At 40.9% G+C, this 288,358-nt stretch overlaps 1 protein-coding gene across 1 annotated transcript; it reads left to right on the top strand.

Annotated features, from left to right (window-relative positions):
* The first annotated feature begins 78,856 nt into the window (after positions 1–78,856).
* Positions 78,857–283,566, top strand: CDYL2 (chromodomain Y like 2). The gene is made up of 7 exons (XM_028841318.2): positions 78,857–78,918; positions 199,155–199,746; positions 248,350–248,567; positions 260,652–260,824; positions 268,697–268,907; positions 273,308–273,451; positions 276,960–283,566. Exons 1-7 carry the CDS (start codon positions 78,895–78,897, stop codon positions 277,116–277,118), a joined length of 1,521 nt encoding a protein of 506 aa, XP_028697151.1. The 5' UTR covers positions 78,857–78,894; the 3' UTR covers positions 277,119–283,566.
* Positions 283,567–288,358: the final 4,792 nt, after the last annotated feature.

Here is a 288,358-nt window from a genome sequence, read left to right as displayed (position 1 = left end):
GTGGGTTCTCATTGCTCTGAGGATAAAGATGAACTTCCTCGTTATGACCCAGGGGACCCTTCATGGTCACCGCCCCCATCACATACAGCAGTCTCCTTTGACCTCATTCTTCCACCCAGTCTCTGAACTTTAGCCTCATTGGCCATTCTCCAGTTCCCCAAACTGCATGCCCAGTCACAAAGTCTTCTCTGCACATGTTCACCCTCAGCCTCTGTCTGAGCCCCTCTGCCTATTTAATTCCTGCTCCCGCTCAGAGCTCTCAGGTGTTCTCAGGGAAGCCTCACTTGACCCCTTTTGTATGAATTCCTTGACCCTGGACTTCTCTGGCATTATCACAAAGGTAATTAAATAACTGGTTGTGCAATTCAACCTTTGATGTCTACATTATGGTTGCCATGTCAATTAAAGTAAGAACAATTGGAAGGCAGAATTGGAGGCAGTTTTATTGGCCACAATGCCACACCTGAGACCATACCTGCCAGGTAACAGCCTAGTCCAACCACAGACAAGAGGGGAAGAGAGAGAGAGAGACAGACAGCAGACAGAGAGACTGACTTATGCATTCATTTGTTTTTAAGCAGAATTTCTCCTCTGTCCTCTCATTGATTCTGACCCTGATGGGGGGAATGTTATCAGGCATGGCGGGATAAATTACCCATTATTGCTCCCTTTGCCCTCTGTTCTGGAAGATCCCTTTCACCTTCTTGTGTACTTGGGGCTCTCTGTCTTCAGCATCTGCTGGTAAATGCTGAAGAGGCTGGGTTTTAAACATGCTGGTTGTTGATTACCTCCCCACCCAATATTTTTTAAAGGTGAGCCGGAAACCACGTCACGTGTGCTCTCAGCAAGGGAAAGGCGAGGAATGAAAGGTTATCACCTGGTGGCTCTGTGCACGAGATAAAAGCCGTGCAAGCTGGAGAAAACCCTACCTAATCCCAGAGGATCTGTGATAGGACCCTTGACACCTAACCGTAGTTCTGTGGAAGTCATCAGACCACCCTGTTAGGCTCAGACCAAAACTGTGAAATAACTGGGGGGTTTTCTCAACAGTTATGTCCTCACTGCCACACAGTGATCTTGCTTGTATTCATAATTTTGTACTTGGTGAATATATATAATAATTTTAATATAAAATAAATAGAATAATTTTGTACTTGGTAAACATTTGTTAAATGTGTGAAGAAATTAAACTATTTTTTTTGTCATGTTGCCTAGTCTGGAGTAAAGTGGCCTGATCAAGGCTCACTGCCGCTTCCATCTCCGGTGCTCAGGTGATCCTCCCTCCTTAGCCTCTCAAGTAGCTGGGATTACAGATGTGCAGCACCATGCCCAACTAAATTTTGCATGTTATGTAGAGATGGGGTTTTACCATATTTCCCAGGCTGGGTCTCAAACTTCTGGGCTCAAGTGATCTGCCCACCTCGGCCTCCCAAAGTGCTAGAGTTACAGGCATGAGCAACCACGCCCAGCCAATTAAACTCTTTAATCCATTTGGAATTCATTTTAGTGTGTGCTGTGATTTAGGGAATGGCTCTATTTTTCTCCATGAATTAGTTCCCTCAATGGCAAATGTTTAATAACTTATTCTTTTCCCAGTGACTTAAAACATTACAATTACTATATACTTAAGTCATATATACACTAGGCGCTGTTTCTAAACTTTCTGTTGTTTAATAATCTCTTGGTTTGTTACCATTACCATCACCCTTTAAAACATTTTTCTTCATTTATGTGTTCTTGTTTTTATGAAAACATTTGTTTTTTTTAAACATACTTTTAATATATCTATTTTATTTTAAAAATACAACATGACAATTGGAAGTGAAATGAAAAACTGTGCTCTGTGATGTGTCGTGTGTTAACAGAACTCGGTATTTTGATATTCTGTGATTTGGGTTCTGAGTTTTAAAGATAGTGATGTATCCTGGCACAATATATGAAATTAAGATATTTCTGGCTAGCGCGGTGGCTCACACCTGTAATTCCAGCATTTTGGGAGGCTGAGGTGGGTGAATCCCCTGAGGTCAAGAGTTCCAGACCAGCCTGGCCAACATGATGAAACCCCATCTCTACTAAAAATACAAAAATTAGCCAGCCGTGGTGGTGCACACCTGTAGTCCCAGCTGCTTGTGAGGCTGAGGCAGGAGAATTGCTTGAACCTGGGAGGCGGAGGTTGCAGTGAGCTGAGATCACACCACTGCACTGCAGTCTGGGCAACAGAGCAAGACCCTATCCCCAAAAAATTTCTTTAAAAAAGTAAATTTTTGATTGCCCATTGAAAAACAAAATGGTGGCAGCTTGCAGTAATGTCCTTTGTTTTCTCTGAACAACCATGAGTACGCTGGAAGAATCCAAACTTCTAGTCTTCTGGAAGGAAGTAAAAGAAATTGTACAGCACTTGATGCATTTCTGATGTGGCTGCTCTTTCCTTTTTACTAATGTTCAAAATCTTGGCTGTTCTCAGTCATTTATTATTCCAGATGAACCTTACAATTATTGTGTCAAATTCTGAAAGTGAAATCCTGCTGATATTTTGACTGGAATTGAATTACATTCACAGATTAATTTGGGGAAATTTTAGTTCTTTGCAATATTGAATGTTTTCATCCAGGAAAATGATATGCCTTAAAAAAAAAAAAAACTCAAGTTGTTTTTGATGTCCCTTAATAAACATTTTTAGCTTCATGTGACTCATGTCCTCTCTCTCTTTCTCTCATCATTGTCTTTCCTTCCCTCCCTTCCCCTTCCCTCCTTCCTCCCTTCCTTCACCTGCCTGCCCGCCCGCCCTCCGTCCCTCCGTCCCTCCGTCCCTCCGTCCCTCCGTCCCTCCCTTTCCTCCCTCTCCTACATTTCCTCCCTTTCCTCCCTCTCCTCCCTTTCCTTCTTTTCTTTTCTTTCCTTCCTTCCTATTGTGAATGAATATGTTTCCCCCATGAACTTTTCAGAGTTCATATATTTAACAAATAATCATTAAACACTTGTATAGTGACAGTCTTATTCCAGGTAATCCTATTTATTGATTTTCTTTTGTGGTAAAATGTATTTAACATAAGAGTTACCACTTTAACCATTTTTGAGTGTACAGTTTAGTGGAATTAGGTACAGTCACATCACCACTATCCATTTGGAAAATGTTTTCATAATCTCAAACTGAAACTCTGTACCCAGCCACAGAATTTTGAATAACCGGTATAAGACACTTTAGAAAACTCTCTTGTTAGTTTCAGTTGTTGACAATTTTTTTTTTTGTTTCATAGATGTACACCTGTATTGTATGTGGCCTGTCTCCTTTCCACTAGGTGTCTCACTTACTTTTCTTGCATTATTGCAAAGGTTCACAGAACTGTCACCATAATCTGAAATAATGGAAATGATTAAGGGCATCCTTGTCTTGTGTATTTTAATGAGAATGCCTTTAGTGGCTGGGAGTGGTGCTCGCATCTGTACTACCAGCAGTTTGGGAGGATGAGGTAGGAAGATTGCTTAAGGCCAAAAGTTCAAGACCAGCATGGGCAACATAGTGAGACCCCCCCGTCTCTACAATTTTTTTTTTTTTTTTTTTTAATATTAGTAGAGCATGGTGGTGTGCACTTGTAGTCCTAGCAACTTGGGAGGCAACAGAGCAAGATCCTGTCTTTGAAGTAAATAAATTAAATAAAATGAAGAGAATGGCTTTAGTATTTTAAAAAAGTGTAGTATTACTTCCTGGCTTGCTACTTGATATTGATATTTGTTAGAGAAGTATACTTCTCATTTTATTGGGAGATTTTTAATAATCGGGTTGAATGCTGTATTTTATAAAATGTTTTTCTTTTCTTTCTTTTTTTTTTTTTTTGAGACAAGGTGTCATTCTGTTACCCAGGCTGGAGTGCAGAGGCATGAGCCCCACTCACTGCAGCCGTGACCTCCCAGGCTCAGGTGATCCTCCCACCTCAGCCTCCTGCAACTGCCTGGTAAAGGAATTATTTTTATTTTTATTTTTTTGTTTAATAATGACAGCACGGAAGCGTGGATGAATACAGCTTTGACTACATTCTTTGAGATATACTATTTATTGTTTTACTAAGTGGTGGAGTGGTGAGGTCACATGATCTGTACAAATTCTATTTTTGAAGACTAATAGATGATTGGTATCTGTGTCTACCTACTTTATAAAATATGAAGTGTGTTACTGTAATTTTTGGTCAGTTTTTCCTTGAAGTTTTTATAGTAGTTGCTTTAGACATTTAGATGCTAGTACAGAGAGGATCTTGAATGTTGTTTGTTTATTGATCTGCCTTTACCAGGCACTTGCATTTTATGTGAGGGAAGTATTTCTGGAGACCGCAAATCTAACACTGATTTTCTTTTTTATACTTTATTTTTATTTTATTTTGTCAAGAGTAATTTTTTATTGGGAAAAATGTAGAATGTGTGTGAGAGTGTATTCTTGTGTGCATAAATCATCAACCACTATAGTCTAATTTTGCTTTAATGATTCTATATTCTTCAGCATTACTGTGATACTTTTTTCAAAGGGCCTAATATAGCATGATGGCTTTTGACCCTTCCTATAATGTTGTGTTGTATCTAACTTCTGCTTTAAAGTGAATGGTTTAGAGGTACCATTTCAGTAATAGCCATAGTATTATTATTTAATAAAAATTGTTATAATACACAAATATATATTTTTTATTTTTAGATGGAGTCTCACTCTGTCACCCAGGCTGGAGTACAGTGGTACCATCTCGTCTCACTGCAACCTCCACCTCCCGGGTTCAGGCAATTCTCCTGCCTCAGCCTCCCAAGTAGCTGGGATTACAGGCATGCACCACCATGCCTGGCTAATTTTTTTGTGTGTGTTTTTAGTAGAGACGGGGTTTCACCATGTTGGTCAGGCTGGTCTCAAACTCCTGACCTCAAATGATCTGCCTGTCTTGGTCTCCCAAATTGCTGAGATTACAGGTGTGAGCCACTGTGCCCAGCCAATACACAAACAATTTAAATTTAAAAAATACTTTTTACTATACTCTACTATTTTTACTGTATACTATAGTAAAATGACAAATGCCCACCAAAATCATCTGCGTAAGTTCTGGCATTTAAGAACAACATGAGTCTTAGGATAATGACAAAAGTTAGTGGGTTGTTTTCTGCTAATGTGGTGCCTTCATGTGGCAACATCAACCATCATCATCATCACCATCATCATCATCTTCATCCTCGTCATAACAAATACTGGTCATGTCTGTGTATGCTTGGCTGTGTTCTAAGTACTTGAACTCTTTTAATACTTGTGACATGGTATGACATGGTTATTAATATTAGTCTCACGTCATAGACGAAGAAACCAAGGCACAGAGAGAGAAAGCAATTTGTCCAAGGTCACACAGCTTATTAATGGCAGAACTGAAATTTAAACCCGGGCAGCTTAGCCCTGGAGTCCAAACCCGAAACTACCATGCCATGCTGCTTCTCCACAGTTTACAACTCACTTGGCTAGAAAGCTCTGTCATTTTCCTATGTTTTTCAATTTTTAAAAATACTGAGCTTTGCATTATTTCAAATTTTGCACATAAAGTAAAATTTTCTTTCTTTCTTTTTTTTTGGAGACGGAGTCTCACTGTGTCACCCAGGCTGGAGTGCAGTGGCGCAATCTCAGCCCACTGCAAGCTCCGCCTCCCGGGTTCACGCCATTCTTCTGCCTCAGTCTCCCAAGTAGCTGCGACTACAGGCACCTGCCACCACACCCGGCTAATTTTTGTATTTTTAGTAGAGACGGGGTTTCACCATGTTAGCCAGGATAGTCTCAATCTCCTGACCTTGTGATCCACCTGCCTCGGCCTCCCAAAGTGCTGGGATTACAGGCATGAGCCACTGCGCCCAGCCAATATGTTTATCCCACTTTTAAATTCACTCAATTTAACATCAGACAAAATATAACTACACTGTTTTGCTAAATTGCATTACAGAGAGTTTGCATGAGTTTATATCTGTATCACAACTACCATTATTTAAAAGAAATCTTTGTCAACAAGGGGAAATGTAAAGTGACCTGTTATTTTAATTTGCATGTTTTGTTAAATTAAAAATGAATTTATTAATCTTTAGTGTCTCTTCTGTAGATTTTCTGCTTATGCCAATTTTTCTACTGGGTTTTAGTATTTTCTGATTTCTGGAAAAGAATCATTTTTATTTTATTTTTATTATTATTATTTTTATTTTTTGAGACAAGATCTAGCTCTGTCACCCAGGCTGGAATGCAGTGGTGCGATCTTAGCTCACTGCAACCTCTGCCTCCCAGGCTCACACAACCCACCCACCTCAGCCTTCCGAAGTGTTGGGATTACAGGTGTGCGCCACTGCGCATGGCCCCCTTTCTATTTTAAAGGTATCAACTACTCTTTCAAATGTAAAGCAATGTGATGAAATAGGGCACTTGCATTTTATGTTACTTAAAAAGTTATATTTGTTATGATTTTTTAATTTGTGTTTCTACTTGGTGAATGGCAGTTTTACATTTGTATGTTATCAAGTCCGTTGCTATTTCCCTCTATAATTTATTACATAGTCTTTCCTTCTCCCTCAATAAGTTGATAAACATTTCATAATATCCATTCTGTTTTTATGATATAATTTTATTTAATTGTTTAATCCAGCTGGGATTTCTGTTTGTAGATGGTGAAAAGAAAAAATCCACGATTGAAAGTGAATCTTTACATTCCCCTTGCAGTTTTAGCATGTTCTGCTAACAAAATTTATTAAAATGTCTGTCTCTGATTTCAGAGACACTTTTAATTAAACTGATGTACACGATGGCTTCTGTTTCTCAGTGATTGGTTTTGTTCCACCAGTTCCCTTGATCTCTTCTCATATAGTAGCACACTGTTTGTCGTACCTTGAGATAGCGGTTAGGGCTGGTTTGCTTCCATTAGTGTTATTCTTTGATAGTCTTATTTATTTTTCCAGTTTCATTTTGAAATACACGTTGTAGAGGAGTTCAGATCATGGACTCTGGAGCAGGATTTACTGAGTTTAAATCCTCGATTGATGCCTTCCAGCCCTGAAACACCTGGGCAGATTGTTTGACCTTTGTATATGCCTCCGTTTCCTCATCTGTACAAAGAAAGTATCTTTAGGGGGTTGTTGTGAGAATCAATAGTTAAAATACGTACAGCTCATATGTTAATAATTGGCACAGAGTAAGCTTTAAACATGCTCGTTATTCTCACAATTTTGTTAAGTTCAAAACTCATCCTATTGGGAATCTTGATTGCAATCACATTAAACCAAAGCTATGGATTGATTGGGGAAGATGGATAACTCCCTCTTCGGTACATAGTTTGATTTATTCAAGTTATATAGCACATTTTCTCAATGAGCATTTGTAGTTTTACCCATGTGTGGCTAGAGTCTTAATTAACTAGAGCAATTAAGACCTGAGTGGGGAGGAAGGATTCTGATCACTCCAGATCCATCTGGATGGAACCATTGAACTGGATGCTTCCACTTGTGTCTAAAACAGGATAAGACTCTTTTACTGGGGGTAGTGAATAAAGAAGATAGAAGTAGTATCAATCTTTCCTGTCTCTGGTGACCCTACAGCCAGACCCTCCCTGATTTGGATGTTCTCACTGACACATGATGTGGCTGGCAGCGGTGGTGATGTAGACTAGGCTTGACCGCTGGGTACCACCACCAGGCTTGTTGCAGAGAAAGGCAAGGTTGAGCACTCCAGCCTTCCCTCCTAAATCAGGCTCCATACCTTGTTTGAGCTGCATCCCTGCTCCAGAAAGAAGTAGGAGCCCTCAACTCACCAGCCCTCACCCAGCTCATTCCATCAGAAACAGGGATTAAATAGCACAGACTTTATTCCTGGCATGTACGTACGTGGAACACTTACTGACTGATATCCTTTCTTTCACTCAGCTAGTCAATGTTTCCCATGTTAGGAGCTACAGCATTCTTACAGCTCCCACTTGCAGACCAGCACGACGTGGTTACTTTTGCTTTCTTATCAAACACACACTGTTCATGAATACATTTGGAACGTGTTCTACTTTCCTTATCTCTTAAGGCTAGATATCTGTAAACAGAACATGTTTAATAAATATTTGTAGTTTTCTTCATATGTCAGATATAGTTTTCATTAAGATATTTTATAGATACTGCAATTCCTTTGTTATATTTATGAATTGAATTTTCTGTTTTAAAGTTTGTTATTAATATTAGAGGAATGTTAATTATTTTTTGAATGTGTATGTTTTAGCAAGCTCTTTTATTTTTCTTTCATAACTCCTAATAAATTAATAGTTTTCCTTATTATTCTCCTTCTTTCCCACTGATTTAGAAACTATGTATTCTTTTTCTATTCTTTCAGTCTTCCTTAAATTTTTAATTCACATATTTGACTGAAGACTTCAAATTAATATCTTTATTCTCTTTCCACCTATATGATGACCTTAAACTGGTTCAACTCTGTTTTTATTATCTAGCGGTTACATCTTGTTATTTTTTATTTTTTTCATACCAGCAAATTCAGCTTTAATCTCTTTTTAAAAAATCTTTTATTTTGAAATTATAGACTCACAGAAAGTTGTAAAGATAGTACAGAGAGATTCCTGTACCCCCCACCCAGTTTCATCATCCCTAACCTCTGACAACTTATCTATTCTCCATTTCAATCATGGGTCATTTCACGAATGTCACACAAATGGGATTATGTGGTATGTGGCCATCTGAGATTGACTCTCTTCCCACAGCATAATGCCCTTGACATCCATCCAAGTTGTTGAGTATGTCAATAGTTTGTTCCTTTTTCTTTCTTTCTTTTTTTTTTTTTTTTTTTGAGACGGAGTCTCGCTCTGTCACCCAGGCTGGAGTGCAGTGGCCGGATCTCAGCTCACTGCAAGCTCCGCCTCCCGGGTTCACGCCATTCTCCTGCCTCAGCCTCCCGAGTAGCTGGGACTACAGGCGCCTGCCACCTCGCCCGGCTAAGTTTTTTTTGTATTTTTAGTAGAGACGGGGTTTCACTGTGTTAGCCAGGATGGTCTCGATTTCCTGACCTTGTGATCCGCCCGTCTCGGCCTCCCAAAGTGCTGGGATTACAGGCTTGAGCCACCGCGCCCGGCCGTTTGTTCCTTTTTCTTACTAACTAGTACACCATCTTTTTGTATTTATTCCCTCAACAGTTGTTATTGATGTTATCATTTTTATTGATATGTTTACCAGCTTCTCTATTTACTATTATTTCTTGCATGTACTTCCTTCTGAATTTGATTTCTTAAAAGTACTGTAGCCTTCAGTAATTCTTTCCATGAGTATTTGCTAGTGCTATTTTTTTTCAGTCTTTATTTTTCCCTAATTATCTTTCCCCTCTCTTACTTTGAATGAATAGAAGGTTCTAGATTTAAGGGTTTTTTTTTTTTTACTTTTTTGAAACAGACACTCACTCTCAGGCTGGAGTGCAGTGGCACGATCTTGGCTTACTGCAACCTCCGCCTCCCGGATTCAAGTAATTCTCATGCCTCAGCCTCCCAAGTAGCTGGGATTATAGGTAGACACCACCACGCCTGGCCGATTTAAGATTATTTTTTCACAAAACTTTAAAGATATATCCTTTTATCTTTGGCTTCTGTTGTTGTCTTCATTTGCAGGTAATCTTGTTGGCCCTCCTTTTCTGTACCCTCTTTCTGCTGCTGCCACGGCTTTTAAGATGATCTTGTTGCCTTTTGCCTTCTACAGTTTCACCACAATGTATTTAATGTGTATTTCTTTTTGTTTATTCTTGTCTCAGAACAAATATTCAAAATGAAGATTCATGACTTTCTTTAAAGCATAGAAAATGTTTAGCCAACATGTCTTTAATATTTTTTTCTTCCCTTTATTCTTTTTCTAAAGTCAGGATTATTGAAGGCCAGTTTACATGCAGTAAAATTCAGCTCATTTACACACATAGGTCAGTGATTTTTGACACACAGTTTCGTAAACACCACTATAACCATAATACAGAATATTTTCATCACCCCAAAAAGTTCTCTTGCCTCCTTTGTAGTCAATCCCCTATCTCTGCCCCAATCCCTGACAACTTCATCTGGTTGGTGTCTCTATAGTTTTGGATTTTCTAGATAATCATGTAAATGGAATTGGAGTATGAAATATTTGTGCATGGCTTTTTTTTTTTTCACTCAGCACAATACACTTGGGGTTTATTAATACTGTTGCATGTACTTAGTAATTCCTTCCTTTTTATTTCCATATAGTATTTCATTGTAAGGCTATACCATAATTTGTTTATGTGTTCACCAGTTGATTAATATTTGGGCTATTTCCTGGTTTGAGTGATTATGAATAGGGTGCTATAAATATTCATGTTCAGGTCTTTTAGGGGACATATGTTTTTATTGCTTTTGGGTAAATAGCTAAGATTGGGATTATTGGTTCATATGGTAATTACATGAGTAGCTTTATAAGAAACTGTTTTCCAAAGTGACTGTAGCACTTTGCATCCCCATGAGCTCTGCATAGAATTCCATTTGCTTCATGCCCTTACCAGCACTTAGTATTGATAGATTTTTAAAAAAATTTTTCATTCTAATAGGAGTGTAGTGGCATCTCATTGTGGCCTTAATTTCCCTACTGATCAATTATGTTGAGCATCTTTTTCATGTGCCTATTTTGCCATCTACAGACGTCCCCAATTTACAATTGTTTGATTACAATTTTTCAACTTGATGATGTGAAAGTGACAGGAATGCAGTAGAAACCATCATTTGAGTACCCATATACCCATTCTATTTTTCATTTTCAACCAATTATTGGACTCTGGTTACGTATTCAATAAATTAGATGAGATAGTCAACACTTTATTATAAAATAGGCTTTGTGTTAGATTATTTTGCCCAGCCGTAGGCTAATGTAAGTTTTCTGAGCACATTTAAGGTAGGATAGGCTAAGCTATGGTGTTCCACAGGATAAGTGTATTAAATGCATTTTTCGCTTACAGTATTTCCTACTTAAGATGGGTTTATTGAGATGTGACCCCATCATAAGTTGAAGAGCATATGTATATATCTTCTTTGGTGAAATGTTTGTTCAAATTTTTTGTTCAATTTTAAAATTAGTGTTTAAAAATATTGTATTTTGAGAATCCTTTAAATATTCTCAATGTATGTCCTTTATCAAATATGTGTTTTGCAAGTATTTTCTCCCTGTCTGTGACTTGTCTTTTGCTTTTAATTTCTATTCATTTTCCTGCAGAGATAGTCTCACTATCTTTCCCAGGCTGCTCTCAAACTCCTGGCCTCAAGCAATCCACCCACCTCCACCTCCCAAAGTGTTGGGATTACAGGCATGAGCCACTACACATGGCCTTTTTCCTTTTTAAAATATAGTCTTTCTGAAAAGAAAATATTTTTTATTTGGATGAAATCTTTTTTTCTTTCATGATATATTCCTTTTTTTTGTGTCCTGTGTAAGAAATCTTACCCTATCCCAAGATCACAAAGATTTTCTCTTAAGATTTCTTCTACAAGTTTTATAGTTTAGGTTTTACATTTAGGTCTAGGACCTAATTTGTGTGTGTGTTATGGGTAAGAGTGGAAATTCCTCTCCCCAGTTCCCACAGATTTTAATATGCTATGTTTTTATTTTTATTCAGTTCAAAACACTTCCTAATTTCCCTGATTTCTTCTTTGAGCCATGGATTATATAAAAATGTTTTATTTAGTTTTCACATATGTAGGGAATTTTCCAGAGATCTTTGTGTTACTGATGTCTAATGTAATTCCTTTGTGGTCGGAGAACACATTTTGTATGACCTGAATATTTTAAATTTATTGAACCTTATTTCATGGCTCAGAATATGATGTGTTTTGGTAAATGTGTAAGTGTTCCATGTGCAGTTGAAAAGAAGGTGTGAGATCTTTCTTTTGTTGGCAGAGTGCTCTATAAATGTCAAATAGATCAAGCTGGTTCGTATTGTTTCTCAAACCTTCTGCACATTTATTTTCTCTTTCTTCCATAGATTATTGAAATGAACTTTGAAATAAACTCTGATTTTGGATTTGTCTGTTTCTCTTTATGGTTCAACCAGTTTTTGCTTCATGAATTTGAAGATCAGTTACTAGGTTATAAATGTTTAGGAATTATCTTGTACTCTTGATTAATTGACCCCCTTATTTTTTGTTTTTGAGATGGAGTTTTGCTCTTGTCGCCCATGGCACGACCTTGGCTCACCACAACTTGTGCCTCCTGGGTTCAAGCGATTCTCCTGCCTCACCCTCCCTAGTAACTGGGATTACAGGCGTGTACCACCATGCCAAGCTAATTTTTATATTTTAATAGAGATGGCATTTCATCATGTTGGCCAGTCTTGTCTTGAACTTCTGACCTCAGGTAATGCACTGACCTCAGCCTCCCAAAGTGCTGAGATTACAGGCATGATGCACTGTGCCTGGCCTGTTGGAAAGCTTTTAATGACTGATTTTATCTCTTTACTTGCTATAGGTCTGTTTAGGTTTTTATTTCTTCTTGGGTCAGTTTTGGTAGTTTTGTGTTTCTAAAATTGTTTCCATCTCTTCTAGGTTATCTAACTTGTTGGTGTATGATTGTTCATAGTATTCTCTTGTAATTCTTCTAGTTTTTTAAGGTTAGTAGTAATGTCCCAATTTTTATTGTGATTTTTAGATATTTGTATCTTCTTTCTTTTTTGTGTAGTCAGCCTAGTTAAAGTTTTGTAAATTGTACTGGGCTTTTCGAAGGACTAACTTTGTTTTGTGATTTTCTCTATTACCTTTCTGTTCTCTACTTCATTCATCTCTGCTCCAATCTTCCTACTACTAGCTTTATGTTTAGTTTGCACTTCTTTTTGTAATTTCTTAAGATGTAGTTAGGTTACACTTTATGTCTTCTTATATTTCTTCAACTTAATTATTGCATGTACAACTTTTTCAAAGCGTCTATTCAAATGTTCTCCTCATTTCAAAAATTGGGTTGCTATGTTCTTTCTATTAACTTGTAATTTTTCCTTGTATATTTTGGATGCAAGTATTTGTTCAGATGAGAACACATGGACGCAGGGAGGGGAACAGTACACATTGGGGCCTGTCAGGGGGTTGGGGGAGGGAAAGCATCAGGATAAGTAGCTAATGTATGTGGGGCTTAGATGGGTTGATAGGTGCAGCAGACCACCATGGCACAAGTTTACCTGTGTAACAAACCTGCACGTTCTGCACATGTATCCCAGAACTTAAAACCAAAAAACAAATATTTGTTTAGATATAGGCATTGCACGTATTTTATTCTAGTCTGTGTCTTGTGATTTCAAGTGTTTTTCAAAGAGTGAAAGTTTAAAATTTTGTTGAAGCCCAATTTATTAAGTGTTTTAAATGTTTAGTGCCTTCTATATCCTAAGTAACCATTGTTTACTGCACAGTTTGCAAAGACTTCTCCTGTCTTTTCTTCCAGAAGTTTTAATTGTTTAGATATAGGTCTAAGATCCATCTTGAGTTAATAAAATTGTTTGATGTGAGATAAGGGTTAAGGTCAATTTCCAATAGACCTCTAGTTCTTTCAGAACCTTTTGTTCAAAAGACTATCTCTTCCCATTGAATTAAATTGGAACTTTGGAATCTTAATGGAAAACCAACTGACTTTGCTTGGTAAAACTTGATACTTGTTAATCTCTTCCTAGAATCTCTATTCTGTTCCATTTGCTTCTATTCTATTCTTATTACAAAGTTGTTTTTATTAGTGAAGCTGCATAGTACGTCTTAAAGTCAGGTAGTATAAATTTTCCGGCTTTGTTCTTTTTTCAAAATAATTTTGACTATTTTAAGTTGTTTGCATTGCCATGTACCTTTCAGAATCAGCTTGTTTATTTCTTCAAAAAATCCTAATGAGATTTTGATGATGATTGCCTTAAATCTATAGATCAATTTTATGAGATCTGACATTATTACAACATTTAATCTTTTAATACATGAACATGGTATACATCTCAAACTATTTATTCTTTACATTTTCTCAGCAGTTTTTCGTGTAGCAATCTTGTGAATATGTTAAATATGTAAATATTTCGTGGTTTTTGACACTTTAAAAATTTCAGTTCAGATAATTGTTAGTAGATTGAAATATAAATGACTTTGTATCCTCTGACATTGACACATTTACTTAATAATTATGTTTATTAATTAAATTAATAAGTTTAAAAATATATTCCTTATGACAGTCTATGAATATGATCATATCACCTAGGGATAAATACAGTTTTACTTTATCACTAAGATTTATGACTTATATTTCTTTTTCTTCCTTTATTATACTGGCTAGGACAACCATTAAAATGTTGACTGGGAGTTGTGAAGTAGACATTCTTGCTCACTTCCTGATCATAGAGGGAAATTTTATGGTTGTTTGCTCTAAAGTATAAAGGTAAGTAGTGATTTTTAAATGCTTGTTATCATTACCACTTTGAGAAAATTCTCTTCTGTTCCTAGACTTATCACTGGTTTTGTCATGCATGGGTGCTGAGTTTTGTCAAATGCTTTTTCTGCATCTATTGAGACGATCATGTGGTTTTTTTTTTCATGTGTAAAAATGGCTAATTCTATTTCTTGATTTTTGAGTGATAAGACAGCATTGTATTTCTGGGATATAGCACACGTAGCTATAATGTATTACCTTGTTTATATATTGTTGGACTTGATTTGCTAATATTTGTTGAGGAGTTTTTCTTTATGTTCATGAGGAATATTGATTTGTACTTTTTTTTGGTAATGTCTTTTTTGCTATCAGAGTAGTGTCAGAGTAATGCTGGCCTCAAAATGTTGTGGGAAGCATTCCCTTGTTCTTTATTTTTCTGAGACAGTTTTGCCTGGTTGATTTTTTTTTTTTACCTAAATATTTGCAAAAATTCATCAGTGAAACTGTGTGGAGTTGGAATTTCCTTTGTGGAAATATTTTAAATTGTGAATTTAATTTCTTTAATACAAAGGGGTTTTCAGATTTTATATTTCTTCTTGCATGAGTTTTGGTAATGTGTGTCCTTCAGGGAATTTGTCTGTTTTATCTAAGTTACCACATATTGGTATAAGCTGTTAATACAGTCTCTTACTATCTTTTAATGCCTGTAAGATCTATAGTGATATCTCATTAAAAAAAAAATTTCAACTGTTATTATAGATTAAAAGGCACACATGCAGGTTTGTTACATGGGTAAGTTGTGTGATGCTGAGGCTTGGAGTCCCAATGTTCTCATCACCTAGGTAGTAAGCATAGTACCCAACAGGTGGTTCTTCAGCTTACGCCCCCCTCCCTTCCTCCCTCTCACATCTAGTGATCCCAAGCATCTATTGTTCCCGTCTTTATGTTCATGTGTATTCAATGTCTATCTCCTACTTATAAGTGAGAAAATATGCCCTTTGGTTTTCTGTTCTTGTGTTAGGTCACTTGGGATAATGGCCTCCAGCTCTATCCATGTTGCTGCAAAGGATATGATTTCATTCTTTTTTATGGTTGTGTAGTATTCTGTGTTGTGTATATACCACATTTCCTTTATCCAATCCAGTGTGATGGGCACTTTGGTTGATTATATGACTTTACTATTGTGAATAGCACTGCAATGAACATATAGATGTATGTTAGGATGATAGGATGAGTTATTTTCCTTTGGGTATGTACCCAGTAGTGGGATTGCTGGGTCAAATGGTAATTATATCTTCAGTTCTTTGGATATCTCCAAACTGCTTTCCACAGTGGCTGAACTAATTTACATTTCTACCAGCAGTGTCTGAGCATTTCCTTTTTTTCCCGTAACCTTGCCAATGTCTGTTGTTTTTTTGACTTTTCAATAATTACCATTTTGACTGTGTGAGATGATATCTCACTATGGTTATCATTGACATTTCTCTGATGATTAGTGATGTTGAGCATTTTTTCATGTTTATTAGCTGCTTGTATGTCTTCTTTTGAGAAGTGTCTGTTCATGTCCTTAGCCCATTTTTTTAAATTGAATTTTTTGTTTGTTGCTTGTTCATTTGTTTAAGTTCCTTGTAGATTCTGGATATTGGTCCTTTGTCAGATACATAGTTTGTAAATATTTTCTCCCATTCTAGAGGTTTTCTGTTTACTCTGTTGGTAATTTCTTTTGCTGTGCAGAAGTGGTTAAGTTTAATTAGGTTCCACTTGTCAATTTTTGTCTTGTTGTGATTGCTTTTGGGGACTTGGCTAAGTTAAATTCTTTGTCAAAGTCTCTGTTGAGAAGGGTATTGCCTAGGTTTCTTCTAGGATTTTTATAATGTGAGGTCTTACATTTAAATATTTCATCAATCTTGAGTTAATTTTTGTATATGGTGAGAGGTAGAGGCGCAGTTTCTTTCTTCGGCATATGGCTAGCCAGTTGTCCCATCACCATTCAATAAATAGGGAGTTCTTTCTGCATTACTTATTTTTGTTGATTTTGTTGAAGAGCAAATGGCTGTGAGTGTGCAGGTTTATTTCTGTGTTCTCTACTCTGTTCCACTGGTCTACATGCCTGTTTTTGTACCAGTACCTTGCTGTATAGTTTGAAGTTGGGCAATGTGATGCCTCTGGCTTTGTTCTTTTTGCTTAGGATTACTTTGGCTATTAGGGCTCTTTTTTGGTTCCAAATGAATTTTGGAATAGATTTTTCTAATTCTGTGAAAACTGACGTTGGAATTTTGATAGGGATAGCATTGCACAGTATGACCATTTTAACTGTATTGACTCTTCCAGTCCCAGAGCATGGAATATATTTCTATTTATTTTTGTTATCTCTGATTTCTTTCAGCAGCGTTTTGTAGTTCCCATTGTAGAGATCTTTCACCTCCTTTGTTAGATAAATTCCTAGGTATTTCATTTTCTTGTGGCTAATGTAAATCAGATTGTGTTCTTGATTTGGTTCTCAGCTAGAATGTCATTGGTCTATACATATACTACTGACTTTTATACATTGATTTTTGTATCCCGAGACTTTACCAAATTTCTTTATCAGTTCCAGGAGTCTTTTTGGCGGAGTCTTGAGGGTTTTCTATGTATAGAATCATATTTTTGGCAAAGAGGGATAGTTTGACTTCCTTCTTTTACTATTTGGATGCCTTTTACTTCTTTCTCTTACCTGATTGCCCTGGCTAGAACTTCCAGTACTATGGTGAATAGAAGCAGTGACAGTGGGCATCCTTGTCTTGTTCTAGTACACAAGATGAATGGTTCCATCTTTTGCCTATTCAGTGTGATGTTGGCTATGGGTTTGTCAGAAATGGCTCTCATTATTTTGAGATATGTCCCTTCAATGCCTAATCGGTTGAGGATTTTTATCATGAAGGAATATTATTGAAGGCTTTTTCTGCATCTGTTGAGATGATCATGTGATTTTTCTTTTTGATTCTGTTTATGTGCTGAGTTACATATGTTGATCTGTGTATGTTGAACCAATCTTGCATCCCAGAAATGAAGCCTACTTGATCATGGTCATTTAACGTTTTTGTTTGTTTGTTTGTTTTTTGAGATGTAGTCTTACTCTGTCACCTAAGCTGGAGTGCAATGGTGTGATCTCGGTTCACTGCAACCTCTGCCTCCCAAGTTTAAGCGATTCTCCTGCCTCAGCCTCCCATGTAGTTGAGATTACAGGTGGACACCACCACATCCAGCTAATTTTTGTATTTTTAGTAGAGATGGGGTTTCACCGTGTTGGCTAGGCTGGTCTCGAACTCCTGACGTCGAGAGATCCACCTGCCTTGGCCTCCCAAAGTGCAGGGATTATAGGCATTAGCCACCGTGCCCAGCCTCATTTAACATTTTGGTATGCTGCTGGATTCAGTGTGCTAGTATTTTGTTGAGGATTTTTGTATCTACGTTCATGAGGGATTTCGGCCTGAAGTTTTCTTTTTTTGTTATATTTCTGCCAGATTTTGGTATCAGGATGATGCTGGCTTTGTAGAATGAGTTAGGGAGGAGCCACACCTCCTTGATTTTTTGGAAAAGTTTCAGTAGAATCGGTATCAGTTCTTTTTTGTACATCTGGTAGTGTTTGGCTGTAAATTCATTCGGTCCAGGGCTTTTTGTGTTTGGTAGGTTTTTGATTACTGATTCAATTCCTGAACTTGCTATTGGTCAGTTCAGGTTTTCACTTTCTTCCTGATTCAATCTTTGAAGGTTGTGTATTTCCAGGAATTTTTCCATTTCCTCTAGATTTTCTAATTTGCATGCATAGAAGTGTTCACAATAGTCTCGGAGGATGTTTTGTATTTCTGTGGGATTGGTTGTAATGTCGTCTTTGTCATTTCTGATTGCACTTATTTGATTCTTCTTTTACTTTGTTAATCTAGCTAAGGTTATATCAATCTTATTCTTTCAAATAACCAACTCTTGGTTTCATTGGTCTTTTGTATGGACTTTTGGGTCTCAGTTTCATTCAGTTCTTCTCTGATTTTAGTTATTTTCTTCCAATAGTTTTGGAGTTAGATTGTTATTTTTTCCTAGGACCTCTAACTGCAATATTAGATTGTTAATTTGAGATCTTTCTTACCTCTTGATGAAGATGTTTAGTGCTATAAATTTTCCTCTTAACACTGCTTTAGCTGCATCCTAAAGATTTTGATAAGCTGTGTCTCTATTTTCATTAATTTCAAAGAATCTTTTTTATTTCTGCCTTAATTTCATTTTTACCCAATAGTTATTCAGAAGAAAGTTGATAATTTCCAGGTTTTTGTGTAATTTTGAGAGCTCTTCTTGGTATTTATTTCTATTTTTATTGCACTGTGGTTCTGATATCTCATTTTTATTACTGATATTAGAATTTGCTTCTTCTCTTTTTTCTTCATCAGTTAATCTGGAATTTATTATTTTAATTCACCTCTTGAAATAACTAGATTTTAGTTTTATTGATTTCAAGTGTTTGTACATATTCTATTTTATTTGTTTCTTCTATTATCTTTATCATTTGCATTCTCCTACCTATAATGAGTTTAATTTTCTCTTCTAACGTTTTAAGGTTAGATAATTGATATTAGATCTTTTAAAAAATTTTCTAATATAAGCATTTAAGCTATACAATTTCCTCTAAGTATTTTTTTTTTGCATTCCACAATTTTTATATATTTTTGTTTTCATTGCTGCTCAGTTCAAAGTGTTTTCTAATTTCCTAGGTGATTTATTCTTTGGTTTATTTTCTTTTTAAGCATGCTGTTTAATTTCCAAATATTTGGAGATTTTCCAGATATTTTTTTCTGTTGAGTTCTATTTTAATTCCCATATGATCAGATCAGAAATGTACTCTAATGACTTCATTTCTTCTAAATTTATTGAGTTCTTTTACATGGCCCACCATATGGTCTGTATTGGCCTATGTTCCATGTGCACTTGCAGAAAATGTGTATTTGGCTATAGTTGAGTGTAGTTTCGTGTAAATGTCAATCAGGTCAGGTTGGTTGATAATGTTTTTCCAGTCATTTACTTCTTTGATGATACTCTTTTTGCTCTATCAAGCACTGAGAGAGGAATACTACAGTTTTAAACTATCATTATGTACCTATTCGTTTCTTTTTTCAGTTCTGCCAGTTTTTTTCTTCGTGTATTTTGAAGCACTGTAATTTTGCACATTTAAAAAATGGTTACGTCTTCTTTGTGAATTTAACTTTTTGACATTATGAAATGTCCCTTTTTATCTCTAGCGAAATATCTTTTCCTAAAGTCTACTTTGTCTATTATTAATGTAGTTACTCCAGCATTCTAATAATTAATGTTTGCATGGTATGTCTTTTACTTTTGAACTGTGTCTTTATGTTTAAAATTCATTTATTATAGACATATAGTTTCTTGTAGCGTATAGTCAAAGTTTTTTTTTGTTCATCTGATAGCTGTTTTAATTGGAATGCTTATAGCATTTACATTTAATGTAACTATTGATATAGTTCTCTTTCAGCTTTCATTTCAGTACTTGCTTTCTAATTCTGTTTTCAGTTTATTTCTAACTTTTCTTTCCTAATTTAGATTAATTGGGTTTTGTTTATTTATTTAGTATTCTATTTTGTCTTTGCTATTAGCTTATATGCTATGTCTCCTTATTCTTTGTTTAATGAGATTGTTCCCTGAGTTATTATATATGTATTTGAAACTTGTCTCAGTCTATTTTAAGTTAACATACTACTTTACATATCATGTAAGAACCATGCAACAGAATATTTTTATTTCCCCCCTTTTCTTTGTGCTTCTGATGTCATACATTAATCCCAAAATATATTACTGTTATTTTTGTGTTAAGTGATTGTGTTTTTAAAGAAATTTAAAAATAAGAAACACAAATCTTAAATTTATCTGCATATTTGCCATTTCTGGTGCTCTTCATTTCTTTTTGTAGATCTGGCTTTCCATCTGGTATCATTTTTCTTCAACTTAAATGACATTTTTACACCTTTTTTGCAGTACAGGTTTCTTATAGATGAATTCTCTCACATTTTGTATGTCTGAAAAAGTATTTATTTTATCTTTATCTTAAAGAATATGTGTGTGTGTGTGTGTGTGTGTGTGTGTGTAAAGGATATATATATCTATCCTTTATAGATGTTCTATAAAGATACAGAAGTTCTACAAAGTCTGTCATTCTGGTGATCGGAACTTGAAAATCTTCCAATTTGAGGAATATGTGAACTTAGAGTTTCCTAGTTTAACCCTACACTTGCACAGCTTAATATTCATCAATGTACACAATGAGACTTTTATGAAGTTTTTTTTTTTTATGTGTGTGTGTGTTTTCCTAAAAGAGATGGTGTCTCACTATGTTGCCCAGGCTGGATTTGCATAGCTGGGCTCAAGTGATTCTCTTGTTTCAGCCTCCAAAGTAGCTGGGATTCTTATGAAAATTTGTTTAGCTCTTTCTCTGTGTAGCTTCTTCTTTTGTGATGTAGTCTTTCAAGTTACAGCTGCCTTAGCCTCCCCCAAATCTCATCTCTCTCTCCTCAGCTCAGCAGAACCAACTTGCTCTCCCTCTCTGTGCTGGAGTCTAGAATTGCCTTCGGACAGAAAGCCAGGTGATTGTCGGGGACTCGTGTGTTTTCCTTTCCACAGAAATCACAGCCTCACACTGCCTGTAGTCTAATGTCTGTATGCAGCTGTTCAGTTTTCTTTTCCGGTTTTTGGTTTATGATGGGAGGGCAAGTCTGCTACCAATTATTTCAAAAAGGCTTAAAGTGCAACTGGGTAATACTGTTTAATCTTTCATTACAATAGAGTGTAAAAACACTAACTTTGAATTTAAAACAAAGCAAAATCCTTCCTATATTCCCGGAATTTTGGAGGCTTTCATAATTTTTTTAGGAGGTATTGATTATTTAAATAAATTAAATAGACAATAAATATAGCACTTTTCCCATTAGTGGTTAACCCCTTTGTATATCTTTAGCTGAAGTTACAGTTAAACAATATAGTCATAGTCAATATCGGTCCTTTTATCTTATTTATTCTTAGTGTGTATACCTATATATATATATAAAGTACTATAAAACTGTACATACATATATATATAGAGAGAGAGAGAGTTTTCAGGATAAGTTGTTTTTTTTTTTTTTTTTTGAAACAGGGTCTGGCTCCATCGCCCAGGTTGGAGTGCAGTGGAGTGATCATAGCTAACTGTGCATCCTCTGCCTCCTGGGCTCAAGGGTTCCTCCTACCTCAGCCTCTGAAGTAGCTGGGATTACAGGCATGCACCACCATGCCTGGCTAATTTTTATATTTTTTTGTAGAGATGGAGTTTTGCCATGTTGCCAAGGCTGGTCTCAAACTCTTGGACTCAAGCAATCCTCTCGCCTTGACCTTCCAAAGTGCTGGGATTATAGGCATGAACCATCATGCCCAACCAGGAGGGTTTTTTTTAAAGCACTATTCTTAAAATAGTATAAGTAGATGGAAATTTTCTCAGATCTTTGAAAATGAGAATATCTTTCTGCTGCTTTTAATAAATAAGTTTTGGTGTGGTATAGTATTCCCGTTTTATACATATAAAAAATTTCTCTCCCGACTTTTAGAATTTATTATTGAACACGAGACAAACATGATTTTAACTGCTTTGAAGGTAATACTTTTGTTCTACTAGTATTCTTGTAGAATTTTCTCCCATTCTTCAATTCGATGTCCTGATGTGTTCTACTCAATAAATTGTCTAAGGATATGGTCAACGCTTCCAATCTAAAAATGTATTTTGCCTTATTTTATTTTTTAGGGACAGGGTCTTCCTCCGTTGCCCAGGCTGGAGTGCACTGGCACAAGCCATACCTCACTGCAATCTTGAACTCCCCGACTCAAGTGATCCTCCCACCTCAGCGTCCTGAGTAGCTACAACTACAGGCATGTGCCACTATCTCAGGCTGATCAAATTTTTTTTTTTTTTTTGCAAAGACAGGGTCTCACTATGTTGCCCAGGGTGGTCTTGAACTCCTGGCCCCAAGTAGTCTTAATGCCTTCACTTCCCAATGCACTGGGATTTCAGGTGGGAGCCACTATGCCTGGCCAACCTACAATATTAAATGGTTTATTAAGTCTATAAAATTTTCTTTTGTAATATCTATTATTACTGCTTTTAGTACAATCATTCTTTTTTTTTTTTTTCTGAGACAGTGTCTCACTGTGTTGCCCAGGCTGGAGCACAGTGGTGTGATCTTGGCAAACTGCAACCTCCGCCTCCGGGGTTCAAGCAATTCTCTTGCCTCAGCCACCCGAGTAGCTGGGATTACAGGCACATGCCACCACAACTGGGTAAGTTTTGTATGTTTAGTAGAGACAGGGTTTTGCTATGTTGGTCAGGCTGGTCTTGAACCCTGACCTAAGGTGATTCACCCACCTGGGCCTCCCAAAGTGATGGGATTACAGGCGTGAGCCACATCACGCCTGGCCATTCTCTTATCTTTGTTCTCTACTCTACTTATTTGATTCTCTGCTGCATCATAAACACTTTTTAACTTTGCTTCCACTATGATTTTGATTTTTGCTACTATATTCTTAGACATGAAAACATTAGTTATCTTCTTAGTTTAGTTCTCTAGTTTGCCCAATTTTGAACAATTTTGTAGACCAACACATCCCTACATGAGATACCTTCCTCAGAATTTTCTCATATTTTAATGGAATAAGCCTGTATTATGGAAAAGATTTAATTGTTTTCCCATAAGAATACTCAAGACCAGAATTTTCTTGGCCACAACCTTTTTCATGTAAGTCCCCCTTTCTTTCATGTCCTTATCTTGAGTGATTGAGTAATTGTATTGAAGGGGTAATTTTTGAGAACTGCCCTTAGCCTTCTGTGTCTGTTCACCTGAGTATTCATAGATGAGACATAACAGTTCTGAAGCTGGGGGGCACCTTGGGATTTGAGTCCCAACATGGTTCCTAGTACAACTTGGCTTCTTTTTCTAAGTGTATAGTCCCATTCATAGTCTCCAGGCAGTGGAAAATGATCTTTAAAATACAGATGAGGCCAAGGCGGGTGGATCACCTGAGGTCAGGAGTTCAAGACCAGCCTGACCAACATGGTGAAATCCTGTCTCTACTAAAAATGTACAAAATTAGCTGGACATGGTGGTGCACACCTGTAATCCCAGCTGCTTGGGAGACTGAGGCAGGAGAATCTCTTGAATCGGGGAGGTGGCGGTTGCAGTGAGCCAAGATGGTGCCATTGCACTCCAGCCTGGGCAACAAGGGCAAAACTCAGTCTCAAAAAAAAAAAGAAAAGAAAAGATAATAGCTTAAGCCTTTCTAATGCTCTGAGTTAATGACTTTAGTCAGTGGATGACTGATTAATTAAATATTAATTAAGAGTATGGACTAGGTGTGGTGGCTCTCACCTGTAATCCCAGTGCTTTGGGAGGCTGAGGCAGTAGGATTGCTTGAGGCTAGGAGTTTAAGAACAGCCTGAGCAACATAGTGACACCCTATCTCTAAAAAAAAATAATTTGCTGGGTGCAGTGTGTGTGCCTATAGTCCCAGCTATTCGGGAGACTGGGGTGGGAGGATCGCTTGAGCCCAGCAGTTGGCAGTCATAGGGAGCTATGACTGCACCACTGCACTCCAGCCTAGGTGACAGAGCGAGACCCTGTCTCTTAAAAAAAAAAAAAAAAGTAGAGTATGATGAATGTTATCAAGGTTAAGAGGACTGTGGTGGATATACTGTTAGAATAATTTAATCTGCCTAAGGAGGAAAGAGAAGCCTTCCTGAGAAAGTAATAATGCAAAACAGGAAATTTTAATGATGAATTAGCGTTGGCTAGGTTGAGGGATGGAAAGTGGGAGAGAAAGAAAAACACATAGACAAAGCAAAAATTACATGCCAATGCAATGATTGAGAAGCAGGTGCCACATCAAGGAGTACTGGAGGACATCAAGCACAGAGGAGAGTGATACTTAGAGTATGTAGAAAGGAGGGTTCTGTAAGCTCATGTGAATTTTAAGATCTTCTACAAAAGAAAAGCCAACATGAAAGTTTTAAATAGCTATGGGTAGTGGGCATGGGTAAGTACATGACCAGCTTTCTGTTTTAGAAAGATCTTTCTGATTACAGAGTAAATGGATTTGGGGTTGAGACACAAGATTCATGGCTAGGAGGCCAGATTGGAGGCTACTACAGGGGCCCAGTTGAAAGACAGTTTTGGGCTGGGCGCGGTGGCTCACGCCTGTAATCCCAGCACTTTGAGAGGCGGAGGCGGGTGGACAACTTGAGGTCAGGAGCTCAAGACCAACTTGGCCAACATGGCAAAACCCCGTCTCTACTAAAGAAACAAAAATTAGCCAGGTGTGGTGGCATGTGCCCGTAGTCCCAGCTACTCGGGAGACTGAGGCAGGATAATTGCTTGGATCCAGGAGGGAGAGGTCGTAGTGAGCCGAGATCATGCCACTGCACTGCAGCCTGGGTGATAGAGTGAGACTCCGTCTCAAAAAAAAAAAAAAAAAAAATATATATATATATATATATATGTGTGTGTGTGTGTGTGTGTGTGTGTTTGTGTATGTGTATATATATGTATATATATAAATAAAAGAAAGACAATGGTGGCTTGAAAGACAAAGGTAACAGTAGTGGGGATGCACAGAAATACACAGATGTAGAAAATCCTTCACATGTTGAATCAACAGGACTAGATTTTTGAGTGGATGCAAGAGAAAGAAGAGTCAAAAATAAGTGAGATTTTTTAGCTTGAACAGCTAAATAGATAATGATGCCATTTATTGAAATAGGGGATAATGGCACAGGGACAAGTATGGGAGAAGTTTGGAGGTCAGGTCTAGTCATATCAGGAAATACAACATATGGATCTAGAGTTTGTGGGACAGGACTGAGCTGGGAGATTGGAGTTGGAAGTTGGTGGCACATCAAGGGCTGTGGAAGCTGAGGAAGAAGATGGAGTTGCACACAGAAACTGTGTAGATGGAGTCAAGAACAAGGACAGAACCTGCAAGATTGTTTAATGTTAAGGATGGAGCAAAGGAGGATCCAAGAAAGGAGAATAAGTTAAAATACTTAGAAAAGGTGGGAAGGAAACCAGGAAAGTATGGCTGCTCTGACCCCAGGAAAAAGTGTATTTTTCAAAAAGAGTAGTCAATGGTATCACATGTTACAGATAAACAAGACAAACAAGATCAAATAAGACACGGGTTCAAAAGTGTTCTTTAGATTTAGTTGCAAGAAGGCTCTGATTTTTCTTTGTGAGAGTAGTTTCAGTGGAAAAAATGGAAGTCACAATGAGGTAGTTGAGGACTAAGGTGGAGGAAAGAAATAAGAACCATGAGAGTGGACAGCAATTTCAAGAAGTTCAACTTTTACCCTGACTTCTGGGTTGTCTACTCTAAAGGATACTTTAACATTCTTTATTTTTCTTAGAAAAAGTGAGCATTATATGCTTTGGTATGGATGTTCACTTGTCAATTTTGTCTGAAATATGGTTGATTATCTCATTATTATAAAAATTAAAAATGCTTAATTTGTATAAGTTTTATTACACTTTTAATTATTGGTTTGAGCTATTTGCCCCCTTTTTCCTGCAGAAACATTCATTTGTTGAATCTTTATGATCTATCCAATTTATTTGCCAACTTCTGTAATATATTTCTGTTTTACTTTTATTCAATATTGTTTTACAATTGATTTTTAAAAATTCTGTTAATATTTCTTAAATTAATTCTCTGCATCATTTAATCAGGTTTGGACACCTTTAAGTCTTTCTTTTACCTTTTCCTATATGATCTTTTTTTAATTTTAGTTTTTTAATTGGTTGACAGTTTGTCAGATTGTTCTTATTTCATAAAAATTATATTTCTCATATCCTACTGAACATAAAAGGTAGATCTTTTCTGAACTATTCTTTTATTTCATGAAGTTTAGTAAAAGATCATTTATCTGGGAGTGTAAATATAAGAGTATATGATGGAATTGTTATATATGTGTTATGTCCTTTTTAAAAACCATTGTCTAGATTTAAAAATCATTCATTTATTATAATAATTGAGGAATAATTTCCTGAAATGAATGGTCCATGGTGATGGTGAGCTCCACTGGGCTGTATCAGTGATGGTGAGAGTTGTTATGGATGGATGAAAGATGCCTTTACCTGATGCTATTTTATACTATGGAAAGCTCATACATTTTACGGAACAAATGTCATTTATTACTGATTACTGAACAGGAGATGGCTGAGATGTAGAAGCTGGAAGAGAAACCTGAAAAAGAAAAGCAGAGCCAAAAAAAAAAAAAAAAGCTCTTTTCATCAATGCTGCGGCACCATTTCATTCTTCAGTTTCTGTGCTGCTGTTACATCAATTCCTGCCTTTTCAGATCAACAAAGATTTCCTGGAAAATAAAAACTTCATTTAAAAAAATAACATAATTTTTATGTGTGTATTATTTTTAAAGGAAACAAGTGTAAGCAAACTCTCTGTGTGTATGAGACTTGATAAGTAAAATATATTTGCTGTGTTTCCATTACTAAATATTTAGATATATTTTTCCCATTTTTAAGTTAGTCCAGATTTTTTATGGGTGCAACTGATGACTTACATTTAACACATTCTTCAGTTAGTTTGCATGGTACATTTATGTTAGATAAAACTCTTGTAGGATATATATGCTTTTAAAACTAACATAATTTTGGCTGGGCACGGTGGCTCATGCCTGTAATGCCAGCACTTTGGGAGGTAGAGGTGGGTTAGCCAGCACTTGAGGTTAGGAGTTCAAGGCCAGCCTGGCCAACATGACAAAATCTCATCTCTACTGAAAATACAAAAATTAGCCAGCCATGGTGGTGCATGCCTATAGTCCCAGCTACTCGGGAGGCTGAGGCAGGAAAATCACTTGAACCCAGGAGGCAGAGGTTGCAGTGAACTGAAATTGCGCTACTGGACTCCAGCCTGGGCAACAGAGTGAGACTGTCTCAAGAAAAATCAAAACAAAATGCTAATATAAGTTTTTCTATTTTGTAGGTTCCCCATAATGTTCTATGATGCATTTTTTTCTTTTTACCATTCTGCTTGTTTGAGGTTAACATATGTAAAACTGGAAATATATTATTCTGTAAGAGATCAGATCATAGATATTCTGGCTAAGTGATCCTTTATTGTAAAATTATTTTATAAGAAAATCTTCTTTGAACCTTACTTAGCACCTTTCTCCTTTCTCTTCAACTTAGGAAAGTTCTGTAGTCTCCCTTAATTTCTCATTATGGCACCTTCACGTAGATTCCATCATCTATGGTTGTATCAAGAAACAGGAAGAGTGGTTGATTGCTGTCTCAACAGTTGACATCAGCAGTCAACGCTCAGAAATTGTCAGGCAAATAATTTCATCTTATTATCCAATATTTTCTTCACACAGCACAGATTCTAAGCAAGAGTGGTGAGTCAACGTGGATGGTTTCATACTTGGAGATTCATAAGCATAAAGATGGAAAAAGATGGCAGGATGATAGCACACTGAGGTGCTCTCAAGCATACAGGTTCAATATATCTCCCTTATCCTTCCAAATAAGAGTTTATTATCCGCCAGCTGCAGCAACTCTTCCCAAATGGCACCCCAGTTTCTACCCATCTCTTTTTCATTTGCATTCTTCATCTGATCCACAGGATCAAATCTTTTTCTGAGATATCTTTTTTTTAAACTGACATTTGTCTAATTTGGATTCAGGAATTCTCTTTCAATCACAGCAATATTACATTCTAAATAATCCCATATGTGCATCATCATATACAGAACCTCACACAAAATCCATTTTCTGTATATAATATTTAATCAGACACAATATCTTCCCATCTTAGGAGGATATACTTTTTGGCCTTTTTGTACTTTTTTTTGGTCTTGATTCCATGTGGCCCATCAGACTCTACATTAATTTTTATTTTCTACTTCTTGAATATACAATGATATATCAAGATCCAGTGTTGGAGAGTAATTAGTATTGTTTCTAATTCTAAGGGATACAGAGGCTGACAGATACCCTCTTCTATATCTGAAGTTCACATTGGCTTTGTCTATAGTGTCTTGCTGTTAATGTTGCATAGCAAATGTTTAACAAAATTTCCCAAACATCCAAACACACTAGGAAAGATTAAAGGCCTTTTTAAGTAGGGTCACATTTTGGGTAATGAGAAACTGTGAGGTCAATGACTGTTAAAATATGATTGTGAGATTACTGAGGTTGTGACTTACAGAAGGCTGAAGGAAATGTCAGGCTAGAGAATTTTTTCCCATTGCCTCTTCAAACGTCAAATACAGATATGGCCATGGATTTTAATTTATGTCATTTTTTTCAGGCAAGGTCTCACTCTGTCACCCAGGCTGGAGTGTAGTGGCATGATCTTGGCTCACTGCAGCTTCCACCTCCTGGGTTCAAGCGATTCTCCTGCCTCAGACTCCCAAGTAGCTGGGATTATAGGCATGCACCACCACACCTGGCTATTTTGTGTATTTTTGGTACAGATACCATTTCACCATATTGGACAGGCTGGTCTCGAACTCCTGGCCTCAAGTGATCCACCCACCTTGGCCTCCCAAAGTGCTGGGATTTCAGGCATCAGCCACCACACCTGGCCTGGCCATGGACATTTTTGATGCTGTCAAAGATGGTGGAATGACTGGATTCATTATTTCATAGACAATATGGAATGTCTGTTATGTGGCAGGCACTGTGCTAGGTCTCATGCATCCCAGAAGGGGTCCCTGCATGCACACTGCCCAAAGCAACCTTACTGTTTGTTGAGTGAGTGGGGAACGGAACAAAGAGCAGACATGTCAGCAAGTGATATAACACAGTGTAGAAGGAGCTCTACTTTAGGTCTCTAGAAAGTGCCGTGGGATACATGAATGTTTAGAGCAGCAATTTCATGGTAGCCAAAAAGTTGAAATAACCCAAATGTCCATCAACTGATGAGTAGAACAAAATGTGGTATATCTATGCAATGGAAGATACTTGGCAATAAAGAGGAACAAACTACCTATACATGGTATGACATGAACGAACCTTGAAAACATGGTTAAGTGAAAGAAGCCAGTTGCAAAGACTATATGCTGCATGATTCCATTTATATGAGATGTCCAGAATAGACAAATCTATAGAAACAAAAAGTAGATTGATGGCTGCTTAGGGCTGACAGTAAAGTGAGGGAGAAAGAATGGGAGGGTGACAGCTAAGGGAAGTAGGATTTCTTTTTGGAGTAATGAAATGTTCTTAAATTGATTGTGGTGATAGATGCTCAACTCTGAATATTCTAAAAACCATTAAGTTATGCACTTTAAATGAGTGAACTGCATGGTATATGAGTGACACCTCAATTAAGCTGTTAAAAATGCTATGGGAGCAAAGAAATGCATGATCATTGCCAATGTCATGGTGATGGAAACAATATTTACAGAACACGTATTCCTCTGGACAGCCTGCAGGTGAATGCCCTTACTCCCATTGTGAGAGAATAGAACTTGTCCCTGGTCTCAGAGCAGAGACGGGGCATAGTCCCCCATCTGTAGGAAGCAGTAAACACTCTTTCTTCCTTACCATACTTCCTCACAGAGCAGGTAATGTTTACGTTCTTCCTTGAAGTGTCAGAGTTAATGAGGGACAGGTGACCAGAGAGGGATATTCTGGCAGAGAGGCATCTGGTCAGGGTCCTGGTAGGAAAGGGGTGGCACATGTGATCTGGATAATTTGAGGAGAGATTAATAAAGTGACTACCTATAGAGAGATGGGAAGAGTTTAAGGGAACCAAAGTGGGGATGGTGGCAACCTGGAGCATTAGCATCCCAGGCCTGAATGGGCAAGGTGAGGAAGCCATTGTGGGAACACAGGGTGGTTGTATACACAGGGCTGCCTTCCACAGGGGGACACAGCAACAATGACCCAGCAGAGAGACAGCCCAGATGACAACTGCCCAGATTCATTCTCCTGCCATCTCTGCTGGTCACTTTCATTGGCTGTACCCAACAAAAAGCAAGAGGACAAGAGAGCCCATTGATGGAATCCACATAGGTCAGCCTCATGGGACACAGAAAGGCACAGAAGCTGGACCCAGAGGGACAAATGGGAGGTAATCAGCACAGATTTGGAAGTATAAAGATAACGCATATCGTAGGATTGGTAAAGGTCCCCATGAATCATTACACCATTGTAATGCGGTCTATCCTGATTATCATTCTTCAAATTCTTGACTTGAGACCATGTTTTTTTTGTTTTTGTTTTTGTTTTTGTTTTTGTTTGTTTTGTTTTGTTTTCTGGTAAATTTGAGAAGTGTCTTCCAGATGCTTTTCTCAGTGGACTCCAAAGCCTTTCATTCTTTTCTCAAGGCATTCCAGCCTCTCACTTTCCTGGTTCTTTGTAAGGCCCATGCTTGCTCTCAGTGCGGATCTCAGATAAGCCAGGCCCTCTAAGTCAGGTCAGGAAGCCCAAGGCCTTCTTTGGGCGATCCAGTGCTCATCTGATTCAAGTAAATGAGCTCCCCAATGCTGAGGAGGGGAGAAAACAATTCCCCTTGCAGGGAAAGTTCAGGAAGGAGGATTTGTAAGCCAGTGACTGTGGGGATCCATTTATGTCTGCCACCAGGGGGCAGGTGGACCCATTTTTTTAGGACTACTCTAGAAAAGTGTTTTGCTAGTGTCTTCCAAGAACGGAGGCAGAGAAAAACGAAGACTTGGAAAAGAAACAGTTTTTGTTTTGTTTTTCTCTTTCTTCTAAAGTTGTTCTCTGATCAAAGAAAGTGTACAGAAACCAGAAAACTCTCCTCCTGGAAATAAACAGCTAGGCCACTGAAGTGTTCATCATTGACCTTGGTGAATTTCTTCAAGGCCCCATAGGATCTCTCCTTCATCTTTGCAGACTAAGAAGTGAGAGTTTGTACCGGAGATAACTTGACCTAGGATCACAGGCCATATGAACAAGGCTGTCAGAGACCAAAGCGTCGAACAGATACTAGTTTATTGGTTTATAATAAGAAACATGTTGGGGAGATAAGGCAGCTGCCAAGGCTTGATTAGGACATTCTTTTGTTAAAAAAAACTTCATGGGAAACCAAAGCATAATCAGAAGATGACTGGGAATGAGAATAAAGTGAAGCTGGTTGTATGACTGGAAGTTTGCTGCTTAGGTCTACTGTGTCCTCACAGCAGAGATTTTTGTGATAGTTGAAAAGGCAGCCTGCTCCTTAGATGACACTGAGATGGAAAGCTCCAATAGTGCCCTGTGACTCTCTTCTCTCTGTTGCTGAGCACTCATTGTGTTTAGTGTTAAATATTCTCTCTCATCTATCTATCTAATCTTTGTATCTATCATCTGTCTACTCTCTATCAACCATATAGCTATCATCAATTGATCTATCATCTATTGATTATCAATCATCTATCAACCACCTATCTACCAACAATCTATCATAATTGATTTATCATCGTTCAATCATCCATCCGTCCTGCCAACTAGTCGGGCATATTTTCATGTTAGGACCTATGAGTCATTGTGGGTCTTTAAGATGAATTCATAGATCTTTGCTCCAGTTCCTGTATCTTGATTGCCAGTTTGACTCTCAGAGGATGACCTTCAGTTCTTCTGGGTGATTGTTCCTTTGGATGACTGAGAGGCCAGAACACTCAGATTGAGGATGTGCTGAACATGTGTGATGGAATAGGTACAAACTGAGCACTCAGTGTGGACTACAGGGTGAAGGTACAAGAATCTAACACCTGCTGGTGGGGTCTGAGGATAGGAAGACACCCCATCCCTCAAGGATTAGGTAAGATAATATTTAAAAGAATGGACTTTAGTGAGATTTTTTATTTCTCTGAGCTGTCTCAAAATGTAAGCCTTTGTCATCTCATTCTGAGAATGTATGCATACAATGATGACTGTTGGGTTGTCCAGAATAATCATTTTCGAAGTGTCTTGAGAAATGCTAGAGTTAAATAAAGGGAAAAAATGCTATAGATAGGGATTGACAAACAATAGCCCAAGGCCTGAATCCAGCCTGCTGCCAGCTTTTGTAGATAAAGTTTTATTGGAACACAACTACACCCATCTGTTCACATGCTGTCTATGGCTGCTTTCTCACCACAACAGCAGAGTTGAGAGGTTGTCATAATGAATGCTTGGCCCACAAAGGCTAAACTAGGGGCTAGCTGGCCCTTTACAGAAAACATTTGCTGAACCCTGCCGTGGAGGAAAGAATACAAGCTTTCAAGCTAGGTATGTTCTAGCTGTATGACATTAAGCAAGTTTTTGCCTCCGTATGTCTCCATTTTGCCATCTGTAAATGAGAATAATTGTATCTACTTTTAAGTTAGGTTTAGATGAAATAACTTATTTAAAACACCTACCATATAAGGCTTTCAGGAAATTATTATTAATAAATGGGAAAACTTTACCCAAACCTCTGTGACCAAGTTAACATGAAGACACGTATATTTGAAACAATAGCCATGTCAGTAAGTTTGAGTGGGAGCAACTGTTCAACATAACTCTGTAGGAATCACTGATTTTTTATAACTGTGCTGCCCAATGTGGTAGCCACATGTGGTTTCTAAGCACTTGAAATGTAGGTAGTCTAAATTGAGATATGCTATAAACATAAAATACACATCAGACTTCAAAGACTTAGTATGAAAAAAATGTAAACTATATCATTTCATATTGATGATCTTGAATATAGAGGCTGGAAAAAATTATTTCATTTTGATTATATACTAAAAGATAACATTTCAGATACACTGGGTTGAATAAACTATATTATTAAGCTTAATTTCTCCTGTTTCTTTTTACTTTTTTTTATCTTGGCTACTAAAATTTAAAAATCACACTTGTGGTATGCATTATATTTCTATTGCGACTGTTTTAAAAGAAAGGAATGTTAGTTACACAACCACTAAGAAGTTAGTTTTGGGAAATCTTTGCTGCCTAATAAACAAGTATAGCTGGAAAATCAGGGTTGCAAATGTAAACGGAGACATTTTATTTAGAAGTTGAGGGAATGATTTCTCATAAAAGGATGTAACTTCCTTGGACACAGATGTTGGTTGTGCCATCTTCATGTTTCCCAGGGAAGAGTCAGGCATGTAATAGGTGCTCAGTGAATGTTGAATTGAATTGACAGAGATAAGGGAAAGGCAGATTCATCAGAAGAGGAAATGAGGCCAGAAGAAAAGTCAGTGAGCCTCACTCTGTCTTGCTAAAAGAAAGAACGGGTCTGGGGGTTTAAGATTTAAGTCTAAGAGGAGATGTCTTAAGAGACAGGGTCTAAGGCCCTGGGGAGAGAGCCATTTTGTATAGAACTGGAAACTCCCAGTAACTCAAAAGTGGACTGGGGAGGTAGTTTCCAAAGGCAGGGCCATCCAAATGGAGTCAGGAGCCTTAATGCCAATCACAGTCCTGGGACAGGCCGAGGAGGCTCATCGTTCACTCACTCAAGAACTGATGAAGTGCCTGTTACGTACCAGGCACAACGCTAGGTGCTGAGGACATCGAGTTGAAAGGATACTGTCTCTATCTTCAAGGAGCTTGCAGTTTAAAGGGAGGCAGACGTAGTCAGTTACAGTGTGAGGTGGCTATTGCTTACACAATTATACTTAATGAATACCTATATTCCATTTTAAGATATAAGCATCTATAACCATTTTGAAAATTAGTGATATATGAGGAAGAAATACTCCAACCCAATATGCAGTGTTTCAGCAGCCCTTTTAGTCCTGTTCACTTAAGCAATTCACAGTCTTCACAATCTTTCTTCATTCTGTCTGTCCTCAGCATGATAAACATTTGGGGCTAATAAGCTTTTTATTTATTTATTTATTTATTTTAAACTTGCATACTAGGGCTTTCAACAGTTGAGTTTTATGTTTACAGCTTTGATTGGTTGAGTTGTAGGCTTATTGTCGTGGTTGGGACCATCATTTAATATACTTGCTTCCACTGTGGTTGGAATACACCTTCCTGCATCACTGAGTTTGGCTTGGCCATGTGACTTGCTTTGGCCAAAGGAAGGCTAGCAGACTTGAGGTGGAGAGAGGCCTTAAATCTGCTTCTGTGATTTAGCTTGGCTTTTGCACTTCTGTTATTCCAGTGGAAAGAACAAACCCTGAGAAGCCACTGGTCCAAAAGAATGAGAGACAAGTGGTAAAGATATGAATGAAACCCACAGCAGGAAATCCAGCCCAACTGAACTATAGCTTAAAGCAAAGCCACTCTCTGGGCCCAGCCTAGACAAGCCAAACTGCAGTGGACCTGTAGACCCATGAACATGAGAATAAATGTTTGTGGTTGTAGAAACTTTAAGTTTTGGGGTGATTCGTTGTGCAGTGCTGTTTTGGCAATCATTGTGTAATATACTCATGAAGAGTCAGTTATGTTTGTTCCTAATCCTTTTTAGACTGATTGAATTTTTATTATATTCATATAATTTAATGAAACATTACACACATGCTGATGGAATATCAGTGCAAAAACAGGTTTGCTTTTCTAGATAAATCTTGTTCTATGTTTAATTTTTAAAATCTCTGTTAGGTTTTGGTGTTAAAAGTGACGTTGGACTCCTAAAATAAATCAAGGAATTTTCTATCTTTTTCTACTGGCTGAAATAGTTAAAATTATATTGGTTTTATGTATTTTGAAAACATGAACCTATGTTGTCCTAAAACCTTGTACACGGGTAGACACTTAATCATCTTATTTCTTCCATCATAATGGTTTGTTCAAGTTTTCCATTTTGGGGGGTAGTTTTGGTAATAAGCATTTATTTCTAGAAAATCATTCATTTCCTAAAAGTTTAAAAAATATTTATGGTAGTATTTTCTTATAATATTTTTAAGCATTCTGAATCTTGCATATATAATTTCCCTACCTATCCTTTTTTCTTTAATCAAACTTGTGAAAGGTTTTCCAGTTTTTGGAATTTTTACTTATCCTACCTTTGGTTATTTATATATTTTCTGTAATTTTTTATTATTTCATTAATCAGAGCATGTAATTTTTAAATTTTAAGTTCCAGGGTACGTATGCAGGATGTGCAGCTTTGTTACACAGGTAAATGTGTGCCATGGCGGTTTGCTGTACCTATCAACCCATCACTGAGGTATTAAGCCCAGCATGCATTAGCCATTTTTCCTGATGTTCTCCCTCCCCTGACCTCACCCCTCAATAAGCCCCAGGGTATGTTTTTCCCCTTCCTGTGTTCATGTGTTCTCATTGTTCAGCTCCCAGGTATCCATGAGAACAGAGCATGTAATTTCAATTGCTCTTTTCTAAATTCTATTTCCTGATTCAGTCTTAATAGGTTGTATGTTTCTAGGAATTTATTCATTTCTTCTAGGTTATATGATGTGTTGGCATATAAATGCTTACGCTACCCTCTTGTGATCCTTTGAATTTCTGTGTTGTTGGTTGTAATATTTCCTCTTTCAGTTTTGATTTTATTTGACTCTTCTTTTAGTCTAGATAAAGGTTTGTCAATTTTGTTTATCTTTTCAAAAAATAAACTCTCAGTTTTCTTGATCTCTTGTCTTGTTTTTCTGCTCTATTTGATTTATTTTTGCTGTGATCTTTATTATTTCCTTCTTTCTACTAACTATGGATTTAGTTTATTCTTTGTTTACCTTGAGGTGTAAACTTAGGTGAATTATTTGAGATCTTATTTTCCCCCGCCAGGTAGGAATTTATTGCTATAAACTTCCCTCCTAGAACTGCTTTTGCTGCGTCTCATAAAGTTTGGTATATTGTATTTCCATTTTTGTTTCTCTCAAGATATTTTCAAATTTCTCTTTTGATTTCTTCTTTGACTCATTGGTTGTTAAGGAGCATGTTGATTAATCTTTATCAACTTGAGGAAGTTCCTCTCTATTCCTAGTTTATTGAGAGTTTTTATCATAAATTCGTGTTGGATTTTGTCAAATGCTTTTTCTGCATCTATTGATATCATCATGTGAGGAGTAGGTTGTTTAATTTCCACCTATTTGTGAATATCACAGTTTTCTTCCTGTTATTGATTTCTAGTTTTGTACTATCGTGGTTGGAAAAGATGTATGATAGAGGTCAATCTTCTTAAATTTGTTGAGGCTTGCTTTGTGGCTGCTATCGTCAAAATTCATATGTTGAAACTTAATTCCCAATATGATAATATTCAGAGGCGGGGTCTTTATGAGGTGATCAAGTCATGAGGGCTTTGACCTCACGAATGGAATTAGTGCCACTACAAAAAAAAAAAAAAAAAATGGATGAAGGGAGCTGCCTTCTCCTGCCATGTGAGGGTGTGGCAAGAGGAGCCGTCTGTGAAGCAAGTTGCAAGATTTCATCAGACACTGAATCTGCTGGGGACTTAATCTTGGAATTTCCAGCCTCCAGAACTGTAAGAAATACATTTCTATTTTTTATAAATTAACCATTCTAAGGTATTCTGTTTAGTAGCCAGAATAATGGACTACGACAGATGCCTAACATATGATCTATCCTAGATAATGCTCTCTGTACATTTGTGAAGAATATGTATTCTGCTTCTGAATGGAAAAAAACAAAACGGGGACCAGGCATGGAGGTGCATAAGGCCAGGAGTTTGAGACGTCTAGGCAACACAGCAAGATCCATTTGGTCCAAAGTATAGTTCAAGTCTAATGTTTGCTTATTGATTTTCTGTCTTGATGATCTACTCGTTGTTCTAAGTGGGGTACTGAAACCCCCTGCTATTATTGTATTGCTGCCTGTTTCTCTCTTTGGGTCTGTTAATATTTGCCTTGCATATTTTGGTTCTCTGGTTTTGGGCACATACATATTTACAATTTTTAGTCCTCTTGATGAATTAACCCCTTTTTTATTATATAATGATCTACTTTGTCTCTTTGTCAGTTTTTGACTTTATTTTGTGTGATATAAATATGGCTACCTTGCTCTCTTGTTTTCTTTTTGCATGGAATATCTTTTTCACTTTCAGTTTACATGTGTCCTTAAAGCTGAAGTGAGTCTCTTGTAGGTAGCATATAGTTGAGGGGAGGGGGGTCTTGTTCTTTTGTTATTGTTGCTTGTTTGATAGGGTCTCAATCTGTCACCCAGGCTGGAGTACAGTGGTGTGATCACAGCTTACTGTAACCTTGAACTCCTGGCCTCAAGCAATTCTCTTGCCTCAGCCTCCCAGGTAGCTAGAGTTATAGTCGTTCACCACCATACCGGGCTAATTATTTTATTTTTATTTATTTATTTTTTTTGTAGAGAAAGGGTCTCACTGTGTTGCCTAGACTGGTCTCAAACGGCTGGCCTCAAGTGATCTTCCTGCCTTGGCCTCCCAAAGTGCTAAGATAATAGACATGAGCCACCTGGCTTTGTTTTTTGTTTATTTATTTATTTATTTTTTTGTCCATTCAGCCACTGTATGTCTTTTGATTGGAGCATTTAATTCATTTACATTCAAGTTAATTAATGATAGGTAAGGACTTACTATTCTCATTTTGTTAATTGTTTCCTGGCTTTTTTTTTTTTTTTAGGATGTTTTGTTCCTTTCCCTTCTCTTGCTGTCTTCCTTTGTGATTTGATCATTTTCTATAGCGATGTGCTTTCATTCCTTTCTCTTCATCTTCTGTGTACCTATTCTAGGTTTTTGCTTTGTGGTTGTCATGAAGCCTATATAAAACATACCGTAGTTATAACAGTTAATTTTAAGCTGATGTCATCTTAACTTTGATTGCACATAAAAACTCAGCACTTTTACTCCCTTCCCCTCACATTTTGTTTTTGCTGTCACAATTTACATCTTTTAATATTTTGTATCTATTAACACATTATTGTAATTATTATTATTATTTTATTTATTTATTTATTTTTGAGACAGAGTCTTACTCTGTCGCCCAGGCTGGAGTGCAGTGGCATGATCTTGGCTCACTGCAAGCTCTGCCTCCCAGGTTCCCGCCATTCTCCTGCCTCAGCCTCCTGAGTAGCTGGGACTACAGGTGCCTGCCACAACGCCTGGCTAAGTTTTGTATTTTTAGTAGAGACGGGGTTTCTACTAAACCCTGTATTAGCCAGGATGGTCTCGATCTCCTGACCTTGTAATCTGCCTGCCTCAGCCTCCCAAAGTGCTGGGATTATAGGCGTGAGCCACCGTGCCAGTCGCTATTATTATTTTAATAGTTCTGTCTTTTAACTTTTATACTAGGGTTATAAGTGATTTACACACCACCATTACAGTATTAGAGTATTCTGAATTTGACTATATACTCACTTTTACCAGTGAGTTTTATATTTTCCTACGTTTTCATCTTACTAATTAGTGTTCTTTTGTGGCAGTTTGAAGAACTGCATTTAGCATTTTTGTAAAGCGAGTCTAGCAGTGATGTAATTCCCCAGCTTTGTTTATCTTGGAAGGTCTTTATCTCTTCTTCATTGCCGAAGGACAACTTTGCCAGGTATAATATTCTTGATTGACAGTTTTTTCCTTTAAGCACTGTAACTATGTCATCCCACTGTCTCCTGACCTGCAAGATTTCTGCTGAGAAATTTGCTGATATCCTTATGAGAGTTCCCTTGTATGTGAGGAATCTCTGTCCACTTGCTGCTTTCAAAATCTCCCCTCCCTTTTTTTTTTGCCTTTGATTTTTCAACAGTTTGATTATAATATGATTTGGAAAAGAATTATTTGGGTTGACCCTGATTGGACACTTTTGAGCTTCATATATCTGGATGTCCATATGTCTCACCAGATATGAGAAGGTTTCAGCCATTATTTTTTTCAATAAGCGCTCTGCCCCTTTCTTTATTCCTTCTTCTGAGACTTCTATAATGTGAATGGTAGCTCTTTTGATGGTGTCATGTAAATCTTATAGGCTTTCTTCATTCCTTTTCATTCTTTTTTCTTTTTCCTTCTTTGTCTGAATATTTTTTAGTGACCTGTCTTTGAGTTTACAGATTACTTATTTTGCCTAATCATATCTGCCATTGTCCCTTTCTATTGCAGTTTTTTCATTTTATTCATTGTTTTCTTCAATTCCAGAATTTTTGTTTTTTTAAAATTATTTCTATTTCTTTATTGAACTTGTTTCATTTATTTATTGTTTTTTGATATTGCTGAGTTGCTGTGCTTTTTTTTTTTTTTTTTTACAGCTCATTGAGTTTTCTTAATAAATTATTTTGAAATCTTTTCAGGCAATTATAGATCTCCTTATCTTTGGGGTTGGTTACTCTGTTCTTTTGGTGGTGTCATGTTTTCTTGATTTCTTTTTCTTTCTTTCTTTCCCTACCCTGTCCTCCTTTTCCTTGATTTTTCATGCTTCTCTACATTTTGTGTTGCTATCTTCATATTTAAAGAAGTAGTCACCTCCTCTAGTCTTTACTGACCGTCCTTGGGAGAGCAATGCCTCCACCAAACAGCCCAGCTAGGAATTTCAAGGCTCTCTTAGATCTTTTCTATGGATACACCCACTGTACACCTCTTGTTTTGTCTAAGGGGATTTATTTTCTTTCTTCTTCTTCTTTCTTTTTTTTTTTTTTTTTTTTCAGATGGAGTCTTGCTTTATCACCCAGGCTGGAGTGCAGTTGTATGAACTTGGCTCACTGCAACCTTTGCCTCCTTGAATCAGGCAGTTCTCCTACCTCAGCCTCCTAAATAGCTTGGACTACAGGCATGTGCCACCACACCCAGCTAATTTTTGTATTTTTAGTACAGATGGGGTTTCACCATTTTGGCCAGGCTGGTCTTGAACTCCTAACCTCAGGTGATCCATGTGCCATGGCCTCCCAAAGTGCTGGGATTACAGGTGTGAGCCACTGCGCCCAACCCCTCTAAGGGGACTTCTTAAGGTTGTATGCCTACTCTTGACCCTGCAAAGCCAGGCCAGGTGCTCAGAGTCTCCTATTTGTTTTTCCTAGGATGGTGTCTTGAAACCCTCAAATTGTGTACGTTCCTCCAGTCCCACAAAATTGAACTGGCTTTTTTTGTAAGATGCTTGCAATACTGTCCACAGGGGCATGCTTGGGAGACTGGTCTGGGGAAGATGGGGTTGACGGTAAGCAGTGTTTGAGGTGCCTATGGGTCGGTTGGGAGGGGTCCACGAGCAAGGCATCCCAAGTGGCTCATGGACGGGTTTCCTGATGGAGTCTGTGGAGTGGTTGGTAGGATCTGCATCCTGTCTTCCCAGGAACATGCTCTCCCAACCACTCAGCCATACAGTTCACCTCAGTATTCTGGCTAGGATGAGAAAGAAGTAATCTTCATGAACGGTGTCCTGCGTGGCTGGGGAAGCTGGGCATTCACCACTATGCCCTCGCTTTCTCCCGTGGGAGAAACTGGTCAACAGGGATCTTTTTTTGTCCCTGAGCTGTGCTGTATTGGAGGGCAGATGACATGGATAGTATTAACTGTTCTTGTTACCCTCGTCAGTGCACCTAGCCTGAGAGTTTTTGTGCCAATAGTGTGCTGAAACTTTTCCACTGGACTCTCCCAAAGACACTCCTATCTGTTGGTAATTGTTAAAGTTAATGCTTCTGTGGAGTGAGGCGTGATGATGGTAGAAAGCTCTGATTCCACCATTTTGCTGATGTCAGTTTTAATTTCTAACTGTTCACCTTCCTTCTGACATTTTGTCCCTGGGCTCTGATTGTCAGTCTCATTCCCTGAGCTCTGATATGTACCAAGAGCATGTCTCTTTCCTTCCCCTCTGTAGTTAGCCTCACAAAAACCAGAGTTTATATGGATCATTGTGTTCGTGATAGAGTCCCTGTTTTAGTGCTTAGTGCTTTTAGCCTTAAATTCCATCTTCTCTGGTATTACTGCTTCCTTTCCTCCTTTGTTTTTCATTGTGTTTTCCTGGTGTCTGTTTGTCCATCCCTTTATTTTTAACTTTTCTTTAGCATAAAGACTGATATGCTTAATCTTATATTTTACATTACTTTAAAATTTACATTCATAATTATTTAAATTATCAATGTGTTTTTGTTTTTTCCTCATTTTCTGATTTCATTGGATTGCTATTCATTCTATTTTCCTTTTGTTTTCTCCTTGTTAATTTAGATGTTTTATTGAAATTTTTGTTCTATTCTCTTTTCTCGTGCTCATTAGACATCTATGTACTATTTTTTCTTTTTTTTTTTTGCAAGTGAGATTCCAGTGTTTCGTCCAGAAAGGCACATTATTCCTCCACCATGGTCTTCTTCTCCCTGTGTACCTTGATCCTGTAGGAGACGAGACCTCTAAAGTGATCCCTTTCCCTCTTTTCTCCTCGTCACCCCTTCCCACTCCCTAAGGTGAGATCCTTGGAATATTTTTACGTCTCTTCTCCCTCTCCACCTATAACTCCTAGATTTTCCTGGAATTCTCTAGGATTTTACTCCTGGATGATTATTGGAATTTTCCTTGCTGTACATCCCTCCTGTTTCCAATGGACTTATGTAGCATTTACACGACATAACCCCCAGTAGCCATGAATATCCACTTAACCTGTCTATATTGGGTTTGTTTTTCATCAGTGTTTTCTTTCCTCTCATCTCCCTATATCTTGAAGTCTCAATCTAACTCTCTCTTTTGAAGATCTTTGTTTGATTATTTTCTTCAGATGGGAATTGCTGGTGGTATACTCTTCACATTCTTGTGTGTTAAGTTTCCTTCTTTTGCCCTGGTGGGTGAATGCCATCTTGAATAAGTAGAGGATCATAAGTTGTTTTCAGCTTAGCTATTGGCAAATGTCATTTCCATTGTCTACTGGCTTCCAATGTTGTCAATAAGAAGTCAGATGCCAATTTTTCCCTTTGCAGATACTGTGTACTTTGTGTTTATTAGCTTGTCAGCATTTTGTTTTGTTTTCATTTTAAACTTTCAGGAATCTTACCAGGACATGCCCAAATGAGTGTTTTTCTTTATCAATCAAGTCTAGAACTCTGGGAGTCATTTCAATCCCTAGATTCCAGGGTCTCTTCAGTTTAGGATAATTTTTTGTATTACACACTTTGTAATTATTCCCTCTCCTTTGTTTCCTTTTTTCCTAAAATTCATATGATTGCTCATGGTAGACCTCCTGGATCCAGCCCCAAGTCTCAACTTTCCTCTTATTTGTCCATGATTTTGCTTGATCCATATGGTGAGAATTATTTTCCAATGTATTTCTAGTCACTAGTTCATATCTCTCCAATGACCATTCTCTCTTTAACTCATCTATCCAATTGTTCAATGGAACAGCTGCCAGATAAAGTACAGAACAACTAATTAAATGTGAATCTCAAATAAACATTGAATAAATTTTTAGTGTAAGTATGTTGACTATAGCATGGGACATAATATACTAAAATTATTTACTATTTATGTGAAATTCAAATTTAATGGAGTGTCTTGTAGTTGTTCATATGTAGTTGCTTTAATTCTGGCAACACTATTCAATGGAGAAATCATATCTCTGAGGTTCCAGACATTCTTTTTGTGTATGCATTTGGATTCTCCTTAAGTGTCCTTGTTTATTTGCTTCATTCTTTGTTGTTTTTAGAATCTTCAGTTCACTGGCCAGGTGTTTTGTTTGTTTGGGTTGGTCTTTCTCTCTTTGGATGCTGAGTTTCCCATATTATGTTATTTTAAAAGCAGTCAGAGATCTGCTTGTCACGGGCCCCAAGAGGAGGTTGACCTCCGACTGGTAGAAGATAAAGGAATTTTTCCCGTAGCAGGAAGGCGGAGGGTATATGGTACAAGGTGTTCAGCAGTCCCATGCTGAGGGTAGCCCCTCTGTGCCAAAGTGTCTTTGTGCTCTTCTAGCTTCACAGATGCAAAAGATTAAGTTCACCTGTTGAGTGTCTTTGTGGCCTCTAAGAGCCATGGATCCCAGACATACTCATATAGGACTGACACTATCTCTCACCTCAGGAGTCCTCGTAACACCGCAGATCACAGTTTTTTTGCAAATTTGTCATTAGCAATCTCTGCTTCCAGGTTTTCAGATACTGGTTCCATGGCTCTTCCTGAACTCAAAATAAGGAAACTCCATAGACACTGCCCACTGGAACTCATTCCCATCTACCCTCCACTCTGTCCAGGTAAGAAACCAACCATCTTAAGAGAGGAACCAGGCAGGAGTCAGAGGGGAAGTTATCAAAATACCCCAAATATTCAGATTGCTGAAGGAAACAATAATCAGATTAGGTGTGGTGAAAGACCTGGAAAAAAATTAGAAAAAAAATATTGAAGTTTAAGAGGATTCTGCTCTTGGAATATATCACAGTTGTCTTTATGTTCTCACTTCGTTTAAACCAACCAAAACTGAAATCAGAGAGGAGGCATTATGAATGTGATCTATGCAGAGAAGATAACAAGGATGCTGTCTAGCTAGAGTCACACATGGCTTGGGATGACTGTATTACAACAGATATAGAACATTTCATTATCTTGGGGGGTTCTACTGGACAGTACTACAATTAGTTGTCCTTACTCACAGAGAAATCCTTGCCTCTCCATTACAAACACTGGCTAACCAATCTGCATGTATATATCTTGAGGTAAAATGATATTTTTCATACATGTATTGTTTTAATGTAGCACTTGAACCTGGAGGACATCATGCTGAATGAAATAAGTCAGGCACGAAAGCGCAAATATCACATCATCTCACTTATGCATGGAATTTTGAAAAATCAAATTCATAGAAGTAGAAAGTAGAAGGGTGGTACTGGAGACTGGCTAGGGGAAGGAGAAGAAGAAACGAAGAGATATTGGTGCAAGTGTACAAAGTTTCAGTCATACAGGAGGAATAAGCTATTGAGATTTATTGCATAATATAATGACTATAGTTAATAAAAATGAATTCTATATTTCAAAATTGCTGAGAGAGTAAATTTAAATGTCTTATGACAAACATAATAATTGAGGTGATGGATATATTAATTATCTTGCTCTAATCACTTCATATTGAATAAATGTATCAAAACATCATATTGTACCCCACAAATATATACAATTGTGAGTTGCCATTTTAAAATATTATAAATTTAGGTCAGGCACAGTGGCTCACACCTGTAATCCCAACACTTTGGGAGGCTGAGGCAGGAGGATCACTTGAAGTCAGGAGTTCAAGACCAACCTGGCCAACGTGGTGAAACCCTTTCTCTACTAAAGATACAAAAATTAACTGGGCGTGGTGGTGCATGCCTGGAATCCCAGCTACTCAGGAGACTGAGGCAGGAGAATCATTCAAACTCGGGAGGTGGAGGTTGCAGTGATCTGGGAGATTGCACCACTGCACTCCAGCCAGGGCAACAGTGATACTCCGTCTCAAAAAAACATTATTAATTTAAAAATATTTTAAGTGATCAACTGTTGCTCTACCCCAATCTCATTGGAGAATAAGATTCCACTGCAGTTCGAAGTCATTATGTGCTGAGTAAAGTGGTTAACTAATGATTTGAAAGAATACAGGAGAGAGGGTAGGAGAGTGAGCAACAGGTGGAGCCTCTGTTTTCTTTATGGAAAAAAGTAAATAACTCTTTGTTTAGTTAGAGAGCACTTAATTTTAGGATGGACTTCACTGGAGGATAAATGGCTCAGTACCCGCCTCCATGATTCTGGAGGCAAAGGCACTTGTAGCTCCATCACTGGCCAGCTGCATAACAGGCCCATGTCTGTCCTGGCCAAGCCTGTTTTGCTGTCTGGTTGCTGCCACCAAGAAGCCTTCCCAGAACCATGCCCTCCTTCCTCATGCCTGTGCTTTCTGTGTTGTATTTCTTTGTGTTTTCTTTTTACTTAAAATTTTCTCCCCCCACTGTAAGCCCCATGAGGACAAGGACCGTGACTGGTTCTGCTCACTGCCGTATCTTCAGTACCTAGTACGTAACAGGACATCAAGAAATATTAGTTTAATGGAAGATTAAATCAACAAAACGGTAAGTTCCTGATGCTCGTAGGTATGTGCTATCCGGGTTCTGCTTCATTATGGAATGGGAGATTGGCTGCCAGAGGCAAGAACATGTTTCATTTACATTTACGCATTTGACCCTGAAAAATGTCACCAGATTTTGCAAGTTATTTACAATGGTGTCTTGGAATGACTGCAGGCTCATAAATAACCAGGAAAGATAAGGCTGAAGAAAAAACAGTTGAAGAATCAGTTGCTTGTTTTAAAAACTCATTTCACAATGCATTATTTTCTTACCAAAGAGGCAGGAAGCTCAATGTCTATAAAACTTTAAAGTAAGCATTTCCCTTTAAAATGAAGACACACTCTTAAACCTCTCTGTGAACCAATCTCTCCATCAAAATTTATGATGTATTTGAATTAGAGTGTGCTAATTTAAGTGTGATGCACAAAGAACACTGCAAAGGAAAAAACAAACCCTAATTTTATTTAATCTCAAATAATAACTAATAATTGCACAAGAAATAATCAGGATCTTTGAAAATATAAGCAGTCTTTTACATTGCCGTTGGTAGCTTAAATGTGTAGCCCAGCAATCAGAACAAGGAGTCAAAGTTTCTTTTCAAGGATCTGAAGTAAAAAGGCAAATAGCAAAGCATGTGCCCAAACAGGCAGCTTGGAGTAACTCCCTATCCCAGGATGCTCAATGCTTTTGTAAAAGAAATATCAATCGGGAATGTTCTTCTAACATAAATAAGCTAGAGGAAATATCTTGATTTTTAGAACTGATAGGACTTCAAAACAGGAAAATCTTCAAAGCCGATGCATTTTTTTTTTTTTTGAAAGAACAAGGTATTTCTTCCCAAGGCAGCATTCGTGCCCTGGAACTAGCTGAGCAATCCTCCTGCTGACCTTTCCCCTTGTTCTGAAAGGCTTAATGGTGACTAGTATGCCATTTCTCATGCGTCTTGAGTAAATGTGGTGTTCTGAGTTTTATTAGGTTGGTGCAAAAGTAATTGCAGTTTTGCCATTAACAGTAATTACAGGCCTGGCACAGTGGCTCACACCTGTAATCCCAGCACTTTGGGAGGCCAAGGCAGGTGGATCACGAGGTCAAGAGACTGAGACCATCCTGGCCAACATGGTGAAACCCCATCTCTACTAAAAATACAAAAATTAGCTGGTGTGGTGGTGTGTGCCTATAGTCCCAGCTTCTTGGGAGGCTGAGGCAGGAGAATCACTTTTACCGGGGAGGGGAGGTTGCAATGAGCTGAAATCATGCTACTGCACTCCAGCCTGGTGACAGAGCAAGACTCCATCTCAAAAAAAACTACCAAAACTGCAACTACTTTTACACCAACCTAATAGTTCCTAATTAAACTCTATATTCTTCACAAATACTCTGTCTTGAATGGTAACAATAGACACTGGGACTCCTAGAGGGGGAAGGAAGGTGGGGGGCAAGGGTTGAAAAATGAACTGTTGTGTACTCTGCCCACTTCCCCAGGTGACAGGATGTTTCTTACCCCAAACGTCAGCATCGTGCAACATAGTCACGTTACAAACCCGCATATGTACCCCCTGAATCTAAAACAAAAGCTGAAAGTATATGAAAAAACTGGGGTGGGAGTTGGAATGAACTTTAGATATGTAGTAAGTTTGTTTGAAAACTGTTCATTTCTCATGCTTTCATTAAAAAATAATTTTCTTCAAGAAACCCCTAATTCTCCACCTTCGGAATGAGAAGTGCATTTGAATTTCAAGAAGGTATGGGCATGAGAACCTTGAAGTTTTCTAATTTGTGGACACAAAGTAATTCTTATAATGCCAACCATAGGTTTCCTCTACAAACCCCTTGTAATTCCTTTCTGAGTTATCTCCCTTCTAGAATCTTGGGGCATCTGAAAAACTCAAAGCTATGTAAACACAACATATTGGTTGTTGGAGACAGGATAGCTTCTTGTCTTCTTTCCCTTGTGATATGGTTTGGCTGTGTCTCCATCCAAATCTCAACTTGAATTGCATCTTCCAGAATTCCCATGTGTTGTGGGAGGGACCCAGGGGGAGGCAATTGAATCATGGAGGCTGGTCTTTCCCGTACTATTCTCCTTATAGTTGATAAGCCTCATGAGATCTGATGGGTTTATCAGGGGTTTCTGCTTTTGCTTCTTCCTCATTTTCTCTTGTTGCTGCCATGAAAGAAGTACCTTTCGCCTCCCGCCATGATTCTGAGGCCTCCTCAAATTTGCGGAACTGTAAGTCCAATTAAACCTCATTTTCTTCCCAGTCTCAGGTATGTCTTTTTAGCAGCGTGAAAACGGACTAATACACCTTGTTTTCTCACTGTGGGGTTGCAAACATTTGTAAATGTGGCCACCTTAGAACAGATGTTGAGTGGAAATAAGAATTGTAGGGTAGCAGTGAAGCCAGCTGCCTTATGTGGGACCACGTTCTCTGTTTTCGCGCCTTTTCTTGTCCTCCCCTTAAAAGATGTCTCCTTCTAGTATTCTACCAGAGTTCCTTAGTCTTCTCATTTGCTTTTCTAGGCAAGCTTATTTTTATAAAGGATGGGATCAATTTATTGATGCGATTGAGATGGACCCTCCTTCTAGAGGCAAGGCATTCTAATGGAATATTAAAATTGTAAAGATGACTCCCCCAGGCTCCAAAAAACAAACCCTTGGCCCTGAACAGTCCTGTTAGAACTAAGTCTGTAGGGAAGTTTGTGAAAGTAACTCGCAAAGCTACTCAATATAGATATTAAACAGCCTAGTTTTTCCTAATTATGTCTAATTTCAACTGTGTGCTCTGGATACTACTGGCTCCCCAGTGATTGGGTTGAGTATAAGCCCCCAAATATGAGTAAAAGAAGGAAAAGTTAATTCAGTCACCGAGTCTTGCTAGCATATTAAAAATTGGATAAATTAATGTTCAATCATATGTTTTGACTTTGGCCAACCAGACGAGGCCAATTTTTGGATTTGAACTGCTTAGAATTCTTCAGGCAAGTCTTGATGGAGCACTTCTTGGACAGTTAGAACTTCACCAGGTTCACTGGAGAACTCAGATGAGGCCAACACATCATCCACACTGGTTTCCGTTGGAGAGCTTTACTGTTGAGAGGTCTTTCTCATAGCCCCAAAATGACAAGTGCAAATTGAGTACATCAGTATTTATCAACCAGGTGCCATGTTGTGCCCCAGGAGACATTTGACAACGATGGGGTGTTACTGGCGTCTGGTAGGCAGAGGTCAGGGATGCTGCTTAACATCTTACAATGCACAGGACGGTTGCCACAGCAAAGCATTAGCCAGACCCAAATGCCAGCGGTGCCAAGGTTGAGAAGTCCTACAGTAGAGAATGCCAAATGTGAAAACCAGAAGCAACATTTGTCAGTGGTGAAAGGGGTGTGTATGGGGCTTAGAGTAGAAGCAAAGCCAGAGTCAGGATACAGGTAGATTCTGGAGAACTGGAAGTGAGGACCAAAACCAGGAAAAAAGTGACAGAAGCTAAGACCGTGGCTATGATCCAGGTTGCAATACCTGAAGCTCCCTTGGCTTATGTGGTGGGGGACTGGACTTGCCTAATTTCTAGGCATGGAGTTGGGGCTTGTAACAATGGTGGGAGATGGGCAGTGCTTTGGGAATGTAGCTGACCACTGCATGGGTGCTAACTAGCCCAGGGGTCTTAAAGAATTTGTATAGGTCATGAGGATCCACTCCAGCCATTGAATAGTCATAGAATTGAATCTAGGACATCACCATATGCTACTACCGTGCAATTTTACCCATTCTAAGAATCCAAATGCCCTAGTTTAATTTCTAAATATTTGTTTTGTTTATTTTCACTAAAGCATCACGTTAGTGTCCTGTGGAAGGAAGTGAATTCATGGCTGGTGCTTATCTTGATATCTCTTATATCTCATCTCTTATATCTTGATATCTCTTATGTCTTGATATCTCATGAGGCAGTGTGACAGGAAGAAAAATTGTATTTAGTAAAAAAAACCAAAAAACAAAAAACAATAAAGAGAATCTGCCTTTTAAGGGAGGAAGAACATGGTTATCAGAAGTGAATGGCTCTTTGATGGAGTAAAATACTTTGATGAGACTCTGTAGTTGATGAAGATGCCTCTGTCTTGCTTTTTTGACTACTTCTAGGCAAAACCTAGGGTAAGTGAGGGAGTTCAAATGCTTCAGCTTAGAAAATAAGGATTTTGACTGTTTGCGGGCAGCCCAAGAATGAGGGTTTGAGGGGCCCTGTGTGTGAGACTTGGACCCCAGAAATATGGCCAGAGGCAGCCCCTGGGGAGAAACCGAGGCCATGAGAAGTTCCCCATGAAGGAGACATTATGGAAAGTGTGAAAATGACACAGTTTTAAATTAGGTGCATTCTGGCTGTGAAGGAGTGGTTGTAAAGAAACCACTTCTGTTACCCCTAAAAGCCTCAGTAAATGTTCGCCACACACTGTAACAGCTTTCGAGTAGTTGCGGGGGAAGAGGGAAGGAGGCTGAGTGGGGTTTAGAAGCAGCCGGGAAGAGAGGTGACCCGCAGGAGGGTAAGCCCTACTCCATCTACTCCTCTTTCCCATTCCCACTCTCTGAGGCACTGGAAAGGTCACAGGACCTCTCCTAGTACACGAGATGGGAGCTTGACCCATTTTATTTGGATGATAAAAGAAAATATGCCCTTATCAAACTAGAGGGTGTTTGGGGGCATCTGGTTTACAGAACTGAGTCAAGGAGAAGAACTGCCAAGCAATGGTGACATCTGCCAACTCTGCAGAGTGGGCCCTGCCTTGTCACACAAGTCTCCTTGGGCAAATGTTTTCTATGTAGATTTTAGAAACTTTCTTGTGACTTTCTCAAGGTCTTTTGGTGACACATGCAGCTTGAAGCTTTTGCAAGGGGCTGGAGTCTAATCCCTTCTTGCCCAGCTTGGCTGCAGGAGAGGAAGGGAGATATGTTAGGAGTTGGCTTTGACTGAGGTGGTGTAGCCTGGGGTTGCAAGGGCTGTTGTCAAGTCTTTCTGGTGGCATCACATGCTTCAGGAGTTGGATGAGTTTTCTGTCATCTTTTGGACTCTGTTACCTTAAGATCTCTTGGTTTTGTTGCATCGCAAAGATCACGTCAGCTATGTCTCCTTGCCGTTTTGAGAGTGCCCGGCTGCCAAACACAGCCGAAGAGCTGCTGAAGAGGCCTCCTGTCAAAGGTGACAAGTTGAAGATGCCAAGGCATTCACTGCGGTCATTTTTCTTGCCCAATCTTTATCATCTTCCATTAGTCAGGAGTATTAATGGACAGTTCTGGAGTGTCCAAATGGCAATAATTCATCTTTCTCCCAATCCTACCAAGGGTGTTTCAATGCAGCTGTTGGAATAGTAATGTCTGTGCATTATTGCTGTTCTCAGGATACTGTAAACTTCTCCCTTTTCTGGATCTTTGCTCACTAAATCAGCCCTAACATTTACTCTTCAGTCTCTTTCTCTTGACTTTCCCCTAGATCTTGCCCCTAGACAGTCACTCAGCTGGTTCCTCTTCATTGCCTCCATCTTAGTTCAATGTTTCTTCTTTGGACAGTCTGGAGTTTTGCTCCCCCTCTTCTCTGCCGCTCTATAGTAGGTTTTTTTTTTTTTCTTAAAATAGTGCATATCGCTACCTGTATTGGCTTGTTTAATGGCTTACTTAGTGTCTTAGTCTTAGTCTGTTGTGTTGCTGTAATACCCGAGGTTGGTAATTTATAAAGAAAAGAGGTTTATTTGGCTCATAGTTCTGCAGCCTGTATGTGAAGCATGGCCAGCATCTGCTTCTGGTGAGGGCTTCAGAGAGGTTCCATTTATGGTGGAAGGCAAAGGGGAACAGCATCACATGGCAAGAAGAAGGAACAGAGAGGAGGAGGTGCTAGGCTTTTTCTTAGCACCCAGATCTTGCCTGAACTAATAGAGTAAGAACTCATTCGTAGGGATGGCACCAAGATATTCATGTATGATCTAACCCCATGGTCCAAAAGCCTCCACTAGGCCTCACTTTCAATACTGGGGATCAAATTTCAACATGAGATTTGCAGGGGACAATTCCCTTACCACATCACTTGCTTATTATCTTTCTCCCTCTACTAGAATATCAGCTCAAGAACAGGATTGCATCCGACATGCTCACCACTGTATCCCCCCCATGCACACCTGTGGCCTGCACATAATAGGTTCTCAGGAAATATTCATGTAATAAGTGAATAACTGAATGAATGAATGAATGACTAAATGAAATGTCTCTTTATAACAAGCAAATGTAACAGTCCTTTCTAAGCTCTCGTCCTCTTCGTTGTCCCTGGTGGATTCCCACCACACTCAGAATTCCTTTTCACCTTTCCATGCATATGAGACCCCACCAATCAAGTGGTGGTTTTCTTAGCTTTCTATCTCCTACCACTTTTTGTCTTGCTCTGGGAAGTCCACTGTCCTTTCTGTTATAGGAACATGGTAAGGTTATTCTTCATGGTCAAGAGCACAAGCTCTAAACCCAGCTGGATCTGTTTTTGAACTCCAGTTCCGCTTATTGCTAGCTGTGTGATATTGGGAAATTCTCTATGTTCTGTAACCCTTACCTCTCTCAACTGTAAAATGGAAGTAATGATAGTACCTATCTCATAGGTGGCAACTACATGGGGCTGCACACTCAAGGAATGAAGGAAGTTTCAATGAATGCCAACTTTATAAAGACAGTGTCGAGGCAGCCCAGTGCAGTGGTTTGGGAGCCAGAAACAGCATGTGGGCTGGAGTGTGGTTGCAGGAAAGGAAGTCAAAGATACAGGTTGAGGGTGGAATAGAAAGACCCTGGAACATCATCCTGGGAGCTTGAGATTTTATTCTACATTTCTCTTGTTCTTAACTATTTAGGGAGATGGATCTCTGCAGTGAGTGGAAGAGTTCCCCTTGGCCCCCAAGGTTATATCCATCTAGAAGCTCAGCATGTGATTTGGAAACAGTGCCTTTGCGGATATAATTTAGGTAAAACAAGATGAGATCATACTGGATTAGGATGGGCTCTAAGTCCAATGAAAATGTCTTTATAAAAAACAGGAAAGAACCCACAGCAACACGAGGAAGAAGGTCATGTGAAGATGGAGGCAGAGATTGGAGGGATGAAGCCACCAGTCCAGGAATGTCAGCAGCCACACAGAAGCTGAAAGGAAATGAAGGATTCTCTCCTAGATCCTTTAGAGAGAATGTGGTCCTGTGAATACCTTGATTTTGGACTTGCCCATAGCTTGTATACTCTTACTTTGGATACAATTTTATCCAAACTTGGCTAAACAGTTTCTCGGCCTATAGAAAATTTAAAATGGAAAAGATTCAACTTGATTCTTACAGATTCAAAGCAAGATAAATGATGGGAACATAGGAGGAGACCAGGAAAACCTATAAAAAGCAAAAATATGAAGTGAACATTGTGGTAGCTTTAAGATGTTTAGTGTAGCTGCAGGCACCCTATACATGTGAAAATCCCCAAGGGGATCCCCATATCACAGTGTGGTGTGATATTTGACATTCGTGATCATCTAGAGACATACAGAAGAGGTGAATCTATGTTCTGTATATTCTGCCTAAGGCAGAGAAATGTTTAGCTCCCTTTAAAATAGTTCCATAATTCTTTCTAAAAACCTTTCCTTGAAAACTGTAAGCTTCCCATATCTGGAGCATTTCACTTTAAATATTTGGATAAATACATTATCTTCTTACTTAGAGATTTCATGTGTTTAGGGATTGTCTTCTAAATTCTTCCTAATTCATATAGCTGCTAACACTTCCTGCAGAGCTAAACCATTATGGATATGAAATAAAGACCTATTGATTTGACTTACCTTTACTTGTAAAAGCTTCTGAGCATTATAACTTCATTTAATCTCTCAGTTTTTACAGTTTCAAGAGTTTGTGTCACAATTAGAAGAATTCAACTGCACCTCCAAGTGACAGCAGTTGCTTTGGTTAGTGTGTCATCTCAGGAGACTTGAGAACGCTTTGTCTGTGAGGGAAGTGAGACACTTTCAGAGCCTCACTTTAGAAGGTGTGAACTGGCTAGATAATGAACCCCAGGGCTAACACTGCTATAGCAGTGGGAAAGAGGTGATGGGTTTTCAGTTTGGACCTCAAACATCTTTACTTCTCCATTAGAAGGAACGAGATGGCGAGACAATGGAACAGGCAAAGTGAACACAGATGTAAGACAAAATTCTGGTGAGAGAGCTGGAGCATCACTCAGCTATTCCTGACATGTAGAACAAGCAACTAGAAATTTGCAGAAAGGAAGTGAAGTCTCCATAAAGACGTTTTTAAAGTAAGCTTGAAGTATTTGGAGACAATTCAGTGTTACATAAAATCTGCAAATCTCTGGATAAAGAAGCAGAGATCCCAGCATGGGACAAATGGAGCCTCAATGGTGGGAAGAAGACAGACAAGACCAGGGCAGAATGCATCTCTTCCTTTCTCTTGGCTTTCCTGGATAAGGACTGCATCATTCCTGTGGAAGGACAGGCCATCAGCTCTGAAACACTGTATGTAGTTTCCAGTATATACTGATAGCTGTGTGATGTTGGGAAAATTCCTAACCCTGTCTAACCCCCACTTCCCTCATCTATAAAATGGAAATAATGATAGTACCTACCTATCTCATAGGTGGCAACTACAAAGGGTAGCGCACTCAAGGAATTAAGGAAGTTTCAATGAACGTCAACTTTATGAATACAGTGTTCATAAAGGCAGGTCAGTGTAGTGGTTTGGGAGCCAGGAGCAGCTCGTGGGCTGAAGTGTGCCTAAAGGAGACAAGGTCAGAGATGTTGCTAGTAATGGAGGATAAAGGATGCAGTTCTCATTACTGACTTGGAATCATTCATTCATTCACAGAATGTGTTTTGTCAACTTACTAAAACACTAAGTTAAAAAATCCCAGGTTTTGTTTATTATAGATACCAAGACTTAGTGGACCCAAGGTTAATGACATCCAGAGTAGACCAACATCAAGTGTGTACTGCTTCTGTGCCAAGCGTCCTTCATCTAGATGTTCATGGATCATATTTGGGAGGAATGAGGAATTCCTGGAAATTTATACAAAATTCAGTGTAGTTGCATGTGTGTACTTTCACGGCCAGCCAACCAATAGCTTTCACTATGTTTCCCAGGATCTGTGATCCTAATAGGGATAAACGGCAGCCTTTTAGAATACTCTCTTAAAATTTTATTATTGCCATAATACATAAATAATACAGTGTTGAAGTTGTCATATGCATACGAACAAAAAGAAAAATTATTAATGCCAAAGACTAATTATATAGCTATTCCTACAGATTTCAAATATTAAAAACATTATATATGTATAAAAATATGCACACACAACAACTAAAATACACATTAAATATGTATACAATCATGCAGTGCTTAACAGGGATATGTTCTGAGAAATGTGTCATTAGGTGATTTCATCAATGTGCAATTATCAGTGTACAGTACTTGCACAAACCTAGATAGCATATATATATAGTTTTATTTATAAACATTTCTTCACATGGAAAAACAGCTGTTCCAGCACCATTATTGAATATCAATCATTTCCCCTACTTGATCTGCAATGCCAATATCAAGTACTGTATATCAGGTTATATACGCTCCATAGTAATCTCATGGGACTACCGTAGTACATGCAGTCCGCTGTTGGCTGAAATGTCATTATGTAGCTCATGACATGTTATATATACTATATATTCTTAGAGAAAATAATGGTATACAACAAAATATTGGTCAATTGTTTTCCCATCTTGAAAATCATGCATGCCTTTTCTTATAAAGAAATACACATTTACATAATCATTCTTGACAGCTGTAGAGTAGCAAATTTATAATAATTTAGTGAAGCATTTAAGATTTTTCTGGATTTTCCCTACTATAAATGGCACCTAGATGTGTAATACTTTTTGCCCACTTATCCAATTATGTTTAAGGATAAATTCCAGGAGTAGCCTTCCTAAGCTACTTTTAAAGTCTTTTGATGTTTTACCCAGTTGCTTTTTAAAACATTTTATATCAATTTATACCTCAAGGACAGTGTAGGAGGGTGCCTCCTTCCTCTTTTCTATCCCTTAGCCAAAATTGGGTATGATTATACTTTATATCTCTGTTAATAAGATAGTTAAAACAGCAATCTCAATATTTATTTCAGTTTCTTTGGTGGTTAGCCACATTAAACATATTTTAACATTTTTGTGGCTGTTTTTATATTTTCTGAAAATTGTCTTTTGTTAGTGTCCTTAGCACCTTAGGACTTCACTCATGAGAATTTTTTTACATATGAATCCGGCAGCACATATGCTGCAAATAAATTTTTTGGTTTGGTTTGTGCTTAACTGAATATTTCTAGAATGAAAATTTTAACCTTTTATGTAGCCAGATCTTAAACTGTTTCATTTAAGTGTTGCTCTTTCATGTTATATTTAACTAGATATGAGATTATATAAATATTCATCAGTGTTTTCTTCTAGAGACTTCATAGTTTCATTTTGACACTTTATCTTATTTCTATACTTATTTCTATTTTTATGTCACTCAACACTTTTTTTAGGTTGTACATGGTAACAAGTGGTCCCCAAATTTCAGGGGCTTATAATAGTTATTATTTACTTCTCACTCACTTTACATATTAGCTGTAGGTTAGCTTTGGTGCTATTCCAGGTGTGCCTCATTCTGGGACCCAGACTGAAGAGGAAACCTCTACTCTGGGCTCCTGGAGAGAAACAAAGAGCAACAATGGGAGCATGCAATGGCATATAGAACTACTATATTGGGGTATTTGTCACTTCTGTTCACATTTCATTGGCCAGATCAAGTCACATGGCTAAGCCTGATGTCAATGAGGCATGGAATTGTAATCTCATGGGAAAGGCAGCTCATAATTCAGAACTAAGTACAATGTACCTTATTTTTAGAGTAGGGTCTAACTTTATATTTTTCCAAATACTTAGCTAATTGCTTCAATACTATTTATTAATAACCTGATTTTTTACACTACTCTGTGGTACCACTTTTATCCTATATCACATTCTAATAGGTCCTTCTTCCTGTTGCTAAACTTTGTGTTGGGTTTCACTGAGTACCAGGACAATGAGTGCTTTTTAAGGCAGATAGGGTAAGGCCCACTTTATTTCCTTTCATTTAAAAAGAGTCTTGGGGCAGGGAGTGGTGGCTCACGCCTGTAATCCCAGCACTTTGGGAAGCCGAGGCACGTGGATCACTTGAGGTCAGGAGTTTGAGACCAGCCTGGCCAACGTGGTGAAACCCCGTCTCTACTAAAAATACAAAAATTAGTTGGGCGTGGTGGTGCCCGGCCGAGGCACGAGAATCACTTGAACCTGGGGGGTTGAGGTTGCAGTGAGCTGAGATGGTGCCACTGTACTCCAGCCTGGGTGACAAAGTGAGACTTTGTCTCCAAATAAATAAATAGTCTTGGGTATTCTCTATTTACTATTCTAGTTGAATTTTTGAAAACCTATATTCATTCCTAAAAAAGAAGCCCTATTGAGATATAGATTGGAATTGCGTTATATATGTGGATTAATTTAGAAAAGAACCGATTTGTTTGCAATATTATCATTTCATCCATGAACATAGTATACCACTTTATTTGTCCAGGTCTCTATTTTTTTATTTTTCTTAGAGTTTTGTAGATTTTTAAAAGCATGTCTTAAGCTTCAAATTTATTTTTTTCAAGAAATATTACAGTTTTTGATACTTTTGCAAAATTAGTTTCCCCTATGATATTTTATAGGTAGATGTAACTGGTTTTTTCATTCATCATTTTTTTTACAGGAGTAAGAAATATTTTAAAAGGAGGGGGAATCTTACTGATATTTATGAACTATTCCTCTAACCCTAGTGCAGTAGGATTGTTTAACCAAGAATACAGTTGAATTTATCAAAGGCTTTTCTTTTTGTATTTCAAGCTCTCCACAGGATTTTTTTTCTTGTTTCTATTAATAAATTATAGTGATTTTATAATATTGAACTATCCTTGCATGTCTAAAAATAATGCTGACTCGACACAGTGATATTCTTTGAATATGCAGTTGTATTTAACTTGCTATAATTATTTGGATGACCTTTTTGTATCTGTATTTAAATTTTAATTTGTCTTTAAATTTCCTTCTTTAGGGATATTTTTGTCAGCTTTTTCTGTGGTATCAGAGTTACACTGATTTTATTAATTAGAGAATCTTCTTTTTAAAATAACATTTTAGAAGAGTTTGAAGGATCTAGGAATTAATTCCTTTCTTAAAAGTATTCAGTTGGTCCTAAAACATGTTGGGGAAAACTTGTTTTCTTTTTACTTCTTACATGGCCATTTGGATTTTTGAGTTTTTGAGTCAAATTATTAATAAATGATATTGAAGCAATTAGTTAAATGAACTCTAGTCAATTTTAGCTATTTATAATTTCCAGCAAAATTTTCCCATTAGTTAAGATTTAAAAATTGATTGACATAGCCTCTAAGGTATCTTGTAGTATTTAAAATATTTCAGAAGTTGTAAATTAAAAACAATATTGAAATTTCAATTTACAAGATTTTTAAGATACGAACAAAGGCAGAACAAAGGTGTCAACTCCATCTGCTACCAACAGATGGCGATAGCAGTCACTTTGTCACTTTATGTTACTTTAGATTTAAGAACAAACGGACTTTCAAAGCCTTCCAGAACCTGATCTCTTTAGGAGACCTTTTACCATTCCTAGCATCATGTAAGAATGCTTCTCTCTTCCCTCCCTCCTTCCTTCCTCCTTCTATTTCTCCCTTCCTTCCTTCTTTTTGTCCTCCCTCTTTTTCTCCTTCCCTGTCTTCCTTTCTCTTGTCTAGACTTGGAATGCATTAGGCTTTTCAGAAAACTGGAGATTGGATTTGCTTTTTGATTTATATTTAATTCCTGATTTTTAAATTTCATGTCCTTTTCCAGCTTCTTAAAAAGTTAAGTGCTTAGTTTATTTTCCATATTATTTAATAATGAAAGCATTTAACTCCATAAATAACTCACTGATTAACACCTTGACTATATTCCATTGGTTTTGATATCATCTATTTTCACTGTAATTAATATCTAAATAAGGTCATTGCAATTTTGTTATCTTCTTATACGTAATTATGTAGGACAGAATTTGTTTTATGTTCCATGAAGGAAGGTCTTTAATATCTAACTCCCTATAGTTATGAAGTTGTATAGGGCAGCAAAGTTGTAACATGAAAGGTTCACTGATGAATTAATTATTTATAAAATTGCTCTTATCTTCAAGGTTTCTTTACCAGTAAGACTGGGGCCTATACCTGTTGGTCTGGTCATATTTCTTTGTCTAGTAACCTCTAGTTGATTATTGCATATTTTTTCTGACAAAACATAGCAAATATATTAGGTTTGATTAAAAAGAGATCCTGTAGAATTTTATGAAGTTGATGAAAGCGATATTGGAGAACTGCTGGAATCACTCAAATTTCTTTGTTAAATTAGGATCTGGCAGAATGCTGCTAAAAGAGAAAAACCTACAAGGTGATGACATGATAACTTCAGAGAAGAAATATCTAAATAGAAAATCATTAAAAGGACCTTTGGGAAGCTGATAAAGGCTTTGATTTTTCTTAAGAAAAATCACTCTTGATTATTCAAACATGAAGGATGGCTGTATCCTGAGCTCCTAAATTTTGTCAGAACAAATATGCAAAAATCAATGTTTAATTTTTCCCAGCACTTTGGGAGGCCGAGGTGGGCAGATCACTTGGGGTCAAGAGTTCAAGACCAGCTTGGCCAATATGGTGAAACCCCATCTCTACTAAAAATACAAAGAAAAAAAAAATTAGCCAGTCGTGGGGGTGAGCACCTGTAATCCCAGCTACTCAGGAGGCTGAAGCAGGAGAATCGGCTTGAACCTGAGAGGCAGAGGTTTCAGTGAGCCGAGATCACGCCACTGCACTCCAGCCTGGGTGACAAGAGTGAGACTCGGTCTCAAAAAAAAAAAAAAAAAAAAAAAAATAAATAAATAAATAAATAAAAAAAAATAAAAATGTTGGTTCCTTAATTTCATTAAATATGCAATAAAATAGACTCTCTGTGATAATTTTTTGTTTCAATTTTCAAGGTAAAGTTCTACTCCAACTTTTTTTTCACATTATAAAATTTTGAACTTCCTTATAAGGGGATTTGCTTTAAAAGGACTATTCTCAGAATGTATTATTCTCAGGAAATTCCTGTAATTTATTTATGGCGTTATTGTACTTTATTATGTGTTCTGTGTCAGTGGTCCACAACCTTTTTGGCACCAGGGACCAGTTTCATGGAAGACAAGTTTTTCATGGATGGATGGGAGGAAGGGATGATGTTGGGATGATTCAAGAGTATTACATTTATTGTGTACTTTATTATCAATATATTGTAATATATAATGAAGTAATTATACAACTCACCATAATATAGAATCAGTGGGAGCCCCGAACTTGTTTTCCTGCAACTAGACAGTCCCATTTGCGGGTGTTGGGAAACAGTGACAGATCATCAGGCATTCAATTCTCAGAAGGAGCACGCAACCTAGATCCCTCAAATGTGCAGTTTACAATAGGGTTCGCCACTGTGTTGCCCAGGCTGGTCTTAAACTCTTGGCCTCAAGTGATCCTCCCACCTTGGCCTCCCAAAATGTTGGGATTGTAGGCATGAGCCACTGCACCCAGCCCAAAATTCTTTGTAGTTTTTGTTTTTAAAATTAAACTTCTAAACTTTTAATATTCTAGATCTTTTATATATATATACACACACACACACACACATATATATAAAGGATCTTTATACATATATATATAAAGGATCTTTATATATAAATAAATAAATAAATAAATAAAATATATATATATATTTTGTCCAATTGACTTTCCTAAAACAGAAATGGCATGTTTGAGTTTTTCCAAATTACAGTTGGTGTCAGTTTTTCTTTGTATTGCTAACATTAAAAAATGTATTTAAATGGAATATTCTGAGGAATAGAACAACCCAAAAAAGTTATTTATCTTACTTTAACTTTTAGTAGCAGTTAGCATTAGATGTTTTACATGATTTTCTTTGAAAAGCTGTGAGCTTTGATAAGTATTTGCTGAATAGTGCATCATATCCTTATTTTGAATTATGACTCTTACTCTTGTAAAATGTCCCCCTTTGTTCCATTTAGTGTTTTTGTCTAGATTTAAAAAAATCTAATATTCATTTTACATTTTTACCATGTCTCTTACAGTTTTTGTTTTTTAAACATGTTATAATCACTTATATATTTGTATTTTGTGAAAAACATGTCGTTTCTGACCCATTGTATTTTGGGGGCCTAATTTAAGAATCATTGCCTCTCTCTGGGCATTTATCCCATTCACCTTGGTCCTTATGATAGATATTGCCCCTGCTACCTTAACTCATGTTTTCTGTTTGTTAACTTCTCGCTGTCTCCTTTATTTTCTACCTTAAGCTGTGTAGAGTATAATGACTTAACTATTATATTTTTCGGTGTTTTAGAGGTTAATATAGCACATAAGTTCTATTAATGAATTATCTTTGGTGTTTTAAATTTGTTTCTTTTTCTAATTGTGGGATCAGGAGCAAAGCAGTTATTTTGGGGCTCCCAATGCTCTGTCTTCCATGTGAGAGAAAGTATTTAGTAAAATTCACTTCCTCCTTCTTCATAGATCTTCGTACCAAATTATTATTACATCGTTACTTTCCCCTTTCCATTTTAAAACTAGATTTAGGCCAGGCACAGTGGCGGGCACCTGTAATCCCTGCTACTCGGGAGGCTGAGGCAGGAGAATTGCTTGAACCTGGAAGGTAGAGATTGCAGTGAGCCGAGATCGTGCTCCAGCCTAGATGACAGAGTAAGGCTGTCTCATACAAACAAACAAACAAAAAACTAGATTTAAAACGACTTAAACTTAAGTATTTTTACCAACTTCAGTTTTATTGCAGCCCCATTCCTAAGATTTAAATTTTGATTACAGCATACAATCAGGCAAATTCTTTTTCAAGAAGGGCACATGAAAAGTATATTTACTGAGTTCTTGTTAATATGAGAATGTTATTGTGTTGTCTATACATGTAAATAACTACTTTCTTTGTATAAAATGGTTACAGTTTTAACCTGTTAAAACTTTAGCTCACCACTTTCTTCTATGATATCTTCAGATTTTGCTTCTGTTGTATTTTTTCTCTTTAGTCATAATTTTTATCATATCTTTGTTCTCCAATCTCCATTTTCCATAATTAACATATTTTCTTTCTTCATCTTAAAATCTTTGTCTTTTTATGCTAAATTCTGCGGGTCAAGGGGAAAGGGAGTATTCTGAAGTTTACTATCCACATCATATACTGTCAATTGTCTATAATGTTGGTTTTTCTTTTTTTTTTTTTTTTGAGACAGGGCCTCACTCTGTCTCCCAGGCTGGAGTGCAGTGGCCCAATTTCAGCTCACTGCAACCTCTGTCTCCCAGATTGAAGTGATTCTTCTGCCTCAGCCTCCTGAGTAGCGGGGATTACAGGTAGGTACCACCATGCCCAGCTAGTTTTTTGTTTTTAGTAGAGACGGTGTTTCACCATGTTGGCCAGGCTGGTCTTGAATTCCTGACCTCAAGTGATCTGCCCGTCTTGGTCTCCCAAAGTGTTGGGATTACAGGTGTAAACACCACACCCAGCCTTACAATGTTGATTTTAATTTTATAGCATTTACAGTTTCCTTGAAATCTTTTCTGTCATTCACATTAAAAAAAAAATCTCTGTTGCCTATTCATCTCAATCTTACCTTACGAGTCTCTATTATTATAAAATATTTATAAAAGCTTATTATTTTTCTTTCTTTTTTGAGAATCTCAGCTAGGTTTTGAAATTTTTCTTCTGAATTTTGGAGTAGCTTATCTTTAGAGGTAGGCTGTTCCTGGGTTTCTTATTATTTAGTAGGTGTGTCTTTTCTCAGATTAAATTCCCTATCTTCCCACTTACCTTGTGCTGAAGAATACTGAAATTACAGCTTTGTAGATAATTATACATTCAGCAAAGTGTAATAATTCACTTTTAAGAGAAAAATATTCTTCTTAATATGTATTTTTAGCTATACTGTTAATTTAGATCAATAAAATAATACTTTTCTCCAGAAATAACTTTGCCTTTAATGGTCTTCCACTTATTCTGAAGAGTCAATTTATGAAAATGCTTTTATTGTTTTTTTTTTGTTGTTAAAGGACCTAGATTTTTAAAAAATGTCATTTCTTAAAATATTTTTTGATTTTCAGAACATTTGCAAAGATAATAGCGAGAGATCCATATATTGCTCAGTTTTCCCTATTATTAATACCATACATTAATATGGTACATTTGTCATACTTAGTGACCAACATTGATACATTCTCATTAACGAAAGTCCATATTTTCTTCAGATTACCTTAATTTTAACCAATATTCTTTTTTCTGTTCCAGGATCCCATCCAGGATTCAACATTACATTTGATTGACATGTCTCCTTAGATTCTTCTTGGTTGTGACAGTTTCTCAGACTTTCCTTGTTTTTGGTACCCTTGACAGTTCCGAGGAGTACTAGTTGTATATTTTGTAGAATGCCCTTTGGCTGAGATTTGTCTGATGTTTTTCTCATGATTTGACTGGGATTATGGGTTTTTGAGGAAAATAGCATTTTTATCATATTGTTTCAAGGGTACATGTTGTTCACATGATTTGTCCCTGTTGCTGTTGGTGTTGATCACCTGGCTAAGGTCGTGTTTGTCAGGTTTGGTAAGGTTATCACTGCTCACCCCCTCACCCTTTCCATACTGTACTCGTTGGAAGGAAGTCACTATGTGCACCCCACTGTTAAGGAGTGGGGATTTATGCTCAATCTCCTTGAGACTGGAGCATCTATATACATCACTTGGAATTCTCCTGCACAGGAAAATGTCTGTTCTCAACCATTTACTTATTTATTTAGTTATTTCACTATTGACTCATAAATATTTATTTTATACTCTGAATTTAATCCAATACTACTGCATTTATTTTGTACTCAAATTGTTCCAGCTTTGACCACTGGCAACATTTTCAGTTGGCTTCTTTGACATGCCCTCATCACTGTGGGTTTATTTATTTTTGAGCACTTCCTTATTTTCTGGACTCATAAGATGTTCCAGGCTCATCTTGTGTATTTCCCATCCTAGTCCTAGAATCAGCCATTTCTCTAAAGCAAAAACACCCTGGTTCTTTTTACTGGAGAACGGTATTAGAAATCCAGATCTGGGCAGTGGATTTGCTCAATGCTACTGGGGTGTTGTTACTTCTAGACCCCCTCAGTTGACAGAATAAGGAAATATGTATATACCTACCTGCATATATACACATATTTTTATATATAACTATCTGTATATTAAGTGAAATATGTTCGTACTGACATCTCCAGCTCCAGTCCATTACCACATGGGTTGTTCTAGCCTCCTCCCATCACTTCTCTGTAGACTCCTCTTCCAGAATCTTGCTTTTAAAAAACATTTCCGGCCGGGGGCGGTGGTTCACGCCTGTAATCCTAGCACTTTGGGAGGCTGAGGCAGGTGGGTCATGAGGTCAGGAGTTCAAGATCAGCATGACCAACATAGTGAAACACTCTCTCTACTAAAAATACAAAAATTAGCCGGGCATGGATGTGTGTGCCTGTAATCTCAGCTCCTCAGGAGGCTGAAGCAGGAGAATTGCTTGAACCCGGGAGGCAGAGATTGGAGTGAGCTGAGATTGCACCACTGCACTCCAGCCTCGGGGGACAGAGTGAGACTCTGTCTCAAAACAAAAACAAAAACAAAAACAAAAAACCAAATGCTTAGCATGTCAGGGTGGAATAAGACAGATCAAGACTCTGTCTAGAAAAAAAAAGTTAAAAAACATTTCCTTAACTAACATTATGTTTTAATGCTATAAATATATCTATGTTTTAAGTGTGTATGTATTAAAGGTTCATTGTAGAACATTTGGAAAATTCAACAATGTCCATGGGAGAAAATCCAAATCTCTGTCTAGACTCAATCACTGCTAACATCTTCATGCACATGCACACAATTTTATAAATAAAACTGTGGTGATACTAGACATTCTGTTTTGTAATCTGCTTTTTCTACTCAACAAGGTATAATGAACTTTACCACCATGTCATTAACTATTTTTCTTAAAGGTCATGATTTTAATTACTTGCAGAATATTAACCTTTAGTTTTGAACATTTGAGTTTTGATTTTTTTGGTATTAAAAATAACTGTAACAAGTACTTTAAAACATAAGTCGTTAGGCACATATCTGATTTTTTTTTTATTTAGACTACTTTGTGGAAGTTAAATTACTGGGCCCTAGAGTAGGAATATTTTAAGTAGTATGATAAACAATTCCAAATTTCCTTTCAGAAAAGAAAGTTGTAATTTAGCTTCCTACCAAAAATTGTATATAAGCCATTTTCTCTACATCCTTAGCAACAGTATATATTGAAATAATTTTTAAAAATAATCAATTGATTAAAATGACATTTCAGTGTTGTTTTATGTTGAATTTCTTTTATTTTAAGTGTGTTTGAATAGCCTGTTTCCTAAGTTCATTGCCCATGTATATTTCATATTTCCTGTTAATGTCTTTTTCAGTTTTTTTATTTTAAAAATTATTTCAAAATAATATTTTGGTTTCAAAATAATACTTTTAGTTTCGAAATAAATATGTACTCAATACAGAAAACTTTAAAAAACACAGAAAAAGACAAAGGAAACATAATTACTTATGATTCCATTACCCATTCTTACTTCATTGCTATCATTTTCACTTTGATGTGTGCTGAGGTCTGAATGTTTGTTTCCTCTCTGCAAATTCTCACATTGAACCCTAATCACCAGTGTGATGGTTTTAAGAGAGGCAGCTTTGGGAGATGACTAGGTCACGAGGGTAGAGCCCTCATGAATTGTGTATAAAGGATGAGTGCCTTTATAAAGGAGGGCCCCCAGAGAGCTGCCTTGCCTCTCCATCATTCCAGGATGCAGAGAGAAGGTGTCGTCTGTGAACCAGAAAATGAGACCTCCCAGACACAATCTGCCTTGATCTTGGACTTCCTAGCCTCCAGAACTTTAATAAATAGATTATGTTGTTTACAGTTTACCCAGTATATGGTATCTTGTTATAGCTGCCCAAATGGACTGAGACAATGTGTCTATATTCCAGAAATTATATTTTATAAATGGTTAATTGGGAAATGAGTCTCTAAAATGGTTATAAAAAGGTCAATCTGCCTTGATCTTGGACTTCCCAGCCTCCAGAACTTTGAGAAATAAATTGTGTTGTTTACAGTTAACCCAGTCTATGGTATTTTGTTATAGCTGCCCAAATGGACTAAGACAATGTGTCTGTATTCCAGAAATTATTTTATATTTTATAAATGGTTAATTGAGAAAATGGTGTACCAGACTCCTTGTTTTGTAGTCTGCTTATCGATCACTTAATCATTATTATTTCCCCAGTTAATACACAATAGTCTTTTCCAAATTTGAAGGAAGGTACTCTTGAGAATGCATATCTATGCATCTTTTCTGTGCCCTTCCTTCATCAGGATATGTGACTGCATTCAACAGGACCCAAATCTGGACCATCTCCTAATTCCATGGCACCATTCTCTGTCCACGTGGATTTCTGCAGGATCAGCCTCCTGGAATTACCAGCCATGGTGTTCCCTTGAGTTGCTGTCACTGCCAGTCTCAGCCTTGGGGACAGTGGGTAGGAGACATGGTCACTCTCGGCTTTATTACCACATTCTAAGCACGTACACAGCTGTCTCTTAATTTTCCACAGCACGATTGAGATATGGCTGTAACATTTCACAAAACTTGTCTAAAGATCTTGACATAAAACAAGAAAAATTGAACACACAGAAAATTAAAACCAATAACTGAGTTATTCGCTGAGTTCACAGATTCAAGTGCCTCTGCCTGAGTCCCCAGCCAGCACTTCCAGGGCCACTTCCTAGATGGGATGACCCTGGTACAGTCTGCTCACCCCCATTTATTTGCTGATGGCTTCCTCTGATGCCCTTTTCCGTGGTGGAGCTTCAGGTTCCTGCCCCTCCGCAAATTCTCACTTGTCATCCCCAGATTGGTTCCCACCAGGATGACTGACAGTTGTAGAGGCCACACTTCTCAGAAATAAAAATAAGCCTAACACCCTGCACACAGTGTTCTTTTGGACACTCTCTCCAAACAGATTGTAATGATCAGGCACCTGTATGTTTTCTGCAGTCAAATTACTCAGCATAAAATTGAAGTCTCCCTATAGGCTAGCAGAAACTCAAAAAGACACAGGCATAAAGCTAATTATTGCAGTACTATTTGTAATTGTAAAAGGCTGTCCATCAATAGGGGACTGGTTGAATAAAGTATGATACAGCCACATCATGGGGTATTATGCAGCTGTCTGAAGGAAGAGTAATTCTGAATAATGTTAAGGATGATCTAGGATATACTACTTACTGAAAAAAGCAAGGTAGAGAAAACTGCATAGCATGCCAACTTTTTCTAAGAAAAGGGGGTATATACATGTATCTGTTTATCTGTTTATATTAAAAATTCAGTAATAAACCATGAAATGGTTACCTACAAGGGGAGTAAAGGAAGCTAGACTTCTCTAACTATACCTTGTTTGTTGATTTAATTTTGGAATCATGTAAATGTTTCAGACAATTAAAAAATTAACAATTAAAATGTAATCCCTAAAAATCAAAATGAAAACAAGTGAATCTTAGCAAATAGTGAGTTGGTGACGTAACCAAGCATGAAGTTGTTTCAAGTGACTTTAAAACAAAGTCATTTGACTGGACATCCTTTGTGGGATATACCGTAAGTTCTAAAAGAACTACAAAACATTTTGGGCTTTGTCCATTGGAAAACACTAGGAACAATGACCAACCCATAGCCACAACCTGGTGTTCACATTATGGTATCTTAATATCATTTCTTAGTAAAAGGAACCAGGAATCAGTGGTGAAATGTTAGACCCTAAGTCTGGTGGAGGAAATGGTCAAGATGAGTCTGAGTATCTTATACGAGAAAGCAAGGATGCTAGCAAAGGCTCAGGAGCTAGCTGGAAGGCTCAGGAGCTCCTGCTACCCAAAGCAGGAGCAATTTGGGCAACAAGAAGAGGAACATCTATGTCCCTGCAAAGGACATGATCTTGTTCCTTTTTATGGCTGCATAGTATTCCATGGTGTATATGTACCATATTTTCTTTACGCAGTCTATCATTGATGGGCATTTGGGTTGATTCCATGTCTTTGTTATTGTGAATAGTGCTGCAGTGAACATATGCGTGCATGTATACTTATAATAGAATGATTTATATTCCTTTGGGTATATACTATCCAGTAATGGGATTACTGGGTCAAATGGTATTTCTGGTTCTAAATCTTTGAGGAATCGCCACACTATCTTCCACAGTGGTTGAAATAATTTATATTCCCACTCCTCAGCAAACTAATGCGGGAACAAAAAGCCAAACACTTCGTGTTCTGACTTGTAAGTGGAAGCTGAATAGTGAGAACACATGGACACAGGGAGGGGAACAAGACACACCGAGGCCTGTTGGGGGAGGGTGGGGGTGGGGAGAGAGCAACAGGAAAAGTAGCTAATGCATGCCGGGCTTAATACATAGGTGATGGGTTGATAGGTGCAGCAAACCACCATAGCACACATTTACCTGTGTAACAAACCTGCACATCCTGCACATGTACCCTGGAACTTAAAAAAGTTAAAAGAAGAGGAACAATGGCAATGTGGTGAAACATTAAATGTTTTAAAGTTCATGAGTTCACAATGACACTAAAATCCCTCATGATCCTTTGGAGGATGGTAGAGAACCAACTCGTTTAGAGAACTGATAAGGAAAAGAATAAATCACTTGGCTAGCCTTTCCTGCACAAATGTACCCCAGAGAAATGATAGTTGATCAGGGAAGATTTCATACATGTATCCAGCTAATAAATAGGGAAGAAATAATAGATGCTCACGATTTTGCAACTTCTATTGAAATAGTGAATCTAGGCAAGGGTCATCAGTGACTGCAAAGATTGCAAAAAGGAGGGCAAGCAAACATAGTATGCCTTGTGATGAAAGCACACACTACCAGCTATAAAGTCCTCTTGCCCGCGAAACAAACACAAATCTGATCAAGCCTCTAAATCTAGCTACCAGTATATAGGAAATACTCCATAGAGAAGAATGTGCTAAATGACACCACTGAGAAATAATCCAGCTTCTTTAACAAATAAATTGCAAGAAAAAGTTGGCAGGGATGAGGTACCTAAAGGTTAACAAAGATTTAAGAAACACTGAAAACAAGTATCATGAATAGATGTATAGATTCTGATTTGTATAAACCAACTGTCAAAGAGTATGAGACAAAAAGTATTTATGAGAAATGTGGACATCAACTGAATACTTGATAGTATTAAGGAATTAGTGTGAATTTAGGTGTAATGACGGAGTCATGGTTACATTTAAGAGAACAACTCTTATCATTTAGAGATATATATTGACACTTTCTGATGAGATGATGTAATGTCTAGGACTTGCTTCAAAGTAATCTAGTGTGTGTAGTGTGGGAATAGGGCAGTAGAAATGAAATAAGAATGGCTTTGAACTGGTGGATCTTGTAGCTGGGTAACAAGTACATGCACACTCGTATTATTCGTTCTGCTTTTGCATAGGGTTGGAATTTTTCATTGTAAAAAAAGGGTAAAATACTTAAAAAAGAAGGAGGAGAAAGAAGAAAAAACCTCACCCATAGGACTTCATCAATACCCTTTAATTATGTTCCCTTAGGATTCTTCCCAATGCTTGTGGTGAAGAATGATGCTTTCATTTCCTGTGTGTTCCTGGGCTCCTCTGGTTGAGGACACTTCTTGAACGAGAACATGCACTTTCACCTCCCAAGATGTAGGAACAATGCATTCTATTTAAAAAAGAAACATTTTCATATCATCTGCAAAGATGCAACTTTACCCATAACACAGACAGCCTTTTTCGTGATTCTTTAGAACTGCAGTTCTCAAAGAGTGGTCCAGGCAAACTTGCGGCTGTTGAAGCAATTTCAGGAATCCGTATAGTCAAAACTATCTTCACAGTAATACCAAGACTTTTTGTCTTTTTCGTGCCCATTCTCTCACCAGTGTATAGAGGAGTTCTCTAGAAGCTCTGCAACTCTAGATAACTTTATTGCATTTACAGCTAATGGAATGTGTGTTTGTGTGTTATTTTTATGTGTGTGTATTCTTGTATTTTTTCAGTTTGTTAATAGCCTGAATATCCATAGATACAACCTACATAAATAAAAGCTCTTCAAAGTCTGTAATCATATTTAAGAGTGTCAATGGATCCTAAGACCAAAAAGTTAAGAAACTCTGATACAGAGAGCAGTTAGGCGCTCGATGGACACATATGCATTTCAGAATAATATCACTGATTTACGATGCACAAAGAAAAACTGCATTTTGATCTTCCTAGACAAAGGAGCATTGAACTCACAAACTTAAATCTAAGCTCTTTCTTCTTATAACACAAACAACTAAAAAATTGATACTGCTTGCTTCCTACCTTCCATCCACCTTTCACCCCAAGGTTTCAAAGTCACAGGACTATTGCTTAGTCAAGGCTCGAGGCCAACAACTTGAGTATTTTTTCTCTTCCATGTTGGCTATGTGCAAGAAGGAGCTTTTCCCAAGCATGCAGCCAACAGAGAGTCTGGGCCTACTTAAGGCAACAGAAGCTCTACCTGTCTTTTCCAGAGGATGTCCCAGGGGTCATGAAATTTTCTTCTTACATTATAAAATGAAGCCAATGTTTCTTACCTTGTTGAAACAATAAAATGATGCAACATACATGAAATCATTAAGTTCTGCCTACAATACCTAGAAGGAATGGTAAATTCATTTCATTACCAGAAACTGCTGGAGTCCATAAACAGTGCAACACATTTCTTTCCTTTTCCTTTTATTTACGGTCAAAGAGAATCTCAGTTGGGTTTCTGGGAGGTCTTTCCTTTTTGCTCTCCCTCGTTTCTCAGTCCCTCTCCCAACCCCAATATCCATGGTCTTTTCCATCCCTCAGTTCTTATCCCAAATTCACTCTCTATCTTTCAGGTCTTCAAAGTTCTGAACATTAATCCTGACTCCATCCTGGCTGGGACAACAGCAGGTCCTTACAGTGTAAGTGGGGGAGGCAAAAAAGAGCCGAGGGAAACAAAAGATGGCCACACTTGGAAAGCAGGTGGCCCAGGCAGATGCTTATGAGTGGTAGCTGCCATTACTGGCAGCACCATTTCAAGAGTCCTTCTCATTGCTGTTGTGGCCCTACTCTAACAATCTTTGTTCTAATCCATTGACTGACAGTTTTGTTTGTAGTCACCTCCACCCCAAACCCCATGTCATTACATCCCTCCTTATGAAGCCTAAGCTAGATTGGTAACCATCATTCCATCATTTATAATAACTTCCTTACAAATACTCTTAACTCTCTTACTCATCTCTCCTTCTATTGACCTCATATGGCAAATCCCACCCTTGGTTAAATCCAATGCCCCATCTCCTTCAGCCTGACCCTGAACAGCTGATTGTGAATGGATAAATTACAACCACACTGACTGCTCTGACTAGCCTAACTTTAACTTATGACCACAAATATCCAGTGGGCCTTCGGCACCTTCCAGCATTGCCATGATATTTTTCTAGTTAACCCATTCTTGAGCTGACTTTTCCTATTTTTTAATATGTCCTCAAATATCTAATACTAGAAAAACCATTCACCTGTTGTCTAAATGTGGATACCTTTGGGAGTGAAAGAGGTTCTAGTAACAGTTTTTTTGTGTGTCGGGGGAGGCGGGGGATACAACAGTCAAACCAATATTGTTTCAGGCAAATCACATTCCCCTATCTGATACATTCTCTTTTTTCCTCACTTTCATCTGATGACTGCATGGTTTATTTTATGGAGAATACAGAAATAATGAAAGAGAGCTCCAATCTGTCAGGCCACTTCATCTGCAGCCATGCTTGTTCTTCCAGTGGATAGTGTTTGAGTTTCTTGCAGCTGCTGTAATAAATTACCAAAATGTGGTGGCTTAAACTAATAAAAATGTATCCTCTCATAGTTTTGGAGGCTAGAAATCTGAAATCTAGGTGTTGGCAGGGCTCCAGGGAAGAATCCTTCCTTGCCTCTTCCTAGCTTCTGGTGGTAACTGGCAATCCTTGGCATTTCTTGTCTGGCAGATGCATCACTTCAATCTCTGTGTCCATCTTCACATGGCCTTCTCTCTGTGTGCCTCTGCCTCTGTTTTTTCTTCTTATATGGACACTGGTTACTGGATTAGGGTCTACCCCTAATGACTTCATCTTAACTAATCACATCTGCGAATAAGGTCATGTTCTGAAGTTCTGGGTGGACATGAATTTTGGGGGGACAGAATTCAACCTAATACAGATTGACTCTGTGCTCCTAAGTTCAGTTCCTCCACTTTGGACTTCTGCATCCCCTCTCTGTTGGCATTTTCAAAGACTCTGTTCCTGCAATTCTCTCTTCTCTTCATTGCACAACCATTTTCCCGTATTTATTGCATGCCTATCATTTTACAAACATACTGTAATAGCTTTTTTTTTTTTTTTTTTGAGATGGAGTCTCGCTCTGTTGCCCAGGCTGGAGTGCCGTGGCATGATCTTGGCTCACTGCAAGCTCTGCCTCCAGGGTTCACTCCATTCTCCTGCCTCAGCCACCTGAGTAGCTGGGACTACAGGCGCCCACCACCATGCCTGGCTAATTTTTTGTATTTTTAGTAGAGACGGGGTTTCACCGTGTTAGCCAGGATGGTCTCGATCTCCTGACCTCGTGATCTGCCCACCTCGGCCTCCCAAAGTGCTGGGATTACAGGCGTGAGCCACCGCGTCCTGCCAATAGCTTCTATATTAAAAACTCTTCCTGCGTCTGGCGCCCCCCTCTACCTACTGACCCACTTCTCTGCTTCTTTATAGCAAAAGGCCTTGAATGAGTCACCTGTGCTCACCATCTGCACTTCTTCTCTGCCAAAGTTCTATTTAACTTGCTTCAGTCTGACTTTGAACTTTCCTGTACCACCAAAACCCATCTCCACGTTGCCAAATCCCAGTTCTCTTCTTACCCAACCTTCCACCAACATTTAATGTTCATTCTGCTGTTCTTCATTTGAATCTGGGACAGCACATTCTGTTGGTTCCCTCTCTCAATCACGCCTTCTTAGACTCCTTCACTTCTTCCTCACCCTCTTCTTGACCCTTGAATGCTAACCTGCTCTAGGGCTCAGTCCTAGGGCCCCTCCTCTTTCAGACTTGCATTCACCCCACGAGTGATCATAGCGAGTATCCTTTCATTGTCATTGATATGCTGCCCAGCCACATAAATGTCCAGCCGAGTTCCTGACTCACATATCCAATACCTCCTTGACTCTACTTGGATATTGAATTCCCACCTCAAAATTATCCTAAAATGGAACTATTGATTTCCCTTCACCCACCCCTGATACCACCTACAAATGCAATACTCACCCATTGTCCTCAGCTCAGTAAATGGCACCTCCATTCACTTGAATACTCAGGCTAAAAATTTAGCATTCCTTTCCCTTCCTCATGTCTCAAGTGTTATCCTATTTATCCTCAATCCAAATGCATCTCTTCATCTTGACAGCTTCCTTCTTATTCCACATCACTAGGACTTCACTCAGGGACTTCTCCCAAGGTGGCCAGCATCACCCTTGTCCTTCTTCATACCATTCTCTTATCTACGAGCTGAGTAATCTGATCATATCATTCCATTCCTCAAAGACTCCCAGATGACCCCTCCTGTCACTTGGAGGAATCCAAATTCTTTTCCTTGGCCTACCCGGACCTTGGTTAGCTCTCTGTCTCTTCCCATGTTCATTCTTGCTCAGTTGGTTTCAGCCAGACTGGCTTATTTGCAGGACCTTGAACACACCCAGCTTTTCCAGCCTCAGGGCTTTGCCCTTGCTGTTTTCTCTCTCTGACATTCTCTGCCCTTTGATTTGATTTGTGTCCTCCTTCACTTTGTTCAAATTTCTGTTGCAATGTCTCCACCTTAGTGAGGTCTTGCCCAAGCACCTTATCTAAGCCAGCACCCCTTCCTGTTCCCGGCACCCTCCATCTCAGTTCCTGTCCTTTACCTGCTTCAGTTTTCTTCCTAGTTCACTTCACTACCTGAAATAAAATGATGTATATCTATATTTTATTTTCTTGGTTTATTCTCTGTCTCCTCTGTACTGTAAGCTCCATAAGGATAGGATACTCTTTGTTTTGTTCAACAAGAATAAGCTCCATAAGGGTAGGACACTATTTTGTTTAACAAGAGTAATATCTAGCACACTGTAGATATTAAATAAGTATGACTTTAATAATAATAAACATTATTATGGAAGTAAAATATATCAAATGAATGCTGAAAATAAAGCTTAATTAGTAACAAGAATTTCTGCATAGCTTGAAAACAATACTCAGTTTGAAGGTTTTGTTTGACTTAATGCCTTTCTATAGATATCTTTGACATTCAAGGATATTAGTGACTCATATTAAGTTTGAAATGGGTAATAGTTGTAATTACAACAGGGACCATTACTCAGCCCTTATTATAGATGCTTTGCATGGATTAGCTTATTTAATTCTGAAAACAACTCTCTGGGGTATCTAACACCTCAATTTATAGATAGGGTGTGGTAGTTTTAAACTATGTCGATAAATTCTTTGATAGTCCTCCCTTTAAAAGGTGGAGTCTAATTTGCTTCCTTTTGAGTATGAGCTTGGCTTAGTGGTTCAGTTCTAAAGAACAGAATAAGTGACTATGTTTGGTGTCTAAGATGAGATATTCAAAGGTATTGTGACTTCCTCCTTGTGCTCTCTCTTGGATCACCCAATGTGGGTCTTAGTTTTTCCACCTTCAAAGTGAGGTGTGTGGATCAGATAACATCTCCAGTTATCCAACCTGACATGTTGTAAATCATCTCTGCATCAAATAGCTTTCTTAGCATGGACTATAACATCAGCTTAGTTGCTCTGTGCTCGAAAAAGTTGAAGTTTTGACAGTTTTGCTTCATTTTGTTGGATTTGGGGGGCCAAGATGAGAATGACATGAGAACACCCAAGCAACCTTATGGAGAGATCCATGTGGCTAGGAATTTAGGCATCCTGCCAACAGCCATATGAGGGTGTCATCTTGGAGGTGGATCCTCCAGCCCAGCCAACCCATCAGGTAAATGCAGTCCTAGCAAACATTTTGACTGCAATCTCACAAGAGATCCTGAACCAGAACCACCCCCAGTTAAGTTGCTGTCGAATCCATAACCCACACAAACTGTGAAATCAGAAATATCTTTTGTTTAAAACCATTAAGTTTTGGGGATAATTCATCATGCAGTAATAAATAACACATATATTTGGAAATGGAAGGATAAAGAGGTTAAACAAAGAGGCTGACAGCAGATATCTAGTAGTGACGATGCAAGAATTGGAACCCAGGCCATCTGCCTCTAGAGCCCAAATGTTCAGCCACCACAGGATACAGGAGGTCAAGATTATGTCTCAAGTAATACCGGAAGGAGAATATTGCCACATTTCAATGCCACTGTCAAGGCAGTGGATACGATCTTTCCTTGGATATTAAACTTGCTGGTATTGCTCTATTATATTAAAAAGGCCGTGTTCCAGGCAGGTACTGCCCTTGCTTCTAAGTTCCCTTTCTGCCTCAGATTTGTTTTGGTGTAGAGTAAACACCTACCGTTTCAGAATTCCTCCCACCATTTGTTTGGGCTTCTGCTCATACCCGAGTCCCATCATGTAATTCTGGTAAAACTGCCAATTGTCATTATTCCCATAGATAGGAGTGTGACTTAAGCCTGGCCAATCATAGTGTCCTATCAGTTATTGACTATGGTGATTGGACCGGTAAGACAGCATAGGAGCTACATTGGCCAAATAGAGTCCTTCCCTGGGAGTTAGAAATACTGTATGAGGCATAAGCCCAGATGAGTGGCCAGGTGTCATATTCTTAGCTGCATGGCAGAAGCCTGTCTTCAACAGGAAAGATACCAGCATGCAGAAAGAAGGAGAGAATAAGACAGGCTATTTTATATCCTTTCAGACCTTGAATCCGGCCAATCCTGAGAGCAATTCCATTCTTTCCTAGTCTATGTGAGTCAGGAAATACTCTCTGGTTTTAAGTTAGAGCTTTCTATCAGTTGATCTTGAGTTACGACCAGTATGAATAGTCTACCACAGTTTGTGGAAGATGGTAGCTATCTTCCATTCTCCATGAGCAACACTAGTTCTCTATCATCTGCAGAACCTAGAGCCTCACTGTTAATTGGTTGGGCTGACCTGCCTACCGTGGGTGAAGACCCTTCCCCCCTTCATCCCTCAGGAAGCACCTGCCTTTTCTGGAAGCTAGCCATGGTCTGGGGGTAAGCTCAAAATAAAATGGCGTTATGACGGATGGGTAGCTCAGTCACTCAGTTTAAAACCTTAGTCATCTCTGTATCCTTTCCTCAGTCGCGGCCCCTCCCCGAGTCCTCAATGCACACACATCCTGTTAGTCATCCAGTCCTGCTGATCTGAATCGAATGCTTCATGGAAGTAGGTGGAGTAACCATAATGAAAGTTAGCCTGGTTCTTCCTTCTGAACATCTCGCAAATCCAGTTTTTCTTCTTCATTTCTACTGCTACCACTAGGGACCATTGCAATTGGTCTCCCTGCCCCTAACCTCAAACCCTGCAGTCGATTTCCCATATTTCTTTCGGAATTTGTTTTCTACAGCGCACTTTTGATAGCCACATGCTTTTGATTGATTCAAAAGTTGTCATCAGTTTCTCCACTGTTGACCTGCTAAATAGTAAACTTCTTAGCTTGGCTTTCAAGACTCTCCACGAACTGACCCACATTCATCATCCAGGGTCCTGTGACCTCTATAAACCAGTCTTCTAATCTTCTCATACCCCTCCCATAGTAGAATTGCCTGCCATCTACCCTGAATTCTTCTCCTCACTGAAAACACTGTCCTTCCTTTTCTATGAGTCTTCAAGATCCATTTCAGTCTTGAAACATTTCCTGAGCATGGCCATCCACACTAAGTATCCTCTTCTGTGAACTCTGTAAACAACTGTTGTCTAGACTAGGGTTTTTCAAACTGCAGTCACATTCTCAGGGAGTACTTGGCCAGTACAAGTCAAGCTTTTGGTGTTTTTGTAAAACTACTGATTATATATTCAAATTTGGCTGACTATATTATTTCCAAGCCTAGTTTCCTTCTTGTCTTCTTCCAAATTACATCCTCATGCTATGGTGGTGCATTTATTCATGAGTACAAATTAAGAATCATTAAAATTTGTTTTGCTACCTACAGATAGAGAACTGCTTATTATTACTGTTATTATTTAAAACCATGACCACTGGGAAAATATCAATATGAAGAGAGAAGTGCTATAACAATTTCAACAGTTTCTAAGCCAAATATGCTTTCTGATTTATTAATTCCTTACCCTTACCATTTTTTCCTTTATCATCTTCCTGCGGGATTTTTACTAGAAATTGGTATAAAATTTGTTATACTGGCATAGTTGGAAAAACATTCACTGTGTACCTGCTGTCTCTCAGGAATAGTGGAAGATACTTGCGATACAAAGATGAACGAACCCCTATAGGAAGAACAAGAGTGTTCCAGATTGATTCAATGTGGAAGGACATTCTAGGCAGAGGGAACAGCAAATGCAAACTCATGTGCCCTGGAATGAGCCTGACATGCTCCAGGTTCCATGGATTTTTTTTTTTTTTTTTTTAATAGGATTCAAAAATTTGGTCACTTTTCAAAGTTTGACAACTTGTGGATTAAACAACTTCTCGAGCCCCTCTGCCATCTCACACTCCATGAGGGCAGTCCAGGTTGAGACTCAGATACAAATCACCTTTATTGAGTTCTGCTAGGATGGACAGGCCACTTCATGTGTACATAGATCCTCTCCTTAATTCTATTTAAATCACTTAGGTGACTATCACCATCTCCCATCAAGGTTCAGTGACCTGCCCACAGCCTCCCACGTAGAAAATGAGCCAGGGAGCACGTGAGTTAATGACACATCACATCTGGAGGCAGGCAGGCACTTCATGGGTGGGGATGAAGATCTTTCCTCCAATTTCAGAAGTCCGACCTTGCAGGTCCTGAAGTAACTATATACATATATTTTTATAAGGAGAACCCTTTAAGCAGAAGGGTGACCATTTATCCATGATATTGGTAGCAAGAGATGGCTTAGGAACGGGTTTGGATTTTGGAGGGCTTCTCTAGCTCCTCCAGCTCCGCAGCCTGCCACACGCAGGATGACCTTTTAGAACAACTGAGTGCTCCATTACACTCCTCACTTGCGGATTCAAAGTCTCTGTGGGCAGGGTCCCAGTTGTGCCTGTCCAGGGACACTGTGCACTTGGGTTGACTTTGGTAAATGTTTGAATAAGGGATGAGTGAATAAATGCGGGGAGAGGGGTTGTTGAGGGAAGGCCACGCCTGGTTCTAAAGACTTTCCAGGGTTTATTGGGTGGCCACGCCTGTCCTGGATCCCCATGGTGCCTCTGGATGGGCAATTTCATCCCTCCTCCCTGTGGCCTCCACATCTTACAACCCAGCCTGGAGGGAGGGGCCAAGCAGCCCCGAGGGGCCAGGTCTCCCAGGCGGTGCCCACTCCCCTCCTGGGTGGAGGAGGGACGTGGGGACCCCTGGCCGGCGGGGCACGGTTGGGGCCCCTTCCCTGAGGTCTGCAGCCGCAGCCCTCTACCTGGCTCTCCGGCCGCCCCTTCGCAGCCCCGGGTCGGGCACGCCCGGCGGGCACCTGGCCCGCCGTCCCCCGGGGGCCCCGCCAGCGGCCCCCAAAGCCGACCCGGGGTGGCTGGGCGGGCCCGCGCGCTCGTCGACTACGGGACCGGTCCCCCGGGGCGCGGCCGGGCAGCAGCCCCCGCCTCCCCGCCCCGGGGGCCGGGCCGGGCTCCCGGGGGGCGGGGACTCGCCCAGTGGCAGCAGCGTCCGGGCCGGCGGCGGGCGCCGGGCGGCTTCCTGCAGGCGGCGCCGGGGCGAGCCGTTGCCGGCTGCAGCCACCGCCGCCGGGTCGCCGGGTCGCGGGGGCCGCGGCGCTCGGGCCGCGTCCGTGCCTCCCGGGCGCGCTGCGCGGCCGTCGCTGCTGCCCGCGCTCGTGCCGCCGCCGCCGCCGCCGCCGCCGCTGCCGGTTACGCCAGCCCCGCCGCCGCCCGCTCTGATTCTGCGCATAGGCAGCCCCCAAGCCTGTCATTCTGCAAAAACACAGTTTACTCAACACACCACACACACTCGCACACACACGCGCGCACACACACGCGCACACCGGCCCCCGCGCGCACACGCACGGAGGGCGCGAGCGAGCAGACGCGCACACCGGCGAGCCAAGTTCCGCAGCCTGGCATGGCTTCTGGGGACCTTTACGAGGTACGGGGACGCGGGGGCGCGGGCCGGCCCCAGCCCGCGGGCGGCGGCGGGCGGCGGCGGCGGGCGGCGGGGACCGGGCCGGGGCCGGAGCCGGGCGCGATCCAGAGTTGCCGAGCCCGCGGCGGCGGCGGCGGCGGCCGGAGGGTGGCGGGGGCCGGGCGCGCCTCCCGCCCGCCGCCCGCCGCCCGCCGCCTCCCGCGGCGCCCGCGCCCGCTCCCTCTTTCTCTTTCTCTCGCACACACACTCTCTTACTCCATCTACTTTGCGGCCTTGGAGGGGAAGGAGGAAGCCGGGCGGAGCCGGGGCGGGGGAGGTAGCGGTCCCGGGGAGGTGTTTCTCGCCCGACGAGCCGCCTCGAGTGCAGAAAGTACAGGTAAAAGTCGGCGCCGGACGTGCTGGGAATGCGGGGGGCCAAACAAACCGCGGCCGGCAGGGGTGTGGGGCGGGGGGTGCGCGGCCCGGCTGGGCCGGGGGCGCGGGGGAGGAGGGGAGCGGGCGATCCGAGTGGAGCCTGGCCGGGGCGAGGCGGGGTCCCGGGTGGCTGCGAAGGGGGCGGCTCGGTGGGGGTTCGGGGGGACAACCGCCAAACTGCTCCCCGGGGCCCCCGGGCCACCTCCCTCAGCCCCCACCTGCTGCCCCCGCACCGGCTCGGACGCCCTCCGGGCTCGGGCGTGGGGGCGGCCCTTGCGGGTGTAGTGCTCCCTGGGGGAGAAAGGGGGCGCTGCGGAGGGCCCTGGGTGGGAGGAGAACGTGGAAGTCCGAGGCGATGGGGACATAGGACACGGATGCGAGCCCAGCGCCCAGCACCCAGCACTCTCGTCACCCTCAGTGGATACCTGGCTCCAGGTCCTAATGAGTAGTAGCCAGCGTTGGATACTCATGTCTTCCCAAAAGTGGCGAAGGAAGACATTAGTCTGGCGTCTTTCAAACAATGGAGGAACACCCATGGTCTTTGGGGAGCAAGGGCTTAGGAACACAACTGTACCTGCTTTGGGTTTTCCACAAGTGGACAACACAAGGAACAGCCAGCCACCACTCCCCGGAGGGAATGGCCTCAGAGGTGTTGGCCGCCAAGACCAGGTTGAGGATAAAGAAGTTAAGAGACCAGCCATCTTCAACCGGAGGGCCTGCTGGGCCTCCGAGAAACCAGCCGCATGGGTTAGCCTGGACCTGCCCTTCCCTGGTTGACACGATCTGGTTCTCAAGGCTTTGGGCTGCATTGAGATGAGCACCAAGAAGGGGTAGAATTAGCCTTTTGCGTAAGACATTGCAGGGTGATCCACCCACGACAGACTGCAGGGCTGATTCATAAGAAGTTCTTTCCTCTAGGCCCTTGTGGGCAGTTGAAGCTTTTTCAGATGGTAGGTTTGCTGACTAGTGTTAGAGAAGAAGAATGGAGAAAGGAACACAGGTCTCCTGTGTGACCATGGTCTTGTGGATGATTCTGGAGTTGGTGAGGCCCAGGCCTGGACTGCCGGCCCGCAGGTTCAGGTGGGGTGGGTGGGAGACCTTAGAGCTCCTTGAAAGAATGGTGTACCTTGCCCTATTCACTGCCCTGTGGCCTCCTCATCTATGCTAAGAGACAAGGTGAAGTTGGATAGAGATCTTGTGAAGAACTTCGGCAGATGTGGCCAATGGATCACCCAAGCGCCTTGGTCTGTTTCAAGATGGTGGAACAATTTTTGAAATGGAAAATTGAAGCACAGTAAAACAGAAGGTTTGATTGAGTTTCCTGAAGTGTAACCAGCACTATGGGGGCATTGGCTGAAAGTAGATATTGTTTAGGGGTGAAACTGATCTGGTTGGAATCGTGGAGTTTTCTACCCATTGAGGTTGAGTCTTCTTAGAGCTGTTGACCTTGCCTGAGTGAAAAGTTGTATCTTGAAGGTGTTAAGAGGATATACTAGGAGCCATCAGTATTTCCCCATTTAAAGTTTAGAACTTATGAACCTTCTGGGGATAATTTCTTGTTTAATGTTCATCTGCAACTGCCCTCCTTAACGCTGGTAATTGTCGTTGCCAGATGAGTCTGTTAAGATGAGAGTTTTCACGATGGCTTTGGAACTATCTTAGCATCTGAAGAGTTTTTATAGAATTTCAATAAGCAGGACAATAATAATAATTACTTCTGTGATAGTAGGTAATTGTACTAGATGGAAAATGGCTTTCCCGTGGCTGATTATTTGCATAGTCATTACTAAAAGGACTAAATTGCATTACGAGAATATAACCAATGTCAACATTTTTATAGCCTGTGTCTACATTACATAACATATACTGAGAAATTTAATTTATTGTTCAAATTTAGCTGTAAGAACAATTAAGAAGTGCTAAGTGTACATTAGCATATATATTTCTGACTGTAAAGTTGTTGTGTGGGTAAAAAGTAGAATATTGATTTAAGAAAAATATTGGAATATCCAGTGTATGTTGACTGGCCTTGAAAGGAAAAAAAGAAAACAGATTTCATTCTAAATTATGAGACCTGTTTATTGCTTTCATTAAATATTATACTAAAGTGTACATAAAATGACTTCTCGCAATCTCTACTCAAGAAAACACATTTTTAGTGGGTTAAGAGTTCTTACATTTGTAATTGATATATTTCACCTGTGTGTCTGCTGACATTATCTTTGACCCTTTATGGTGAAGTGTGACGAATTATAGAGATTCTTCATCTTTTCTTTGGCGTTTCAGACAATTAAACTGTAAAGAGTGAACCTCCATAAAGCAGTTTTTAGGAATAGGTGCTGATTTTTAAAGACACCAGAAAACAAAACCTTTGTTTATGTAATAGGACTCTTCAATCATAATGAAGAAATAAGGAATCAAGCTCAGGTTCGAAAATCTTGGATCTTGATAGATAGTTCTGGTTTGTTTCTCCTGTAGTGGAGTTCTCATCATCTTCTCGTGCATTGTAGCCATCACTTATAGGAAGGTGATTTTAAATTTTGGGTTATGTCGTAGAGTCAGGTATCTGTCTGGATCCCAATTGAAATATCCAGATGCCCTGGTCTGTATTCTGCTAAACATAGGGGCCATGGAGTGGCATCCTGTGAGCCAGGTCTAGGCTGCATACACATTTTGCCTTGGCTCAATGGTAGATAAGAAAAACGATTTGAACACTTCTAGATGGAGCATATGATCTCTAGCTTGTCCCTGTCCCCTTGCTCCCTATTACCAGGCACCCATTCTCCTTATGTCATTCACTGGGCTCCAGAAGACTTTAGAGTTTGCAACTCGATTCTGGTCAATCTTTTGCTAAGATGTTTGGGTGTCAGGAAGAAATAATCAGTGGGATAGGCACTCAGTTTTCTTGTTTCTCTCTAGGTTTCTACCTGCTTGTACATTCAATTACTTGTTGACTGAATCAGTGAGCAGAAGACTGGTTTAAGTATATAAAGTACCTTATGTGACCTTTTTTGTCCTTATGTTGAGTGTTACCCTCTATTGTCTTTTCTTTCCCAAGCTCATGGCCTCTTGGTGGTGGTAAAACCGTGTGTAGGGGTGGCTCACTTCTCTCTCTGTAGGGAAGTGTCCACAACTCTCCATTTTTTTGGATCTTTTCGGTTTGCGGTTGGTTGAATCCACAGATGTGGAACCCATGGATATGTAGGGCAGACTCTATCTGTACCTGGCATTCTGCAAAATCACGCACCACTAAGAATAACAAAGTTTATGGGAAAAACAGGATTGAGGCAGACCACTAAAGAGCCGTGGAACTTTTTTAGCAAGTTGGTCCAGCCTTTGCCGTCTCCACATTGAGCTTTGCTTCCCTCTTGTCTCTGTGGATTGCAGAGGGCATTTGCTTCTAAGAGAGACGATTTTATTGAAATTAAGTCTGATCCAGGGTGTAGCCTTCTTCGTTTATCTGTATAAAGAGAAATGTTTTCATAGCTGTTCTTGCAGTTTTGCCATGAGGTCAACATAGTGGAAAGCATAGTGGTTCTTAAAGCCAGTAAGTCAGCCACTACTCATGTTAAAGAAAGGCACTTGAGTGCATTTCCAGCTTTGTTCTGAGGTCTTTACATGTTGTTAAGTCTTTCTGTTTCCCTGTGAGAGTGCTTACCTTGATTGCTGCAAAGTATTAACAAGCTAGGAAAAATTGCATATGAACCAACACAGATATCATTCCTCTATTTACCAATCACGTCTAAGGTCATTCCTGTCAAAGAAATACATGTACTAGCAGAACTGATGGTCTGTGATACAATTTCTTGAATCTCTGTACCAGTATTCCAAGAGGCAGCTATCTTCAGAGAAAATGTTATCGGTTGGATTGGATTGATTCTTTGGCACATAGAAGACACCTGATGAATATGGAATGAGTATATGATTCTCCCACCTCTTGAAAGTTATTTTAAATTATTCCCTCTGGGCAGGCATCAGCTTATTTTCAAGTAGGCTTTTATGTCAGGTCATTCCTTAGTGCATGAGATAATTTCTTCAGAGGCTTAAGCTGTCCTAGTAAGGAGTTGATATGGTTCCTTGCAGCCTGGCCAGTTGCTGAGAAGTGGTTCAGGCCTGGTGATTATTGGAGATCTTTGTATTGGAGGCATGCATTTAGATTACCAAGATTTGGATCCTCTGTATCTCTCAGATGGTGAAAAGAAGTATAGGTGTGGTTGAATTCATAGCACCATCATTCATTTGCTATTTCATATTTATAGACCACCAAATATATGCCAGGCACTTGGGGAACAATGATGATCACGTGCTCCAGGAGCCTGGTGGGAGATACAGTTAACAAAACAAGTATTTTACAGTACAGTGGGGAAGTGTTAATAGGGACGATGGTGTTCTCTAGGAGCATGTTGTCGGGGGTGGGATATGTGACCATGATCAGAGTTGCTTGAGAATATTTATTATCTTCTCTGTTTTTGAAAGCATCACTAAAAAATAAAAGCAAAAAAGAAATACTATAAGATCTAAGAGAACTATTGTTATGTATTTAGCATGTAATTGGTGTTCAATAAATACTAATGTGATATCCGAATTAATTAAAATGTTAGCTTTTCGGGTAGTCACAAAAGTAGGACTGGGTTTGTTTTCTACGTATGTTTATGTAATTTAAAAAAACAAATCGGGATACTGGGTACGTATTCTTTGTAACCTATTTTATTTTCACTTAAATATATATATACACACACACATATATATGTATATATGTAGATAATATAGACAAGCATTTTCTCAAATGCTAAAATATTATTTTGTGTTATGATTTTTAAATGACAGGTTAATTTTCCCTTGAAAGCACCATGTTTTCTGTAACTAATCCCCTGTTATTGGATATCTAGATAGTTTCCATTTGTAAACCATTGTAAATATTGATGTTATGAACATCCATAAACACAATTATGTATTTGTATGCATATCTTACTAGTTTCTTCAGCATAAATTCTGAGAAGTGAAATTGCTGTATAAAGTTGACCCTTGGACAGTACTTGGATTAGGGGCACTGATCCCCTTTGAAGTTGAAAATTCACATATAACTTTTGACTTCCCAGAAACTTAACTACTAATAGCCTGCTGTTGACTGGAAGTCTTACTGATAACATAAACAATTGATGAACATATATTTGTATGTTATATGTAGTATATACTCTATTCTTACAGTAAAGTAAGCTAAAGTGGAAAGTGGAGAAAATTTTATTAAGAAAAATCATAAGGAATAGAAAATATATTTCCTGTTCATTAAGTGAAGTAGATAATCATAAAGGTCTCCATCTTCATTGCATTCCCATTGAGTAAACTGAGGAGGAGAAGGAGGAAGGGGAGGGGTTTTCCTTGCTGTCTCAGGGATGGCAGAAGCAGAAGGAAATCTGCCTGTAAATGTCCTGCACAGGCCAGGCACGGTGGCTCATGCCTGTAATCACAGCACTGTGGGAGGCCAAGGCAGGCAGATAGCTTGAGCCCAGGAATTCTAGACCAGCCTGGCTAACGTGGAGAAACCCCTTCTCTACTAAAAACATATAAAAAATTAGCTGGGCATGGTGGTATGTGTTTGTAGTTCCAGCTACTCAGGAGGCTGAGGTTCAGGGATTGCTTGAGTCTGGAAGGCAGAGGTTGCAGTTAGCTGAGATGACACCACTGCACTCCAGCCTGGGTGACAGCGTGAGGCTCTGTCTCAAAAACAAAAAACAAAAAAACCCCTGCACAATTCAAACTCTTCTGTTCAAGGGTCAACTGTAGTTTGATGAATGGTAACATTTTTAATGCTGTTGATACATATTCCCAGATTGTCCTTCAAAATTAACAGTGGATTAGATTAGAGGAAGAATAGAAGTAGGGCAGCCAGTTAATGTGGTGTTTCAATAATTGAAACAAGATGATGGTGGCTTCAACTAAGGGAGTGGTAGTGGCAATGGAGAGGAGTGGAGACAACTGAAAGGTTTAAAAAATCAAATTTGGTATATCAGTCAAGCTTATGTTTGGTGGCATATAATAGAAAATGTACAATAACAGTGGTTTAAACAAGGTTTATTTTACATGAAATAAAGTTTGGAGCTAGGCAGTAACAGGGTTGATTGATAAGATATGCTCTGTGACATTCTGAGAGTACCAGGTGTCCTGGGAAAAAAAAAAAAGGTAAGGATAGAAGGGTAAAAGTTGAGTATTCTCTCCATAAACAGCTGTCTGGTGGTCACACATAGCTGAAAGTGTAATTTTCAGCTGTAGTTTCCCCTCCCCTCCTGAAATAAAACTTGATTGATGGTCTGTAGGGATTGAGGGAAAGACAGGAGTTAAGGTATAATTTCCAGGCTTCCATTCTAGTCCATTAGGTGGATGGTGGAGCTGGGGATGAGCATTGGTTGAAGGGAGTGGAGGCAGTGGAAAGCACAGTGAGTTTGGAGTGTTTGTTGAACATCCAGGTACAGATGTCCACGGCAGCAAGTCATGTGTGCCTGAAGCTAGGGAATACTATTTGACATGGTGATAGGGACTGGGAATAATTAGTGTATAGATTATAATTAAAGCCAAAGAACAGTGTGTCAACATGAGGAGGGGTCTTGTGATAGAGAAAGTGGACATTTTAGAGATGGAAGAAGAGATATAAGATCAGATGTACAAGGGGTCGCAAGAGAGGTAGAAAAAGAAAGAGGTGTTGCTGGTATGGAAGGCAATGGAAGATTGCATTTTAAGAAAGAGGGGATGGTTAATAGTGTCCTTTGGAGTTAATAACCAGTGAGTCATTGGTAACCTTGGGGTGCATCTATTCCATAGAGTGTGTTGGTGGGTCAAGGATGGCTTGATTGCAGTGTGATGAGGTCTCTGGGAGTTTGGGTCTTCTGGATTTAGAGACATCTTTTATGGGCAACTCTTCTAAGGGTCTTGGGCATGATAGTAAAAAGAAAGTGTATGGGATATCCAGGGTGAAGTGGGAGAATGGATTAGTCATCTCCACTTTTCTAGTTCTGTACTCTCTCTGCCCCTTTGGATGCCTTGGATAACAAAAGGTTGTTGTGTGGACTTTGGATTATTGGATTTACATGTGTAGAAGAGGTGATTTTCCATAAGCCCTGCTGACCTATAATATATGTATTTCATGTCTTCAGAAATTTTAATTGGAGAAAAAAGTAGAACATATATAATATAGTCATACAAAAATTTTGTTAATTAAGAATTTGTTGCAGCAGCATTTAGTGAGAAGGGCTAAGATGGAAAGAACATGATGGTGCTATTGATAAGTCAATGTGATGGTCAGTTTTATGTCTCAATTTGGCTGGCTGCAGTCTCCAGTTATTCAGTCAAAATCTAGGTGTTGCTGTGAAGGTCTTTTGTAGATGTGATTACAGTTCATAATCAGTTGACTTAATAAGGGAGATTATCCTAAATAATCTTCATGGGCCTGACTCAATCAGTTGAAAGACCTCAAAACTAGAACTGAGGCTTCCCTGAAGAGCTAGAAATTTCAGATGTGGGCAGTAGCTTTAGCCTGGGCCCAAGTATTCCCACTTGCTCTTCCTGATGACCTAGCCTATGGATTTTGAACTTGACTAGCCCGCCCCACAACTGTGTAAGATAATTCCTTGCACTAAATCCCTTAATGTATATATTCTAGTGATTCTGCTTCTCTGGTTGAATCCTGACTGATGCAGTTAGGGTTCTTGTCCACATTCCATCATTTGTTAATAGTGTATGGCTAGACAAAGCTTTTAGTCTTTTGAACTTCTGCTATAAAATGAGATCTCTTCTATTTTTGAAAACTCTTCTTCTGATTCAGTCTATTACTTCTTCAAATAAATGCCTTGATTTCAGTAGCTCCCATCATCTCGCACATGTATGCATGTGTAATGAGGGGCAAGCGTAGAGCTCTGGGTCTTAGAGTTGAACTGGTAACTCCAAGAACTCAACCAGGCCTGGGTGTTCCATTACAGTGGAGTGCTCAGGATGGCAGACATGGGTGGTGCTGGGCCTTGAGGAGAGGCCTGTCCTGGACCTGAAATATATCCTTCTCTGGAGTCAACCCCTGGCTCTGGTAGGTTGGTGAATGACCAAGAAATAGCACTTCTTGGTCCTGATCCACCCCTTCTTGTCCCTTCCCTCAGTTCATTGTCATGCTCCTGTGTTGCCCAGTTAGCCTTAGCTAGTGAGTAGAAGCTGCTACCTCCAAAGGTCACCCCACTCCAGTGAAAGGCCCATTCTTTGACCAAGTCTTTATAAAACGATGGGTTCCTGAGAAGCCTTGCAGAGCCGTTTGTTTATTTTTTATCCCAGTTTCTCTTATAAAGGCCGCTGCTGCCAAATTATTTCCGCTTGACTCCAGTCGTTCCATCTCTCCCAGAATTTTCATGTTGGTCAATCACCACATTGATTTATAAGTGACTTACAGAAGATTCAGCATGGAGACTTCAGGGATATGTTTGTGGGACTGGGGCTCTGGGCCACACACTGCCATACCATGAATTCCTCTACTGAGAGGCCACTACCCTCCCCTCAAATTCTTGATCAGGGAACTTTTCTCCTTGATTTTCATTACCTTGTCTTCTAGTCTAGTGTTCTTAAAATTATGCCTCAAGGGGCCTTACTAGCAAGCTATGGGAACTTATGCAAATGCCAGATTTGAATTTTATTTGAAAGTAGTCATTTGTTTAATAATCCATGAGTCAAATTTTTATTGTATGTCAGCTATGGACCTAGAACTATGGTGGTACTAGGGCTGCAGCCATGAATGCCTTTAAAGTTATCACTGGGGCTGGGTGCAGTGGCTCACGCCTGTAATCCCAGCACTTTGGGAGGCCGAGGTGGGCAGATCACCTGAGGTCAGGAGTTTGAGACCAGCCTGACCAACATGGAGAAATCCTGTCTCTACTAAAAATACAAAATTAGGTGGGTGTGGTGGTGGGCACCTGTAATCCCAGCTACTTAGGAGGCTGAGGCAGGAGAATCGCTTGAACCTGGGAGGCGGAGGTTGCGGTGAGCCGAGATCGCGCCATTGCTCTCCATCCTGGGCAGAAAAAGCAGAGCAGAACTCCGTCTCAAAAAGAAAAAAAAAAAATCACTGGGAATGGGGAATGTAATAATTAAAAAATTCAACAATCATATATGGTTTAATGTACCATATTTTTTAACACATTTAAGTTTTCCATATGTTAAAAGGTGCAGCTGGGTCAGTTCTTTTTTTGATGAGCATACCTCAGAGTATCTTTTTCTGCTATTTTGACGTATATTTGAATAAATGCACTATTTCAGCCACAGTAGTTCTTCAGTGTTCTTAGAAAAATTCAGGCCTATCCATGTCTCCTCACATAAAATTAAACGAACAAATACACTTTTACAGCACAGTCACCCCAGTCAAATACCACTTAAGGCTGGTGAATGTTCTAGACATGGTGTAATAATCAGAATGTGATAACAGTAGAACGTGTAACACTTTGTATCATTATATTGTATAAAAGGTAGTGTTGGGGTTTATTGAGAAGACCGGGTCCTTCTTCTCTGACTCAAATTTGAGAAAGGTATGGGGACAATATTGTGTTAGAGGTTTTTCTCCATGAAACAGGTATTTCCTTCTCTGATTTCAAACTTCAGAATCAATTAGAATGAAGAATATCCTGAGGACTGCAAGACAAGATGGTCAAACCAAACCTGATACCAGTTATAATTACTTTCATAGCAAATCAAAGATTGTATTTTTATTTACAAACAACCAAATGCAGAAAGAAATTGTCGAGACTGTTACAGGAAGGCAGCTAACATCTTGGGCCTCATTAAAAAATTTTGCTGTTAGTGAAAACAGGCTTTATTATTTTCAGAAGTTAATGTAATGATAAGAAAGTATCATAAGCTAAACTTACAAAAGACATCTACACTGAGAAATTCCAGTGTTACGGATCCTGGAAACATATTGATAGGGAAATGGTTCTATTGCTGAGCTCCACCGTGTTCTGCTAGACCCTAAGCTCGGTGAGGGCAGGGACCATGTCTGTATTATCCAAAGCTGTATTCCAAGCTTGTGGCACTTTGCTGGGCCTGTAGCTTTTCAGTAAATATTCATTGAATGAATGGTTGAAAATATTTGAAACCTGTGCTTCCAGGCCACCTTGGCCTTCCTGCAGTGAACTTCATTGAGTGCTTCCTGTATGGCATTAGTCCCTCTCTTTTCTAAGAACATTCGTTCAGATTGTCCTCGAAATTCCATTTTGCCTTCCACTAGACCTTGTATAGATTTATTAGGTAACAAAAGTGCCTTAAAGCAAATTGAAACATTTAAGCCATTGTCCCTCATCACGGGTGAGGACTGGATTGAGAGTGGCCATTCTCTATTAAGTTGTGCATATGATGGAGACCCTTTCACACTGAGCACGCACCAAGACCGCCCTGTGGTTTGCATTTGCTTCTGCCATTTGCACCTTTGCTTTTCTACTCTAGCCTCAGTGGCTGGCCTAGTTTGATATATACCATCCGTTTTAGATTGGGTTGCCTGGAGAAGGACTCTGGAATGGGGAACTGTATCCAGAGAGTTTACTGAAGAGTGCTTTTGGGAGACAAACTTGTAAGGAAATGTGGAAGGCAGGCTAGGACGATGGCGAAGCTGCTCTGCAATGAGGTTACAACTAAGATCTCAGCCGATCCTATGGGCAGCTCTGGAACCGTAATGGCCCTTCAGAAATGTCCCGTATTGAGGCAAGGGAAAAGAGCCCTTATATCCCAGCATCAGCCAGTCATTGCTGGTGGGCTATTCCATGGGAAGGGGTATAGACTTGGGCAGGGCAATTACCTGTGGCAGAGGGCAGTTCCCTTTAAGGGACACATCTGTGAGCGTTTAGCAGCAGTGATATTCCTAGCAGCTGTGGAGATGGGCACATCGACCCTGAAAAGGAGACCTGGGTGGTTATCACATTATCCATGACACCATCCCTTCTTGCCCTTTACTGATGATTGAGTCTCTCTACTCTGGATCCCCCAGAACACACGCCTGTCACCTTGGTTGTAGTTTTGGTTGTTGGTGCTTCCCTTGAAAACATCACTTGTCATTTGCAGCTTCTTGTGGCAGCCTGGGTATGAGAACTGATAGACTGGCCATGTGTTAGGAGCATGCTTATGGTTCCTTTGACTCCCCATGCAACACACAGCATAGGATCACGTATAGATAAATATTTCAGGGGCTGTCACTTCTTTTGGGTCGCCACCTCTTGTTCTTGAAATATTTTCCTAGAATGGTCCTCCACTTCTCAGTTGCCTTTGTGTCCTCATCTCCTGCTGCCTGTTCCTTAAACATTACAGTTTCTCGTGGTTTTGTCCCAGGGTTCTTCTGTTCTTTCATTGTACTATAGTGATTGTATGGTATACAATCATGTATGTATGTATAGTGATTGCCAAGTCTGGGATATTTGCCTGGATTTTTCTCCTGAGCTACGGAACTATCTGTCTAACTCCACTTGGGCTCTTTAAACTCAGAATATCAAAAGTTGAACTTAGGATCTTCCTTCTGGATTCCTAGCCTCAGTAGCACCCCCATCCACCTGTTCCCAAGGTAGAAGTGCAGCCTCCTTTGTTTTCCCAGATGCCATGTGTTGTTCTGTTGAGTCAGCATCCTACATATTTCTTGACTCCATCTTTTTTTCTTGATATTCACTCTCACCACTTTAATTCAGGAGAAAACTCCCATAGCTTGGGTCATTCTAGTACCTCTCAGCTGATATTTCTGCATCTAGCCCTTCCTACTCCCATTTTTCTCTGGACTATACTCACGAGTCTTTCTATAATGTCCATTTTATTATGTCTCCTTCCTGATTAAATGCCTTTAAGTGATATATAAGCTTTTTGTGGCTTGACTTCTTCTCACCTCCTCCTATTTCTCTGCTTACAGCATGTATTCAATCCAGAGAAATCTGTTTTCAGTTCCTTGACTGTTCCATGCTCTCTCCTTTAATCATATCCTTCCAAATGACTGGGACACTCTCCATTACCAATCCTTGTCACATTTTTGCTTGTTTAATTCCTATTCATACTTCAGATCACAGCTTATGTGTTACTCTTGGCAAAGCTTCCTCAGCTTATCAGGAGATTTCCACCCTTTCTTTGGGCTCCTATGGAACACTTTTCTTCTCTCATTATAGCACTCAGCTGAATATGTAGTATCTTATTTTCTAAATCTCCCACTACATTGTAAGCTTTGTGAGGGCAGTGATTCTCTCTGTCTTGTTTCATCTGTAGCAGCTAGCACAGTGCAAGACTCAAAAACCAATCTGTTTAATGAAAGAATTAATATATTCAATCTTTCATTTACGTGAAAGTTGGAATAGTCTCAGGTATCTCTATAGTCTCTTTGGTCTGATGCTTAAAGGCGTTTTCAATTTTTCAGTTTTCCTTAATTCTTGAATGTGTTTCCTATATCTTTATGGATCAAATAATGGGACATGTTTTCCTATAAGCCAAACTCACTGAAAGCATCCAGCTTTGTATTATCAATACATGTAATCTTGTATTGAGAGGATTGCTAAATCCTGGAATTGGCAGAACTCTTGGATGTTGGATGAGAGTTTTGAAGTCATCTGTTTAGTCTTTCACTGAGATATGTAACAGGTGATCAAAAGTGAGGGCCTTATTTACTCTGTTGAAGGAGACAAATGCTTAAGATGCTAAAACTGGTGATTTGCCTTCACTGAAATCTAAGTGTGTTGGACATGAGACAGAGACTGTATCTTCCTGGACTATTCTGGAGAGTCTCCTTGAAAATCTTGACGTCGTTATCGCTTTCTTATACAAGATTTAGCAGAGGACGGCAGGGAGGCTCAGCACAGCCTTGAGTCTTGTTTAGCTCTCTTGGTGATCCAGAGTGGGGCCGAGACCTACCCCACTGACTGACTGACATTATGGGGAGCACCTTATATCTGAACTTTTCCTAGAAATCCAAACTCATCTGTGAACTGTTGGAAGTCAGATCAAGTAATAGAATCCAAAGCACCTGTTACTTTAAGAAGGAAGGATACAATTTGAATGTCTTGATATTTACATTGCTAATTTGCTTGTCTGTATTGCTACCTAAAACCACATTCACTTTGAGGATTATGATTATGGTGTATATGAGAGCTGTGAAGCAGACTTTGGTAAGATCTTGTATTTAATAGAAAGAGGAAGGGAGCCACACAATAGCTGCCATTAGGATGCAAAAATATATGGAGCTTCTTCAAACTGCAAGCCTATTTTTTTCTCTTAATTGCTGTATATTTTGGTGTTGTGTAGACAGTGATTGTTTTTGCACCTTGATTATCAAACATGGCAGAGATGGCAAAGTCTTTGCTATCTTAGGTATTTCTTTATTTTATTATCACCCCCTCGGGACTTGTGTAGCTACATCTATGGTATTGGCTTTTTGGGAAGCTGGTGTAAGTCCTGTTAGCTTATTGACTTAATGAATTGCTGTGTAATCTCTTGGAGTAACCTAACCTCTGATCCTAGGTGTTGCATAAAAAGGTTGTTGAAGTGATACTTCTTATTTTTCTTGAATATGCTTCACAATAATTGTAAAAAACAGTTATAATAGCATTTGTTGTTATTTTATTTTATTTTCGATTTTGGGGTTCATGTGCTAGTTTGTTACATAGGTATTACATGTATAATGGTGGGGGCTGGGTTTCTAGTGTACCCGTCATATTGTACCCAATAGGTAATTCTTCAACCCTCATCCCCCTCACATATTCTTCCCTTTTGGAGTCCCCAGGGTCTGTTTTCACCACCTTTATGTCCATGTGTACCCTTTGTTTATCTCTCATTTATAAGTGAGAACATATAATATTTGATTTTCTGCTTCTGTATTAGTTCATTTAGGATAATGGCCTCCAGCTCTGTCCATGTTTCTGCAAAAGATGTGATTTCATTCTTTTTTTAATGGCTGCATGATATTCCATGGGCATTTTCTTTATCCAGTCAACAACTGGTAGACACTTATATTGGTTTCATGACTTTGCTGTTGTAATAGTGCTGTGATGAACATAGAAGTGCAGGTGATTTTTTGTTTTTTTGTTTGTTTGTTTTTTTGTTTTTTTTGTTTTTTTAAGACGGAGTCTCTCCCTGTTGCCCAGGCTGGAGTGCAGTGGTGTGATCTTGGCTCACTGCAACCTCGTCTCCCAGATTCAAACGATTCTCCTGCCTCAGCCTCCCGAGTAGCTGGGATTACAGGCACCCACCACCACGCCCAGCTAATTTTTGTATTTTTAGTAGAGACGGAGTTTCACCATGTTGGCCAGGCTGGTCTTGAACTCCTGACCTCCTGATCCACCCACCTCGGCCTCCCAAAGTGCTGGGATTACAGGCGTGAGCCACCGCACCAGGCCCCACAGGTGTCTTAATGTAATGATTTCTTTTCCTTTGGATAGATACCCAGTAATGGGATTGCTGGGTTGAACAGTAGTTCTGTCTTAAGCTGTTTGAGATATCTCTATACTGTTTTCCACAGAGGTTGAACTAATTTACATTCTCACCAATAGTGTATGAGTGTTCCCTTTTCTCCACAACCAGGCCAACATCTGTTGTTTTTTTTTTTGACTTTTTAATAAAAGCCATTCTGACTGGTGTAAGATGATATCTCACTGTGATTTTAATTTGAATTCTCTAATGATTAGTGATGTTGAGCATTTTTAAATATTCTTTTTGGCCACTTGTATGTCTTCTTTTGAGGGCTGTCTGGTCATGTCCTTTGCCCAGTTTTTAATGGTTGAAAACAAACAAACACAACAGTCATAGTTGTTTGTTTTTTTCTTGTTGAGTTCTTTGTAGATTCTGGGTATTAGTCCTTTGATGAGGGCATAATAGAAACAGTAATAATAGCATTTAATATGTGCCAGACACTATGGTAAATTCTACACGTGTATGTTATCATCTAATCCTTTCTATAAGATGGGTACTAGAATTATCTCCATTTTATGATTCATAAATTAATTCATAGCCACCAGACAGTAGAACCAACATTTTAAACCAGTCATCCTAGGTGCCTTTAATAATCTCTTGATAAATTATAAAATGCCTTTGATTTTCCTTCTAAATTCTGTCCTTTTGTTGGTGGATGATACTTCTGTCGTAGCACTGTCTTGCACCTGTGCTTTCCACAGAATCCCAGGTATAGGTCAATGAGTGTTACACTAAGAACAAGAAAAGGAAAAAGAAAATCTTCCTGGTTTTCCATGCTTATGGCACAAAAACACGTGTATGTTGTATTGTTCAAGAGAGGGATTGCACAGGGCAGCTTTGGTGTTGGTATGTAAAGGAGTTCTTGTGAATGAGTTAATCAGGATGGGAAAGCATCTCTTTGAGTCTGAATGGATGTCTGTCAATACTGACTCACAAAAAGTGATGACTCTGCACATCTTAGTAATTGTGATGGTGGAAACCGTTTAAGTCTTGATCTTCTTCGTGTTGGTTGGCTTTTACTCAACTTTAGCAGTGAGAAGACTGGTTTTGAGAGCAGTTGGTAACATTTCTTGGTCAGTCTAATTTTGTCCTTTTAGCATATTTATGAGCCTCAGTGCATTTTTTTCATGTGCTTTTTTCCCTTTTTCTTTCATTTGGCATGGTGCTTGCATTCCTTCACAGTTGGAATTGGCAGGATAATGTTTCTGAAACTTTTCCTTTACTACCATGTACTGTACTTAAGTTTTGTACCTGGTGGACGGTGATGCCTTGGTTATATGGGTTTGTGCTCAGAACGCCTAGACTTCCTATGGGTAAGGCAGATAATCCCAGATTCCAGCAAATATGTCTGCATGCTTGGCATTAAAAAGTATTAACAAAGCATGCACTTTACTAATCTTTACTAAAATTAAGATAATATGTTCAAGTAAGTAGAACCATTTATTTCAATACATAAAGAAATACGAAGGACTGGGAAGAGATATATAAAACTATTTTTCACCACCTGAGTGACAAGCAGTAAAACACTGATGGTAATTTACCATGATAGTTTTCTGTGAGAAACTCAACTGGAATAGAGAGGAAAACTGAGATATGAGATAATACACACACACACACACACACACACACACACACACACACACACACACACACACACAGAGAGAGAGAGAGAGAGAGAGAGAGAGAGAAGAGAGGAGAGAGAGAATGAACATATTTTATATCTGTCCTAGGTATTTCACATTGAATTTTCTAGGTGACCCGACACTTCTGTTGATTTTAACCAAGAGTCTCAGAGGTCAGAATGCCTTAGATGCTGTCAAGTCTAATTTCTCACCCAGCATATGTATCCTTATGATTGCCTAGTACCTCCTAGGAAACTTCCTAAGGAAGGGAGTGCTTTGCTTTGAAGGGCAGTCTCTTCCATTTTGGCATGGAAGTGCTGGGCGTTGGAAGTGCTCTGGTATAAAGTGAACCAAAGTCTGCCTTCTTGTGTAGTTTCTACCTGTGGAACAATGAGTTCAGTCCCCAAGACCTCTCAGTTCCATTTCCTGGCTGGCTTCATTTCCCCGGCTGCCATCCTAGTTCAAGGCACTCATTTCTTTCTTCTGGAAGAAACAATAGTCTCTTAACTAGACTCCCAGCATTTCTTCTTTGTCATCTATTCCTTCAGTGTATCTAAAGCGACTCCTTGGAAAGGTAATTCGGAGCATGTCACTTTCTTCTTCTTCTTCTTTTAGGTTCTGGGTTACATGTGCAGAATGTGCAGTTTTGTTACATAGGTATTCACATGCCATGGTGGTTTGCTGCACCCATCAACCTGTCAGCTACATTTGGTATTTTTCCTAATGTTATCCCTCTCCTAGCCCCCCATCTCCCACAAGCCCCGGTGTGTGATGTTCCCCTCCCTGTGTCCATGTGTTCTTATTGTTCAACTCCCACTTATGAGTGAGAACATGCAGTGTTTGGTTTTCTGATCTTGTGATAGTTTGCTGAGAATGATGGTTTCCAGCTTCATACATGTCCCTGCAAAGGACATGAACTCATCCTTTTTTATGGCTGCATAGTATTCCATGGTATATATGTACCACTTTTTCTTAATCTAGTCTATCATTGATGGACATTTGGGTTGGTTCCAAGTCTTTGCTATTATGAATAGCGCTGCAGTAAACATACATGTGCCTGTGTCTTTATAGCAGCATGATTTATAATCCTTTGGGTATATGCCCAGTAATGGGATTGCTGGGTCAAATGGTATTTCTAGTTTTAGATCCTTGAGGAATCACCCCACTGTCTTCCACAATAGTTGGACTAATTTACACTCCCACCAACAGTGTAAAAGTATTCCTATTTTTCCACAACCTCACCAGCATCTGTTGTTTCCTGACTTCTTAATGATAGCCATTCTAACGGGCGTGAGATGGTATCTCATTTTGGTTTTGATTTGCATTTCTCTAATGACCAGTGATGATGAGCATTTTTTCATATGTCTGTTGGCTGCATAAATGTCTTCTTTTGAGAAGTGTCTGCTCATAGCCTTTGCCCAATTTTTGATGAGGTTGTTTGCTTTCTTCTTGTAAATTTAAGTTCTTTGTAGATTCTGGGTATTAGCCTTTTGTCAGATGGATAGATTGCAAAAATTTTCTCCCATTCTGTAGATTGCCTGTTCACTCTGATGATAGTTTCTTTTGCTGTGCAGAAGCTCTTTAGTTTAATTAGATCCCATTTGTCAATTTTGGCTTTTGTTGCCGTTGCTTTTGGTGTTTTAGACATGAAGTCTTTGCCCATGCCTATGTCCTGAATGGTATTGCCCAGGTTTTCTTCCAGGATTTTTATGATACCGGGTCTTACGTTTAAGTCTTTGATCCATCTTGAGTTGATTTCTGTATAAGGTGTAAGGAAGGGGTCCGTCCAGTTTCAGTTTTCTGCATATGGTTAGCCAGTTTTCCCAACACCATTTATTAAATAGGGAATCTTTTCCCCATTGCTTGTGTGTGTCAGGTTTGTCAAAGATCAGATGATGGTAGATGTGTGGTGTTATTTCTGAGGCCTCTGTTCTGTTCTGTATATCTGTTTTGGTACCAGTACCATGCTGTTTTGGTTACTGTAGCCTTGTAGTACAGTTCGAAGTCAGGTAGTGTGATGCCTTCAGCTTTGTTCTTCTTGCCCAGGATTGTCTTCCTATGTGGGCTCTTTTTGGTTCTATATGAAGTTTAAAGCAGTTTTCCCCCCAATTCTTTGAAGAAAGTCAGTGGTAGCTTGATGGGGATAGCATTGAATCTGTAAATTACTTTGGGCAGTAAGGCCATTTTTACAATACTGATTCTTCCTATCTGTTAGCATGGAATGTTTTTCCATTTGTTTGTGTCCTTTCTTATTTCCTTGAGCAGTGGTTTGTAGTTCTCCTTGAAGAGGTCCTTCACATCCCTTGTAAGTTGTATTCCTAGGTATTTTCTCTTAGTAGCAATTGTGAATGGGAGTTCATTCATGATTTGGCTCTCTGTTTGTTTGTTATTGGTGTATAGGAATGTTTGCGATTTTTGCACACTGATTTTGTATCCTGAGACTTTGCTGAAGTTGCTTATCAGCTTAAGGAGATTGGGGGCTGAGATGATGGAGTTTTCTAAATATACAATCCTGTTGTCTGCAAACAGAAACAATTTGGCTTTCCCTCTTCCTATTTGAATATACTTTATGAGCATGACCCTTGCTTCCAAAGTCTTCAGTAGCCTCTGATCACTCTTGGACAGAAGTCCTAAATACTAATGATCTTGCCCTTGCCCACCTTTCTGGGCTTGGCTAACACCACTCTCCCTTTTCTTCCCTGTGTACCAAACTTACTGACTCTTTTTAGTTCATGCAAATAACCTTTGCTTCATGACCTTTACTCATGCTGTCTCTTCTGGCCCTGCCTGGTTTCCTCGTACCTTTTTGAGCTCTAAAGTTGTTTCACTAAGGTTGCTTCCCTGACCTCCAGACCAGGATAGACCTCCTTGTGATGTGTTCTTGGGGCAGCCCGTGCTTCTCTCCAGCATTGATCATTGTAATCAGTCAGTTGTTTCTGTACCATTTAAGGACTATATACTTGAAGACAGAGTCACATCTGTCTTGGTCACTGCTGTGTCCCCAGCACCTAGAGCATAAGAGGTGTTTGTGGCGGTCTTTCAAGTATTCCAGAAAGCTCTGGGCTACTAGAAATGCAGACCTTTTTCCTTCAGGTTAAGCATCACTATCTTTTTTTCCTGCTCTTACCCTGATATGTTTCTTAGCCATTTCCCCTCCTGGTTTTCTCTCGTGGATGTTCTCTAAACAATTTAAGATCCCACTTTAAATGTATTACTGAGAATAATTCTCGGTTCATCAGCAAAATTCACTTCTCATAATTTGGACACTGTACTTTTAGTTAATTTAGTCTCATGAAAAACCAGAGCCTAAATTGCAGAATAAATATATTTTTAAGATAACATGAATGAAAACAATAGTCTTAGAACTTCTGGATAATGGGTAAAGTGGTACTCAGAGGAACATTCATAACTTTAAACATGTCTATTAAAAACAAGGAAGAATAAATTCAGCATTCATTTTAAGAAGTTGGAAAGAGAATAACAAAATGAATGGAAACCATAAAGAAGGAATAAGTTAAATGGAAGCAAAAATATTAAGAAAGTAGAAAAGAGAAAAATAGTAGAATAGGTGTATTAATGGTTGTATTAACATTTTTTGATGTCAAAAGTACTTATATATATTTACTACTTTTTATTGTAAAATATGTACAGTATAACATAGTATTTTCCATTTTAATCATTTTAAATGTACATTTCAATGGCAGTTAGTACTTTCACAATGTTGTCTAGTTCCAGAACATTTTCAATGTTCATTTTTTATGTGGCGGAAACCACATGCCTATTAAGTATCACTTGCTATTTTCCCAGCCCCGGGCAATCATTCATCTGTTTTCTGTTTTTGTGGCTTTTGCCTATTTTGTATTTTTTATAAAAATGGAATTGTATAATATGTGGCCTTTTCTATTTGGCTTTTTTATTATACTTTAAGTTCTAGTGTACATGTGTACAACATGCAGGTTTGTTACATATGTATACATTCTATTTGGCTTTTTAAAACTTAACCTAGTGTTTTTGAGGTTCAGCCACGTTGTAGCATGTAATCAGCCATGTTGTAGCATGCTTTACATACATGTAGCATGTAATCTGACTCATATTAAATCAGAGTTCTAATATACTCCTTTTTATGGCTGAATAATATTTCATGGTATTGTGAATATACCACATGTTGTTTATGCATTCATCTGTTGCTAGACATAGGTTGTTTCTACTTTTCCATTATTGTGGATCTGCATATTGGCTTACATGTATCTGTCTGAATCCTTGATTTCAGTTCTTTTGGCTGTTTAGGTAGGAGTGGTTGCTGAGTTATGTGGTAATTCTATTTTTAACTTTTTGAGAAACTTCCAAACCATTTTCCATTTTACATCCTTAGCAGCAATGTATGAGGATTTTAGTTTGCGTCCTTGCTAACACTTGTTATTTTCTGTTTTTTTGATTGTAGCCATCCTAGTAGTTGTGAAATGTTATCTCATTTTAGTTTTGATTGCATTTCCCTACGTGACTAATGATGTTGAATACCTTTTAGTGTGCTTATTAGCCATCTGTATGTGTTCTTTGGAGAAATACTTACTGAACTTCTTTGCCTAGTTTCGAATTGAGGTGTTTTTTTTTTTTTTTGTTGAATTGTTGAGTTTCAGATGTATGATTTGAAAATATTTTCTCCTGTCCTGTGGATTGTTTTTTCACTCTCTTTTAACAATGTCCTTTGATGCACACAAATTGTAATATTAAGGAATTCTACTGTATCTGTGTTTTCTTTTGTTGCCTTTGCTCTTGGTGTCATATTTAAGGCAGAACTTCCAGTACTGTGTTAAACAGAAGTGGAGAAAATGGTCATCATTGTCTTATTCTTGATTTTAGGTAAAAAGCTATCAGTCTTTTACCTGAATATGGTGTTAGCTGTGGGTTTTCATAATTCTCTTTTATGATGTTAAGAGAGTTTCATTTTATTCCTAGTTTTTCAAAATTTTATTTTTAATCATAATAAAATGTTGAATTTGTTGAATTTTTCAAATGCCTTTTCTCTGTCAATTGAGATGATCGTGTGTTTTTTTTCTATCATTCTATTCATATAACATATTACATTTATTGATTTTCATGTGTCGAGCCACCCTTGCATTCCTGGGATAAATCCCTCTTGGTCATGGTGTGTAATCCTTTTAACATACTGCTGAATTTGGTTTCCTAGTATTTTGTTGAGAATTTTTTGCATCTATATTCTCAGGAATATTGGCCTGTATTTTTATTTTTTTTCCCTTATGTCTTTGGCTTTGATATCAGGTTAGTGCTGGCCTGATAAAAAGAGCTTGAAAGTATACCTTCCCCTTTAGCTTTTTGGAAGATTTTTAAGAAGAATTGATGCTAATTCTTTATATGTTTGGTAGAATTCACCAGCGAAGTCTTGGTCTTGGCCTTTTCTTTGTTGGGCGGCTTTTGATTACTGATTCTATCTCCTTACATGTTATAGGTCTATTCAGATTTTCTATTCATTTTTTGAGTCTGTTTTGCTAGTTTGTGTTTCCCATTTCATGTAGGTTATACAGTTTGTTGGTGTACAATTATTTATAACATTTTAAAATAATTCTTTTTATTTCTGTGAAACCTGTAGTAATTTCTCTTCTTTCATTTCTCATTGAGTCTTCTTCATTTTTCTTTAGTCAGTCTAGGAAAAGATTTATTAATTTTGTTGGTCTTTCCAAAGAACAGACTTTGGTTTCTTCAATTTTCTCTATTGTTTTTGTATTCTCTACTTTATACTAATCTCTATTATTTCCTTCTTTCGAGAAGCTTTTGGTTTATTTGCTCTTTTTAAAAATTTACTCAAGATGTGCAGTTAGGTTATTAATGTCTTTTTTTTTTCTTTTTTAATGTAGGTGTTTACAGCTGTAAATGTGCTCTGAGCACTGCTTTCACTGTATCTCATAAATATTGCAGTATTAGTATGGTTTGTTTTCTTTTGTTTCAAGATATTTTCTGAGTTACTTTGTGATTTTTTTCTTTGACCGACTGGTTGTTTTAATACAGTGCCATTTATTTTCCACATATTCATGAGTTTTACAATTTTCCTTTTATTATTAATTTCTAGTTTATCCCATGGTGGTCAGAAAAGGTACTTTGTATGATTTCCTTTTTTTTCTCAAATTTTAAAAAGTTTATTAAAGCCTGTCTTGTGGCCCAACATGTGGTCTATTCAGGAGAACATACCATGTGCACTTGAGAAGAATGTATGCTCTGCTATTGTTGGGTGGGATATTCTGGACATATCTGTTAAGTAAAATAGGTTTACAGTGTTCTTCAAGTCATCTGTTTTCTTACTGTTCTGTCTAGTTGTTCTGTCTATGGTTAAATGCGGGATATTGAAGTCTCCAACCATTGTGGAACAGTCTGTCTCTCCCTTCTATTTTGACAATTTTTTGCTTCACATATTTTGGGGGCTGTGTTGTTAGGTGCACATATGTTTATAGTTGCTATATCTTCTTGATGGATTGAACAATATTAGTATTTTAAAAAGCCATTTTGTTATTTGGTTGGGTTATAGGAATCTTGAAGTCAGTTAGAACTTCCCAGACTTTTCACACAAACAGTTCCTAGTAATGGATTTGGGCCTTTTCTAGCATGTTCTTTGGTTTTCGGACATGATGTGTATTGTATCATGATTTATGTTAAATTTCACTCTGCCACTTTTAGCTTATTGAAGTTATTTTGAAAATCTGTTTGGTTCCTCTCACCTTTTTATGGGGGCTTATTATTTCTGGGCTTTACCATAGGCAACATAGATAAGTGTTTTGGACAAAGTGAGTATCAGGCATGAAATAGGATAAGTTAAGACATCACAAAGCTTGCTGTTCTTACTGAGATTTAGCCATTTTTCTTGAATAAATACCCTCTTGATTGATTAACGTCTACAGGTCAGAATAAGTTGATTCCAACACTTTTTTTTTTCCAGTTTTCTCATTGCATTTTTAGAGGAGAGATAATTTTTGGAGGTCCTTAGTGTGCTGTTCTTACTGACATTAGCCTTATGTTGTTGATAGTAGTATAGAATAGTATTCGAAATGATGTGGACAATTTTGTCAAATGCTTTGTTGCGTTTAAGATACTGTGCATCTGTATCATTTTCCTTATGTACAGCCTTGCACATCCTTTTATAGGAGGAAATGAGATTGGTGAAGGGCTTTCTTGTAGTAGTTCCATACTGTTATTGATACATCACTTCACATTATTGTATACACCCAAAATCTGACCTTTAAAAAACCCATTTTAGAATTTTTACCAATAATTCACATAAATGTTCTTAGAAGAAGTTTGTAGAATGGTAGTATCAGGGTACTTCTGTTCTGCATGCAAGCCTTATTTTTCATGATTAAAAAAATTCTGGTCATAATTTCACAACTTTCTTTATAAGATTGTTTTCAGGTCCTTAGATTATGTGAAGTTTGGGTCTGGAGGTTTGAAATCAGATACAGTCAGTCATAGGTGTTCATGTGTCATCTTCTCTACTATCTTAACTCATTTTCTTCTCTTCATTATATACTTTCTTAATAAGTATATTTTAAAAACCAGATTATAAAGCAGATACATGTTCACTATCAAAAATTTTAAAAATATAGAAAATACAGAAAACACATTTTACTCATAATTTTTTAATTTAGCAGTGTTCACCATTAACATTGATGTATATCCTTCTAGTCTGTCTTTACACTTACATAAGGAGTCTCCAAATGTGTATGTATTAACTACATATATACAATTATTGGCCATACAATTTTTGCAACTCTTTTTAACAATATAAGTATTTCCTTACTTTATTTAATAGTGTTCTGTAACATAATTTTAATGTGCTGTACCATATATTTTATCACTTTGTTTTAGTATATTAGATTTTATACTTGGTTTGTTTTGAGATTTTAAGTATTTTAAACAGGGGTATAAGCTTTCTCTACAAATCTTTGTATATATTGCTGTTATTTTCTTATGATACATTTCTAGATGTGGAAGGTTAACGAGTATGCCCTTGGTAAAGACTTTTGATAATACTGTCAAATTATTCTCCAGAAATGATGTGCTTGCCATCCAGGAAGGATATTGCCAGCAATAACAGACATGTTTATTTCATGAGGCTCTCAGCACTACTGGTATTACTGTTTAAAAAAATGCAACTTGAGAGGTGTTTTTCATTTCTTGTTGATATAGAAAGATTTGTAATACCATTAATGGGTTTAATTCTTGTCTATCACACACATTAACAAAAATACTTATTTTTCATTCTGAATAGCTGTTCATTTTGCCTATTGTGGATTTTTTAAAGGAGAGTAATTTAAACTTTATGACAGACTAATGTATGTTTTTGTGCTTCCTTCTCGTCTCGCTATTCTCCTCCCTTCCTCCTTCCTTCCTTCTTTTCTTCCTACATTTCTTCCTTGGAGTGAGAGGAAGGCTGTCCTCATGACAAAATATGTAAGCATTTATTCTTAGTCTTTTATGGCATAATTTTTGCCCATTTAAGTGAAAATTTAATATAGCTGGAATTTGTTTTGCTGTATTATGTGTTAAAGTGGGGATATGGTCTCTGTGATTGTTGATCTTTCGTTTCAGTCCACTTATTAAATGAGTCATTATTTTCCCTCTGATTTGAAATGTCAGATTTGTCATTGATGAAATTGTAACATATTAATATGAGTTTGTTTCCAGGCATTCTACTCTGTTCTACAATTTCCATTATTGTGCTTTTAGAACACATTTTATTATTTGCTAATTCAAGTCCATTTCTTTCCAAAATTTTTTGTTTATTTCTGTTGATAAAGTTTTCAGATGAGATACTTCTTTTAATTGCACTAAACTTATATGTAACTTTGGGTAAAGTTGGTATCTCTGTGATACTGAGTCTTATTATTCAAGGACATAATATTTCTCCCCAAAAGACTTTCTTTTATATGTGTTAGGAAAGTGTTCTAGTTTTCTTGATACAGATCCTAAGTTTGTTAGCTTAGAGTTTTGTTGCCTTTGTGAACAGGATTTTATCATTCAGTTCCTTTTGGAGTTTTAGGTAGTCACATCATCCTTAAATTATATCATCTTACCTGTCTTTCTATTTGTTATAATTTTATATATATTTCTACTCTTATTTTATTAGCTAGACTTTTCAGAAATGCTGAATTATAGTGTGACAGCCAGTATTCATGTTTCTTGTTTCTCATTCAATAAAACTGCTTTTTGTTTCACCATGAATTAAAGAAGTGGCTGTTGATATAAAGTGTATATTATTTTTCCAGTTAAAGTTTCTATAGCTAGTTCACTGTTTTTTCTTCTTAACAAGGAATAGATATTACATTTTATTAAATTCACTTTTGATACTTACTAAGGTGATCATATACTCTTCCCCATTATCGCTAGATATAATTTAGTAACAGATTTTTTTAAGGGTAACTTTCCATATTTTGTAGCACACACACTTGATGATAATACATTTTTTATTTTAGTATTATGCTAAATTTCGGCCAGCAGCTATGTTTAGAATTTTAGTATTGACTATCTCTTTTTTTGTATGTACTAATTTAATCAAGTTTTCAATGTCAAGTTAATGTTGGTTTCGTGAGATTAATTGGTTAATTTTTTTCATGTTTTTAGAAATAGCTTATGTAACATGTCAACTAAGCTTTCTCTGGAATGCTTTTTGAAATCAGAAATAAGTTGGTTATGATACTTTGTATTTTTTTGGGACAATTTTGACAGCATGTTCAGTGACTTGATTTTTTTCATATTTTCATTTCTTTAATAATTCTTGGTAGTTTATGTTAGTAAGAACATCATTTTATTCTTATTTTAACATTTATCTGAAAATGTACAAAACATATTTTCAGAATATCTCTTCCATATATTTGGTTATGCTCTTCATCTGCTTCCTAAGGTTGTAGATTTGTACTTTCTGTTTTCTTCATATTTTTTGTGTTGCTGGAAGTTTGTCTCTTAAATAGATTTTTTTCTGTAAAATCAATTTTTAGCTTTATTTTCTCATTTCATTTTTTTCTTGCTTTGTTTCAGTGTTTGACTTATTATTCCTTCCTTCATCTGTTTACTGTTTTCTACTTTTAATTATGAAATAGATAACATGCAAACAAAAATATATATGTATAATTTAATAATCATATTGAGTGTACTAGACACATAGTTTTAAAAAAGGACATGTTTCTAGTCCTGTGTGTGCCCCCTTCTTGGTGTACTCCCTCTGTCTCGTTAACTCTTCTTCTGAATTCCTGCTTATTTTCTTGACTTTAAAAAATAATTTTACAGGCCGGGCGCGGTGACTCACGCCTGTAATTCTAGCACTTTGGGAGGCCGAGGTGGACGAGAGGAGCTCAGGAGGTGGAGACCAGCCTGGGCAACACGGTGAAACCCTGTCCCTACTAAAAAATACAAAAAATTAGCCGGGCGTGGCAGCATGTGCCTGTAGTTCCAGCTACTCGGGAGGCTGAGGCAGGAGAATAGCTTGAATCTGGGAGGCGGAAGTTGCAGTGAGCCGAGATCACGCCATTGCACTGCAGCCTAGGCGACAGAGGGAGACTCTGTCTCCGAAAAAAAAAAGAAAAAAGTTTACGATATATACGTATGCATCCCTAAAATATATGTTGTGTGACTTTTCCTGGTTTTAAAATTTATGAAATCGGAATCAAATTATATGAATTCATCTGCCTCTTGATTTTTTTTTACTTAACATTATGCTTTTAAGATTTATCCATGTTAATATCATAAGAATATACAAATGTAAGTTAAAATATAAATACAAAGTATTAAAATATATAATGTGTAATATACAGATACAAAAATTACATAATATATAAATAAAGGATGGAAATGTATGGAATTTATTTATACATTCCATTATCAATAGACTTTTGGGATTATTTCAATTTCTTGTTTTGTTTCATGCTTTGATATTACAAACAGGGCTGCTGTGAATATTTTTTTGTAGTTTCTTCCTGGTATATCCATGCCAAAGATTATTGAAGATAAATTCTTAGTTGTGGAATTCCTGAGTCCTAGCGTATATTCCGCTTTACTAGATTATAACAGATTCACCAAATTATTTCCAAAACATCTATTCTTTCAGGCTTAATTTGTTTTTAATTTTCTAGCTAGTTGAGTTGAGTGCTTAACTTATTTATTTTCACATTTGATGTTTGAAAATTAAAAGAGAAACTACAGAAGTTTCATTATGTTGTCTTCTAATTGATACGTATTTTTCTAAGTAAAATGTACTTTCAGTTGCTAATTTGCTCTTTTACTGAGGAATTATGTGGGAGGGTGTTTTCAAATTGCTGTATAATCAAATTTTATTGTTTGTTTTTTGTTGCATATAACTTCAAGTTTTTATGCGTTATGACCAGAGATTATGACATATATATACATCCTTTTGCAATGTTACTTTGTTGTGACCTAGTAATGTGTGGCCAATATTTTGATGTTTGAGAAAAATACAAAGCCTCTGGAGAGCACAAAAGTTGTTATTTATTTTATATAAATAAATATATAAATAGTTAAGATGTAGATATATACATATTAAATAAAGCTTATTAAGTAGTATGTCAAGTAAATTCTGTGGATTTTTACTGGCTTTGCCAGAGTTAGTCTGAAGTCTTAGGTTCTCCTTCTAGATGTATTTGATAGGTTTCCATGCCAATGGATATAGGTAATATTTATTGCAAATACTGATGTGTTTGAAATTATTTTGACATCATATGTTATATTTTCTGTTGATCATTCTTTCCTTTTTTTCCTTTCCTTGGGATTATTTGTGCCATTTCTTTTTTCTTTAAGTGTTCTAGTAGTTATATATATGCTTCTTATTTTTGTAATGGCTGTTCTTAAATCCTTTACAAACATATTTGAAGCAATTTTTTTCTACCAATGTCTAGAATTAATTAATTGTTACAACCCCCCCTTGAAAAAGGCAAGCTCCTTAGACACTTTTTTACTTCTTCTCTACTAATCTCCTCCCCATAACTTTTAATTTAATTATTTGAAGTGTATATACAGATTTTTGTTGCTATTGTGGTTTTGTATCATACCTACTTCCTTAGGCATTGTATCTTTAACATTTCCTCAAGTATAATAGTTAAATAATGAACAATTATTTAGATTTAAATATAAATTAACTTTTGTCTTCACTTATATTTTTATATATTCCATTGTTTTCTTTTTCTTGGACTTCTGTTTCAAGACGCTGAAGTATTTCTTATAGTAGCTCTTTCAGAAAGGGACTATGCATGGGCATTTTTCTGATTTCTTGAATATATATAATTATGTTGAATATATATAATTATATGTTCAAGAAATGAAGACATAATATAGTTACCTAATTTGGAATAATATTTCTTTCTATAGAAGTAAATCTTTTTGATGATATGATTTACAGATTTCTTAATGCTAACCTTCTGTATCTTAGAGTACGTCCTACTTGGTGATGGTGCATTTTTTTTAAATTATTATTTAGCTAAATTCAGCTAATTTCTATGCCTTTTCTTCTTCCTATCCTGACCTCTTCATATATCTTACTACTCTTACCTTTATTTTTTGTGCTTTGCTCATTCTGACCTTCCTATTGGCCTTGAGGATACTGTTTCATCTTATGAAGTGTTGAAAATACTCATCAAATTTGCCCTGAATAATGTCCTCCTGCTACACTTTTTTAAAATTTTTAATTGACAAATAATTGTGTTTATTATGGGGTACAGTATGATGTCTTGATCTATATGTGTATTACAGAAAGATTCCATCAAGCTAATTAACATATCTGTTACCTCACCAATTTATCATTGTTTTGTGGGATGAACGTTAAAGATCTATTTTAGCAGTTTTGGAATATATAATATGTTATTATTAACAGTGGTCACAATGCAGTGCCATAGATCACTAAAACATATACCTTCAGTCTAACTGAAGCTTTGTACCTGTTGATCAACCTCCTTCCTTCCCCCATCCTCCTCCACCCATCCTCGGATAACCACCTTTCTGCTCTCTGTTTCTATGGGATCAACTTTTTTAGATTCTACATATAAGTAAGATCATATAGCATTTGTCTTTTGGCACATGGCTTACTAGCATAATGTTCTCCGGTTCTGTCCATGTGGTTGCAAATGACAGAATTTCCTTTTTAAAGTCTATGTAGTATTCCATTGTTTATGTGTATGTATTGAATAAATTTTCTTTGTTTTTGTTGCTTCTGATTTCTGTTTTTATTTTCCTTGTATATTTTTCTTCCTTTATTTTTATGCATTTATTTATTGTCAAAATTATAAATACACACTTTAATGAATTATAAAGTAAATACCTGTTTCATTATCAAGTCTTCACCTTGTAGAACACTGCCAGCACCTCAGAGCTCCCATATACATGAAGTTTGTTCTTAATATTCTCTTCCTTGCTTCTATAAACCTATCTGCTTGTAGAACTAAACTGAGGCTCTTATCTTTATTATTTTTTTCATTCTACTTTTTCTGTGCTTGTTTTGTTTTTGTTAAAAAATTCTTGACACGGTTGTTTAGTTCATTAGATTTCAGCCTGCCATTGCTCCTAAATATATTAATTAAAACTATACATTTTAATTTAAGCATTCCTTTATGTCATGCAAGTTTTAATATATGATGTTTTATGATTATTGAGTTTAAAACACTTCTAATTTCCATTTTTGTTTCGAAGTATATTTCTTAATTTTCAAACATAAAGATTTTCTGTCATCTTTATTTTATTGTTCTTTCAATTAATTGTATCATTAAAGAACATACTCTGATATTTGTACTTTAAAATGTATCAGAATTGCCTTATCACCTAGTATGGGGCTACTTTTTGTAAATGTTTTCTGTATGCAGCTGTTGGGCACAGCATTCTATGTGTGTTTTAGGTCAAGATTATTTATTTTATATTAATTGTGTATTCAGATATTTAACCTTGCTGCGTTTTTGGTCTGATTCTTCTGTCACTTATTGAGAGGCATGTGTGAAAAATCTCTGTTTGATTGTGGATATGTCTATTTCTCCTTGTAATGTTGTCAATTTTTACATTTTGCATTTTGGTATTGTTTTGCCAATTTTTACATTATATTTTTATGATATTAAGTGCGTACACATTTATAACTTTTCTATGTTCCTAGGAAATTGATCCTTTTACCATTATAAAGAATTCCCCTTTCTAACTCTAGTAAAACTTTTTGCTTTAAAGAATATCTGATATTAGTACAGCTATATCAAATTCTTTTAATAAAATTTGCAGAGCATTTCTTTTTTTGTCATTTTATTTTCACCTTTTTTGTATGCATATGTTTTACATGTATCTTTGTAAATGGCATACAGTTAGGTTTAAAAAATTCTATCTGATAACCTTTATGTTTTAATTGGAATATTTAGACCATTTATATTTAATCTAATTATGCATATATTTGGGCTTAAAACTACCATTGCACTGTGTGCTTTCTTTTTGTCTCACCTATTCTATGTTCTTCTTTCTCTACTTTCATGCCTTACTTTTTATTGACTGAGAACATTATTCCATTTTCTGTGTTATTTTTTCTTTTCTTTTAGTGGTTACTTTAGAAATTACAATATGTACACTTGAGTTAAATTCTAATTTTAATTGGCATTTTGGGCCAGGCATGATGGGTCACGCCTGTAATCCCGGCACTTTGGGAGGCTGAGGTGGGCGGATCACGAGCTCAAGAGATTGATACCATCCTGGCTAACATGGTGAAACCCCGTCTCTACTAAAATACAAAAATTAGCCAGGCGTGGTGGCACACACCTGTAGTCCCAGCTACTTGGGAGGCTGAGGTAGGAGAATTACTTGAACCCAGGAAGCAGAGGTTGCAATGAGCCGAGATCACCCAACTGCATTCCAACCTGGGCTACAAAGGGAGACTCCCTCTCAAAAAAAAAAAAAAAAAAAAAATTGGCAGTTTGCACTATTCCCAGACAATTCAGAGACCTTAGACATCTTTAATACAGTTTATCCACATTTGTCTTAAGTTCTTTGTTTTTGAATGTTTTATTTCTGTATACTTTAAGCCCCATTGGACATTGTTATTATTCTTTTGACTTTCTCCAATTTTTCATTTTTGTGTCTTTACTTCCCCCTCCATCTCCAGGCTTCTACCTGAAATTATTTTCTAAAGAACACTCTTTTTTTATTACCTTTAGTAAAATTTTCCTCATTTTAATTTTTCTAAAAAAGCTTTATTTCACATTTAGTTTTGAAGGATGTTTTTTCATTAAGTAAAGAATTATCTCACTGCAATTATTTCCTTAGTGGACTGAAGATGACATTCCATTGTCTTCTGACTGCCATGGTGTTTGTTGGGCTACTTGAATTTGTGAAGTTGATATTTTCCATCAGTTTAGGGGAATGCTCAGTCATTTCCTCTTTCTCCTTATTCTTCCTGGTTCTTCTGGTGTTCCCTTTATATGCAGTTAATCTCCATCACTGTATCCTGTTTGCCCCCTAAGCATTTTTTCTCTTTCATTCTTATTTCAGTTTACATAATCCACTAATTTTTAAATCTAGTTACTAGTGTCTAATTTGTCTTAAAACTCTTTCTCTGAGGCCTTAATTTTGGGCATTATATTTTTTACTTCTAGAAAGTATTCAAGTGTTCAAGTGATTCTCCTGCCTCAGCCTCCCAAGAAGCTAAAATTACAGGTGCGCACCGCCACACCAGGCTAATTTGTATTTTTTGGTAGAGATGGGGTTTCACCATGTTGGCCAGGCTGGTCTCAAACTCCAGACCTCAAGTGATCTGCCTACCTTGGCCTCCCAAAGTGCTGGGATTACAGGCGTGATTTACTGCATCGACCAGTTTTCGTTTGTATGTCGAAATTTCATTGTTGACTTTTAGCTCATTGGACATAATAAGCATCCTTATTTTAAGGTGTGTGTTTGACATTTCAACATCTGGAGTCCCTGTAGACCCTGGTGTATTTTTGTCTGTTCTCATTATAGACAACAAGTGTCGTCTTGTTGTCACACATGTCTGTTTTATTTTGATTGTATACTTGACATTGCATTTGGAAGAAATATTTGTAGAACTGAACTGAGGCCAATTCTATAGATTGAAAAATCCAATTCTATAGATTGGATTTTCATTTACTTTTACCAGACATTGGAGAAATACAGGGTCATCTTAAACCACTTACAAAGATGGTGATTTTTCTGGGGAATTCAGATGAATCAAAACTAGGAAATGGTCTTTATGAGGTTGGGTTACTTACCGTTTACCCTTACTCCTAGAGTGCAGCCTTTCAGGGTCACAATGGGATTCCTAGTATTCCCAACTTTTGTCACCTTTTAGCTGACTCTTCTGGTTTAGAAAATGTCCTCCAGTGGCTCCAATTCTGGATTCATTTCCTGGCTTTCTATTTTCTCCCAGATCTTGGCTGGGTAATTGTTTAATTTCTTGTCTTCCTCTGTTTTACCATTTTAAGAATGAGACAAAAATCTTTAGTGGTTGTGTCTAATCTTTACCCTAGTTTTTGATGGCATAACAGGATTTCGTATATATTTTTTGTAGATTTAAAAGTATTATATGTCTTATTTTAAAAAATTAAAACTTAGCTTTTATATAGTGACATTGACAAGAATTAGACATGAAGTCTAAATTTTACATTTATGTTTGCTTATCATGAATTAATTTATGGCACATCTGCCCCATTTTTGAATTTGTTTCAGTTCACTTTGTGGTATAAATTCTATATTTTTGTGGGCAGAAAAAATATATGGTGATAGACTTTCTGGGCTTTTGCAGATCTGAAAATAGAAAATGTATTTTTTCTTTTGTTTTTCTACATACAATATTTAGCTTGGCTGGTTGTGAAGATTTTGTTGCACATTGTTTCTTTGAAAACCATGGCGTGGAGGAGAAGTCTGATGCCAACATGATTTTAAAAATGAATAATTCCTTGTGGTTCTTGTAAGATTTCTTCTTTACCTTTTAAATACATAATTTTCGGAAGTATATATCCAGGTATTCAGTTTTGATTAACATAACTTGGTACCTAATCTTTTAATCTGCAGTCAAGTCCTTTAGAATTATACCATTGATTATTACTTTATTAACTCATGTTGCATGGCTTAATATATTTTAGTTTTTTCTGGATATACTTTTTATATTTCTGTCATTTTGCCTATCATTTTTCTTCATCGTTAATTCTCAATTGTTTTAACTAGTCTTTTAATTTACACATTCAGTTTTCTGCAGTGACCATTGCTAACTCCATTTATTTTGCAAAGTAGTTTCGTTGTTTTTGTAAAACCTGGCACTTTCTAATATAAATGAACAGAAAAATCCATTTCATTTTAAAGTTTTGTAGTCCTTTTATTCTTAAACCCTTATTTCCATTTCATGGGTGTGGTATTCTCAATATCATTAAGAATACGTATTGTGTAGTTTATAAAGTCTGATTTTGTTTTTAGTACTAGGAAATGAGTAACCTGATTCTTCTTCAGTTTAGTCTCTTTAACTTCACCTATGCAAATACCTTATTATTGTTATTATTTAGTTTTATCGTCTATATAAAGGCATGCTATTTGCCCAGTGTTGGGAGTTGAACTGAAATTCTACCCATGAAAGTACTGGTTTCCTGTTCAGATCTTTCAGGCTGGGGAGGAAGGGAGCTGAGAGAAGTTTATACTTCCTGTTGACGTGACCAGAAGCCTACATTGTCTGCTGAAGGTTCCTCTCTATGTTCATGGTGACAACCTAGTATCAGTGAGTGCAGGGTCCATTCTCTAACCAACTTGGCTGTCCTCATGGGGAGCTAGCAATAGAGTAACCCTTATTTGGCCAACACTAAGGGATGACAATGATACCCACCTTTTAGAGTTTGAGAATTAGTTGAGACAATGCTTGGTAAGCTGTGGTATAGTTACTTGCATGTAGTGAGTGCTCAATAGATGCTGGATTTCAGCATCACCTCCATTAACTCATGCTTTTGCTACTAGTTTTCTACTCTTGCAGCCTTTTGACCCATTCTCTCAATCGCAAAATGATGTAATAAATGACAGCTAATTAGAATGCGATCATATCCCAGAATGCAGGTGCTCTTAAGCACTGAAATTCCTCCGTTTCTTTCATTTACTTGTGAAATGTAGAGCCACTGGCTCTAGGCATGGCTGTAGCCCATGGACTGAGGGGCTGTGGTTGATAATATGTGACGGGTATTTGGGGCCTGCTTGATGAAAGCCATTCTATTCCATACTAGGAAGTCTGGACTTTATTCAGAGGTAAAAGGGAGCCTTTGAATATTTTCAAGTAGGGGACTGGTGGCCAGAACTATGTTTTTGATAGGTGTTGTACATAATATAATACTAATAACAATAGGTAATATTTATGGGTACTTATTATATGTCATTTTCTCTTCTAAGTGTTTTATCTGCATTATCTCTTCTAATCCTGAAGCATCTTTTACAGATATGAAGACTAAAGCATTGAAAGACTGAAAAACTAAGTTACAAAGCTAGTACAGTATGGAGGAGGCAGGATCTGAACCCAGGCAGCCTAATTCCATGCTGTTATGCTACATCTCATCCAGGAGGCCTTGAAGGATGGTGCTGTTATCTGAATGCTGTGTCTCCCCAAAATTCGTATGTTGGAATCCGACTCCGAAGGTGATAATATTAGAAGGTGGGCCCACATAGATGGGATTAGTGCCCTTATAGAGAGGCTAGAGGGACCTTGATCACTCCTTGTGCCATGTGAGGACATAGCTAGAAGCACTGTTTGGGAGGAACGGGCCCTCACCAGACACTGAATCCACTGGAGCCTTGATCTTGGACTTCCCAGCCTCTAGAACTGTGAGCAATAAATTCCTGTTGTTTACATATCACACAGTCTATGGCATTTTGTTATAGCAGCCTGAATATTCTAAGACACATGGACACTGGTTAGTGCAGGTGAGAAACGCTTGAGGTGTTGATGTTGGGGATAGTGATGAGTGGACCAAGTTCAGGAGATATTTAGAAGCCAGGTCTGATGGCCAGTGAATAGGGGGAGAGAGGGAATGGAAGGGAATTCCAAGTTTAGGATATTGTCAGGATCTCTAGTATGTTCTGTTTCCCTTCATGGGCCACAGTGTGGCTGTTTGACTTACTAAGAAGGACATGGGCTGTGAAGTCATCCAATCTAGGGTTCAAACTGTTTCTCTTGTTACTGGTGTGGCAATGGGGAAATGGGCTTTGCCTTTCAGAATCTTGGTGTTAACTTGTATGAACTGGGAAGAGTAGAAATGGTCTAACAAACAGGATTGATAGGGAGACTAAATAGGTTAATTCATTTTAAGAGCTCAGTATTCATACAGCCCTGCATCCATAAAGGTGCTCCAGAGCAGCTGTTTTCACTAATATTCGCAGTATGAGACAGAGGCAAGACTGTGACACTCCACAGTGAACATGGTGCTACTTGGTGACAACTCAACCACAGCTCGTTTTCATACTTTTTAGCAAAATCTTGAGATTGCTCAGTGCCTGGCATATAGTAGGCACCCAAAGAATATTGGCAGAATGACTACTGTGCCACAAGCTGGCATTTCAGTTGCATTCTGCAGCATCCTGTGACTCCATAGACACGTGCTTTTATAGCGTGCATAGCCTTGACCACTTCCACCTGCTACGCCTTGTCTGCCTTGTTCACTGTCTGAAAAGTCTTTTGGGATGCCTTGGGCACAAAAGAAATGATTAGAAACCAAATTATTTTCCATTAGGTGCTCATATTTTATGACCATCTGATGACTCCTTATTTAGATCATTTCGTTTTTTTGTAAATGAAGTTTAGTGGAGGAATCTGTATGCAGTGAAAGCCTCATGCCAGAATAAATGGCTGCAGGTATTCTCACTATTGCATTAAATACCTATTAAAAGTAATAACTGAAATTAAGCTCTCCTTCCCTGAGAAATGCAGCTGAGTATATTTAGTGTCTCCAAAGTAAAATACGCTCAGAGAGTTCTTTGAAAAATTCTGTGCAAAAATGCAGTTGGGATATTCCTTGATGTGGTTTGGTAATTGGAGAATCAAAGGAAAAATCTGTCTACATATTTGCTGTGTAGTTGGGGAAAAGTTCTATGTTGCGGGCTGCTGTTCTTCCATCTGTCACTGCCATTTGGGAGAGTTTGAGAGGCAGTATGGTGTGTGTGTATGTGAGGAATGTGCAGGTTCTGGGACCACACTGATAAGTTCACAGCCCAGGTCTGCAATGACCAGTGTCAGCATTGGCAAGCTTTCTAACTTCTCTGTGCCTCAGTTAATTCATCTGCAAAATGGGGGCAACAATAGTACCTGTTCCTTAGGGCTGTTGTGAAAATTAAATGAGCCAGTATTTGTAAAAACCAGTGCCTGGTATACAGTCGGTGCTTACCCAATGTTTTGTTGTGATTTACACCTGCAAGGATTGTATGGCCGACACTTCTTTCTTCCTTTTAAACGCTGCTCTCCATTTGGTGATGTTGCTTTTCACACTTTCTTTTTGGAGAGGCAGCTTTGCCTTGTTCCCTAGAGCTTAGAATTGGCAGTCAGATATATGATCTAGCTGGAGTCAGTCCTATCGTTATTAGTTGTGTCGTCTCAGGCAATTTTTGCACCTCTTGGAACCTCAGTTTCTCCATTTGTGAAGGGAGTTAAGTAAGAGTAGTGCCTGCCTCATTGGGTTGTATTGGGATTGGGTTATTACAAAAAACTTCTGATACTTATGACAGTCCTTTTTTCCCCTAGAAAGGTGAAACTAAGTTTCATTTTTGCAACCAACATTGGAGAATGCCATTTTCATTGAAAATTGGTCAACACTGCATGTGACTCTGAAAATTTTCAGCCTTCAGTAAATTTTAGGTGAAAAACGGATTATCATTTCAAATGTATTTTTCTTTGGTAGTAGAGGTTAAATTTTTCTCAAGGTTTTATTGGCCATTTGAATGCCCTCCTTTGTGAACCTTCTCTTTTTTGTTGTTGCTAAAAGTTGTATGGAGATGTGATCTACATACTGTACAATTAAAATATGCAATTCGGGCCAGGCGCGGTGGCTTATGCCTGTAATCCCAGCACTTTGGGAGGCCAAGGCGGGTGGATCATGAGGTCAGGAGATCGAGACCATCCTGGCTAACACGGTGAAACCCCGTTTCTACTAAAAATACAAAAAATTAGCTGGGCATGGTGGCGGGCGCCTGTAGTCCCAGCTCCTCAGGAGACTGAGGCAGGAGAATGGCGTGAACCCGGGAAGCGGAACTTGCAGTGAGCCAAGATCGTGCCACTGCACTCCAGCCTGGGCGACAGAGTGAGACTGTCTCAAAAAAAAAAAAAAAAAAAAAAAAGCAACTCGGTAGTTTTTAGTGTGTTCACAAAGTTGTACAGCCATTACCATAATCAGTTTTGGAACAGTTGTCATCATTCTCCTTCTCCTTCAAAAAAACACCTATATCCATTAGCTGTCACTGCCACCCTACCCTCCTCATCCTGTAGCCCCATGCAACCACTAATCTACTTTCCATCTCAATGGATTTGCGTATTCTGGATGCTTCATGTAGATGGAATCGTGATGTGTGATCATACAATAGAAGACTGGTTTCTTCTATTTAATAGAATGTTTTCAAGGTTCATCCATGTTGTTGCATGTATCAGTACTTCATTCCTTTTTTTTTTTTTTTGTAGATGGGGGTCTTGCAATGTTGCCCAGGCTGGTCTCAAACTCCTGGGCTCAAAAGATCCTCCCACCTCAGCCTCCCAAGTAGCCAGAGCTACAGGTACAGTACATGCCACAGCACTCATTCCTTTTTTTTTTTTTTGCTGATTGATATTCCCTTGTATGGATAGATCACATTTTGCTTATCCACTTATCAGTTGATGGACATTTGCATTGTTTTCACATTTTGGCTGTTATGAATTATGCTGCTGTGAACATCTGTGTACAAGTTTTTACGTGCAGATCGGCTTTCATTTGTCTTAGGTTTATACCTAGGAACTGCAGTCTTAGGTAACTCTGGTTTAACTCTTTGAAGAACTGCCAGACTCTTTTCCAGTGTACCTATTATTTTTTAATTGGGGGTATAATTGCTTTCCTTATACATTTGTATGCTTTTTATGTTAGGAATTTCATATCCTTGTCAAAGCTGCTGAAAATATCTAATTTCTTTGCTTTTAAAGAATTGTTCCTACAGTTTTTAGTTTTTCGTTGTTTCTGTCATCACCTTTCAATTTACAGGTGTTCTGCCATCCAGGGGTTGAGTAAATATTTGTTTCATTGTGGGATATGGACAAGCATGAATACTAGGAGAGCTTTAGGAAATCATCTATGCAAGATTCATTTAGTTTTTCTTGGTGTATAATCAGTATGGAATTAATTCAGGCATATTATATGAGGAACTAAATTCTTTCTATTCCGTATTACCAGTTAGTTGACCCAGACCCATTTATTTATTATTATTTACTTCTTTTCCCCTGGATGGTGATGACCCCTACAGTATATATTAAATACCATTGATGCTCGTATTGCACGACAGTTTATTAACATACCTGAGCGTGTTTTTCACCTCTGTATTCTTTCCCATGGTCTGTCTGTTCATTCTTGTTCCAGCAACATAGCCTTTATTTTAAAGATTTTATTATTGATAGTGATTGTCTCTTTTCATTGCTTTTATACTGAAAGACTTTTTTTCCTGTCCTCCCATTGGGATAGGGATTGGAATGGCATCAGTCCTAAAATTTAATTTGGGGAGATTGTGACACTGTACTCTCGGGTCTTCCTCCCTAGAATAAGACACATGGCTCAGTTTTCCCAGATCTCTTTTTCTTTCTCTCAGAACAGTCTTGCAGTTGTCTTTATATAGGTCATGTATATTTCTTGTTAAGACAGTTCTTAGGTACTATCTACTATTTGAGGCTACTGTGTAAAGAATATTAAAATCATGTTTTATAAGATGCTGTTGCTGAAATACAGGAAAATGATTTTTATATATTCATCTTATACCTAGCCGCTTTATTATCTACTTTGTATCAAATGCTTATCTTTACCACAATTCTTTTGTCTTTTAACGTATTAAATCATACCATCTTTAAAGACTTTTTTTTTTTTGTCTTGTCCTTTGGGTATTTATAATCTCATTCCTTTTATTTTTCTTAATTTCTCCAGTGCTTTTCCTGGGTACCCTATTTCATTTTCAATACCCCTCTTTCTCTCTCTATCCCCTTCCCTATTTTGTCCTTCTCTTCAGTTTTTAACTCCGTGGCATACTATCTGTTAATTTTTTAAACTTACTTATGGTCTCCCAGCAGAAAGTAAGTTCTCCAAGGGGAAGGACTTATCTGTCTTCACCACTGTGTCTTTTGATACAGCAGCACCTAGTGTTATGCTTCAGTAAACATTTGGTGAGTGAATTATCTGCAAATTATTTTGGGACTCCAGATTGTACTAAGCCAAGATTAATGTCACTTTGAAAGTGGCTTGATGTTCCCTTCCTCTTTTAGTCTTTGTTTTACCCTTTCTGATGAGAAGTGGTTTTTTTTTTTTTTTTTTTTTTTTTTTTGACAGAGTCTTGCTCTGTTGCCCAGGCTGGAGTGCAGTGGCACGATCTTGGTTCACTGCAACCTCTGCCTTCTGGGTTCAAGTGATTCTCCCATCTCAGCCTCCCAAGTGGCTGGGATTCCAGGTGCCTGCCACCACGCCTGGCTTTTTTTTTTTTTTGTCTTTTTAATGGAGTTGGGGTTTCACCATGTTGGCCAGGCTGATCTCTGACCTCAAGGGATCTGCTCGCCTCGGCCTCCCAGAGTGCTGGGATTACAAGTGTGAGCCACCCTGCCAAGCCCTGATGAAAAGATTCTATTCTTTGTTGGAGATAATGGGGATAGGTTAGCTGTTGAGTAGCTACAGTTGATTCTCGTTACTTGTGGTTCTCATTACCTTTATTATGTTCTATAAAGTTGCCCTGGAACACTGGATTAGCAAATGCTGAACCATTGCTTCTGGCGGGAATACGGGGTTAGTTAGGTTCCTGTTGGAGTGCAGTGGCACAATCTCAGCTCACTGCAGCCTCAACCTCCTGGGTTCAAGTGATTCTCCCACCTCAGCCTCCCAGGTAGCTGGGACTACAGTTGTAAGCCTCTGGTCACAATGTTTCTTTCACCCATTTAATATATAAACTAATTTTATGGTGTGTTTCTCTTTAAAGACACATTATTAAATATATATTGTGGATCATTAGCATTGAACTCATGGCCAGCAGTACCGCAGCTCATGCTTGAATGAACCTCACTTATGTAACACACACATTCTCTCCTCACGCACATGACAGTCTTCTTGCATTTAGGGACACCAGGGAGCAGAAAGGACATGTCTCTGCCCTATGAGAGCTCAAACAAGAAGGCGGAGTCACCTTGCTTCACCTCAGCTGGGCACTTGCAATTGATGACACGAGTTTTGCACAGCTTTGTGCATGTGTTGAAAAGACAAGCTCCAAAAGGATGATTTTGGAGTTACAACTACTTTCTAGAGAGTAGGTGAATTAGCAGGTATGAAATACATGAATGAGGTCGAGTGTAGTTTTCTCTGGTGTCATGGCAGCATCTTTTCCAAGCAGTGGCGTGACCTTCTCTGCATCACGCTTTGACCTGAAATGACTTGATGCCGTCTGACACTTTGGCAGTTGTGAGTTCCTTCTGGGTTTTAGCTTTGCCCACCGTGTTCAGGCTTTTTGGAGCTGTGCTGCTTGTGTGGACTGTAGTCATATTCTGCTCTTTCCGTGTTTGGTTTGCGCCCGTTGAAGCCTGGCTCACCTCTTTGCACCGTCGTATGCTTTCTTACATTCTTTCTTCTCTTCCTTGCGGTGGTCTGCATTTGTATAGTCATAATTTTCACTCTGGGACTCTTCCGAAGTTCATTTGAACTTTCTTCCTAGCACTTCTGGACAATAGATGTAGCCTTTGTTTCTTATTTTTTGTTTTTTATTTATTTTTTTGAGACAAGTCTCAGTCTGTTGCCCAGGCTGGAGTGTAGTGGCACTATCTTGGCTCACTGCAGCCTCAACTTCCTGGGCTCAAGTGATCCTCCTGCCTCAGCCTCCTGAGTACCTGGGACTACAGTTGTGCACCACTATGCCTGGCTAATTTTTGCATTTTTTGTAGAGATAGGGTTTCACCATGTTGCCTGGGCTGGTCTCAAACTCCTGGCCTCAAATAATCCTGCTGCCTTGGCCTCCCAAAATGCTGGGATTTTGTGCGCCACCATGCCTGGCCAGTCTTTTTTTTTTTTTTTTTTTAATTTTCTCCTTTACTAAACTGAACATTCACCTGTTCTTTTATGTCCATTATATTTAATAGATTACTTTCAAATATCCAAAGTAATTTTCCCAGAATTTTTTTGTATTCTTATTAACATATAATAGTTGTATATATTTTAGTAGATGTAGGTGTACCTTTTGAATCTCAAACTAGTTTTAGTTTTCTAAAGTTAGGGCTTTCATATCTAAGTCACCTGGGGGCTCCTATAAAATCTGGTCTTCCTGGTCTCTCCCAGATCTATTGATTCAACAATTGCAGAGGATGATGTGTTGAAAAGACTCCACAGGTGATTCTGATCTACAGGGAGGTGGGAGCCAGGGAACACTCATTTTGAGAGCTGTGGCAGGACTGTCAATAATTAAATCAAGAACCTTCAAGACCACCAGCACCACCACTCTTGTGGCACTTTTACTAGATGTCAAGCTCTTTATTAAGCTCTGGATGTGTTGTCATCTTACAACAACCGTTTGATGAAAACACATGCTTTGTTGAACCCAGATTCACAGATGAGAAAACAGAAGCTGACAGTGGTGAATAACTTCCAAAGTCACACAGGTCCTCAGTGAAAGATTGGAACCCAGATGGCTGCCCGGTAACCACAGGTGGTTCAACCTAGAGCTACACCAGAATCCCCTGGTGGGCTTGTTCATACAGATTGCTGGGCTTCACCCGCTGAGTTTCTGATTCAGTAGGTCCCTGCTGGGGCCTGAGAATCTGTATTTCTGAGAAGCCCCCCAGGTGATGCTGACGTCCTTGTAACCTCTCTCCTTTGTGGGACTGAGTGTATGGCTTTTTCTTCACAGTTAACAATGATCTACATTCTAAAGTCTATGTGACATTGTTCATTTGGTTCCCATCACCTTCACTGCCCATGTGTTAATAATTTGGTTTTTGTCACCTTCGTGCATGAAATCCACAGAAGTACCAGCCCTTAATGTTTCTTTTTCCCCTTTAAGAGAGAACTCAACAGTAGGGTGAGTGCAACGTTAAGTTTCTATGATTTCAAGAATACGGCCCTGGATAACTGTTCACCTCTGAATGTTCTTGCTCTCATTTCATCCCTCATGTATTCTAGATGAACTGTCCCCTCTGGTAGTTAGTGATCTGTTTGGCTTATAGGATTTTTATCCCCCAACCAATAATAGAAGCCTAGGTAGATAGGCTGGATACTTGCAAGGAATACAACGATTTTGACACTGTTTTTCTTTTTAAATTTTTAATTTTTGTGGGTACATAGTAGGTGCATATATTTATGGGGTATACGAGATGTTTTGATGCAGGCGTGCAATGTGTAATCATCATATCACAGACAATGGGGTATCTATCCCCTCAAGCATTTATCCTTTGTGTTATAAACAATCCATTGACACTCTTAGTTATTTTAAAATGTACAATTACGTTATTATTGACTATAGTCACCCTGTTGTGCTATCAAATAGTAGGTCTTATTCATTCATTCTATTTTTTTTTGTACTCATTAACTATCTCCATCTCCCCTCCAACCCCCCACTACCCTTCACAGCCTGTGATAACCATTCTTCTATTCTCTATTGACACTGTTTTTAATGAGCCAGAGGCAGTGAACTTTCTCAAGTATGTAACAGGAGGCTTTCTTAGGGACAGTTGCGGGTGCAGTTGAACTCCTGCCTAGCTGAGGTGTGCCTAACCTTGCACAATAGATTAATGCATTCCCAAGTTGGATAGTATCGTCATGCATGAGAGCAGCCTGCTAGTTTAAGGGAGTCCTGTAGCAAACCATCTTTATAAAGTGTACAGTGACACCCAATTTATAAATCTAAATTTTTGCCATTTCCTCAAAATGAAATATGCTTTCAGACCGGGGTACTAATGTCTGAAAAGTTTTTGTGCCTCTACAGTTAGTTTACCCTAAGACAGTAATTTCTAGTAACTCTAGTCATTTCAAAATAGTCTGAGTCAGTTTTCCTAGAATTTAGGACAGGACCTCAAAAAAAAATATATATATATATATAGTTCAAGCTCTTTCCCCATGTTTCAGGGAATCTTAGAATTCCCCTGGTAGTTTCCTGGTCTTAGGGAATCTTTTACAAGTGTGGTTAGGCTTGAAGTGGTTTGTGCAATTGCTAAATTTGTTGTTACTATGCAGTCGTATGTTGACTTTTTTTCAATGCAGTTCTTCCTCATGCACTTGCATCTTTATGGTTATACATTTGCTTCCAGGTATCGTTTCACACTCCTGAGTGTGATCTGTTTTTCCATCTCTTGAGAAGCAACAGAATTAGCAAACACTAACCCAAACCAAAAAGAACAATTTGATTGATGCACTCATAACCATCATCACGAAACTTTTCCTGCCCACTGATTTAGCCTGTTGTTTTAAAATAAGATAATATTTAACTGGCGTATTGGTCATGACTCATTAATAGTTAAAATCATTTTGTTCCCTGAGAATACACGTTTGAGTCCAGTTTGTATTGAAGGGCTTGACCAGAAATCACATTTCTTAGGCCTAAACTTTCTGTGCACATTTCACAATTTTTAAAACATTAACATTTTTTTCAAATGTCAAGTGACATCTCCATTCAATTTGGAAAATGTGAAGTATTGAAAAGGCACAAATATACCCCAAACAGAAATTATCCATACACCCATCACTCAGAGACACTAACATATATCATATGTAGATTAACATATCAAATTATATCTGTATGATTTATAGATATTACATTTATACCCAGGTATGTACATATGGGGTCATATATCTTCGTATGCTGGAACATGTTTTTTCCATTTAGCAATTATTCAAATATTTTCTTGGGTCAAATATTTTTCTACACCAAAATTCTTAATGTCTGGTTAGTATTTTCTTATAGTACCCAGAAGTACTGTGATTTCCTTAACCAGTCTTTGGAATTTTAGAATATTTCTGATTTTTTGATATGACTAGAAGTGCTGCAGCAAACTTCTGTATTTATGTGTTTACACACTTGTATGGTATACTAAAATCCTAGAAAACAAGTGTTTCTGCATCCAGTGTTGTACACACTTGGGATTTTGATTCTTACTTCAAAATTACCTCCCCAACCCCTTGCAAAACCACCTCAAGATTTACATCTAGGTTTTTTATACTTTTGTTTATTATTGTAGTTATTATTTCTATATGTAAGTTCTCTGGAATTTATTTTGGTATAAAGATAGGGGTAAAATGTCTTAGCTAAGTTCTTTTCTAACTGTGTAACCAGTTGTCTAACACCGATTATTGACTAATTCATTTACTCCCCACTTATATGAAATCTCACATTTACCAACAATTAAGATCATCGATCTATTAGTATTTTTGGACTTTTGATTTTTTTCAGTTATCTAATGTTTTATTCTTGCTTAGATACCATACCTCTGTATTGGAACACCTTTATTTATTTATTTATTTTTATAGCAAAGCCTTCCTTGTATTCTTGTGTTTCAAAGTTTTGTTGACTACACTAGCCCAGTTATCTTACATATGAATTTCTGGAGTCAATTTTTAAGTAAAATAAAATCTTAGTAGCTGGGATCAGAATGGTATTTACTAGTAGACTTGGAAAGAATAGACTTACTTATAATAGGCCAATTGGCTTGTGTCTCTGATTTACCTAGGTCTAATTAGGTCCTTCAGTAATTTGTTTGTTTGTGTGGATTTTACATATCGTTACATTTTTCCCTAGGTATTTTGTTCTGTTCAATTTTGCTTTTGTTGTTATTGTGAATATACCTTTCCCTGTTATATATATAAAAGTCATATAAATATGTAAATATCAAATATTTATCAAAATGGCAAGTATTTTGATATAAAATATCAAATATTTGTCAAAATATATGTGTGTGTGTGTGTATATATATATATATAATTATTATTATTTTTTGAGACAAAGTCTTACTCTGTCACTCAGGCTGGAATGCAGTGGAATGATCAAGCTTACTGCAGCCTTGAACTCTTGGGCCCAAGCAATCCTCCCCTCTCAGCCTCCTGAGTGACTAGAACTACAGACATACACCACTACACACAACTAATTTTTAAATTTTTTGTAAAGACAGGGTCTTGCTATGTTGCCCAGGCTGGTCTCAAACTCCTAGGCTCACGCAGTCCTCCTGCCCCAGCCTCCCAAATATATTTTTTGTTTGTTAATTTTGTAGGGTAAACTGTTGGTTATTGAACACTTATTTTGTAGTCTGCCATGTTTGTGACTCTTTTAAAGTCTGCTCTTGTCTTAGTTGATATTTTAACTTCAATTATATCTTAAGCAAACAGTGGTCATTTTCTCTGTCTGTCCTGGTAATTGAAGCTCTTATTTCTTTTACTTGCTTTGTTTGGTAGGCTAGCATTTTTTTTACTGGTGTTACATATTAATTGTTATGGGGGTCTTACTCATGGTTTTAATGGGAATGTCGTTATTACATCACCATAAGTATGACGTTGGCTGTTAGTTTGAGACTAGGAATGTTCTTTTGGTCTTTGTTGACTATTTTTTAAAAACAAGAAATGACTTATCAGATGCCTTTGAAAAATTAATGGAATCATGTGATTTTTTTCACTAATTCATATGATGATTATGCTAATTTATAACTTTTTTTTGGTGGGACCAATCTCTGCTGATAGAAGTATATTTTCTTTTGTTATACTAGTGGATTTAAAAATATTTTATTTAACTTTTTAAAATGAATATTCCTAAGTGACACTGGACTGTGGTTTTACTGTGTAGTGTGCATTGTTAGATTTTTCTGTCAAGGTCATTAAATGTTATAAAATGAGTGGAAATGTTCCTTTCTTTACTGTTGTCTGAAACATTTAATAATGCTTTAGAGATCATTCTTAACAGCCTTTTCAAATTCACCTATAACTTTTGGTTAATTTGATGTTCTTAATTTTTATTTTCAGTTGTGTTCATTTGTATTTACCCAGAAAATTCCCTATTTCATTGAGGATTTGCAAATTTATTGTTCTAAATAATTTCCTCTCATTTTTGAATTACTGCCATTTTTTCTTACATATTCTTTTATTCTTGTTAACAAATTCCTTTGTTAAATATTCTTCATTGTGTGTATTTGTGTTTTCTCATTTTCTTTAAATAGACCCGACAGAGGTTTGTGGATGGTAGAATTTGTTTAGGGTAGGGCTTTTCAGAGAATTGAGTTGGACCACTATTTGGTTTTTAATGAATCAGTTTCCACTTTCAATTATGTTAATGCTTCATTTCTATTTGTCTTAGTTTTTATTTTGTTGTTCTCTTTTTAACTTCTTGAGTTGGACCACTGGTGCATTTAGTTTTATCCTTTCTTATTTAATAATAACATCATTTAATAATTTTCTTATGATTGTAGTTTTGGCCATATTGCTATTATGAATTATTATGTGTGTTATTATGTATGTTATTGCTATTTTCTAACTAATTTGTCATTCCATTTCTTTACCCCTTGACCCAGTAATTATTTAAGAGCATCTTTCCTAAATGACTAAGGGTTAAATAGACTTTGTTTTAGAGCAGTTTTAGGTTTACAGAAAAATTTAGCAGAAAGTATAGCATTCTCATGTATTTCCTCCCCCTGCTCCCATAGTCTCCACTGTTTTAACATCTTCTATTGGTGTTGTACGTTTGATAAAATTGGAGAAACAAATATTCATACATTATCATTAAGTTACATCCATAATTTAAGTTAGGGTCTGCTTTTTGCCTTGTACAGTACTGTTGGTTTTGTCAAATGTTTGTGATTTCTTTATAACTCTGTGATGAGCATTTTGTATTTTTCTCTATCTCAGATACTTAGGATAAGTTTCTTAGGATAAGTATCTCAAATATTTACTTAGGATACGTTTCTAGAAGCAAAATGAGCAGGTCAAAGGGTGAGGATATTTTCTAGGCTTTTGATAGATTTCGCCAGATTCTTTAATGGCCCTGTGAGCCATCTGGGGAGCTGTGCCATTTCTTGGCTGTAGGTACTCAGAACAGGTATTGTTCTCCACAGGATGTCAGGTCTCTCTGCAGAGAAACTGTGAAGTGCCGAGTATGGGCTCTGGTTCTCCACTGATTTCTCTTCTTCCTGAGGGGGACTCTTAGGTGAGGGAGCAAGGAAGCCCTTCCTATTCACCTTACATGGATTCAAGATGTCCAGACTCCTTGATAAGTTAAAGGCTAAGATTCAGGTTTCCTCCATTCTCCAAATGTAGCCTCTTAGAGTTCCTACTGCCACATAGGAGACATTGACATTTGCTGAGCAACCAGGATGGACATGTCACCTATTTTGCCATCTTAAAATATGTGTGTGCATTAAATAGAATGTGGATGAGGAAACCAAGACTCTGAGAGGGGAAGTGAGGGCTGAAGTCCAAGGCCAGCAGCTGGTTGAGGATTTAAGCACAAGTCTGTTTGGCTTCCAAGCACCTGCTCTTTCCATTCAGCTGAAGGGCAGACTGCATTGGTGGGTGACTGCCCAAGTTCCAGAAGTGAAATCCTAATGATGTATTTCCCCTGGTAAGTCATGGGGGCATCTCACTGAAATAGCAAATGTCCATCTTCCCATCTGATATCCTGCTCCCTTCCCTGATACAGGAGGCTCCCCTGTGAGCCTTTTGATTCCCCAGTTTATTAATCTTTTAGAAGGGAACAGGGCCAAACCCCATCATACTCCCTTTGCATCTCTAAAAGCTCAAACTAATAACTTACTGAGTTCATGCTCTGTGCCAGGTGTGCTGTGTGTATTCCCTCACGCAATCCTCCCTGATGTGGAGCTAGTACCATCTCCATTTTACTGATAAGGGAAGTAAGGGTTACAGCAGCTAAGTGACTTGTCCAGAGTCCCAGCATTGACAAGCTGTGGAGCCAGGAGAGTGGACACTAGACTGTCTTCATCTGCAGTATTTCTCTCGGCCACACTTTATGAAGCATAATGGGTCTGATGGTTCTTGGATTCTGGTATATTTTCCAAACTCCGTAAAGTTCCTCTGCAGAAATTCCTGTTTTATAATAGCAACATCTCCTAATTTCTGATATTGGGGTGGCCTTTGCTTGTGACTTCATCTCTGTTCCAAATCCTAGATTCTTGTCCACCCAGCCCCCAGAAAGCCATATATACTGGATATCTCTCCTTGGGCTCTGTCCACCTATTGGTTGCAGCTCCTCTTCCCAGGTGAACCATGATATATTCACCTCTGCTGGTGTATCACTAGTTGGCAAGGATTGATTCGTTTGTCTCTCTAACCAAGCATCTCAGTCCCCTTCCCTGTGCACAGTGGCGGCTCTTGGGCATACATTGGAAAGTAGGATTGTGTTGAGCTTGTAAAATAGGGACTAAATGTACACTTCCTTCAAAGGATGATTGTAAGGATTCAATAAGATGATGCATAGAGTGTTCTCAGCACAGTGCCTTGTGTACGGTAAGGCATGCTCCCATCATACCGTATCTCATTCTCCTGTGTCTCCTGCATCTGTTCTTCCCACAAACCTGGTTATTTACCCTGGCTTTTGACAAAGTGGATTATATATTTTGGAAACACATCCTTTGTAAGAAATATGTATTATAAATATCTTCTCACAATCTATGTCTTTTTTTATTCTTTTAACTGTGTCTTTCGATAGGCAGACATTCTTAATTTTAATGACTTCTAGTTTTCAGTCTTTTCCTTTTTGTTCAGTGCTTTTTGGAGTCCTGGTTTAAGAAGACATTTTCTCTCTGAAGGTCATGAAGGTGCTTTGCCATGTTACCTTCTGGAAGATTTATTGTTTTATATATTGTGTTTAGAAAGGATCTGGAATTGATTTTTTTTTTCTTTTTTTGAGACAGAGTTTTACTCTCATTGCCCAGGCTGTAGTACAATGGCATGATCTTGGCTCAGCACCACCTCCGCCTCCCCGGTTCAAGCGATTCTCCTGCCTCAACCTCCTGAGTAGCTGGGATTACAGGCATGCGCCACCATGCCTGGCTAATTTTGCATTTTTAGTAGAGGTGGGGTTTCTCCATGTTGGTCAGGCTGATCCCAATCTCCCGGCCTCAGGTGATCCACCCATCTCGCCCTCCCAAAGTGCTGGGATTACAGGTGTGAGCTACCGTGCCGGCCTGGAATTGATTTTTTTAATACATGGTGTGAGGTGTAGGGGTCAAGATTACATTTTTTTTTTTAAGTTGGGAATTTACCATTTCTTGGAAAGGCCATTCTTTCCTTACTACATTGTCCTCTTTCTAATAAATGATTGACTATCTATGTGGGTTTCTGTTTCTTTGACTTAGTAAAGGTAAGTGTAAATTAGAATTTCACAACCTCTCAGACCTTAGAAAACTTTGACTGCATTACACCACTTTTTCCCTTTTGTGTTAATGTTGTCATGCATTTTAATTCTTCGTTTATTTTGAAGGCCACATATCATTATTACTAATTATTTAGCACAACAAATGTTCATTTCGATGAACGCACATATTCTTTCTGTTGCCCCTCATCCTTTCTTGCATTTCAGCTTTCAATAGGGGATAGATTTCCTTCCTCCTGAGGAATTCCCTCTGGTTCTGTTTGTAACATTTGTGTGCTGCACTAGCTTCTGAGAGTTGATTGTGCACATTTTGTTCCATCTCTACATTCAGTGATGTCGCACTGGCAGCTGACATCAGCCACAGTGGGAGTATTTACACCACAGAAATCAGCGAACACTGACAGAGCTTTCCTGCTTTGTTCAACATTTATCAGCACACCACTGGTTGGTGACAAATTCACTCACTTGTTGTGTGTTCATTTTGTAAGGATATTTCCGTAGGGCACATAATTCCGCATGGAATTTATTGCATTTTAACTCTTCTCTTGGTTTTATTGAGGACCCAGCTGTCAGTTTTATGGTTGTTCCCCCCTCCCTTTTTTAAAGATAATGTGACCTTTTTTCCTATCTGGGTACTTTTCAGAATTTATCTTTGTCTTTGCTTTTATGAAGTTTTATTATGGTGTTTCTAGGACCCATTTAATTTATTCTGCTTGGGATTTTGTGACTTGATGTTCTTTTAAGGAAATTCTTGGCAATTGTTTTTTTCACAGAGTGCTTTTACTCTGTTCTTTCTTTATTCCTCTTCTAGGACACCAGTCACAGAGACACAGACTTTCCCGCCAGTTCTCCATGCCTCTTGCATTCTTTTTTGTATTTCTCTTCCAGTTTCCTCCTTGTTTCTGTCTGGATGTTGTCTTCTAACCTATCATTCATTTTGCTAATTCTATTTGTGTTTTATATGCTGTTAAACTTATCTATTGAGTTCTTAATTCCAGTTACTATGTTTTTTTGGTTTTAGATTAGTTTTGCTTTGCTAAAATTCTCCATGTGGTTATCTATTTCACAGTTATTTTAAAGGTTATATTTTATAATTCTAGTATTTATATCTTCTGTGGGTTTGAGCCTTGGTCCTGCTTCTTGGTGTGCCTGGTAGTTTTTGGTTGAATTTCAGGCCATGGGTGTTTTTTCCTTCTTACAAAGAGTATTCACTCAGCCTATCTCCTAAGAAAATTTATCCTGTCCTCCAGTAGGCAAAGAAGAGGCCGATCACTTCAGTTCAATCAGAGACGGAAGCCAATTTTCAGTCTTTGTTAGGTTCACCTATCTCTGATTATCCCTCTCTTCCTAAGTGAAAGACTTAAGTATTTAGTTTTGTCTGGTCAGGTCCTGAGTTCCAAAATTCCTCAGCACTTTGAACCTTCTGGAAGGTAAGCTCAGCTCTCCTGCCTCTTTCTGCTCAACACTTTGGGCTTTTATGCTTTGCTGAGTAAGAATCATCGAGCACTTCAGAGGAAAAACAGGTGCATAGTGTCGTAGTTCTCTGTTTCTCTTCTGTCCTAGCTTTTTAACCCTCAAGTCTTGGTTGCCTTGATAGGCTCTTGCTACAACTTTTGTCTTCTCGGCTCTGTAAAACTGTTGAAAGCCCTTCTTAGCTGCCACGTGCTGCTTGGCTTTCTGTTTGTGTTTCTGCCAGGCTTTTCAGCATCTACCCCTATACTACTTAAGAGCTGGCAAGTAACCCAAGGGAGAAGACCAGAATGCTAAGTGTCAGGTTACCTCCATGAAGTCCTTCCTCCGGATTTTTGGCACTTGAAGGCCTGGCTGCCAAGGCAGCTCTTGAATGTCTTAGAACAGATGAAGTAACTTACCAGCTTTTCTCCTCCTCTTGGCAGGGACATTGATTTCCTAAAAGTTGCTCAGTTTTGGCCAGAAGTGGAGGTCTAAAGTTTTCGGTTTTGTTTTCCTGAATTATCTGTATTGATTTTGGAATCAGATTTTGAGAAGCCACAAAATAGATTGATAGATTCCTGTATTTTTCTATAATCTAAAATCAATTGACCAGCTTTTCCATTATGTTTTGAAAGTTTGAAATAATTTTTTTTTTTTTTTTTGAGATGGAGTCTTGCTCTGTCACCCAGGCTGGAGTGCAATGGCGCGATCTTGGCTCACTGCAAGCTCCGCCTCCCGGGTTCACACCATTCTCCTGCCTCAGCCTCCCAAGTAGCTGGGACTATAGGTGTCCACCACCACGCCTGGCTAATTTTTTGTATTTTTTAGTAGAGACAGGGTTTTACTGTTAGACAGGATGGTCTCGATCACCTGACCTCGTGATTTGCCCACCTCGGCCTCCCAAAGTGCTGGGATTACAGGCATGAGTCACCACACCTGGCCTGAAATAATTTATTAATAAAATCATTTGGACATAGCACTCTCTCTCCCTTCATAGTTGTTCTTTGGCAACTTTCTCTAACTTCTATTTATTAGCTTAGTCAGATTTTCTCCTTCCTCTCTAATAATTTAGATAATATATTTTTTGGGTGGGTTGTTTTAATGCAATCATTAATTTCTTCTGTATTTGCCAAGTTTATTTGTTGTGGAGAATATATAATATTTTAAAATCTCTTTGTGTTTATAGCCTCTTTTTCATAGAAAATGTTTTTAAGTTTTGTATTTCTCTCTCTGGGTTTGTTTTTTAATCAGTGCTTTTAAAGAACTGATTTTTTTTTTTTTTTTTGGATCCAGTCTCCTGTTTTTATTTTTTATTTCTGTTAATTATTTTGTGCTTTAAAAATTAATCATTTTATCCTGCTTGGAATAGGATGATTTTTGGGGTTTGTTTTTAGCTTTTTGTACTTTGTGCTTTACGTATTTTTCTTCTTTATAACTTCTAAAACATTTTTTTCATATAAGGCTGTTTTTCCTCCTGAACTCAGCTTCAGCTGAACTCTTAAGTTTTGGGATGTGTTGGAGTTGTCGATATTATTTTATAGGTGGCTGATAATTTGGATTACCTTCCTTAGCCAAGAGTTAGTTATTGGGGTGTTTGGAGGCTTTGTTTGTCCTTTAGCTATTTTTTTTTCTAAGATAAGTAATTTTACTAATCTTTTAGCTGTTGATTTTGCTTTTCATTGTTTTCTGGACAGACGAAATAGGGAGTTAATTTCTGGGGCTTGGTATTTATTATTTCTGGTGAACTAGGACTTGTTAAAATTTTTGGTAAATATTCCAGGCACATTTGAAAAGACCATGTTTTGCATTTGTTATTGTGAAAAGTTATGACTACAATAGGCAGGTCACCAACTGCTTTATGCATTTTCAATGACTTTTATATGTTTTCAACAATTTTAAAAATGATGAACTGTCCTAAATAAGACACTGCTAGGTATTCAGTAGTGTTCTGTTATTTTTTTTTAAGTTATAAAATAAAATAAGAATACCAGAGGAAATTTGGAAACTAAAAGTATAAATAATTTAAAAAAACACACAAGAATCACTCATAATCATTCCCCACTCTTAACATTTTGGTCAAGTTTCTTTAGCTCTATTTTGCTATATACATTTTATTTAGGTACAATTAGAAACACAGTGTATATCCAGTTTACAGCTTAAGCTTTAACCTTATATTTTGACTGTATTTTTCTATCCTCAGTGTTCTTGATGGTAACATTCAACCATGTACAGACAGAACGTAAAATTAGCCCCTTCTATGACTTTTCTTTTTTTGATGGATTGATTTATATCAAGGTGAGCTAGTTTGGTGTCCGTATGCCCAAACTGGGTCCCTTTGAGCTCTCAGGACAGATCTGCGAGTAAGAAGAATGAGAGACAAGAGCAGTTCAAGGACAGGGATCACCTGTTAAGTTGCGGGGAGAGATGAGGGTGAGGTTGGTGGTGGTGGTGGTTGTCGTGTTGGGCCAGATGGTGGTTGAGGGGTGCTGGTAATAATGCATTGGATTGTTTTTCTAATAGTTATCTTATTTATTCTTCACAAGAATTCTTCAGAAATATTTCTTATTAACCTTTTCTTCCATTTGTGTAAACCAAGGCTCTGAGGGTTGAGTGAATAGCTCTACATCACCCACCTGAGTTTTAAAGGCAGAGCCTGGGTACAGACCTACACCTCTGACCCGCAAGCCTATGCTCTTTTCTTTGTATTATTAGTATTATTTAATCTTCCCGGAATCACCTGTGAGTGTGAACTGGCTCTATGGCTGAACTGGTGTTCTCTGTGTGTAACATGCTGATCACTAGGGTGGATGCTGGAGTCACAGAATTCACTGTGCCCTGCTTTTGAAGAGCTCATGGTTTAGTGGAGAAAATGAACAAATATAGAATGGATTCAAGAATCCTGCCTGAGAATTCAGGAAAGGTTTTGTGGTACTGATGTCTAATGAGTCTTCATATGTGAATAAGGGCTTCCAGGTGGGCAGAGGTGGGAAGGGTTCTAATCAGAAAGACCAGAGGAAGCCATAAATAGGTGTGTGCAGGAAATAGAGATGAGACTTGGCCGGGTGTATGTGGCTGCAAGGCAAAGAAACTAGGGCACTTACCCAGTGGTTCTAGAGGGGTCTGTGAAGATAGCTTTTGGTTGTAGCTGTGACTCTTTTGTCTGGTACATGCTTCTCTGGCCTCAGAAGTTGGGAGGGGGACAAAGTCCAATCCTGATGCTCGAAGGGACACTCCACAGGGCAAACTGCCACCCCGTTCCCACCAGCTACTACTCACCACCACTACCACTATTCACGACAACATCAGTAACAATAATTCCCGGCGTTTATTAAGCATGTAATAGGTCCAGGCCTTGTGTCTAGTCCATCACATGCGATATCTTCTTAAATTCTTCCCCTAACCCTATGAGGTATAACTGTTGTTATTCTCCTTTTAATAATGAGAAATCTGAGACTTGGAGAGGTTAAATACATGCCCTAGGCTTCACTCCCGAGAAACTGCCAGGCTGGGATTTGAACCCAGACTCTTAGATGCTAGATGCTGAGATCCTCACTGTGGGGTGGTTCATGCAAATAAGGAACATGGGTGGTGGGCCTTTCCCTAATTTTCTTGAAACATGTGGCCTTTGTATCTTTTGTTTCATTTTGTTTTGTTTTGCTGCTTTTCTTTTGAGTACAGAGAGATGTTTCTATGCCATGAGAAAACTGACAGCACACAGAGGATGATAAATGGCAGCCAACCCTCAGCTCTGGGGACACAACAGGGAGTAGTGGGGATTGTGGCAAACCCAGGAGAGGTAGTGGCTGTTGAAATCCAGCCAGTTGTCACCATGTCAGAATATAGTCCTAGGGCTGCTGATTTGCAGTTCTAGTAATTTTTTTTTTTTTTTTTTAAGCGAAGTTGGGAATCTGGACTTTAAGTGAAGTCTACAAGTTGTTAAAATCTGCCCAGTTTTTAAAGCAAGCTCAGCCAACAATAATGGGTTGTGATGAAAGCACAGTATCCTAGTGAGTGGTCTCTATGTGGTGCCATATCGCTGGAGAACCTCCTGCAGCCCCACTCGTGTCCCTTCCCCTGCCCCACACCCTCACACCTGGAAGGGGGGGCCTTCTAAGCTACCTGGCAGTGTTCTTTCCTGGAATGTCTACTTGTTAAGGGAAGATCCTGCCTCGGCTGTCTGAGCCAGGAATTATTCCCAGTCCATCTTGGGCACTTGGCTTCCTTTGCCCTACATTCTTGGGGTTACTTTTCCTGTCTTTAGTACTGATTTAGAATAGTCAGAAGATTCCAGAACACTTGAGAGGATGCAAGGAAAATTGCTTAGAATTCGCACTTTAGAAATCTGGCTGTAAGAAGAGAACGAGAGGTCACTACTGGAGTCAGTGCCAAATAGAACATTTCGAGCTTGTCTAAAGAAACCTTTTTCTTCCCACAGCACAATTCACTACTGAATTCATAGCGCTTGGGATTATAAAGTCAAATCTCCCCAGGTCAGCAGGATAGGATAATTTGGTATCCATTTATTATGCTCTCAGCCTGTGCTTCTGCTCAGACAGAGTTGGATTTTGGTCCCCCATTTGCGGATTGTCGCGGAGATGGGGAGTAATTGCCCTTATTTTCATGCAGGTACAGTCCAGCATTTTGCGCAAGTACCTGTTGGAGCCCAGGGGAGAAGGAAGGTCTCGGGAACAGAGCTAGTCTTCTGAGGTTTGCTTCCTTTCCATCCACTCTTTACATTCCAGGGACCTGTGTATGGCTAATACAGAGACAAGTGCGAGCGCTACCTTGTGCCTGCAGCAGGCTTGCTGATTGACAGCAGCAGGGGGTATCCTGACAGTCACAGGGCTGTGTAGTTGGGTTGTGGCCACGTGTTACTTGTTCTGGGTGAACCAATGGTGTCATTGGTACCCCCTGCCCTTCCCTGTCTTCTGGGGCAAGAGGGACAATATAAATGGAAGGTCGCTGGAGAAACCTTTCCAAGCTGTCGTGGTCATGGGTAAGATTGAATTGACTCCAGATTTCTCCAGAGGCATCACAGAGCAATGCTACCATTGTGGTATCTTGCCACTGAAAGCTAAATCCAGGGCAGAAATCACCTCTTGCTACAGGTTGATAACTTGCACACCATCATCTCTTTGTGACAGTAGTAATAACAACAATAATTATAACGGCTGACATTTACTCGCTGTGTTCCTACAGTACGCAGCCATCATCTGAAGTGTTTCAATCCTCATGCCAACTCCATGCAGGGGGTACTGTTTTTATATTCCTTTTAGGGATGAGGAATTGAAGGCACAGAAAGGTCTGGTGGCTTTCTCAAGGCCACACAGCTAGTAAATGTCGGGCCGGGATTGTGTACTGCGGGCACTCTTGATTCCAGTTTACTGGACTGCTTGTTGCTGTGGGTATTTGAGTGTTTATGTGTTTCTTTTGGCTCCTGGTTGCAGGGTCACTGGCTGTCATAGGGAGTGATGATCGGCTTTTCCAGATGCTCAAGGTGACACAAAAGAGGTTGGCTGGTGTCATGGACAGACGTTGGATTTGGAGTTAGAAGGTCTCAGTTAAAAACCTTCAGACCCCTGCATTGTAGCTGGGGGACCCTCGGGCAGGTTGCTTGAACCTCTCACCGTGACTGGTTTGTCGAACTGGCAGGGTGCTTGCTAGCAGCACCTGCCCCCAGGCTGGGGGAGTGGTTCTGCAGATCAAAGTGTTGTGAATGCACTTCTTAGGTGGAGGGCGTCTAGCACCATGGTTTCGTCATCCTGTATCTGTCACTCACCCTGTAGGTCAGGGGTTTTGTACGTTTGTGGCACCAGAGAGACCCTTAGGTTTCTGTTAGCAGAGGCATCCCAGGCCTAGGGGAGACAGGTGGCTCAGTGGCACTGGTTCCTACTGCTAGGCTTGCAGAGCTCACTGCAGGAGTACTGTGGATGGGCATCCAAGACTGTCCCCTTCCTGCTCCTGAGGGACATTCTGCCAGCTGTCACAGAGATTACATTATCGTTCTGTTCCTCTGTCAACTGGAAGAGAGCTTGACCAGAAAGTTCCTTTGCTGTGTTGACCCATGCCACTAAAACCTTAGTTTGGTGGTGACCCCTACACGGCCTTTGACTGTAGGTCTTACAGACCTGGAATATTACCTATCACATGGGCAAGTTGCTTAACCTCCTAGAGCCTCAGTGTCTTCACCTGTATTTTGAGGACAGTGACATTTTCTTGTAAGGTTGTTGGGAGGATTAAATAAAATGATGGAAATAAAGTACCTTCTGTAGGGTACTCCTACATGCTAATTTCTTTTTTTCCCTCTTTTGGTCATCACCTTGTTACTCTCTCAGGTCAGGAGGTCTGAATAAGGCTTCCTGCGGAAAGGGTATCTTCATGGTGTCAGTGTGAAGCTGGTGTTAAAGGATGCAGCGTATGAAGGAGAAAGGAATCTCTGCTTTCCAGAGCTGTACTGTGGTTCATAGAGTTGCTCAGGGAATGGGGAGGTGAAAATAAAGGCAAAGAGGAGCAGGTCTAGGGAGCAGGACGTCAGCAGTACACATGTGCTCACCAGACCCAGAGTGCGTTCCCAAGGGCTCCCGCCTTTTCTGTGTCTCTGGACTTAGAATCACACTGATTCGATCTGAATCTTTTGCTGCTTCTGTGTAGCATTGATGAGTTGCTCTAACTTCTCTGTGCTTCACTTTCTTTATTTTCCAAACAGGAATAATGATACTTAATTCCTGGGGGTTAGAACATATTAAATGGGTAAATCAGTGGGTGAATGAGTGTCAGGTATCTGACTCACACCAGTAGGAAGGTTCCCTTTTCCCTTTGGAGAAGCAGCAGAAGAGGCAGGAGGAATAGTACAGTCCCACCACCACCGCAACCACGAACTCTGATTTCTTTACCACTTACTGGTGGCCAAGCCTGTGTTTAGGCACTTCATCAGCACCATTTCTTCTGGTCACCAGGATGTTGCTTTCAGTTCTTACTTAGCTTCATCCTTAATTGATTTTGAAGGGGTTAAATTAAAAAAAATACTAAAACAATTTGAACTGGTATAATATGTACTATAGAAAATCTTGCTGGACTGAAATGAAAGGGGCAAAAACAAAACAAAACAAAAAAACCCAAAAAACCAGAGAAAATAGTCTTGCTTGGATTAAGAGGACAACAAATTAACATAGAACTCACAGTGTCTGCGGTTTCTGGGGGCTAATGCCAAACCTGCTTTACTGGGACATAGGTGAGACCTGTGGCCACACAAGGTTTAAGAAACATCTCTCCTGACCCATTCGTACACTCCAGTCCATGTTGAAGTGCTGCCGCTTCTGTTAGAGCTGATGAATCAATGCAGACAGCTGTTGCGCTTTTTGTCTGTGGTTCCTTGAGACTCAGACTTCAAATAAAGACTTTCACACTTTGTGACTTCTTTTGAATTCTATTTTATAAAACGAAGAGATTTTAAGAACTTAAGAAGATAACACTTTCTGGTTTGAGGGCTGCCTCACAATGTCTACGCTTACCATTTAAGGTTTTACTTCTGGGAGCAGAAGTAGTGGGTTTTGCTGTGTAATCCTTTCCTGTTTTATTGAGGGCTTAACATGGAACCTGGAGGTTTGCCTACCATGAAGTTGATGTTCAGTACATGTAAGTGCAAACAAAAATGAGGACATGCTACCAAAGGAAGGTTTTGTGATTTAGACCATCAGTCTATCTGTCTGTTGGTCCATCCCTCCATACAGCCATCTACATATCTTACTCATCCATATATTTATTCACCTGTGTACTCATCTACCCGTTCATCTACCCATCCACCTATCTGTCCTTCATTTTTTCATCCATCCATCCATCCATCCATCCATCCATCCATCCATCATCAATCCTCCACCCATCTACCCACTCACCCATTCATGTATCCACTCATTTATCCACTCAACCACCCAGTGTTTCATTTATGCATCTGTCTATTCGTCAGTCCATCCATCTGCCCATCTATCCATCAATACATCTATCCACCCACCTATTCACTCACCCATCTACCCTGTCACCCATCCATACATCTATTCATCCATGCACTCACCTACCCATTCATCCACCCTTTCATCTACCCATCCACCTATCTGTCCTGCCTCCATCCATCCATCCATCCATCCATCCATTCATCCATTCATCCTCCACCCATCTACCCACTCACCCATTTATATATGCACTCATTCATCCCAACCCACCCACTCTTTCATACATCCATCTATTCATTTGTTAGTCTATCCATCTATCCGTCCGTCTGTCCATCCATCCATCCATCCATCCATCCATCCATCCATCCATCCATCCATTAGTTCTGTCAAGTGAATATTCTAGCATGTGTTTCATCAATCCTTGTTGTTGGACATTAGGTAGTGTTAAAGTGTTTGCTATTGATATTGATGCTTCTTTAGTGACATCTTAGTGGTTAAGAGTCTGGGCTAGGTAGGCACACTGCCTTAGTTTGAATTCTGACCCCACCTCATATTGTGTGACCTTGGATGATTCTTGATCTCTCTATACTTCAGTTTTCTCATCTGTAAGAGTAGAGATTACATCAAGATCTTTTTCTTATTTTTTAAAGGGTTAAAATACATAATCCATTTGAAGCATAGAACTGTGCTTAGTAAGTGCACATGGTTCCCATAACGTGGTGATGTTGAAACCTTGCACGTAGTCCTGGTTATTTCCTTAGGCTGTTTTCTGAAAGTGGAATTACTAACCAAAACATGTGACTATTTCAAAGGTTTTTCATGGGTGTTGCCAAATTGCCCTTCAGGAATGTTGTAAATTAGTCCAACATTAACAGCTCCCCCATATAAGAATGCCCATTTTACCTGAACATCTGCCAATGCTGGGCAGTTATTTAATTTTTGCCAATTTTGTGAAAATTGCCAATTCTTTGTTTTGTTTTTCAATACTTTTATTACTGGTGAATTTAAATATCTTTTATTTGTTTACTGGTGAATTTAAGTATCTATTGTTTATTTAGATATCTTTTATTTGTTTATTTTACTTAAGTATCATTTATTACCCCCACGCACTTCTTTTTCCTGACCTTTTCCATTAATATGTTCGTCTGTTTCTTAGAGCATAGAATTCATTTCAGTATTAAAAATAACTCTACCACCTGTGCTGCAAGTATTTTCCCCATAATGTTTTTTTAAAATCTAAATTATGACACTCTTTGATATATGAAAATTTAAAATAGTTATGTAATAAAAGCTTTTATGTTTTTCTGTAAGCTTAGAAAGACCTTATCTCTCACAAGTGTGTGTTTGCATTTTTTTTTTTACATTTAATTATTGAGTTAAACTGGATTCATGTTGGTTAATGATATAAGGTAGGCATTTTATAATTTTCCTTTACTTAACCAGTGATCCAAATCCCACTTTATTGAATCTGGAATCTAAAATACCATTTTATTATATATAAAATTCTTATATACACATATTATATAGTACATGTAATATATATATGTATGTATATGTATGTTTCTGGGCTTTTAATGCAGTTCAGTTTTTTGTCTCTGCTTAGTTACTACCTTATTGTAGCTTTGTTTTTTAATAATTGGTAGTACAAGTCTTGAATTCTTTTTTTGTTTGTTTGTTTCAGAAATTTCAGGGCTATTCCTGTTTGTTATTTACTTAAAATAAACTTGTCAAGTTTAAAAAATCCAGATGGGATTTTGATTGAAATTGCTTTCAGTTGAAAAAATTAACATGTTTATAGTAATGAAACTTCCCATCCACAAATATAGCAGTGTCTCCATTTGGTAAAATCTTATTTTTTTAAATGTATCACAGTTAAGTTTTGTGGATTTCTTCATTTAATCCTGCACATTTCTTGTTAAATATATTTCTAGGCATTTTCTATTTTTGTTGCCTTTATAAATAGAATTTTTTTCTACTATATTTTCTCACTGGTTATTGCTGATTGTTGATTAGATCTGTATTTGGTAACTACACATCTTTCTGAATTTTTAAATTCATTCTAAAGTATTTCAATTCATTCTCTTGGGCCATGAAGATATATGACTATGTACGCAAATCATATTTTAGAGAATCTTTTGTGTAGATTACTTCTCACTTTTATTTCCTGCCTTATTGCATTGGCTAGCAGTTCTAAACTGATATTAAAAATAACGGTTTTGGATGTCAGGCTTGAATTTTAATGGTGAAATTTTATGTACTACAGAACTTGGATGGGTGGGTGGTCATAGTTGTACTTTTGGATTAGGCCTTCTAAATGCTTCTCAAATACATGTGTCTGTTCATATGTCTGGCTGTTTCTATACTCACTTCACAACCTCTACCACGGTAGAAGTGAAAATAAAGAACGAGAATATATCTCAGTAGTATCATGGGCTACGTGATGGAAGTTGTAGTGGGGAAAACAAGTGGCAAATTTCATCCACCCTGGTTTTTGGTGCATCTTCCTGGACATGCTCATTCCACAGATTGCCCAAGGTTAACAAGGAACACTGAACTGACAAACTTGTCCATGTGGTTGTCAATCCTGCCTAATTTAGTCAGCCTCTTTTTCTGAGTTGGAGACCTATAAGTAGCTTTTCTGTCTTCTGTAATTTCTTTCTGCACCTGTCCCCTCCTCTGGCACCCACCACCCTCCACAGCCACATGGGGAAGACCCTAGCAAAGGCAGTAACATTGCCTTCAAGTCATTTCATCCTGGGCATCAACGTACGTGAATCAGCTTTGTGCTCCACAGACTTGGGCTGTTCTGTTGGGATAGCCCAGACCAGCATTTCAGGTAATTGGGCTGTAATTGGGCTGATGTGGACAGCAGGTCCCCAGTGTGAGGCTTCTGTTTTTGGGAAGTTTCCCTGACTGGCAGGGAGTGAGGCGGTGACCTCTCTGTCTGTCTGAGAGCAGAGCTCCTATGACTCATTCTGGCTCCCACCTCCCACCCCCAAGCTCTGAGCTGGTGCGTCTTGTTCCATGGGCTGGTGTGGGTGGCGGTGTGGACGGCAGAGCAGGATGATGCCAATACACTCCTGGGAGGCAGTGCCAGGGTCTTTCTGGTGTGCGAGGTGCTGTCCTGGGACTGCTGATACCCAGCTGCTGTGTGAATCTGCCCTGCTGGGGCTTAGCTTCTGATCTTTTGTCCTATGACACCTCCGCATTTCTCCCTCCTTCCCACTGATGTTTCTTTCTTTAGCTCTTGCATCTCCCAATTCTATTCTTTTTTAGATTGTGATAAAATACACATAACATAAAATTTACTATCTTAACCATTTTTAAGTGTACATTTCAGAGGTCTTAAGTACATTCACATTGATGTGCAGTCATCACCACTGTCCATCCACAGAACTCTTTTCATCTTGCAAAACTGAATCTCTGTCCCCATTAAACACTAATCCCACATTCTCCCCTTCCCCCCAGTCCTTGGCAACCACGATTCCATTTTCTGCCTCTATGAAATCAAATACTCTAGGGACCTCAGGTAAGTGGAATCATACAGTCTTTTTGTGACTGGCTTATTTCATTCAGCATGCTGTCCTCAAGGTTCATCCATATTGTAGTATATGTCAGAATTTACTTCCTTTTAAAGGCTGACTATACTCCATTGTGTGTTTATACCATGTTTTGTTTAAGCATTCATCCATTGATGGAAAATCGGGCTGCGTCCACCTTTTTCACCTTGTGAAATACTCCTCTTATCTTTTATAGCTGATGATAATAGTGGTCAAAGCACGTAGCACTTTTTTAAAAAGTTGTTCTTATTAATTTTTACAAGAATTAGAAATTTGCCACTATCATCATCTCCATTTTATAGATGAGAAAACTGAAGCTTGGCGAAGTTAAATAATTTGCCCAAAGTTACCTTTAAAAAATAGCTTAACTGAGATGTGTTCACATACCATATAACTCACCAATTCAAAGTATACAAGTCAGTGATTTTTAGTGTATTTACAGAGTTGTGCATCACCACAGTTAATTGTAGCACATTTTTATCACCTGAAAAAGAAATGCTATACCCTTTAGTTATCACCCCGCTATTCCTGTGTCCCCACTGTAGCCCTGGCAACCGCAAATCTACTTTCTATCCCTATGGATTTGCCTGTTCTGGAATTTCATATGAATAGAGTGGCACAATGTATAGTCTCTTGTGTCTGGCTTTTTTCACTTAGCATAATATTTTCTAATTCTCCAAGTTTAGCATGTAGCATTAGTACTCATTTCTTTTTGTTTCCTAAAATTCCCTTTTTTAAAAAAAATAGACATGGATTACTGGGTATATTCCCAAAGGATTATAAATCATTCTGCTATAAAGACACCTGCACATGTATGTTTATTGCAGCACTATTCACAATAGCAAAGACTTGGAACCAACCCAAATGTCCATCAGTGATAGATTGGGTAAAAAAATTGTGGCACATGTACACCATGGAATACTATGCAGCCATAAAAAAGGATGAGGTCATGTCCTTTGCAGGGACATGGATGAAGCTGGAAACCATCATTCTCAGCAAACTAACACAGGAACAGAAAACCAAACACCGCATGTTCTCACTCATAGTGGGAGTTGGACAATGAGAGTACATCACACACTGGGGCCTGTTGGGGGTGGGGACTAGGGGAGGGATAGCATTAGGAGAAATACCTAATGTAGATGACAGGTTGATGGGTGCAGCCACCAGGGTACATGTATACACGTATGTAACAAACCTGCACGTTCTGCACATGTACCCCAGAACTTAAAGTATCAAACAACAACCACAACAACAACCACCACCACCAGTCGCTACAAGCATTAGAAAAGGGAATCTCTCCCATGAGGCTGGGCATTCTTTAGAGAAGGGGTTCTCAAAGTGTGGTTCCCAAACCTGGGGACTTGGAAATACAGATTCTTAGCTTTACCCCAGACCTACTGAATCAGAAACTCCGGATGTGAAGCCCAGCCATCTATGTCTTAACAAAGCCTTCAGCTGACTCTGATGCACACCAGAGTTTGAGAACCATTGCTTTGGAGAAACTTGCCAGGAAAGAGACAAAGAGAAAACCACCACCACCACCACCAGCAGCAACAGTAGCAACGACAGTCCAGGCAACACCTGGTAATGAAAAGCCATGCTCACAGTACCTAGAGCAAGGTACAATTTAATACAGTGGCTGAAGAGCTCAGGCTCTGCAATTGTCACAGCCGTGGATTTGAACCCCACCTTTGGTACTTGCTGGCTGCCACTTCCCTTAACCCCTGCATCTGCAAAACAGGGATAATGATTCCTGCCTCTTAAGGTTGTTCCAAAGACTCAGTGAGACCTTACCTGTAAGGCACTTAGCACAGAGCAGCACATTAAGTGAAAGCCACTATACCAGAAAGGAAACTCAAGCAAACCCATCCTCTGCAAAAGTGTTAACATCTCTGTGAGTTCAACATCCTGTGGAACAGAAGTCTGAATGGGGTACTCACACCCTGGTGGGTACAAGCAGACTTAGTTTGGGGGCACGGGTAGATTTGTGAGGCTCAAGTTCCAGATCCTCAGTTTTCCTGCAGGCTCTCCTGAAACTGATCTGCCTGCAAAGAGGGGCATGAAGCAAATTCTCTTTCCCTGTGTTCTCTTTCCACAGGAGCCCTTCTCCCACGTAACAAAAGAAAGGCACAGTTCTCAGCCATCCCAAATCTGAATATGATGCATCATATAGTATAAACTTGCAGAGCTCCAACAGAGGATAAATGGAAATACTGAGGTTGTGAGCAATGATTAGATAATAAATCCATTTGCAAGTGAACAGTTCAAATGACTGGGTAACAAGTCCTTATCCAAGTCAAGTGGTTCCTATATAATTGAAGGAAGCCCTAATTGGGCTGTAAGTTGGTAGATCATTAAAAATAACTTTTGATGATAAAAAAAAAATAGAGCTGAGGTGTCACTACGTTGGCCAGTCTCATCTTGAACTCCTGAACTCAAGTGATCCTCCCACTTCGGCCTCCCAAAGTGCTGGGGTTACAGGTTTAAGCCACTGTGCCCAGCCCTATTTTCTAAGATTACTTTTTGAACTCAGACATCTGAGTTCACAGCCCCAGTGTTCACCCACATTGCTGTCCTGTCTCCTCCTGCAGACATTGTATACAAGTTCATATTTACCTGTTGATTTCTTCTCAGCTTCCCCTCATATCAAGAGACTGGGGTTCAGCTTTGTACCTCTCTTGCTTACTGTCATGTGGCACATAAGGGCTTTGTAAATTAAAAATTAGTAACTTGAAAATAAGCGCTTAGTCTATTGAATGCTGTGTGTTGGACGGTGTTGCAAACTAAACTCATGCAAGGAGTCACTTGTGTTACTATTCTGTGCATGAGGGTTATGTGTCATGCTTTGCCATTAGAAATGAGAACAGACAAGTGAGAAAATGTTCGTTAAAGGGCTCTGAAACAGTGTGAATTATAAATGTATTGTTGGTGGGGATGTGTTACCATTTGCAATTAGATTCAGGAGCTGATGAACAACCCATGAGATGGAGGTTTGCACACAGTGGCCTTGGTCCTGTGGCCAGCTGTGATAGCTGGGGTTTCCACAGTCTCAAGGTCACTGGCCTATGTCATAAAAGACTGGTTACTGAGGACAAGCTGGGAAGGTGACCCTTAGTCCAGAGGATGGAGCCATCTGGGGTGAGGAGTAATTACCTGGTTGAGGCCCCTGAGCTGCTAAGTGCAGACCCAAGTCTCTGGGATTCCGAAGTCCCTGCCTTGCCCTGCTCTCTCTAGCCTTGGATGTGGACAGGCTGTGTTGGAGGCTGGTCAGGGACCAAAACATTCTCTGAAAGTAGGAGCTGTTTGCAGCTTCCTGACTGCAGGTTTCTTTTGGAGAGGCAATGGAAATGGAAGGGGTGGTCTGAAAGCAGTGCCATGGCTTCAGAGTACTCTGTAGAGAGTCCAGTGATTATTGCTATGTGGTCCCTGAGAAAAAAAATGTCTGTGCACAAAAATTCCCCGTGCTCTTCTAGAATAGACACCCAGAGCTCTAGCTGGAGCCTGGGGGCCATTCCCTGGGGGTCTGGGCTGCCCGTGAGAATTCCCTCCCTTCCCTCCAGCCAGGTCACTGGAGCCTTATAGTATCAAACATGGGGATGGTATTAATCACTCCCATTCAGTGAGTGCCCATTCTGTGCCAGGCATGTAACTATGTGCTTTGCATCAATTAGCTCATTAATTTTTGACAATGTGGTATTTATTATTAACTTCGTTTTACAGATGAGGAAACTGATGCATAGAGAAGGGGAAAACTTGCAAAACTCTATAAGGATGTCACTCAGACTGTACTTTATTTTTCTCAGAAAAAAATTTAAATACTATATGTAAAGAGTCATCGTAATATGGAGTAGAGACAATGTAAATTTTCTTTGTGACTTATTGGCAAATACAGTAGCTTGGGCATCATCTGTATTCTTGGTTGCCATGTTCCTCACTTTTGTGGTTCATCTCAGTCTGTTTATTAATTGGAATCTCTTTTTCTGCCATTATTTTGTGTTCTGAGAAGTTCTCACCCTTGAGGGTGGACAGAGGTGAGCAAGAGGCATGACTGGGAGAAACAACTAAGTATCAAGGAAGAAGTTAAGGTTGGGAGATAAATGTGGCTTTGGTGATGATTTGACGCAGGGCACCTTCATGGAATTGGTAAAGGAAACAGAGGAGGAAGCTCAGTGCTCGGGGATCACTGGGAAGCCTTTCAATTGAGGGGCATCAACAGCATCATAGTAGCCTGGGAGGAGCAAGCATTGTCAGTCATTGGACCATATCGTGGTGGCAGGTCCATTATGACTTCCCTCCTTTAAATTGAAGACACCATAGCACCAGGTTATAAAATTGGGAAACAGTTCTAGAGGGAACGTGTGATAGCATGTGGCAGTGATCCATTCAACACCTCCATTTCCTAGAATACATTCCTAAGCTTAAGCAGGTATATCTGTGCTCCCAGGGCCCAACACAGTGTCTTTCACATAGTGGGTGCTTATGCAATAAACCCTCTTGAATGAGTGAGTTCAAGCCCCATGCCTTTAATTGTCAAATAGGCTGACTCCCTAGGAGAAAGGCTTCTCCTTAGCTGCCTTCCCAAACCTGCTTCCCTATTCTGAGTTTCTCTCCAATTGCTTTCCACCTAGATGTCCTCTAATTACAGCTACTCTAGATCCACACCATGTCTGTTTTCCAAATCTTCCATCACCCTCAATGCATTAGTCTTTAGTGTTGTTGTCCTCATGGCTCAGGGATCTGTCTTAACTATCTCAACCTCGTGCCTATGGAAAGTATTCCTCAAAAACTTCATGGTACAGACACAAAGATGATTATGATCCCAAAGTTCTCCATGTATCGTGGCTACCATGGTTCTAACTTGAAATCTCCTTGCCTTTCCCTGGCCCCCAACCAGGAATATGCAACAAGACTTACATACTGGCCAAATAAAGTCTCAGGGTAACTCTACTGAAATACAGAACTTTGCATGATGGGATTTCCTAGTGTAGTGCATCAGAAGATAACTGTTGTGAGATGCCCACCCAAATATCTAAAGGAATTGTGGGGTCCTGGTATTACTAAATTCATTGACTCTAGCTTTTTATAGACTTGCTAATCTGTTACCTTGATTCCTGGCAATGATTAGTTAGCAAAGCCAGTTTCCCATTCAGAACAATTTCTGAAAGGCCTTGTAGGTCTTGCCATGAGGAATAGACTTAATCCTGTTGGGGAGTCATTGCAGAGTTTTAAAAGGGGAATAAAACAATACAATTTATATTCTAGAAAGCTCAGCCTGGCTTCTGAGTGGAGATGGGATTGGAGGAAGGAGATTGAAGGCAGAAAATGAGTTGGGAGCCATTGCAATAGTTCTGGTTAAAGGCAATCACTGGGTCTGTGATCTGTTAGAAGAGCTTCTTCTAACATCTTGACAGTTGCATCACTGCATTACTTTATCTTCAGAGCACCTAAGGGCAGTTTCCTTTGTGGTGACAACTGCCGTACTTGAGTTTATTGAGAAAGCACTAGAGAAAAGGCATATCCAAGATCTTCATTTCCTCTTGCTCAGATATCTCCATGTTGGCATGGTGGTGATGTCCCCAGGGCGATGGGACTTAAAAACTGCAGCTTCCTACTACATATAAAGAGAGGACACAGATGTCTCCAAGGAAGCCTCCATAAACCTGTCCAGGGAACCTTAGAGAATGTCCAGAATTTTCAACCTTTTTGGAATGTTAGAATAGGACAAAGCCGTTGCAAGCCCAAATGGCATTACGAAACTATTCACAGTGCTTCTACAAGATATAGAAAATGATTTTCAACTCATTCCATCCGTGACTGCTCCCCAGCCTGCTGCAACTATGGTGCCTTTGAGATTCTTAGGGTAACTTGAAATGCACACAGCAGAGATCCTGCAGTAATATTTAAGAGGTTGTTTTGACCACTGATTTTGTGACTCTAACTTCTTCGTCTCCTCCTAACCCTATACTTCTCCCAGGGAACTACCTCAACCTCACCCACAAGAGATACCAGCTATTCAGGGTTGTAGGGTAGAAATGGCTGTGGGAAGAACGTTATCAGGAGACACAGGGTACATTTTCTTGTTGCTATAACAGTCACCCTTTTCTGTGGATCTTTGAGTCTGTTTTTGGAATATCTGGAAACACATATTCTTTGTTGTGGGAATTTTTCAAAATTATGTTATTGATTTTCTCCTTTTTAGTTTTCTGTTCTCACTTTTTTGAACTTAATGTTATTCAGATGTTGGATTTCTTGGTCCTCTATATTTCTTGCATTTCCTCTCCTGTATTCCTTCTGATTATGTTACTATATTTCAGAAGATTTCCTCAATTTCATCTTCTAATCCTTCTGCTTTTGCACTGATGTGTTTAGTTTTCAAGAACTTCATTTTTTGGTTCTGTGAATATTCCTTTTTTTGTTTTACCTTGTTCTTATTTTGCATGTCAATTATTTTCTCTTGTCTCTTGAAGGATACTTATTTAATAGCTTTATGGAGGTATAATCTATGTACAACAAATTGTACATATTTAAACACATCTTTTGAGGCACTAAATAGATAATGATACTTCACAACCCAATTCAAAATAATTTAAAAATAGTAGATGTGTGTTTATGTGTGTGTGTATTTTCCATTCATCAACATTCCCAACTTGACCCTTGTTTAGAGAGAGTTATAACTAATCCAAAGAAAATGTGCAGACCTTAAGAGAGGTTAGTGTTGTTTTTGGTAACAAATGGAATAAAAGGAAATTCTTACACCACTGTCTGCCAATTCAAAGTCATCTTCAAATCTCACATAATTCCTGGATTCTTAGGCTTCCTTCTAAATGTTTTCATACATTAATCTACTTAGTTATTTCAGGTATTTTAAAATTGTATTCATTCTTTGGTAGGTAAAACATGCTGATGGTACAAAATTCAAAAGGAGCAAAGGGGTAAATAGGGAAAGTAGTTTCCTTCAGACATCTCCTAGACATGACTAGAGTTTGTTACCAGTTTTGTGAACTTCCTTCCAAAGATATTCCGTGCATGTTCAAGCTTATATGTTTATAGAGAAACAGTTTTTTCTTGTTTGGGACACTGTTTTTTTTTCTGTATTGCAACCTATGGAAATCAGAAGGGTCTTTCCAAGATGATGATTAAAAGGGCCTTCAAACTTGAGTGTAACTTTTTATGCAAGGGACATACCATATTTCACCGAACCCAAGATAAGAGCTCCCACTAAGACAGAAAACTGTGCAGCCAATTAAACTATGATACTCTCTCAATTGTAGAATGTATACTGATTTCAGAGATGTTAAAATGTGAAAAAAGTGTTTTCAGCATCAGTGAAATGTGGTACTTCATGTTCTCATTATTCAGTGCCATTCACACACTGTCCTCATTATAGATTTCATCAATAAAAATGATGACTCTCATAATTTGCATTATGCCTGTCTATTTAATTCTGGAGAGAAAAGTGGCTGTGAATACAGAGCCTTGCACTATCCTTGGCCAAAAAATTTCTATCCTGTTTCAATTTGGGCTGACTTTCCTCGAGGCTTAGTGCATCTCTTGTCACCCTGGATGCCCTTCACCATCAGCTTGGGGATCCTCTGCCTTTTTTTTTTAGCTGTGCTGCGTCTCTTATATGTTGAGTTTCATGTATACTCTTTGTTGATTTATATCCTTGTTATGGTAGAGCACATCCTCAAGTAGATTCTTCAGAAAGTTAGATGGAAAGTTAATCTTTTGAAGTTTCTCATTTCTGAAAATGTCTTCATTCTACTTTCCCATCTGATTGATGATTTGGCTAAGTATAGAATTCTAGGTTGAGAATCATTTTTGTTAAGGTTTTGAAAGATTGCTTCCAGTGTTCAATGTTGCTGTTGAGAAATCTGAAGCCATTCTGATTCCTGGTTCTTCCATTGTAAAACTTTATTTTCCTCTCCAGAAGATTTCAGAATCTTATCTTTGAAATCCCGTTCTGAATTTTTGTAGGGATATGTACTGGGTTAGGTCTATTTTTGGTCATTGTGTGGGATTCCTGGTGGGCTCTTTGAATCTGGAAACACATATTCTTTGTTGTGGGAATTTTTCAGAACTGTGTTATTGATTTTCTCCTTTTTAGTTTTCTGTTCTCATTTTTTTGAACTTACGTATTTGAGATGTTGGATTTCTTGGTCCTCTAAATTTCTTGCATTTCCTCTCCTGTATTCCTTCTGATTGTGTTACTATATTTCAGAAGATTTCCTCAATTTCATCTTCTAATCCTTCTGCTTTTGCACTGATGTTCTTAGTTTTCAAGAACTTCATTTTTTGGTTCTGTGAATATTCCTTTTTTATTTCACCTTGTTCTTATTTTGCATGTCAATTATTTTCTCTTGTCTCTTGAAGGATACTTATTTAATAGCTTTATGGAGGTATAATTTATGTACAACAATTCGTACATATTTAAAGCATAACATTTGATAAGCTTTGACATATTTTACCTGTGAAATTGTCACCTCTGTCAGTCTAATGAACATATCTATCATTTCCAGATGTTTTCTCTTGCCTCCTTGTAATCTATCTACTCCTTCCACTGCTTCCCACCCTCATTAACCATACTGATCTGTTTTCTGCCAGTGCAGATTAGTTTACATTTTCACAACTTTATATAAATGCAATCATACAATGTGTACTCCCTTTTGTCTGGCTTCTTTCAGTATAATTACTCTGAGATTCATCCATGTTCTTGTGTGTATCAGTAATTCATTCTTTTTTATATCTAAGTAATAGCTCATTGCTTGGATACACCACAACATATTTATCCATCACTTATTGCCTAATATGTGCCTTGTTTCCACTTTTTGGCTTTTACAAATAAAGCTGCAATGAACATTCATGCACAAATCTTTGTAAGGACATATGCTTTTATTTCTTTTGGGTAAATGCGTAAGTGTGGGATGGGGGAATCATATAGTAGATATATGTTTAAGTTTTTAAGAACCTGCCAAACTATTTTCTAAAATGGTTGTATCATTTTACATTCCCACCAGCAACGGATGAGAGTTCCAGTTTACCCACATTTAACACTTAGTATGGTCAGTATTATTAATTTTGACCATTTTTATAGGTGTATAGTGGTAACTTATTGTGGTTTTAGTTTGCACTTCTTTAATGACTACTTATGTTGAGATCTTTTTATGTGCTTATTTGCCATCTGTTTACCTTCTTTGGTGGAGTATCTGCTCAAATATTTTGCTCATTTAAAATAATTGAGTTGTTTTCTTATTATGGAGTTTTATGAGCTCTTTACTCTGGATACAAGTCTTTATCAGATACATATTTTTTTTTTTTTCTCAGTGAGTGACTTCTCCTTTTTAAATTTTTTTTTTAAAGCAAAAGAACAGAAGTTTTAACTTTGATGAAGTCCTGTATCAATTTTTTTTTTCTTTATGGATGGTGCTTTTGGTGTCCTATCTAAGAAACCTTTGCGTAAGCCAAGGTCATGAGGATTTTCTTCTAGAAGTTTTAGAATTTTAGGTTTTTTTGTTTAAATCTACGATCCATTTTGAGTTAATTTCTGTATATGGTGTGAGGAATGGACTGGAGTTTGTTGTTTTTTTTTAAAACATGTGGATAGCCAGTTGTTCCAGTACCATTTATTGAGAGGACTGTACTCTCTGTGCTCAACTGCTTTTGCTTCTTTGTCAAAATCAGTTGTCAATATATGTGTGGATCTAATTTTGGACTCTTTATTCCATTGGTCTATTTGCTTATTTCTACACAAGTATCACACTGTTTTGATTACTATACCTTATAATAGTCTTGAAATCAGGTAAGGTTAGCAATCCAACTTTGTTCTTCTTTTTCAGAGGTTTTCTTGTTGTTGTTGTTGATTTAGGTTCCTTTCATTTCCATGTGAGTTTTAGAATAAGCTTATCAATTTTTACAAAAAAACTTGCCGGAATTTTGATTGGATTTATGTTAATTCCATAGACTAGTTTGGAGAATTGAAATCATAAAAATATTGAACTTATGACCTGGGAACGTGGTCTTCTTATTTATGTAGGTCTTTACAATTTGTTCTCAACAATGTTTTTATAGTTTTCAATGTATAAGTCTTGCATATCTTTTGTCAGATTGAGCCTTAAGTATTTCATATATTTTGATGAATTGTGAATAGTGTTTTTAAAAATTTCAATTTCTGATTATTGCTATCATATAGAAATATGATTGATTTTGGTATGTTAACTTTCTGTCATGCAGCCTTACTAAACTTACATATTAGTTCTAGCAGCTTTTTTAAAAGACTTGACCCGGTTATCTCCATAGACAAACATGTCTTCTGGGAATAAAATCAATTTTGCTTCTTAGTTTCCAACCTGGATGCCATTTATTTATTTTTCTTGCCTAATTGCACTGGGCAGAATCTCTAGTAAATATTGAATAGAAGTGGTAAGGGAGGCATCCTTGTGTCATTCCTGATTTATGTTTCACCATTAAGTGTGATGCTGGTACAGGTTTTTTTGGAGTTGCATTTCATCAAGTTGGGGAAATTCCCTTCAGTTACTAGTTTGCTGAAATTTAAAAAATCAAGAATGGATGTTGGACTTTGTCATTTTTTTTCTGGATCTGTTGAGTTGGTTATATGATTTTCCTTCTTTATTTTGTTAATATGGCAGATTACATTGATTTTTTTGAATGTTAAACCAGCCTTGCATTCTGGGGATAAATGCCACTTGGTCAGGATGTATATTCCTTTTTATATATTGTTGGATTGTATTTGTTAAACTTGTTTGTAGAACTTTTGCATTTATTTGTATAATAGATACTTGGTTGTAGTTAGTATTCTTATAATATATTGAATTTTTGGTGGCAAGATAATGTTGCTCTCATAGAATGAATTGGGAAGTATTATGTTCTCTTCAGTTTTCTGGAAGAGTTTGTGTAGATTTTGTGTGTGTGTGTGTGTGTGTGTGTGAATGGTGTAATTCACCAGTGAAGTTTTTTTTGTGGAAAGATTTTTAAGCTACAAATTCAGTTTCTTTAATAAATTAGGGCTGTTCAGGTTATCTATTTAGGCTCTTGAGTGAGCCCTGTCTTTGTGTCACTCTAGAAATTTATTCATTTCATATAAGTTGTCAAATTTATTGGCCAAAAGCATAATATCCCCTGATTCTTCTTTTAGTATTTTGAAAATTTGTAGTAATGCTACCTCCCTTGTTCCTGATACTACTTTGGCATCTCTCTTTTTTCCCTATTGATTTTTCTCATTGAATCAACTTTTGGTTTCATTGAAAAATCATGTTAATGTTTTCCATTTTATTAGTATCTCCTCTGATCATCATTATTTCTTTTTTTCTGCTTCTTTGGGTTTATCTTGTTCCTTTTTTAAAAAAAGTTTCTTAAGGTAGAATCTGAGGTAAGGTAGAATTTGAGACCTTGCTTCTTTGTTAATACAGGCTTTACCAACATCCCACAAATTTGATACATGGTATTTTCTTTTTTTTTTTTTTTTTAGATGGAGTCTCACTCTGTCACCCAGGCTGGAGTGCAGTGGCGCAATCTCAGCTCACTGCAAGCTCTGCCTCCTGGTTTCATGCCATTCTCCTGCCTCAGCCTCCTGAGTAGCTGGGACTACAGGCACCCGCCACCACGCCCAGCTAATTTTTTGTATTTTTAGTAGAGACTGGGTTTCACCATGTTAGCCAGGATGGTCTCAATCTCCTGACCTCGTGATTTGCCCGCCTCAGCCTCCCAAAGTACTGGGATTACAGGTGTGAGCCACCATGCCCAGCCGGCATTTTCATTTTAATCGTGTTTAAAATACTTTATAATTTCCTTCTGAAGTATATTGCTTAATTTCCAAATATTTAGGGATTTTCCAGAGATATTTCTGTTATAAATTTCTAACTTAATTTCATTTTCATCTGAGAAATAGTTTGTATGACATCAGTCCTCTTAACTGTATTGAATCTTGTTCTGTGGTCTAAAAATAGGTCCCCATTCCCCAGGCTGTGGACTGGTACTGGTCCGTGGCCTGTTAGGAACTGGGCTGCACAGCAGGAGGTGCATGGCAGGCACGTGATCATTACCACCTGAGCTCTGCCTCCTGTCAGATCAGAGGCAGCATTAGAGTCTCATAGGATTGTGAGTCCTTTTGTGAACCGCACATGCAAGGGATCTAGGTTGTGTGCTCCTTATGAGAATCTAACTAATGCCTGATGATCTGAGGTGGAACAGTTTCATCCTGAAACCATCCCCCCACCACCCCACCTCCTATCTACCCGAGTCTGTGGAAGAATTGTCTTCTATGAAACAGGTCCCTGATGCTAAAAAATGTTGGGGACCATAGTCTAGACTATGGGCTATGTTGACAAATATTATGTATGGGCTTAAAAATGTCTATTCTGCTGTAATTGTGTAGAGTACACTGTAAGTGTCAGCTAGGTCAGTTTGGTTAATAGTGGTGTTCAGATTTTTCTATATCTTGATTTTTTATATACGCTTATTTTTCTGGGTACATGTTCCATTAATTTTTGAGAGGTATATTTAAGCCTTTTACAGCAATTGTGGATCTATCTCTTACTTCTATCGGTTTTTGCTTTTTGTATTTTGAAGGTCTGTTATTAGGTACATGAATGTTAAATTTATGTCCTCTTGATGAATTGGCCCTTTTATTATTATGAAATTACCTTTCTTTTCCCTGGTGGTATACCTTGCTGTAAAATATACATTTGAAGATATTCAAATGGTCATTCCATCCTTCTTTTGATTAGTAGTACCATGTCATATCTTTTTCCAGCCTTTTAATTTGACTGATTTCTGTGCCTGCATTTAAAGTGTTTTCCATGTAGCCAGCATATAGTAGGTTCTTGCTTTTTTATTCAGTTTGATAAACTCTTTTAATGGAAGTGTTTGGACCATACACATTTAATTTTGTTATTGATATGGCTAGGCTTAATTTTGTCATCTTAAAGTTTGTTTTCTATTTTGTCCTTTCTGTATATTTTTCCCCCCACCTTCTTTTATATTAGTTGAATATTTTTGAAGAGTTTTAAATCTCCTTAGTTGGAAAATTAGCTATAGAGTTTGCCTTGTTATATTTTAGTGGTTGCTTTACAACAGTACTTTCAATTTTTGCTTATCTGGAGATGTCTTTATTTTGCCTTCATTTTTAGAAGTTATTTTTGTGAGATATCAGATTCTTGGTTAAGGGTTTTTTCTTTTAGCGCTTTGAATATGTTGCCCTATTGCCTTCTGGCCTCCGCTGTTTCTGATGACAAGTCAGCTATTAATATTCTTGTAATTCCCTTGTATTTGATGAGTCGTTTTCTCTGCTGCTTAAAAGATTTTCCCTTTATCTTTGGCTTTTAACATTTGACTATGATGTGTCTGGTTGTGGACATCTTTGCCTTTGTTTCGCCTGGAGTTTATTGAGATTTTTGAATGTGTAAATTAGTGTTTCTTATCAAAGATGTATTCAGCCATTAATTCTTTTAATATTTTATCTTTCCTTTTTTCTCTCTCTTCTCCTTCTTGTACTTCCATTAAGCAAATATTGGTGTGCTTGATGGTGTCCCACATTTCTCTAAGGCTCAGTTCATGAAAACTTTTTTTTTCTTTTGGTTCTTCAGATTGTGTAATCTCTGCTGACTTACCTTCACGTTCACTGATTCTTTCCTCTACCAACTCAAATCTGTTGAATCTATTGTTAAGCCCTGGTAGGAATTTTTTTCATGTTAGTGATTGTACTTTTCAACTCCAAGATATCCATTTGTTTTTTAAATTTCTCTCCATTGGTTGATATTTTCATTTTGATGTATCATAGTCATCATACTTTCCTTTAATTCTTTAAACAGGTTTCCATAAGTTCTTTGAACATATTCATAACAGCTGTTTTGAAGTCTTTGCTAAGTTCACCATCTGGGCTCCCGCAACGACAATTTATATTGCTTGCTTTTTACCCCTGTGTATTTATCATACCTTCATGTTTCTTCTCATGTGTTGCAATTTTTGTTTGAAAACTGGGCATTTCAGATAATATATTGTAGGAAGTTGGGGTACTGATTTGCTCCCTCAACCCCATCCAGGGATTGTTGTTGTTTTTGTTTGGTCATTTATTTATTTGTCTAATGACTAGGTTGACCAAATTCTGTAAAGTCTTATTTTCCCTGCAGTTTGCAGCTTCTGATGTCCCTGCTCAGCATTTTCCCCTTATTTTTATCTTTTAATGTGGTTTCCTAGGGATTCCCCCTGGGTCGACTAAGCCACTTATTGGTCAAATTTTGTGCTTATGCCCCTTTAACCAGTTAGATTTTCATGCTTTATCATATAGATTTTTGTGTATCTTGGAGACTAGGGTCATTGTAGTTTGTTCAGTCAGTTGATCAGAGATTGTGCTCCAACCCGTTGAACTAATACAGCCCCCGCTCTTTGCCGATGGATCCAGGATGGGGAATACTTTCAGGTTTGCTCCACATCTGGCTCTGAGCAATCCTGAGTATGTGCAACCTAACACATATGCCCAGGCTTCTGGCTTCTTGTGGATAAGAATGATCCTAGGAGAGCCTTCCTTGATGGTCTCTTTCCTTGGTTCTCTCTGTTAAGCTTATGACTGGTCTGCCACTTCATGTGTTCACTGGTTTCATGGAGCTACCAGTTCCCTCTTAACTGGGTAGCCACCAAGGTCTCCTTTGTTTTCAGCAGTGTCCTTGAGTATGATCTTATCTATGTCCTGTTCTAAATAAACTTGGTTCCCTAAGGCATAGCTTTAGGCTTGCCAGTTTTTATGGCCTCTTTCCCTTTGGGCAGAACTTTTACACCACTGCACTGAGGCTGGGGTTGGGAATAGAAGCTCACATTACCAAAAGTGGCACTTCCACTCTAGGCATGGGCACTGAGGAAAGGATGGTAGTACTCTAGTCTTCTCAGCTTGCCCCCAGTGCATGTAACCTCTACCCTATAAACAGTCTGGGTTGGGGGATGATTGAAGCCCCAGTATTCTGTTCCCCTGTCAAGCTTACAGTAGAGCCCTTGTCCTACAAATGCGAGCTGGGCTGGGGAAGAGATCCCTAATCTCTCACCTGTACCCAAGCATCAATAACATGGAGCTGCAGAGGCAGGGGGCGAGGGGCTCCGGTGGTTTTGCCTCCCTCCTATAGTGGAACTGGAGCCCTAGACTGGGAGCTAAGGGGAGACATAATTCCTTTGTCTTGGCTGTACTGCCTGTAGTAGCGATTCTATAACATAGAGCTGAACAGGGGCTTGGGGAGAGGTTGTGGATTTAATGCCACAGACTCTTGCTCTTATTACTGAGATGCCGATTCATAGTAGATATTGTTTAGTAGGTAGATATTGTAGATATTATTTAGTAGTTTTTTTTGCTAGTAGATATTATTATTATTTTTAATGATAGATATTAGTAGATTTTTTTTTTTCTGCTTGAGATGGTCTTGCTTTGTGGCCCAGGCTGGAATGCAGTGGCACAATCACAGTTCACTGCAGCCTCTACCTCCTGGGCTCGAGCAGTCCTCCCACCTCAGCCTCTTGGGTAGCTGGGACTATAGGCACATCACATACCACCATGCCCAGCTAATTTTAAAATTTTTTGTAGAGACAGCATCTCATTATGTGCCCAGGCTGGTCTCAAACTTCTGGGCTCAAGTGATCCTCCTGTCTCAACCTCCCAAAGTGTTGGGATTATAGGCATGAGCCACCATGCTTTGCTGTTTGGTTGTTTGTTTGTTTCGTTGTTGTTGTTGTTGTTGTTGCTGCTATTGATACTTCCTTACTTTCTGGCACTGCAGGATGCTCCAGGCTCATTTTGTATATTCCATCTTTCAACCCTAGAGTCAATCATTTTTCTAAGAAGCCCTTGCTCCTTTTATTGGAGAATGATATTAGAACCAAGATCTGAATGCTAGGTATTATTCATCTTTTCTTTGTGTTTGGGCTAACAAATAGTTGCAGTTTAATGAGGAAAGATGCCTTGGCTGGTCTTTCATTCAGTAAATATGTATTGAATGTCAAGCTTTGTACATGGGATTAAATTGTTAATTATTTAAAACTTGCTCTAAATAGAACTTCAGTTTTAAAATACATAGCAATTAGAAATTACTTCATAATTCAATGTTATTTCAGTAAAATGTTATAGTAAATTAGAGTAGGATTATACAGTTATTTTTTGTTGTGCCAAAATCAGTCTCTTTGTTTTATGAAGTCTTTCATTTCATTGCTGGTTTTAAAAACAAATGCTTCTTATTGGGAAAAAACCTATGGATGAATATTGATTTGAGTTACAAAATGTTCCTCAAATCCCTTTGCAACATGTATGTGGAAAATTTCAAACATACACAAAAATAGAATCTTATATTGAACTCCTATGAACCCATCATCCCGCTTCAACCATTTGAACTCATGAGCAATCTTATTTCATGAAACCTGACATTATTTTCTGGATTAGCAAATTATTTTTGAACTTAAAATAGATGTCAGTGTCTTTTTGTGACTCAGACATACATAATGGAGGAAGCTTAAATAAATTCTAAGGAACACTTAACATTGGCCTTTTTAAGAGCAGGTGAGTGACTAATTGTCATTCACTTCAGAAGATGAAAGCTTCATGCCCCAATGTCTTAGAAGCTGTGGGTTGAATGGCACCAAGAATATTTGTAACAAGTGAGGATTTGAAAAAAATGGGGATTCCCTCATCCGGGTCGTAGAATTCAGATTCCAGTCCTCTTGAATAGCAGGGAGCGTGCTTGTTGCTAAAGCGCATTGCTCACACTGTGGTTGGCTGACTTTCAGGAGCAAAATATGCCAAGTGTTTTTTCAGTTCAGTCTGGGTTAGGGTTTCTCAGGTCAGTCAAACAATTTCTTGTGGACTGCTGGAACTTCTGCATGTAGCTTAGGCCACAGCAACTAAGTGTAGTTCTTGGACATGAAAGTAAGAATTTGAAATGTATGGACTGAGATTCATAGACTGTAGAATGAGATTTGTAGACTCAGTTATCCAATGAATGTTTCCTGAGCACTTACTGTGGGCCAGGTGCTATGCTGGGGACACAGCAGTGAACAGGACAGACATAGAGCCAGCTACATGGGGCTTGCAGTCTAGGGGTAGAAGTGAATCGTCACCATGAATCCCACACATCGCTAATTACCATTGTGATAGGTGTTATAAAAGGGTAGAAAAGGGTGCTCAAATATGAGGGTCTCCAATTTTATCTAAGATGTCAGGGATGTCAGGGATGATGCTCCAAGGAAGTGACATTAAACTAGGACTGAAGGAATGGATAGATGTTGGTGAGGATGTGTGTGTGTGTGTGTGTGTGTGTGTGTGTGTGTATGTGTGTTGCAAAGGTGTATGGGAGTTGAGAGTGTTCCAGTGAAAGGAAACAATGCCCACCACGGCTCTATGGTGGGAAAGAACAGAACATGCCCTTGGAATCGATAGAAGGTGACTCAATCGAAGTGTGGTCCAGGAGTGGAGCAGGCAGGTAGCATCTAGACCATGCTTAACCCTGTAGAGAGGCCTGAATTTCATTCTTAGCTCAGTGGGAAACCAACAAAGGGTTTGAGGACAGGGTCTTACAGAGTTGGCTTTACAGTTTAAGAGTCACCCTATGAAGAGCACACTGGCCATGGGTCAAGACTTTAGACAAGAAGACCATGTGGGAAGCTGCCACAAAGGTCTGGGCGAGAGGTTTGGTGACTTGGTGATAGAGAAGTGGGTGGACCTGAGATGTAATTCACAGTGTTAGTGTTGTGGCTTTCAAACTTTCTTGACTGTGAACTATGGAAAGAAATCTATGTTGTATCAAGGGCCTAGTACAAAAATGTGTGTATGTATATATATGTGAAACAAAGCCTTCATAAAACAATATTACAGGCAAGACACACTGATATAGTTCATGCCAGGTCTTGAAGTGCCACATGTTTGTTATGTGCTTGAGGTGGGTGGAGAGGGTTATGGGACTTCATGAGCTATGACAAGGAGTCAGGATCTTCATGCTGCAGGGAGTGGAATAGCTCCAGAGTTTTACAGATTTGTGCTTTGGGAGAGAGAACCTTAATGACATAGAAAAAAGAGCCACCTGATAGCAACGCTAAGACAGAAATAATTTCTCTATGTCCTTCTACTCCATTTCTTCCTCCTCCTCTTCCTCTTCCCATCTTCCTCTTTCTCTTCTCCTTTCTTTCCTCTTCCTCTTTCTCCCCCTCCTCTTCCTTCTCCTCTTCCTTCCCTTCCTCCTCCCTTCTTCCTCTTTCTCTCCTCCGCCTCTTCCTCTTTCTCTTCTTTTTCATCTCCTCTTTCTCTTTCTTCTCCTTTCTCTTCCTCTTCTTTCCTCTCCTTCTCTTTTCCTCCTTCTCTTACTTCTCTTCCTCTTCCTTCTCTCTTCCTCTTCATCTTCTTTCTCTTCCTCCTCCCCTCTTCCTCTTTCTCTTCTTGCTTCTTCCTTTCTCTTTCTCTCCCTCCTCTTTCTACCCCTTTTTTCTCCTCTTCCTCTTCTTTTCCACTCCTCCTCCTCCACCTTCTCCCTCTTTCTCCTCTTCTTCCTTCTCCCTTCCTCTTCTTCCTCTTTCTCCTTATCTTCCTCCCTCTTCTCTGTTTCTTCTTCAGCAGGAATTGGCAGACTTTTCTGCTAAGGCTGGAAAGTAAATATTTTCAGTTTTTGAGGCCATTTGGTCTCTGTCGCCACTACTCAGTTCTGCGGTTTTGAAAATAGCTATAGACAGTATGTAAACGAATGTCACAGCTGTGTTATCAATAAAACTTTATTTACTGAAACAGCTGGTCGGCTGGATGCAGCTTGTAGGCTATGGTTTGCTGACTTTGTCCTAAGGAACATGGGAGACTATCCTGTGGGATCAGTATCTCACTGGGATAAGACCAGTGTGCTGGGGCATGGGGTCTGTCTCACCTGGGCTGTGGTGGCTCTTGGGTGAGGCTGACACTTGGAGAGTTTGCATTTGGGGAGCCTGGAGTTTAGAAGCCAGAATTAGCGTTCTTACTTAGAAACATCCCATCTTCCACCTCAGATTCAATCACAGACAGAATGCAGACTGTAAATTGAACGTTCATCTCAGCTCTTCAGTGCTGCAAGGCCGAAGCTGGACTTGATGCCAAGCTAGGGTTACTTAATACAACCCTTCTGGGCACAGCTCCCTGTGTAGGAGCCACACATAGGTGAATGCAGCCTTTGTGCCAAGAGGAAAATCTCCTGAGAGGAGATGCCTTGGGATGCCTTCTTGGGGCTGCTTTTCCTCTCTCCAGGAATTCCTGGGCCTAGACCACACACCTAAGTGCACTTGGAAGCAAATGGCTAGCCCAGGCAGGTGCCCGCAGTGGGTACCTAGTGCACAGGGACTATAGAAAGCGCCCTGCTGAGTGTGGCAGTTCAGAGGCTTCACCCTGCAGCAGAAAAGGGTCATGGCCCCATGGCCCCTCTGTGTCTTCTCCTGCTCTGCTCGTGGAAATCCTCCTTACCCTCTAAGGGCCTCTAAGGGTATTCTCTATGGGGATTGAATCCTCCAGTCAAGAATAATTTTCCCTCTTGTGAACTCAACCCTTTGTATGTTGGAAGCTTAGGGCACCAAGTGTGCTCATGAGTAGGGCCCTAGTCTGCCTCTTGGCATGGATTATAAAATCTAAGAGTGTATGGACTGTGGTTCATCCATCCTTGAATTCCAGCTCCTAGCCCTGTACAAAGAAGGAACACAGTATCTTGGAGAGTCAGTGTGGTGTTTTGGAAAGGGCCTGGTCTTCAGATGTCTGTCAATTTCTTCCTCTGTAACCTTGGGCAACTTTGACTTTTTGGATCCTCAGTTTTCTAATCTGTAAAATGGGCCTGAGAAAAGTAGACTTAGATATGTTTTGATGATTACAGATACAATATCCATGCAGGTTGTGTGCCCATTCTATTGTTGATGACTTTGCCGTTGTTGGCTCGATAAGGATTCTCATCCAGAGCAGCTGGGAAGTGTTTGGGAGATCAGGGTGAGTTTCCTGGGTAAATTCTCAGGACTCAGCACTGTGTTTGCTTTCATTGACTCTACGACACTATGGATTATAAGATGCTCTGTTATTTTATGTACCTCTGAATAACAGAATCACCTAGTGAGCTTTCACATGTTTTGGTGCCCAGCCCTGCTCCAGACCAATAATATCAGTAGTTTGGGGTGTGTACATTGGTTTTTTCATTCACTTATTTTTTCATTGTATTCATTTTCTTCTTTATTTTTTTAAATCAGTATTTAAAAACCTCTTTAGGTGATTCTATTTTGCAGCCAAGATTAAGAACCATTGTATTTTTAAAAGAAACACCTCTGTCTATTATACGATGATTCAATGCTTCCTTATCACTGGGAATTTTTATTTTAATTTTTTTATAGAGCTTAGACATTCTATCAGCTCCTGAGGGGTCCATAACCACTTCTTGCTCAAAGAAGGGTCTCTTCTGAGAATTCTGTAACAGCTAACAGACACTAGAACTGGGTAGTGGCCAGGACCTCTTCCTTGCTGTGCCTGGAATACAATCCCTGAATTTGCAGCCCAACAGGTTCAGTGAGTTCGGGGAGAGGTGGACAGGACAAAGGAACTGTGGGACTGCATGGCACCAGGAGAAGGATGGGGGTGGTCACCGGGGAGGGCACAGAGCAGCCATGTCTTCTGTCTTCCCTGTGGTCGCTGCTCAGCTTCAGTCCTGGAGAAGCTGAAGGGTGGCCGAGCTGGGCCATTGTTAGGCATACTTGATTTCAATCCCGATTAGAGAGATGATAAAATGGGAAACTGCGTATATTTTAGAATCAGTGGAATATGGTGGATCATGTGCTAGATGGTAAACCTGCTTAGAAGAAAGTGGTCACCAGCAGCTTGCTTTGCAAAGGATGACTGGACTCCTGCAGACAAGGCAGAATTCATAGCTCAAGGAGCAGTTTGGAGGGTCATGATCACCACTCTCCCAGATAGTCACTGATGGAAGGACTCCCCTATCTGATACCATTTTGCTGCCCAAACCTGCTCATGCCTTGGAAATGAAGCTTGTGAATCAGGGATGATTTTGAATCCAGGCTTCAGCGTGTGTTTGCTACATGACTTCAGGCAAACCCTTTAATTTGTCTGAGCCTCATTTTTCTTAGCTATCTAATGGGAATGAGTCACCACCTCAGAGGACTGTTGTGAGGATTAAATAAATTACTGCAGGTAAAATATCTGTCATGTGCAGACAGCAAACAACTAGCAAATGACAGCGATTGGTTTCTTAGTGCTCTTACTCTGTCATTGGTTGCTCTTAGTAGCATTGGGAGTTTTGTACTTCTTGTTTTGGTCAAGAACTGGGGGCACTGAGAAGGAGGCCCTAACTGCTGGGGAGGAGCTGATGTTTTCCTGGGGTCTTGGCGGAAATGTGTTTACTGCACTTAGAGTCTCTCCAGGATGAGCTCATTATTTTCTCTCTGTAGCCACTTCCTTATAATGAAATGATGTGGGTTCTCTTTGGTTATTTTAGTCTATTCCCTTATTTAAGACAAGTTACCCCACTTGTGACTCTAAAGAAAGCCTTTCAGCAACCACACATGCTCAATTTCTGAAGCGGACGGCTCTCAGGGTTTATTTTTAAACCAGAAACAACATCACAAGTGGTAGCAGGATTCCCAGGCCAGCCCACTGAAATCTTCAGTCACTAATGCTGCTGAGTGAGAGTAATAATGAATGGCATTATCAGCTGCTGCCTGCACTCATTTATACATTGGTCCAGGAGGAAAATGCACCCTGAATCCCAGGAAGAAATGCCAGGGACATGTTTTCCTGGCAGCAACATCTTGTTTCAGAAGCCACGTTGAAGGGATTAATGGGGGCACATACTCCTGAGCAAAATACCCTCAACTTTTAAAGAGTTGTCAGCAGAGAACAGTGTCCTTGCTCTGTAGAAGAGCATACCCTCATGTCTAGAGTACTTCCTGTTGGAGTCAGATGACACTGATGACAAGGTTTGTCAGAGGCATTTGTGAGAATAGGTTGTTTTTGCACTACCTGGTCATTGGATACTACATGGTGACTGTTCACAGTCATGGCAGGAATTGACATCAAATCTGCATGGCAGAACCCAGTGCTGAGTTTTTGTCTCTTTGCTTCTTTGATGTTCTGGCATTTAGAGTGCCGATAACTGTAGGTGCGTTCCGGGATTCAGCATGGAATCCAGGCATGTCCACAGAGAGGGGAGTCGTGAGGGGAACTGGGAGAAGGGCCCCCTGAGCAAGCGTTCCACTCCTAGATCTGCGTGGATATTGTGCAGTTTCAGGGCCCGAGAGGTGGCTCAAATTCTTATGTTCCCACTTTCATTCTCTACTTGCCCGTTTCTGCCTAAATTTTGTATGCTCGACCACTAAAGGCTGGTGGCTTTACAGTGTCAAGGCATGGGAGAGGGGACACTGTTGGGAAATGACCCAGCCACAGGGAATATCAACAATACATTTGAATCCCTTCCCAGATATCAGGGTTTGGGTACAGGGAGGGCCTGTGGCCTTTCTATGCCAGGAGAGGACCAGGGTTGGACAGCAGGTAACCAAGGCAGGTCCCAACAATGTCTTCGGCACTCCCTTGGGCTGATTCTATTGTCGTCATCCCTGCATGGACAGACACAGGCTGTGAACAAGGCACTTCCTGTCCTCTTGACTGCATAGTGTGAAGCTTGGTGGCAACAGCCTCCTGGTTTCCTGTCACTGTGTCTGGGTTCACAGGAGAGAGGACAAGACATTGGGGTTCAGAATTGGGGCCTTGTTTTCTCCCAGGCAGTCCGAGGTACAGATACTTGTTTGTCTCAAATTTAAGTTGCTGGCTAGGACCCATGTAGAAGCAGGAACTGCCTGCGGAGCTGAAAATTATCTAGTGATTCTCAAAATTTAGTGCACACAAATGATGAGGGGTCTTGTTAAAATGAAGCCATATTCCTCTGTGATGATGCAGAAAATTAAAATGATGAAGATCATGATGATCCTGGCTTGTGTCAAGCCCCTACCCTATGCTGAGTGCAATCACTTAATACAGCAACTTGTGAGCCACTCGTGTTCCTCGTCCCATTTACAAATGGGGAAATGGAGGCACTGAGCAGTTAGAGGGACTTGCTCAAGGCCCACACAGATTCCTGCTCCTAGCCTCTTTCAGGGCCTGGGAATCTTAAGTTTTACAGGTACTTCTGGGGATTCTCCGACTCCAGTTTGAGAAACATGGCCTTTGCATTCACGGGGGTCAGGAACTGTGTCTGTCTTGCTTAGCACTCTATCTCGAGGGCTTAACATTGGCCAGGCATGTAACAGGTGTTCAATACTTGCTGAAGGAATGAATGAGTAATGTTCTCTTCCAAGGAGTCCCTTGGGAATCTCAGGAGCTGCTGCCCAATTCTCTGGGAGCATTAAGTCGTCAAGCCTAGAATTCATGCCCTATTTCTGACAACTTTGGACTTACTGCCAAGAACAATTCTATCTGGTTTCCTGATTCTGCCACTGGATCCCTGCATTATTCCCTGGCTCTAAGTCCTTACCTCCTTAGTGGCCTCCCTGTGTCTCTAGACCCCAGGCCCTCCCCTGCTCCTGTCAGTACCTCTATTAGGGACTGGGATTCTGTCTCCAACAAAGGTGTAGCTGCTGGGCAGGATTTCCGGATGCTGCCCTCTGGCCCATTGTTCTGGGTTCTCCGTCCCACGATCCACGTGTCTGTTGGGACACCACCTACCATCTGCTGCTGTAGCCTTGGGTGTCAGGTTACACTTGCCAGACTGGACTTCCAGCTCCTTCAGCTGCGTTCTTTTCCCATAGTGGCCAGTTCTAGCTCCTGAGCCTGGCTGCCATCCAGCCTGCCTTGTCGTGGAGCAGTAAGTCACAGTAAGTCAGCTGTGTTTTAACATAGCCAGGTGATGTGGATCTTAGGGATTGGAGTGGACGGGCATGGGTTCAACTTTTGGCTCTTAGGGTGAGCACTTTAATTCTCACAGCCTCAGTTTCCACACCTGTAAATTAGGAATGATGGTCCTAACCTCCCCTTCAGTGGGTTGATGTGAACATTAACTGGGATTGTGCACATGAGGTGCTTAGTGTCATGGCAGCCATGACACTAATAGTTCAGTTTTAACTGTTATGCGAGTTTGTCATCCATCCTTAAACAAGTCATCAATTTTATTTTGAGATGATTTTGACAATTAAGATTTTACATTAATGTTTTATTTTAAATTAGTCCTTCAATTCTGTGCCAAGACAAACAAAATTCACTTCTCACTCCCTATGCAGCCTGGTATAGCAGAAAGAGCATGGGCTTGGGAGACAGTCTTGGGTTTTGTTCTTGGCTTGGTCATGTGGCCTTAGTACTCTCATTTAACCGTTCTGAACCTCAGTTGCTACATCTGTAAAGTGGAGATAATAGCCCCTTTTGGGTTTGTCAGGATGACTTAGTAACTGCTTGAGAAAGCACCCAGCATGAGACAGACAGCAGATGCACACTGAATGTGCCTTACATCATCCTTGACCTTGCAAGTGGGGAAACTTATTAGAAACAGACATGCCTGCTCAATGTGCCCTGCTTTTGCTTCCACAAACCATGTGGGATAACTGTTCTAGGAACTTTATCACATTTTGCGTGCCAGGGAATTTCTAGCATATGACGGGGAGTCCTCCTGGCTTCAGTATTTGCTTTGCACACATGCAATTAGTTAATCATTTATTTTAATTATTTATTTCCTGTCTGCCTTTTACATATCTTGGCCAGCTTCCCAAGGACAGGGGCCATGTCTGTCCACTTCACTGCTCCATGCCCCTAGCAGATCTCATGAATACTTGTTGCCTCCTAGATCGTGGAGAAGATTGGAGAAGGTGTTTGGTTCAGTTTCCAGTTTGTCACAGGGGTTTTCCCTTCATGGTTCCTAAAGAGGTAAAGCAGCCTTCACCCTAGTGGAGTCTTAGGAAGAGGACTGGGGGCTCTCAGTTACCCCAGCTCAGGTTGCCTCTGTCTCCATCTGCCTCCCCTGGTGGCAGTGGCTCTGTTCGGTGTGTTGTCTCTGAAATTTCTTACTTTACTGCCACCAGGATATCCAGCCCCCTGTATCCCTGTTGCTATCTTTTTGTAAGAATAATAATGATGTAGGAAAGAGAACTGGTGATATTCAAGATCATCATAGAGGACATACAAGGCAGTCTAGGACTCTGGGTAGCTCCTGAAGGTGAAGCTGCTGGGCCTAAGGTTGAATAGTGAAAATAGCTAGTCACCATACTCTGTGTCAGCAGGGCTGTCTCCATCCATCCATCCATCCATCCATCCATCCATCCATCCATCCAATCCATTCATTCATCCATTCATCCATTCATCCATCCATCCATTTGTTAACCCAGTCATTCATCCATCCATTTATCCATTTAATCATCCATCCATCCATCTATCCATCCATCCATCCATCCATTGAATCATCCATTCATCTAATCATCTATCCACTCATCCATCCACCCATCCATCCATCATCTATCTGTTCATCTATCTGTCCATCTGTCCATTCAATCATCCATCCATCCATCCATCCATCCATCCATCCATCCATGTAATCATCCATCCATCCATCCATCCATACATACATACATACATACATTATATACGTCATCTACCCATTCATCCATCTATTCATCCATTCATTCAATCACCCATCTATTATCATCCATCCAATCATCTGGTCATCCAGTCATCCATCTATCATCCATCCATCCATCCATTATCCATCCATCAATATATCCATCCATTAATTCAATTACCCATTTATTATCCATCCAATCATCTATTCATCCAGTCATCCATCTATCATCTGTCAGTTCATCCGTCCATCCATCCATCCATCCATCCATCCATCCACCCATCTAGCCATCTATCGTCTATCCATTAATCCATCTATCCATCTATTCTTTCAATCATCCATCCATTATCATCCATTTAGTCATCTATTCATCCAGTCATCCATTTATCATCCATCCATCCCTCCACCCACCCACCCATTGTTCATCCAGCTATCCATCCATTTATCCATCCAGCCATCCATCCATCTACCCATCTACCCATCTATCCATCCACCCACCCACTCATTCATCTACCCAGTCATCCAGTATGTCAGGAGCTGTGGTAAGTCTTGGTATATAGTGTGAGCAAAACCAGACATGTATCCTGCTCTTGTGATACACATTAATCAAGTAGTCCCACTAAAGGATGTATAATTATGATGCAGGTACTTTGAAGGAAAGAGCATTTAATGAGGGAATCTTAGTGTGGGGAGCCACAGAGGAGGCTTCTCTTTGATGAAGTGATATTTGAACTGAGATAAGAATAAGGAGTGAACAGTCACTGAATTCCTTTTATGTACCGGGCCTTGTTACAATTATTTTTACCTGATTTGCATGGGCTAACTTTTCATCCTCATAATGATCCCATGAAGGAGGAATGATTATCATCCCCATGAAGAACTTAAGCATAAAGAGATTTAGACCTCTGCCCAAGGGCGTAACCACAGGTCAGTGACAGAGCTGGGTTTTGGGCTAGGAAACGGCTTAGAATCTACTTCTTCTTCCATCTAGGGGTGGGTAGAAGTTAGAGGAAGAGCAATGGGGAATGAAAGCACTTTCCAGGGCACGAGGGCCAGGCACTGAGGTGAGGTTTGGGGGCATGGATGATTCTATAGAGTGGCTGCAGGGCAGAGAGTGAGGAGGAGATGGAAGGCGAAGGGGCAAGAGGTGCAGGTAGATGCCAAACTGTGCAGAGCTTATAGACCGTATTAAGGGTTTTACATTGTTCTCATTTGAGCAGTGGAGGGTTTTAAACAGGGAGAGGGAGTTGGGAACATGATCAGATTTCATTATGAAAAATAATTCCTCTGGAGGCAATGTGAGAGTGGAGGAAAGGGAGGCTGGAGGGGTGCAGGGATTTTCCTTTGGAGGCTGCTGTGAGAGCTGGTGTCCTACAGCATGGCAGTGCCACTGGAGAACCACGAGTGTCTGTAAATGTCTTGGAAAGAGATTCAGGGGGTAAAATTGCAAATCTTGGATATGGGAGGTAGGGATGAGGGCCCTCTAGTTGTCAGATGTCTTCTCCCCTCAGATGACTGGATTAGTTGGGGTATTGATGGTGGTTATGGTCTTCCAGAGCCCTCAGTCCTCGTTGACTATGATGGGATCGTGACTCCAGGTCCTACAAGGATTCCTGTATCCTCAGGCCAGTGCCAAGGACACAGGACTGTAGCATGTGCTGTGGAGCCCACGTCAGGGCCTGAGGCAGACACAACATTTCTTCCTCTTTGCTGATCTGATCCACATGGCCATTGTTAGATCCATGGCTTGGGTCCTACTTCTGCTTGTGTAGCGTACTGCAGTTACACTTACTTTGATCTCATCTCGGGTTGTTCCTCCAGACGAGTAAGGCATGTCCGCTTATTTGCATGAGCTTAATTACCCTGTAAGTGTCTGTTTCTGTGTGGGTATTCTGTCTCTGATCCTGAGTGACTCCACAGCTCTGGGCATGGTCTGAGGCTCTGACAACATCCTACTTGGGGGGACAGATGGAAACACTGTATTGATCCTGCTCGGAGAAATCTCCCTGGCCACTAAATGCTCACCTTTCATTTGATCTCCAAAATGGAGCTTTTGGTGAAATGTGTTGGTAGCTTATTTTTGGGTAATTTATCCTGTCACTGAGTAACCCTCGGGAGCCTTGGAGCCAGTTGGATTGAGTGTAGAATGCAGAGATATTTCTTGTCAGGGTTCCAGGATGGCATTGATGAAGGTATGCTGGGATTTTATGGGGTAGGAGCAGAGAAAGTTAGGGTCAGGGATAGGGTCATTGGCTTTACTGAGGTGACCAGAGCTTGTGGCAAATTTAGGGAAGTCTTATGTATTGCAGGAGACACAACAGATATATAAATGGTGAGTAACCAGCCAGGTAGGCAGCAGCCTCTTGATTTATTTTTAAATTTTTTATTTTTCCCTTTTATTTTTAGTTGGCATATCGTAATTGTACATACTTATGGGATATAGAGTGCTATTTATATATGTGTATACAATGTATAGCAATCAAATCAGGGTAATTAGCATGTCCTTACCTCAAACATTTATCATTTCTCTGTGTTGGGAACATTCAAAATCTTCTCTTGTAGCTTTTTTTTTTTTCTTCATTTATTGGTGTTGGGTAGTAAGACTCTAAAATATATCTGATGGTACAGGAGGAAAGGGCCCCCATCCTGCAGTTTAGGGGATACCAGGATGGAAGCTTAGTGTCAAGACTCAAGCTAAGCGGTCTGGGTTTCGAGACTGGGACAATGCTTAAGTTCCAGTATTCCAATTTATATGTGAATATATAAATATTCCAAACCACCTATAAATTAGTGGTATAAAAAATTTTCAATGCTCACAGGTTCTGAGGGTCAGGAATTTAGACAAAGAATGTGGGAATGGCTTGTTTCTCCTCCACAATGTTCGGCACCTATGCTGGGGAGACCTGAAGGCTGGCGGCTGACTCATCTGGAAGCATATTCATTCTGGCATCTGCTGTTTGATGCTGGCTCTTGGCTGGGGCCCGAGCTATGTTGTCGATTGGCACACCTGCATGTGGTCTTTCCATGAGGGCTTGCTTGGGCTTCCTCACAGCATGGCTCCTGAGTTCCAAGAATGGGCATCACAGAAGAGCAAAGTGGAAATGAATGGCAATTTTATGATATAGCTACAGAAGTCACATAGGGTCACTTCCCTGTGGCCATGACAGTCTCAAAGGTCCACCAGGTTCAAGGGGAGGGGGCATAGACCCTACCAGTTGATGGGAAGAGGAGCAAGGTCACATTGTTAGAAGACAGGAGATCTTAATATGTGCATCCGTGCAAACCCACACCCAACCATAGGATGGTAGAGAAGATTGTGTCGAGGTCGGTTATCCCCCACTGAGGAATCTTTGATTAGAGCTCATCAAAGGTTCAGAGGGACCTTTCGTGCTCTGGGCTAAGCTTTAATATCCCAATGGAACATCCTGAACAGTAACCTATGGCTGTGGTGACAGTGCATCTGAAAGGCCATTTGCTTTAACTAAAAAATGCTACCAGTCTTCTGGAGGTGTGTCTACAAATGGCACGTGACAATCTGATTGAGTCTCTTGAATGATTGCACACTTCTCCCCCAATGCACTGTTCTCAGAGCCCCTCAGAGCTTGTTTTGTAACTTCATCCGGCTACACATTTATCTGTGCATTTATCTTTCCAGCCACCTAGCGCTTATTAAATGCTTGCAGTGTAGCAGACATTGCACGGGGCATCATGAGCAGGAGGAGAGGTAGAAAAAGCCATAGACTGCAGCAGATCATGGGCCATACCCTCAAGGAACGCAGTCTCTGAAGGGATATTCTTGTATAAGTAAGCAGGGCTGCTGAGGGCCTTGGAACAGCTCTTGTCTGCAGCTGAATATGATGAGTGAAGCCACAACCTGGACCTGGAGTGCATTTGACTTTGGACATCTGTGTGACTCTCCTCCTTCCTCTAGTCCCTTCTGTTGGGTACTAGCAGGAAGTCCACATTTGCTATCAAGGAAGCTGGTACCCCTTTGGGCTGGGCTTTACTAAGCTTGCAACACCCAGGGGATATAAAATTTAGAGCCAGTCATGCATCTTACATAAAGCAGATGAAAGGAAGCAGATATGTTATGTCTGATGGTGTTGGGACACAGTGGTTTTTGTTGACTGCATTGTCTTTAAGCCATGCATTTCCTATTCATCCCAGAGCTGTACATTGTAGCTCAGGGCTGTGTTATCCATAGGCACCTTTTGGGGGCCATTGTGGTTTGGTTTTCCTTTCCAAGCACCTCGCAGAGACCTGCGGAGTCCTCCTTCCTTCCCTGCAGCCACCCACCTTCTCCCACACGGTGGAAGGAGATGCCTCTGCCCCATCCTGCTGCTGGGGTTGGGCTCATCTTTGCCTCATTCTTATCCGAGAAGGTTTAGTTTCTTGCTGTGGTGGTGAGGAAACAGGGAGATGTGAGGTCCAGCCGGTACGGAGGGCAGCCAGGGACCAGCAATGTGGTGGCACTGACGAATAGACCAGGAGAGACTTGTAAGGGTGCACAGAGGACACCAGGCAGTGATCATGTGCACTGGGGATCTCATGCATGGTCTCCAGGTGATCAAATGGCTATGTTTCAGGGACTCTTTGGACATTAGTTTAAAACATACACAATTTTAATTGCACTCAGTTAAGTCACAGTGAGCAGTGGTTTGGATGGAGATATATATATATATATATATATAATAATATATATATATAAACGTGAAGGAACAAATTTTAGAACTAGCTCTTCCTCATACCTCCCAGTCTCATCCCCCAATACATGACTTGGATGGTGGAAGTGGGTCAGGTGAGGTGTCCTTCTGCCCTGTCGGTTGGTTAATGGATAATTCAGGGTCCTGTTGACGTATCTACTCTGCAGTGCCATACTGAGTGTGGTCAGCCAGGGCATTATGCTCTTCCTGGTGACATCAGACAAGGGCCCAGGATTGGGAGTACAGGTTGCAAGAGTGTCCCTTGAAACACTAAGCTTCAGATTTACTGAGTATTTCTTAAGCCTTTCTTAGGGCCAGGTGTGTTGCCTTTTCAAACATTTAATCCTTAGAACAACCAGTGGAGACAGAACGTCATCCCTACATTTCTGAAGAGGAAAGGGAGGCTCAGAGAGGTAGAGGAATTTGCTGTGGGTCACACAGCATATAGCTCAAATTAAAAACCAGGGCCGTCAGGATCAAAACCTTGAGCTCTCTCCCACTTTGCATCCTGCGTGTTCAGAGGAGGAGAGAGCTTTTGCCTATGGGAAATGTCAACTCTTATTAACTTCAAGTGTTAATAAAAACAGGACTCTCTGCTAAGCACTCAAAGCAGTCCCACCTTTGCCCCCTCCCAGGTGTGCATGCAGCCCTCCACGAGCTGTCAACGTCTGGTTCCCTGCCTGGGAGACTGGGCTGACTTGGAGTTTCTGACACAAATGGTTCCAGATACGTACTTTATATTGTTCACAGAATCTATTGGGCGGTTCATTTTGTTAACGTGAAAATGCCCCACTTCTTGTTGGCCATCTGCTTTGTCCAGAAAGTTGTCTTCCTGGTAACAGCCCTGCTTGAAACAAATCCTCCCACCTGATTTTCACCCAATAACAGCCTGAGTGCAAGCACTGTCCAATTTGCCAGTCGCGTAGCACAACCTTTACTTTCCATTGGTAGGTTTTGCCCTGCATGTTTGTGAGTTGCAAAGGGACTATTGTTTCCATATTTACAGCAAGCAGCAGGGCTGCAAATTAGTTTTAGTGACAAACTGAAGATTACCAGCTGTAGTTCAGGATTCAGATTTGTACTGTTACAAAAATATGTATTCATGAAACTAAAATTTCAAATTACTTCCTTCACATCTTGAAATAAATACTGTGCTGGGTATATGATATGCAGTGAAGAACTATTTCTGATTTTTAACAAAACTGAAAATTAGCATATTCAAAACACTTCTTGGTGACTTAGCTTTAAAAAAAATTTAAACGCAGTTCTCTCTCACTCTCTCTGTCTCTGTGTGTGTGTGTGTGTGTGTGTGTGTGTGTGTGCGCGCGCACGTTAGCAGTATTATAACGTTAAGGAATTTTTTCAAGATGTACGATAGATCACCTTCAGTCCTATCCTGACCATACAACTAAAATCATTATTGTCCTCTCTGTCCTTGTTTTCATACAATTAACCTGTTTACACACATTTTTATTTTCTGTTCACTGAACAATGTACTATAGTCATTTACTACTTGGTTATATAGTCTTTTCAATTAAAACGTTTGTTGGCTTTGCACACATGCACACAAACACATGCACATCCACATCAGTGTCACAATGAACATATTAGTGCACACATCTTCTTTCTGTTTTCTCATTGAATTATGTCCTTAGAGTAAATTCTCTCGAATTACTTGGTTCAAAGATATGGACATAACTTGGCAAATATTGTTATGTGACTGTTGGAAGGTTTGTACCAATTTATAGTACTGTGTATTTCCTCTAAAAATTAAATAAGCCATAGAAGAACATTTGGAAGTAAGTTCGTTATAATGTGACTTGAACATTCTTAAAAATCAGCCTGCCAGGCCAGGCACGGTGGCTCATGCCAGCACTGTGGGAGGCTGAGGCTGGTGGATCATGAGGTCAGGAGTTCAAGACCAGCCTGGCCAACATGGTGAAACCGCCATCTCTACTAAAAATACAAAATTAGCCAGGCATGGTGGTGCATGCCTGTAATCCCAGCTACTCGGAGTCTGAGGCAGGAGAATCACTTGAAACAGGAAGGCGGAGGTTGCAGTGAGCCGAGATAGCGCCACTGCACTCCAGGCTGGGCAAAAGAGTGAAACTCCGTGTTAAAAAACATAAAAAATCAGCCTGGTGTCCATTATCATGTAATTAAAAAATAGGGGTTATGGAAAAAGTAAGATTGGGGTACAAAATCAAAAATGTTGTCAGTGGCTCAGTGAAAAAAGAGATGGTAGTACAGTTTTGCACGTGCAAGATGGTTAAGAAATCCATAATTACTACAATAAATGTGGCATTTTACCTTAAAAAGGACTGAAAAAAACCCTGAAAGTTGGCCTGTGGAAGTAGGGGTGAGAAGGGCTAGCAATTATTGTGAGTTGTGAAGTAGAGTTTTCTGAAAGTTGTGCACAGGTGTGGGCCAGAACACACATGGTGAACTGGGGGAGCTCATGGGTATTTGAGGAAGTATGTATCTGTGTGTATCTGTGTCTTGTTTATTCCTGCACGGCTCAGTTTAGCTAGGTGCAGCTTTAGCTTTTTGCTTTCATCTAGTGCTTCTTGTGGATGAAATTGTGCATAAGCAAATGCAAACTTTGCATTATGCTCAAATTATTCCCTAACATATAAATTGTGTTGGAACAAATTTGTATTTTCTTTTTTTTTTTTGAAATGGAGTCTCCCTATGTTGCCTAGGCTGGAGTGTAATGGCGTGACCGTGGCTCACCGCAACCTCCACTTCCTGGGTTCAAACGATTCTCCTGCCTTAGTCTCCTGAGTAGCTGGGACCGCAGGTGCGTGCCACCACTCCCAGCTAATTTTTGTATTTTTAGTGGAGATGGGGTTTCGCCATGTTGGCCAGGGTGGTCTTGATCTCTTGACTTTGTGATCCGCCCACCTTGGCCTCCCAAAGTGCTGAGATTATATTTGTGAGCCACCAGGCCTGGCCAAATTTGTATTTTCAAAACAGGAGAAGGCAGTCCTGCCTGTGCTTTTCTATTTGTATTTCTTCTTGTCTGACTGGCGCCTTACGCTTCTGTTCAATTTGCAAACAGGAGCTCTGTTGCCAGAAGAACATTTTTATTTTTGGAATGTAGATAGGTAATTGCCTCATGTTGCTTTATAATAAGCAGTTTTTTATATCTTTAAATATTTTCTATGAGGATTGCAGCAACTTTGTAATAAAGATTTCATCATTACCAGATTCCTGTCTGCTCTATATCCATGCTTTGGAACTGAGAACAACTTGAACTGCAGAATAAGCTTCTAGTACTTTCTACGTATAAGTAAAAAAACAACAAAACAAAACAAAACCGTGTGTCTTTTTTTTATTTGTTCATTTTTAAAAGGAAGTTTGACTACCAGCTGATATTTATTGATTGCCTCTTGGGTACAGGGTACAGTGATGCGCTTTGCAGCCGGGTAGGGCAGGTTGAGTTTTCTCCTTGACAGAAATCCTTTCTGAGCCTCATCTTCAAAATGGAATGGTGTTGGCTTCCTAATAGGGAGGGCTGTGGCTGTCCCAAGATGTATTAGTTCATTCTCATACTGCTAATAAAGACATACCGGAGACTGGGTAATTTATAAAATAAAGAGGTTTAATGGCCTCACAGTTCCACATGGCTGGGGAGGCCTCACAAGCATGGCAGAAGGCAAGGAGGAGCAAAGTCACATCTTACATGGGGGTAGGCAGGAGAGCTTGTGCAGGGGAACTCCCATTTATAAAACCGTCAGCTCTCGTGAGACTTATTCACTATCACAAGAAGAGTATGGGAAAAATCCACCCCCATGATTCAGTTATCTCTGCCTGGCCCTGCCCTTGACACGTGGGGATTATTATAATTCAAGGTGAGATTTGGGTGGGGACACAGCCAAACCATATCACAAGATAAGGGATTTGACATCTCTACTTCCTGTTGAGTAAATGTGAGTTTCCTCCTATCCTTCCATCCCAGTCCTGGGTTTTTCCATAGACCTACCATCCTCTACAACCTCCTATGGGGCATGGAGGAGGAAAGGGCATCATCTTTGCCCCACTCTGGAGGGTGATCCTCTGAGCCCTTCTGGTAGAAAAAGCATCCTGCCTTTCTTTCTGGATAAGCTTAAGGTGATCTAGCCTCAGTAACCCAACACCCTACTGGAGAGAAAAAAACTTGTGGTTTAAGAGGCATCAACGGTCTCTTTTTGGAATTTTCCCAGTGTACAGTGATGAAACACTTGTGCCCTTGTATTACAGGCCACTTGAAGCACCAACCCTTGACCTGAGCCAGGGTTCAGATAAACTCTGTTCCCCTCACTTCTGAGGCTGCCTCTCTGGATGCTGGACCTGGCCACACTTTTACAAACAGACACAGATTCTGTTAAAAACTAGGAAGGGATTATGACTTAAGCATTGAGTATGAACACTCAGAAAGATACCACCAAAGCATCTGAAGTTTGGTGATGCCAACCCAAAGAAGCTATGTGTTCTGACCCATTTGGTGCTGCGTTCCCAACTGGGGCATTTACAGTCACTGAACCAGAAGGAGCCTTCTGGAAGGATCCTTGAACTGGGATGGTCTTGTTCAAGATTTTTAACATTTATTCTTTCTTCTTTTCCTTTTTTTGAGACAAGATCTCTCTCTGTCACCTAGGCTGGAGTGCAGTGGTATGATCATAGTTTACTGTACCTTTGATTTCCTAGGTTCAAGTGATCCTCCTGCATTAGCCTCCCAAGTATAGGACAGACACACGCCAGCCCCAGGCTGAGTTATGCTGATTTTTTGTTTTTGTAGAGATGGAGTTCTCTCTGTGTTGCCCAGACTGGTCTTGAACTCCTAGCCTCAAGCAGTCCTATCATCTTGGCCTCCCAAAGTGCTGAGATTACCGGTGTAAGCCAGTGTGCCCAGCTATCACTTATTTTTATTGTCTAAACATTTTCTTTGTTTAGCATGAAATGCAATACCAGGCAGAACCATAATGGCTATACCCAATCCTAGGGGGCACGCTCTGGGTGCAGGGAGTTGGACATGGGATGTTCACTGCACCCCCATGCTCTGAGGCGACTTCCTGTGATGTCATCATCAATCTGTAGGGCTTCCCAGAACGTGGTTGGAAAATGTCTGCTTCCATTCAAGACTTTTATTTTATGGGCAGGCAGACAAGTCTATAGGTGTGAATGACCTGAGTCACTTGGCCGTGTAACTGAAGGGCCGGGTCTTCCAACATCTACCCCTGTTCTCATGAATAAGACCAGCCTCTCTTGTGCCTTCCCGTGATAAATATTTTCCATTGTGCACTCTTGCCTTGTAGACTGGGAGGCAGCAGCCCCAAACCTGCCTGTCCTTCCTTTCTTTCTTCCTCTTTGTCTTCCATGTTCCCGGTGGTCCCTGGACTCAACCTCATTCTTCTTGGCATTTCCTATACACTTGTGGAGCATTTCTGGCACCCTTGCTAATCACTCTTGTGCAGCAGGAGGGGATGGTTTCCCCTGGTGCTGCCCCTGGTAGCTTGCTGGTAACTCAGTCATAATTGTTTACCAGAAGCCAGCCTCAGTCGTGAATTCCTTCCAAACATCAACTTATTTGATCCCTGCAATGTGCAACAATGTGATCATCATTCCCAGGCTTCAGATGGGAGAAGTGGGGCTCAAAGAGGCAAAAATAGTTTGATCACAGTTTTATAGGGTGGAGGCCTAGATTGAAGCTCAGGTTTATCTTGTTCCCGAGCTTGAGCCCTTCCCCGCCAGCATTGAGTGGATGGGTCCAGCGTTGCCCGCCTGTTTTTGAGCTCACATTCTTGTGTGAGGGTGGAGGGCAACTCATTTTTCACAAACCTTTTGAAGTTCTTGAGAGGTTACTGCCTGCAGCCAAGGGGCAGCTAATGGGTGTAATTGATTTATGCTTCTTAAAATGTTTTGCAGAATTTTTAGTAGCTTTTGATGTTGGCATGTAGTCACTTGGTGGCTGGGGATTAGGTGTTATTTTGAGGGAAGGATGCAGAGATGAGAAGAATGAACACTTTTCCATTAGTCTTCCACACTGGATGCTAAGTTCCATGAGAACATGGACCATGTCTATGATGTTCAGATTACACCCCTCTACTGCCTTGGAGTGTCCAGCCATATGGTAGATGCTCAATATATGCTTTTCTCCCCTAGTAAATAAATGGGATAACTTGAAGAAAGATTTTATGATGTTTATGGATGAAAGAGGGATAAACTATGGAATGGAGAAATTATAATATGGAGGTTAGCAAATCATGGCCACGGGCCAAATCTGGCCCACCATTTGTTTTTATAAATAAAGTTTTATTGGAACATAGCCACATTTGTTTATGTATTGTCTGTGGCTGTGTTTGCATGACAAGGGCAGAGTTGAGTAGTTGCAACAGAGACCGTGTGGCCTTCAAAGCTTGAAATATTTACCATCTGGGCCTTCACAAAAACGTTTGCTGACCGTTGAATTATAATAATGCCAGTTCTACTGAAAGAAATGTGGAAAATACTCATAATAGCACAAAGGCCTGCAAACAGATCTTTGTTGGAATAGGAAGAACAGATTCTGCCAGGGGACCTGCCTGTGTTCCCTCATTGTGCCTTCTACAGCTGGGCTAAAGCTTCTAGAACACTCCTGAAAGCAGATGGGCTCCCTATAAGGAAGCAGTAAGTTCTTTCAGAGGCCTTGGCAGGTGGAGGAGTTCTTGGGGTCAGTAAGTTTGCATCTGGATGACATTAGGACTCTAGCATCTGCCCATAGTTCTTCAAAAGTGGCCTTTGGCCAGAGTGAAGACAGGAATCTCCCTGCCCGCTTTCCCAGCCACCTGGCCCTGAGGGACGGTCTTACCTGTGGAAGACTGCAAAGGCAGAACCAGGCTGAAAGGAGGTGTTAGCAGCCGTCCTGCTAGAGGAAACAGATGCCACCTCTGGTCCCGGATGTTTGGTGCTCCCTTCTGCCCTGGTAGGCATTTGGATCCAGACCCTGCGTCTCAGAGGGATGGCTGAGCAATAAAGCATTTCCTGAAGTCAGCGTAGATGAAGCACTGGTGAGCTGTTGGGATGTCAAACAGAGCATCTGCCCACAAGGAACTCACCTAGTGAGGTCTAGCTCCTAGCTGGACCATAAGCATGTGAAGCCTGGACCAGGGAGCCCCTGCCTTGGCCAACTTCTCCACCTGCCATACCCGTGGGTGGCTTGTTTGCACTTAGGATCAGGATGAGATCAGGGTTCTTAACTTGCCATAGAGACCCAGCAGAGTCTGTTTTCTTCCTCCCTCTTACTCTCATCTCTCAACGTGCCCCAGTCCCTCTTGGCTTCAGGCACGTGACCTTTCTCTGTTCCTCACGCTGACCACTGACCACACTCCTCCTTGGTTCAGAGCATTTGCACATTCTATTCCCTCTAACTGGAACTCCCTTCTCCCTGAGCTCCCCCTGCATGGCCTGTTCCAGTCAGTGGCAGCTCTTCCTTCTATTCTGAATGTCAGTTCCTCCGAGAAGCCTTCCCTGACTGCCAAGACCAGGTTGGCTACCTTGTACACACCAGTGGCGAGTGTCGTTCCTTTTCTCTAGAGCACTTATCTCAGTTTGCCATTAATGTTGGTTGGTGACATTATGTATTAGAAGCTGGCTCTCCCGCTGGACTGTGTGCTTCGTGGGTATGAGGGCCACATTTGTTTTTATTCACCATTATACCTCTGGTGTCTCCTGCAGTGCCTGGCATGTGATGAGCACTTGATAAGTATTTGTTGAATGAATGATCAAGTTCCATCTTTGGTCTTGGTTCTGAGAGAGTAGCTGTGGCTGCCTGGAGTATTATATTGAAAAGAAGAAGAAGAATATCAATTTGCCAAGTGCTTCTGTGTAAATTCTGTGCTATGCATTTTGGGTTGATCTGGGCTGATTAGGAGTGGGTGTTGTATTGATTAGCAGTGTCTGGCTTGGATGAGGGAAGGGTGAGAAAGGCAAGAAGGAGTTGGTTAATGAGCTTTCGGAGAGCACCATCTGATATACCTCACTGACCTCCTAGGACAAACAGACATTTTGCTCTACTCAGGTATTGAAGTTTTTACTGGTCACCTTCACCTCCCAATCTTCCAGCAACATGCACACTTCTGCCATCCTGTAACTCACTTGTTGCCCTGTGTGTACTTTGGAATTGAGTGTGCAGTGTGGTGATGAGCGCACCCACCCTACGCAGCTGGGCAAGAGAAGGGAGGGGGCTGCTCTGCTTACCTGGGTGCAAAGTTTGATGCTAACGTGGCTCTGCAGGTGAGGCTTGTCATCAAAGAGCAGGCAAGGCCAGGTGTGGTCTGGAATCAGAGGTCATGAGGGTAGGACCCTTCTGTAGAGGTCCTGGTAGCCGGCAGGACTCAGGGGAGCCTGTACCCAGGAATAGCCGTGGAGAAGACCCTGACCAGCAGGTGCGGTTCTGGGAGGGGCTGGGTCACTTTGTCCCTCTCCTTGAGCCAGAGTGTCATGCATGGTAACCAGAACGGTCCCTAGAGCACCCCACAGGGAGGCCCTATGGCCTGAGCCAGCACAGGGTGATGGGGATACCTGCTGTAAGGGCAGAGTGGCTGGGTGGTCATCGACTCAAGGGCACCAGGTTTGGTCTAGTGCACTTTAGAGGAAGTCCAGGGAGCAATGAGGAAGTTGGCAGTTCTAGTCCAATCCTGAATCTGGGAATAAGCCTAAGGCTTTCCGTGTTCATTCTTTCATCTAGCATTGACTGTACCTCTGACAAGCTGTGGGGTTCACAGTCAAAAGAAAGAGCCTCTGCAATCAAGGAGGCCACAGTCTAGTTGGGGAGGTAAATCAATATTTAAAATGTAATGCTATTCACATATATTTATCTGTTCATAAAAGGAAACTTTGTAAATACAAAAGAATGTAAAGAAGATAGTTAACACTAATCCTGCTCCCTGGAGATAACATTCTTGTTAACATCCCCGCCTCTCTTTTTGCCCAGGTGGGTGTCTATATGCATATTCTACATGGTTGAGATAATTCTGTTAATGGCGTTTCCTATTTTTGTTAACATTTCCTTATCTTTTTTCCTAGGTTCGTGTGTGTATATATATTCCACATGACTGAGCTAATACTCTAATAAACTTTTATATCAAGATATATCAGTTATGGACTTAGTGGCTTAAAGCAATAACAACTGATTATTTCTTAGGCTTCTGTGGGTGAGCGCTGTTGATTTCATCTGGGCTCACTCATGCGGCTGGGATGGAAAGTCCAAGATGGCCTCACACACGTTTCTGGTGTGCAGTGCTGGCTGTTGGCTGTGGCATTTTGTGTCTACTCATCCTCCAGTAGGCCAGGCTGGCTTCCTAATATTGTGGCCTTACCTGTCCACAAGGTCTTACTCTGTCACCCCGGCTGGAATGCAGTGGTGTGATCATAGCCCACTGCAGCCTTGCCTTCCTGGGCTCAAGCGATCTTGTAGCCTCAGCCTCCCGAATAGCTGGGAGTACAAGCATGAGCCACCACACCCAGCTAATTTTTAATTTTTTTGTAGAGATGAGGTGTCACTATGTTGCCCAGGCTGGTCTCAAACTCCTGGCCTCAAACAATCCTCCTGCCTTGGTTTCCCAGAGTGCTGGATTATAGACGTGAGCCCCTGTGTTCAGCCCTGTCTGCTTTTCCTAATGGTATTTCTGAGATCTTTATATATTTCTTGATTATTTTTACAATTTTAGTTTGTGCCAGTTAATTTTTTCTATTTTATGCACTTTTTTATTTCTTCTAAAAATGGGATATATGTGCAGATACATTTGCTTTTCTGAGCAAAATATTATTTTGAACATGGGATATCTTTCAACGAAAAATGAGATGGCTGTCTACCTCTATCTTGTTTTCTTGTGAGTTTTTATAGTTGTGTGTGTGTGTGTGTGTGTGTGTGTGTGTTTAGGCCTTCTGACTCTTGGAACCTCTTGGAATTTTCAAAAACAACCCAAACTCTGATTCCTCTATTGTGAAATGGGGGTTTGTTTCTCACTCCACGTTCCTGTATAATTGTCCCAATCCCACTGATGCAATAATTCTGCTATTTGGCACTGATATTTGATGCTACTTTGTTTCAGATTTTATCTCCTAGTATATGCAGGGATGTTTTCAGGCTTGCTTTCTTGCTCAGTTGATTTATTTTTCCTGTCCTAATGCTATACTCACAAGGATAGCGGCTGTATATTCTATTTTAGTATGTTATTGTGGAAGTGCCTTCTCATTATTTTTCTTTTTTAAAAATCTCTCGGCTGTTTTTGTGTAATTCTCCCGCAGGTACTTGAGAACCATTTTGTAAAGTTCTGAAAATGAACTCATTGGGACTTTGATTGCAACTGCATTACATTTATCGATCAGTTTGTTGCAAACCAACAGCTTTAATATATGAAGAATTCCCCCATCCAGAAACATGGTGCATACAGCTCCGTTCATTTCAACCCTTTAAAATATCTCAGTAGAATTTTGTGGTTTATCTTCTTGTAGTTTTCCAGTATTTCTCATGAAAGTTAACATTTGCAGTTCAATGTTTTTTTGGTTGTTTTTTGGAATGTTCTCATTTTTCCCCATGATATGTTCCGGTTGGTCATTTTTAAATATAGGAATTGAATTAATTTTTTAAAAAGTTTTATTTTTATTTATTTATTTATTTATTTATTTATTTTTTTGAGACAGAGTCTCGCTCTGTCGCCCAGGCTGGAGTGCAGTGGCCGGATCTCAGCTCACTGCAAGCTCCGCCTTCCGGGTTTACGCCATTCTCCTGCCTCAGCCTCCCGAGTAGCTGGGACTACAGGCACCCGCCACCTCACCCGGCTAGTTTTTTGTATTTTTTAGTAGAGACGGAGTTTCACCGTGTTAGCCAGGATGGTCTCGATCTCCTGACCTCGTGATCCACCCGTCTCGGCCTCCCAAAGTGCTGGGATTACAGGCTTGAGCCACCGCGCCGGCCAAAAAATATTTTTATTGATTTAAAAATGGTATAGATACTATTTAAATAATGTTCATTGAAAAAAAACTTTACAGAAGAATTGGGATGGAAATGAAAGACTTTCTTTGTGGCCTCTTCCCCTGCTTCCACTCCCTGCCTTAGAGCAAACCATTGTTAATAATTAGGCAATAGCTGTAGAAGATTGACAGAGAATTATTCCAGACCTTTATATATTTGCATCTGCATATTTGGGCATACATGGGATCACAGTGTACATTAAGACATATAGCTCTGTCTGGATCGATGTCACTGTTCTACTTTGACAGGGTCCCTGTTTATTGCTCTTTTCCCTTTAGAATTGGTTATATGAGGATGGATACTCGAAAGTCAAATGGCTGGTTCAAGGGTTTGTGCAGATTTTTTCCCAGTGGCTTAACACCGCAGGGGTTTATTTCTCACTCATGCTCCCTGTCCCACAGTGTTCGGTGGGATGTTCTGCCTACGAGTCCCTCAGAGACCCAGGCTGCGGCTGAAGGCTTCACTGTTTCTTAGCTGCACCGCGTTGCATCTGGTAGCCTCTCTGTTGCTGTGGCAGGGAAGAGAAAAAATAGGAAATTAAACCTTTCTGTTCAGAGGTGACACATTTATTCTGTTTACTGACTACTGTCGAGAGAAAGCATGATGTGACCCTATGTACTGTGTGTGGGAGGAGGAGAGAAGGGTGTACATTTTGATTTGCATAGATATCTGTTAAATTACCTTCCCTAAAGGGTATATCCATTTACATGTGCTAAGAACATATGTAGCTATTCGTATCCCCACATCCTTGCCAACATAGGATATTAGCAACCTTTTAAATTTTTGCCAATCTTTCTCACTGTTTTAATTTTCATTTCCCTGATTAGCGATGAGCTTGATCCTCTTTTTAATATGTTGATATCCATTTTTATTTACTTGAATTTCTGTTTCTTACTCTGCTTCTTTGCCCGTTTTTACTTCTTTTTCTTAATTGACTTTGAAGTTCCTTATATGTTATGGATGTTACTCTTTTGCTGCAAATGTGAATATTTTCTCAGTTTATTGTTTGTCGTTTAATTTTATTTTTGATGTCTTTTATGAAATGAAAAATTTTATTTTTAGTTTAGTGAAATTTGTCCCTCTTTATGGCCATTAGATTTTTGTTTCAGTGACCTTCTCCACTGTAAGTCTTCAAACGCATTTTTTTTTGTATTTGATATGTTCTTAGGTTTTTGTTTAACTTTCTAATTTATCTGGAATTTTGCAGAGGCACTGTAACTTCTCCAACTTTGTTCTTTTTAAAAACGGTTTTAGTTATTCTAGTTCTTTTGCTTTTCCATATACAGTTCAACTTTTTTAAGAAAACCTTTTGACACATAATAATTATATGTATTTGTGGGGTATAGTATGATATTTTAATACATATAGATAATGTGTAATGATCAAATCAGGGTAATTAGCATATGCAGCCCTTCAAACATTTATCATTTCTTTGTGTCGGGAATAGTAAAAATCCTCTTTTCTAGCTATTTGAAAATATACAATAAAATTTTGTTAGCTATGTTCAGCTTACAGTGCTGTAGAACATTAGAACTTAATCCTTCTGTTTAGCTGTGGTTTTGTATTTGTTGACTAACCTCTCCCTATCCTCTGTTCGTGCTATTCTTCACAGCCTCTAGTAACTACTATTCTACTCTCTACTTCTATGAGATCAACTTTTTTAGCTTCCACATATGAGTGAGGACTTGTGGTATTTATATTTCTATGCCTGGCTTATTTCACTTAACACAATGTCCAGCAGGCTGGTGCTTATTGCCACAGATGATAGGATCTCATTTTCTTATGGCTAAATAGTATTGCATTGTATATAAATATGTATACCATATTTTCTTTATCCATTCATCTGTTGATGGACACTTAGGTTGGTTCCATATCTTGGCTATTGTGAATAGTGCTGCAGTGAACCTGAGAGTACAGGCATATCTTAGACATACTGTTTTTCGTTCCTTTGGATATATACCCAGTAGTGGGTTATTGAATCATATGATATTCAATTTTTAGTTTTTTGAGGAACCTCCATACTATTTTCCACAATGTCTTTACTAATTTACACACCAACAGTTTATGAAGTTCTCTTTTCTCCACATCCCTGCCAGCATTTGTTAGTTTTTATCTTTTTGATAACAGCCATTCTAACTGGGGTGAGATGTTATCTCATTATGGTTTTGATTTGCATTTTCCTGATGATTAGTGATGCTGAGCTTTTTTTCTTATTGTTATTAGTTTGTTCTCACACTGCTATAAAGAAATACCCGAGACTGCATAACTTATAGAGAGGTTTAATTGGTTCATGGTTCTGCAGGCTGTACAGGAAGCAAACTGGCTTCTGCTTGGGAGGAGGCCTCAGGAAACTTACAATTATGGCAGAAGGTGAAGGGGAAGCAGACACATCTTACATGGCAGGAGCAGAAGTAAGAGAGAGGAGGAGAGATGCTACACATTTTGAAACAATCAGATCTTTTGAGAACTCACTATACAGTACCAAGGGAGGATGGCAGTTTATTCATGAGAACTCTGCCCCCATGATCCAGTCACCTCCCACCAGGCCCCACCTCTAACACTGTGGATTATAATTCAACATGAGATTTGGACAGGGACACAGATCCAAACCATATCACATATGCTTATTGGCCATTTGTGTATTTTCTTTTGAGAAATGTCTTTTCAGATCATTGGCTCATTTTTAAATTCAGCTATTTGATTTTTTACTCTTGTGTTGAGTTCCTTGTATATTCTGGATATGAATCCCTTGTCAGATGCATAGTTTGCAAATATTTTGTCCTATTCTGCAGGTTATTTGTTCATCTGTTGATTGTTTCCTTTGCAGTATGTGCAGAAGCTTTTTAGTTTGACATAATCCCGTCTGTCTTTTTTGCTTTTGTTGCCTGTGCTTTCGAGGTCTTAGCCATGAAATCATGTGTCCTTTTTGCCAGTACTATCCTGTTTTGGTTACTATCGATTTTTAGTATATTTTGAAATCAGGTAGTGTGATGCCTCTAGCTTTGTTTCTTTTGCTCAGGATAACTTTGACTATTTGGGATCTTTTGTGGTTCCATATGAATTTTAGGATTTTTTTTTTCTATTTCCGTACAGAATGTTATTGGTATTTTGATAGAGATTACATTGACTTTGCAGATCATTTTGGCCAGTATGGCCATTTTAACAATATTCTTTCAATCTATGAACATGGGATGTATTTCCATTTTTTTATCTCATCTTTAATTTTTTTGACCAATGTTTTATTGTTTTCATTGTCGAGATCTTTCATCTCCTTGGTTAAATTTAGACCTAGGTATTTTACTTTTTTGTAGCTATTGTAAATGGGATTTCTTTTTCAGGTAGTTTGTTATTATTGTATAGAAACGTGACTTTTTCGTTGGTTTTGTATCCTGCAACTTTACTGAATCATCAGTTCTAAGAGGTTTTTGGTGGAGTCTTTAGATTTACATATATATAGGATCATGTTGTCTGCAATCAAGGATAATTTGACTTCCTCGTTTCCAGTTTGGATGCCCCTTATTTCTTTCTCTTGTGAAATTTCCCTGGCTAGGACTTCCAATACTGTGTTGAGTAAGAGTGGTGAAAGGGTGCATCCTTGTCTTGTTCCAGTTCTTAGAGGAAAAGCTTCCAACTTTTCCTCATTCAGTGTGATGTTGGCTGTGGGTTTGTCAGATATGGCCTTTATAATGTTGAGGAACGTTCCTTCTCTACCTGATTTATTGAGAGTTTTTATCATGAGGAGATGTTGAATTTTATTAAATGCCTTCTCTGTATCCATTGGGATGATTTTATGGTTTTTGCCTTTCATTCTTAATGTGATATATTACATTTATTTACTTATGTATGTTGAGCTGTATGTGAATCACTGGGATAAATCCCATTTGATTATGGTGTACTGTCTTTTTGATGTGTTGTTGGATTAGTTTGCTTGTATTCTTTGTTGAGGATTTTTGCATCTACATTCATCAGGGATATTGGCCAGTAGTTTTATTTTTCTTGTTGTGTCCTTGTTTGCTTTTGGTGTCAATATGACACTGGCCTCATAGAATGAGTTTGGAATAATTCTCTCCCCTTCAGTTTATCATTTTATTTTACTTATTAATTTTTTTAGAAACAAAATATCACTATGTTATTCAGGCAGGAGTGTAGTGGCTCTTCACAGACGCAATCACAGGGCCCTGCAGCCTTGAACTCCTGGCCTCAAGTGATTCTCTCACTTCAGCCTCCAGAGGAGCTGGGTCTCTAAGTGCATACCACCATGCCTGGGTCCTCCTCTTCAGATTTTTGGAAGATTTTGAGAAGAAATAGTTTTAGAGTCCTTCTTTAAAAGTTTGGTAGACTTCATCTGTAAAGCCATCCTGTTCTGGGCTTTTCTTGTTGGGAGGCTTTTTTTATTACTCTTTAATCTTGTTGCTTGTTAACTGGTCTATTCAGGTTTTCTATTTCTATTTTGTATTTCCTGTTTAATCTTGGTAGGTTGTATGTGTCCAGGAATGTATTTACTTTTTCTAGGCTTTCCAATTTATTGGCATATAGTTGTTCGTAATAGTCTCGATGGAATTTTTTGTATTTCTATAATATCAATTATAATGTCTTCTTTTTTATTTCTGATTTTATTTGTGTCTTCTCAGTTTTTTACTTAGTCTAGCTAATGGTTTGTTGATTTTGTATTTTTAAAAAACTATATTATTGACCTTTTGTATTTTTTAGTCTATTTCTGCTCTCATCTTTATTATTTCTTTTTTTTTTTTAATTAATTTTGAGTTTGGTTTCTTTTTGCTTTTCTAGTTCCTTGAGATATATCGTTAGGTCATTTGAAATCTTTCTACTTTTTTGATGTAGATGTTTATTGCTATTAACTTCTCTCTTAGTACTGCTTTTCTGTATCCCATAGGTTTTGGTATGTTGTGTTTCTGTTTTCATTTGTTTCAAGAAATTTTTAAATTCCCTTCTTAATTTCTTCATTGACCCATTGGTATTTAAGGAACGCATTGCTTAATTTCAATTTATTTGTGCAGTTTCAAAGTTTTTCTTGTTATTGATTTCTAGTTTTATTTCATTGTGGTCAGAAAAGATAAGTGATATGATTTCAATTTTTTAAAAAAATTGTAGAGACTTCTTTCGTGGCATAATGTATGGTTTGTCCTGGAGAATGCTTCATGTGCTAATGAGAAGAATGGGCATTCTGCAGCTGTTGATTGAAACGTTCTGTAAATGTCTGGTAGGTTCATTTGGTCTGTAGTGCAGGTTAAAGCTGACGTTTGTTGATTTTCTGCCTACATGATCTGTCCAATGTTGAGATTCGTGTGTTGAAGATCTCAACTATTATTGTATTGAGGTCTGTCCCTCGTTTTAGATCTAATAATATTTGCTTTATATATCTGGGTGCTCCTGTGTTGGGTACGTACATATTTAAAATTGTAATTTCCTTTTGCTGAATTGATCCCTTTGTCATTATATAATGACCTTCTTTATTGCTTTTTACAGTTTTAAAACTTAAGGTCTATTTTATCTGCTATAAATATAACCACTTCTGCTCATTTTTGGTTTCTGTTTGTATAGTATGTCCTTTTCCATCCTTTCACTTTCAGTCTGTGTGTGTCATTACAGGTGAAGTGAATTTCTTATAGGCAGCATGTGGTTGGGTATTGTTTTTTTAGTTCATTCAGTCATTCTATATCTTTTAACTGGGGAATTTAATCCATTTACATTCAGTGTTATTATTGATAGGTGAGGACTTGCTCCTGTCATTTGCTTTGTGGTTGTTTTATACAGCCTTTGTTTCTTCCTCTTTTATTATTTACCTTTGGTTTTGTGGTTTTCTATAGTGATAAGTGTTGGCAAACTTTTTTTTGGGCCAGAGTAAATATTTGTGAGCTGAACACTCTGTGTGACAACAACTTACTTCTACTGTTGTATTGTGAAAGCAGCCACAGATATTATGTAGATGCATGGACATGAGTGTGTCCAAATAAAACTTTACTTCCAAAAAGAAACATCTGGCCAGATTTGGCCTGCAGGCCATAATTGGCTAACTGCTGATTAATTCACCTGTTTATATCAGATGGACTCTTGAATATTTATTCTTCGGGTTATAATTCTTTGGGATATATATTCTTTGGGTTACTCTTATTATCAGGAGCATGTTGCTTAATTTTGTTTTGTTACTCAGATTGTTCCAGTTTTGGCCATCAGGAGCTCTTTCATTTGGCCCTCGGGAGCTCTTTCATTTGGTCCTTTTGATAGACCCCCCATCATTGTGGGTTTATTTATTTATTTGGAGCACTTTCTTACCTATTGGCACTCTTAAGATCTTCTAGGGTCATCTTACATGTTTTCTGTCCCAGCCCTAGAATTAGGCATTTTCCTAGGGAGCCCTAGTTTTTTTTTCATTGGAGAGTGATATTAAGAAACCATGACCTATATTGCAGATGTGCTCATTGATACTGGGGTGTGACTGCTTCTTGGCCCTCTCAGAGGAAAGATGTGGGAAATATGTGTGTGCTGTAACCCATGTATACATATATTATATTTTTATGTTTATATGTGTAAATGTATTAAAGTAAACATGAGTTTATACTGATATCTCTGGCTCCAATTCAGTATTCCAGGGTTTATTCTAATCTTCTCCTTTAGCTTATTTATGGCTTTTTTTATCAGCCAGTGAGAAAACTAGCTTTCATTTCTTATCAATTATTTACATATTTGCTCAAACCTAGTGCATATGTAAAGTCATTTTTTAATTCTTTGTACCTATGTGAAAAACAATTTTATCAACTAGAGCAGGGTATCCCAACCCCCTGGTTATGGACTGGTACCAGACTGTGGCCTGTTAGCAACCGGGCCACGCAGTAGGAGGTGAGTGGTGGGTAAGGGAGCATGACCACCTGAGCTCTGCCTTCTGTCAGGTCAGCGGCGGCATTAGATTCTCATAGGAGTGCGAACCCTATTGTGAACTGCACATGCGAGGGATCTAGGTTGCCTTTCTTATGAGAATCTAACTAATGCCTGATGATGTGCGGTGGAACAGTTTCATCCTAAAACCATTCCGCCCGTCATGGAAAAATTGTCTTCCATGAAACTGGTCCTTGGTGCCAAAAAGGTTGGGGACTGCTGAACTAGAGTACAGTATTTGTATACTTTGTCTTTATTTTGTCCAGTTAAAACACAGTTTTCTAGAGTTACATGGGTCAGCTTCTTTTCCCTATCTCTTGTATTTAGGGTGTATCATGCATCTGTAATACAGTGAGATTCATTTGTGACTGAATGCATTCCATCCTAGGAGTCCCTGACACCTTGGTTGATTTAAAAAAAAAAAAAAAGTGCATACAAAAAAGGTCACTTTGTTTGTGTTCTACAGCTCTGTGGTTTTTGACAAATGTACAGTCCTGAATCCACCCCCACAGGACCACACAACAGTTTCATCACCTAAAGATTCGCTTGTGTAGCCGATTTGTAATCATCCCCTCCTCTTCTGGTCCTTGGCACCTGAATGTAAGATTCATTTATGTTGCTGTGCCAAGTAATAGTTTGTTCCTTTTAATTTCTGAGTGGTATTCTATTATATGGTTGAATTTCAGTTTGTTTATCTGTTTCCTTGTTGAAGAATATAGTTGTTTCTAGTTTTTGGAAATGATGAATTAAGCCGCTGTAAGTATTCATATGCAGGACTTTTTTTTGGTAAATAATATATTTGGCCTCATTTCTGCTGTCTTATTTAATGCTTTTTGGCTTTTATGCTTTAATACAATTTGATTTTTAAAACTTTCTTTTGCAGTGTAGACCTTATTTCCATCTTCTCATTTGATTTGAAATGTATATTTCCTCTTTTTATTTCTATGTGTTTTGTGTGTGTCTTTCAAACACCTTTATTGAGGCAAAACTTATATATAATAACACACATTTTCAGTGTAAAAGTGACTTTTGACAGATGTATACATCACCACCCAAATCCAATTATAGAACATTTCCATTTCCCCAGAAAGTTTCCTTATGGTTTTTGCAATCACTCTCACCCTCACCCCGCCATCCACCCACACATGCAGCAGCCTCTGATCTGGCTTCGATCACCGTAGATGAGTTTGCCTGGTACGTAGTCTTCTGAGTCTGGCCCCTTCATTCAGCATAATGCCTGTGAGTTTCTTCCAAACTGCTGTGTGTATCATTCCTTTTTATTATTGAGTAGTACTTCTCTGCACAGATATGCTATGGTCTGTTTATTCTGTTAAAATACTTACATTTCTCCGGGTTTTGTCTATTATGAGTAAAAGTGCTGTGATCATTGATCGTGTCATTTTATGGGCGTGTGTTCTGTCTTGAAAGTAATTGTTTTGTCAATATACACAAACATGTTACTCTAGTGATAAAGGCAAACATCATTCAGTTAAGTTTTCACTCTTCTTCATGTTTGATCATTTCCTACACTCATTATCTTAACTTGGCATTTAAAAAATCACATTGTTATAGTTTTGCTTTCTATTTTAACATTATATATGCACGTAATCCTTTGAAAATCATTTAATATTTGCTTTCAATTTGTCGTAATTACAATGATTACTTAAGCCTCAACTTCAGATATTTATTTGGTATCATTGTATAACATTAATCCTAGAATGTATTCTTACTACACCTTCTCCAGTTTTACGTTAAAAGTTTAGGTTTAAAATTGTTCTCTGAAGTACCTGTTTGAGTCATGTTTTAAATGGACGATTCGTATTTTGTCCCCTAAGGCATGAGATATCTTCCTCCCTCTTTCTCATCTGAAGTACCATTTGGGCTATATAATTCTTGAGTTCAGAATATTTATTGCTTCAACAGGTGTTCTGGAACTTAACATTCTGAAGTTGGCCTGATTTTTGGATGGGGGAGGGCTGGGGGATGAGGCAGATAATAAGTTTTTTGAAATGAAGAAGCTTTGTGAGGGTAGAAATAAAGGTGATTTATTCTCAAACTCCCCTTCCCCCATCACTGAAATCTTCGTTTGATCTGCAGTCTTAGGACATAGATTTCTTCTATTATGCCTTGATTAGTATTTCTGTCTTGTTTTGATTTTTTTTCTCTTTGTTGGACTTAGATTGGGTGGATCTCTATTAACTCTCCTAGGTATCTATTCTCATTTTCCTTGGTGCTTTCTTTAAAATCTCCATGTCCTTTTCTCCTGCTCCTGCTCTCTTGGACAGCTTTTCGAGTATGTTGTCTACATTGCTGGTATGGTTTCCTGCATGTTGGTTCTGTCCTTTCCTGGTTCCAGTGGGAATTTTATTCCCTTGCTTGCATTTTCTCTTTGATTCCTTTACATCCTTTCGTATGTAAATGAATTGTTTTTTCATTTCAGCTTCCTTCTCAACCTGTTGGTTTCATTTCATCATGTATCTCTTCTTCTCTCTCTTTTAAAAACAAAGGTCATATTTTCTGTAGTATTGGAAGACACACCACAAATACTATTCAGAAATATACAGCAGTACCCTTCACTGGTGTGACTGTACTGAGAACGTTTTAGTTATGATCATGTTCTTACGTTTTAAAAATTTTTATGACCATGTTGTGTGATGATGCTGCTATTTTTTGTGTGAGGTCTCTCTAAGTGTAGTGTTTTCCAGCAGAGTGGACGTGAAAATTCCTGTTGGTCTCTCTCACCACATGGATGCCACAGAGTCCCCCAGTCAGACCCTTGCCCAAAATCTAGTTTGGTTTACATGGCTCTGAGCCAAACTTCTTGGTCTGACAGCCATTTCCCTTGTGTAGTTTTGCTGTGCTGGAGGGGAAAATCCTGTTTTTACCGCCTTCATTTGTGGCTCGATTATCTGAAGCAATCTAAGTCTTCTGGACTTTAAACAGCACATGCCAAGTTGTTCTCAGAACTTGCCCTCTTTATCCTTCCCGAGGACTTCATACCCCAAGTTGTAACCATGGGGTGCCTGTGCCTTTGCGCCCCCATGGGAGTTGTCCCAGCATGTTGAAAGGTTGCAGAAAGAAAGGTCCTCAGGGATGTGGGGTTTGAGGTACAGAGTTAGGGAATGAGCTGTTTCTGGCTGGGGATGGCTGCTCTGGTGTATGGATGGACAGGGGCTGTAGGCATGGATGTCTTCTTTCTCTGTTCTTTTTTCTTGGCCTTGCTTTTTGCTCCCAGAGACCAAGACATGTACTAGTAAACCCAAAATTTCTCAATCCAGTGCCATCGGTTGGAAAGATATCCCTTCAGCAGTCTGCAAAATCTTTGATTGTAATCCTGGGTTCCAGAGCGATTGCAATTGTATATGTTGTGCTGGTTTGGTGGGAATGTGGGGTGGGGAATATGGCTGGTGATGAGTCTGTTTCCATGTGGACCAATGAAGAATTGAAGCAGAGGGAGAAGAGGCCCTGTGGCTGGCATGGTAGGGGCTCTAGGAGAGGCCAGTGCAGGAGGCTAATCAGAAGTAATGGAAAGATGCTTCAGGACTTCAAGGAAATTGGCAGGAGTTGAGGGGAAGAGCCTGAAGCTGCAGATATGCTGCCAGCCTTGGTCAGGTTGGGCCCACTGCACACTGAGAGGTATATGTAATGGGGTCGCCAAGAGCATGGGATTTGGAGCCAAGATGTATTGGACGAAGTCTTAGCTCTCCTGTGCTTACCAAAGTCCGTAACTTCTGGGTGCCTGTTTTGTCCTCTATATAAAAAATAAGAAAATAAAATTACCTACCTTGCTGGGTTATTTTGGAGAGTTAATGTATAGGGATCAAGTACAGCAGTGGCTGGCCCTTAGTCGTGCTGAATCAGTGTTAGGTGGTGGTGGTGGTATGTTATCAGCCTGCTAGTGGAAAGGCTGAGGAGGAGGGGGTGTTCTCCCTTGCTCGGAAGGCCCCTCACTGCTCCAGTCCTTCTCATCTCTACAGGCTGAGTTTGCCCTCAGTTTAAATTGTCCTTTCTTGGAGGAGCCTTCGTGACTGTTCTGTTTGAAATAGCTCCATTCCCGCTGCCATTGTTTCTCACAGCACCTTCCTCTTTGCCATCAGAGTACAAGTCATACGAGTCCTTTTTTTTTTTTTTTTGAGACAGAGTCTCGCTCTGTTTCCTAGGCTGGAGTGCAGTGGTGCCATCTCAGCTCACTGTAACCTCTGCCTCCTGGGTTCAAGTGATTCTCCTGTCTCAGCCACTGGAGTATCTGGGATTACAGGCATATGCCACCATGCCTCGCTAATTTTTGTATTATTAGTAGAGATGGGGTTTCACCATGTTGGCCAGGCTGGTCTCAAACTCCTGACCTCAGGTGATCCACCCACCTCAGTCTCCCGAAGTGCTGGGATTACATGTGTGAGTCACCGAGCCCGGCCCAGAGTACTTTTTGTAATTTGTTACAACGTATTATGTTATGCTCCTTCTGTGTTTTCCACTAGCCTGTGAGCCATGATGGCGGTCTGTGAGGTTTCTTGTTGCACACTGGTGCCTCGCGTATCAGTGATCCTTGAAGAGTTACTGCATGCATTACTTCTGTGAAGCCGTTTCCTTCCTCAGTATCCATTCCTCTTGTTGCTGTTCCAACGGTTGATGCTTTGCTTGGCCCTGCCCTGTTGTAATAGCTTCTTACTGGCAAGATGTGACTAGGAACTGAGGCTGTTGGAGTCAGATGAACTTGGGTTCAAATCTTGGTTAACCAGCTACAGACTGTATGATCAAGGGAAACTTACCTGCCTTCTCTGAGCCTCAGTTTCCTCCCTGTCAAATGAGGAGAATGATATCCAGCTGGAAGGCTGGGCATAAGATGAAATCTAACACCTGAAAGTGATTTACACAGTTCCTGGAACTTGCATATACCAGTCAAGATGATTGTCATCATTATTAATCCTACTGAGACAGCCATCCAGGTGGCATCCTGGCACCGGTAATAATTGCATCAGCATTTCCCTGCGCCCCACCTGCAATAGAGCAGAGTCTCACATTAGCAGGGATCACGGAGAGTAAATGTTAATGAATTATTTGATTGAGCTCTGAGGAATAGTTCAGCATCTCAGATTGCTTATTTTTGAGAAAAGAAGTTGGTGAGAAAAGAAGTTGCTTATTTGAGAAAAGAAGTTGCTTATTTTTGAGAAAATACAGGATTTTCTAATATCATGCATTCATTAATTTGTTCATTCATTCATTCATTCATTCATTCATTCATATGTGCAAATAAAGGGAAGAGAATTAATTATTGTTTCCATTTGGAAGGACTGAGCTTCAGGTGAAGCAAGTGGCCTGCCCAGGTAGAGTGGGGGTAGAGCATCAGGAGACAGAGCTGCCAGGACCAGGGGGGTGAGCTCTCTGGTTGTTTTTTTGTTTTGTTTTGTTTTGTTTTGTTTTTTTTGATGTGAGGAGTTATGAGACAGTGGAGGAGGTTTTGGGGGAGCTTAAGAAGAAAGAATTTCCCAGAGAGAGAATGTTGCAATCATATGCAAGGTCAAGTCCTAAACGACTTGGGCTTTTCTTATCAACAAAACAAATTAGAATTCAGGTTCTGTTTGAGGTTCTCCTGAGAAGAGGAAAAGAGTCAGAAGCCTACACAGAGATGTATAGAAGATTAGGTCCCAAGAGATGCCGGAGATCAAAGTATGCTGGGCTATTTGGGAGCCAGCTTTCCCCTGAGTTTTTCATGGTTATTCCAGTGTTTCAGGAAAAGCAGTGTTTTCTGAACCTGCAAAAACCTTGTGTTTGTTTGCTTTTTTAAATTGGGGGTGAAACAATATATATAAAAGCAGCTTTGTCAACTGAAGTTCATATGTATCAGAGTCATCGTTCATCTTGTAGTGATCTTGTATCTTAATTCTTTCATTTTTTCTTTATTATTATATATTTTACAGATGGAGATACCAAGGCCAGAGAGGTTGGGTGACATGCCCAAGGTCATATGGATAGAAAGCGACAGAGCCAAATGTCTTCCTCCACATACCAGGCTATTAGAGATGGTCCTGTTAATACTGCTCATCATTGCTATTGGGTTAAGTAGAAATTGTTGACAAGCCACCCAGTAGCTTTGTGGATGGGACCAGAGGTAGAAGAACTAGCCTCGATGTCTGCCATAAAGCTACCTGTGACTCTGTGATTGAAACCTCCAGTGATTTGGAGGGAACAAACTAAGCTCCGCCTCCAGTATGGCCCCAAATAGCCATCTAGACCCTGCCCCCTTGCTAACCTTCAGCTTTTCATGCAGCCCAACTATGCATAGCCACCTTCCATACATGGAAGCACTTATCTAAGTAGGTCTACTCACTCTTCTTCCCAGGGAGGAGTTGACTGTTTTAAGGGGTCATATTGTGAAAGGTGGAGGAACATTCTGTCTTTAGACACCACCAAGGTTTGTGGTCACAGGAAGCTATGCAAGATTACTGTGGAATGCAAACATACATAGTTGTGTATTTCCCACAACAACCCCAAGAGATAGGCACTGTTACTTCTGCCTTGCTCTATGAGTCATCTGAGGCCCAAAGAAGTTTAGTAACTTGCTCAAGAACACATGATAAGAGGCACAGCAGGGGATTTAAAACAGATTGTTTTGTTACAAAGCCCTGTTCTTAAATATTTTACTAATGCCATATTGATAAGTGTCATCTATTCATCTACCCATCCATTTATGAACCCACCTCTATCCCCACCTTTTCATCCATCCCACATCCATCCATCCATCCATCCATCCATCCATCCATCCATCCATTCATTTATTTATACATCTAGTCACCCATACATCCCACCTTCCATCTATCCATTTATCCATTTATCAATCCATCCACCCACCCATCCATCTGTCCACCCACGCACTCATCCATTGTATTGACTATTTGTCTAACATGGTCCTCCACTTCATCCTGGGGAAGAAATTTCTCCATCCCGGGAAGTGAGCATATATTTTCTAGAGCTTGAGGCCTCCATGAGGATACACCACATCCCTTAGCTCCCAGGAAATATCTGGGTTCTGCTGCTGTTCCTAGGTTGGTGTCCTCACAAATGCTGCTGTTTCAGGCCGTGCCGGGTTGCTTACTCTCTTTCCTCCCTCAGTAAACCTGTAGAGAGTTTCTTCCTACAGTGGTCACAAAATGAGCAAAGCTGCAGACTCTTCCAGAAATCCTTGGCATTCTGAAGCATTATTATAAAGGAATACTCAGTAACCCCATTCCTTAACCCGAAGGTTGGATATTGGATTAGTTAGGCATGATTTTACTTTTTAAAAAATGTTACAGAGTTTGTGTATTATATCTAAAAATTATCTAATAAATCTAAAAGACATGTTCACAGGCATTTAATAAGGAAACAAATGTTGATAGCAGATTTGGATGGAGATAAATCAATTAAGGAAGCAATTTAAATTGTCTATGAAGAGGCAGTATTATAAAGAGGCAGTATGGTCTAGTTATTTGCATATTTATTAAGTGCAAAGCAAAGAAAGTGGTTTAATTATTTTGCATAGTCTCTGTTGTACAAAAGCCATTGATGAGACGATCCCACTTTTCAAAGTTTTTTTCTTTTTAGGATTAAAATTCTAAACATACTAAAATTCAAACACGTAAACATAAACAGCCATATAAATTACCCCGTGTATTCATTACCCATCTTCAACAATTATCAACTATGACTGTACTCATCTTTGCTCACCTGTTTTATTTTTCTTTTTGTAAGTTTCAGAGGCTTATTCCTCACTTGACTTAATTTTATTGGGTCAAAATTCCATTCTAGAAAAGCATATTATATTGACATTGAAGTAGAATAAACTTTTGAATATAACTGCCTACTTTTTTCATTGAAATTTAGCGTTTGGGGTGTATAACATTGGGAATTTTCCACCTTCTTTTAATTGAAAAAGTTTCAAATCTACAGCAAAGTTGAAAGAATACTAAATGAACCCTCACATAACCTTCAGTTAAATCCAACAGTTATTAGCATCAGGACTGGCATTTTCCAAGTGTATTTTTCCATGGGATTACATAAAGACAGGGGAGGTTTTCTTGCCTTTGAAGACATGTAGACAGTAGCTTATGGCTTTGGAGCCTGACACATGAAGGTTCAAATCCCACCAGTATCGCCTCTGAGCTGTGCATGGTAGGCGAGTTGCCTTACACACAATATCTTCATCTATCAAATGGAAAAATGATAGTGGTGTACAGCCATGGGGACACATGAGGTGCATAGTAGGTACTCAACAAATGTTACCTATCTCTTTGCCTCCTAGCTGCGCCTCTGTGTTGCAGCTGGGGGAACTGTGTGGGGAGAACTGGACGTTTTCAACTCAAGTCCTTTTTGGTCACTATGGAAGATTTTTGCAGTTAAGAGAGTTAGTGTGGCCTAGTAAGAAGTGAGAGTGGTTCAAACCCCAGTTCTGCCCTTATTATTCTGGAACTTGGTTAAGTTACTTGGTCTCCCTGAGCCCTCATTCTCTGTAAATTGAGGATAGAAAAATACCTCATTGAGTTGTTGTCCAGGAGAAAATGAGATGGGAGAGTCTATGCCCAGCATTTAGTGTAGTGTCTGCCTCATAAGCACCCAATGAATGTTACTGATCATCGGTATTACTATAAGTGAGGATAAATTGGCATAGTACCTCCCATATAATTGCTCAATAAATATTACTTCTTATAAATTAGGATGAAGAACTCACACCAAATTGGTCTTTAATAGCCTGTGTCTACTTTGGTGCAATGAAAAGAATAAAGATCTTTTGTGAAAACTTGCAATGCAATTTCAAATAAAAGTAAGCCTGGATGGACATGTGGCTACCACCAGCTGGGCGTGGCATCTAGAGTGGTCATGGGAAATGACTGCATGTGCCTTGGGTTCCATACAGTGATGTCATAAAATAAACCAGCCTTCTTGAACCCTCCTGCCAGTGTTGGCTTCTGGCATTGAACAGCTTGTGGCTCACCCCCTGGCTAGGGTAGATGCCTCTATCCCAAAGGCTTTATGCTGTTCTTGATGCCTGGAACTGACTTCATTCCTCCCCCTCTCTCTGTTTTCTGACCCTCTCGTCTTGTATCGCAGGTTGAAAGGATTGTAGACAAGAGGAAGAACAAGAAAGGAAAATGGGAGTATCTTATCCGATGGAAAGGCTACGGGAGCACAGAGGACACGTGGGAGCCAGAGCACCACCTCTTGCACTGTGAGGAGTTTATTGATGAATTCAATGGGCTGCACGTGTCCAAGGACAAGAGGATCAAGTCAGGGAAGCAGTCCAGCACCTCCAAGCTCCTGCGTGACGGTCGAGGCCCATCTGTTGAGAAACTCTCCCACAGACCTTCGGATCCTGGAAAGAGCAAGGGGACCTCCCATAAACGGAAGCGAATTAACCCTCCTCTGGCCAAGCCAAAAAAGGGGTATTCAGGCAAGCCCCCTGCAGGAGGCGACAGGGCTGCCAAGACGGTGTCTTACAGGACTACCCCCAGTGGTTTGCAAATAATGCCCCTGAAAAAGGCTCAGAACGGGATGGAAAACGGGGACGCCGGCTCTGAGAAGGATGAGAGGCACTTTGGAAACGGGTCCCATCAGCCTGGCTTGGATTTGAATGATCACGTTGGAGAGCAAGATGTGGGCGATTGCGACGTTAACCATGCCACGCTGGTGGAGAACGGGCTCGGTTTGTAGCTTTTCTTTCTCTTGGGTTTGGCTCTGGCCATGGCGAAAGGGGAGCTCTGCCTGCAGCTTAGGGACATACATAAGACCCCCCCACCTCCATCCCCACCTCTTAGCTCACCAGTGATTCCCCCTTCATCTGTCTCACCTAGAGCTTTGTAGACTCGGTCATAGGCCCGTGTTGGTTACAGACCCTCATGCTTGTGGAGAGGCTAAGCCTCTGATGTTCCAGCCAAGGTCTGGAATGGGTCCAGAGTTCCAGACTGTACTTCAAGACACCCAAGGCCATGGTGACCCCTCTAGATCCACTTCTCTGAGGGCAGCTCAGGTCCTCACCCCCAGGACCCAAGACGTGTGTCCTCAGCGGGCCAGTGCCTCCCAGGTCACGGTGCAGAGCCCTTGCTTGCAGCCTCATCATGCCCCCAGCAGTGTAGCCCAGAGAGGTGGGGTCTGGGTTGGGGTCCACGCCGTCTTCTCACATGCAGTGTGGACTTGGAGTTCACCACGCCAGCGCCTATGCTGGAACCTCTTGCCCTTTTGCTGTCTCTAGGTTGGATGATTGGCCTATGTTAGGTCCTGTCTTAGTCTGTTCCGGCTGCTGTCACAAAACACCTTAGAGTGGGTAATTTATGAAAATTAGATATCCAGTTTCTCACAATTCTGGAGGCTAGAAGTCCATGATGAAGGCACCAGCAGATGCTGCATTAGGCGAGGGCCTGTTCCTCTTACCTGGTACCTTCTGTGTCCTCACATGATAGAAGGGGCAAGGCAGCACCCTTCAGCCTCTTTTATAAGGGCACTAATCCCGTTCACAAGAACGGAGCTCTTATGAGTTAATTACCTCCTATAGGCCCCACCTCTTAATGTTGTGATTGCGTTTTGTGTTAGGTTTCTTCATATGAAATTTGGGGGAACATAACCTTCAGACTATAGTGGGTCCTAAATGCTGTCTTGACCTCATCCTGCACTAATTCTTTCGGTTTGTACCCTCTTACTCTAACATAGCCTGCGTATGTTGTGTTAGGTTATGGAATTCCTCTTTTTTCCAAAGTCTCTATAGGCAAAATTAAGGAAACAGGAGGTAATGACCCATGTAGTTCATGCTCCCAAACCTGAGATTTCCTGTGTAGTCACTTTGGTCCTTACCTAAGTCCTTCATGGCATCAGTCTTTCAGGTTAGCTGCTTGTGCCAGTTATCAGTGATGTGCAGTCCCTTACTTCTCAGACACCTGTGTGTCTACCTGGTGGCATTTGTCTCTTTGGCTGCCAGAGACCCAAGCCTTGGAATGTCCAGAAATCTTACAGGAGTGTGGGCAACCATTGCCCAACAGGGCAGGGCCATCAGATTCCCCAATGAAACCAGGGTGCATGTGGGGACAGGGATGCTGGGGTGCAGGGGGAATGGTTAGAAGGGCTCACAGAAGGTTGGGGTGATGAGGCCAACACACCTCAGTGTGACGATGGTAGATTTAGAGTCCAGAATGTGCAGAACGGGCTCCCCTGCGAGAGTTTGCTGTCTTTAGGGACTCTTGCTGAGAAATCTGAGCAATCCGCGTTGAGGCGCCTGTTTCTCCAGAGAGAGGAATTTCACCCAAACAGGATTTACTTAGCATCTTTGCCCCAGACTGACTCATGTTTCCGTCTGGGGATCCCTGATGCTGACGTGACTGTGCCTGTGAACATATGTAAAAGCTGTTTGTTTTAGAAATTCATCTCTCGAGAAGAAGTGGGCTCGTGTAAATGGGGCTTGGCATAAACACCCGTGTTTGATGTTGCTGTGACGGCTGCCGGCGGTGGCGGAGTTCCCTGTCTCAGGAAGGGTGGCGAGGGGAGCTTTTGTGGCCCCTTGGGTGCAGGGGCAAGGCTCTGGCAGGGTTCCCTGCATTCCAGCTGTTAGCAGCCCCCTGCCCTGCTCATATGGGGCAACCCAAGAGTAAAGCATGAGGGAGGAAGATTTGCTGACTGTAGCTGACAGTGCAGTGTGGAGGAGAGAAGCCAGACTCGCAGAGGTCTACATGAGGGTGTGCCTCTTGTGCTGTGCAACCTTCTGCAGTGAGGCAGATCTGCCAGCTCTGTGCTCTTCACCCTTCGGCTTTGCTGATATCCCCTGGTCCATGATCTGGTGATAAGGCATGGTACCCCACAAGCAGGGGAAACAGGAGAGCCAACCTGTTGAGATCCATTGATAGTCCTATTAGCTCCAAAATGCTATTCTAGACCTTTCTTGTCTCTGATCTCTTATCTTCCTCATGTTTGCCTGACCTTGTATGTTCTCTACTCCTACTTGAACTATGCCGGCCTCTATTTTGTTCTGTTTTGTCTGTTTCAAAAGGACTCTTGCTTAATCACATCCCATAGCATTGGTGCCCGTGAGATCCTGCTGTAAAGTTAAGGCACTGGCTCTCAGATTCTGCATGTATTAGATTACCTGGCAACTGGTGAGAGATGCAGATCCCATGGAGTCTGATTTCCTTAGTCTGGGGTGGAGCCCAGGAGATGGACTTGTAACAAGCTTCCTGGGTGACTGTACTGCATTTTGAGACGACCTTTGTGGCCAAATGTGTGGGGGGTGGGGCCTTGAAGTTTCACATCAGGTGTCAATTTAATTCAATTCAATACTGATTTTTTGATCACTTCCTAAGAGTTATTCACCATGCTGGGTGCTTGAAGTAGAGTAATAAAGAGATAGGTATGGACTTTTCCCTCTGAAACTTGCCAGGAAGTTGGAATGCTGGCCTCTGGCCTCATGCTGAGAAGGTGCCTGAGGCTGGCTCCATGCAAGGAGTAACACATGTTACATACATGTGCGTGGCTTCACCATACCCGCAATGACATCTTCTGTGGTCACTGGTGTGATAATTGTCCCAGCCATCAGCCTTTCACATTCTAATCAGAACTAACTTGTTAGCCAGGTTTGGGGGAACTGGGAAGACAAAAAGACTGAGAATCCTTGTCTGAGAGAGAAGGAGAATGTTGAAGAGAGTGGTTTGAGGTTCTTGGACAAGACTCAAGAGAGAGGGGATGCTGTGGTTCCAGAACTTTTCAGCAACAGGCAGAGGTGTAGTCCAGCAAAACGTGTTTCCATGTGTGTTTTCAGCCAGAGGGAAGCTTTGCTGAAGCCGGTGTTCATGCCCACGTGGCCCTGAATGTCCTCCTTCTACCCTCTTTCCTAACCTTACCTTCCCTGATCTGGACTGAAGGATCCAGTCTCCAGGGGCCCAAGGGTGAGCCCTGGGGGGTTGCAGCACAAAGGAGGGCTCATCTTAGCCCAGCAGAAGGGGTTGGGGGATCCTGGCTACAGTTGCACAGCATTTGTTTTGGGGGTGGGCTGGTGCTTTTTATATGGTTTTAACTTCTCTTTGGTGAGTTAAGGTTCTGCATACAGAACAGCAACTTATGTAACATGTTACTCATTTACTGCTGACTTCCCTGATCTGCTGTGGAACAAATGCTAAATTGGGGCTCTGGCGGGTGGTGTTTTGGTTTCAGACTGCGTTTTTTCCCCAGCAGTGTTTGTGGGGCGTGTGCAGCCATTCTACACTGCTCTTGATTCTGAGTCTTCGGTAATGAGTACTGGCTTTGTGATCCGGGGCCCATCTGCCTCAGTATCCCTTGGGGAGCTTGTTAAAATGGGCTCTATCCCAGTTGAGTGAATCAGGATCTCAGGGGGGTTGGGGGTGGATTTTGCACGTTCATGCTGAATTGTAGCAGTCACAGGTATATACGGGAGCTCCAGCAGATGTGTTTGGTTGTAAGAGATGGTTCATAGATCCGTTTGTTGGTGGATCCATCTTTCCTCCCTGGATGTGAAGCTTGTGAGAAGGAATGTGATCTGGTCCTTCAAAGTTTTAAAACCTGGCAGTTTCTCTGCCTTGCTTACACTTTCTACTAGACATCTCTCTCTCTCTCTCTTTTTTTCTAAAGCTGCACTGGTTTCATCAGTATGGAAAAGCTGGTGGGTTTGCTAACCCTTGCTGTGGTTCTGGCGTGGTGAACTGCTTAGCACTCTTGTCTAAACAGGCCAAAGCATCGGTGTTTTATGGATTCACATGGGCCTTTAACCTGTGAAACATCCCTAACTAGGAGCCATCGTTTCTCTTTGAGCCCTAGAATAGCATAAAGACTTGCAGCGTTCTCCAAATTACCAGGAAGGTGATGAGCATCACTGTTGATGCCAGGCTTGTGGCCCCATGTCCACATTTCTGAAAGGATGTTTGAGATCCTTTTCCTTGCGTCTTGATGACTGTTGTCTGCTGCACAGACGTTGCATCTCACACATTGCATGATTCAGTGTTTGCAGAATTATCTCTACCATTGAACGAGTCATCCCACACAACACACGCAACATTTGCCATTTTCTCTCCATTGATCTTTTAAAATGATCTCAGCTTTCACTTCTAGAACGTTTGTTTATCTCTTCCTACTCACTTTTTCAATATGATTATCATTTTTCCCTTTATTGAGCATAATAGAGAACCGTGTTTTAAAAGCACTTGGGAAATAAGTGCAAGCATGGGAAGTGCCCTATGGCTTTTGAGAATCTAGGGGCTCCCAAACTTGGATCCAGCATCAGAGTCCCCGGGAGGGCATGTTGAAACACAGACTGTTCAGTCTACCTTCAGCATTCTGATTTAGTAGGTGTAGCGTGAAGCCTGAGAATCTGCACCTCCAGCAGAAGTTCCTAGACGCTGCTGTTGGTCCAGTGAGCCCAGTTTCAGAACTCCTGCTCTAGACTAATAAGCCCTAAGATGGTGGGGATGAAAATGCAGATGGTGTTGTGCCTGCCAGGTGGTGGGATTGAGGAAACTTGAAGTGCTTATGCTCTGCATCTGGAGTTGGCATTCATAAGACTTTGTAAATGGAAAGTTTGTGAAATGAAAAGCCGTAAGGTTGAAAGTTTTAGAGTATAAGTACTTCCCTGAGATGAGGCCTTGGAGTTTCCGGAGTACCTAGTGTGATCCTCATGGCAGTCCTGAGAGGTGGTTGTTCTACCCATTTTACAGAGGTGGAGACCAAGGTTACAAGAGCCCAGGTTGGTATTAGGAGAGAAACTCAGGCAATTTGACTACAAACTTAACTATAGAACTGGCCTCTATACCATGACCCAGCTGGATTCCAGGCAGTAAAATTTTCCTAAACCCTGATTGCTGACAAAAACATGTTGTGACTGGGGGAGGGTCAGGAGTGCTTGGTGGCACTGCTTGGTGGCACAGGATGTACTTCTTTGACACCCTCTTTGTTTGTTTGTTTATTGAGACGGAGTCTTGCTCTGTCACCCAAGCTGGAGTGCAGTGGTGTGATCTCAGCTCACTGCAAGCTCTGCCTCCTGGGTTCATGCCATTCTCCTGCCTTAGTCTCCTGAGTAGCTGGGACTACAGGCACGCACCACCACACCAGCTAATTTTTGTATTTTTAGTAGAGATGGGGTTTCACCATGTTGGCCAGGATGGTCTCGATCTCCTGACCTCGTGATCTGCCCGCCTCGGCCTCCCAAAGTGCTGGGATTACAGGTGTGAGCCAGTGCGCGTGGCCGACACCCTCCGTATTTATTGATAGATGGGTATGGTCTTTCTGAGCCTGAAATGCTGTAAATAACTCCATGCCACTCAATTTGAAAACCTAGATAAAATAATCACTTCCATAGAGAAATACAACTCAACAAAACACCCTAAAGTAGGGCTAGAAAGCCTGAAGAGAGAAATAACTATTAAAGAAATTGGGCCAGGAGCGGTGGTTCACGCCTGTAATCCCAGCACTTTGGGAGGCTGAGCGGGTGGATAGCTTGAGCCCAGGAGTTCAAGACCAGGCTGGGCAACATGGCGAAACCCTGTCTCTCCAAAAAAATACAAAACTTAGCCAGGTGTGATGGTGCATGCCTGTAGTCCCAGCTACCTAGGGAGCTGAGGTGGGAGGATCACTTGAGCCCAGGAGGTCGAGGCTGCAGTGAGCTGTGATTGTGCCATTGTACTCCGGCCTGGGCAACAGAGCGAGACTCTGTCTCAAAAAAAAAAAAAAAAAGAGAAAAAAAGAAATTGAATTGATTGTTAAAAAGTCCTCAGAAGAAGCAAGAAAGGAGGAACACAAGGCCCAGAGGGTTTTGCAGGCAAATCTAAACATTCTAGAATAGTTCATCTGACCACACATTCTGGAGCAGATAACCCCTCCCTTCTCCAAATGGTTACGGAGAACAGGAAGAAGAGAAAATACTCCCAGCTCCTGTGATGAGGTCAGTATGACCTGGATTTCCAAACCAGACAAAGAGAGTAGGAGAAAGGCAAATTATAAGTCAATCTCACTTCAGAATGTAGTAGCGAAAGTCCTGAATAACCTTCTGGGTTTATTACAGTTCCCTTGATACTTCCTCAAAATTATGACTGTTTGAGAAACGTCTCACTCCTTGCCCTGAGCCAAAGGTAATGACCCCAGTTCATTACCTTTAGAATCACCACTGCTTCTCTAGGTGCCTAGCTTGTCTCAGAAGAGGCCCAGGGAAACTGGCTCAGGAAGGCTCTGAGTGTCATGGGCGTTGGCCCCACACCATCTGGGGAATCACTGAGAGGTCAGGAAGGGTGCCCCTGGGGCAGCCTCTTGTCAGCACGGGTATCCCTGTATCCACTTCCCTGAGCCCAGCTGTTCTTCCTGACACACTTCAAGTGCCCACTGGCACCAAGGCCAATACACTTTCACTAACCTTTTGGATTTTTACAAGCAGATGATTTTTCCAAATCAGGAACAACAAAAACTTGAGGGTTTTTTAATCTTTTGTCTTTCGAAGTGTGGCAAGTAAGGAACTTGTGCTAATGAACTAACTTAAGACCCTTTGACGTGGTGGTGTTAAGACCTTGTCCAACTTGGCCACTGCCCTGTGCACGCAGAAAGTGCCAGACTGTGATGGGAAATCTGGCTCTTTAACCAGGAGCAGCTTGACCTGTGGCAGATCCAAGGGGAGAATCGATTCTCCCCGCTTGGTTCCTGAATTCTGGATTTGATTTTGGTGCCCAGAAGAGGATGATGGAGTCTTGACCACTGTCAAGTTTTAGAAACCAACTAATTGCTTTTCCTATCTGCTCGGCTGTCGTTTTCCTCCCTCAATGTCCTTAGGAAAGTCTTAGGCACTGTTTGCTCATGGCTGTCCATCAGGGGACTTCCAAGAAGGGTGCAGTGGGGGAGTAGAAGCAATCCCCCATCAGGAGCAAGCAGTAAGCGGGTACAGTATCTGTAGAGGGTTCCAAAACAATAATAAAAATTCACCTACTAATGTCGGCGAAAAGCCAGTCTCCCCCCATTGAGGTGGACCCCAGGGCCCTCCTCCACCCTGACTGCTCACACAAAGCAGCCAGTCTTCATGAATGATGATGGTAATGGTGGCAGCAGTGGTGGTGGTGGTGATGGTAGCAATGGTAGCTAACATTTCTTGAGTTCCTACTGAAGGCAAAGCCTAGCTCTTTGTATTTGATCTACTAAATGTGATTTAATTTCCTCAGTGGTTCTCTGATATAGCAGTTTAACAACATAGCAACATAACAAGGTTACCTGGGATTAACCTTGTTTATAGATGGGGAAACTGAGGCTCAGCAAGTGTAAGACACAGCACTGAGGGAAGGAATTAGGGTGTGATGCTGGATCTGGTGATGCTGAAGCTGTTGCAGGTCTCTGACCAGTTTTATAAATGAAGAAAGGTACTTTAAGGGTTCAGGTGGAAGCCAACAGACCTTTCCCAGGTGGCAAGGGCATTGTTCTGGCCAACAGCCCTGGGCCTGCCTTCGAGGCATCTTCAATAGTATCAGAGATGCTGACTTGGCATTCCAGGGAGGTGGAACCTCTGGTCCTGGTAATTTTCCTTAGGACCTTCGATTAAAAGACACACACGCATGCATGTACACATACATGCACATATTCACATCACACACTCATGCACACATCATATATACGCACACACCTGCACATCTATGCATTGTAAAGGGAACTCCCTCAGTTGTCAAAGTTTACTTCAATGCTAGAAGAAATTGCAAAAAAAGGACAAAGATCTTCACCAACTGATGAGTGGATAAACAAAATATTGTCTTTCCATACGACGGATGTTATTCAGTCATAAAGAGCAATCAAGAGTGGATACACACGGCAACGTGGATGAACCTCAAAACCACATATGATGTGATTCCATTTATATCAAACGTCCAGAGTAGGTGAATCTGTAGAGACAGAAAGTAGCTGAGTGGTTGCCAGGAGCTGAGGGGAGGAGGGAGTGGGGGGTGACCGCTAATGGGTACGGCATTTCATTTGGGGCAATGAAACTGTTCTGGAATTAGATTATGGGGACAGTTGCACAACTCTGCAAGTCACACTAAAAGTCACTGAATTGTGCACTTTATATGGGTGAATTTTATAGTATGTAAAATAAATCTCAGTAAAGCTGTTTTTGTTTAAAAAAAAAAAGGAGAAGAAAAAGAAGCTAGCTAAGTAGGATGCAAAATAACAGCTACCCTTTCCCTACTGCTTGCCATGTGCAAGGGAGCCTTCTAAATGCTCTCCAAGAAGGTGTGCATTGAATTTCCTCGACAGCCCCCATTTCTACACTGGAAAATTGATGCTTAAAGAAGATACGTGCATTGCTTAAGGTGGTCCAAGTGTCACAGAAGGTGGAGCTGGAATGGAACCACAGTGCCCACTCGTGAGCCCAGGCTCCCATCTGGGAAATGGAAGTGCTCTTAGTGAACCAAGGGACACTGTATTAGTTCCCTGTGGCTGCTGTAACAAATTCCTACCAACTTGGTGGCTTAAAGCAACACCACCTCTTCTTCCCTTACAGTTCCGGAGTCAGAAATCTAAAATGCATTGGCAGGACTGTGCTCCTTCTGGAGGCCCTGCGGGAGAATCCATTTCCTTGCCTTTTCCAGCTTCCAGAGGCTGCACATACTCCTTGGCTCATGGTCCCTCATCTCTCTAACCTTTGCATCCATCCTCACATCTCCTTTTCTTGACGTCAAGCGCCCTGCCTCCCTCTTCCAAGGAGTGTGATTACACTGAACCAACCAAGACAATCCAGGATAATCTCCCATCTCAAAATCCATAACTTTATCACATTCACAAAGTCCATTTTGCCATGTCAGACACCACATTCTCAGGTCCCAGGGATTAGGATATGATATCTTTAAGAATTTGCTATTCATCCCACCACAGACATTTAGGAGAATGTGAGGGGAAGAAAGGGTATGCATATTGGTTTGTATTCTTGAATGGGCGAGAAACCAGCTGGTAACGAGGAAATATTAATTTTGTCATCTAGATTATTAAAATTATTTCATTTAAGCCCACATGCACATCTATGAATTATAAAGGAAACTACCTTAGTTGTCAAAGTTTATTTCAGTGCTAGAAGAAATAGCAAACGCTACATCAAGTAGATTATTTCATTCAAGCGAAATAATTATTTTGTTTAAACAAAATAATCTACTTGGTGTGGACTTCGATATAACTGGCAAGTGTTGAAGTTGACTTAAATTCCCTTGTTTATTTTTTTAAGATTATTTATTTTTGAGATAGAGTCTTGCTCTGTCGCCTAGGCTGGAGTGCAATGGCATGATCTCGGCTCACTGCAACCTCCACCTCCCGGGTCCAAACGATTCTCCTGGCTCAGCCTCCTGAATAGCTGGGATTACAGGTGCATGCCACCATGCCCAGCTAATTTTTTTGTACTTTTAGTAGAAACGGGGTTTCACCATGTTGGTCAGGCTGATCTTGAACTCCTGACCTCAAGTGACCCACCCACCTCAGCCTCCCAAAGTGCTGGGATTACAGGCATGAGCCACCATGCCCAGCCTCCCTTGTTGATTTTAGAGATGGGAGACAAGTGCTCCTACAAGACACAAAACACTTATCTAATCCTAGGATACATTTCTATACACTTACTGCATGACAGTGTTTTATTCAAGCTAACGTGAGCCTTCCTAGTGCCCAATGAGCTGCTGTTAATAATGACAATAGCAGCAATGGCACCAACAACAAATATTTATTAAGCCCTTGCTATGAGTCAGGTGTTGGTGGGCTAAGGATGTTACATTTAGCAGCTCTGTTGATCCTGACAATTCTATGAAGTAGGTTGTCTTTTTATCCCTGGTTTACACATAAAGATATGGAGGCTTTATGAAGTTAGTTGGGCAACTGGCCTGCAGCCTCCAGATAGTAACAAGGTAGAGCCAGAATTGTGATCCTCTTTCTTCCTTTCCTTTTCCTTTTCCTTTCCCTTTCTTTTCCTTTCCTTTTCCTTATCCTTATCCTTTCCTTTTTGCTTTTCCTTTCCTTTGCTTCTTTCCTTCTTTCTTTTCTTTCTTACTTACTTACTTTCTTTTCCTGGGCATTTTAAAATGGCTTTCTTACATCACCTTATCCTGTGATATCTGACTTCATCATTAGATCTTAATCACACAGAGGGAGAAGCCTCTTCTTCTCATCTCTGTGTATGTGTATGTCTCTCTGTGTGTAGAACATTTTGTACGAACCCACTTGCATTTTGATTTTTCTTCTCAATGTAACATATGTCTGTTACCATCTATTTCCATATTGGGCAGCTCTTCATATTGGAATTTTAGTAGTGCCATTTATATGTTTTCAGAAGGATATACAGGTTGAATATCCCCAAGTCCAAAATCTGAAATGCTCCAAAATCCAGAACTTTCTGAACATCAAAATTATGCTTAAAGGAGATGCTCATTGGAGCATTCAGTGATCAGATTAGGGATGCTTAACTGCTAAGTATAATACAAATATTCCAAAATCTGAAAAAATCAGAAATCCAAAACACTTCTGATCCCACACGTTTTGGATAAGGGATACCTAACCTGTGCAATATTTCACTTATGTAGCCAGTCTCTTGTTGTTGGACATTTAGGTTAGGTCTAAACTTCTTTGGTTTTCTTTCATTTTTTTCCGGATTATTTTTCTAGACTAGATTCCCAGAGGCAGGATTATACTGCGAATTTTGCCGTATCCTCCTAACCCCATCAAAAAAAGAATAACGATGACCAGTAAGGTATAATTTTCTAGTTTTGTCATTGCCTTGCCAGACGTGTGTGTTTAAGGGGAACAAGAGGAGCCTCAATATCGTTTATTTGCATTTCTTTAGTCTCCACTGAAGCTGAGCTTTTTCTCTGCATGCTCAAGTACTCTTTGTAACTTCCTCTTTGTGGTTGGTTCACTCCTGTCTTTTGAGGTTGGAGAGAATTCAGATACACAGGGAAGAGGTCTGGTATGGCAAAGGAGGAGAGCCCAGAACATGTTTGCTGGTTGGTGAGGAGATGCGTTTAGGGCAGGAGCTGGTGTGCTTAGGGAAAGACTTGGTCGACAGCTGAGAGGCAGGCTGGGGCCAGGTGCAGGAGGGGCCTGGGTGCCAGGGAACCCCATGTTGTACTTGTGGCAGCCACTGTAATGCAGGTCATCCGTGGAAGAACTGGTCCTAAATTTTTGATGAACTGGCAGAAATATCAAAATCTGGTTCTGACCTCTACGTCAGTCACTCTGGCCTTCCTCTGGCTTGTCCCTAACTCTGTCCCACCCCTTTTAAACCCACTGGGCAGCTCAGCTGATAGACATTCTCCATTAAGGGCTGCCCCAGACACCTCTACTACCTATACCCACCTGTCCGCTCCCTGGAGAGCTATTAATAAGGAGCCCAGGATGTGGGTGACTCCAGGGAAACATCAAAGAAAAGAGATTTGGTAGGGGCTGGGGCAGGAGAGAGAAGCCTCCACTGGGGTCAGGGATTCCATAGAGAAAAGTCAGAACCCTGGACTGGTTAGAAGAGGAGAACCTAGGAGACGAAACCCTGAGGCAGCCTTCTTTAGATATTCATGTTATTCCAGGGGGTGGAATAACAGCTGGTGAGGCAAGCCCCTGTGTATAAAGCTCCTTTTATCTTCCTCGTGTGCAACCTGACTAGGGTGCAGTGTTCCTGGGAGCGCCAGCCTCGAGGCCTCGATTCGCACTTTTTATATTGCAACATGGCTTCTCCTTGACTTCTTTCATCCTGTCCCAGAAAGAAAATCGAGACCCTGGGGCAAAATGAGCCTGGAAATAGGTTCGTGTGCCTCATGTCAGTAAGACGTTGCCATCCACGGAGCCCTGGGGTTCCCTGAAGGCCTCCTGGTGAGAAGCCGGGTGGGTGGACTCCAGCACTCCCTTCTCCATGTCAGCCACAGTAGCTGCTTGTATTAGTCTATTCTCACACTGCTAATAAAGACACACCCGAGACTGGGAAATTTATAAAGGAAAGAGGTTTAATTGACTCACGGTTCCACAGGGCTGTGGAAGCCTCAGGAAACTTACAATCATGGTGGAAAGGGAAGCAAACACATACTTCCTGTGGTGGCAGCAAGAAGTGCTGAGCAAACGGGGGAAAGCCCCTTCTAAAACCATCAGCTCTCATGAGAACTGACTTCAGTATCACAAGAACAGCATGAGAGTAACCACCACCATGAGCCAGTCGCCTCCTGCTGCATCCCTCCCACCACACATGAAGCTTACGGGAGCTACGATTCAAGATGAGATTTGGGTGGGGACACAGGCAAACTGTATTACTCCTGTTTTGTTTGTTTCATGTGAAGGTTTGTCATAGGCTTTTGTTGAGGGAAAAGGAGGCAAGAAATGAGAAGACTAAAAACATATTTCTGAATACTCCAGTTTAATAAATCTGCCCCCCAGTGGCTGGAGCTGCTTGATGAGGTTGTTGTGTTCCGTGTCACAGGTTGTTGGGGTGGGCTTAGGCAGACTTAGGCAGAGGGATTCCTGCATGGAGATGGATGAGATCAGGTGGTCTCCCAGGACCAAGTTAGCTCCTCAGAGCATGTGTCTGGCTGGGCAGGGTCGTGGCCAGTCTGCAGTCACGCCCCTCATGGTGTGCACTCACCCTCATGGCTGAGCCATGCGTCACCACAGTCCATGTGTGCAGAAATATTCAGCTCATTTCTGGAGGCTCCTTGTCCAAGTTCGGACAGGTGCACAGGGAGCTTTTGTAGCGACTATTCAGGGAGGGAGAACGCAGGCTCTGTTTTCGGCGGGGGCACCTGCCTGAGGCCACAAACCATGCCAGAGGATAAGACTTAGCTGTCTTGCCCACCGACCCTCCTGCTTGGCCTCTCCCGATGTCCTAGCTCCCAATTCTGGCATCCCCCGACTGAGTGAGACCTGGGTACTGACCTCTGATTGGCTTTGATGGCTCCACCCATGCACCTGTCTGTTCTCTGCTGCCCCAGATCTGTGCCACCACCTCCCACCATCTGCTTGACCCAGCTCCTTGTCCCCACAAGACAGCAGTGAGGTGGAGGGGGGACGTCTAAAGGGCCACTTCCGACTTGGTTCTGGGGACCATTGTCCTGAGTCTTACAGTGAGGGCAGAAGCACTTTCCATGATCCATGGGGCCTCTGCGTCCCGGGCTGTGGGGCCCTGGGGGTCGGTATATCATCGTATCTGCTTCCTCTTCTTGGCACTTTGCTGGATGCTTCCTCTGCCCAGCCAGGCTGGTCACCTTGGCCTGTCCCCTGCCCATTATCTTCCAATGTGCAGAAATGTGGCACCCACTGTTGACTCTTCTCCTTTATTTTTGCTTGTGTTAATACTTAAAAATAATCTTTTATTGCCATTTTAGAGTGGTTTCGAGAAAGAGGAGACAAATTTGTCAGTGTGGTATATCTAGGTCCTTAAAATGTTCTTCTTTTTTTCATTTTCTTCTCCTTTCCTCTCTTCTCTTTATTTTCTAAAGTTACAAATACACGAGTTGTAAAAAATTCAAACAATATGGAAAATATAAGCATTTTATTTTTATTTTTAAATTATTATTATTATTTGAGATGGCATCTCACTCTGTCGCCCAGGTTGGAGTGCAGCAGGGCGATCTCGGCTCACTGAAGACTCTGCTCCATGGGTTCAAGTGATTCTCCCGCCTCAGCCTCCTGAGTAGCTGAGATTACAGGCACCCACCACTGTGCCTGGCTAATTTTTGTGTTTTTAGTAGAGATGGGGTTTTGCCATGTTGGCCAGGCTGGTCTCAAACTCCTGACCTCAAGTGAAATGCCTGCCTTGGCCTCCTGAAGTGCTGAGGAAAATATAAGCATTTTAAAAGTTAAAGTCTCCATATTCTCCCTTGCCAAATCCTGTTTAGAGGTGACTTCTGTTAATGTTTGGTTATGGGTCTTTTGGGACTATTCTCTAAGTTTATATGTTTGTATATGTGTTTATATATGTTAAATCTATGTTATTTATTACATACCATGTATTATATATGTGATACATATTACATATTTACTTAAATACTTGTTTGTTGAGTGATGAACAGGAATTATCCGATTTATTTCTCTCTCCATGTATATATGTATTGATATGTATATATCTGTCTGTCATCTGCCGTCTATTCATTTATCCATTATTTATCTGTTAGCCAAGGCCTCACCAAGTTGACATCCGAGTAAAGACTGAAGGTGGTGAGAACACCTTGTCCTGCAGTTTCTTTTTCGACTTAAAACTTGTCTTGGAACTCTTTCTGAGTCAGGACGTGTGGAACGGCCGCCCTGTTTTTGGCTGCTGGATTTATGGCGTGCAGGGACTTAACTGTTCCCCTGAGATGGCCATCTGGGCTGCCTACAAAGGGACCTGCTCCTGCCAAACCTGGCTAGGGCCAGTCTTTGTAATGCGTTTCCAGGCCCTGTTGTTTTAATTTTGGTTTCTAAATGAGGGTGAGCGTCTTCTCACGTTCCTGCCACTCGTGTCTCTCCCTGAGCATTGCCTGGGTGCCGTCCTGCTGCGGAAACAGTGATGGCGAGTCAGGGGCATTCAGCCACGTGACCTCGAACAAATGACCCAGCCTCTCTGGGCCAGATTCTTCATTTATAAGATGCATTTATTCATACCTCATGGGTTGGGGGTAAAGAATAAGTGAATTCGTTTATAGGAAGTGCTTAACATTATTAGCTGGCTTGTGGTGGGCATTTGATAAATATTAACTGTTATTTCAATTTTTTCCGCCTTTTTCCAACGAAGTCTTTATATTTCCCGATTTGTTTTTTAAATCACTTTACATACGTACACATATATGAATCCTTTCCTATGTATGCTAACCAGTACTCAGTAATGGCTGCCATATACCAGGAACTGTTTAGACAGATAACTGCAATACCTCATGCTGTGATGGAGACATGGAGAAGATATTGTGGGGCCATAGGTGAGGGCACCAAAGCCTACTTAGGGGAAGGAATTATTGAGGGCTTCTTGGAGGAGGCGATGCATAAGCGGAATCTGATAAAATGAGCCGGAATGACTGAGGAAAAAGACAGGGATGCCAGGGGGTGGTGACAGCATGTACAAGGGCATAGAGCTGAGGGACAGCCTCTGGGTACCTGTTGACACATCACAAAGAATACAGCAGTCCAGCCAATTCTAGAGCAGCCTGCACAGGAGGCTGAATTCCAGGGAATTCCTCGGGTGGTCAGGCTTGTCTTAAGAACCAGATAGATGAAAGCCTTCCCCATCTCTCTGTGTTCTGCATGTGTGACTCCCTCTGCCTGAATGCCTCCCGCCGTGAACCCTCATGTGAATAGTAACCTCTGCCCATCCTGCAGGTCTGGCTCAAGCAGCAGTTCCCCCATGGAAACCTTTGCTGGCTGCCAGCGTAGCTCAGTTTCCGTTTTTATTTGCACACATGGAATGGTGTTTCTTGGTTGACAGCACTGACCTTGGTTTGTAGTGGTCACGCTGATTCTTCGCATAATCTCTGCCTCTTTCACTAGATCAGAAGTTCCACGAGGGAAGGGATGGTCTCTGTTTTTGCTCACAGCTGTATCTCCAACACCTAACAATGCTGGGCACTTAGCAGGTACTTAAGAAATGAATGAGTGGGTGAATGAATAGATGAAAGAGAGGACTGCAAACCCTTCTGACATCTGTCACAGCTGCTCATCCCCTGGCCTAGTCTCTCCCTCTCTCCTTGAGTTGTCCTGGGTGCTGGCTTCACAGCCCCTGCTCGTGGTAACATGTCCTGGAGAGCTTATATTTTGTCAGGGCTCTTCACAGCAACGACAGGATTCCCTTCCCATTGGCTCGTCTGGTGATTGTTGTCGACATCTGCCACAATGGCCCTACTTGCTATGCTCCTCTTCCCTTCATATTCACGAAGTCACAGTGGACTCTTAATAAAGCGTCAGGCTCCCTCCCCCATCAAGGGCATTGTGAGTTCTTTTCAGCAGGGTGCATCTCATTTGGGCTGCAGCCTCCGTATTTTGCGCAGTTCTTCGCTTTGCCTTGATGGTAACATAGAACATGAAGTTGGTGGACTTGTTAATAGAAGCCCCAGTTACGGAAGGATTGTAAGATTTCACCTTTAAAATTGCTCTCACTTTGCAGGTAGCATAGAGGGGAAGAAACTGGTAAGAGCAGGCACAGGCTTTGGAGATAGAAGCTCCATGTGTTCAAATACAAACACTGCCTCTTAGCATCTCCAAGCAGGTCTTACCAGCTTTTGAGCCTCACTTTTCACCTCTGTAGTATGGGAATAGCAAGCCTGCCGGAAAGGATGAAGCGGTGGATCCTGACGCCTCATGAGTCTTCATTTCTCTTCTTTGTCTGACTCCGCTGGAGCTTCCTACTTTGCTCAAGAATGTGCTTTTCTACCCCATCCTCAGCCTGCCCTGTCACTTTTGCATCGATCCCAGGATATTATATTTTATTCTGTTGCGTAAGCCTGCAAGGCGAATTCAAGAGGGACAGCCTCTGGGTGCCTGTTGCCACATCACCAAGAATGGGTTGCAGGACAAGGAACTCTGTTACTTTTGTGACTTCTCCATGGAAGTTAGAGTCTTGAGTTTTCCACTTGCCATCTTGGCGACAGTGCCACTGAGTTGGAGGTTCTGCCTCCCGGTTTATTCTTTCTTCTTCTGTTCCACTGAAGCCGAAGCTTCTCCCACCTCAGCTCCTTTCCCGATTCCCTCCCACTTCCCCACCCTGGCAGAAAGAGGGTCTGTCCTGAGTTTCTGGAGGTTTAACAAGACATCTCCATGTCTGGCCTGGCATCCACCAGCGACTCTGTGTATTATCATGTTGGTGCAAAAGTAACTGCGGTCTTTGCTTTTTTTTTTTTTTTCTTAATGGCAAAAACCTCAGTTACTTTTTCACCAACCTAATACTTGGTGGCGGTGAGTGAGAAACAACTGGCCACAAGACCTGTGGAGCCCTCATGTGTGCCAGGCATGGCATTGGGTGCTGAGGATACAGCCCAGCTCATAGTCCTGTGGGAAGAACTGAGGAAAGAGCCGAATATCCCAGTGAACTGTGAGCAGATATGGGAGAGCCCTGCATGAACGTGGATACCACCGCAACAAGGAGGTTATAGACACAGCTTCCACCTGAAGGACACATAGAGGTTGGTCAGGCGAAGAAGAGAGGGGAGAGTGTTCTGGACAGTAGGAACTATATTTTAATTAAGAAGATGTGTAGAAAATACGTAACATCTATTTCGAGCATCATTAATGCCATTTATGATTTCTTCATGAAATATTTATTAAATGACTGCTGTGAGCTAGCATTGTATACCTAGAAGCAGGTCTCAGCGTGCCTCATTCTGGGGATATGATGAATAAGACAAGACACAGTTTAGGGAAGAAAACAAATATATGGGGAAATGACAAATACAGTGAGAATCTCCATACCATGTCAAAATAGCCAACATTTACTGAGCCCTTGCTAAGTAAGCCAAGCCCTCTCGCTAGCACTGGCAGTAGCTCAGTTAGTCCTAGCAGGGAGGGTGGTTACCCTTCCCATTTCACAGATATGGAAACTGAGGTATATACAGGTGAAATAGCTTGCCTACAGTCTATTAGTCAGTAGGTGGTTGTTGCAGGATTCAGATCTCGTTGTCCTGGCTTGAGACCTAGATTCCTAAATGCTACTTTTCTGCTTCTTGAGGGACAGGGCTATCTGGGAGGCCAGAAGAGAGCGTCATCATGTTTGGAAAACTGTTTAGAATTTTTAGCCTTTTGAGATCATTTTCTCCCCCCTACAATTCAGTTAAAGAGGCATTTGCTTTCCACTCGCTATGTGGTGGGGACTAAGGCTGTAGAGATGACCACAGCCGTGTCTTCCAAAGAACTCAAAGCTTATTAAGCTGATTAAGCGATCAGCTGGTCCCCAGTGACCTGCTGCAAAGCTGAGCCTGTGAACTCAGGAAGGCCCAGGACACCGGAGCCCTGGGGATGGGCTGTTCCCGGCGCTTGGGGAGGAAGAGACAGCTGTCTGGAAGAGAAGCATTTCAAGTGGCCCTGGAGGATTAGATGTGTGAAGGTGGACGGAAATGACATTCCTGGCCAAGGGAACAGGGAAGTAATGGCTCAGAGGGTGGAAAAGTCAGTTTCAGAGAACCTCAGACTGTCCTGGAAGTTAAGGTGTTCAAGGGGGAAGAGTGGGAGTTAAGGCCAGAAAACAGGATGAGGCTAGACAGTGGAGGCGTGTGAGCTTTTGAGCGGAGAGTTGTAAGAAAAGGTGATAAAAATGAATTTGAAAGGAAATCACTTTATACTTTGATACCCTACAGAATAGTTTGCCACATACCAGGATCCTGGTATAATAGAGCTTTTGGAGTCAGCATGGCCTTGGAGGGTTTTAATTCAGGAGACATGATTTTATCTGTAGAAAAAGTTCCTTTTAATCAGGTTAGTTTTGCATTTTGAATTCATGCTTTACACTGCCATTTAAAACGTTTAGGCAGGGCGCGGTGGCTCATGCCTGTAATCCCAGCACTTTGGGAGGCTGAGGCAGGCGGATCACAAGGTCAGGAGATCGAGACCATCCTGGCTAAAACAGTGAAACCCCGTCTCTACTAAAAATACAAAAAAAATTAGCCGGGCATGGTGGCATGCACCTGTAGTCCCAGCTGCTGGAGAGGCTGAGGCAGGAGAAGGGCGTGAACCCGGGAGGCGGAGCTTGCAGTGAGCCGAGATTGCGCCACTGCACTCCAGCCTGGGCGACAGAGTGAGACTCCCTCTCAAAAAAAAAAAAAAAAAAAAATTAGACGTTTGACAATGAACATCATAAGATCATCTAATCACTACATCGAGCACCTCTGAGTAATCTGAGAACCCAAGCTTTCTTAAAATTCAAAGTGTATGGATTTTGTCGGGCATAATTTTAACATGCCAGATGGCAGCTAACTGTGGCTAAGTTTTTTTTTTTTCTTGAATGCACCTGTGAATTTGAGCTCCGCTATTGCATTCAGGTCCTGAGAGCAAGGATTCTGTACATGGGACTAGGGGCTGAGACAGTGACTGGCCATGAGATTACAATGTACCTGCAGAGTTCAGGGTGCACATTGGGCCCTCTGGCCTCACATCTCTAAGCACAAGTGGGAGGAGTGATCGGCGGGGTTTTCCAACTCCAGCCCTTCTCCTCCCCCTCTTTAAAGATTCTAACCTCCCTGCCCCACTGTTTTTTTTTTTTTTTTTCTTTTTTGAGGTGGAGTCTTGCTCTGACACCCAGGCTGGAGTGCAGTGGCGTGATCTCGGCTCACTGCAACCTCTGCCTCCCGGGTTCAAGTGATTCTCCTGCCTCAGCCTCCCAAGTAGCTGGGATTACAGGCATGCACCACCCACCTGGCTAATTTCTGTGTTTTTAGTGGAGACTGGGTTTCACCATGTTGGTCAGGCTGGTCTGGAACTCCTGACCTCAAGTGATCTGCCTGCCTCAGCCTCCCAAAGTGCTGGGATTACAGGCATGAGCCACCACACTCGGCCCCCACCCCCGCCCCACTCTTACTGAACCTAAGTGCTGTCCCGAACTGCTGCCTCTGATGGCAACGCATTATTTCTTTCTGATGTGTTGCCACACAACCAGATCTCGACACTTTAACTTTGTGCCATTGTCCTGCTCTCCTCACACACCCAGAACACTCCCCAACATTTGACAGATCTTTTGCGAGTCAACCACAGCCCAGGAAACAGGGCTTGTGCATAAGAACTATCACTTTCTCTTCTTAGAACTGCAGCTGGAAAACCCTCACCCTGCAGTCTGCCTTTGGTTCCACTCAAGTGTGGAAGTGATGAGTCTTCTCTTTTATTTAACTCTTCCCTCCACCCCACCCGCCGACACCATTGACGATGGGAAGTGCTCAAGCTTGAACTGCCCCTGGGTTGGTCTGTTCTCTCTGTTAATTGTATCTGCTTCCCAGGATGCTAAGAGTGATTGGAACACTGGGGAGATTGGACTGGAAGGAAAGTGCTTTGCACTTGTGTCTTTTGGGAGACTAGAAGGAGACCCAACACCGCAATTTTTTTATCCTACTTTCCAACCTCTTACTTTTTTTCCCCCTATGTCTTTTGATCAAGAGGTAAGAACTTCTGTAGGCCCTCCCTTGTAAGTCTAGTGTTTATTCATTTATTCACTCATTCATTTATTCAACAAAGAATGACTTGTGTCCTTCTTTGTGCTGGTCTTCCACTGGTTCTGAAGGTGTACAAATAACTAAAATAGCCCTTGCTTTTAAGAATCTGTCTGGGGGTGAGGAGGGAGCCAGACATTTAAGAAAAGCCTTGTCAGGATATGGAAGGTATCCATGATGATTTTCCTACAGTGTGATTCCCTTCAGTGTCCGTACGGTAGCCACCAACCACAGGTGGTTAGAGTTATATTTCAATTAGTTAAAATTAAACAAAAAATTAAAATTTCAATAGCCATATGTGGATTCCACCTACTGTATTAGACAATGCAGATATTGAACATTTTCATCATTGCAGGATGTTCTGAATCAGACTGTAAGCTCCTTGAAGGCAGATCCATGTCTGGTTCTGCCCATCAGTATACCCCAGGTGCTAAGCATCTGGTGAACACTCACTAAGTATGTACTGAGTGAACATGGGAGAGGATAATAAGGAGTGCAAAAGAAAGATGTACAAACAACCAGAAGAGAGATGCACTGCTCTGGAAGAATGTGCAGAAGAGATAAACCTGGAGCTGCATCAAAAAGTAGGAGACTTTTAGCAGGTGGAGAAGGGAGGAAGGGTGCTTGCTCCGGGAGGGAGAATGACTCTGGTGTCACTAACTTCCTTCTGTATTCTGATGTCTCAAGCCACACAAGGTGTTACTATTTTCTTTGCAATGGAAGGAAAATTCATAGCACTCATGCTGTGTTCTCTCCTTGGGCATCTTTGAGAGGTGAGATCTCACTCAGAGCGCCAGATGTGATATAAATACGAGTTAGTCATCTACGTGCGAGATCAACTGGATTGCAGAAAACAAGTGTTTTCATGCATGAGGCCAATACAAACCTTTGTAAGCATGTTTGAAACAGAGGCTTCAGGATCTGTGAGTGAGGTGAATATGGAAGGCACCATTAGGAACATTATTATGAATTCAGCGTGGGGTATGTTGTGATTGCTGGAGTGAGATCCCCCGCCTGATTGCTCATCCAGTCATTGGATGAACACTGGGTTAGGCATGTGCTGTCTTCTAGGCACTGCACTCTGTACTGCAGACACCAAGGTGAATACATCTCAGGCTTATCTCTCAAGAGGCCACAGTCTGGCAGGGTCTTCAGGCAGGTGTATGGATGATGATAACATAGAGCATCACATGACACAGGAATCAGGTGTAGCATCCACATTTCCTTTCCTCCTTTGTTCAGCAAAGACTAGGCTCTGAAAAAGAAAAGCAGAACATCCATCAGAGCCAACACCATGAGGAGGGCCTGAGACCAGGACTAGTTTCAGTGTCTTGATGCTCAAATCCAGCATCAAGCTTGGTCAAGATACTGGAGTGTGACCCTCACGCTGGCACTTCCCAGTGGCATGGCCTCGGGCTTTGGTTTTCTCATCCATAAAGTGGGGATGGGGATACAAACAGTGTCCTACAAGGTAGTGATGAGGATGGAATGAGACAACCTAAGTGAATCCCATAGTAGGCACTCAGCAACTTGTGAGTATTGCATGGTTGAGAGAAAGGACTCTGGGGAAGATGCCAAAGTGATACTTGGAGTCTCCATTTCAGACTGTTCTGGGGGCGGTTGTAGATCACTTCTACTCCAGCTGCCCATAATAATCAAGGAACCGCCCTGTTTTCAAAAGATGGCTGTGGTAAGTGAGGAACCAGAATGGATAATGCATCCCTCAATTGGGGATAGCATCCTTTGGTGATCTGTCTAAACTTTTCCTCCCTTCCTCCCTGCCTGAAGGGAATGTGGTGCTCTTCTGTACCTGGGGTTTGAAATGTTCTTGGTGGAGAACTTGGACATGGTTTCTGTGCCCTGCCAGGAGTGGCTGTGTTTTCTGAAAGCTGATTTGCATGGTGCAAGTGCCCTGCAGTCTGTCCCTGTTTGTCTCATGCTCTGTGACCTTATCCCAATCCCAGCCCTCCACTTCCTGCCTTCTCAGACAAGCTTACCCCTAGCCCAGGGGCAGCTGCCCCTGTGTCTGTCGATGACAAGTTTCTATCTTTCCTTCTGTGTTTTGCAAACTGCAGTGAATTCCCTGACACCTTTTGTTGCTGCATGTAGACCACTGTGCACCATTTCTTGATGCCCCTGGGATCCTTCTGGCATTTCTCTATTGATTGGGCAATTTTTTTCCCCCTCTTAGCTGAGTTGAGATCCCTCTTTGTGTCTCAGAGCTTCTCCTCAGGAAATCTTACATACACCTTCATTATTTTATCCAGTGTGATTATCTCTAGCTTTTAATATGAGTTTACTGTGTTCACAGAATAATGTAATTATTGAGATATTTGGATTATTTCTCCTGTTTTAGGTAGCATTTTCTTTTTACCCATTCTTTTTCTCTGTTCCCTCTCTCATTCCTGTTTTCTAACATTTTAATGCTTTTCACTGGATTAATACATTTTATACATTCCTTCTCCTTGGGCTGACTCAGAAGCTAGCTGTAGATTGTATTTTCAAACTGTAGTGTACGTACTAAAGTATGATCTTTTTCTAACAAATATGATGTCCTCTTACTGAATATAGCAAGATGCCTCCCTATGCTTGGCTTTCAGTTGTCATTGAACGTGTCTTTTCCACATCTTACTATTATTTTATACACCCAACATTATTAAACACAATTGATTATTATTTTCACAGGCAGTAATTACATTTACTAAACTTTTAAAAATCTACTTTTTTTTTTTAACCCATGTCTTCCTCTGAATTAAATTTTTGATTTGCTAAGTTTCTCTTAATTCTTTTTTAGAGTCTGTGGTAGATAAATTTTCTTAATGTTAGAGTACCTGAAAATGCCTATTTATGTGGTCGTTTAAATGCTGCTTTAGCTGGGTATAAAATTGGTTGACAGTTATTTTCTCTCAGCATTTTGATGAGTAGTAGCTCATTTTTTTCAAGCCTCTGTTATTGCTGTTTTCAGTCTGCCATTCCTTTTTGACAGTATGATTTTTCTGTCTATGCTGTATTTTAAGAACTCTTTACCCATGGAATTCTGCAGTTTATCATTAATATTATTTGTCTGTGTATCCTGCTTGGTACTTAGAGCACTCTTTCAAACTGAGAACTTTTTCTTTTTGAATTCAAAAAATGTTCAGCTATTCAGCTATTATATCTTTGAGCCTTCTTTTCTTAGAGTTATCCCTTATATAGAACTTTGATTCTTATTTGCAGGATATTTATGTTTAAAACATATTAACTTTTTATTTTGAAATAACTTTAAACTTACAGAAAACTATGCAGGACCCGTTTTCTGATTAACCAGTTTTTAAACTTTTTTCTCTCTTTTATTCTGTGTGTGTCTGTATATGTACATGTATATGTATATAGACACACGTATTTATAACATAGACACATTATTATATAAACTGTATACAAATTATACTTTTTCTGAACCATCTGAGTGTAGACTATACATTATGCCTTCTTACCCCTTAATATCTAGTGTGGATATTTTATAAAATGATTTTCTTATAAGTAAACACAATGTAGTTAAGAAATTCAAGAAATTTTGCTTTGATGCAATACTTTTATCTAATTTTAGTCCATATTCAGTTTTTTTTTTGCTATTAGTGCAATAATGTCTTTTAGATATTTATTTCTTCTAACATAGAATCCAGTCCAGAATCCCATGATGCCTTTAGTGGCCATGTCTCTGTAGTCTCCTTTAATCTGGAACAGTTATTCAGTCTGCCATTGTTTTTAATGACACTGGCGTTTTGAAGAATACAAGCCAGTTATTTAACTGAGTTTGTCTAATGTTTCTTCAAGATTAGATTTAAATTATGCACTGAACTACTTGATATGATGCTCTTCCTTCTTTCTTACCCATCTCATCTATCTCTTCATCCATCCATCCATCCATCCCTCTGTCCATGCATCCATCCATCCATCCATCCATCCATCCATCCATCCATCCATCCCCTCTATCATGAGTACAAATTCAAGGATTCTTATTTTATATGACAGTTTATAATCCATTACTGCCATTATTTATTTTACTATTGAAAACATCCAAGATTTGGCCAGTGGGAGCCCCTTCAAGCTGCCTTATATGCCCTTTTGTAATGCCTGGCTATTCTTTTGATCACTTCCTACTTCTAGGTACAGTAAGATTTTCTAGCCCAACATACACCTTACCTGCCCAAGCCCTAGAAGCAGCCATTTCTCTGGGAGTCCTGGTTTATTTTAGTGGGATTGTTATTGAGAAACTAACATGTGAGATCCATGTAGCTCATTGCTATTTGGGTTTCATTTCTTCTAAGCCTTTTCAGCTGACAGAGCTAGGAAATATATATAATTTTTATAATAATGAATTCTTACCAATACCTGTGATCCATTTTAACCTCACTGGATTCTTCCTTGCCTCTCTGCATCCCATATTTGTATGTCTTCTTCCATAGAGAGAATCCCTTTTCTCCACAATATCATATATTTCCTCATTTTCTAAATCCTGCACTACTCATAAAATAACCGTAGAATTGCTCCATTCTTACCACAGTGAAAAGCAAACCCACTAAGAAGAGTTCCAGATTTATCTGTTATATATTCATAATATTATATCCAAAAGTTATGTGTATTTGTTCTTCCCCTCTCCCCTTTTGATGTGGTTATGTTGTTCCTTTGAAAGATGATTAGGTTTATTTCTTTCTCTTTTCATTTAGGTTATTTCCACCCCCCATCTTTGTTGATTTTATTTTATATCTTAACATGTTTTAACATGCTCCCAAAAATTAAAACAAAAAGATATCCTCAAAGAAGGGTCACCTCTTCCCCATCCCTTTTACCCAGTTTTCCCTACCAGCCACTTGTGATAATCAATTTCATTGTTTTCTGGTTTATTCTTCTTGTGATTTTTTTTTCTTTTTTTGGAAAAACAAACAAATTTATGTTATTTTCCTATCTTTTTTTTTACATTAAAGGTAAAGTACTTTTGTACCTTTCTTTTCTTTATCGGAATGTATATTGTGGAAATCACTCCATTTTCATAGAGAGAGCTCTTTCTTTTTTAGAGTAGCATAGTATTCTATTGTGTGGGTGCATCGTAGTTTATTTCACCAGTCTATGCCTGCACATTTAGGTAGTTTCCAATATTTTGCAGTTCTAAATAAGGCTACAGTAATCTTATGCATATATATTTTTGTACCATTGGAGGTACAGTTTTCCTATTAAATTTCTAGAAGTGGGATTGCTGGGTTTTGTGAGAGTAAGTGCATAAACAGTGTTGTCAGATACTGCCAAATTCCCTTCCATCACAGTTGTACCTTTCTGTATCTCACCCACAATGAAGAGAATGCCTGACTCCCCACATTCTCTGTGGCAGAGTATATTGTCGAGGTCTTGAATTTTTGCTGAGCATAAGATGCATAAGAAAATGGTATTTCAGTGTAGTTTTAATTTTCTTTGTTATGAGTTTTAATGTGCACTATTCTTTTGGGTGGATTTGGAGCCATTTCTTCTATTTAAGGTCCATTTTTATGTAATGCTTGTAGATTGTTCTGTCTTTTGTTCATTTTTTTCTTGAAGGAATTTTTGGTCTTCTTATCTTCAGTGTTTAAAAGTTCTTTACAATTGGGGATATTAACCTTTTATCTGTGATACACAACTGTTTTTCCCAATTTGTCATTTGCTGTTTAATTAGTTCTTTATCCTATTCCCTGTCCTTGTTTCCTTTCTGTCTGCTTTTGTTTCAACATTTCTTGTTTATTTTAAATGAATGTTTTTCTGGCATCTGAGCATTTGAAATGTTCTATTTTAAAGTTCTTGTCAGATTGTTTCATCGTATTTATTTAATTTTATTTAGAGTAATTCATGTTTTGAGTATTGATTTTGCCGGCTTGTTTTCTAAGTGTGAGCTGTCTGTAAGTTTTGGAATTTTGGTGTGCAGGCTCATTTCAAGAGGGAAGTTTCTGTTTTGTTTTGTTTTCCTTTCTTGCTCCTTCTCTCTCTATAATAGTTTTGTGTTCGCCTCCACCTGGTCCTGAGATCCTAATAAAGCCTTAGCCATGGATATCACATCCCTTGGTTACTGTTTTACTGCCTTCATGGGGGGACAGCTCACTCCATCCCCTGGCTTCCAGCTCAGAGCCTGGGCTCCCGCTCCCATCTTGCAGGGAAGACTTGGTCCTTGTTGCCTTTGAAGAGCCCACATCTTCCCTCCCATCACCTGCCCCACTGACTGCTTTGTGTCAGTGTTCTGTGTCTCATACACAGAGATGATTATCTTGTTTGTGAGCCCAGCTTCATCTTATTGACTTTCTCCTTTTGTATTTTATCTGTCGCTTCTGTGTGTTTGGAACAGGGGCACGGTGTCAGCGCGTGAGTTTATGGAGCTTCTTAATGGGAAATACTCCTTTGTACCCTAAAGGAGAGAATGTTGGAAGTCTTGAGGGGAACAGAAGGAAGGAAACTAGCATGATGGGGGTTTTCCTATTTTCCAGAAATATAGCGTGCACCATTTCCTTTACTTCTCAGCTACCCTCCCATTTCACATGCAGGACAGTGGGGGCACAGAACAGGTGAGCAAGTTGCCCAGCCTTGCAGCCCGTGAGGGGGATATGGGATCTGAATGCAGGCAGTGCCCCCAACTGGGCGTCACCCTGGCTTTTGGGCTCAGCAGGGCGGTTATTCTCTTCTGTGCCTGGAATGCCTAATCTTTGGCCTAGGCCTGGGTGTGGGGTTGGGAGTAGGAGAGGCATGATTAGGAACACTCACCGATTAGTTCCTCCTTTTTGAATGCTTTGGTGTCCTCCAGCTGACATTGGAGAAGTGCCTGGAGTATGCTGGGCACTTTGTTGACCCCAGGTCAGTTCTTTAACTGACTGAGTTCAAAACAGCCCTGAAAAGTAGGTACTTTTAGCTCCTACCTTTTAAAATACTAAGATTGAATCTCATTTCTCATATTTTGTGGGAACAAGGAGACCAGTACTCAAGAGCTCATGTGGCTTCCTTGCTTCTCCCGTTAGCAGATGTAGGGGTTTCTACGTCCTCTGACTGCAGAGCCTTAAGCTTCCACAGTTCCGGCATGTTGTTTCTCACAGTGTCCTGCCTGCCGGCTTGTTGCAGTCACTCGGGAGGCATGATGCCCCTGAAGAAGAGGGGTCTCGAGGACTGCTTGGTGAGAGGGCAGAGTCTGAGAGGCTCTAGAGGCACCATTCCCTTGAACCTCCTGCAGGGAGGGCCCGTTTCAGCCACCCACATCCAGAACTGCACACAGTATGAATCCAGTACTCAAGGAGGCTCTGATCCCTGCTTGGCTTGGAGGTGTTGTGCCTTTCTCAGTTTATCGGAGAGGCGAGCCCAGTGTTCTGGCAGATGGTAGGAGGGTCTCTTTGCCTCTGATAGTTTCATGGCTTATTTGGTGAGATGGTCCCAGGACCCTTGTCTCTTCGGGTGCTGCTCCACCCTGTGTGCTAATGGAAAGGCCATGAGATGGGAATTCACAAACACCTCCCCTCCCTGCATCACTCTTGATCACATCACCCTATTGTTTTCTAATCTGTAATTTTTTTAGGTATTAGTACTTGTCAACTTTTCATCTCCCCCACCCAAAGCAAGCTCCATGAGGGCATAGACCCTATTTCTCTACTTTCTTTCGGATCCCCATCACCTGGTAGATACCTAGCCTGTAGGAGGTGGCACGTAACTAGATTCTGAATGAATGAATAAAATGAGGCGATGGCTGGCTCCAATCCTGGCTCTTCCATTTAAAATCTCTGTGACTTCCAGCAAGGTACTCACTTTTCCTTATCTGTAAAATGGACTAACTGCAATGGCAAATTTATAAGACTGTTCAATAATTGACACCCAGCCTTAGAGCTGCTCGGAAAAGGTAACCCTTGAATCCTTCTTGTTGTGACAGTTGTTCATAAGGACTTTGACTCGGTTAGGAGGCAGGAGGGTTTTAGTCCGCCCTGGCCTGGCCCCCGTAGGGAGGGATGTCCCCAGGCTCTGGCCATCTGGTAGGAGCCTGCGCCCACCGAGAGCCTCCACCAACGGGACCGTGGCCTGGATCTGCCTGGGCCGCTGCAGAAACCGCAGCCAGCTCTGTCTGATTGGGAAGGCCTTCTGAGTTGCTGAGGGTTTGAGATTAACCCTGAAGAAACAACTCCCTCTACACAAGCCTCTTAATTGACACTCGTGTTTACTTCCCGAAGTTCACTGAATCATTTTACCTGGTGTCTGGAGCTGCATCTTGATGTCTGACAAAGCCTGATTACTTTGGGTAAGGGAGTAATACAAAACTGGGGCTTCACAGAAGCCATGGGTAGCACAGGCCCACCTCCGTGCAGGGCAGCTCTGATGTCTGGAACATTGCCTTGCATGTAGGAGGGTTCGGTGGAGTGTTTTCTGCCCCCTGCCTCAGGCCTGGTCCTTGAGATTCCAAGACTCCCAATGCCAGTTATGAGCGTGAGCCCACCCAGAGGTGGACCCAGGGCCCTGTATGCGGAGGGGCAATTCCTGTGGGCTTCTAGGTGCCACAGGTGTTATGCAGCACCGGGCTATGAGTGTGCCAGTGGCCTTGCCTTCAGACACTATGTTATTAGAGAGACAGGACACACATAGCAAATATTACCAGAATGATGTCGTGCTAAGCTGGGCATGATGATTATAAAGCAAATAAGAGCCGCCATTTATTCCTAGTTTACTGTGTGCTGGTTCTTTAAATGTTATCTTACTTGATCCTCATATCCTGCTCGCCGAGGATCAGAACACGGAGCCTGTCCAGGCTGTGTACACACGGTAATCTTCCTTAGGAGGGGCATGGGGCAGGTTGGCGTCCGGGGCCTGGCTTCTGGTTGGGTTCTGGAGTCTCAGTCTCTGCAGTGACTTTTTCCCATTCCAGCCCAGCAGAGCGCTGAGCACATAGGTTCCTGTCCTGTCTGTGTCTCCTTGCACCCTTCTTCCCCAAATCACCGCGGCTGAGCAGAGTCATTGTGAGATGCGGCTCCATCCTGCACAGGGTGGTCACTCACCCCATTGGCAGAAACGGTGAGAGTCCAGGAGGTTTTCCGACTTCCATCGGCATGCAAGCGTGGGCAGCCCCGTGCATGAGGAAGACGGCTCACACTCGACACCACAGTGGTGCCTGGGGATCGAGGAATTCCTGGGTTGTCTGGATCCTGTCTCTCAAAGCCTGGACGCTGGAGCAGGCTGATTTTTCACAGTCCTCCTGTGATCCCGACGTACACGCAGGTGTAAGAACCATGGGTCGAAGTTCTCAAGACTGCCTGCGTGTCTGAATCACCTCGGAAGCGTTATCGTTGTTTTTAATGAACTCAATTTCTAAAACATATTCTTTAAAATAATAGCTTGAAGAGTGTAATTGGATTGTTGGTAACTCAAAGAATACATGCTTGAGGAGTTGTAGACCCCACTCTCCATGATGTGCTTATTTCACGTTGCATGCCCATTATCAGGATGTCTCAGGTACCTCATAAATATATACACCTACTATGTACTCACAAAAATTTAAAAAATAAAAGGAAGTCAAATAAGAAATTATAATACACTTTAAAATAAATTTCACTTTTTTTTTGTTTGTTTGCATTTTGAGACAGAGTTTCGCTCTTGTTGCCCAGGCTGGAGTGCAATGGCACAATCTCAGCTCACTGCAACCTCCGCCTCCTGGGTTCAAGCGATTCTCCTGCCTCAGACTTCCAAGTTTCTGGGATTGCAGGCATGCACCACCACGCCTGGCTAATTTTGTATTTTTAGTAGAGACGGAATTTCTGCATATTGGTCAGGCTGGTCTCAAACTCCGGACCTCAGGTGATCCACCCACCTCGGCCTCCCAAAGTGCCGGGATTACAGGTATGAGCCAGCACACCCAGCCAAATTTCACGTTTTGAACAGTTTTAGGTTCACAGAAAAATTGGAACACGAATATAGCAAGTTTCTATATAGCCCACACCTAGTTTCTCCTATTAATATTAACATCTTACATTAGTATATTTTTTTTTTTTTTGGTTAAAACTGGTGAACCGGAATTCAAGTATTATTATGAACTAAAGTTCATACTTTATTTAGGTTTTCCTAGTTTTTACCTAGTGTCTGTTCCAGCATCCCATTCAGGGAATATTCAGGGAATGTTACGTTTAATCATCACATCTCCTTAACCCCTCTGGGCTGACCTTTTCTCAGGCTTTTCTTTTTTTTGATGGTCATAAAAATAGTTTTGAGGAGAGCTGCTCAGTATTTTGTAGACTATCCCTCAGTTGGGATTTGTTTGATGTTTTTGTCATGATTAGAGTGGGGTTGTGAGTTTTTGGGAGGAGGGACCCCAGAAGGTAAGTGCCATTCTCATCGCATCCTATCAGGTCCATAGTTCATAAAGACTATGAACGTGAGCTGTCACTGTTGATGTTGACTGTGATCACCTGGCTGAGGTATGCGTGTCAGGTTTCTCCACTGTCCTTCGCCTCCCCCTCTACACACTATGCTCTTGGGATGGCAGTCACTGTGCATGGCCCTCACTCAGGAATGGGAAGTTACACTCCATTGCTTTGAGGTTGGAATATTTACACAAACAGTCAGGAATTCTTCTGCATGGAAGATTTGTCTCTTCTGCATTTATTTATTCAATCATTTATTTAAAGAAGTACAGACTCATGGATAGTGATTTTATTCATATTTTCAGATATAATCCAGTACTACTATATTTTGTTGCTCAAATTTTCCATCTTTGGCCATTAACAGCTCTTTTAGGTGGCTCATGTGTCCTTTTGACATACTCCCATCAGTGTGGCGGAATTTTTGTTGTTGTTGCTTTGCTTTGTTTGAGCGCTGCCTTCTGTTCTGGCATTTACAGAGTCAGCCATTGCTCCAGAGTTTCCTGGGTCCTTTTATTGAGAATCATATTAGAAACTAGTATCTGTGCCCCAGGTATGTTCTTTGTTATTGGGATGCCATTGATTCTGGGCCCTGAGAGAGCATGGGAATATACATGGGTATACTAACCTGTGTGTATACCCTTATCTATAGATATTTCTGTATGCAACCATCTTTATCTGCATCAAACTAAAAATGAGTTCATACTGGTGTTTGCAACTCTAACCAGTGGTCACATGGATTGTTCTAGCCTTCTCCCTTTGCTTATCTGTAAACTCCAACTCCCACAGTAAAAACCTAAGTCCCACCATCTGCAATCCATTTACTTAATCATTCAATTCCAGTATACAAGTATAACAGTATCAGAATTGTTAGCCCCCACCACCATGGGAATCAACTTTATCAGCTGGAGTACAGTGCTGTGTAGAGTTTATTTTGCCTTTAGTTTCACAAACTCCCCTCATTTCTAAAGTTGTTTATGTGAGCACCGTGTTCCCCTAACCCCTTCAGTAAGGTTGCTTTATACATATGTAATTCAGATGGATTCTTCTGTCGCATTCTGCGTTCTACCTTGGGATCCCCTGCTCTCCTAAATGATGTTTTAAAATTGGCATGCTTTAAAAATCCCTCTCTGTGCTGTAATTTCTTTGGTATTTGACAAGTGTTTAATGTCTAGTATTCTCCATTGTGGTATCATACAGAGCAGTTTTAACTGCCCTAAAAAATCTCCTATGCTTCACCTATTTGACCCTCTCCTTATTCCACTGGAACTTCTAGCAACCACTGATCTTTTTACCTTTTCATACTTTTGCTTTTACTAGACTGTTTTATAGTTGGAATCATATATAGATTTTTCAGACTGGCTTCCTTAACTTAGTAATACGCATTTACTATTCATTCTTTCTTTGTGACTTGATAGCTAACTTTAAAAAAAATTTTTAGTTTTTGTGGCTACATAGTAGGTATATAAATATATGAGGTACATGGGATGTTTTGATACAGGGATGCAATGCATAATAATCACATCATGGAAAACGGGGTATCCACCCTCTCAACTATTTATTTTTTGTGTTACAAAGAACCCAGTTACACTCTTTTAGTTATTTTAAAGTGTAAGTTAATTATTGACCAGAGTCACCCTGTTGTGCTATCGTATACTAGGTCTTATTCATTCTTTCTATTTTTTTGTCTCCTTAACCATTTCACCTCCCCCACCTCCCACCCTAACTGTCCTATTCTGTATGAGCTCAATTGTTTTGGTTTTTAGATCCCACAAATAAGTGAGAACAGGTAATGTCTGTCTTTTTGTGCCTGGCTTCTTTCAGTTAGCATAATGATCTCCAGTTCCATCCATGTTGTTGCAGATGACAGGATCTCGTTTTTTTATGGCTGAATAGTGCTCCATTGTGTATAAGTACCACATTTTCTTTATCAATTTGTCTGTCGACGGATGCTTAGGTTGCTTCCAAATCTTGGCCCTTATGAACAGAGCTACAACAAACAGAGTGCAGATACCTCTTCGATATACTGATTTCCTTTCTTTTGGGCACATACTCAGCAGTGGGATTGCTGGATCACATGGTTATTCTATTTTTAGTTTTTTGGGGAACCATCCAACTGTTCTGCATAGTGGTTGTACTAATTTACGTCCCCACCAACAGTGCGTGAGAGTTCCCTTTTCTCCACATCCTCTCCTGCATTTGTTACTGCCTGTCTTGTGGGTATAAACCATGTTACGTAAAATGTGGTGAGATGATATCTCATTGTAGTTTTGATTTGCATTTCTCTCATGATCAGTGATGTTGAGCACCTTTTCGTATCCCTGTTTGCCATTTGTATGTCCTCTTTTGAGAAATGTCTAAATCTTTTGCCTATTTATTAATTGGATTAGATTTTTTTCCTATAGAGTTGTTTGAGCTCCTTATATATTCTGGTTATTAATTCCTTGTCAGATGGATAGTTTGTACATGTTTTCCCCCATTCTGTGGGTTATCTCTTCCTTTGTTGATTGTTTCCTTTGCTGTGTAGAAGCTTTTTAACTTACTTTGATCCCATTTGTCCTTTTTTGCTTTGGTTACCTATGCTTGTAGGGTATTGCCCAGGAAATTTTTGCCCAGACCAATGTCCTGGGGATTGTCCCCAATGTTTTCTTTTAGTAGATTCATAATTTGAAGTCTTAGATTTAAATCTTTTCAATTTTGATTTGATACTTGTGTATGGCAGGAGATAGGATAGGGGCCTAGTTTCATTCTTCTGAATATGGATATTCAGTTTTCCTAGCACCATTTATTGAAGAAACTGTCTTTTCCCCAGTGTATGTTCTTGACACTTTTGTCTAAAATTGGTTCACTGTAGGTGTGTGGATTTATTTCTGGGTTCTCTATTCTGTTCCGTTGATTTCTGTGACTGTTTTTATGCCAGTACCATGCTGTTTTGGTTACTGTAGCTCTGTAGTGTAATTTGAAGTCAGGTAATGTGACTCCTGCAGTTTTGTTCTTTTTGCTTAGGATAGCTTTGGCTATTCTGGGTCTTTCACAGTTCCATATAAATTTTGTTTTTTTCTGTTTCTATGAAGAATATTGTTGGTATTTTGAGACGGATCACATTGAATCTGTAGATTACTTTCGGTAGTATGACCATTTTAGTGATATTGATTCTTTAAATCCATGAACATGGAATATCTTTCCAGTTTTTGGTGTCCTCTTCAATTTCTTTCATCAGTGTTTTATAGTTTTTATTGTAGAGATCTTTGACTTCTTTGGTTAACTTAATTCCTAGTTTTTAAATTTTATTTGTGGCTATTGTAAATGGGATAACTTTTTTTTTTCTTTTTGAGATAGAGTTTTGCTCTTGTTGCCCAGGCTAGACTGCAATGGCACCATCTCTGCTCACTACAACCTCCGCCTCCAGGTTCAAGCAATTCTCCTGCCTCAGCCTCCCAAGTAGCTGGGATTACAGGCATGCACCACCATGTCTGGCTAATTTTTTTGTATTTTTAGTAGAGATGAGGTTTCACCATGGCCAGGCTGGTCTTGAATTCCTGGCCTCAGGTGATCCACCCACCTCGGACTCCCAGAGTGCTGGGATTACAGGCGCGAACCACCGTGCCTGGCCTGGGATAACTTTTTTTATTTCTTTTTCAGATTGTTTACTGTTGGCATATAGAAATGCTGTTGATTTTTGTATGTTAGTCTTGCATCCTGCAACTTTATTGAATTTATTGGTTCTAATAGTTTTTTGGTGTGGAGTCCTTAGTTTTCCCAATATAAGATTATATCATCTGCAACCAAGAATAATTTGCCTTCTTCCTTTCCACTTTGGAAGTCCTTTGTTTCTTTCACTTGTCTAATTACTCCAGCTAGAACTTTCAGTACTATGTTGAATAACGGTGGTAAAAGTGGATATCCTTGTGCTCTGGATCTTAGATGAAAGGCTTTCAGTTTTTCGCCATTCAGCAGGATACTAGCTGTGGGTCTGTCATATGTAGCTTTTGTTATGTTGAGGTATATTCCTTCTATGCCAGTTTTTGAGGGTTTTATCATGAAGGGGTGTTGAATTATATCAAATGTGTTCTCAGCATCAATTGAAATAATCATACGGTTTTTGTCCATCATTCTGTTTATATGATGTATCACATTGATTGATTTGTGTATGTTGAACTGTGCTTGTATCCCAGGGATAAATCCCACTTGGTCATGATCTTTTTGATGTAATGTCGAATTCAGTTTGCTAGTATTTTGTTGAGGATTTTTGCATCAATATTCATAAGAGATACTGGCCAGTAGTTTTCTTTTTTTGATTTTTTTTCTTTCTGATTTTGGTATCAGAGTAATACTGGCCTTGTAGAATGAGTTTGGAAGTATTTCCTCCTTCTCTACTTTTAAGAATAGTTTGGTATCAGTTCATTAAATGTTTGGTAGAATTCAGCAGTGAAGACGTTGGGTCCCAGACTTTTCTGTACTGGGAGACTTTTTATTATGGCTGTGATATCACTACTAGTTTATTCATCTGTTCAGGTTTTGGATTTCTTCCTGGTTCAGTCTTAGTAGGTTGTATGTGTCTAGGAATTTGTCTCTGTCCTGTAGATTTTCCACTTTATTGCATGTAATTGCTCATGGTAGCCACTGATGATCCTTTGAATTTCTTCAGTATCAGTTAAAAGGTCTCCATTTTCATCTCTGATTTTATTAATTTGAATCTTCTCTCTTTTTTTCTTAGTCTTGCTAAATGTGTATCAATTTTGTTTAGCTTATAGAAAAAACAACTTTTTGATTCATTCATCTTTTGTATTGTTTTCTTCTTTTCAATTTTATTAATTTCTGCTCTGATCTTTATTATTTTTTTCATCTAATTTTGGTTGGATTTGCTCTTGCTTTTCTAGTTCTTTAAGATGCATTGTTAGGTTGTTTATTTGAAGTTTTTCTTCTTTTTTGATGTAAGTACTTAAAGCGATAAAATTCCCTCTTAGTACTGCTTTAGCTGTATCCTATAGGTTTTGGTATGTTTTGTTTCCACTATCATTTGTTTCAAGAAATTTTTCAATTTCCTTCTTAATTCCTTCATTTAGGAGCAGAAGAGAATTCTGCAGCCATTGGATGAAATGTTTTATAAATATTAGGGCCATTTGGCCTATAGTGCAGATGAAGTCCAATATTTCTTTGTTGATTTTTTTGTCTGGAAGATCTGTCCAATACTGAAAGTGGAGTCTTCAGGTCTTCAGCTCTTACTGTATTGGGGTCTGTTTCTTTAGCTTTAATAATATTTACTTTACATATCTGGGTGATCCAGTGTTGGGTGCATATATATATATATACACATTTAAAATTGTTATATCTTCTTGCTGAATTGACACCTTTATCAGTATATAAGACCCTCTTTATCTTTTCTTATAGTTTTTGTCATGAAGTATATTTTGTCTGACATCAGTATAGCTACTGATGCCCTTTTTTGGTATATCCATTGGCAAGGAATATCTTTTTCCATCCTTTTTTTTTTTTTTTTTTTTTTTTTTAAAGTCTATTTGCCTTTAAAGGTGAAGTATGTTTCTTGTAGGCAGCAGATCATTGGGTCTTTTTGGAGGGGGGTGGTGTTTTGTTTTGTTTGTTTGTTTGTTTTGAGACAGAGTCTTGCTCTGTCACCAGGCTGGAGTGCCATGGCGTAATCTCGGCTCACTGCAACCTCCGACTCCCTCTTTCAAGCAATTCTCCTGCCTCAGACTCCCAAGTAGCTGGGATTACAGGCACATGCCACTGTGCCCAGCTAATTTTTGTATTTTTAGTAGAGACAGGGTTTCACCATGTTGGCCAAGATGGTCTTGGTCACCTGACCTCGTGATCCCCCTGCCTTGGCCTCCCAAAGTGCTGGGATTACAGGTGTGAGCCACCACACCCAGCCTGGGTCTTGTTTTTTAATTCAGCCACTCTGTCTTTTGATTGAAGAGTTTAGTACATTCACATTCAATGTTATTATTGATAAGTAAATACTTACTCCTGCCATTTTGTTTTTTGTTTTCTGGGTATTTTGTACCCTTCTTTTCCTTTTTTCTTTCGTTCCTGTCTTCCTTATAGTGAAGGTGATTTTTGTCTGGTTATGTGATTTAGTTTGTTATTTTTTGTGTACTTATTATATATTTTTTGGCTTGAGTGATATAGTTTGGCTCTGTGTCCCCACCCAAATCTCATCTTGAATTGCACTCCCATAATTCCCTTGTATTGTGGGAGGGACCTGGTGGAAGATAATTTGAATCATGGGGGTGGTTTCCCCCATACTGTTCTCATGGTAGTGAATAAGTATCATGAGATTTGATGGTTTTATCAGGGGTTTCTGCCTTTTCATCTTCCTCATTTTCTCTTGCTACTGCCACGTAAGACGTGCCTTTCACCTCCCACCATGATTCTGAGGCCTCCTCAGTCACGTGGAACTGTTAAATCCAATTAAACCTCTTTTGTTCCCCAGTCTATCCAGTGTCTTTATCAGCAGCGTGAAATTGGTACAAGTAGAGTGGGACATGGCCGAAAAGATACCCAAAAATGTGGAAGTGATTTCGGAACTGGCAGAAGTTGGAACAGTTTGGAGGGCTCAGAAGAAGACAGGAAAATGTGGGAAAGTTTGGAACTTCCTGGAGAGTTGTTGAATGTCTTTGACCAAAAGCCTGATAGTGATATGGACAATAAGGTCCAGGCTTAGGTAGTCTCAGATGAAGATGAGGAACTTGTTGGGAACTGGAGCAAAGGTGACACTTGTTATGTTTTAACAAAGCAACTGGTGGCATTTTGCTCCTGCCTTAGAAATTTGTGGAACTTTGAACTTGAGAGAGATGATTTAGGGTGTCTGGTGGAAGAAATTTCTAAGCAGCAAAGCATTCTAGAGGTGACGTGGGTGCTGCTAAAAGCATTCAGTTTTAAAAGGGAAACAGAGCATGAAACTTTGGAAAATTTGTGGCCTGACAATGTGATAGACAAGAAAACCCATTTTTTTTTTTTTAGGAGAAAGTCAAGCCAAGTGCAGAAATTTGCATAAGTAATGAGGAGCTGAATGTTAATCCCCAAGACAGTGGGGAAGATGTCTCCAGGACGTGCCAGAGGTCTTCACAGCAGCCCCTCCCATCACAGGCCTGGAGGCCTAGGGGAAAATGGTTTTGTGGGCTGGGCCCAGGGTCTTATTGCTGTTTGCAGCCTTGGGACTGACTTGGTGCCCTGTGTCCCAGCTGCTCCAGCCATGGCTGAAAGGGGTCAACATACAGCTTGGGCCATGGCTTCAGAGGGTGCAAGCCCCAAGCCTTGGCAGCTTCCATGTGGTGTTGAGCCTGTAAGTGCACAGAAGTCAAGAACTGGAGTTTGGGAACCTCCACCTAGATTTCAGAAGATGTATGGAAATGCATGGATGCCCACACAGAAGTTTGCTGCAGAGGCAGGGCTCTCGTGGAGAACCTCTGCTGGGGTGTGTAGAAGGGAAATATGGGCTCAGAGCCCCCACACAAGTCCCTGTGGGGGCACCGCCTAAGGAGTTGTGAGAAAAGGGCCACCATCCTCCAGACCCTAGAATGGTAGATCCACTGACAGCTTGTGCTGGGCACCTGGAAAAGTTGCAGACACTCAATGCCAACCCAGAAAGTAGCCAGGAGGGAGGCTGAACCCTGCAAAGCCACAGGGATGGAGCTGCCCAAGGCTATGGGAACCCACCTTTTGTTTTTTTTTTGTTTTTTTTTTTTTAATTTATTTATTATTATTATACTTTAAGTTGTAGGGTACATGTGCATAACGTGCAGGTTTGTTACATATGTATACTTGTGCCATGTTGCTGTACTGCACCCATCAACTCGTCATTTACATCAGGTATATCTCCCAACGCAATCCCTCCCCCCTCCCCCCTCCCCATGATAGGCCCCGGTGTGTGATGTTCCCCTTCCTGAGTCCGAGTGATCTCATTGTTCAGTTCCCACCTATGAGTGAGAACATGCGGTGTTTGGTTTTCTGTTCTTGCGATAGTTTGCTAAGAATGATGGATTCCAGCTGCATCCAAGTCCCTACAAAGGACTCAAACTCATCCTTTTTTATGGCTGCATAGTATTCCATGGTGTATATGTGCCACATTTTCTTAATCCAATCTGTCAAATGCTCATCATCACTGGCCATCAGAGAAATGCAAATCAAAACCACAATGAGATACCATCTCACACCAGTTAGAATGGCAATCATTAAAAAGTCAGGAAACAACAGGTGCTGGAGAGGATGTGGAGAAATAGGAACACTTTTACACTGTTGGTGGGATTGTAAACTAGTTCAACCATTATGGAAAACAGTATGGCGATTCCTCAAGGATCTAGAACTAGATGTACCATATGACCCAGCCATCCCATTACTGGGTATATACCCAAAGGATTATAAATTATGCTGCTATAAAGACACATGCACACGTATGTTTATTGCAGCACTATTCACAATAGCAAAGACTTGGAACCCACCTTTTGAATCAACATGACCTGGATGTGAGACCTGGGGTCAAAGGAGATCATTTTGGTGCTTTAAAATTTGACTGCCCCGCTGGATTTTGGACTTGTACGGGCCCTGTAACCCCTTTGTTTTGGCCAATTTCTCCCATTTGGAATAGCCGTATTTACCCAATACCCGTACCCCCATTGTATCTAGGAAGTAACTAGCTTGCTTTTGATTTTACAGGCTCATAGGTAGAAGGGACTTGCCTTGTCTCAGATGAGATTTTGCACTGTGGACTTTTGGGTTAATGCTGAAATGAGTTAAGACTTTGGGGGACTGCTCGGAAGGCATGGTTGGTTTTGAAATATGAGGACATGAGATCTGGAGGGGCCGGGGGTAGAACAATATGGTTTGGCTCTGTGTCCTAACTTAAATCTCATCTTGAATTATACTCCCATAATTCCCATAATTGTGGGAGGAACTCAGTGGGAGATAATTGAATCATGGGGGCAGTTTCCCCCACACTGTTCTCATGGTAGTGAATAAGTCTCATGAGATCTGATGGTTTTATCAGGGGTTTCCACTTTTGCATCTTCCTCATTTTCTCTTGCCACTGCCATGTAAGAAGTGCGTGCCTTTCACCTCCTGCCATGATTCTGAGGCTTCCCCAGCCATGTGGAACTGTAAGTCCAATTAAACCTCTTTTTCTTCCTAGTCTACCCAATGTCTTTATCAGCAGCATGAAAATGGAGTAATACAATGAGGTTTGCAAATAATACCTTTTATCTCATTATTTTAAGCTTATAACAACACTATTCGCATAAAGAAACAAATAATAAGAAACTGATAAATATATAATTTTTTTTAGATGGGGTCTCGCTCTGTTGCCCAGGCTAGAATGCAGTGGTGAGATCTTGGCTCACTGCAACTTCCGCTTCCTGGTTCAAGCCATTTTCCCACCTCAGCCTCCCAAGTAGCTGGGATTACAGGGGCATGCCACCACGCCCAGCTAATTTTTGCATTTTTAGTAGAGACCGGGTTTCACCATATTGGCCAGTCTGGTCACGAACTCCTGACCTCAAGTGATCCACCCGCCTCGGCCTCCCAAAGTGCTGGGATTATAAGCATGAGCCACTGCACCCAGCCACTAATAAATATTTTATACCTTAACTTCATCCCCCTGCTTTTTAACTTGCATTTCTATTTATATCTTGTTGTACTATGTCTTGAAAAGTTGTCGTAGTTATTATTTTGACTAGTTCATTGTTTAGTCTTTCTATTTGATAAGAGTAGTTTACATCCCACAGTTACAGTGTTACAGTATTCTGTTTTTTCTGTGAACTTACTATTGCCAGTGGGTTTTATACCTTCAGATGATTTCTTATTGCTCATTAACATCCTTTTCTTTCTGATTGAAGTGCTTCCTTTAGGCATTTCTTGTAGGAGAGATCTGGTGTTGATAAAATTTCTCAGCTTTTGTTTGTCTGGGAAAGTCTTTATTCCCTCTTCATGTTTGAAGGATATTTTTACCAGGTATACTATCCTAGGGTAAAAGGTTTTTGTTTGTTTGTTTGTTTGTTGTTTCCTTTTAGCACTTTAAATATGTCATGCCACTCTCTCCTGGCCTGTAAGGTTTCCACTGAAAAGTTTGCTGCCAGATGTATTAAAACGCCATTGTATGTTATTTGTTTCTTTTTTTCTTGCTGCTTTTAGAATCTTTCTTTATCCTCGAGCTTTTGGAGGAGTTCGATTATTAAATGCCTTGAGATAGCCTTATTTGGGTTAAATCTGCTTGGTCTTCTGTAACCTTCTTGTGCTTGAATATTGATATCTTTCTCTAGGCTTGGGAAGTTCTCTGTTATTACTCCTTTGAATAAACTTGCCACCCCCATCTTTTTCCCTACCTCCTCTTTAAGGCCAGTAACTCTTTAGATTTGCCCTTTTGAGGCCATTTTCTAGATCCTGTAGGCATGCTTCACTGTTTTTTATTCGTTTTTCTTTTGTCTCCTCTGACTGTATACTTTCAAATAGCCTGTCTTCAAGCTCACTAATTCTTTCTTACGCTTGTTCAATTCTGCTATTCAGAGTCTGGTGCATTTTTCAGTACGCCAGTTACATTTTTTAGCTACACAATTTCTGCCTGATTCTTTTTAATTATTTCAATCTCTTTGTTAGATTTATCTGATAGAAGTCTGAATTGCTTCTCTGTGTTATTGTGAATTTCTTTGAGTTTCCTGCAAACAGCTACTTTGAATTCTCTGCCTCAAAGGTCACATATCTCCTTTGCTCCAGGATCAGTCCCTGGTGCCTTATTTAGTTCATTTGGTGAGGTTGTGTTTTCCTGGATGGTCTTGATTCTTGTAGATGCTTGTGTCTGGGAATTGAAGAGTTAGGTATTTATGTCTCCCCATAGCCGCCACAGATGGGAATGTGCTGAGTCTCACCTGAAGCCACCAAGTCTCAGAGTCTTACCCAAGGCCCTCTACGTGGTACCTGTATATTGCTGCTGGTTATTCAGGGCTCTTCAGTTAGCAGGTGATGAATCCTTCTAAGATGGGGTCCCTTCCCTTGAAGGCAGCAGCTTCCCTCTGGCCCAGACTGTGTTCAGAAATATCATCTGGGAACTAGGCCTAGAAAGAGGGCCTCATGACTCTGACTAGTGCCCTATCCTGCTGGGACTGAGCTGTTAACCAAAATGCAAGACAAGGTCCTCCCCACTCCTCTCTCTCCTCTCCTCAAGTGGAAAGGAGGGGATCTCTTTTGGACACTTGAAGTGTGCAGTCTGGTGTTAGGAGAGCAGTGATACCAGCACTCGCTTAGTGAGTGCTTAGATACCCAGCTGGTATCTCAGTGAGTTGTGTGCCCCCTGAGTCTCCTGGCTCTGGGTCCAGTTCAGGACTAGGATTGGCCTTGGAGTTCTAGCCCTTGTGGCCTAGACTGCCTTTCAAGTTTATTTAGAGCCCCAGAGCACTTTGTCCCGTGGTGGCAAGGCTTGCAGGAACTCAAGTTCTGACCACTGGGATATCAGTGATTCTCCTCTGGCTAGGACTGGTCTAAATGCTCCCTCCATGGGTAGACGTCAGCTGAGTTTGGTATGGTTTTGCTTTCTGCTGTAACAGGATAACGGTGAGTTCAGTGCCTCACAATTGCTACACTCTCCCTTTCCACAGTGCACAAACATGCTTTCCATACCACACTACTGCTGCAAGAGAAAGGGAGAGGGGTGGCGTTTGTGATTCAAGACTGCTTGTCTTACCTCTTTGGTGCTTCTTTCAGCAATATAAAGTTAAAACCAGGTACCGTCTGTGAGTGCTCACCTGATTTTTTGTTCTTATGAAGGTCGTGTTTGTTGTGTAGATAGTTGTTAACTTGATGTCCTTGCAGAGGAGAGGGGACGATCCATGGAGCCTTGTATTCTGCCATCTTGCTCCATTCCCTCATAACTCATTTTTTATTGCCGAATAATATTCCATATTATGGATGTACCACAGTTTATTTATCCCTTCACTTATTAAAAGACATAATGGTTGCTTCCAGCTTTTGGTACTTTGAATAAAGCTGCAGTTTTTTGTGTTTTGGTTTTGTTTTGTGACTCTAAGATTTCAAATCATTAGGGTGAATACCTAGGAATGGTGGTTGCTGGTTGATACAGTAAGACTATGTTTAGCTTTTTAAGAAAAGACAAAACTGTCTTACAAAGTAGCTGTGCCGTCTTATATGCCCACCAGCAGTGAAGGAGCGTTCCTGTCACTCAGCATCCTCTCCAGCTATTGGTGGTGTCGGGTTTTTGGATGTTAGCTAATCTAATGTGTGTATAGTGGTACCTCCTGGCTTTAATTTCCTTGCTCTAGTTCCCTAATGAAAAATGATGGTGAATGTCATTTCATAATGCTTATTTGTCATCTGTATAACTTCTTTGTTGAGGTATCTCTTGAGATCTTTTGCCCATTTTAAAATTATTGAAATTATTTTGTTTAATTTATGTTCTTTGTAATGTCCAATTTAACAATTTTTTATTTCATGGATCATGTTTTTAGTGTCGTATCGAAAAACTCATTGCAAACCCAAGTTCCCTAGGGTTTCTCCTATATTATCCTCTAGGAGCTTTATAATTTTGTATTTTACATTTAGGTCTATGATTCCTATTGAGTTAATTTTTTTTTTTTTTTTTTTGAAAACTACAAGCTTTGTGTCTAGGTTCTTTTTTCCCTTTTTTCAAATGGATATCCATTTGTTCCAGTACCATTTGTTGAGAAAGACTATCCTCTCTCCATTGAATTGTCTTTATTTCTTTGCCAAAGATCACCTCATTATATTGCTGTGGATCTATTTCTGGGTCGTCTGTTATATACCACTGATGCATGTATCTATTCTTTCACCAACACCACGCTGTCTTGATTACTTTAGCTTTGTAGTAAGTTTTGGAATTGGGTAGTGTGAGTCCTCCAACTAGATTCTTACTCATCAGTATTACCTAGGTCTTTTGCCTTCCCAAATAAAGTTTAGAATCAGTTTGCCAATATCTACAGAATAGCTTGCTGGGATTTGAATTGGGATTACATTGAGTCTATAGATCAAGTTGGGAAGAATTGACATATTAAAAATATTGAGTCTTGGCGAAGTGTGGTGGCACACACCTGTGATCCCAGCACTTTGGGAGCCTGAGGTGGGAGGATTTCTTGGGGTTGGGAATTTGAGACCAACCCTACTGTATTTGCTTATTAGTTCAGGAGTAATTGTTTTTCTTTTTATCTTTTTTCCTTAATCCAGTTCTTTCGTAGTTTCTACGTAGACAGTCTTGTCATCTGTGGACAAAAATCATTTTATTTATTTCTTCCCAAACTCTATACGGTTTTATTTCCCTTAAAAATTTTTTCTGCAGTACCTAGGACTCTCAGTGTGATATTGAGGAAGAGAGAGAACATCTTTTTCTTATTTCAGATCTTAAGGGCAAAGCATCCAGTGTTTCACCACTAAGTATGACATTATCTGTAGGTATTTTGTAGATGTTCTTTGCCAAATTGAAGAAATCCCTTTCTTTTTCTTTTCTTTCTTTCTTTTCTTTTTTAAGTTTGTGTTTTTTAATAACTAAAGGATTGTTTTAATATACTTTAAGTTCTGGGATACATGTGCAGAATGTGCAAGTTTGTTACATAAGTATACACGTGCCATGGTGGTTTACTGCATCCATAAACCCGTGATCGACATTAGGTATTTCTTCTAATGCTATTCCTCCCCTAGCCCTCCGCCCCCAGACAGGCCCTGGTGTGTGATGTTCCTCTCCCTGTGTCCATGTGTTCTCACTATTCATGTCCCTCTTATGAGTGAGAATATGTGGTGTTTGGTTTTCTGTTCATGTGTTAATTTGCTGAGAATGATGGTTTTCAGGTTCATCTGTGTCTCTGCAAAGGACATGAACTCATTTTTTTTTTTTTTTTTTTTTTGAGACGGAGTCTCGCTCTGTCGCCCAGGCTGGAACGCAGTGGCCGGATCTCAGCTCACTGCAAGCTCTGCCTCCCGGGTTTACTGCCCCATTTTCCTGCCTCAGCCTCCCGAGTAGCTGGGACTACAGGTGCCTGCCACCTTGCCTGGCTAGTTTTTTGTATTTTTTTAGTAGAGACGGGATTTCACCGTGTTAGCCAGTATGGTCTCGATCTCCTGACCTCGTGAGCCGCCCGTCTCGGCCTCCCAAAGTGCTGGGATTACAGGCTTGAGCCACTGCGCCCAGCCAAACTCATCCTTTTTTATGACTGCATAGTATTCCGTGGTATATATGTGCCACATTTTCTTAACCCAGTCTATCATTGATGGGCATTGGGGTTGGTTCCAAGTTTTTGCTGTTGTGAACAGTGCTGCAGTAAACATACGTGTGCATGTGTCTTTATAGTAGAATGATTTATAATCCTTTGGGTATATACCCAGTAATGAGATTGCTGGGTCAAATGGTATTTCTGGTTCTAGGTCCTTGAGGAATCGCCACACTGTCTTCCACAATGGTTGAAGTAATTTACACTCCCACCAAAAGTGTAAAAGCTTCCTAATTCTCCACATCCTCTCCAGCATCTGTTGTTTCCTGACTTACAAATGATCGCCATTCTAACTGGCATGAGATGGTATCTCATTGTGGTTTTGATTTGCCTTTCTGTAATGACCAGTGATGATGAGCTGTTTTTCATACATTTGTTGGCTGCATAAATTTCTCCTTTTGAGAAATATCTGTTCATATCCTTTGCCCACTTTTTGATGGGGTTGTTTGGGTTTTTTCTTGTAAATTTGTTTAAGTTCCTTGTAGATTCTGGTATTAGCCCTTTGTCAGATGAATAGATTGCAAAAATTTTCTCCCGTTCTATAGGTTGCCTGTTCACTCTGATGATAGTTTCTTTTGCTGTACAGAAGCTCTTTAGTTTAATTAGATCCCATTTGTCAATTTTGGCTTTTCTTACCATAACTTTTGGTGTTTTAATCATGAAGTCTTTTCCTTTGCCTATGTTCTGAATGGTATTGCCTAGGTTTTCTTCTAGGGTTTTTATGGCTTTAGGTCTTACGTTTAAGTCTAATCCATCTTGAGTTAATTTTTGTATAAGGCATAAAGAAGAGATCCAGTTTCAGTTTTTGGCATATGGGTAGCCAGTTTTCCCAACACCGTTTATTAAATAGGGAATCCTTTCCCCATTGCTTGTTTTTGTCAGATTTGTCAAAGATCAGATGGTTGTAGATGTGTGGTGTTATTTCTGAGGCCTCTGTTCTGTTCCATTCGTCTATACGTCTGTTTTGGTACTAGTACTATGCTGTTTTGGTTACTGTATCTTTGTAGTATAGTTTGAGGCCAGGTAGCATGATGCCTCCAGCTTTGTTCTTTTTGCTTCAGGTTGTCTTGGCTATACAGGCGCCTTTGTGGCTCCATATGAAATTTAAAGTAGTTTTTTCTAATTCTGTAAAGAAAGTCAGTGGTAGCTTGATAGGGATAGCATGGAATCTTTAAATTACTTTGGGCAGTATGGCCATTTTCACGATATTGATTCTTCCTATCCATGAGCATAGAGTGTTTTTCCATTTGTTTGTGTCCTCTCTTATTTCCTTGAGCAGTGGTGTGTGGTTCTCCTTGAAGAGGTCCTTCACATCCCTCTTAGGTTGTATTCCTAGGTATTTTATTCTCTTCGTACCAATTGTGAATGGGAGTTCACTCATGATTTGGCTCTCTATTATTGGTGTATAGGAATGCTTGTGATTTTTGCACATTGATTTTGTATCCTGAGACTTTGCTGAAGTTGTTTATCAGCTTAAGGAGATTTGGGACTGAGATGATAGGGTTTTCTAAATATACAATCATGTTATCTCCTAACAGAGACAATTGGATGAGGAAGTCCCTTTCTGTTGGATTTTGTGAGATGCTTTTTCTACATCAATTGATATAATCATATGGTTTTTCTCCTTTTAGCCTATTGATATGGTGGATCACACTGATTTCCACATATTGAACCAGCTTCTTATACCTGATTGTGGCATATAGTTCTCTTAATACATTGATGTGCTAATACTTTGCTGAAGATTATTTTTCCATCTGTGTTCATCAGAGATATCAGTCTACTATTTTGTGTTCTTATAACGTCTTTATCTGGCTTTGGTATTAGGGCAACTCGAGCCTCATGGAATGAATTAGGAAATGTTCCTCTGAACCTGTTTTCTGGAACAGCTTGTGGAGAGTTGGTATTAATTCCTCCAGAAATGTTTCATATAATTCTTTGGGCTTGATGCTGTCTTTGTTAGATTATTAATTATTGATTCAATTTCTTTAGTAGAAATTCCTTCAATTTCTTTTTTGTAGGCCTATTCAGATGAGATGATGTATTTCTCCTTGTATATATTTTGGAAGTTTGTGTCTTTAAAGAAATTTCATCTAAGTTATCAAATACATGGGCAGAGCAGTTTTTCTTAGTATTCCTTTATTATCCTTTTATTTTTATTTTATTTTTATTATATTTTATTATACTTTAAGTCCTAGGGTACATGTGCACAACGTGCAGGTTTTTTACATATGTATACATGTCCCATGTTGGTTTGCTGCACCCATTAACTTGTCATTTACATTAGGTAATTCTCCTTATGTTATCCCTCCCCCTTCCCCCCACCCCACGACAGGACCCGGTGTGTGATGGTCCCTGCCCTGTGTCCAGGTGTTCTCATTGTTCAATTCCCACCTATGAGTGAGAACATGCGGTGTTTGATTTTTCTGTCCTTGCAATAGTTTGCTCAGAATGATGGTTTCCAGCTTCATCCATGTCACTACAAAGGACATGAACTCATACTTTTTTACGGTTGCATAGTATTCCATGGTGTATATGTGCCACATTTTCTTAATCCAGTCTATCACTGATGGACATTTGGGTTGGTTCCAAGTCTTTTCTTTTGTGAATAGTGCCACAGTAAACATACGTGTGCATGTGTCTTTATGGTAGTATGATTTATAATATCAATAGTGATGCCCCCTCTTTCATTTCTGATATTGGTAATTTGTGTCTTCCTTCTCTCTCTCTCTCTCTCTCTCTCTTTGGATGGAGGTATTTGGGAAATGTTTTCAAAATACACATTTGAGCCTCTTCCTGTACCTGCTTCCAATGGAGGTTTGGAGGTATTGGCTTGGCCTTGCTTTCTTTAGAACACCCCAGAGCTCCTGATGTATCCTGTGTGAGGCCGGAGACTGGGAACCGTTATACATCTGGATCGTTCTGTTTTTAGTTTTCAGACTTTTTCAGCAGGGCGCTTTCAGGCCATTTAGGAATGTTAATATGTGAAAGAGAAAAATGCAAAGCCATTGTAATTGATTTGCGAGAGGAGGAGAGAGACCTAAGGACCCTGCCTGCTTGGTACTCACCCCTGTCATCTCAAGGCAGCCCCCAAGGAAGTACTGGGGGGTCCCAGAGCCCCATCTCTGATTCTCATATTAAATAAGATCATGCCCGTGATGTGTTTGAGGATGGTGCTTGGCACATAATACAGGTTGGATAAAGGTTAGCTGCTGGTCTTGCCCTTATTGATAATTTCCTGTCATTCATGGGCATCCACCAGTGGAGAGGGCTGCCTCTCATGGTGGTCAGTGGATTCCCTGGGGCCAAGGAATCTGAGCAGAAGCTGATGTATGGGAGAAGAGAATAGAGGACTGCACAGGGCCTTCACAAAGAGCCCTCTAGATCCTCTTCTGAATTTGGAGATGCAGGAATTCAGCCTGTCTCTTCATCTTCCCTCTTCCTAGAACAGAGGGTGGCACAGGGGAGGAGGTGGTGTGTCCCAGCCACATCCAAGCCTTTCCATTGGAAATCCCAACGTCCTCTGATCACGTCCTTCTAGGATTGTGGCCCATTTCGGTTTCTTACATTGTTTATCTGGTTTTGGAAGGCTCTGCTCTGACCAACGGGGGATTGAACTTGCATAGTCCAGTGAAGAGGAAGCTGGAAGCGGAGAAGGACTACGTCTTTGACAAGAGGCTCAGGTACAGTGTCCGCCAGAATGAAAGCAACTGTCGGTTTCGAGACATCGTCGTGCGGAAGGAAGAAGGGTTCACGCACATCCTGCTGTCCAGTCAGACCTCGGATAACAATGCCCTGACACCTGAGGTAAGGGTGGCAGCCAGAGGGACGGGCAGGCTGGGCTGTGGCTCCTTCTCACTCAGAATGGGACATTGGCTTTCTGCTTCCTTCCACCAGGATGCTGAGGACGGTAACCAGCATGCATAAAAATTTGACTGCAAGGCACAATTTGCTGATCATTTTCCATACATTATCCCATTTGATTTTTATGACCATGTAATAATACCATCTCATCTTAATAGATGAAGACCATGGGGCGAGGGACTCACTGAACTGATGGTGGACATAGACTTAGCCAAGGGGCAGACTCAGAATCCAAATGTCACATCTTGGGCTTTTGCAGCTAAACTTTGTTGTCATCAGCATGTCATATTTGTTTGCTGCAGGCATCATTCACTCAGTTCATGTATCTCACTCAGTTTATAATACATATATGTTACTACATATTATATATGTAGTTGAGACAGATCGATTTCACATACCGTAAATTTCACCCTTTTAAAATGTAGGATTCAGTGATTTTTAGTATTTTCACAAGGTTGTGCCAGCATCACCACTATTGAATTCCACAACATCTTCATCACCCCAAGGAGAAACCTCGCCCACATGAAATAGTAACTTCCATCCATTCTCCTTTCCCCACACCCTGGAAACCACTCATCTACTTTCTGTCTCTATAGATTTGCCTATTCCGGACAGTTTGTATCAATGGAAACGTGCAGTATGTAGCCTTTTGTGTCTGGCTTCTTTCACTTAGCATGTTTTCATGTTTCATCCGTGTTGTAGTGTGTATCCACACTTCATTCCTTTCTATGGCTAAATAATATTCCATTGTATGAATAGACTGTATTTTATCTATCAGCTTTTCTATTTGTGGGACATTTGTGTTGTTTCTACTTTTGACTTTTATGGATGATATTTCCACAAATGTTATATACAGGTTTTTATGTGAACCTATATTTATGTATTTTCAGGTTTCTTGGATATATTTCTAGTTTCTAATAGAATTTTCTTGGATCTTTTCCAGCTGTTAGAATTGCTGGGTCATATTGCTTACTGTATTTTTCGAGGACCTGCAAAAATTGTTTTCCACAGTGGCTCCCCCATTTTACAGTCTGACCAGTAGTATGTGAGGGTTCTGGTTTCTCTGTATCCTCGCTAACACTTGTTATGTCTGTCTTTTTTATTATAGCAATGCTAGTGCGTGTGAGGTGGTGTCTCATTGTGGCTTTGGTTTGCATTTCACTGATGGCTAGTCATGTTGAGCATCTTTTCATGGGTGCACTGGCCATTTATCTCTCTTTCTCCTTTCTCTTCACATCCTTTGGCTATTTTTAAAATTAGGTCACTTTTCTTTCTATTGTTGACTTTTAAGCATTCTTCATATACTCTAGATAGTAAGCCCTTATCAGATATATGAATTGAAAATATATTCTACCATTCTGAGAGTTGATTTTTTACTCTTTTGATAGTGCCCTATGACAAACAAATTTTTAAGTTTTGATGAAGTCTATTTTACTGCTTTTTTACATTACTTTTTAAATATTAATCATGCTTATGTCTTAGGTGAATAAAATAGGGAACCAATGAATACTTAATGCAGCGAGGTTGACAACATCATTCAAAATACAGGGTACATGGCGGGAGAAGGGAAGAGATTCTTGACGGCACAAAGGTGAGAAGATGCTCCACTGAGCAGCCTTTTCCTACAAGGTGCCTGGGGTAGGGCAGTACAGTGGTAAATGGCGATAACAGTGACGACGGCCAGTGAGCAGGGGCTCTTTGTTCCTTGTATTTGCTGTTTATCTTGTGTCATCTCATCACCTCCCTTCTGATGTAGGATTGTTATGATCCACATTGTACAGAGGAGAAAATTTAGGCTTAAACAACCCAGTTGAGCTAGGGTCTCACAGCTTAACCAAGTAGGTGCCAGGAAGGCAGGGGTTCTGTTCTTGCCCACCCTTTTGTCTCTTCATTCATCCCAGTGCCAGGCCCACTGAAGACATTTAACTCCGAGACCCCTTTTCTGTCCTTGAAATATCCTGGACTCTGTTTTTCATAATAGCAATGGGAGTTTAATGAGAAGGGTATGTTTTGGGGGATGCAGTCAAGGGATGACCACTCACTTACATTGGGATACTAGAATGGCCTGGCGTTGCCCAGTGTACCCCGTACCTTCAGGGAGGCACAGGAAGTGGGGTGGGTGGGAGGGAGGTGCTGTGATCTTCAGCTTCTGATTGTGTTATTATTATGGTTGAAATAGACGCTGGTTCTTTTACAGGGTTGTGTGCGTGGCCATCTGGAATGATTGACACATGGTGAGGGAAGCGCTGTGGCTAAAGCCTTGGGGTTGTGGGGTGGTAGTCGTGTGCTGCCTCTTCTCTGAGCATGGTGTTTTGGGGGCTTCTCCCTCCTCCACCTGTAACAGAAGCATCCCTGTGGTTCTCTGCTGTGTAGACCTCTGTGTAGAATTCAAAGAAGCCCAGAGTGTGCAGTCCACCCCGAAAACAGTTCTTCATATGTTTATACACCTGGAAACCTCCTTATTTTAAGCTCATCATGGCATCTGCACAGACCAGTTTTTCCCAGATTCTTTCTTCACTGCTTTCTAAAAGCATGTTGGAAAAAGGCACAGCGTTTTCTTTCAACAAACTGAACACATGTGAAGTCTCCAGCTCCTTCCCTCTGTGGAGCAGCCCTGGGTGGTAACTGTTGCTCACTCATCGTGGAAAACATGTTGTGCTCGACTGATTTGAGGTGCACAGGTTCTCACCTCCTGAGCTGCAGGCTTGGTTAATTGAGGTTCCTTTCCTAATCAGCATCGGTCGGTTACAGAACAGGAGGAAAACAGTCCAAGTTAATGATCTGGTGTTTTCAGCTGTCTCAGCAATGGAAGGGGATTGAGTATGTGGGTGAGCCAGCTGACTGGATAAAGCAGCCCCTAATGAAGGTCCTACTGAAATGAAGAGGCTGTGCGAGAGGAGGAATACAGGTTTTAGTCTAGCAGACCTGGGTTCCAATCCTGCCTTCAACTTACCATGCTGTTGCCTTGAGAATTTACTTTGCTGCCTTGAGCTTCCTCCTTTATAGAAATTTTACAGTATTTTGCTGGCGAGATTAGAGATAATGTATGCACAGGGGCCCACAAAGTACCTGGCATACAGGAGGTATCTAATAAATGCTCCTATCACTGATAACATGAAGCAGAGGCCATTTAAAGTCCACCAGCAGACCTTGCCTTGCTTGTGAATGGAGGAACCAGAAGGCGACCACTTTCGTGGTTATAATTAAACTACTTTTTCTAGTTGTATAGGTGACATTGGTTGGATTGGCCTCAAGGCCAGAAATTCATACATTACTGTGTGCATTAAATAGATTCTGAAGCCAGTGGATTTATTGTCATATTTCTCCTGTCTGGGATACAGCAGAGAACCAGGAGATGAACAGAAATGCCCCTTAAGGAGAGAGTCAGTGAAACAGATTACACGAAGTTCTCCTTGATTGAAAGCTTATCCACTTCCCCACTGGGAGAAGACTCCAGGTCTTCCTTCAGTGCCCTCGGCCTCAGCCCACAATCCTACCACCACTCCCAGGAGCACGGCAGACAGGCAGGAGCCCCTTCACACCCCTCCTGTCATGGCCCCGTGTCCAAACCTGTCTCCAGGCTGGTTCACCTTTATTCTTGAATAGCTCTTTCATGTTTACTTCTATTTCCACCATGACCATTACAGTCCACTACTAGGCTATTTTGTCTGGACACTGTAATTAGCCTTCTCATAAGTCTGCCTGCTTTCACGCTTCCTGCCGTGTAATACATTCTGCATAAGGCAGGCAGAATGATCTTCCAGAAATGCAGCTGTGGCCAAGTCAACCCTTTATACGCACACCCCTCCCCAACCAAATGTGTCGATGGCTCCTGATGACCCTGGCTGACAGTCAGCATCCTCAGTGTGTTGCAGTCTCGCCTCATCGTGCAGCCTGCCTCACATACTTCTTCTCCTATACCCCAGTCGCCTGGCTTGCTTTCATGCCCACACCTGCCCCAGGGCCTTTATATGTGTCCCTCTGACTGGAACAGGCCTTTCTTCCTCCTTGCTTCCCTCACTCTTGCTGTTCCTTCAGGTCTCAGCTCGGCCATCACTTCGGCAAGTCTTATCACAGTTGTTAGTCTACATATATTTGTGGGGTAACTTGTTAAATGTTTGATATCCTCCCCCTCCTCCATTAGACTATAAACTTCTTGGGAGGTAAAGACTGGCATTCTCTTAATTCAATAAACATTTGTTAAATTCTTTTATGTGAAAGAGTCTGGACTAGGTGCTACAAGGGATATAAAGAGTGTAAGTATACTGTTTTAGCTCTTAAAGGATTGTATTAGTTATCTATAACTGTGTAGCAGATTGTTCTCAACTTAGCATTTTAAAACAGCATACACTTGTTGTCTCATAATTGCTGCGGGTCAGGAATCTGGGCATGGCTCAGCCGGATGCCTCCAGCTCAAGATCTCTTACAAGGCTGCTGTCAAGTGGAGGCTGGGGCTGCAGTCTCACACGAAGGCTCGACTGGAGGAGAATTCACTTCCAAGCTCACCCATGTGGTTGTTGGGTGCATCTGTTTCCTGCCATGTGGGCCTCTTGTGAGGGCTACTCATGACAAAGCAGCTTTCTTCCCTCAGAGCAAGAAGTCCCAGAAAGATAGCAAGAGAGGATGGTCCTTTTGTCACCTAATCTCCTCCTGAAGGTGACATGCCATCATTTTGGCATCTTCTGTTGAAGCCAGTCACTAGGTCCAATCTTCTCTTGAGGGTGGGGGTTACAGAAGGGTGTGAATACCAGGGGTTTAAATCACATAGAAGGCAAGATACAGTAAGGAAGTGCACATTCTACAAGGGAGTTTGTCAGAAGAATCACAACAGGGATTTAAAGTATTCAGGATTTTGGGAGAAAGGAGAGTGCGCATCTAGTCTTGGGTATGGGGAAATCTCCTTTGAAGGTGGTTGCATTTAAGATGGGCCTGGTGTGACTGGATTTCAGCGGGTTCTGATGAAGTATACAGAGAGGAACCCTGGTTGATTCCTCTTTTACATCCCGTTCTAATGAATTTGGTTGTCTGGCTGTAAACACATGCCGGATCCAAAGCTAGAAGTCATAGAGGGGGAGTCTGTTCTCTCCAGCAGACAACTAATAGCAGGCGCAAGTGGCAGCTAGGAAGTGCATAATGAGAGCAATGAATTTACAGGACATATTTAGGACTTCAAAATGCATAGCAGTTCAGGACTATTTGTTATAGAATCACATCCCAGAAGCCTCTAAGAGGAATGTTCTGTTATAGGCCAGCAGGTGACCATTGAGAAGTAGTTATATGCATACAGTATATTCTGTTTAAGAAGGCAAGAGAATGTGGACTAATTTTAGAACATTTTACTTTAAATGAACCAGTTACATTATAAAATTTGGGGTCTTTCAAGAAGGTAGAATCTTAGCCATCTGTCCAAATTGAATTACCAACACCAAAAAGGAAAGAAAAGAGATATAAACTAGATATAACTTTTTTAAAAATGAAAAACAGTATAGTATGTACTTCTTTTGTATCAATAAAATGCAAATTTATTTTCAATTTAATTAATTAATAAATGAGATGGCTGTTTTGTTTGGTCTCTTATTTTTTTCTTAACAAATTGACAAGTAGGTAAGTATGGCCTTAGCCAGAGAGGCTACTCTCTGAGTCATCTATAGAATTTCAGTTCACCTCTTTACAGCAGGGTTTCTTTTTTTTATTTGCCTCTCAGAGAAATAGAGTTCATGTATAGGTGAGAGTGTATCTATTTCTGGAGGCAGATGGATGAAAGGACCGACAAGATAGTGGCCTGTGAGCTTTTTTGATGTTCAAAATGAGTATCTGTTGCTTATACCCAAATGGGCTGGAATGTGCTTATTCTATCCTTCCAGCAGGGCACAGGCCTGGAGATTCTCAATTCAGATTGACATCTAGTGCTGTTTTTTCTACTAAAATCCTATCCATTTAAAAAATCACCCAGCAATATGAAGTAGGAGAAAGTAAAGAGTTGTTAGCATGAGATTTAAATCACGGTCCTGCCTCTTACTGCTGGTATGACCTTGGACATCTTACTGTACCTCTCTGAGTCTTCATGGTGTCACTTGCAAGGTTGAAATACCATCTCCTACCTTACCAGATTTTTGTTTGGAATAAAATATTACGTGGAAATTACCTGGTGCAGTTCCTGGCACTACTAGGTGCTTAAGAAATGGGAATTCTTTTAAAAATTTAACCTTAAAAAACAATATTTTTCCAGTATTCCCCGTAACTTCCATATGCTGTGGTGATGCCTCTGGAGTGTTTAATAATGATCCTTTGGAAGTTTGCTCACTTACTGTCTTCTCTGTTAGACTCTAAGCTTCACCCAGGCACACGCCATTCCTTGTTTTCTATCACTGTATACTTTCTGCTCTTGTTTCAACGATTCAGTGATTGGGTGTTCTTTATTTTATCCTCCCCCCCATTCGTTGTAATTCATGTATTTTTAAGAAGTTATCCCTAAATTATATACACATAGCAAAGGCTAAGTGTAATTACCTCCACCACTTCTGAATATAACCTTGACATGCTCTAACTCTACTCATTCCTCCTCTTATCCTCTACAATATTATTGCCTGCTACTACAGTTCTATGCCATACCAACCTCTGCCCTCAAATTAATATCAGTATTATGATTTTTATAGTCAGTTTTTATATTAACAACACATTCACCAATTTCTTTCCTTTTTTTTTTTTTTTTTTGAGATGGGATTTCATTCTGTCACCGAAGTTGGAGTACAGTGGCACGATCTCGGTTCACTGCAACCTCTGCCTCCCATCCTCCTACTGAATAGCTGGTACCACTGGCATGCACCACCATGCCTGGCTAATTTTTTCTTTTTCTTTTCTTTGTATTTTTAGGAGAGTTGGGGTTTCATCATGTTGCCCAGGCTGGCCTCGAACTTCTGAGCTCCGGCAATCTGCCTGCCTCAGCCTCCCAAAGTGCCAGAATTACAGGCTTGAGCCACCAGTTTCTTTGCTGGTTATTATTCCTTGCATGTCAATTTTTCTTTCTGAATATAGTTTCTTTTTCTTGCAGTACATTCCTTTTTAGTTCTTTTAGTGAAGGTCTAAAAATGGTAAACATTCTCTTACTGAAAATGCCTAATTTTTACCCTTCCTTTTAAGTGAATTTAGCTGAGTGAAGAATTTGTTGACAGTTGTTTTCCTCAGCACCTTGACAATTGTATTCTACTACCTTCTGGAATTTATTTCTGCTATGTAGAATTTGCCTCCAGTCAAATTATTTGCCCTCTGTAGGTAAGCTTTCTTTTTCTTCTGGATGTATTTAAGATTTTGCTTTGTCTTTGATGTTCTGAAGTTTAAATATGATATGTCTGTGCATGCATGTACTGTTATTTCTATTGCTTAGCTTTTTGTTTCAGTTCTTAAATTTTAGGATTCAAGTCTGTGATAGATAGAAGCCCTCTCCCCAAGATATTCATGTCCAAATCCCCAGAATCTATGACTATGCTAGGTTCCATGGCTAGGGGGAATTAAGGTTTCAGATATGCATTTAAGGCTGCCAGTTAACTGACCTTAAAATCAAGAGTATTCTAGACTATCTGGATGGGCTCAATGTAATCACAAGGGTCTTTAAATGTAGTTGAGAGAAGCAGAAGAATCTGTCAGAGTGACACAAACTGAGAAAGTGAGGAAGACCCAGCTGGGCATTATTGCCTTTGATGATGGAGGAAGGGGCCATGAACCAAGGAATGTGGGTGGCCTCTATAAGCTGGAAAAGGCAAGAAAATGATTCTCCCTTAGAGCCTTCACAAAGGAATGCAGCCTTGCTGACAGCTTGATTTCAGCCCAGTAAACCTGCATCAGACATCTGACCTACAGGACTATAAGATAATAAGTTTATGTTATTTTAAGCTACCAAATGTATAGTAATTTTTTATAGCAGCCTTAGGAAACTAGTGGATCTTTCATCAATTCTGTTAAATTCTCATCCTTTATCTCTTTCGATATTGACTTTCTCCTCTTCTCTGTGATCTCCTGATAGAATCCGTACAGCACCTATTTTAAATCTTAGCATTCTTGTCTTTAATCTCTCCGTTATATTTTCCATCTCTGTTTTTCTGTGCTACATTTTGGTCAATTACTTCAGGTCTTTCAGTTAATTTATGCTCCCTTTAGCACCACCTAATCTGCTGTTGATCTCAGCAGACGTCCATGACTTGTTTTTCATTTTCAGAAGTTTCTTTCTCCTCAAATCTATTTTTTCCCCATATTCTCCTGTTCTTTTCTTATTGTTCATGTCTCTTTTCCTCTCTGTGATTATTTTAAACACCCCTATTTTACAGTCTCTTTTGGATTCTTCTATTACTTGAAGTCATGTTAGGTAATCCTCTCATTTGCTGAGTGTGCCAGCTTGTATTTTCTCAAGTGTTTTGTGATTTTTGATTGTGAGCTCATCTTCAGCTAGGATTTTTTTTCCTGTATAATTCCCATGCAGTCTGGGTTGCAGTTTCTCCCCAGAGTACTTTTACATTCATTTCCATCAGACACCTCAGGGATATTACTAGCCTGTGTCCAATTTCTGTGTCAAATTTTATCTGTGGATTATTCCCCATGTGGATGTGGTAACTCAGAACTTCCTATCCACATACAAGGCAGGCTTGGAGTTTTAGCTTCTCATGGGAGAGTTTTCCTGCAGCAAAAATAAATTATTTGCTGGAGTGGCTTGTCCTGACTATGGTATGGCAAACAGGTAGCAGAAGGACTAGAAGGGCCGAGCCTGTTTGTGGTAAAGCCAATTCCATCGTAGGCTTCTTGTCTCCAAAGCCTGCACGTTTTCAGCCTGGCCAGACTGCCATGAGTCCTTTTGAATACCAGGCACCCAAGAGACATTGTATAGTCAAGATGTGCAGTGTTGCTGCAAGGTTATGATTGGAAGGAGTTGGGGAGTGTGCAGGGCTGTAACGGGGTTGATTCAGCTAGTACATAGACTTGGAGGGTCTGAATGATGCTTGGGCTTCAGAACGCAGCATGTGGCAGGAGATCAGCTTCAGACCCTGGCTCCATCCTAAAATCCACAGTCTGGGAGGGGAAAAGGGTGTGCTTTCCCCTGAGCACCACAGAGCTCATTCCCTGCTGCTCCCATAGCCAGACTGCTGTCATGTGGACGTCTTCAGATGAAAAGCCCTGGTACTTTGAGAGGCAGCCTAGCCTGCAGTGAAGGACATGGGCCCCAAAGCCTACTTCCCAAGTCCACCCCATACTTGTTAACTTCTCAGAGTCACTTACTTTGGTTTTGTCATTCATAAAATGGGGCTTGAACAAGTGACTCCCTCATAAGGCTAAGTGAGTTCACATCGTAAAGCAGCGCTTCTCAAACAGTAACATGCATATGAATTCCCTGCAGGTCCCATGAACATGCAGAGACTCATCCTGTTGGTCGGGGCTGGGGCCCAAGACTCTGCATTTCTGGCCAGCTCTTGGGAATGTGAAGCTGCTGGTCTAAGGACCATACTTTGAGTAGTGAGGTTTGAAAGCGCTTGGGGCAGAGCCCGACCTGTTCTGTAGGGTCAGTATATAAAAGGGGACATCTTGCAGGATATGCGCCATGCACTGCACTAAGCAGTCTACTTGCATCTTGTTTGTTGGTTAATCTGAGGTAGCTCTGAATTTTACAGATAGAGAGACCAGGAGAGGCTAATGATTTCACTCCAGATTACCCCGGATGTTGTGGGGTAGAAGTGGAGCTTGTGCCCAGCCATAGCCCCAGAGGCCCATGTTGACCTTCTGGAACCCCTTGTAAGTCTGGGCTGGGGCCTTAGACTCTGCATTTCTGGCCACCTCCTGAGGGGTGTGATGCTGCTGTTCTAAGGACCACACTTTGAGCAGTGAAGTTGGAAAGTGCTTGGGGCAGAAAGAGCCTGAACCATCTCAGCAGGAAACTTGGAGCCGGCCAGTCCGTTAGCGCGGGCTCTGCCACTTCCTGACACATTGCCTTGAGAAAGTCATGTTTCTCTCTGAGCCTCAGTTTCCTTTTCTGTAAAATGGAGCTAATAATAATGCCCACCTCACGAGGGGTTGGGGGTGTAAGTACTCATGGGCAAGTGATCTGTAACCTTCAGGCTCATCCAAAATAGTTCCTTGTGGGATGAGGAGCTGAACAGCCTGGCTGCATGCCTTTGAAGAGCGGAAACACAGTTAGCCTTCATGGGGTGCACACTGTTTGGTGGCAAACTCTTCAGTCTTTTAAATGATTTTAACAGGCCTTGAGTTGGCCTTGTAAAAGCTTCTAGGTGGGTGAGCAAGCAGCCTGCCTAATTTTCTTCTGAAGTTGAGGAGAGGGGCTAATGAGGGTGATTAAACAAGCAGATATCGAGTGTCCACCATATCCCAGGCATTGTGCTAGTCTCTGAGTATACAGTGGGGAATAAGAGAGATGCCATTCCTTTCTTTATTAAAATAACAGTTGAGCAAGTGTGGACACATAAAAGGCAGGAAACAAATAAGTAGTAGGTAAGACAGGTAAATGTATGATAAAGGAAGGAAACAAATGGGGGTGCTGGGCAAGGGAGAATAGGGGGAGGAGAATAGGGTGGGTCATAGGAGGACTTTCAGAATCAAGGAGCCTGGGCAATCCCACAAGGGGTGGGGAGATTGGCACGTGCAAAGTTGATTAGGTGAATATGCGCTTGGCCCAGGCAAGACATTCAAAGAAGGCTGCAGGGTGGTAACTGGGAGCTCTGGGCTCTCGTAGCTGCCCCACCCCTGCCTGTCCCTCCCTGGGCTGGCTGCTTGCTCTGGGGCTGACTGCCCTCCTTCTCCATGAATGAAAGGCGATGGCCAGACAGTGGGAATCTGCAGTGTCAAAGTGCATAGACTAGGCATTGTGTGAGCCAGGCCAGGGCTCAAATCCACCTCTTAACACTTACCAACTGTGTGGCTGTGGACTAGTGTCACGACCTCTCTAGCATCTGTTTCCTGGTCTGGAAGTAAGAATAGTGCCTACTCACTGGTGCTGGGGAGGCTGGAGCCCACGTAGCAGGGTACCTGGCCTGCAGTACATGTTCACTGCTAAGGTAGCACTTGTTGGTCTGACCACTTACCGAGGGCACCTGTGTCTGTCTCCCAAATTCTGTCCTGCCCTCCACCTGCCCAAGACAAGGTCATAGAGTCCTAAAAATCCTAGGGCATACATGCAGGAGACACATACAGGAGATAAGGGGAACTTGTCCCATGATGGCAGGGTGGCCAGCACAGTTCTTCCATGTCAGATGGCACCTTAACTGGCATGCAGAGGAGGAACAAAATGCCTTTTATCCAGAATTCATCATTACCTCCCAGGAATGTGAACCTGCAGGTGGCCATAGCATAACCGTTCCTTTCACTTATTCTTCGCTGGAGACCTTGAGAGTGGGTCCACCCACTTACAGATGGGGACACTGAGGATGAATAACCAGCATGGCTCAGGTCCCACGGCTAGTAAGTTGCAGAGCCAGAATTTGGACCAGGGGCTTGGAACTCCTGTGGGACATTAAACCCAGGTCTGGATCTGATGCCAAAGCCCAGTTGCCATGTGGCACCTGCAAACCATGAGGGGTATTAGCTGGATGAAAGATGAGCAAGGGTATATAATAATCAAATTGAGTCATCTAGAGATGGCTTACATCCCTTACTTGGGCTGTGCACGGATTTTTTCCACGTCTTGTAAAGGGCTAAATAAGCAAATGCCAGAACAAGATTTGCAGAGATTTACCAGGGATTGAGCAACTCCAGGCCAGGCTTCCAGATCCGCAGCCAGTGACCACACTGCCTCCTTATTAGCACTCTTCTGCCTGCTCTGGGGATGGTGCTGGAGGGCTTTGGCTGTGATAAGTGTTTTTCTCCTTGCTTTGGACTCATGCTTGTACTCAGGGGAGGCTCCCTGCACAGGCAGAAGCAGATTCCCTGGCCTCTCCCCTCAGGGGGTCAGGCCTCTGGCTGCCTTGCTGTCTGAAAGCCCCAGGCTTACAGGACAGTCACTTAACATCCCTGCAAATTCATCTCTGCCGGCAGATCATGAAAGAAGTCCGGCGAGCGCTCTGCAACGCAGCCACAGACGACAGCAAACTGCTGCTCCTCAGCGCAGTGGGCAGCGTGTTCTGCAGCGGCCTGGATTATTCCTACCTAATTGGCCGGTTGTCCAGTGACCGGCGAAAGGAGAGCACTCGGATTGCAGAAGCCATCAGGTGAGCTGTGCTCCTGTTCCCGCACCTTGGGATCCTGCCTAGGATTACCAAGCGAAAATACAGGCTGCTCAGTTACATTTGAATTTCAAACAACCGGGAATTTTAATTTTAGCATAAGTACATGCTGTGCAATATTTGAGACCTGCTTACATTTTAGAAATGTTGGTTGTTTATCTGAAATTCAAATTTTAATTGAGCATCCTGTATTTTTATCTATAACCATAGTCCTGCCAAAATTAGGGCTGCTTTGCCCTCTAGGTTAGATCCCACTTTCATTCTTTTGATCAGAAAGATTTTTTATTTGCTATCGAGGCCTGAGTCTGGTCGTGGCCATGTGTTATCCACACTACTCCCGCCCCTTGCCTGATGGGGAGAGTGTCTGGTTGTCTGGTTTTTTGTGTGTCCCAGCACTGCCGTAACGCAGCAGTGGGGAGGTTGATGGAGGGGTTCCCTGGGCAGCTGTGTGTTTGCAGACCCAACGGGATACAGGGTATTCCCCCCTTTCTAATTGCCCCTGGGCGAAAGTCCTGGGGGTGACTCAACAACGAGAACCTTTTTGGGACACCGAAGGGTAGTTATTTCCCCATTCTTTATTAGTATATCAAAAGCAAGTGAGTGTCATTTCTAGACACTATGGCTGTTTAGCTGGTTTACAGCTGTCAACCAGTGTTCACCTGGGAGGGACTGCTGTATCTTGCTTAGGAATCAGACAAGTCACATTTCAGGAATGCCCCTGGTCACATGAGAAGGAATATTTATTCCACATGGTGTCACAGAGCCTCAGGCTGTAAGTCAGGGATTTTCTGGGGCCTCCAGTCTCCATAGTTCTGTGGAAGAGCCACACACAGGGAGGCCGATTCCCACGTGGCTATAGGGGGCTTTGAGGGGTTGTGTTGTCTCCAAGAGGTGATGCTGGGATGCACTCGTGTGTGGAATTCTGAGTCCCTCTTCAGGGTGAAGCAGCCATTGGAGCCCCTACTCCAAAATACCCATGTCTGCTGTTGCAGAATTCTTGACAGAAGAGACATAATGAGCCTGGGCACTGTTATGTGAAAGGCATTGTGGTTATGGAGGCACAGGCTTCCTGGCTGTGCCCAAGTGGTTTGCGCTTTGCCTGGTCCCAGCTATGCCCTCTCGCTACTGCCTTTCCATGTGTCAAAGGGGGACCGCAGCATTTCCAGCGTGCTTCTCTCATGCATGAGACCACCACAGCCCACCCAGAGAACCGAGTGCCCGTTTTTGTGACCTGTGGAGCCTCAGTCATGGTCTTTATCTGGTTTACAAATTTCAGTGGAGGCCTTAGCTGGATTTCCAGAAGCCCAGGGAAACCTGGCTGACACAGCCCCTGGTTTTCACTCCATGCATACGCAGCTCATTAGCGTCCAGACCCCTTGTAGTGAGTTGAAGTGTGGCCCCCAAAAGATATGTCCATGTACCAATCCCTGGAACCTGTGGAGGTGACCATATTTGGAAGAAGGCTCTTTGCAGATGTAATTAAGTTCAGAGTCCTGAGATGAGATCAACCTGGGTTGGAGTGGGCGCCAGGCGCAGAGAGAACTTACTTCGTAAGAGGGGACACAGACAGAGAAGAAGGTGATATGACAGAAAAGGGAGAGCTTAGAGTCATGCAGCCTCAAGCCAAGGAATTCCAAGGATGACCAGCAGCCACTGGAAACTGGGAGCGAGGCCTGACACAGCTTCTCCCTTAGAACCTCCAGAAGGAACCAGCCCTGCCGACAACACCTTGAGTTTGGAGTTCTGGTCTCCAGAACTATGAGAGAATACCTTTTGATTGTTTTAGGCCCCCAGGTTTGTGGTGACTATTGCCTGGGAAACTAATAGAGCCTGGAAGGAAATCATTAGCAGCTCAAAGAGCCTCATCTTTTCAGGCTCTCCTCTCAGGCAAGGGCCCATCCTGACCTCGCCCAGCATCCTCAATGGCTGCTCCTTCTGGTGGGCAGCTGTTCACCTTTGATGATGGGTCTATTTACAGATTCTCCCAGACAGCTGCAGGCAAGGTGGGACTCCCAGGCCAGCCCTGAGTTGACAGTGATGAGGCTTGTCCCAGCGTGGGGTGGGCGAGGGGGTCATTCCTGCATGCAGGAATAAGGTGTTGCAGCTGGGTCACTGAAGGGATGGAAGCTGAACAGAAACAGGGTATCCAGGGGGTCAGGTCTCAGATGGATTTCCCCAGAACCCCCACCGAATGGTTCCTTCCTCTGGCTTTGCACGCCCAGTCTCTCTGGTGAGGGTGGCATCTCTCTGGCCTGTCCCTGCATTTGTGTCTTGGATGTATCAAAGCTGAGGGGCAAAACCTTCCCTCCTCTCCCCATAGCCTCTACCCATTGGGGTTTGCAGCGTGATATCTACGCATCTCTGGACTCTTGAGAACCATATTCATGGAGAAAGAGATGTCAGAGGCAGATGGGGTTGAAAACATCAATTGTAGGAGAACGTGGCTGGGGCCGGGGCCCAAACTGGCTCCTGACTTTCCCAGCTGAGTAGTTCTGGGGAAACACGGCCAGTGGAATTCAGACATTTGCCATCTCAGCGGGCAAGTGAGCTCCCCTTAGGCAGAGCACAGGGCAAGATGGCGGAGGCAGGAGGAATTCTTCTTGATGCTTCAAAGGGAGCAGAAGTTGGTAGTTCGTGAGCTAGCAAGGATGAGGGCATGGGAAAGAAGATGTCCCCTGGACCACTGGTCCCCAGCCCTGACAGCACAGGGAGGCCCAAGGGAGCATTCCCAAGACCTAGATGCTTGGCAACACCCCCAGGGGACTCTGGGTTATTTAGGCTGAGGTGGGGCCAGCGCATCTTTTGATGTGAATCGTCCTTGGTGGTTCTCGGCGGCAGCCAGGGTTGAGAGCACCTGCCCTGTGCTAACCAGATTTCTGCACCACTGATTGAAAGCACTAAGAGAAACCTAAGATTCTTATTTTTATGCAAGAGAGAAAAGGTGGTTATTAAGGGGATGAGGGTGAAGAAGGAGGTGATACAGGCATGAGAATGGTGAGAACCACAAGCAAAGATGGATGGAGGTGCAGAAGATGTGGCCGTGTAGAGACAGATACTCCTGGGGTTAAAAAGAGACCGTGGCTCGCCCATCAGCACCAAACTCTTTCAGGGCATCTCCAGCTCTCCCAGCTTGGGAGTGCTGCCTTGGAGGCCACACTCTGGAGTTGGGGACAAAAGGTGGCCGCGAAGCATTCTGCAGATAATGTTTTGTGGATTTCCAGAGGGGTGTCCTGAAGGAAGTGCACTGTCTTTGAAAGGAGCTTGATTCATGCTGCAAGTTCTGCGCCCGCTCCTGTCAGTTTTCTAGGTGATACTTACAAGAAATCTCTTGTGAAAGAACTTCCTTCAAAATCTAGCAGGGCCAAAATGTTTTTTTGGACATCGAACTGCCCCCATCTCTTCTCTTGGGACACGCTCCTAATAGGGCTGACCAGGCGTGCCGCATGGCCTTGGCACCCCGTGAGTGGTACTCTCACCCCCTCGTCATCCTTGCCTAAAGAAAACTTGCATACATGTGACCAGGACTGGTGACTGGGACTCATCACTCTGCAAATGTTTGATGAATGAACTAGCAGATTTGGGGAGAGCTCAGGTGGTTTGTTCAGAAGCCTCTCTCCCGGATCCATCCTGAAAAGAGGCTGCCTCCTCTGAACTTGTGGGGGAAGACTCCGGGGTCCAGCAGAGGAAAGCTCTGGTGACGAGGTGGCTTGTTCAAACAAGGTATTCAGGAAAGCAGTGTTGGCTAGCAGCTGCCCATGTGGCACCTGGAAGCAGGCTGCCTGAGCTCAAAGCTACCTCTGCATTTGCTGGTGGTGGAGCCTTGGGTATGTCACAGATCTCTCTGAGCCTATTAGCTCATCCAGAAAATGGGAACAATCAAAATGATGGTACTGGCCTCACCGGTGGGTTGCTAGGATGGAGAATAAAAAGATACTCTATGTGAAACACTTGGGCTATTCCTGTCACTAATACGTACTTGGACTTATTATTACAGTTGTTGTCACTGCTGCTGGTACTTCCAGCCGTGACTTCTAGCTAAGCTGAGTCTGAGACCAGGGAGTGGGCCCCTGAACTAAGGGGTGGGTTGTAGACTAAGGGGTGGCCTGCTGGGGACCTCTCTGGGGGCCCCAGGATGGTGGTCACTGTTTGGTTCTGTACTGGCTGACTTGGCTCTGAGCTTTGGCTGGGGGAGGGTTCTCCTCCATGGCTCTGGTTAAAGGGAGTGGGTAACTGGGTCACAAGAGAAATGCCGATTGCTCCAGGGGAGATTGAGACATTCCTGTGAGCAGAATTTTGCTTCTGGGTCACCTGTAGCCTAGGAGAATGGATCACAGACCAATCTGAGAATTGAATGAGGACTCTGTCCACCCTCCCCAGCAGATGCATTCCCCATAATAGCAGCAGCAGGGATGGCGTGCTCCCCGCATGTCCGCACTGGGCTGACACCCTGCATGGAACGTCTCCTTTGATTCTTATTCAACTCCCCATCTGGGGCAACATCGTTGATTTTCCCATTTTGCAGAGGGAGAAAATGAGGCTCCAGAGACCAGGCACCCTGTCCAAGGTCTCACCATTAGTTAGGGGCAGAACTGAGACTTCACTCTGAGTCTTTCAGATGCTGAAGTTCTTGCTCCTTCTGCCACATCAGTGCAGCCCAGCAGCTTTGTCAGGCAGAAGCCACAGGGCTCCGGTAGAGCAAAGGAAGCTGTGCGGGTCAGGTCAGCCTGATGGCCTTGGATGTGGGGGAAGGCGGGGTACAATCTTCCCCACGCAGCCCCGCCATCGCAGCAGGATCAGATATCTGAGCTGCAGGGCCCGTAATGCAATATCCTGTTTGCTGCTTGGCTCCCAGTGATAGAGATCTACTGCCCGAGGTGAGAGAAAGAGGATGGGGGGTGGCCTTCATTAAACATCAGGTGACATTTTCATATCAAGGAAATGAAGTGTGGGGCGGGTTGGATGACACAGGAGGGGCTGGGATAGAGGGTCAGAGCTCTGCATGCCTGCTCCCCTTTCCCTTGCTTCCCTGATTCCCTTGCATGGATCTCAGGTTGGAAACCACAGAGTGAGAGGCTCTGGGGTCCTGCAGAAGAAAGCTCTGGAAAGTCACAAGGGCTGCAGTCCATTCCTGAAGGATGTCATGTGGTTGATGGAGCTAAGGTGGCAACAGTATCAGAGAGACCCACGGCAGGGGGGCCGTCTTGACAGGCGTGGACCCTCTTTTATTAAAAACATCCAACAGAGGCAGAGTGATGCATCCTTGGGATGTTATGAAGGGAATTCTGCACCGAGTGGAAGATATGGCTCCATGAGTCCTAAAGTCCTTCCCACCTCTGAGATCTAAGACTCTGGAATTGTATGAGGTCACTCAGGAATGGAATGTTTGACAAAAATCATCCAAACCCCCAAGGATTCTACAAAAATGTCCATATCCCCTGCAGACCCCAAATTGCTTTCAGTGAAAAGCACTTGCAAAAACCAGTGACCTAACCTAAAACCTCACCACAGGTTAGGAAGTAAATGATGTCGGGAATTGGGCCACTGGAACACCAAGCATCAGAAGTCATGGAGCCAGGACTCCCTCTCTGAAGTAGTACCTTTTGGGGACCAGCAGGGACTGAGAGCTAACTCCACTATCACAGGCAGTGTGATGCCTCAAGCCTGAGTCAGAGGCGCATACTTTCATGACGACTTACATAGATCGTAAGATACCTCCTACCCCGGCAGAACATTAAGTAGGCTTTCTCGCAGTTGAATCCGATCCCAGTATGTCACTATGATATCCACAACTTTCGATAAGAGTTGGGGAAAGGAACAGTATTGATTGAGAAGAGATAAATCAGCTCGACCTTTTTTTTGTTTTTGAGACAGAGTGTCACTTTATTTCCCAGGCCGGAGTGCAATGGCCCGATCTTGACTCACTACAACCTCTGCCTTCTGGGTTCAAGTGATTCTCCTGCCTCAGCCTCCCAAGTAGCTGGGACTACAGGCGTCCGCCACCATGCCCGGCTAATTTTTGTATTTTTAGTAGAGACAGGGTTTCACCATATTGGCCAGGCTGGTCTCGAACTCCTGACCTTGTGATCCTCCCACCTCAGCCTCCCAAAGTGCTGGGATTACAGGCATGAGCCATCGTGCCCAGCCTCGACTTTTGTATTAGTTAAGGATTAGCTGATGTAACAAGTAAACCTCATATATAGAAATGTACTTCTCAGATACATAAGCCTAAAATAGATGTCATCATCAGCCTGTGACTCAGGAACCTAGACTTCTTCCATCCTGTGGCTCAGCAAATGTCTTCCAGGACTGTTGTGCTCACCAAGATGAGTGGGCTTGGAGGACGCCATGGTGGGAGGTTTGGTGTGTACCTGGAAGTGGTATGGGTGGGTTTTTGCTCACATCCTGTTTGGCCAGCACTTGGTGACTTGGTCACAGCCACATGCAGTCGGAGATGGGAAATGTGGCCGGCCAGTAGCCCTGGGAAGAAGAGGGAAAACAGGTTTGGTGAAGAGCTGGTTCACCATTGCCACACCTCTGCAGTCTTTGCTCTTGTTCTGGGAGACTCATGTATTTGCTCAACAGCTATTTACTGAGTGCTAATTCCAATATTGATGAAAGCCGAGCAGTGCCCCAGGCAGACGTCTGGGTGTCCTTAAGGAGCTAAAGGGGAGGAAGAATCCCAAAACAAGCAAATAATTAGTTAGGGTGATTGCAAATTTTGATAATGGTGTTTTCTAAGAACTCTCAGAGGCCTGTGTGGCTCATGCATAGTGAGCGGGGGCAAGAGTGATGTGAAGGAAACCTGGAGAGGTAAGCTGAGGCAGGCCAAGGTCAGATCAAGGTCATGGGCATTTGGATTTTATTCTTGCGAATTCTTACAGTTTCTAATATCTCTGAGAGTAATGAAGGATGCACACTTTACTACACATCTTGTGTCTTTCCTCCATGTCCAGATGAATATTAAAATTTTATAGATCATACATAGCAACTAGGAAAAAGCAAAAAGCCTTCTGAGGCAAAGAAAATAGAGGTCACTGCTGATGGCTCTGTGTAATTGGTAAAGGTACATGCATTGCTCAGTGCAGAAGGGCAGGGAGAAAAAATATTGCCCCGTCTTGCAGCCGTGATTCTGGCTCCTGCCTACAGATTTTAGTCAGAGCCATGCTAACACATAGACTGTATTCAGCATTTTAGAACCACCCTTGATGACTCTGGCATCCCTGCAGGTAATTCAGAATCTGACCATCCTAGGTCTGATTTTTGAAAGAAATTTGAAATGTCATCATTCCCAACATGTACCCACCATCTGAAGTCCCCCTACAGCAGCACCCAGCATAATCATTGAGCTAAAATGCAAATACCTCCAGGAATGAGGAATTCATACCCCACAAAGCCACTTCGTTCACCTTTGGCCAAAGATGTTAGAACATTGTTTCTCTCTTTGAGTGGAAATATGCCTCCCTATTACACCTTCCCTTTGGTTCTGGTTCTGCACCTTAACATTCGGGTTGACTTCCTTAGGATCTATATAAATTCTGTCAATATCTAGGGTGCCCATGTAACTTACTGTCTAAGCGATGGCTTTTGAGAATGGAAGGAGATGGTAACTGGGTTCTGTGCTAGGACACGGGGCATGAACCGGGGCAATCTGAGCACACCGGGACATGCAGTGACCCCATCAGTATACCTCAGAAAATCTGACAGCTGGTGGTTCCATGTCCAGGCAATGAGGCCCTTGCCTGGTACCTCACCCCTGACGACGTGAGGGTGCGTCACAGCACCTGGGAGAGTCAAGGGTTCCAGTGGGGCTTGGCAAGCTGTAGACACCTGTTCAAGAGCGTCTTCTCTCTCTCCCAGGGACTTTGTGAAGGCCTTTATCCAGTTTAAGAAGCCTATTGTGGTGGCCATCAATGGGCCAGCCCTGGGCCTGGGCGCCTCCATCCTGCCCCTCTGTGACATCGTGTGGGCCAGTGAGAAGGCCTGGTTCCAGACGCCCTACGCCACCATCCGCCTCACGCCTGCTGGCTGCTCCTCCTACACCTTCCCCCAGATCCTGGGCGTCGCACTGGTAAGCCTCCTGTGATACCTGGATTCGGATCCCAGCAGGATCCTTCCTCTCCCTTGGGTTTAGGGGTTCTTCATGGGGCTAGAAACCTGAGGGTGTTGTCAGCCTGAGGACTGGCTGGGCTGCCTCAGATCCTCCACGCCATCAGTGCTGGATGGAGTAGCCTGGCCTGAGAAGATGGCGATGATGTCAGTGTATGGCCCATGCACTCTGCATGGTGTCTCAAGTACTCCTCACTCCAGCCCCCTGAGGGCGTGTCTTAGGATTGGCTGGGTGCTGTAACAAGCAGCCTACGGTCTCGGTGGCTTGAGCAACAAAACTTTCCTTCTTACTCTTGTGTGGTCCAGCATAGATGTAGGAGTCACCCACACTATTTGGGGACCCAGGTGTCTCCCATCCAGTAGATGTGCCCTCACTTCCAGCCAATGGGAGAGAAGAGAGAGCCAGAAGCATCGCCCTGTAGGGCTTCATGGGCCAGGCCTGCAGGGGCATCTTCACCTCCACTCATGTGCCATCGACCATGACTCAGCCTCCGGCCACATGCGCCTGCAAGGGAGGCTGGGAGATGTAGCCCAGTGCATGTCCAGCAAGAAGAGGGAAAGGATTCAGTGAACACAAAGCGGTCTCCACCCCGTGTGGAAATGGTTGCGATTTCCATCTTACAGATGGAACGTTAAGCTCAGAGAAGTTAGCTGTGTCACCAGGTGGCGCAGACAGCCACTGTCCAATGGAGGCAGCAGAGTCCACTGTAAGCTGTGGTCAGATTCTACACCAACATCCAGAAGCAAGTCTGGACAGGGGAGAGCAGTGATGACAGCTGGCACGTAGGAAGCACTTGCTGTGTGCTGTGCTGGGCTGGGCTGTCAATGCAGTCCACACCCTTGGCAGGACAGCTGTGATCCCCATTTTGCAGATGTGGAGACTGAGGCTAGAGAGGTTTAGTGCATTGTCTAAAGGCATGCAGTGGTAATGCCAGTTGTGGGATTTGAGCACGGACTGGCTGGTTCCACTGTATGTGCTCCAAACCCAGCCTGTTAGTAAATAGGTCCCTCAATTCATCCCTCAGATGAGGGGTGAATCTGAGATTGGCTGTCAGGACCAGGGAGGGGTTCAGAATGTGTAGCTGGTCCGAGTAAGCGTTGGAGGTGCCATGCCCCTGCATCTGGGCTTCCTTTGACGGCTCCTCCCCTGTGGACTCTCAGGCAGCCTCTGCTATTCAGAGCAGCCACAAACTCTGAACTCAGCTCCGATGGGCTAATACTTATTTCATAAGCACGGGTCCCAGCTGGATCTCACAAGGTTCTCAGGGATTCCCCTCCTTCCAGCCCCCTCTAGCCAGTCCGCTCCCTTTTTCTCTCCCTTTCTTCAAATGCTGCAAATCCACTAAGTGCCCAGTTCGCCATACCCACCAGGAGTCCAGGAGTGAACAAAAACCCTGTTCTTCAGACCTTCTATTCCCCAGCTCAGTGTCTTGAAAGGAGGTCCCACCTTGTTCAGAGAGGACCCCTTTGAGCAGGTGACATTTGAACAGAGGCAAGAATTCCAGGCAGAGGATGCATGAAGGGAAGGACGGAGAAGGGAGTGGGCCTGGCGGACCCTGGGTTGAGTGTGGTCAGGTCAGTGTGGCTGGGTCCTGGTGAGGATGGTGGGGAGAGGGGAGGGACGAGGCCATGGCAGTGGCGTGGGGTGGCCCCTGCGAGCCTGGCACGCCAGGGAGGGTGCTGGGCCTTCTGTGTTGTGCCTGCCTCAGTAAGGTCTGCCCGGGGTCCACTGGGGGCATCTGCCAGCAGATGCCATAGGTCACAGGAGACCCCACAAAACTGCCAGAGAAGCACCCCTTAGGTGACAGGGCCAAGCCCTGAAACCCCAGAGAAAAGGCTGAGTGTTGCCTCCCCAGCCCTGCAAAGTGTGCTGGGAGCTTGGTGCTGTCATGATGCCTTTGGACAGCAGAGAAGATTGTGGCTTTGTGACATTAAATGACTCGCCCAGAGTCACAAGTCAGTGACTACACTCTGTTTCTGTTGTTGTTTTCTTAGCTCTAGAGTGGGTTGTTGGTTAATGTTATGGGTCTTCACCGGGGACGCCCTACCTCCACCAAGAATCCCCCTTTCGGAGCCTTAGGCTTTCGGAGTCCTTAGGCTTCCGGATAATACCCTAAGTTCTCTCTTCAAAAGAGAATAGTCCATTGTGGCCCCACAGCTATTGTTAATTGTTCCTTTTTAGGAACAGACTCCAGGATGTTTCTTTCCACGTCTTGATTTTATTGGAAGGTAAACACCCACCTTTGACATTACGCTCATGCTCTTGAGGCAGCTCGGCACGTTCTCAGGACTGTGACTGCTGCACTTGGGCAAGCACCTGTGGAAGGGCAGGGGCTTTTACACTGGATTTCTTCCTTGTCTTCCTTTGCAGTTCCATCCCCCGTTGTTTCCATCTGAGGGCCTGCAAGCTCATTCTTCTCATCTCTCAAGTCCTGCTTTTGTTAAAGTAGTGAGGCTGATAGCAGTGTCCCTTTTCCTTCCTTCATATTCCTCCTTGTTCCACTTTGAAAACATCACCAACCATAACAAAAATAGCACATTTCTGCTACCCCTTCTGCACATAGCAGGCCCTGTTCTAAGCACCTCTCAGTTAACCTTGCCTCTGCGCTGGGAGCTTGGTGCTGTCATGATGCCTCTTGGACAGCAGAGAAGATTGTGGCTTTGCGACGTTGTGACTTGCCCAGAGTCACGCATCAGTAACTAAACTGTTTATGTTCTTGTTTTCTTAGCTGTAGAGTGGATTGTTTGTAAATGTTACGGGTCTTCACCAGGGACACCCTACTTCCACTCAAGAATCCCCTTTCTCTCTCAATCCTTAGGCTTGTGGATGACACCCTTAAGTTCTCTCTTCAGAGAGGGCACTGCAGGGTGTGGTGTTTGAGGGGTGGCCAGGAGCCTTTCCGTATGAATGGAGGCCTTGCCTTGTACCTCGCATCTGCCAGGGAGTAGCTTCCGGTGGATCTGAATCCAGGTTCATGGGAGCAGATATGGCCATTTGCAAACTTCTACTGAGTTCATTGGACTGAGGTGTTTTTCAGAAAGCATCAAGGCCTCCATTTGTGTTCAGATCTTGAACCAAGCAAGCATATGCTAAGACTTATTATCGACATAAAAGATTGCCCTCTACTCTGGCGTGAAAGATTGTCCTCTGGGTCATCGTGAACCATCGGTGACAACCAGAACCAAGTGGGGGAACTTACGCTTAGCTCTGGAGGCCTGAGAGTGCCTGGCATTTTAACACCAGCCCAAGAGGAGCTAGCACATAGAGGCAGGAGAGAAGAGCAGGTGGGGAAGGCGTTGCCGGCCGTGCGGACTCTATCACATGGATTTGACCATTACGCCCTAATTATCAGTCACTGTCTGTAAGTTGCAGCTTATTACTATCAGGTTCTCTGTCTGTGCCTGGGACCTTATCTGTGTAACTTCTCCCAGACCTTGTATGACAGCTGCAAATTTCAAAGCAAAAGGAAATTCTGTGGGGAGTGTGGTACGGAGATATCCCAGGTCACCAGAGCCCAGGGAGGGTTGCTCTCTGCCCTTCATGACTGGGCAGTGCCCTTGCCCAGCCCTGAGCCGCTGGGAGAGATGCATATCTCTGCCTTGGTATTGTGGTGTTATTCAGGACCTTTTTGGCGGCCAGTGATGGAAGCGCTTTAACCAGTTCAATTTTTTAAAAAGGAGCTTAATGGTTCTCCCAGCTGCAAAGTCCAGAAGTGGCAGTTCCCTTGGGGAGACAGGGCTTGGGAATTCAAGTAACAACAGGTCTCTCTCTCTTTCCCTTAATCTTTCTCTCTCTCACTCTCTTCTCCTGTTTCTCCTTTCCTTGTGGCCCCAGCTCTCCACAGGCAGGGACACAGCCATGGATGGTCCTTGGGGCTCACTGATGTTGGCCTGAAGTCAGAGAGGAAGAAAGACTCTTCCACCACACCTGCAGCTGCAAACCCTACTTGAGCTTTATTATCTAGAAGGGAGCGTCTCTTTATCCCTGGGCTGTTGTGAGCTGAGTACATTTCAGTGCCAATGACGTCATCACGGCTGGGTCATCGGCTCTGAAATGGACCCAACCCACAACCCATGCCCATGTGTGTGCCGCCAGAAATGGGGACGGGCATGGGGCATACAGAGACACAGTAAATACACAGCTCCTTTGGGGAATTTAATGAAAGCTGTGAACCTTCTGCTCGTGGACACAAACATTCCCATGCAATTCCCAAAGCTTATCTGACCCCAAAAGAAGATAAGGATCTGGAAGGTGAGATGCCTTCCAGAACTGGGATGGTTGCAGGTGGCAAGCCCTGGACCCGCTGAGGGAGATGGGTGGACCTCCAGGCCCTCAGTCTTCGCCTGCTTTTGCTTTTTCAGGCCAATGAGATGCTGTTCTGTGGGCGGAAGCTCACCGCCCAGGAGGCCTGCAGCAGGGGGCTGGTGTCGCAGGTCTTCTGGCCCACCACGTTCAGCCAGGAGGTCATGCTGCGGGTCAAGGAGATGGCATCCTGCAGTGCCGTGGTGAGTTCCTGCGTCTCCTGCGTGCTTGTCCTTATGATAGACCCATTTTACAGATGAGGACAGCAAGGCTCAGAGGGCTTCGTTGACTTGCCAGAGGTCACACAGGGAATAAGCAAAAGACCCTTTGCAACTTAACAAATGCTTCTTCTCAGTATTGACAGCTTCAATCAGAGGGAGACAGTCAGCATTATTACAAATTCTCCATCATCTCCAGGCAGAGAAACCTCACAGGAGAAATGGATACTCTAGGGTAGCGTCACTGCTTTCAAAGAAAGTCCTAAACACATGCAGAAGCACAAAACATCTATAGCTTTCAAAGAAACGAGAAGCAAAGGCAAATAAGGACAAAAAGTATTGAACCCGTCCGGAGATGACTAGAGAAAGCTGTACACACCGTGCCTCTATTTCATTTCTTTTCTCCACCGACTGCTCGGCACATTTAAATGTCACTGTTTGAAGATGCACTGAAAAATACATAAACAAATAACACCTCCGCAGAGGCAGTGGTTTTTAATTAAGTGTTGATTTTATCTGATCGCAGTCACTCAGAGCACAGCAGGGGAATATCCTGTGGGAAGGTGGAGACAAGGCCACTCCTGCAGCCCCAGGGCCGGTTCCGGAGCTGAGAGAGGCGTTTTGGGAGATTGAGGCTCTAGGACTTGCTCTGTGCTTGAGAAACGGGGAGCTGCTGGGTGCATTTTTGGGGCCAGACCCTTGCCCCTCCCTTCTTTGTCTCCCTCTGCCTGTGTTCACACCCGGCTGTCATGCTTCTCCTGCTGGGCCTCATCCCTGTCTATTGGCACCTACTGTGTTTAAGCCCTGCCCCCTGCAGGCTGAACACATAGTGCCCTCAGGGTGAGGGTGTTGGTGGGGGGTGGCAGTCTCCGCGTTGTTAGTGAACACTCACGTGGGCCACAGGCATTGCTGATCTCTTCACTCTCTTCACGTGGATTCTCTTTTAATCTTACTAATGACTAGGGTGACCAGTTTGCCCCATCTTGTCTGGGACTGTCCTGGTTTGAGGACTGAAAATCCTGCATCCCAGGAAACCCCATTGTTCTCACGCTGCTGATAAAGACATACCTGAGACTGGGTAATTTATAAAGAAAAGGAGGTTTAATAGACTCACAGTTCCACGTGGCTGAGGGAGGCCTCACAATCATGGCGAAAGCCAAAGGCACGTCTTACATGGCGGCAGACAAGACAGAAGTGACAGCCAAGCGAAAGGGGGAACCCCTTATAAAATCAGCAGCTGTCTTGAGACTTATTCACTACCAGGAGAACAGTGTGGGGGAAACCACCCCCATCATTCAATTATCTCCCACCGGGTCCCTCCTACAACATGTGGGAATTATGGGAACTACAATTCAAGATGAGATTTGGGTGGGGACACAGCCAAACCATATGCTCCTTAGTCCTGGGCAAACAGGGGTGGTTGATCACTCTGGGGTCATCTTCATGGAGAGACAGGTAGAAATTCTAAGCAGAGGAAGCGGCGAGAGTGAGGGCACTCAAAACAGGAAATCACAGGGAGTGTAGGCAGCAGCGTGCGGTCGGGTGGCAGGGGGATGCCAGGAAACGTGCGACTGAAAAGGATGGTGGGAGACTGGCCTGGAAGCTGCAGGGAGGAGTTTGACCTGTTCTGTGGCAGGGAAGAGGCCCTCAGGTGAATCCAACTGTTGAAGGACACCTGAGGGGGCAGGCTTTTAGAACAAGGAATGCTGCAAGGAGGTCTCTGCTGCCAACAGCTGTGAATTCAGGAGTGCTAGGGGTGTTTCCTGAGAAAGGAACTACTCCAGCAGAGTGAGGCCCATGGCCTCGGGAGATGGTGCTCTTCGAGGTCATTCCACGGGGAAAGAGCCAGCTGGGTCTAGCAGCTCATCCCACCATCTTCAGCCTCCAGACCAGGCAGGGGAGTGAGACTGCAGCCTCTTCCAGCCTGCTGGAGCTCGGGAGCTGCCATCTTGCTTCATGCTGTTTGAAGGCATTTCAGGAGAGGCTGGTGGAGGCCAGCAAAGTGTGCACAAAGGCCTCACTTCTGGCCGTACCTCTGCCAGAGGGCAGCAGCTGCGTGGCTGCTGGAATCAGCCAGACCTGGTTTTCCTACTCCTTCACCCCTGAGTAGTCAGCCAACCCTGGGCCACTTTACATCATGGAGTTTTGGGTTCTGCATCTGTAACATGGGGATCAAAAGACTACTTACTTGCAGGGTTATCATGAGAAGTAAATGAAAGAATTCAGGAAAAGTACTTCTCTTAGATCCTGTTTGTTAATGGTGATCATAGTGGCATTATTACAGTTATTACAAATGTTACTACAATCATTACTCATTGCAATGATTAGTATTACTATTACTGCTCTGATTTTTACTCACTACTATGATTGTTACTATTGTTACTATGATTATTGCTCATTGCTCACTATGACTGTTACTATGATTAGTACTCATTACTGATTATTACTACTGTTACTATGATTATTACTCCTTACTATGATTATTACTATTGTTACTATGATTATTGCTTTTTGCTGTGACTTATTGCTATGATTATTACTCATTACTATGATGATGGATTACTACCATCATGGTAGTAATAATCATAGTAATAACACTGTAGGAGTAATGCTATATATACAGAATATGTATATATTATATATAATATATAATACATATACATAATTATATATTATAATATACATAATATAATATGTATATATTATAGTGCATATACACATATATGTGTTTACATATATACATGTGCTTACATGTATGTATAATGTATATAATACATAATATGTGTATATATGCAATAGTTTAGTAATGAATAATCATAGATCATTTATGATCATTTATCATAGCTGTTGGCAGCAGCTACTACCTTTATAACCATAATTACCATGATTATTATTATTCCTTACTACAGTTATTACTATAGGTGTGATGATTGTTATTCATTCCTATGATTTTTACTCCTTACTATAATTATTATGAAGGTGATAGCTTTGAGTGTTATTGCTTGTTACTACCATAATTACTAACATTGTAGCCTGAACATGGAGCATTGCTCTTGGGTTGGGTTGTATGGATACTGTGACAACCATTTGTTCATGTCATCGTCTCACTCTGTGTTCTCAGTGATCCTTGAGTTACTGCCAACAGATCATGAAAATGAATCACGGTAGCAGTGTCTCCCACACTTCTTCATTACACCTATAGAAAAGGACTCTGTGTTTGTGTCACCCTTGGGTAACAGGGAAGCCTTTAGTGATCTGGGGTGACATGGGCCCCGCTGAGCCATCCCAGGGCCTCAGGGCTCCATGCCTTGACACATATGGGATCCGTTCATGACCGTGCTGGATACATGGGACTAGGAAGGCCCAGGCTGGAGGAGGCAGCCTTCTATGGCTGTGAGTATGGGAAGTTGACCAGTGCCCCATGGGCCAGGTACCTAGTTCTGGAGCAGAGTCGCCGGTGTCCAGCTAATCAGGCCTGTCTGTTTCCCTCCAGGTGTTAGAGGAGTCCAAATGCCTCGTGCGGAGCTTCCTGAAATCGGTGCTGGAAGACGTGAATGAGAAGGAATGCCTCATGCTCAAGCAGCTCTGGAGCTCCTCCAAAGGCCTGGACTCCCTCTTCAGCTACCTGCAGGACAAAATTTATGAAGTTTGAGGGGCCCCAGCTCACGGGCCCCCAACTTCTAGCTCTGCCCTGTGTTTTGGAAACCAAAGCACAGTGTCTGCCCCGGCCAAGGTGTCTCTTTATACCTAGGGTTGTGTCCATTTCCTCGTGTCCTTTGGTTGCTCCTCATTGGTTTGATTTTGTGTAATGGATGGAAAATGCAGCATACTTGGCCTCCCCCTCCTCCCTGCCCTACCTGGCCAGAGAGCTCTCCGGGGCTGTATCTTCCCAGGGCTCCGCCAAGCGCCGCTGTCCTTTCCCCACTTGCTGAAATGCACCATCACGGTCCAGGAAGGGGAAGACCACTTTCCCATTCTTCTGACTCAGGCTGTGTCTACACAGTGCCTCTGACTTGGAGACTTGGCCATCATGGCTCTCTCCAGTTGTATTTAGATCAGGTGTCAGAGGACGATCAATCTTAGGGAATTTCCAGACCAATGAGCAAAATGATTGTGCACACCTGGCTTCAGTCTCCTCTCCGATGCAAATCTGTGTGACTATTCGGGCTTGGTCTTAAAACCCAATTGAGTGATTTACACACCCAGATATTGTACATTTAGAAATGTTTTGTTAAATATATATTTTTAAAACAATGTAAGTGGAAATTCTGATAATTTATGTGTATTATATGTAAAGCTAGTTTTGCAAACACAAACTACTAGGGAAATGTTTTTTCTTTCCTTGGACTTATTTTATTTATTTATTTTTGTTTATATATTGCGATGTCTGTTGTTCACACAGATACTATTTTCATACTGCCCTGGACCAAATCCCACACAAGGTTCATGCCGTTTGGTGCATTCTAGCAATGACCTATGTAGAAGTAAAGTTTAGAGAGATCAAAACAGAAGGATTTCTTTGGACAAAAGGAATAGCGCTGCACCTCTGTGTCAAACGGTTCTCAGCTGTAATAATAGAATACTAGTTCCTTAGGTTTGTCCGTAGAAGACATCTTGGGAGAGTTTTCTCTTCCCTGTGCTGTCTTTAAGGAGATAAAGGGCCCTCTCAGCCTGAACGATCCTGAAACAGACCGAGTCCCAAATTGTGTGATGTTGGGCAGGGGTGGGGATAGGCCCTACCTGGGAATAGCATATTGTCTAGAGTAAGACTTTTTTCTCTGGGGCAAATGACTGAACTTGGATTCTGCAGTCTCTTGCTTCCATGTGATCAGTGATTTCTGGTATTGGCCTTCCAGGGGGTTGGGGAAGAGTTCCCACTCTGCTAAGCTGTCTGGAGGTCAGAATCTTTTCCCCCCCAGAAGCTGAAATGACCCATCTTTTTTCTAGTTTTTTTATGCACATAGGGAGCAATGACTAGGGATGAGATCTCCTTGCCCCAGTGCCCCCTGGGCTGCAAGGGGACTCCAACAGCTGTGTTAGACCATGAGACTCAAGTCCCTGGATTAACTACAGAGAAGGAGGCACTGGGGGTTGTGGTTTTGAGTGGTGAGGAGAAAGGTATAAACCTCAAGTTGAGAGCAGACAAATGAAAAAGGTGTGTTCTAAGGTTTAAACCATGGGTCAAGCACCCAGAGAAAGCTAGATTCTCAGATTCTCAGGATGGAGGGATTTTTTTCATTTCCATCACAGCCCCTGAGTGTTCCTGAAGGCCCTTGGCCCTCCCCTTCTTCCCCTTTCCTGTTGGGCACCAGCCTTTCTTGGCCCTTCTTTGAAGAGAGTGGAATAAGGCAGCAAGAGGTGGGCACAGCTGGTGGAGGTGAGGCAGGCTCAGAAGAGAGTCCTGGTGACAGTTCTCTAACTCTGTGTGGTCCTTTGTCTTCTCCAGGCAATCAGGTGCCCTGCGCAGGGCAGGTGGAATGTATTCGTGGCCCTGAGCTTTGAGTTTCAAAGAACAGGTTGATTGTCTAGACCAGATCTAGAGACATGGTCCTTTAAGCAGTGACCCTCAAGTTTTATCTGGACTACTGGTCCTTCTGATGACCTTGGTTCCCTCCCTGGAAAGCCTGTCTTCTTTAAGAGTTCATGAGGGTCAGGAAGGAGGGGAAACCTCTCCTTCAGCCAGAGGAGGATGGAATTGAAGTCCTGTACACCCTCCCCTTTGTCCATGTAGGATCCTGTAAGGACAGTAGACCTGTCCTACAGGGAGTTACCGTAGGGAGACACCTACTTTTGTCCAAATGCCTGTCGTCACAACTCTACCTGGATCTTATCGCCTCCTTTGAGAAAGCAAATGTGAACTTTCCAAAACCCTTAAATGACCCTGGTTCTTATATATTGTGGCAGACAGTGTCTTCACTACTGCTAAATTCTCATTAGAAAGAGCCCCTTCTTTTCTGTTGAGCTTCTGATTGGGCACGGTTATATTTAGCATCTGTCGAAGTGGGGTCAGGATTCTCCTTGGACAAGAAAGGAGATGTTTAGAAATTCTTTTAGATCGGAGTCCACCTTCGTTCCCTGCTTGAAAGAAGTAGAAATGCTTCAGCTTTGGATGTACTATCAAATCCAAACTTCTAAACATTTCAAGGATCTCTGATGATTAAGGTAGGAATGTGAAACCATTTCTAAGGTGGAATTCTTGCTGTTAATTCACAGGTCCTGGGTGTAACGGGAGTGGTGAAAGTCTGTATTTTGGTTGTTTGCATGCAGTCAGTTCCACCAGTTGGGTGAAAGCAGGTGAAATCTGTTTGCTGCAGGGTGGACTGAATTTTTCACTTTCTGGGTAGTTGTTTTGATAATGTGTGGGTGAATTCCAGGTAACTTAGAGCAAATCGATCTGAGATGGAAAATACGAGACCTCTGGTTGTGTCAGGGTTTATCATAATAGCTTTCCGGAGATAGGGCTCAGACTTTCATTTTTGATCTTCCACCCCAGGGCCACCTCTCTATGTGTGGGATCCTTTCTCCTCTCTCTCTACCATTTTCCCCTACCTTCCCCCATAAGTCAATCCCAAGAGCCTGGGCAGGTCTTTGAGGAATTGTGGCTCGTTTTGGCAGCCCTGTCCTGCAGTTACCTTTGGGTTTGGAAGAATAGCTGTGGGTGGGCAATTGAGGGCACCTCTTTAGTCAGGGAACTTTCTGGCAATCCACTCCCTCCCATCCTGTTAGCCATACAGTGGAACTCTCCTTCCCTCTCTGCCCTAACCCCGATGATGGCTCACTCTCAGCATCTTATGGGACCATCTGAGTTCACAACCCTATTCCGAGAGGACTTTGTGCAGAATTTTTGTTAAGGTGGTCAGACCTCCTCACCATTTGGAAGACACAGCCTAATGCTGATGTACTTACGTGCCCCTTCCAGCATAGAAATAATGTCTGTGGGTAACAGCCTTCAAAATCACTAAGAATGACATGGGGATAGCTATGAGAAAGTAGTAGAGAATTGATTTAAACTATCATTCTTGTTTGGTATAGATTAAACTAGGAAATGTTCTCTCTGAAGCATGAAAATGTTTTTCCCATGTGAAGTTTAGTATAAGGATGGAAAAATAATAATCACAATAGACTTTGAACAATGCAACTGTATCTCTGAATATCCACATTTAAAAATAGCCTTCACTGAATGCTGAATTGCATTTCCCATTAAATGTTGGTTTTAAAAATTTTGTAAACTTTTTTTTTTTAATTTGGAATTTAGTCACATCCATGAAATTTTCCAATCTAGTTTCTGTGGAAATTTTTTAACCGAGAGAAACAAATATAAACATCTTCAAATCTTCCTAAGTGAATATTTAAAATGCACAATTGCTTATCTTCTGTTTTTCTGTATTCAGATACTTAGATCTGTTGTATATATTAGTCTAGACACTCTCACTAATATCCACAGTATTTAAGACTCTAAATGAGATTTCTTAAGTATTTTATTTTATTCTCTGTAAATGGTTTTGTATAATCTTTAAAAATCTACACTTTGCCTTTGTAGATATTTAAGGGAAACCATTTGGGGTTGTCTTGCATGTATATTTTTGTTGTAGATAAGTGTTGCTTAGTTATTTCTGCAAATTTTGGTTGAAATGCTTACAGACTTTAATACAGTATATATTTTCAAAATATAAACTTTTATATTTCTGTGATAAGTTAGGATATGCGTTTTAGGCAATATTTTTCATTAATATCACTTGTTCTTTTGAAAAATAGCATACTGGTTTGGTGCCAATTTTTTTCATTAGAATATAATGCTCTTATATTATTGGAGAGCAGGTTAATCTTTTTTCAAAGTAATTGCGTTTGAAGTATAATTTCAAAATGTATTGAATTTGTGAATAAGCCTTACCATTAGGATCAGTAAATTTTTCAACTTTGCAACTACATAAGTAGTTTAAGATCTCCCCATAAATTCTCACTGTGTGGCAGTTGATGGAGTTTGTGAACAGAGCCTTAAGCTTGTTGCAAAAAAATTTAAAAAGGGTAATACGGGTTGTTTCCTCCATGCAATGTAAGCCGTGCTGATGGACTGAATACAGTCTGTTCATTCATGGCTAATCTGAAGAGTTTGATTGAGTTGATGGCGGCAGGGACCAGATAGACACGTTGGTGATTGTCTTTGGCCATAAGAATGGACCAAGGACAGGTTTTCCAGAGTCACCTTCATACTGTAAACATGGTTTAGACACAGTCATAGGGAAGGCTGCTGGTCCATCATTTGTTCTGAACAAATGGCATTTCCTGCTCCTGACCCTGGCAGTTGACCCCAGATTTCCTTGTAGATAACTTGGAAACGTCCATTCTGGGTAAGCTCAGCACTGCTTGAGAGATGTTTGTTTACCTATGAGTCTTACTGTGTAGACAATCTGAAGTCAATTTTAGTTACACAATCAGCATTCCCATGTGTCCTCAGTGTCTTATCAATGAACTATATGTATCAAGCCATACTAAACTGGAGTTTAGCAGGACAAAGGCAAACTAGATGTAGAACATAACGTATCAGCTGAATATGTCTATCCAGGACTGTTTTCCTAGAGCATAAATCATGGAACTCCTTGGCAGTGTATCCACGATGTTTGGGGTTTAATAAAACCAACTAGAATTTGGACTTAGAAAGAAATTATTATTCCTTTTGGTTGTCCGCACTAAGGTAATCCAGGGCTATCATATGGCTAAAATCAAGTTATTTGGTTCATCTCTGGTACATATTTATAAAGTCAACTTATCGGCCATTAAGATGGAGATTTGCTTTAAATTTTTGCAGTGTGTGGGGCAGTCAGAAAAACCCATATCTAGTTTTCAACTTCAACTCTGGCATTTTTATGGCTTAACCTTATCTCATTGATCCAACATCTAGCCTGATCTGGATCTCTTATATCTAGCCTGATGCTGGAGCTCTTGAAGCTGACTCTTAGAAGTTTGGAATGTGTAGAGTTTCCCGTCTAGTATTTAATTTGTCCCTGTGCGCTTAGTCCCAGCTTGAAGTCATTTGCCAATGTCGATGTTAACAGGATTGTGACAATATTGCCTTTCATAAAACCGAGGACCAAAGAATTCCATTATTCTAACAAAGCCTGAGTTTCATAGATTGTGGGCACATCTAGAAAGATATGTGCATGCTTGATGGTGCAGAGAAACTGCTCACTTCCACCAACCTCATGCTCCCCCTGGCTGGCCATACAGAGGGATTCGTTGTCATATTGAAAAGGCTCTGAAAGATGAGTTTCTAACTGAAGCTCACTATCTCAGGTTGGTGTTTCTGCTGTGTAGTCCCAAGCCTGTATCCATAGCATAAAAGTGGAGGCCTGGTATTCCTCCAGGTTATCTGGCCAGTGTAGACTCCTCCATCTGAATATGAACCTCCAGGGTAAGAATTTTTCAGACATGTCTATACTGAACAGTAGGATCCTGCACTTGCCAAATGTCTGCCTCCTTTTGTTCTTCATTGACCCATTCTAATTCCTGTTAGGTGTGAGAAGAATTGTCTTCAGTTCTCTCTCCATTCTCATTCGTGATGAAATCATTGATCCATTGACCAGTTGAGAAATGATTGATGCTGAAGAAGTGGTATTCTATTGGTAAGGCTTATTACCAAACTTCTGATAATGAAGCAGGCTACCAAAAACTTATCCAGCCCACCCTAGGAGTGTTTGGATTTGATCATGGATGTAGCATACACCAAAATCCACCGAGACCTTTGCAAAATTAGGCTACTTGTTTTATTTTGCCAGATTATCATGGGAGAGTCTTTAACTAGTTCTGAATATTTGTAAGTCTGAGTACTTCATAGAATTATAAAGCAGGTACAGCTGACCCCTTCTCACCATGTTGTAAATATTTACTGAGACTGGGTGCAGTAGTGAGGGATAATAATCTTCTGATTTATCAAATGCTGACTGTCTAGAGCAAATTGTACACTCTCTTTGTGAATGGTCCTGTAACGTGTATGAACACATTTCTGGGTGCCTTAGAAGTTGTATTTTTCATGTGTGCTAATATGCAGTATTTATACATTGTGAGAAGCTGCTTTGAATAAAAAGTTTGAAACTTTGTCTGCATTTGCTTGTGTTCCCCCTTTTGCAGGCTGCACATAAATTTCGTGAGTAGATTCTGTGGTTTCTGACAGAGAAGTTTTGGGGGCCTTCTAGGGGCACCTGAATTTGGTGCCTCTGCTCCCTAGAAACTACCCAAATTTGGCCAGGAGGCCTCAATTATTCAGGAAGGCAGTAACTAGGTGGGAGCAACAACTTGATGCCAGAGGACCCCAAAACTGGGGGGCACAGGAGTGATTTTTCAGGGGGTTAATATCAGCATTTACCCCTTCCCTGATATTTCCAGAATGTTTCCTTGTACCAGGGACTGCCTCCTCAACTAGAGATAAACCTCTCTGTAGCTCGAGCTTGGACAAGCCCAGCTGCCATGCATGACTAACAATGATATTTGTCACTATGGACTTAGACAAAGTTCTTTCGCATACATACTGTCATTGCTTTGATCATCACAATATGGCTCTTAGGAGTGGCACCCTGGTGAGGACCCCTGGTTTCTAGGGCCTGGCCTCAGAAACATTGTGAGTGTTGCCGAAAAGACTGTTAGGAAGTCTTTCAGGGATTTGTGGTGATAGGGGATTCTTGGAAAAGGATTTACACAAGGTCATCTATCCTTCCCTCCATCCATTCTATCAGTCTGTCAGTCTAGCATCCAACCATTCATTCATCCATCCGTCTGCTCATCCATTAATCCATCTATCCTGTTTGTCCATCATCCAACCATCCATGCATCTGCCGTTCTTCCATCCATCCATCCTATCCATCTACCTGTCCATCATCCATCCGTCTATCACCCTTCTGTTCATCTCACCTGCCTGTCCATCCAACCATCTGTCCATCTGCCGTACTTCCATCCACCCATCCTATCCATGTCTATCATCCAACCATCCATCCGTCATTCTTCTGTTCGTTCGTTTGTCCATCCATCCATCCATCCATCCATCCATCCATCCATCCATCCATCCTATCTATTCATCTGGCTGTCCATTATCCAACCCTCCTATCTGTTCATCTATCATCCAGCCATCTGTCTGCCATCCTTTTATTCATTTTACGACCCATATCCATCCGTCCGTCTACCCATCCATCTGTCCACCCATCCATTCATCCATCTATCCTGTCCATTTGTCCATTATCCAACCATTCATGCGTCTGCCATTCTTCCATCTATCCATCCATCCATTTCTAGGCATCCATCTATCCGTTATTCATCCATCATCCTTTTGTTCCTCCATCTGTCCACCCATTCTTCCATCCATCATGTCCATTCACCTGTCTATCATCCAACCATCTGTCCATCTACCATCCTTCCATCCATCCATCCTATCCATCCATCTGTCCATCATTCAACCATCCATTCACCTGTGATTCTTCTATTCATCTATTTGTCACCCATTTATCTGTCCTATCTGTTCATCTGATAGTCCATAGTCCAACTATCCACCTATCTGTCATTCTTCCATCCATCATATCTATTTGCCCATCTGCCCATTGTCCATTCATCTGTCATCCTTTTACTCATCCGTCCATCCATCTATCATCCTTCCATTCATCCATCCATTATCCTTCCATCCATCATCCATCCATCTGTTTGTTCATCCATTCTTCCATTCAATAATGGCTAATGGGCCTCCTGCTGTGTCTCAGGAGCTGCACAGGTGCTGGAGAATCATGAGATTACTCAGCCCCATTCATAGAGGATCTTGGAGTCTAGTAATGTGAGAAAGGTGGGTAATCTGCCATGATTCTTGACATGTCTACAGTACAGTGCTGGAGAGAACATCTTACACAATCATGAACACTTAGAGTCTAGAAGATGGTGCCACATTAATTGTTCATATTCCCCACACTTTTCGGTCTGTGGGGAAGCCAGAATTGGATGGAGCTCAGGATTTTCCCTCTGCTGGCCTCCCTTTCCTTTTTGCTTTCTGTTCTTGGTGTTATTGTTTTGTGTGACTGTTTTCCCCTTCTCTAAAGTCCTGACTCCATCCTAAGTAGTGAAGGTCAAAGCTGAGGAGTCCTTTGCTCCTAGCTTCTTATGGCCCTTCCAGTAGATTGGATGAGGTCTTTTTGATGTTTCGAAGTATAACATCTATAAGACAAACCATCCTTATTTCAGTTATCTCTCATTTGCTAGCTTTGATGTGACATGCTGAAAGAACCCCTCCCACAATAGGGGAGATGAAAGTTAAGAACAAAGAGAGTGAAGTGGGCTGAGACCCCACATCCATCAGATATATCAGCAATTAAATGATCAAGCAGTATACTGAATAAGAAGTAATGGAGTACAATCAAAAAAGCAACTTGATTTGCCTCTCACTGTCCCTTTAAGTCTGTTTAATGGGTGTAGTCCTTCCCTAACCCTTAATGAAATCTTGATGGGTTGCAGGACCTTTCTCTCATTCATAGGTAAGAGTTCCTAGTCACAAACACAGTCTCAATTCAGTAATCAAAAATGACCATTTTCCACATAAGAATCATTGCTCCCAACTTCATTCAAAATGAAGACTTCATTCATGATCTGTGATCCTTGCTGCCTTTTCTGCATTGGGAAAAGCAGGAAAGATCTTCTGTGACTGGTGCTGTTGACTGGTGGGGCTTTTCATTCTCTGGACCTCATAGGTGTTTATACCTGACTCTCTGACAAAAGGAACTTGCATGAGGTTTTAGTGACCTTCCTCAGTTGATGGTGGGCAGCCCCCTATAATTGCCAGATGAAACCTATGTCATCAGCCCCTTATTCCTTCAGCTCCTAGGAGTCTGGTTGTCCACTGTCAGCTTTTCCAGTTCATCTCTGTTGGCCCCTTTAGGGCAAGACAGTTCCCAGGCCAGTTCTTTGCCATGCCACACCACATGTGGCTCATGGGAAATACTCATGCATCCTCTGCCCAAACTGATGCAAGGGATGCAGGCTTCTTCCAGCACAGCAGCAGATGCCTCACTAGAGGGGTAGCAAGTCAGCCTCAATCTCTTGCTCATTAAATTTCTCAGGCATGAGTCAGACACCAATCTGCTATGTCCTCCAAGTTTTGGGAGGTATATGTAAGGCCCCATTCTTCAACCTGAGATGAAGGGAGAGACCTCTTTTCTTGCTTTCTGTGTGTGTGTGTGTGTGTGTGTGTGTGTGTGTGTGTGTGTGTAACAGTGGGTAGCACAGTTATCTCTAATGGAATTCTCTTAACAAACCCTTCTTAATAAATGTAAGATACACAAATGACATCTAGAAATTATCCCGGCATTAGAAAGTGGTGATTTCAATGTGGTGGCATTCTCCATGTGAGAGACACGCTGTAGGGCTTTGTGGGCTGTGACAATGACTTGAGCTTTCACTGCAAATGAGATGGGAGACCCTGGAGGGTTCAGAGAGAAGTGCCTGCGCTGACTTGTGTTTTAACAAATTTCCTCCATGTAAGTGGACAAAAGCCAGTGATGGCAAGAGCCAGGTCAGTAACATGAGACTCTTGGGATTGTCCATCAGCACTTCAACAGAGGCTTGAATTTAATCAGAGGTGAGGTGGTTGAGGTGGTGAGAAGGAGCAAAAACCTGAGTCAATTTTGTTTTTTATTTATTTATTTTTTATTATTATACTTTAAGTTCTAGGGTACATGTGCATAACATGCAGGTTTGTTACATATGTATACTTGTGCCATGTTGGTGTGCTCCACCCATCAACTCATCAGCACCTATTAACTCGTCATTTACATCAGGTATAACTCCCAATGCAATCCCTCCCCCCTCCCCCCTCCCCATAATAGGCCCCGGTGTGTGATGTTCCCCTTTCTGAGTCCAAGTGATCTCATTGTTCAGTTCCCACCTATGAGTGAGAACATGCGGTGTTTGGTTTTCTGTTCTTGCGATAGTTTGCTGAGAATGATGGTTTTCAGCTGCATCCATGTCCCTACAAAGGACACAAACTCATCCTTTACTATGGCTGCATAGTATTCCATGGTGTATATGTGCCACATTTTCTTAATCCAGTCTGTCACTGATGGACATGTGGGTTGATTCCAAGTCTTTTCTTCTGTGAATAGTGCCATAGTAAACATACGTGTGCATGTGTCTTTATAGCAGCATGAATTATAGTCCTTTGGGTATATACCCAGTAATGGGATGGCTGGGTCATATGGTAGATCCTTGAGTATGGCTAGATCCTTGAGGAATCGCCATACTGTTTTCCATAATGGTTGAACTATGTGTAAATGTTCGTATTTCTCCACATCCTCTCCAGCACCTGTTGTTTCCCGACTTTTTAATGATTGCCATTCTAACTGGTGTGAGGTGGTATCTCATTGTAGTTTTGATTTGCATTTCTCTGATGGCCAGTGATGACGAGCATTTTTTCATGTGTCTGTTGCCTGTATGCATGTCTTCTTTTGAAAAATATCTGTTCATATCCTTTGCCCACTTTTTGATGGGGTTGTTTGTTTTTTTCTTGTAAATTTGTTTGAGTTCTTTGTAGGTTCTGGATATTAGCCCTTTGTCAGATGAGTAGATTGCAAAAATTTTCTCCCATTCTGTAGGTTGCCTGTTCACTCTGATGATAGTTTCTTTTGCTGTGCAGAAGCTCTTTAGTTTAATGAGATCCCATTTGTCAATTTTGGCTTTTGTTGCCGTTGCTTTTGGTGTTTTAGACATGAAGTCCTTGCCCATGCCTATGTCCTGAATGGTATTACCTAGGTTTTCTTCTAGGGTTTTTATGGTTTTAGGTCTAACATTTAAGTCTCTAATCCATCTTGAATTAATTTTCGTATAAGGAGTAAGGAAAGGATCCAGTTTCAGCTTTCTACTTATGGCTAGCCA

The sequence above is a fragment of the Macaca mulatta genome, chromosome 20 (genome assembly GCF_049350105.2).
Source record: "Macaca mulatta isolate MMU2019108-1 chromosome 20, T2T-MMU8v2.0, whole genome shotgun sequence".
NCBI lineage: Eukaryota > Metazoa > Chordata > Mammalia > Primates > Cercopithecidae > Macaca > Macaca mulatta.
The sequence above is the reverse complement of the archived record's forward strand: the minus strand, read 5'-3'. Positions and strand labels throughout refer to the sequence as shown.

Excerpts from the sequence above, each read along its gene's own strand:
- CDYL2 (XM_028841318.2), top strand. The coding sequence starts at position 78,895 with ATGGCTTCTGGGGACCTTTACGAG. Across the intron at positions 268,908-273,307 it reads AGATCCTGGGCGTCGCACTG|GCCAATGAGATGCTGTTCTG; the intron begins GTAAGCCTCCTG and ends TTGCTTTTTCAG. Across the intron at positions 273,452-276,959 it reads TGGCATCCTGCAGTGCCGTG|GTGTTAGAGGAGTCCAAATG; the intron begins GTGAGTTCCTGC and ends GTTTCCCTCCAG.